We start from the raw sequence: 288358 nt of genomic DNA, 5'->3' as shown, positions 1-288358 counted from the left end.
AAAACTGGTACATCCTTCCTTATCTTGCCACATTCAGGCAGCTGTACTTCCCAGGTAACAGCTGCTGTTTGTAGGCAGTTCGGACATCTATCAGGATCCTATGAGTCTGGTTAGTCACCGTGGAACTTCCTCCTTCAGAAAGGGCGTGGACTTCTCTCTTTCAATCACTTCAGCCCCTTAGGCAAAACTGAGCTAGAGAAAAACGACTTCAGTAACTTTCGTTAAAATTTCTTGAAACACAGACAGGGAAAATAATCCTTAAACTTCCTAGGCAGTAACAGTAGGAGCAGAGCCAGTATTTCAGCACCTCTGTGGACTGTGTTTCTAGGGAGCGGGTAAATATCTTGTGTCTCCCTGTTGGGCTCCCTATTCCAATCCTGAAGCTATGAAGACTGGCCAGTTCCAAGCATAACAGCCAACTTGGGATTTTCCCAACTGTTACCTTCTTCACTCCATAAATTTAAGGATCAATCTCAGCACAACCTGTCTTGCGCTGGGAGTCAAGTAAGTGTGATTATTAGGGTGAATCAGGAGAGGCTGACAATGCGATTTCTTGTTACATTAAAGGAAGGACTATCCTTAAGGTTCGTGGAATGAAGGGTACTTTAAGGCAATTTGGCTCAAGCTGGGAGAACATTTCGCTATGAGAGTGGATTTTAGTTTGACAAGGACAACAGGCAGACAGACGTGTATCAAACAGCATCTGTAGCATATGAAAATTAATTTTTCACGACCTGGGATATAAATAGAGTAGTGTTTCTCATTTTAAAGTGCCATTTGCATCAACCAGAAATGTGCTATGTTAGGGAGAAAATTCACAGTCTATAAATAGTCCTGCCCTAGAGTCATCCTCTGTAGACAGGGGGACAAGTATGGTGGGAATTCCTTTCCATGAATATGAGCTTAAATTCAACTGCCCACACATTTCTATTTGGTGAACTCGAAAGCACATTCTACTCACAATCCTCTCCCAAAATTGGTCGTCTTCCTGCATTTCCTCTTTGTATATGGCACCATCATCCATTTAACTGAACAGAGCGTAAACCTGGGGACCATCCTAAGACACCCTGCTTCTTTCTCACTGCTTACTTAATCCATCCCATCCATTGTAGCTGATCACTTTCCTTCCTCTCCGCTGACACCATCCTAACCCATCACTGTCAGCAGTCACCTGTCTTACCCCCATGATCTTGTGTTTTAAATGGACCTGTGATTTGTTTTATCGGGTATGGCAAGTCCTGCACACATGAAATGATTGTCATTGTCACCAGAAGAGAACCGAGCCCAGAGCAGGTATGCCTTGGCCGGCCTGTAGGGTTTAGGTTCTTGACTCCACGTAAGAAAGGTTTCACAACACAAGCCCAGGTGATTTTGAGAGTATGTTTACTAAAGCCAGGGACAGTGAAACAAAAGAAGGGCTTAGGATAGAAGAAGCAACAGGGGAGAGCCTGGGTGGGGCTGCTTTGTTTCTCTAGAAATGTGACAGGAAAGAAGTGAGCCACACAGGGCTGTGTGGACCCACTGAGAGGTAAAAGGCGCAGTGACAGAAGTGAGCCAAGGTGGGGCTGCTGGTAGTTCACAGGAGAGTCAGGGGAAAGGGGACCCTGGAGACAGGTTCAGGCCATTAGCCCAGGATGAGCTGCTGCTGCTGCTGCTGCTTCCCTAGTTGCAGGTCCTGTAGGGACCCTGAGCGTTTAGGAGGAAGAAAGTTCCTGCCCCGGAAAAAAAGGAGTAAGAAAAGGGTGAGAAAGGTGTGAGTATGCTCTAGAGAGAGCTCTTGCAGGTATCCTTTGCGTTGAGGGTTTTTCTCTCTCTTCTGCAGGCAGGAATTTTAGGGGAGGTCCCAGGGAAGCAAAGGGTCTCAGCAGAACATCCATCAGCTTTCCACATGTGTTTTTAATATGTTCATGTACCAAAATGAGCACATGGAGGGACCAGGGTCATTTTCTGGTCAGCTTTCCCCCTCTCTTGGATTCGTTTGGCTCTAATCGGGTTTTTTGTTATTTATTCACCTGACTTTACCCATCATTGGGTTTGGCTGGCACTAACTGGGTCTCTGTTATCCACCTCCATGACCAGAGTGATTTAAGCTATTTGCTCTCTGGTTGGAGAAGGGAGGTGTAAACCATTTGCTCTCAAGTGTCCTTGGTTAGGGAAGATAAGATCTTGTGTTTTTTCTACCTGCCTGGAAGTTGCTCAAACTGTTTGCCCACCTGTCTAACCATCTGTCTCAGATTCCCTTTTCTCACTTGTCAAAGATCCTCCTAACATCTAACTGTCCTGTCTCATCATGAAGGAAGAAGTCTATAGTCACAGATCTCTAGAAACAGGAGGCCTGGCAAGCCACTCACACGAGGGGACACCAGGATTTGTTTGGAGGCAGAGGGAGTGAGGGGAAAATGTGGGCAAGAGCCTTTATTGTGGCGTCCCTGGGAAGGAATGGGCAAGGCGGGGAAAGCAGACCTGGATCAGCTAGTGTGAGTAATGTTAGCGATCTCTGGGACATAGGGGCTGTCTCTAGCTGCTTCGTACCTAGCTATTAGGTGGCCGGGGCAGAAGGATAGTGACCTGGACAGAGGAGGTGGTTGGGGATCTGGGCCTTGGATTGGCTGGGTTGCATGTGAAAGGAGCACTGTAACAGATCCTCCACTATCTCTACAAGTCGGCGGGCCTAGTCCTGGGAGAGGCCGTCTCTCCAGACTCAGTGAGTCCCCGGGTGTCAAAACACCAGAAACACAGGGTTAATACACCTATAACAGGTCCCCCAAACTAGAATGAGATCCTTAAAGAATCTATATATCATAGAATTGTATGCTTGAAACCTGTACAATCTTATTAACCATTCCCACCCCAATTAGTTTAATTTTTAAAAAAGGAACTCCAAAAATACAACTATGAAAACATTACTCCTCAGTTCCAAATCCATTCTTAGCTTCACATTGCTGCCCTAGGAGACCTTGAATTACCTGGTTCCTACCTACCTACCAAGCCCACCTCAGTTTGCCCTCTCCTTTTTAAGAACCCAGACATACTGGCTTGCTTCCATCTCTTTGAAGAGGCATGTTACTTCCCTGGACCTTTGCGTCACAGTTGTCTCTGAGTGGAATGTTCTTCCCCACTTCCTCTTCCCCTGGTTGGTACCTAACCACTCCCCCAGCAAAGCCATCACCAGATGGGGTCATGTTCCCTGTTTTAGACTCCCACAGCATTTCAGGATCCTCCTCCTGTGTACTTGTCAAAGTTCGTGATTACTTATGTGCTTATTTGTGAGATTAATTTCTGCTGTCTCAGATCCGTGAAGGTGGGACTGTGTCCGTTTAACTCACCTTATGTTCCTAATCCCTAGCAGAGTGCCTCAATAAATAGGGAAGCCTTCAATAAACGTATGTTGAATGAATGAACAAATGCCAGTCCTGGCATTATTTAGGATGTAGGCAGTATTTTCAGCTGAAAGACTGAGTTGGAGAAACAGAAAGGGTTTTCCTGAGACTGCTTTTGAAAAAACACTCAGGGCTGATTTATAATTGCTCTGAATGACATGTTCTGGGAAGTGACAGGACCCGTACTGAACTGTCTCCATGGGCTTTGCATGTTGTGGCAGTAAAGCTCTGGCCTGATTTGGGGCATCAGAAAATAGATTATGAAAAGTCGTACGTATATGGAATCTCCTGCCCCTCCCCCTTGGTGAGGACCACCTGAAAACTTCTCTTAGGCCAATGGCATGTTTTTGGCTGACTCTTTAGGAAAGATGGAAAAGTGATCTATAGGAAAATCCTCTAGGGGGGCGGTTGTATATGGAGAGGGAAACTTTGACTGGCTTTTCTTTTAATCACTCTTCATAAAAGATTCATTATAAATACATGACACAATATTAATTCTCCCTTATATGTTTATTATGAGTAAAGAATCCTAAAAAAAAGAAGCATCTATACAGTGGATTAGCTGAAATTAGACAAGCTCTGGAGGAGTCTGGGAAGATACTTGGATTTCAAATTTCAAAAAAGATGGAGCGTGTCAAGCGAGCAACCCACTTTAGCCTAACTAAAGCATCTCATAGCAGAGCCAACAATTCCCAGGCTCTACCTTGCCAACTGATGTCAAACCCTTTCTGTTTATATCATTTCTGAAGGCACAGTGGCTTTTTAAAACCTTTGTTGTAGTGTGACACTCCACTTCCCCACTTCTCTGCTTCACCTCCAGAGCTTATTGTCCCTTTGCAGAGAGGAAGCAATACAAAAAGCAGAAACTTGATGGAATAAGCCAGGTTGAATGTTGCAAGTGGATGGTTCTAGTGCTGTGGTGTATGTTTGATCTGCAGAATACTTTTGATTTGTGCTGCAAAAGGTTTAAAGTTTCATGAATAATTTGTAACACTTTTAAAGTGAAGACACTGCACATTAGTATCCATACCTTTAATTGAAAACTGGGCTGGGCTGGGGGTCCTGAGCCTATGTCCCCACATGGCCCTGCTGCTCCTGCTGAGAGGAGCCCTCACAAAAGGCTCACAGTCTCTAGCGCATCCGAGTCCCTATGTGGCCCTTGTCACATTTTTCCACTGTCTGCCTGGTTCCTGCAGGCATTTGACTTTGTGATTGTGGCCGGGGGGGGGGGGCAGGGGGATGGAGGGGGTGGCTCCGCCAGCCACCACAGATGAGAATAAGTCTACCAAGATATTATCTGCTTGGGGAGGAAAGGTGGGTGATTTCTCAAAGGAGAAGGGCCAGGAGCCTTTTATTGGATTTAATTTGCATAGGGATGCAGGGTGTACATGGAAAGCTCATCAATCATTATCGGGCAGTAATGATGAAACAATAGATAACATCCAAATAACTGTCAGGGCTTATTCTGAGTCAGGGTCTGATAGCTAAAGGGCCACAAACCTTTGGGGAACAAACTCAATTCTTGCTTGGACCCTTGTCATTTAAATTGAGGGTATTAGCAAAGTAGGTTTCATAAAACTTTATGCATTCTTTCTTAGGCCTGATCAACCCAGGGAACCCACCCTTTCCAGAACAGGGCTGCACCCACCTCCAGCATTGTTTCAGGCTTAAGTCAGGCAGGAGAAGTAAGGAGGCCAAGAGATTAGGAGACTTCTTGCAGACAGAATGAGGACTTAGGCTATGTCAAAGCCAAGGGGCAAGGCTCCATCATCCCCTTTTTCCATAGCTCCCCAAGTCCTTCCCTGAGGGCCTCTTGGTCATGCCTATCTTAGGTCATCTCTCCCTTGAGGAATCTTACCCTTCATTGGCTACCCAGTCAGGCTCGGGGCCAAGCGGGGTGAAGTAAAACGTGGGCAGAGGCAGCGCCCCTACAAGGAAGATAAGCTTTGTCTCCTTAGTGGCTTAGGGTCCCAAGGTCTCTCACTCAGTCTTAGCCACGAGAGGTTACAGCTTCTGAAACCAGGCAGGTTGGTTCCCAACATGTGATCTTACAGTATGCAATACAAACAATCACATTGGTTCCCCATTTGCTCCGACTGTAAGAAGGTCTTTTGCATTGTGATCCACATAAAGAGCTCCTTTCTAAACCCCACGAGGCTGGCACAGTGGGAAGTGATCAGAGTGGGACGAAAATTTGTGGTCACATCTCTGTGAGGCTTTAAATATGGAATTCCCTTTATTCTTGTTTTCGTAAAGATGTAAAACTTACACCGTACAAAATTCTCAGGTGTTTCTCTTCATTTTTGTGGCAAAAGAAGAAAAGTTACTGGGCTACTTGATTCCTGAGATATAAAGGTCATATAAAATAGCTGTTTATAAATGTCACTGGGCCATTATTTCTTGAATACCCTAAATACCTAGCATGCGAGTACCCTAATGTTGCTTTCAGAAAAATTACAAATAGGCATGATGCTAGCCTGGAAGCTAGATTGTGACTACTTGTTTTATATTTTACTTTTACTTTACTCTCAAATAGCTGGCATAAAATTAGAATAATTAGATAATGTAGGAGAACAAAAAATGAGACAATATGGATCAGGAAAATATATACAATTACATAAATCAAGAAATACCATATTTACGGCTTGTATTCAATGGGCTGAAACATTTTTAATGTTAATGTGTCCGTACTGTTCTTAGTATTTATATACTGATGAAAACTTGAATTTACAAAATTGGAAATTATACTATTTTCCATTGTATCTTTAGCACAGAGAATAGAAACTAACAAATAGTATGCATTCAATAAAGTAGAGAAATAATTTTAAAATAACTTTTAATTTATAAAGTTACTTTTACTATTAAGAATAAATTAGAAGTGACTATTGTTAGTTATCTCACATGTTGACTAGCATGGCTGACTTAGCCTATTTTTATAATTTATTTGCTCAAGTGTCTACCACAGACTTGGACTTCTGTTCAAAAACAGAACAAAGACTTCTGGTTTCTGTTTTTATATGTAAGGAACTTGGAAGTCAGTGCTCCAGTCTAACAACAAGTAAAAAGCAGAGTGAATTAACACTGAAAAATAAACAAATTTTCTAGGACCCACAAAAAAACCAGAAGGCACAGGCAAAGGGCCGTCCCCGAGGTTGGAGAGAGAGACAGGTGAATACAGGGGGATGTGGCTCACTGGGGCAAAGACTCCAGCCGAAACTGCCACAGGAATCAGTGTGAAACCTGAACTGTAATCGCTGGATATTAATCCACCCATATCAGTAATCACTGTGTATATCAGTGGTCTAAAGGCACCAATTAAAAGACAGTGATTGTTGGAGTATATAAAAAATTTAAATGCGTGTTGTCTACAAGAAAATGCCTTTAAATATAAAGACACATAGATATAAAAGTGAAAGGATGGGGGAAAATATGCCATGCTAAAATTAGTCAAAAGGAAGCAAGAGCCCTGACAGATGTGGCTCAGTGGGTAGACTGCCATCCTCCAACGTGAATGGCTGCTGGTTCAGTTCCCAGTCAGGGCACATGTTTGGGTTGCAGGCCGGGTCCCTGGTTGGGGGCATGAGAGAAGCAACTGAACGATGTTTCTCTCCTTCTCTTTCTCCCTTCCTTCCCCTCTCTCTAAAAAAGAAATATTTTTTTTTAAAGAAGAAAGTCCTGGCTGGTGTAGCTCAGTGGATTGAATGCCAGCCTGGAAACCGAACACATGCCCTGACTGGGAATTGAACCAGCGATCATTCACTTTGGAGGATGGCAGAATACCCACTGAGTAGTCTACCCACTGAAATATTCTCATTTCAAATTAAATAAAAACAAAATTTATTAAAACCTGTTTTATGCAGCAAAAGCAGTGGTTAGAGGAAAATTACTAGTAGTGCATGTATGTATTAGAAAAGAAGAAAGATCTAAAGTAGATCATCTAAGTTTTAATCATAGAAAACCAAAAAAAGAGAGCAAATTCAATCCAAAGTAAGCAGAAGAAGAGAAATAATAAGAACCAGAAGAGAAACCAATGGAATCTAGAACAAGAAATCAATAAAGAAAATCAATGAAACCAGAACCTGGTTCTTTGAAAAGATCAATGAAATTATAAGTTTTTAGCTAGGCTGATGAGAGAGAGAAAGAAAAAGAGAGAACATACATTAGTAATATCAGAAATGAAAGAGGGCACACCACTACAGAGCCCATAGATATTAAAAGAATAATAAATAAATACTATGAACATCTCTGTGCCCACAAACTTGACAATCTAGATGAAATGTGGCAATTCTTTGAAAGACATGATCTGTTAACACTCTCACAAAAATAATCTTCACAGGCCTATATCTATGAGACAAATGAAATAATTAACAACCCTTCAAAACAGAAAGCACAAGCCCAGATGGGTTTTTCTCATAGTTGTTTTAAAAGTTTCTTGTATAATACTCTTTATTGGATGTGGGGTTTTTTTTTGCAAATATTTTCTTCCAGCCTACATCTTCTGATTCTCTGATACAGTCTTCCACAGAGCAAAAGGTTTTAATTTTAATGAAGTCCAGCTTATCAGTTATTTGTTTCATAGATCATTCCTTTGGTGTTGTATCCAAAAAGTCATCACCATACCCAAGGTCATCTAGGTTTTCTCCTGCATTATCTTCTATAATTCAATTTCCGTTGTTTTTGTGAAGAGTGTAAAGACTGTGTCTAGATTTATCAATTTATTTTGCACGTGGTTGTCCAGTTGTTCCAGCATTATTTGTTCAAAACATTGTCTTTGCTCCATTGTATTGTCCTGCTTCTTTGTCAAAGATCAGTTGACTATATGTATGGGGTCTGTTCCTGGGCTCTCTGTTCTGTTCCATTGCTCTACTTGTTCTTTTGTTAGTACCACACTGTCTTGATTTCTGTAGCTTTATAGTAATTCTTGAAGTAGGATAGTGTCAATGTCAAGAGAAGTAGAGACAAGATGTAAACTGGGAGAACATATTTGCAAAAGAGACATCTGTTAAAGGATTGTTATTGGAAATATACGAAGAACTCTTGAAACTCAACTATAAGAAAACAAACAACCCCATTAAGAAATAAGCCAAAGACCTTAACAGATGCCTCACCAAGAACATACACAGATAGATAATGAGTATGTGAAAAATATGTTCCACATCAGGAAAACGCAAATTAAAACGACAATAAAATACTACTGCACACCTATTAGAATTACCAATTTTGAACATCGACAACACCAAGTGATGGTGGGGATAAGGAGCAGCATGAACTCTTATTCATTGTTATTGGGAATGCAAAATGACACAGCCACTTTGGAAGACACTTTGGTGGCTTCTTACAAAACTAAATATACTCGTGATCCAGGAACCATTCTCCTTGCCATTTACCTAAAGGAGTTGAACACTTATGGCCACACAAAACCTGTATATGAATATTTATAGCAGCTCTGTTCCTAATTGCCAAAACTTGGAAAAAAGAAAGACATTCTCCAGGAGGTGAACAAATAAATAAACAGTGGTACATCCGCACAATGGAGCATTATTCAGCACTAAAGTGAAATGAGGTATCAAGCCATGAAAGACATGGAGGAACCTTAAATGCATATTACTAAGTGAAATAATCTGATCTTAAAATGCTGCACTCTGTATGATTCTAAATAGTGTACATTCTGGGAAAGGCAAATCTATGGAAACATTAAGAGATCAGAGGTTGCCAAGGATTGGTTTGTGGAGACGTATGAATAGGAAGACAGAGAACTTTTATGGCAGTGAAAATAGGCTATATGATACTATAAATGTGGATACATGGATAATGTATACAATGGATAATGGATACATTATCCATTTATTAAAACCATAGAATACTCAACACCATGAGTGAAACCTAAAGTAATATATGGACTTTGGATGATCGATGTGTCAGTGTAGGGTCATCAGTTGTAATAACTGCCCCACTCCGGTGGGACATATTGATAATGTGGGATGCTATGCGTGTGTGTGGCCAGGGGGTATATGGGAAATCTCTGTGCCTTTCTCTCAGTTTTGCTGTTAACTTAAAACTTCTCTGAAAACTAAAATCTTTTAAAAACAATAATGACAAGAAAATGAAGGGATCTGACTGGCTCAGATTTCTCTGTGGATGTCTCTTTCTTTGGGTCAGATCTTCACTTCTTACCCAATCAGCTGTGGTGGGAAGAGTCATGGGCCCACTGCTCAGTCAGCAGCCGTTATGGGTAAAGAAGGATATAATAGTCTTAGTCTGTTCAAGTGGAAATACCAAAACAAATCCTGGAAGTGTTATGTGATATACTCATAACAAAATACTGGAGACGGCGGAACTTTATCTCTCAGAGTTCTGGAGGCTGGGGCCAGCATGATTGGATGAGGGTCCTCTTCTTGGTTGCAGACCACTTGTTGAGTCTTCACATGGCAGAACCAGGGAGGGAGCTCTCTTAAAAGAACATTAATCCCATTCATGAAGCCTCTGCTTTATGATCTAAACACCTCCTGAAGGCCCCACCTCCTAATACCGTCATCTCCTTGGAGGCTAGTTTTCAACATATGAATTTGGGGGGACACAAACATTCAGCCCCTAGCAAATTGTTTAGGTGGAACTTTGAGCTAGGTGACCTCTTGGAGTCTAGCTTCAGCTAAAGGACTTGTGCCCCTCCAAGAATATCACTGATGGAGAACACCATTAATGTAGCCCTGCGTGGGGCTTGAGGAGCAATGGCAGTTCAAGTACCCAACTGTCCAAGTTTGGATGAGGCTTTGATGCCCTAGCGGCAGATGGAGCTGTAGTATTCAACTGCAGTGATGAGTAATGGCGGCATTGTGGCATATCAGAACGTTAGCACCCAGAAAAGACAGGAATCATTCTGGATGGAGAAACGCTCATCTGCTGCAGCAAAGTAAATGGTGACGGAGAAGATACAAATTTGAAGATCGGCAATTCAGATGTTTGTATTGTGACTTAAAATGGTTCTATTGAAAGTGTGATTTGTGATCCGGATGGAAATGCACATCCTCAGACCTAAAGCTGGACCTAATGAATCAGAATCTCTGGAGGTGCTGCCTTGATTTGCCTGGTGATTTGGGTGCACACTGAAGTTTGAGAAGCACAGGCTTTACAGGACAGTCTTTCCTACCTAACTGGAGACCACATGGAAGGTGGGGGAAGGAATGAGCCCAGGAGGGGTACGAGTGGGTTAGTTTGGGGGTTTGAAGAGATGAAGAGTTTGGGTAGAAATGGCAATATAAAAGTGGCTTCCCAAGATTTGTAAGGGGAAGGTGATTTTCTCTTGAGAGGATGTTCATGTACTTAGGCTAAGCCTCTGGAAATTGAGAAACTTCTGGAAAGGCACCTCTTATACATCTGGACAATTTGTGCTGACTCATAAGTCGGAGACAATAATGTCCTCTAGTCATGCCCATTGATGTGTGGAATCGAGGACATGACTCCAGACTCACAAATACTGCCTTTCTCAGCTAGGGTGCGGGAGGGGGAGGGGCGCCCAGGCAGACGTGCCTGTCGCAGCAAATGTTTCAGGTTCCTCCTTGGTGGACTCTCATGGAAGGTGTAGGATTTCAGGCTGTAGTTCATTTTAGAGGAGAGGATTATCATGGAGACCATTCAGGTTTTCTCTGAGGGCCTGAGAATATGTCGATAAAGAATTGTTTCACACCCAGAGTAGATAAAAAAAATATGTACTAGTTTATCAAGTAGAATGTGGTGATGTCTCTGAACCAGTCTGGACACTTTCCTTGGAATTCAGGCGACTTGACAGAATTTTTAAAAAGCTGCTGGTTCTGCTATTCTGTTCTTGTATTTCCTCATCTACCTTACTCCTAAAACAAATACAAAAAAACAAAAACCAAAATGCCAGATACTGTCTACCCTTAGTACCATGGATGTAGATGGGATGACCCACACTTCCTACTTTGTATGCTTACATGAAGATCGGACTGCGTCAGAGCCGTGCCATTTCTACCAGCTACAATTATTATGAATATCTTCATCAGTTCTTTAATAACATTCTATACTGGCCTGGCTAATAAAACTGATGGACTTTGACATGTAATATCCACAGACACTAACAAAACTGTTATGATAGCCACGGTTATGATAAATTATTATTGAAGATGCATGTTTGGGGGTGCTCTTATTAAATACTGTACTGTGAGTCCAGTCCAGATCTGTCTGCGGCGTGGGCTCAGAAAATATTGAGTTTAAATTAAATATGACATTTAATCTCTTCTATCAAAACAGAAGACCATATGAAAACAAAAAGGAAGATAGAGGTTAGACTTTTGAAAAGAAATGAAAAAAGATGTGACAGGAGCTCGTCCTAAAACTGTTTGATATTTAAAAGGTAACCCACCCATGAATTAGTGGATTTAGATGCCATGGCTTTTAGAAAATTAGCTCAGAAGTGTACCTTTCTAGTTTTGTGACCGATCTTAGCTGATGAGACGGGTTATGGAGAAAACCAGCTTGCATTTATAATTTATCATTTGTGGCTCACCGTTCCTGGCAGTGCTGTGTGCAAGAGGACGTAGAATTCCACGATTTTCTCTCCAGCGTCAAGCTGATGGAATCTCAGGCCAGGCACAGGATGACTGACAACTGGTTCCAGTAGGTCACAGTCACCTCCTCAAATTGACTTGACAGAAACCTTAAACAATAAGTTATTGTACACAAATAAAACCTTGAAGAAACATATGAAACATTTTCATTCTTTTAGTCAGACAGACTCACCCAACAAAATAATAGAAATAATAACTACTCCTGTAAGCCCTCATGTTGGACCAAGTGGCATTTATTAATAGTTTGATATTTTACGGACGTTATTTGCAACATATGAGAGATTGACTGACCCTGAGGTATCATGGATTTGGCTGGAATCTTTTGCATCAGACTGAGGGCAGTGGAGCTGGCCATTTTCTTTTCCTGATAGAGGACATGGAATATGAGTCAGGGAGTCATGCTACCAATCTCTAACGATCAGTCCATCGGCACCTGCCAAAGAAATCTACCTGTTTTATGGCCATGTTGGTTGTACTTAATTAAATTTGACAAAAACAAACAAATAAACATTGAGTCTATACTAAGGGCAAAGCACTTTGGAGAAATCAAATATAATTAAATGCAGGATCTGGCAGAAGCAATGCCATTGAGTGTGGTGGGTAGGGTACATGAATGTCTTGTAGGATATGGACAGCAATGTGAAACGTCACACGGTGTGCTTGAGTGTGATATTGTTAGGTTACACAATTACATGCTTATGATTTTGTAATAAAAGATTTTAATGTAGCCAAAAAGTGGCCATTATTTGTGCTGGACCCTAATAAAAATAGTGACAAGTTGTTTTAAGGTCTTTATCGTTTCCAAAGTACCGGCACATTCATTATTGCCCTTGATCTCAACAATGCTCACCCCATACAGTTGAGGCAGCTGAGGCCTGGAGGGGGTGGAATGACTTGCTGTGGTCATTAGCGACTGGTCTTTGGTGACAGAACATAGAGTAAAACTACCCCTGCACCGCCCACCCACCCCCGATCAGTGTTCTCATCATCACTCTTACCTCTGCCCAACTAGCAACACGTCAATTGATTTGTTGCCATCCACTCTTTATTGATGAACATGGTGTTGGGGGGAAACATCACCGTACACAGGATTTGCTGCTTGCTGAGCCACTCTTCACTCTGAACAGGAAAGATGCTGCTTGCCAAGTGAACCTGACCCAGAAGGCAAGAGGTTTATGGCATTAACAGGTGCACATCAAGTTGTCATCAATCATTGTAATGGTGCTGCTCTCGTTCTTTTTAAACGTGCTCCATAGTGTGATGCTTTTGTTATGCCTTGATCTTGGATGAAAGTAAGAGAATATTTCTCTCCTAAAGAGCATGCTTCCTTTATCAAATGTATGTTAGGGCAAGACAAAACCTACTCCTTCCTTGACATTGTGTGAAATCCTCTCCCTACAGCAGATTGGAGATTCTCACCCAATTCCATCAAATGTCAGCATTCGGTTTCTAATTAACATTTAGCCACAAACCTAGGAGAACTCTCCTCCTAGGAGAGTTCAGGAAACTCTCCTCCTCCCTTTTTTTTAAAACTCTCTTATCTAATCCGTCAGTAAGTCCTCATGGCTCTGTGTCCACAATCTATCCCCTCTGTCCAGTCTCGTCTCTTTCTCCCCATTGCTTCCCCGTGAATCCCACCTCCCAACACATCAGCCTGCCCTTCTCTGCAGGAGACGTGGCTCTAAGGGTTCCATTTCCTTCACTCTGGTCCCTATCATTCTCCAGCCTCCACAATGTGGTGACCAGAGAAATGCTTTCCAAATGTAAAATCTTCTCCTTGATTAAAGTCTTTCCCTGGCTTCCCATTAATTAAACAAAAACCTGGACTCCTCACCTGGGTCCACAGGCCCTCTCAGCCCTCACGGCCCCGTCCCTCTGGCTGTGCACACGGCTCCAGCCACACTCACTCACTATCAGAGTGTGCCCACGTTCCTCCCCGTCTGTAGTGGGCTGAAAATTGCTCCCCCAGCCAATATATCCATGTCTAATCCCTGGAACCTGTGGATGCTACCTTATGCGGGTGGGGAAGAGAAGTGTGATTTTTTTGCAGATAAGATTAGGTTAGGCGTTGTGAGATAGGGAGCTCAATTATCCTGGGAAATGGGCTCTAAACGCCATCACAAGTGTCCTCGCAGAAGCGCAGAAGCGAGGCAGAAGGAGATCATTTAGACGCACAGAGAGGAGAAGGTTTGGAGGTGCCGGCCTTGAAGATTAGAGTGATTCAGACAGAAGCCGAGAGATGCTGGCAGTAGCCCTGTGAGCACCTGGTTTTCAGGACTCTAGCCTCTAGAACTGTGAGGGAGTGTCTGTTGTTTCAAATCACGAAGTTTGTGGTAACTTGTTACGGCAGCTACTGGAAATTAGTACATTGTGAAGTTTCTATGGATTCTTCTGCTTGTAGCTTGTTTCTATGAGACCTTTTAATACCCGCCTCTTGTTCCTTGAGACTCAGTTGCAATGTCAGCTCTTCCGGAAGGACTTCCCTGACTGTTGGAGCTCAGGCGGCCAGGTCCAGTCAGACATTCTTTGTCACATCATCCATTTTATTTTCTTCATCATTAAAAATGCATATTTATTGTTTTCTTGCTTATTATCTTATTCTAGCACATAGACAGAATCTGGCACACAGCAGATGTTCACTAAATATTTGTTAAAGGAAGGAATAAAAGAAGGAAAGAATACCACTAATTGCCTGCTGATAAAGAATTGAATAAACATCTGGACTTTTGAAAGACCTTTAGCTCCTATGATGAATATCTTTTATAGATAGGGTTGCCTATTTACAATCCTATAAATAAAATACAGGACTCTCAGTTACATGTGAATTTCAGATAAACACAAATAATTTTTAGTATAAGTATCTCCCACAAAATAAATATTTGTCCAACAAATATTGCATAGGATATACGTATACTAAAAATTATTCGTCATTCAAATTCAAAATTAAAATTTAGCTGGGCATCGTGTTTTGTTTTGTTTTCACAAATCTGTAGGTTGTAGAACACTACAGCTCTCTTTCATAAAGCAAGATTATTGTCCTCTCTGGAGATGAGGGGCTAAACTAAAAAAAAGAATTCCTTTGAAAACCTTTTCTCATGTAGTTATTTTTCCAAATCTTAGAACTGTACGCATATCAGTAAGTTTATCCTTCTCTCTTTGAAGGAAAATGAGAGAAGACGCGCTTATTGACACATCTGGCAGGAAGGTCGGCTCCTGCTGTGTGCAAAGGCAAAACCCCGGTGGTGTGTCCCCGCCAGAAGCCAGAACTCAGAGTAGCTAAATCCTACATGGTGGCACTGGTTACTTATGTGAAGGCTATATGAGTACCTAGGGTATGTTTTCATTCCCTGTATAAAGTACTTTAGGAGGGTTTGTTATGAGATTTTGCGCATGCATCCTTTTGCTCACCCCCTACCCCCGTATTCCCCCAGATCCTGGCTGATAAACAAACAAGATGGGAATTGACAAAGGGGGTGGAGTAGCACGAGGGCTTCTGGGTCGTGGCCAGCTTGGAGACTGGGGCCTCGAAGTACCCATCCCAGTAGCAGACTCAACCCTGTGGACCACAAGCCCCTCGGATCCTTGCTGAGGGGGAGAACGGAGATGTGCGCCCCCCACAGGGCAGGACCTGCTTGCTGTGCTGCTGACACAGAGACCAGATGAGCTTCCCGGTGTGGTGAGGGCAAGAAGCCATGGGTCATGTGCGCAGCAGGTGTTAGCGGGCCAGGTCCACTTACGGGAGAGTGTGGCCTGAGAACTGTCCGGTCTGAGCAGCCAGAACTCCTCCTATGGGGAGAGGAGGCGGGGTAGGGGATAGCAATGGACACTTCTTCTCTAGACTTCCTTGTAACAAAGCGCTTGTAGATGTTCCCTGTTTGCGGGGGTGGGGGTCAAGGAAGGAATATGGAAAGAGGAACAGCATTACTTTACTGCAGGGGAAGCGGGTATTTATAGGACCGGGTTGTCAGTACTATTGACAGCTGTAAGCAACATTTAAACCTGCTAACATGAGCAAGGCACTGTGAGAACCAAAATGTTCCCACTGAGCAGCAGAATTGTTTGCACGCTCCATAAACCATATCTAATAGTTGTGTTTACCTTGACATCCCGTGAAAATCTAAAAAATGTTGAAAGGTTGCCCATCAGTAAGGAAGAGAGGGTGCAGCCATGCAGACGCAGAGCCCCAAACGCCATGCCTCAGTTTACCCACAGTCATACCATGGGGGGCTCAATTCTGCTCAGTTCTTCTCATGAGTTCTCCCATCACAATATAGAAAAACGCTCTAGAAGGAGAAATTCAAATTGTGACTGAAATTGAAATCTATCACAAGGGCTATATAGTCCTCATTTTAAGGCACAAACAAGATCCCCCTCACTCACCTCAGATGAGTGGGGCATAAGAGGGTCTTCATGAGAACCCACCTCCACCTTTCACAGGCTCCCCTGGAACTTTGTTTTAAACACAATGACCACAAAGACAGTCCCCTTTTCTATGCAGCCTCAACCTAGACTAAGTTTTGTAATTATTTTGTTTTCTAGAATGCATTAATTTCACATTTTAAAGAAGACACTGAGCCCTAGTGGTTATGAATAGAATTAAGTGTATTTTTCCAAGACAAACTTCAAGAACTGAGCCTGAGATAAATGTACTCTTCTGGATCATTCTTTAATACTTCCAATCGGTAACTTCCCCAGCTCTATTCGGATGCCTTAAAGAAATAAATGTAAATCTAGTGGATGAACCCATGCACTTGGATTATTTTCTTTTTTTTAAAAAGCCATAAGATCTTCCCTGGATGGTGTGACTCATTGGATTGGGTGCCAGCCTGCAAACCAAAAGGTCACTGGTTCGATTCCTGGTCCAGGCACAGACCTGTGTTGTGGGCCATGTTCCCCAGTAGGTGGCAGGCAAGAGGCAACCAGCTGTTTCTCTCATACATCCATGTTTCTCCCCCTCTCTCCTTCCCTTCCCCTCTTCCTAAAAATAAATAAAATCTTTCAAAAAAAGCCATAAGATCTGGATCAAGTTGTGTATAAGAAGCTCCTCAAGTTTAGCTTCAAAATACTTTTTATCTCCTCTTTTTGTCAGTTTCCTGCAATAAACGAGATTCCTTGAGGTTTTATACATTTGAACATTTTCTATAGTATTTAATCAGATAACTAAAATAATTAATTATAGAAAGGCAATCTTATACAATTAAATTTTAATTGTTTTTCCAAATTAAATATAATGCATGTTCATTGTAAAAATCTTGAGGTATATAAAGCAAAGAACAGACGTTTCTCTTTCTTTCACTCCAGTTTTATGTTCCACAGATACCCATAGTTGATGGCTTGATATGTATCCATTCAGATTTTGTTTTCCTATGAACACATAAATATATATGTATAAATATATTTTACTTTATTATTTATCTCTAAAAGATAAGAACTTTTCAAAACCATTACCATACCCTAAATTTTCTAAATAAATAACCCTAAATAACATCAGCTACCTACTGTTCAAATTTCCCCAATTTTATATAATCATCTCCCGGTGTCTGCGGGGAATTGGTTTTAGGGTCCCTCCAGGAAACCAAAATCCAAGGATGCTCAAGTCTATTGTGCAACGTGGCATCATATTTGCATGTAACCTATGCACATCCTCCTGTATCCTTTAAATCATCTTAGATTGCTTATAATACCTAACAAAATGTAAATGCCTTGTAAAATGGCTGTTATACTGTATTGTTTAGGGAATATGACAAGGAAAAAAAGTCTGACCTGTGCAGTTCCGATGCCACCATTATAGACCTAACTACATAGCAACAACGTAACTAATATTCTCAGTCCCTGCGGGGTTAGACCCGCAGATGTGGAACCTGCGGCTGTGGAAGGCCAACGGTATATTTGTCAGGTTTCTTTCTTTCTTTTTGATAAAAACAGAACTTGACATGGTACATAGAACTTGCAGAAAAACCTAAAGAAATGTATTAGACCAAAGAATATTGTTGGGATCTGAAGAGACTCTTAAGCTTATGTTTTACACCCTCCTGTTAATTTATAAAATAGGAATCTTCTAAGGCCAGGCTTTAGGTTCACTTCCTCCATGAACGCCTGAACGACTCATAATGTCAAACATCTCTTTGTGTGCTTATTTTCCGTCCGTACTGGGTAAAGCAAAAGGAGCTCTACAGTTGTGAGGAACAAAACACGAGTTTATTCTTGTGTTTTTATTATTCATTATTGTATTATTCCCCATATGAACAACTGTAAACTTACCTGTGTCCCCGCCCCCCCTCCCACTGCATATCCTCTCGTCAGTGAAATGTCTCTTCCTGTCTTTTGCCCATTTTCTGATTTGATAGGTTTTTCCCCCTGTGGAATTTTGAGAGTTCTTTATATATCAAGATATAAGTCCTTTGTTTGGTGTGTGTGGCTTACAAATATTTTTGTCCAGGTTCTTGCTTGTCTCTTCACACTCTTAACAGACTCTTTTACATAGCAGAGTTTTCAGTTTGATAAAGTCCAATTTATCTAGTTTTTTCTTTTATGGGTCATGATTTTGGTATCATGTGTAAAAGGTTATCACTAAACCTCAGGTCTCTGATATTTCTCATATGGCATTTTCTAAAAATTTTAGTTAGTTTTAAATATAAGTTCATGATTCATTTTGAGTTAATTTTTTCATAAGGCATGAGACTTAGGTTAAGGTTCATTTTCTTTTCTAGATGCATCCAGTTGACTGTCTATCTCCCCTTGAATTGCTTTTGCACCATCATCAAAAATCAGTTTGATGACCTTGTGGAGGATTATTTCTGGGTTCTCTATTCTTTTTCATGATATGTGCATCTATTCGTTAATATAAATTTGATGTAACATTTCTAAATATTTCCTGCCATAGAACATAGTCACCTGTCCACTATGGTTCATTACTGTGTTCGACCAGGGTCTCTTACTTACTGTGCTCCTGGGATAAGTGTTTTGTTCTGTCAGGAGATACAAAGAATCTTGAATATTATCCTGTTCTAATGGTATTTAGTAAACTGCATTGTGAAAACTAGTCATTTTATTAAGAAATTTTTGAAATTTGAAGAACAGGGAAACTTCAGGTTTATTAGCATGTCATGTGTCATTTGATGTTTATATAATCCAAATGTTCCATATTTCATGCCCAGCTTTCAACAGTCTGCATCCCTTTCCATTTTTTATAGAAATTCTTTCCTTTTTTTCTTTCTTACTCTCCTCCCCCTTTCCTTCCTTCCTTCCTTCCTTCCTCTCTTATCTTTGAGAATAATTTTATGCATACACACTTCATGAAAAAAAAGATCCTGGTTTGTCTCTTTAGCTGACCAACTGGTCTTGACCGCAATTTAGATCCTCTGTAGGCCCCTTTTGCTGCCTGAGATAGATTTACTTCCAGCTGCTGCTACAGTTCTCTCTACACCACTTCGCACAGTGGTAATGGCGCAGTTCAGTGTGAAGGCTGGAGACTGGTGCTAGTTATCAGGTGCCACTGGGAAAGCACATTTGTCTCAGGAATCCCTGTGAGACTTCAGGTTACAGCTCACTGGCCATAGCATGATTCCTTGGCCTTCTTTGGTGCAGAAGAGGCTGAGAAAGGGAGTCTTCACATTTTTCAGCTTGCACTGTGGAAGGTCACAAGAGAGCAGGGGTGGGATGGGAACTGCTGTTGGGTGAACAAATCCAGCCGTGTTTCCCCAGGGGTATTTGATGAGCAAAAATCCCACTTGGTCCTCAGGTAAATAAGCAAGAAATCCTATGCCTTTATTTTATCACAAACTTTCTTCGTCTCTCTAGAGCATTATGATAGAGAGGTGCATACACAAAGTATATTCCTCAGTATCTATTTTTATATTTTGGAACAAAGCAAACACTACTTTTTCACTATTAACAATATTCTGACTTTTATTATCACATTCAGCCAACATTTATTAGGCATCATCTACGTGATGGTAATTATAGTGTGTGGTAGTAGATGTGGATAGTTCAGTGGTGGATAAGATCCCTAGCCTCAAGTAATAGTTCATAGTCCAGAAGTTAAACACTGTGGTGTAAACAATCATAAACACACGATTAGGATGTATTTATCAAAAGAGCATTGGTGCACATATATAGTGATTGTATATCCAGTTCTGATGATACACATATTCTTGATGGATAATCTTTCAAGTTTGCCAGTTTTGATCAGTTTATAGATACTTTGAAGTTTCTTAAGCAAATGTCACTTTGTAATGACGCTAACTTCATTTCATCTTTATATTGTCCCTGAAGTCGTTGAAGGCTGTGGGTCTTTTGTAGAAGGATAGCTTGCCCAACCTTATGATAACACAGTGGTTTGAATTTGGGTACTAGTGCTATGCTTGGAAGTTAAGAATGTGATCGGCATTTAGCTTTGTATCTAAAAAGAATTGGTGCGTTACTGTGTCTGATTCGCTTGACGTGCTGGGCCTGGAGTAAGAGTGGGAATGTGAATCAGAGCTGCACCAGGCAGCCTGAGGCACTTTGTTTCAGGGCCGCTGAGATCCGCTGGTCTAAGCCGGACGACGTGGAATGATTCTGCCTCCACTTCTCTGCTGTCAGCAGCTCGCAACTGCCTGGAATCATGACTTTCATTCCTCTTCCTGGATGGGAATCTTCTCCCTTTTCCCCCAGTGGATTACAAGAGGCCAGGAGATGGTATTAACCCTTGCTTTTCTTTACCCGCTTTGTGACTTGGTGTCTCTGCAAAAGTCTGTCATTTAGAAAGGAGTCCACAAACTCCAGCCCAGGGACCAAATACTGTAGTTGTGTAGTCTGTGAACTGAGAATGGTTTTTACACTTTTAATTGGTTGAACAACTCAAAAGTAGGGCTTTATGGGGGGATGTGTGAAATTATACAAAATTCAAAAGCCAGCGTCCACACCTGAACTTGAAAGGAAACAGCCATGTTCATTTGTTTGCCTGCTGCCCATGGCTGCTGTGAGCTGCATGGAGGGTAGACTGTCCATCATCTGCAAAGCCTAATACATTTACTGTCTGACTTTTGACAGAAAACTTCGCCAACCTCTGGGTTAGGAGGAAACTTCCACCTGTGGACGTAAAAAAGAGATCTATAATCAGAGTCATACACTGCACTACTAGACTGGGATTGTGTATCACATGTCAGTCAACCGAGGCGTGGGGGCATTGGCACCACCACGCAGCACGTGGCGATCAGGCATTGGTAGCAGTAGAACTGGTCTCCCAATGTTTATTTAATTTATTAATTCAGTGTGGAACTAGGCAGAAAGATACAGACATAGTCATAGACACAACTGTATATAGAATATAAAAATAATATCTGAACACATATTCTGGATTGGTCCCTGAGGTCCCCCTAGTCATCTCTAAAGTGATGAGGCTCTCGGTTCACCTCTGCAGCCCCCCCCCACCCCATCCCACAATCTGTGCCTCTGTGCTCTCAGTGAGTTTGTTTCATTGCTGGGAGGGGCTCTACATGACACAGAAGATGCTTTGTTGTTCTCAACTTGGTAAATGGGGCTGATCATCCCTATAAATCAAAAACCTGCAGGTCAATTGTAACAGTCTTTCTTCTCCTTTATCCCCACATTCATTCCATCACCAGACTGCATCAGGTCTGTCTCCTAAACGTCTTGCCCAAGTGTCCTTATCTTTTACTTTCTGCCACCACCCTGCCCATCGTGGCTGGCACTGGGACTCCTGGAAAAGCCTCCAGTGATATTGTTCACTCTTGCTTGCCTCACACCCCTCACTGTAGACAGCCAGAGTAGGCTTTGACAAACACAGATCTGCTGCGAGATTCCACGATTTCGAACCTTGCTGTGTCTTCCCACTGACTGCCTTTTCAGGCCCATCTCTCACCTCTCCCTGCCTAGGACCAACCTCCTTGGTCTCCCTTCAGCTCCTGTTCTACCTCAGACTCTGCATGCCTGCTATGTCTTGCCTTCTCCACCCACTCTGCCTAACTATTCCTTTTTATCCCTTAGTTCTCAGTTTTCATTTATGAAATGAAGTGTTGAGTACGTATTATGTTCCTGATACTGTGGAAGAGCTCGGAATACAGGTATGGAGAAAACAGAATCCTGACCCACACACTTTGTATTCCAACAGGAGATACTGGCATAAAACAAGTAGTCCTCAAATGATGAGTTAATTACAATTGTAATAAGTGCTAAGAAGCTGAAATACAGGAATATTTTAGAGAGTCAAACAGGGGTATTGATCTAATCTTGGAAACATAGGGAAACCTTTGTGGAAGTAGTATTTAATGTGAACCTCAGAGGATGAGTCATAATTGTCTAGGTAAGGGAGATAAGATAATTTAAAGCCAAGGGGAAAGCACATACAAAGGTCCTGAGGGTGAAAAAATTGAAAGAGGTCCAGTTCCAGAGCATGAGGAGTAAGAGAGAAAAGGACTTGTACTCATCTGAAAAAAGGGAGATCCTAGACTATGTAGGGTCTCATCCCTGTTAAGCATTTTGGCCACTGAGAAATTTAGGCTCCAGTGTTCCTTCCTCCAAGAAGCCTTCCTTCTTTCTCCAAACAGGAGGGAACCAGCTCTCCTCCCTAGCTCTGACATCACACACACATCATTCCATAGCCTCTCTTCTGCTGGCCATATTGCCTTGTCTGTTTTCCCTCCTAGTTCAAGGGCATGAAGGCAAGAACCTTGTCTGTCTCCATCACTGTTTCCTATGTGCCTAGAACCGTGCTAGTAATAGAAGGGCTCCGTACGCACATATCGAATAAATGAATGACCCTTTTCCTTGTCTTTTATTGTCTAATCATGGGCTCTCCTAATACTTCCCAAAAGTATGAAGGTGACCAGAGGTTCTGGCAGTGGCCTTACTGGTGGGACATTCTCTTTGATCATTGGGACAGCCTCTCACCTACTCTCCTGACTTCCATTCTCTTGCCTCTGCAGTCCAATCTCCTCACTATTTGCCTGAACTACTATCCTAAAGTGGTATTTGGATCGTGTCTTTAGAAATATTTTTTTACCCTTGGATACCCTCCATCATTCCGCACCGCCCACAAAACAAAATGCCAACTCCTTTGCTGCTTAGTCCCTCCTTGAACTGGCCCTGACTTACCTTTCCAGTCTCACCCATTCCTCATTTCACACACCCTGAGCTCTGATCGAGCAGCCTTCCCCAGGTGCTCAGACATGCCCCACTCTGGTGTCTGTGCCAGGATGGGAGGCCCATCTCTCTTTCTTCTCTGCTTGGCAACATCCGGCTCATCCTTTGCCACCCACCTGGGTCCCAGCATTCTGTTCTTTTCACTGTTTCCATAGCCCAGTGATTCTCAAGGTGTGGTCTCTGACCAGCAGCGCACTTGGTAGACAAGAAAACTCTCAGGTCTCACCAGAGACATACCGAAACACTGGGGGTGGGATAATCTGGGGGTGAACAAGCCTTCTAGGTGATTCTAAACCACATGAACATTTGAGTCACATAAGGAACACATTGCTGTTTTTCTGCTTTAGGGTTTTTAACTTTACCTGAGACAGCATTATATTCTGGTTAGTTGTTTGTTTCTCAGTATCCTTTATTAGAATGTACGTAGCCTGAAGACAAGAACCCAGTCTTATTTATTTTATTTCCACCACAGTGAAACAAAGTGGCAGTGAAATACTGTGTGGTTGTGGGTAGTTGATGCTGCTCCTTCTATTCATAACACAAGTGAAGATTTCCTCCACTGCAAATAAATTTATCTGAATATATTATAATATGTTATATTATACATTAATTATACTATATTGCCATGTATATATTTTCACTATAGTAGTTAATTCACCTGCAACAGTCTCAGTAATGAATCCTGGACTCAAATCTCAGGAACCTGATGAGAAGAATGTGTTTTAAGGGGTGACGGATTCATCTTTCCTAGTTAGGATTTAGGATTTTTAGCCGTGCTTCTCAGACTTCCACAGGAACAGGAATCACCTGGGATCTTTCTAAACTGGGGATTCCTGAGTCAGCAGGTCTTCAGAGGGGCCTAAGAATCTGTGTGTCGCATAAATTCCCAGGTGGTGCTGGTGCTGCTGGTGTGAGTGGTCCCCAGAGAAAATTCTACAAACGACTCATCGTCTTGCAAACTGGCTTTGTAGCTGCTTCTGGCACGGGGAGATTTAGTACGAGGTACAAGTTCTCTGTGGCGTTTTTACTCATGCATGGGTCAAAGGGCCTGGCCAACAGTCCTCAACCCCGGCTGCATTTCTGCGTCACCTGGATGTGCTGTTAAAAAATACCGGTGCCCAGGCTCTGTGCTCTGCGCTCGGCTCCAACGACCCCCCCGCCCCAGTCGATGAAGAGAAACAGGTGCATAAATTGCTGTTGTGTTCCACAGAGAGGACCTATGAGATGTTCGCCCTTGAGACGTTTTTCATTAAATGATAAGATGACACAATGCATATTAATTAGGATTTAACATTAAAACGATTAAAAGGAAAAAATGAAAAGCAAACTTTGTTTTTGATATAAAATAGGACAGACCACCTACTACTTAAGATGGAAACCAAAGAGTAGGCCTGCTCCTCTGTGACCCTTTCCTGGAAACACTCCTAAGGAAGTAATTTGGAAGGATAGAACTGTCGTCGACCTGCCTAGACGATCGTTATTTGTGTCATACGGCACACTTGCAGATGTTAAGCTGTGGCATTTTGGGTTACGTTCTAGACCTTCATTCCCTCCCTTGTTAGGAAGTCACGAGACACCCATTTTCTTGCTTTGTGGCTTTTCAGTGCCTCCCACCCAAGCAGGGAGAGCATATTTTCTCGTCTCATTGATGTTGGGCTGGGTCCGTGGAATGTCACGACGCAGACATTAAATGTTCTTGGGTGATTTTGCTTGTCACTGCTGCCGCTCTCCAAGGAACTCACCCCAGGGTGGCAGAGGTTCTGACTTACCCCCAAAGACCTGGTATGCAGCTCCAACCACTGCATTTTTCCATATTAAATGCAGGTAGTTTGCTGACCTCCTGGCTTAAGGGACTAGAGAGTAAAATAGATAATGTAGATGAGTTTTGTTCAACATATTTAAGTTCTTGCAATCAATTAAATATGTGAAATATACCTCATATGATTATTTTTGCAATGGAGTTGTCACTGTTTAATCGGAAATTAAGGACACAATGGTTAGTATTTCATAAAATCAAGGATTCCATTTAAATACTTTATTTTGAGAATGTGATATTTTCTCTCTTTTTTGTTGTTGTTGTTTAAATGATTTCTTTTATCACCCTGACTGGTATGGCTCAGTGGGCTGGGTGCCAGCCCCAAACCAAAAGGTCACCAGTTCAAATCTCAGTCAGGGCACAGGCCTGGGTTGCAGGCCAGGTCCCATGTTGGGAGTGTGCAAGAGGCAACCAGTGGGTGTTTCCCTCCCTGTCTTCTTCCCTTCCTCTCTCTCTAATAACAAATGAAAATATCTTTAAAACACATTTTCTTTTATGAAATGATGTTGATAATTGGTTAGCTATGCTTTCTTTTCTTAGCCAAATAAAAAGTTGGAAATTGAAAATTAGAGATCTTATGTGTGTCGCTAATTTTGATGAGGTGCAGAACCGTCACGATATATAAATCCAAAGCTGGGAAACTACCTTTACAGTCCACTAATTTCACTCAGTGAAAAATAAACTTGGGAGAAGACGAATATTAGCTGGGGATTAAACCAATCTGTAGTCGAGGGTCCTTTGCAGTGGCTGATAGGACAAGCAAAATATGCCGTAAATAAAACCATAGTATATAATTAGGTGCTATACCTTAGGGCTATATTTTGCCATCGTTTTTTTTTTTTTTAACTTCAACTTAATTCGTGAAGGTGCTCTGCAGAAACCAGGGATGGGTAAAATAGATGTTAGCTAAGCAGACCCAGACTTTATAATAAACCACACCTAAGCATATAAAAATGTCAAAATCACTCTTCCTAATAGTATTATGAGGTGTTCTAAAATGATAAGGTGTTAATTCCTCTTTCTGGGATGCCTAGCTGGCTGTCAGAATAATGGCAACATCACCTGATATATTTTCAATATTAAAAAAACTAAGATTGGCAATGTCTTCACCAATAGCACAACTGCAGAATTGAGACAAATTGTACCAGCTGGCCATGAACCTGTTCATTGTGTTGGGGGCAGGAGCTCCTTCAAGCCCACCAGGTGGCTGTGAGGTGACAGAAACACGCTGCACAGGGACAGCAAGACCCGCCCCCCTGTGTGTGACCTGGGACAACTCGTTCAGTCTTTCTGGGCCTCAGTTCACCCGCAAAGGAAGGGGTTAGGTTAGATTTTTTTTAAGGACTACCAGCTGTGAAACTCTATGCTCTTATTTATATTTGTATAATAACATTCCCAAGTGAAGAGAAAAAAATAAGGTTGGTCTGGCCAAGTTGTTCCCGATGACTTTCTTAGCAAGGCTATGTTTTTGCAAATGAGAAAACAGACCTATACAAGGGTTAAGTAACTTGTCCCAAATCACACAAAAACTTTGCATTCGATCTTTTGAATCCAGAACTTTAAAATATGTGTAGCTCTATTGTTTTCCAAAAGTGCCACTTTAAAAAAAATGCCTATTATCTAGATTTTACTTTAGGCAGATAATAAAATTATTTTACCCCTTTAAAGTGGATTGTTAGATGGAGGAGAAATGTTCTGATTTGCAATTAAAACGAACTACTTCTAAATACTAAGTGCTCTGACTCTAAAAGGTCTTTATATCTTGCCTATAAAAGATAAATCAATTCAATGAGCTAAGAAACGACTCCTTTTATCCCAGTTGTTATCATATGTACACGTGTGTCTGTGTGTGCATGTGTGTTTGTACATACCACAGAGAGAAAGAGGTTATTACAATCTTATTTTCTCCCATCACTTTTTACGCACATTTACTGTTATATGAGAATTAGCTGAGGTCTGTAAAACAATTGCCCAGGTGAGACCCTGCTGGCCTCAGTTTTCAGAGAAGTTTACAGCCCAGAGGTGTTAATTGGCTTTCTCTGGGTCACACAGAAAGTTGCAATCAAGGCCAGATTAGAATCTTAAATTTCCTGACCGGGGTGTTCTTCTTCCATTAGGCTGCGGTTCCCTCACAGAGTCAGTTGGAGTTACGGATTTCTCCTCGGGACTTGGGGACGCTTTGGAAATGCATCATGAATCATCACTGCATCCTTGGATGTGGACACAGGTGGCATTCCAGGTAAAGACTGATGAGTTTCGAACGGGAAGTTAGGGAGCTCAGAGGATAAATTCACAAGAAAAGAAACTAAGGTGTGAGGAGACCTGGACTGTGACTCACAGTCGAGCTGGGTCTCTCTCACAGAGATTCCGTTTGTCCCCTGGGCGGACTGCTCCCATCCACCAAGCGTCTGTTTTCAGTGTGGAGCTGTCTCTGGGGTAACAGTGAGTGGCATCAAAACCTTGTGTTTTCTGTTTGAATTTTTTTTCTTAATGAAAGCAGACTTCGGTGTATTCGGTAAGAACTTCTCTGGTGGTATTGCACGAATCATAATCAAACAAGTTTCTCCAGCCCTAATTAGAATATTGTTTTATTACTCTGCACATTTTCTAAATCTCACACTAATTAAATGCATATTGTACTTCATTATTACCAACAAACAACTAGCTGTACTCAGGATTTATGGTTGCGCACTGTGATGGTTGATGACTGTATCAGCATTTCAATTTCAAATGCATTTCAGAGGTTTGGAGATTATCTGGAAAATGAATTGCAGTTGAAAACCTGGCACAGACGGTTTTTATACAGACCAGCCTGGGCCCCCCCCTCCAGCTCCTGGCTCCTTTTTCTGGCCCGGATGCCAGGGGAGTGGAGTGAGGAGTGGAAGATGGGGAGGTAAAGGATGGATAGGGGAGAGGGAAATGCCATCTCTTTCTCAGAGCTTTCCCACCACGCCCTGGAATCTGTCTGGAGGGGGAATGAACATTGTTTTCTGCCTAATGCACACAGTAAGTGGACGGAGCCCTGAGTTCCCTTCAGTTCGTTAGCAAGCCAGCCAGATGTGGGCCGCTGTCAGCACTGGCAGCTTTTCCCCCTTTGTTATTATTTTAAGCAAAGATTGCAGGGCTTTTGGTTTGTTTTTAGTAAATTTCAGATGTGGCTTTTCAAGGATGTATTTGTTGGCTAAGAAGCAGATGGATGACCCTCGAAGGCAATTGGACTTTTTCCTGCCAGCTTGTTCTTTGACTTTTCCAAAGAGAGGGTAGGGAACCGTAAGATGGCGACTCTGGCCCGTGGCCTTGCAACCCATGTATTCAGCTTTCTGCTCTGCGGGTTTCATTGAACTTGGCCTAAGAGCATGAAAAAGCAGTTTTCCAAAGTAAAAATAAGAGAATTTTACCTATTTTTTTCACTTGTTTATCAGGGAGGTCATGGCAACGGGGTAGGAACTCCTTTAGCTCATCGTGTACGTTAAAAAGCACATGATCCCTATTGAATTCAGGGCCATTGGTTACAAGGAGCGGAAACCTTGAACTCCAGTTTCAGAAAATGGCATCTGAGAGCTGGAAGTACAGCGGAACCTCATGCAAGTCTGGCACTGTAAACTGGGAAGTCTTTGGGGACAAGGTTGCCACTCCTCTCATTTCTCTCTTTTGCCCACATTCAGCTTCTCTTTCTCCCCACTGTGTATTTCATTTGCACCTTCTTTAGGACACCTGCTTCTCACTGTGGTCTGATCCTCTCTTCCTGCTTATCCATCCACACAGCCCCCAAGCTCCCAGCCGGTGGGGTCTGTATCACTTTCTAGTTCCAATGACAATCACTGCTGCTACGGTTTTGCTATCTCAGTTTCAATTATTGAGAGAGGCTTGATTTTCTTTTTAGTGTTTTTGTAAATATCTGTACTTTTATTTTATTTTTTGTATTGTTGTTCAAGTACAAGTGTTTCCATTCTCCACCCACACCTGCCACTCCCTCCCCACCCCAGCCATCCCCACCTCCCACCCTCCATCTACCTGCCTTTGGCTTTGTCCATGTGTCCTTTACACACATTCCTTGATGACCCTTCCCCTCCTTTAACCCCACTATCCCCTCCACTTTCCCTCTGGTTACTGTCAATTTGTTCTTAATTTCAATGTCTCTGCTCATATTTTCTTATTTGTTTTGTTGATTAGGTTCCACTTATAGGTGAGATCATATGGTATTTGTCTTTCACCACCTGGCTTATTTCACCTAGCATAATGCTCTCCAGTTTGATCCATGCTGTCACAAAGGGTAGTAGCTCCTTCTTTCTCTCTGCTGTGTAGTATTTCATTGTGTAAATGTGCCATAGTTTATTGATCCACTCATTTACTGGTGGGTACTTAGGTTGCTTCCAGCTTGAATTTTTTATCAGTGTGAGCCCATGTCTAGCCCAGGCCAAATCAGTTTTGATAGGCATGGTGGCACAATAAACACTGTGACTTTTGCGGAGTCTGTGACAGCAGTATTGCTAAAGAAGAGGGTGTTGGCTGGGCGCCTGGGGGCCCAGGCCAATGGCAATATGATAAGACCCAAGGCTATACATGCACACACACACACATGAAATGGCTTCATGACAGGCAAGTGGTATCATATGTGAAAATAATCTAATTCAGTGGTTCTTAAATATTACAGGGCATAAATACTCATAGGGCTTATTGAACATGCTGAGGCCAGCAGGTGTCTCCTTCAAAGGTCCTGATTGAGTGGGTAGCAAACAGGAATCAGTGCTTGTTAATAAGCCCTTCAGGTGAGTTGGATAAAAGTGGTCCACATATTCATTTTGAGAAGCCCTGGTTTCTCAGCTGATTCTTAATGTGTGTTCAGGAATAACAAGTAGTTACTGGTGAAGAACTTCTTCGGTGACCCTTAGTTACGGTAGTGCGCAGGGACTTTGGACTCTGCCCCTGTCAGGAACAGGTTACAGAGTGACAATGAATTGCATCCTATATATAAGCTTTGACTGGGATTTAGTGATGTGCATGTATTAAACAGTTTAGGAGCCTACTCACAGAAACCCCAAATGCTTTCATTTTACTAGATGTACTTTAATTATGAGATAACACGGTCGTATTAATAATGCCGTACCAGGCAGCACTGCAGTGAAACAGGCTGGAGTTGATTCCGTGCACTTGCCCGGGAGGATTGAAACAAAGCTGTCAGCAGTGACGTGAAAGAAGTTGAAGTGCCATTGTTCCTACCTCACCGGAGCTTCATCACCGGGGACAGCTTAACTTCTTTCATCCTCGTTTCCAGGGCTTCATGTCTTCCTAAAAATGCTGATTTTAAAGGGTACAGATTTATAGTTTTTTAGCTCCAAAGTTAAAAATATACGCCGCACTTGCAAGCTTGCTGTTTCATACGTGTTTAACAATGGTTTTAGTTCCTTGTTGGGCCAAGGATCTCCCTTCTGGCATCCAGGGCTCAGCACTTTTTATTGGATGGGGAAAAAAGCAGTTGAGGAAGAATGAAATTAAAAAGAAATTAAGATACGAGCTTTGTACGGCCAAGTGCATCATCATCTTTCCACGCGAAGCACAGAGGGTGGTTCGCCAGGCGCCCAGGCACTTGGCACCTGTGTTCATTTAGGTGATTACACATGCAATGAAATTTGAATGTGATGTGCAATCACTTGAATCACTCACATTATACATTAAAATAAACTGACACAAACATAACTCGTTCTCAGCTGCTTTTGAGAAACCAAGTAAATTAAATGAGAGAACAAAATGAAGGTGATACTTGGCTAAAAATTTGCCATACAACAGAGTGAAGGAATTCAGAATTTTGCGTTGGACTCTGACTTTCAGTGCCGGTGTGTGGTTAGAAAGGCAGCAGAAGGGGGGAGAGTGTCTCTTCCCCACCCCGGACCACCGCCCCCGGGGCCGCCGCCTCCGTGGGCTTTGCGCAGCAGTGCAGAGGATCATGGAGTGCAGAGGCAAACACTGAGAAGAAAAGAAAAAAGGCAAGTGGAAGGAATGTAGTCCTCAGGGGAAGTGCATGTGTTTTTCCCAGCTGTGCCATTGCGGATTCTGTCTCTTCTTTATTTTTTTCCCCCTATAGCTAATGATTTCTACAGCCTGTGTGAGTGGGGATTCTGCCCCCATCAATCCACTGAAATTGTTTTCAAGTTTATCATCATTTCAAATACAAATGTGCCTGTGTTCCTTACCTTTATTTTCTTTTTTAAAAATATTTTTTTTATTTATTTTTAGACAGAGGGGAAGGGAAGGAGAAAGAGAGGGAGAGAAATATCAATGTGTGGTTGCCTCTTGCATGCCCCCTACTGGGGATCTGGCCTGCAACCCAAGCATGTGCCCTGACTGGGAATAGAACTGGTGACCCTTGGGTTTGCCAGCCAGCACTCAATCCACAGAGCCAAACCAGCCAGGGCTTCCTCATCTTTCTTGATCTGTCAGCTTTTCAAATGGAGGATCCTTCCCTACCTGCCTTCTACCTAAAACATCTCCCCTTGCCTTTTACAGTGTTTCACTTTTCCTCCTTTCTCATGACAATGTCTTCTGAGTCTCCTCCTTTTCTTCCTTCCCTGTTCAACATCTCGGTGATTGATGAATGCCACCGTCTGGTTTATACGATCAGCTTTTCTCTCTCCAGAGGCTCATATCCAGTCTTACACATGCATTCAAATGAATCTAAACTTAGATATCTAAGTCTGAAACACCCCTGAACTCCACATTTATATACCCAATGCTTGATATTCTGACTTGGAAGTCTTATTAACATCTGAAACTTAACACGGCAAATGCAGATCTCCGCATTTTATACCTCTTCTAAACAATGTCATCTCCACCTACCTAGCTACTCAGTCAAAAAATACAAGTTATTTTCAACTCCTGTCTTTCCCTCTCTCCCAAATGTTTCCCAAATCCATCGGGGGCCATCAGTCCTTACCCTTCATCTGGATGACTGAGAGCTGTCTGACAGGCTCTTTCCTGGTCGTGCCCAGAATATTGCTTCCCCCAATTTTCTCTGTCTTTACTGATGTTACCTCATCAATCCACCATCATATTTTTCCTGGCTTCTACATTTGCCTTTTAATGGATGTCCTAACTCTGCAACCAAAGAGTCCTATGAAGATACAAATCATATTTGACACATCCTATAGTAGCTTCCTCTTGTTTAGAATAAAATTTGAGCTTATCATGACCTGCAAATCCTTACAAGATCTGTTCCTGAGTTTTGTGGCCACATTTTCTACAATTCTTGAATTCTACAGAATATTCTTTAAAAAACTTAAATCAGATTTTGTCATTCCTTAGATTAAAAACCTTCAAAGTCTAGTAATTCTTACCACACTGTGAAATGTTATGTCTGTTAAGAGTATTTTTGGCACCAAGTAATGGAAAAACTAATGGTGCCTTAGGCGAAAGGGATTAATTTTTCTCCCAGAACGAGAAATCCTGAGTAGCAGTTGGTGGTGTTGGTGCGGTTTTGAAATGATTCCATGAAGTGCTCAGATGCTTTCCTTTTTCTCTGCCGTCCTTTGTATCTGGGCACGTGACCTTAAGTTTGGTGCCTCGTGGTCCTGAGATGCCTCTTCCAGGTACAGACATCACATCGGTATCATCTATGTGCAAGATAAGAAAAAGGTAGAAGGGGTGAGAGCTGTAAAATTATTCCTGCTTCAGGGCCTTTGCACTCATTACTTCTTCTGAATTTTCCTCCGATTTCCATACGGTCTGCTCCTTGTAACTACTCAGGTCTCAGAACAAATGTACCTTTATCAGAGATGAGGTACTTAACCAAAGTGGCATCTCCTAGTTGTTCCTATCACTGTACATCTGGTTTCCTTCTCATAGAAATCTGTGTCATGGTGCTAGGGATGCTGCCACAGCGTAGCACGGACTCGGTGGCTTAATGTCTGGTCATTTCAGGCTGCTATGACAAAAATACGATAGAGTGAGTATCTGAAGCCACAGAAATCTATTTCTCACTGTCCTGGAGGCTGGGAAGTCCAAGGTCTAGGTGCCTGTCGATTCAGCTCCTGGTGACAACCTTCTTCCTGGTTTGCAGATGGTCACCTTCCTGCTGTGTCCTCACATGACGGGGAGGGAGAGGAGGCAAACTCTCTTGTGCCTCTTTTTATGAGAGCACTGATTTCATCACAGAAGCTCTACTCTCACAACCTTATCACCCCCAGTGTCCCATCTCCAAATACCATCACCTTGGGGTTTAGGGGTTCAACATGCAAAATGGGAGGTGGGGCATATTCAGGCCATAACCCTTAAACAACATCAACTTACTGTCTCCTATTTTGGAGTCTGAAATGAAGATTGGCACCTTCTCGGGACTGTGAAGGAAGGAGCTGTTCCAGGCCTCTCTTCTTGGCTTGTAGCTGGTCATCTTTCCCCGTGTCTTCACTCGTCTTTCCTTTGTATATGTGTCTGTACCTAAATTCCACCCTAATGACCTCATTTTAACTCGATTGCTTCTGTGAAGGCCCAATCTCCAAATAAGGTCATGTTCTCAGGTACTAAGGGTTAGTAATTCCACATAGGGCACAATTCAACCCGTAACAAACTCAATAAGTATGTGCAAAATGGACAGACGGGTTTTAATCATAGCCACCATCTACATGAAGCACTTTATCCTGCCTCCTGGGATTCTCACAATAATACTACCTGTATTCTCTTTTAGAAATGAGAAAACCATAACTAGGGATATAGTGAATAGTATAACAGGAGAGTGGAGGAAAGGAAGAAAATAAAAGTAGGAATGTCTCCCTCAAAATCGTGAGGAAAATGGACATCTTCATTATCTTTGGTCACCCTGGATCACGAGTAGACGACAAGACTGAAATAGAGAGTTTTGGCAGGGATCACAAACTGATTTCTGTAAAACACTTATTTTAGGCTTTCGAGTCCCATGGTTTCCGTCACAGCTGCTTACTCTGCCACTGTAGTATGAAGCAGCCATGGATAATACACAAATAAATGGCCGTGGTTGTGTCCCAAATAAAACTTTATTTACAAAAGCCTCTAGGCTTTTGGTTCCTTTAATTTGGCCCAGAGGCCACAGATCGTTAAAGCCTTGTTTAAGGAAATTTTCTCTTTGATTTTCTTTCCTGTGGTTTTTCTTAATGTAAGTTAATTTTATGAATTTTAAAAAGCTGTGTTGCCCTGCTGTGTTTGAGATGCACCGCATTCACTTTGTGCAGAGGGGGTTGTCGTAAACCATCCCAAACCCAGGAAAGTCCACAAATGTCCTCTGTCACGTTCTCTCCTCCGGGAAAGTCTTCGACATCTCCTGTTATGGTGTCAACTGATTTCCCCTGTGATGGCGCAGGAGCGCTATGGGGACAGAGGAGAAATAAAGGGACAGAGGTGCAAAGCCTAACAAACCCGAGTTTCATTTCTGCCTGAGGGATAGACAAACAGGTGGCTTTGGTGCCCGTTATTTCAATTCTCTGTGAGTTGTTTTCTCTCCTGGCAAGATTATAAAACAAATCTTATTTATCTACAAATGTAGTGCTTACTAAACCTTAGAGGTAATCTGGGTACACATAATTCATAAATAGGCAGGGTAAGAGTAACCTGAGGTGGGGCACTGAAGAATTCTCCCCTGTTGCCTGAATATTTCTATATTTTCAACTTGTGAGTCCCTGTTTTAAAAGAATGGATGCATGTTAGTGACAGCCGCCATTAACTGAATGTTTACAATGTGCCAAGGGCTCCATGCAGCGCTTTCTCCTGTCTCCTTTACGTCTCGCAACGGTCCAGTGAAGAAGGCCCTACACAAGAATGCTACACCTTGTGAGTTTCTTGCATTTTTTTCCTGACTACAGACCTTAAGGGCTCAACATGATTTTGTTTTTCTCTTCTCACAATCTGCCCCTGCCCTGATCTAGTCCTTGGAGTTTTTCCTTTTTTATGTCTAGACTCTGAGCCAGACAGAGCTCCCCATCTGCCCCACCCTCCATGCCCCAAACAGGGCCCTATAAACCCGTATCTCATTTTAAGCAGTTCACTACGAAAGCAACCTGGGGAACAAGTGACAACAGAAATGAGCCTGGGAGTTAGACACCCGATGAAGGTTTTGCAATAGTAAACCCTGATCTGACACTCCCCCATGTTGTCATGTTCTTTTTTTAAGGAGAAAGAAAACTATTTTTTTCCTTATTCCAACAATAACACATACATTTTGCAATGTGGTAGACTCGATATCTGAAAAGGCCTAAATATCCTAATGCAAAACCCCTACAAATGCTAGATAAAATATAACAAACATCCTTTAAATATATAGCCGAACTCTAAGAATATAGGAGAAATCTCTAGGGGCCATAAACCAAGAGAGAGCTGGAAACCTGTGTGGCCATTCATCTTGACGCACTGACTTCCCAGGGAACATCTGTCATTTCTAAAACCAAGAGGCGTTCACTTTAACATTGAGCAGGAGACAGAAGATGAGGCTTTGGACTCACACAGGATGGGGAATGGAACTTAGAGACTCCCCCACAGCCAGGACCTCAAGGAGTACATTGTGAATAAAGGAATGGACCAGAAAAAGAAATCTCTGTTGTCAAAGAGAAAGGACAAGGACACCTGCTTATATCATGGCTTTAGCTCCAGGGTGAAAAAAAAAAGAGTCTTATGTAAACAAGGTCTTCCTATGCTGGGCTTGGGATTTGAGTTTATATTTCCTGAATGTCTAGGAAACCTTTGAGGAATTAAAGTGGATCTTGTTTAAGAGGACCCCTGAGCCCCAACCCCTCAGGACAGAAAGAGAGGACCTGGCAAGAGCAAACACACATCCTCTGAGAGGTGTACGTCCTTACTCAGGCTCTGTAGGATTCTTATACATTAAACTCCAAATATGACTTCACAGTTCAAAATTTCAAAATACGGCGGAAATAAACCATTGTGCATGGCAATGTTAGCCAAAACAATAAAAAACAATTAGATACGGAGGGTGTTCTGGTGTTGAATTATCTGACTCAGGGTGTAATATAAATATAGTTTTAATGTCTTTTTGTCAGTACAACACAGATTGCTATACCTTTACAGTTGAGTTTTGAAGTCTAACTTTGTTCTTTTTCAACATTGTTTTGGCTCTTTGGGGTTCCTTGAGATTCATATGAATTTGGGATAAATTTCCTAAATCTGCCAAAAATGTCATTGAGATTATGTTAGAGATTGTATTAAATCTGTGGGTTGCTTTAGGTAGTATTAACATTTTAACAACATTTAGTCTTTGAATCCATGAGCACAGGATGCCTTTTCATGTGTTGGTGTCTTTCAAAAAAATTTTTAGCAATGATTTCTGGTTTTTCATGTACGAGTTTCTCCCCCACCCCCTGGCACTAGAGAATAATTTTTATTGAGATTCCACCAGCTGCACAATTTGCTCCTGACATTAGGTCTCTTCTTTCTTTGCAATTTGGTCTTCCTTAAGTGGTCCCACAAACACTTTCTTTTCCTCCATCGCCTGGAAGTGGCTGTGGCCAAACTTGGAGGTGGTGTCACTAAACTTCAAGTCCATCTTCTCCAGGGCCCACCGTTTGGCCTGCACTGTCAAGGACTCGCGGAGGGTGAGCAATCACTTCCTGGTTCCCAACCACAGCCTTTCAGCATGACAAAGTCATTGGTCACTTCACCATAGTGCACAAAGCCACCCAGAGGGTGGATGCTCTCGTCAGACAGACTGTAATCGGTGGAGGTGTTGTTCTTGATCAGTTTGCCGTCCTGGATGAGGTAGCCCTGGCTGATCTTGTAGATCTTCTTGTTGATTTCAGTGTAGTGGTGGTAGCCTTTCCGCCCAGCCCGGGCCACAGAGAAGGCCGCCCAGGCAGGATGCCATGACTCCATACAGGCCACCTTGCTCAGCCCTTGGTGGGACTTGCGGGGAAGCTTCTTGGTGTGCCAGCAGCTGGTGACCCCTTTGTAGCCTTTGCCCCCAGTCACCCCAGTGACATTGGTCATCTCATCCCGTCCAAACCCCTGGCTCACAGGGACCTGCTGCTCCAGCCTCTGAGGGGCCCAGCCCAGTTTGCCTCCATTCACCTCCATCTCCATGAGATGAGCCTTCTTCTGGCGCAGAGGAAGCAGGTGTGGGTGATGACGTGGTTGACCTGGCAGTACTTCACGCTTCTGAAGGCCTTCTCCAGCTGCTTCTTGCCATTGTCATCCTCCCAGTTCTTGCAGTACTTGGTGAAGGCCTTCTTCTTAGATTTATGCCAGTTCTAGAAGCACCTCTTGTATTCGTCACTGATGTGCTCGGTAAAGATGGTTTTGAAGGTGTGGAGGCCCCAAGGGGCCTCCACATAGCTCACAAGGCCCACGATCACCATGGACGGTGTCTCCACAATGGTCACCGCCTCCACAACTTCCTCCTTGTTCACCTTGGATCCTGGCCTATCTACCTCACGCAGGATGGGGGTCGTGCCAGCCTTGTAACCCAGGAAGACTGTGAGGCAGACAGGCTTGCAGGAGTCATCCTTGGGGAAGCTCTTCACATTCCCGCGGTGCTGGCTGCTGTGCTTCTGAGGCAAGAAGCCCAGGGACCCATGCCTGGGAGCAGAGAACTTCCTGTGAGACATCCCACCACTAAACGCCGCTGGTAGAGCTCAGTTTACAAGCTTTTCCCTGCCTTAGTTAAGTTTATTCCTAAGTATTTAATTCATTTTGATGCTATTCTAAATGAAATTCTTTATTTTCTTTTTGAATTTTTCATTGTGAATGAATAAAGAAGCAGCTTATTCTCGTGTGTTGATTTTGTATCCTGGAACTTCACTAAATTACCAGTTCTAAGATATTTTGGTATGGAATACTTAGCATTTTCTAAATATAAAACATTGTCTGTGAACAGATACAATTTCACTTCTTCCTTTCCAATTTGAATGTATTTTATTTTTTTTCTTGCCTAATTGCTCTAACTAGGACTTCCAGAACTATGTTGAATGGAAATGACGAAAGTAGCCCCCCTTGTCTTGTTACTGAGCTTAGAGAGAAACCTTTGTCTTTCACCAATGAGAATGATGTTAGCTGTGGGCTTGTCACACATGGCCTTTTTTATGTTGAGATAGTTAACTTTTATTTCCTGTCTGTTGAGTGTTTATGTCATGAAAAGGTTTTAAATTTTGCCAAAGTCTTTTATGCATCAGTTGAGATGATGAGAGTCCTCCCACCTTCGTTCTGTTAATTCTGTTACACTGAGTACTATTTGTGTGTTGAGCCATCCTTGCATTCCAGAAATAACTCCCCTTTGGTCATGGTGTATAATCTTTTTAATGTGCTGTTAAATTCTGTCAGCTAGTATTTTCTTGAGGATTTTAGCTGTAATTTTTATCAGGGATATTTGTCTGCAGTCTTCGTCTCTTGTACTGTGCTTGTCAGGGTTTGGTAGCAGTGTGATACTGATGTCATACAATGAGTTCGGACATATTCCCTCCTCTTCAGTTCTTTGGAAGCATTTGAGGGGGACTGGTGTTAAATCTGTGTGTTTCTAGGGTTGCTTCCATATCTTGGTTATTGTAAGTAATCATACAGTTAACATAAGTTTTGCACATCTCATTTTGAATTAGTGTTTTCAATTTCTAAAAATATATACTCAAAGTGGAATAGCTGGGTTATAAGGTAGTTCTATTAGTTTTCCGAAGAATGTTCACACTGTTTTTGATAGTGGCTATAACTGTTTGCAGTCCCACCAACAGTGCATGACAGCACTTGTTGTTTGTTGATCTACTGGTGCTACCCATCTTGACAGGTGTGAAGTGGTCTCTCATTGTGGTTTCAATTTGCATTTTTCTGATGATTAGTGGTGGTTAGCATCTTTTCATATGTTTATTGGCCATCTGTATGTCCTCTTTGAAGGAATGTCTATTCAGGTTCTCTGCCCATTTTTTAAAGTAAATTGTTGTGTTTTTTTGAGTTGTATGAATTCTTTGTGAATTTCGAATATTATCCTCTTATCAAATGTATCATTGCTGAATATCTTCCCCCATTCAATAGGTTGTCTTTTTGTTTTGTTGATGGTTTCCTTTGCTGTAAAACCTTTTTAGTTTAATGTAGTCATATTTGTTTATATTTTCTTTAGTTTTCCTTGTTTCAAGAGATATATCAGAAAAATATTACTAAGAGCAATGTTACAGACTGTACTGCCTATGTTTCCTTCTAGAAGTTTTATGATTTCAGGTCTTATGTGTAAGTATTTAATCCATTTGAATCTATTCTTATTGACCATGTAAGAAAGTGGTCTAGTTTCATTTTGTGCATGTAACTGTCCAATTTTCTCAACACCATTTATTGAATAGACTTTCTGTATCCCACTGTATTTTCTTGCCTCCTTTGTCATATTAATTGGCCATATAGGCATGGAGTTGTTTCTGGGCTCTCTATTCTGTCTCACTGATTTGTGTCTTTTTTATGCCAGCACCATGCTGTTTGGATTACTGTAGACATGTAGTATAGTCTGATATCAGGTATTGTAATACCACCCACTTTGTTTTTCTTTTACAAGATTGCCATGGCTGTTTGTGGTCTTTTGTAGATCCATATAAAGCTTTGGATTATTTGCTCTAGTTCTGTGAAAAATGCCATTGATATTTTGACACCTATTGGGTTGAATCTACAAATTGCTTTGGATAGCACGGTCATTTAATGATGTTAATTCTTCCTATCTGTGAGCCTCTGTAGATGCTTCCATTTATTTGTATATTCTATAATTTTTTAAATATCTTAGTTTTCCCAGGTCTAGAAGAATACCTCTTTGGTTAAATTCATTGCTAGGTATTTTTTAATGTAATTGTAATGGGATTGTTATCTTAGTTTTTCTTTCTAATAGCTCTTCATTGATGTACAAAAATACAACTGATTTCTGAATATTTTATAATCTACTTTACTGACCTTATTAGTTTTAGTAGTTTTTGGTGGAGTCTTTAGAGTTCCCTTTATAGTGCCATGCCATTGGCAAATAATGACAGTTTTACATCTTTCCAGTTTGAATGCCTATTATTTCTTCTTATTTAATTGCGGTGGCTATGACTTCCAGTACTATGTTGAATCCAAGAGGTGAAAGTGGACATCCCTATCTTATTCTTGAGCTTAAGGGGATCACTTGTAATTTTTTTCCAATGAGCGTGATGCTGGAAGTGGATTAGTCATATATAGCCTTTATTATGTGTAGGTATGTTTTCTATTCTCATTTAGCTGAGAGGTTTTTCTTTTTTAAATTATAAATGGGTGCTGAATTTTGTCAATTGCTTTTTCTGCATCAATTACATGATTATATACTTTCTATCCTTTATTTTATTTGGTGGCTATGTTAATTGATTTTCAGATATTGAACCAACCTTGTATTCCAGGAAGAAATTCCACTTAATCATGATGTGTGATCTTTTTAATGTCTTGCTGAATTCAATTTGCTAATATTTTGTTGAGGATTTTAGCATCTCTGTTTTCAAGGAGATTGACCTATAATTTTCTCTTTGTAGTGTCTTTATCTGGTTTTGGAATCAGGATGATGTTGGCCTCATAAAATGATCTTGAGCATCTCTTCTCCTTGAATTTTTTGGAATAACTTTAGAAGAATTGGTGTTAATTCTCCTCAGAATATTTGGTAAAATTGACCTGTGCAGCCATGTAGTCCAGGACTTGTTGGTTGGGAGTATTTTGCTTCCTGCTTCAATTTCATCAGTTGTAACTAATCTGTTCAGCGTTGCTCTGTCTTCTAGACTCGGTCTTAGAAGATTGCATGTTTCTAGAAATTTATCCATTTTTTCCAGGTTGTCCAGTTTGTTGGCATGCAATTGTTCATAGTATTTTCTTATAATCCTTTGTGTTTCTGTGGTGTCAGTTGTTACTGCTGTCACTTCCTCTCTGACATTTCTGATTTTATTTATTTGGGCCCTCTCTCTCTTTTTTAATGATGAGCCTGATTAAAGGTCTATCAATCTTGTTTATCTTATCAAAGAACCAGCTCTTGGTTTCATTGATCTTTTGTATTTTTTTAAACTCTATTTTAAAAAAATTTCTGCTCTGATCTTTATTATTTTCTTTCTTCTACTTGCTCTTTTTCTCTTTTTTAATATTTTATTTATTTATCTTTAGAGGGGAAGGGAAGGAGAGAGGAAGAGAAACATCAATGTATGGTTGCTTCTTGTGCATCCCCTGCTGGGAACTGGCCCCTAGCTGGGAACTGGCCTGCAACCCAGGAATGTGCCCTGACTGGGAATTGAACCGTGATCATCTGGTTCGCAGGCCCATGCTCAATCCACTGAGCTACACCAGCCAGGGCTCCTCTTTTTCTTTTTGTAGTTCCTTTAGGTGTAAGGTTAGACTGTTTATTTGAGATTTTTTCATTGCTTGAGGTAGGCCAGTATTACTATGAGTTTTCCTCTTATGATAGTTATCACTGTGTCCCATAGATTTTGGGTTGTTGTGTTTTCATTTTCATATGTCTCAAGGTATCTTTTTATTTCTTCTTAGATCTCATTGTTAACCCATTTATTGTTCAGTAACATGTTATTAAGCCCCCATGTTTGTGTGTTTTGTTTTTTCTTGTAATCGATTTTTAGTTTCATACCATTGTGGTCAGAGAATGCTTGGTATGATTTCAATCTTTTTAAATTTATTGGGACTTGTTTGGCGATCTAACCTTTTGTCTCTCCTGGAATATGTTCCATGTGCACTTCTGTTGCTTTAGCTGAAATGCTCTGAAAATAACAATCAAACCCATTTGATTGAATGTTTCATTTTAGACTGCTGATTACTTGTTTACTTTCTGTCTAGAAGATCTATTTATTGATGTCAGTGGGGTGTTACAGTCCCCTACTCTAACTGTGACTGTCAGTCTCACCCTTTATTCTCATCAATAATTGCTTTATGTATTTACTTGCTCCTACATTGGGTTTATGAATGTGTACAAGGGTTATTTTATCTTGTTATAATGATCCTTTATAATTATGTAATATCTGTGTAGTGTCATAGTATAGCCTTTTTAAAAGTCTGTTTTCTCTGATATAAGTATTGCTACTATAGCTTTTCTTTTAGTTTCCATTTGCATGAAATATATTTTCTATTCCTTTACTTTTAGTCTGTGTATATGTCTAAAGTGGGTCCCTTGCAGACAGCACATATACATATGAAGATCTTGTTTTATTATCCAATTACTACCCTACGTCTTTTGATTGGAGCATTTAATTCATTTACATGTAAAGTAATTATTGATTTCTTTATTGTATTTTTTATCTGTCATTATTTAGTCCCCTTATAGCCACTACTCCACACTGTTGTCCATGTCCATGAGTGCTTTTTCCCTTTTTGCTCAGTCTCTCCACCCTCTAACCTCTTGCCCATACCACCATTAGCTGTCATGCTGCGCTCCATCTACGATCCTGCCTCTATTTTGCATATTACTTCAATTTTTCATTAGATTTCACATATGAGTGAAATTATATGGTATTTGTCTTTCTCTGACTGGCTTATTTCACTTAATATAATGTTCTCCAGGTCCATCCATACTGTTGAAAAGGGTAAATTTTTCTTTTTTATGGCTGAGTAGTATTCCATTGTGTAAATGTCCCATAGTTGTTCTATGCACTCATCTACCAATGAACACTGGGCTGCTTTCATATCTTGGCAATTGTAAATAATTCTACTATGAACTTAGGGGTGCTTACAGTATTTTGAATTAGTGTTTTGGGTTCATTCAGATATATTCCCAGAAGTGGGATCACCAGGTCAAGAGGCAGACCCATTTTTAATTTTTGAGGTATCTCCATACTGTTTACCAATTTGCATTCCCACCAACGGTGCCAAAGTGTTTCCCTTTGTCCACATCCTTGCCAGTACTTGTTTGTTGAGTTATTGATGATAGCCATTCTGAAAGGGATAAGATAATATCTCACTGTAGTTTTAATTTGCATTTCTGTGATGATTAGTGACATGGAGCATCTGTTCACATGTCTATTGGCCATTTGTGTGTCATCTTTGGAGAAGTGTCTATTCAAGTCCTTCGCCCATGTTCTTAATTGGATTGTTTCCTTTTTTTGGTGTTGAATTTTGAAAGTTCTTTATAAATTTTGGGTATTAACTTCTTATCAGATGTATTGGTGAATATGTTCTCCCATTCTGTGAGTTGTCTTTTTATGTTGTTGATATTTTTCTTTGCTATGAAAAACTATTTTAGTCTGACGTAGTCCCAGCTGTTTGTTTTTTTTTTGTCTCCCCTGCCTGGGGAGTTGTGTCTGATAAAATACTGCTATGAGCAATGTCCAAGTTTTTGCTGCTTCTGTTTTTTCTACAATTTTTATGGTTTGGGGTCTAACATTAAGTCCTTAATCCATTTTGAATTTATTCTTGTGTGTGGTGTAAGACAAAAAAGTGATTATTGATAGGTGCATATGTATTGCCAGTTTAATTTTCATATTGTCCTTTTTTCTCCCCTTAAAGAGTTTCCTTTAGCATTATTTATAATCCTGGTTTGGTAATGATCAACTCCTTTAGCCTTTTCTTTTCTGGGAGGCTCTTTATTTCTTTTTTAATTTTAAATGATAGCCTTGCAGGTAAAGCAGTTGTGGTTATAGATCTTCGCTTTTCATTACTTTGAATATTTTATTCTAGTCCCTTCTGGTCTGAATAGTTTTTGTTGAGAAATCAGATGACAGTCTTATGAATGCTCCCTTGTAGGTAACTGTCTTTCTGCTTTTAAGATTCTCTCTTTGTCTTTTAACCTTTGCTATTTTAATTATGATGTGTCTTGGTGTGGGCTTCTTTGGGGTCACCTTGTTTGGGACTCTCTGTAATTTCTGGACCTGTGTGTCTTTTTCCTTCACCAGTGTATGGAAGTTTGCAATTATTATTTCTTCAAATCAGTTCTCCGTCTCTTCTTTCTCACTCTGTTCTGTTCCTGGTACCCTTATGATGTGGATGATGTTGCATTTGATGTTGTCGCTGAGGTCCCTTTATTATATCTTCATTGATTTGGTTTTTAAAAATATTTTTGCTGTTCTCATTGGGTGTTTTCTGCTACCTTGTCTTTCAGATTACTGATTTGATTATCTGCATCATCTAATCTGCTGTTGATTCCATCTTATGTGGTGTTCATTTCAGTTACTGTATTCTTTATTTCTGGCTGTTTTTTTTAATGGTTTCCTTTAAATGCCCTTTTTTCATGCTGTTGAAGTTCTAAGTTCCTTGAGCATCCTTGTAACCATCATTTTACTCTGCACCAGGTAGACAGCTTGCCTCCATGACACTTGTGTCTCCATATTTGCTGACTCTCTGTGTTTGTTTTTATGTATTAGGTAGATCTGCTATGTATTCAGTTTTGATAGGATGGCCTATTGTAGTTGGTGTCCTGTTGGGCCCAATGGTGTGATCTCCCTTATCTTATGAGCTGGGGACTCCAGGAATGTCCCTTGTGTGGGTTATGTTTGTCCTTCTGTTGTATTTGAACCCTGATGGATGTTGGCATGTCTGGGGGGTGGGGGGTTGACCCTCAGCCTAGCTTGCTGGGATGATTGGCCACAACCATAAAGGATGAGCTCCTGGAGGAGGAGTGTGGCTTGAGCAGGGTCTGGTGCCAGCTGAGACCTGCCTTTTGGGTGTGTTGCTTAAGAAGCTAAGCATGTCATACTCTGCTGTGGTCTGAAGCTAGCCACTGGGTGTGTTGATTCACGGTCTCTTGGGAGGGACTTCCATTCAGGTCAATGACAGACAATACTGTGACCCACCCTAGGCTACCTATCAGTATGTACAAACTGACCCATGTTTGATAGCTGCCTGTACTGGGTTTGGATGCATGAGGGAGCGGCCAAGCTGTGTGCTGAGGCTGGTTACCAACAGTTACCTGGCCCCGGGGCAGGTCAGCCAAAGGCCCAGGGCACTCCAGTAGCCCCTACCATCTGTCTGATAGACTCAGGCACTGAAAGCCTTCACAGTACATGAGTTGTGTGAGGCAGGTTTTCAGGGAGTCACCAGGTAAGGGTGAGTGGGGTTCACCAGGTAAGTACAGATTCAAACTTGGTGCCAGTGCTGGGTCTGAGGCCACTCAGCAGGAGTCTCAGGGTGCACTGAGGCCAGTGCCTCCTGCCTGGGGCCTATATTTATGACATACGTGTTTTGACTGGAGAATTCAATCCATTTAGTTTTAAAGTAACTTCTGATAAGGATTTATTGTTGCCATTTTCTCCCTTTCTGTATGTCTTATTGCTTTGCTTTTTTTATCTGTGTTTAGCTGATCTTTTTTTAGTGACATAATTTTGATTTCCTTGTCACTTTCTTTTGTGTTTTATTTTATAGGTATTTTCTTTTTGTTTACCATGGGGATTACTTGTAACATCTTAATGTTATAACAATTTATTTTAAGCTGTTACCAACTTAAAACTCTATTCCTTTCTATCTCTGCCTTGTTTTATTATTTGTGTTGGAAATTAAATCTTTATATAATGTGTGCTCATTAACATAGACTTATGATTATTTTTGTGCATTTTTCTTTTAAATCTGTAGAATAATAAAAATGAGGTATGAAACAAAACGATGATAATATTCTTCTATACATGTTCAAGCACTTAAAAGAAAAGTTTATATTTTTCTAACCTTCTCATGTACTTGTTGATTATCTGTATGTCTTCTCTGGCAAAATGTCTATTCAGAGCATCTGCCCACTATAAAATCAGACTATTTCTTTTCTACTGAGTTGTATGAGTTCTTTATACATTTGGATATTAACCCTTTATCAGTTATGATGGACAGATATTTCCTTTCATTACATAGGTTTCCTTTTTATTTTGTTGCTAGTTTATTTTGCTTGGCAAAGCCTTTTAGTTTGATGCAGTCCCACTTATTAATTTTTGCTTTTGTTGCTTGTGCTTTTGCTTTCATAGACCAAAATCATTGCTAAGATTAATATCGAGGAGTGTTTTCTGTTTTTCTCCTAACGATTTTCTGGTTTGGGTTCTTATGGTTAAGTCCCTAATTCAGCTGAAGTTAATTTTTGTGAGTGGCTGTAAAAATGGCAGGGTGGGGGCTAATTTCATTCCTATGCTTGTGGTTATCCAATTTTCCCAGCACTGTTTGTGAAGTCATTCTCAGTTTTTTTGTTCTACCATGTTGCTGAAGTTCCTTAAGTGGGCTCCAGACCTCCCCCGGAGCTGGTTTTGACCACAGAGAGCTGTCTAATTGCTGATCTCGGTTATGGGGATGGAGGAAGGCTGGGTTCTCCTATGTCACCACCATGGTGATGTCATCTCCCTATTCCTTTGTATGTCTTGTGATCTTTTATTGAAAATTAGGTGTTTTGAAAAAACATCCACTTCTTCCAGGCTGTATTGCCTGGGCCCATGAGGGGATAGGTGCTCCTTAATCAGGCCAGTGTGAAGGGTCAAGGTGTTCTTCTCTGGGTGTGCTTTCTTCCTAGTAGTCTTGTCTCATATACACAACTGCTTTTAATTGTCTTAATTTCCCTGAGTCTCATACCTCCTTCTCCTTTGTCCCTAGACACTCTGTTGTATTCTTTCGCCTGTTCTCTCTTGCCCCAAGGTGTTCATGGTCTGCAGTCCCCTTGCAGTTGTTCACATGTCCAGGGACCTACCCCTGCCACCCAGGGCTTTCAACCCAATATCCATCCTATGCTGCCATTCACATGTGAGCTCTGGGTCAGGGACGACAGAAACCAGGCCCCTGGGCAGCCAACAGATAGGCTAGAATGTTGCAAACAGTTTTCCTTTTCCTGCCACCCAGTGGGAGGCAACCAGGAACTGGGTACCTCTTCCTGGCCATGCCACGCCACATCAGATGAGGTTGAATAAAAACACCTCCAAATCTCCTGCCATTTTGAATGTGGCCCTATTTATTTATTTATTTATTTAATATATTTTATTGATTTTGCTATTACAGTTGTCCCATTTTTCCCCTTCATTCCCCTCCACCCTGCATACTCTTCCCTCACAATTCCCCCCTTTAGTTTATGTCCATATGTCACAAGTTCTTTAGATTCTATATTTCTCATGCTATTCTTGCCCTCCTCCTGTCTATTTTCTACCTACTGTCTATGCTACTTATTCTCTGTAGCTTTCCCCCTCTCTCCTCCTCCCACTCCCCTGTTGTTAACCCTCCACGTGATCCTCATTTCTATGGTTCCACTCCTGATCTAGCTGTCTTCTTGGTTTGCTTTTGTTCTAGGTGTGGTTGTTAATACCTGTGAGTTTGCTGTCCTTTCACTGTTTATATTTTTTCTTTTTCTTAGATAAGTCCCTTTAACATTTCATATAATGAGGGCTTGGTGATGATGAACTCCTTGAACTTTATCTGAGAAGCACTTTATCTGCCCTTCCATTCTAAATGAAAGCTTTGATGGATAGAGCAATCTTGGATGTAGGTCCTTGTCTTTCATGACTTGGAATACTTCTTTCAAGCCTCTTCTTGCCTGTAAGGTCTCTTTTGAGAAATCCTTAATCCATTTTAAGGGAACTCCTTTGGAGGTTGCTGTCTCCTTATCTCTTGCTGCTTCTAGAATTCTCTCCTTCATTTTAATCTTGGCTAATGTAATTATGATGTGCCTTGGTGAGTTCCTTCTTGGGTCCAACTTTTCTGGGACTCTCTGAGCTTCCTGGACTTCCTGGAAGTCTATTTCCTTTGCCAGATGGGGGAAGTTCTCCTTTATTATTTGTTCAAATAAGTTTTCCACCTGTTGCTGTTCCTCTTCCCCTTCTGGTACCCCTATAATTTGGATGTTGGAATGTTTAAAGATGTCCTGGAGGTTCCTAAGCTTCTCCTCATTTTTTTGAATTCTCATTTCTTCATTCTTTTCTGTTTTGGTCATTTTTTTCTTCCTTCTCATCCATTCCCTTGATTTGAGTCCCAGTTTCCTTTCCATTACTATTGGTTTTCTATGCATTTCCCTTCATTTCAATTAGTTTAGCCTTCATTTGTTCCTCTAATTTGTGACTAAAATCAACCAGTTCTGTGAGCATCCTGATCACCAGTATTTTGAACTGTGTATCTGATAGGTTGGCTATCTCTTGGTCGCTTAGAATTATTGGCTCTGGGACTTTGAGCTGTTCTTGAGCCATATTGTTTTGGCCTGTTTGGGCCTGTTATGTATGAAGGGTGGAGCACTAGGTGTTCACCAGAGCGGGGCAACTCAGTTGCTGGGTTGTGAAGCTGTATGTCGGGGTGGGGTCAGAGAGGGACCAGTGGAGCTTGTTCTGCTCTCTCTTGGATTTCAGTCCCCTCTGCTGCTTCCCGCAAGCAAACTGGGCCCCCCTGGTGCTGGCTCCCAGGCGTGTGGGCCTGTGCACCTTCCAGGATCCTGTGGGTCTCTCCAACAAACTCTGTAAGCCTGGGAGCTTCTCCTGACACCTTGACCCCGAAAGTTCTTCTAACTGGTGCTTTTAGGCTTTAATTCTTGTCACTGGGGCTCTAGCCTGCGTGGTCTGTCTCACTGCTCGCTCCTTCCCCTGGTTTATCTGTGTGTGAATGTGTGACCTTGGTCAGCCAGCCGCCTTAGGCCCCCACTGGGTCCACCTGTTGCCACCTCATACCTGGGATCTGCCAACCACCTGGGATCTGCCACGCTTGCACTCCTGGGTTGGTCCAGCTGCTTTTTCCTGCCTGATCCTGCTTCACCAGCTGCTGACTCGGCCCCTCTTACCCATCTGGCTGAATGGTTCGTTGTGTCGGACTTCTGTACAGTTCAATTTTCTGTGTTTTGGTTGCATTTTTGTCACTAAAACTTTGTTGTCTTTAAATTCGGTTGTGCAAGGAGGCACAGTGTTTCCACCCATGCCTCCATCTTGGCCAGAAGAGAATGTGGCTTTTTCTTGATTCAGATGTGCACTTGGTTGCTGCAGATCCTTGACTAGTTTCCAGAGCCCCGCCAAAGCTATTCTAGTCAGTCTGTAATTGTTTCCTTGAGGGAAATAAGGACTTGGAGCTTCCTATTCCACCATCTTGCTGACATGATTTGAGAAATAGATTTTTAAGCACACATGAAATATTTATAAAATGGGTTATATAACAGTTCAAAAATCAGGTTTTAACAAATGTAAAAAAGTACGTATTACAGTTATGATTCTTCCCATAATTCAGTTAAGGTTAGACTTAATCATATAAAGGAACTATTACAAATTTCAAATCTCACAACACTGTATCTTGGGGGGAAAAGAAATTAAACTAACTTTCAGAATGAAAGTTACGCCCTGACTGGTGTGGCTCAGTTGGTTGGGTGTTGTCCTGCAAAGGGAAAGTTCACTGGTTTGATTCTCGGTTAGGGCACATGCCTGGGTTGCAACAGGCAACTGCTCAATGTATCCCTCGCATATTGATGTTTCTCCCCCTCTCTTTCTCCCTTCCTTCCCCTCTCTCTAAGAATAAGTTAAATAAAGTCTTCATTAAAAAAGAATGAAAGTGGAATAAAGGCATTTCAACTTAAAAAGCGAAACAAGACCTGACTGGGGTGGCTCAGTGGGTTGGGCATTGTTCCACGGACCACAAGGTTCTCCTTTCCATTTGTGGCCAGGCGGATGCCTGGGTTGTGGGCCTGGGACCCAGTTGGGACTGTCAGAGAGGGAACAGATTGATGTTTCACTCGCATATCAATGTTTCTCTTTTTCCTTCCATTCTCCTCTCTCTAAAAATAAATAAAGTCTTTAAAAATATTTAAAAAATAAAAAGTGAAACAAAATAAACAAGTAAAAATATTTAGAATGTAGTCACCACCACCACAGTGACAGTACACATAAAAGCTTGTGAATGACAGATGAAATGGGATTTAAAGGGAAATAATGGCCTTAAATGTCGATATTAGAAAATTGATGAGCCAAGGAACACTGCAGTATCTCCGCTGTAGCAAGTCAGGCAGTGCTCGTTACACAGTAGCCATACAGATATTTGTTGAATGAATCTAATTTTAAAGAATTAGAAAAGAATACAGAATGAACAGGAAGAAAATAACAAAGAATGAAACAGATGTATTGAATAAAAAATAAATTACAGTGTAGTAAGTCAACAAAGTCAGGAACCAACAAAGTTGGTTCCTTTGAAAGTCCAGTTTCATAGACAAACCTGTGTGAAATGTGGCAGTCCAGTTATATATATATAATATATATAATATAATTAGTTATGTATATAAAACATATATATTATATCTATATAACTATAGATATAGTTATATATATAACTAATATATATATATTATATTACCTATTGTTTTCAGCTAGGCTGAATGGAAATGAGAGGCAGCATTTACCTTTGAGTGTTCATTTGAATGGCCAAATTCAAATGCTCATATGCCCAGACAGACTCCTGTTTACCATTCAGTGGAAGAGGAGTAACAGAATTCTAATATCATGATAGTCTTCTTGGATCACCTCCCACCTGGGTCTGTCTCCACTTGGTCTGTCTCCAGGACAGGCCAACTAGGAATCCGTCATGAGAAGCACAGAGCAGATACGTCCAGGAGTTCATTGATACAGCGTTTGGAGGTGGGCATTGAGGGCTTCAGAGTCCCAAACCCACTTTGTTTGTCTTTTACATTGGCCTCTATATGTGCTATACGAATAAATCATTGTTGTCAGCCCACCTCAGAAGGCCACTGTAGCTGCACATTAGAACGAGACTCACTTTGGTGGCTGGTGGCTGGGTGGTGGCCAGCAGAGAATTGTCAGTAGTATCTGGAGAAGCAGCAACATATGTAGTAGAGACACACAGGACACTTCCTCACAGCCCACAACAGGACTCACGACCACTCAGCATTGTCCCACACCAACACCTCTGGCTTTACTGGTCTCGATTTGGTGTCATCAGTTGTCACCTTTCATTTTAACCTACTCTACTTTCTTGGGTATGCTTCCTAGATCCCTTAGTGGCATTCCTTCATCCATTCATTCATTCAACAAGTATTGAACGTCTACTCGCTGCCAGGTCTGCTCTGGATACTAAACATACTGTCTTCCTTGTTTGAAAGAAATATCTTTAATAGGACTACTTCCTGTCTCTGACTTGCAGGATCAATGTGTATCCATGCTTTTGCACTGGGCTTTTACATGGTGCCCGGATCTGTAGTTCTGACCACTTTTTGCATGCCAGTCTACTGATATTACTGCTCACATTTCCTTCCCTGGAGATTTCTTTCCCAAGATTTCCAAGCAACACAGAGCCTGGAATCCAAAACATATACACAAACATGTGCCAAGTGTGGCAACAAAAACACAAACTGCGGCAGGGCCCATCAGGCCACACAGCCCAGGAGAGACACCTGGGAAACGAAGAGCATCAGGCAGGATGGCGGGCGTGTCTGAGCGGAAGCACAAATGCAGCCCCTTGTGTGGGAGCCTGGGTTTCCACCGAGGTCGTTGTCATTAACCGGAAGGTGGATTTCATGTGCACTGAGAGTGGGCCGGCAGTATCGGTCTTCTCTGTCACCCCCCAACTTGAAGTTTCATTGTCAAACCAAATATGAATGCCATAGTTGGCTCTGGTTTGGATTTGTATTATTATAAAGCAGTGGTTCTCATGGTGTGGGGTACCAACCCCGCTTTATACTCCTAAAGCACTGAGAACCCCAAACACATTCATCCATGTGAATAATATCTATTAATATTTAGTGTAACAGAAACTAAAACAGACATTTACAAAATTTACTTGTAAATTAATTTAAAATAATAGCAAATCCATTGCATGTGAAACATAAACTGTTTAATGAAAAAGAAACTATATTTTTCAGAATGTTAGGAGAGTGCATTTTGTTTTAATGTTGGCTTAATAGAAAACAGCTGGATACTGAACGCAGAAGCAGTTACCAGTCTGTGGCCAGATTCAGCGTCATGCAGCCTCTGAAACTCCCCGGTGCGCTCACAAGGGGAAGAAAGTGAAAAAGGCAAGTAACGTCTTCATATTATTATGAACACAGTTTTGCCTTTGCGGGCATCCTGGGAAGGTCCCAGACCCTCCCGGGGGAACTTAGATCACACTCTGATGACAGCTGTCCTAGAATCTCATGGCTGACAGAGTGCTTTCAGCCTGTGTTAATACGTCTTAAAATGTTCTACCCAAGTTCCAGCTGAGGAGAGGAAAGCGAAAGCAGGGTTCTGGAGGCAGCAGCTCACCGAAGCAGGCAATTGCTCTGAATGTTGTTATTTTATATTACCATTTAATTCCGTGATATACACACATTTATTTAAATTTGGCCATTTCTCCACCTAATCATTGAAACACCACCCAGAGGATGCCTCGTGCTTGTCCTGTGGTTTCTTACACTTCGTGGCACACCGAATCCAGCATGGGACGCCAGGGACATTGAGTGACATTGTGTGGTGGAAACTACTTAGCCCCATTTTGCGGATTAGAAAGCTAGAGCCTAGAGAGGTTAACAGCTTTGTGGCAATAAGCAAAGATCCACCAAGTGAGAAAAAGCAGAGGCTATTTACTGTGAGCTGGATGCAGCGAAGGAGTCAGCCGTCATCGCATGCATTTTGGCAGAGACTCAACGGCGGGCAGCGGCATGGGAAAGCTTTACAGTTAAGAAAGAGGCTGTTTGCTCTGAGTGGGGGGCGCTGGCACCAGGAAGACGGAGGTGGGCTCACTAGAAGTGGGGCATCCCATGTGTCTGGTTAGGGGTATGCACTTGACTTTGTCTGGTAGGTCCTAAGTTGGAAACGGGTATAAAAATTAGGGCAATTAGATCCATTGTTAATCGAGTCTTGGCCTTTTGGAGCTGACTGTTTCAGGGGTTATGGTTTGGTTTCTTGGACTGTCACTGGACATACCAATGTGACTTCTACAAGTCTGACTCACGGCAGGCTGGCTGCCTGGTCTGCCTGCTATAAAGGGTTGGTTGCTTTCCTGGGCGGGTTGCTGTAGGCTGTGGATCAGGTATGTTTTCATATATGGTCTGGACATTGTCTCTGTGTGTTCACTACACATTATAGGGCCAGTCAGTGGGAGATCCAGGACTCAGATCAAGATCTTCCATTCCTAAATTTTATTTGCTTTCCCATCCTCCAGACAAGACTGCCTGGAATCTCAATAAAATAATTGCCAACACTGTCTTCTATCCAAACACTGCCGTCATTTTTTTTTTCAGTGATGTTGTTATATTCTAAATGTACCTGTTGACTCTAATCAAAACAGGATACACTTTTGGGAGGGCACAATGTCCTGAGATACTTAGGTAAATAGATTAAAATCCTCACTTTGTACCCCAGGCGAAGTTTCTGTTCCTTTCCTCATGACTTACAATATATAGGAGGGCGGAGAGGGAGGTGGAGTGCATTGGTCCCAGGTGCCATTCACAGAATATAAAGATTTGAATTCATTGGGATGGTGCAGCGTGGCCAGAACATTCCTAAGAAAATGGAGGGCTGAGGAAAAGAGGTGTTCGTACCAGACTAGTCACCCAGGAGGCATCTGTGGGCCGGGGGGTTTGCCGTGGCCTGTGCGTGTCACACCGGTGGGCTCTTTCTTACCTTTAGATGCAGCAGGTGGCCGGAAGCAGGGATGCGAATAGTAAGTAATTAGGTGGCCATGAGTGATTGGAGACGTTAATCAGGACAAGGTTTGAAAAGCAATGATACTGTGGTATTATCCTGGCTCACAGCTGTAAAGGGCTGCTCAGGGTTTCTCCCCGGAAAACCCGGGCAGGGAGCCCCGAAGAGCCAGCGAGGGGAGGGGCCTGTCCCTTTTCTCATGTTGAGCGACACCACCGAGCATTTGAGGTTACACAGTTCCCATTGACTGGGTGCTGGAGCTTCAAACACTGACGTAAAAGAATGTTATCTGGGAAAAGTTTTATTCAAGGTTTGCAGTACAATCTCCTAGGTTAAAACAATAAAGGTAATGAAGTGATTTATATCCTTGCAAAGGGAGTCCCCAAAATGCGTTGCCCCACCTCGCTATCAGTGAAGGGTGAGCATTAGCATGATGTCTCTCCCTGGGCTTTAGTGGGGCTCTGGGGGCTGTAGGAGACCCACCCCCGCCCATGGAAGGGGCAGCTGAGACAACTTCCTGGGAGCTGCTCCTTACAGTTTTTGCTTTTAAGTATTTTGGGGTGCAACCAAAATGAAGTACGCTTTGGTAGTTACAGTCCATAGCAGAAAGGAGGGGCCTGGAACCTCCCACCTCTTGCCGAGTCTGCTAAGAGATTTGTTCTTTTTCCTGATTGTCTCTTTCCCTGGACTTTATACTGCTTCCCACCTTCCTTTTCCAGCCAGTCTTTGACACAGGGCTGGTCTATCACTTTCATTTTGAAGCCAGAGCACTGAGCTGGCAGACACCGATTGTGCCAAAGGAATCACACACTTGAAGGTAAAATTTGATTCGTCTATTCAAAAACAAAGAATTGAAAGGGCCCTGTGGTGAGGTCCGCCCTGTAAACTTCTCTGTGGTTTTCTTGTTGGTCATAGAGGCTCATCCCTCTGAGCCACCACAAGCGACACTGAGGGAAGAGGAAGTAGTGGGCAGGGTACTTTGTAACCATAAACATGCATATCCATGCTGAACAGTATTAGGGATCATGGTCTACTCAGGTCAGAGTTCTCGTGTGGATTGTTCTAACTGGGTGTGCTCAACCCAGATGAGTGAACGAAAAATGAAGTGTAGGGCCAGGGCTTTGGTGGCGGGAGAGGGGGAGGTTGCTACTAATAGGTTAAATGACAAAAATAAAACCAAATGACTCCAGCATTGCAAAAGATCCCATGTGCTGAACAGTTTAAGGAAATGAGGCAAGGTAGGAAATGGAAATGCTGGTTCTTTTTGAAAGAACATTTGCAAAATCTTCTGCTTCACAGGCGAAGGAAAACGTCTCCCCAAATAAAGTGAAAGGGTCAGGGTCACGGCCACAGTTTGGTTATCCCAGGATTGCCCCTCCTCCGATTTATGCTTGAATACCCTGTGCAATGAGAAGGGTCCGAAGTGAGGCAAACCACTTGCCTCGGGCACGTTGCCAAGCAGCCTCCCTGTCTGAGAACTGAGTCAGACACTCTCCTGACTCTGAAGGTGTCCAGGCACCTTCCGAACATCTCAGAGGAACAAGAGTGTAGACAGAGGGGAAATGAATCCTCACCAGGGAACGAAGATGAGATTCTTGCTTCCAGTTTTCCCTTCGGATGTCTTCCACGGGTTTTCCACTGCCTATCAAAGGCCAAACTCTGTGTTTAAGTTCACAGCTTCTCTCCTCATGGTCTACTCTATGCTTCCAGAAGATTCATGTGCCATAGTTACCAACTCTCAATGTTTGCCCTATCCACCCAGCAACCCCCCTCCACCTTGCAACAGACAGTAATGTGAAGTAAGTGAAGATCAGCTAAATGAGAACCACCAAGGGCTGTTTATCTCGAGCTCCCTATAGCAACAGTCAGCCACCACCAATCGCCTTTTGGCAGAGACTCAAAGGCAGAAATAGAGGCAGGAGAGCTTTGCAGTGGGAAAGGGGCAGCTTCCTGATGGGGGCGGGGCAGGGGGAGGGTGTGGGCGTGCCCTGCGGAACTGTTTACGGGGGCACATTTGGTGGTCCCTGCTTGGTCTGAAGTTGAAGTAGGGGTGAAAATTAGGAAAGCGGTCAGTATTAATCCCGCCCTGGCCATTTGGGGCTGCTTGTTACTGGTCATTTCGCTTCCTTGACTGTCACTGAAGATAGGACACTCTGACTTCCTGTAAGTCTGGCTGTCTCCCTGGTCTGATTATTATAGGCAAGGGGCTGGGTTCCTGGTGTGGTTGCTACAGGCTATGGCTCAGTTTTATTTTCCTATGTGATCTGGCCGTTGCCCACGTGTACATTCAGTCTCCCAGTGACAGGGTGACAAAGGAGAACATGGGCTACATGGCTTTGAGAAAGGTGTCCCCTAAAGAGAGGCGCAGGAGAAAGAAGTTTGTGGTCTCCTTACTTATGGCTTCTTGGTCACAGTTGGTTGGAAAACAGGAGTACTTAGAAAGAAAAGGGACAGAAAAATGTATAATTGCTATTTCAGATATTGAAAGGCATTTCATTAAGTTTTAAAGTAGAAACAAAGCTTCCTTAGAAAGTGAGAAAATTTGCTATATTTATGAAAAGAATAGGATTTGGGCTGAACTGAAAAGCTGAAGGAAAGAACTAACTTTTCTGATCTGCAACTTTAATTCACTGAATGTAACTTTTCTTTTTTTTTTTTTTTTTTTTTTTTAAATATAATTTTTATTTAATTCTTGTTCAAGTACAGGTTTCTGTCTTATAATCCCAACCCTGCCCGCCCCCCACCCCATGCTCCCCGCCTCCCTCCCCTTTCCACCCCCCACCCTTAGTTATTGTCCATGTGTCTTTTATACTTGTTCATGTGAGTCCATTCCCTTTTCCCCTATGATTCTCTCCCCTCTCCCCTGTGGGCCCTGACAGCCCGTTCCATATTTGAGTGTCATTGGTTGTATTTTGCTTGCTTGTTTGGTTTGTTTAGATTCCTGTTAATGGTGAATGTAACTTTTCAAAACCCAAGCAGATCTCCTGAGTTGCTTGGGGCAAAGACGGCCCTTCATAGACCCAACTCACACCTCTGGGGACCCCCAGGAGTGGCTGGGCTGGGAGGGTGTGCGGGGGCACAGGACCTAGGGTTCCCAAGCAGCTTTTTTGTGCAGCTTGGGACTTTTTAACATGTTGCGTTTCTTTTATAATCATACACTTCTTTTATAATCTTTTTTTTTTCTTAAAAAAATCATGTTAACAGTGAGGTACTGTGTAAGGAACCATTTAAACAAGATGTGGGGGGGGGGGCAGATAATACCAATTATAGTTGTTCCCCCTCATCTGCAAGGGATATGTCCCCAAACCCCCAGTGGGCACATGAAACCTTGGGTCGTATCGAACCCTGTACAAACGTATTACGTTTTTAGTACTGAACGCTGTATGTTTCCTATACTTATCTATGGTAAAGTTTGATTTGTAAATAAGGCACAGTAAGAGATTAGCAATAACAAAGAATCAGATAGAACAAGTAACAAAGTATTGTAGTAAGTGATGTGGCTGTGGTCTCTTCTCTCAGCAAACTAGCATGAGTTTGTTTTCCTTGTGCAGTTTCATGGTAGAAGATTCATCTTCACCATAGATTTTAGTAACTCCAGCGAACATTTTTTTCCTCTCTTTATTGAGAACTCCCCCCTTCTTATAGAAAGGAAGCACTTCAAGGATTATCTGTGGCAGATCTGAATTGCCAGCCTCACTCTGCTTGGACTTTCAGTAAAGTAAGGCTTAGCCGAGCACAGGCCCCGTGACGCCTCAGCATTCCCTCTGATAACCGTGGTGGCTACTTAGTGATTAATGGGCGGGCAGCATGTACCGCATGGAGACACCGTCCAAAGGAATGATTCATGTCCCGGGGCCCGTGATTTAAATCTTATGAATTGTTTATTTCTGGGATTTTCCTTTTAATGTTTGCAGACCACACTTGGCTGTGTGTAACTGGACCATGGAAAGTGAAACCCTGGGTGAAGGGTTTCAGACCCCGCCGTTCCCCCACACGAGAAGGGGGCCCTTCGCTTAAATGAGCTACTGGCTCCCTCCCTGCTGGACGTAAAATGCTCGAAGGGAAGAGTAACATTATTAGTCCTCGTCCCAAAAGCATTTTTTAGGGATCAGAAATGGCTTCTTCCTGCTTATTCAGTTACAGACGACATTGGACTTACAGTTTGATTAGAAGCCTAATAAAATTCAAGTTGGTAAAAAAAGGATGGAATGAATTAAAATCCAGATTTTGTACAGTCTAGAATTTTTTAAACAATTTTTGTAGTGAGATTGTCCTTTATAGTCTGTATTCTCCATGACTGCCCCTTCTGCACCGAGGGCCATGGCTGACCTGAACAGAACCTTTCTGGGACGCACAGACTTGCCCTCCCTGGTGACACTGGCCCTGTGACATGGCTGAGTGATCAGAGGCCTCTTTATGCAGTTAGAGGAAGCACGTCACCCCGGGGCGGTGCAGCCCCACACTGGTGCACCCGCGTGGGGAGCTGAGGTGGGCGAGTTTTCACTCCCGCCTGGTCTCCGGGCTTGGTGCCCTGTGCGGGGTTTGGTCCCGATAACTGTGTGCAGCAGTCCTGGTTGAGTCCCCACCCCCAACTTTTCTAGGAAAACCATGTTTCAAAGGAAGTGTAGGCTGTGAAAAATACATAATTTTAGATGTAATCTATATAAAAGTGCACATTTGTTATCTGAATGATAATTGGTAAGTAGCAGGTATATACTGGCTCTCTTAAAAACATTAAGACAATTAAAGAGAGTAAAGCACAGTAGTGTTTTTAAAATGATTTTATTAAAATGCTCATTATTATAAAGGGTATTAAAATGCACAGAGATCACAAAACGTTACAAACTTGACATCCTTTGCCACAGTGTATGAGGAACGCTATTAATGTTTCAGTTCTACTTTAGTTAAGCTACTCATACATTTCAACCTAACATCTTCAAATATAATAGAAACACGACAGTGGTACAAGATGTGTTTCAGAAACCGCACGCTCTGCCCCCTACTGTGAACGAATGTTTTCTGAAACTCAAGCTGCATATGCAACTGAAAGGGAAGGCTCTGGTGACAGTCCTGTACAAGACGGCCTTGTTCAGTTTTCAAACCAAAAATGACGGCTTTCCCCTTCTACTGACCTGATTAAAAAATGAGGGGTATTTAAAGAAAAAAAATCCCCTGAGTGTTTGGTCTAAGGCTTCACTCTATTAAAACTCACAGGCATTACACAAGGGCGTAACATGGAAATGTCTCTAGTGGTTGATGCGGGGCAGGTGTGGGGCCTGCTTTTCCCTTCCTCGGCGTCTTTTCCCTGGGGCACTGCGTGCGTGTGTGCGTGTGGTGACAGAACTGTCCCCGACTGCTGCAGACTCGGCCCCACCCTTTCACGACCGACAAGTCAGCACTAGGCTGACGTGAGCGGCGCCAAGTCACGGGTGACGCTTGGCCTCCCTGCCGCTTGGGGATACAGGCAGTGTCACACGTCATCCGCTGCCGCGAGAAGTGTAGGTTTTGTCCCTTCTGTCCACAGAAGCTCAGGTTAGACCATGAAGACAATGTATGAAAGATGGCTTATGAAAACATAAGCACACAATTCCTTTAAAGTTTTATATACAAAGAGATAAGGCAAAGACATTTCCATGCTTCCACACGCAGTGAGTAACTGCTAAGTCCAACAGTAGGAGAGTCACTGATTCAGAGGAGAGCAGAGGTAATTTGAGAGGAGGCAAGGCCACTTCCAGGAGCAGCGGTGCCACAGGGGAGCAGTCAGACCTCACGCAGCCCGTCACGAACACTTTCCCATCACATCGTCACCACTATCAGGGAAGTTAGTGAAGTGCTGTCCTTGCTCCTTGGGACAGTTCAAAAGTGCAGAGACTGCTCTGACGAATTGTACGTAAGTACTGGAGTTAGACTGCTCTGTTATAACGGGCCTCAAACACTAAACATGTCGCCTTGTCTTTGGCTGCTGGGATTCGGAGTGGCTTGGCTCCTATGGCACCTGGGCACTCAGCAGCACCCCAGTGGGTGGTGGCCCGTCCAATAAAAACCCTGTGCCAGACGCCCTCTCCTGCACCCAGCACTCCTGTCACCAGTCAAGGGTGAGGAGCGAGGGCCCCACATCTTGAGTTTCCCAGAGGGCCTAGCACCTGAAAGGCAGTAAAGCGCTGTAAAGGCTGCTCAGCTGAACAAATCAAAGGCAAGATGGGCGTGACCCCCAGCTGATGGCACGGTTTGTGACCAAATCACTTTTTTTTTCTTACCCTAAATGCCTGACTGGACTTAGGGAGGATGGAAGGGCAAATCACATCCAGTCTTGTCTTGACTGGGAATGATTTGGGTCCATCTTTCCTCGCCCTCCCCACAACGCTCCTGGGGGCAAACATGCAATCGCAAACACGCTGCTGGGTCGGGACCAGGAGAGTGGAGGGTGCAAGGAGCTAGCTAGCAGGACAGATGCATCGGTATGCTGACTGCAAGGACATGTAGAATGCCTGCCAAAAGGTGGCCCCCGTACAGGGACAAAGTGTGGCTCCCCATCAGGGGAGCTTGGTGTTCCTTTAGCCATCGTGTGATGGGCTGTGCTGTGGGCCGTGTGCGGGGTGCCTGATGTGCAATGCTGTGCACACTGTGGCTCATGAGTAAAGGGCAGCTGGAGGGAAACTGATGGGCTTATCTTTTCCAGACCATTATGTTGATAGAAATGCAATTTTAATTACTTGATTTCTTTTTCAAGAAACTACACATCTTTACAAGAGATAAATTAATTATCCTGATCAATAGGAGTCACAATTCTATTGAATCTGTAACTTCCCTGCTTTCGTCATCTTACTCCCTTCAGTCTTGGGGAGCAGCCAACACTGATTGGCACAGAACATTCTAGGACTCCTCCTGGGAGATACAAGTGTCACTGTGGATTAGCACAACACGCTTCAGAAACTCGCTATCTTCACTGTACTCCGTTCAGGGCACTTCTTCGACATGGAAAGAGAGGCCGAAATGGAGACTGACAGTGTTTCCTGTAGACTGAGGTTTCCTTTCCTGCGGGGATGTGATAATACACCTACATAGTGTGAATTCTCGAGTCTGTCATTTACTAGCTGAGTTCCATGTTAGCGTTTTTTAATCATGCAAAATCTAGCATATCTTGTTTTTAATGATGATGTGGAAGGGAAAGATAACTCTGGAACAGAATTGGCAAAGTGAAAAATGAAACACTCCCTAAAAATCATAAGGCTCTTACTCTACTTTTGGTCGTAAATGGTTGTCCACGACTCCTATTATGCTCTCAGCTAGGACACCCATACTTTTGGTCATGTCTTTGAGGTGGTTTTCATGAAGAAGCTTTTGGGTTAGGTATTTTTCTCTCTTGATCTTGCTCTGCGTGCTTTTCGATACGTCTGGAATTACATATGAAATGAAGAATTTCACAGAGTAGATGATATGCTGAAGGAGAGAAGAAGAAAACGGTCACAGAGGCACAGAGGGCAGCCCCAGGCCATTACATTTCCTTCCGCGGGTCACTGTGGCAGGGCGTCCGGACCAGGTGGTGGGCACGCTACATGTAATCCGGTCTCTCCCTGCGAGGGGGCGTTGCCAAGGAGCTGCGTGGCGTTACTTCACAGATTTCAGAATGCTATCTGATGTGTAGAGAAGAATATACCTAGTATCTGTAACAATCACCACCACACTAACAGCACTGTAGTGGTTTCACTGTAGCGTGTTCCTTTCCTGTCTTGTTCCCAAGCCTCTTCCCCAAAGGTAAACACTCTATCCATGCAAGTATATCATTGTTTTTACTTTTGAAAGGTGTGTGTATCCAAATAATACATTGTTTAGTCTTGCTTAATTTGAGCTTTATAAATCTCATAATATGATATTGTATACAGTGTTTTGAAAAATTATCTTTTTCATTCAAAACTAGTTTCTCCCTGGCTGGCGTAGCTCAGTGGATTGAGTGCAGGCCTGTGAACCAAAGGATCGCGGTTCAATTCCCAGTCAGGGCACATGCCTAGGTTGCAGGCCAGATCCCAGCAGGGGACTCATGAGAGGAAACCACACATTGATATTTCTCTCCCTCTCTCCTTCCCTTCCCCTCTAAAGATAAATAAATACAATCTTAAAAAAAAACAAAATCAAAGTAGTTTCTAAGATTCATCCATGTTACTGTGTATAACTGTGGTCCACTTTCACTTCCGTATAATATTCCACTGTTTGAAGACACTATAAATTATTTGTTTCCCTATAAAGGTATTGGGCTTGTTTCTGGACTTTGTATTAGAAGCACTGATGTTGGGAATGAGCTTGGATTCCAGAGCATAACTGGGGGAGTTTCCCAAGGACGTGTGCCTGGGAGTGGAACTGCTGAGACCCCACAGTAGGTGCTCGCTCCGTGTCACAAGAGGGCTGCAGGGACTTCCCAAAGCAGCTGTCACCCCGGCTTCCGCTCCGCCAACAGTGCATAGCGGCTCCAGTTGCTCCCCATCTTTGTCTGCACTTGTTATCAGGCCTCTCTTTTCTTTTACCAACACAGTGACTATGAAATGGACTTTCACCTGGGTCTGTCTTTGCGTTTCCCTGGTGATGAATGAGGTTGCACACCTTTTTATTTACTCACTATTCAAAAATCTCTGACCTCGTAAGGGGACAGAGATAATATACAATAAACATAATTAAAGATAAATGAATTATACATGGTATTAAAGAGCAGTAAGAGCTATGGGTAAATAAATAGTAAAGCAGGGTAAGAGTGAATCTGAGTGTAATGGTGGAAGGCATGTTTTATGTAGATTTTATGTAGATTAGCTGGATATGCCTCACTGAGCAAAGACTTTAATGAGGGAGGGAATGAGCCCTGCAGATGTCGGGAGGAAAGACCTGTGGGTAGAGGGAGTGGCCAGGGCAGAGTCCACACAGTGGAGCCCACAGGAGGTGGTCCAGGAAGGGCAAGGCTGAAGCGAATGAGCAAGGAGGAGGAGTGAAAATAGGGAAGTAACAGTGCGGCTACACTGTGGAAGGCCTTTGGTTTTCATTCTGAGTGAGACGTGGTGACAGTAAGGAGCCCAGTTAGAAGCATGCTGGGCTAAGTCAGGCAAAAAAGGGATGTGGCTTTGATTTGGGTGGTAGAGTTGGTAAGCAGAGTTCGGAAGAAGTGGTCGTATCTGTGGCGTATTTTCAAAGGAAAAGCCAACAGCAATGGATGTGGGGTAAAAGTGAAGAAAAAGTAAAGAGCACTCCAAGGATTCTGGCCTGAGCAACTGGTGAGACGGAATGACCATAATCCACGGCACAATGTCACTGTTTTGTGGACAGAACATATTTAGGGCAGGGTAGGGAGGAGAACTTAGAAGGAGGCAGTTGGATCCATGGGCTTAGTTCGGCAGAGAGGCATTTTGGACATACCCACTGGTGAGGGGCTGTTATGTATGTGTCATTTAAAGCCAGTGGACTATGTGAGATCGCCAAGGCTGCGAGTACAGAGAAAAGCAGACAAAGAATGAGCCCCAGGATCACTAAGGATGGGAGAAGGAAGGGGCTCGTCAAGAAACTAAGAAGAGACTGCTTAGCGGGGAAGGAGGAAATGCAAAAAAGTATTTTCCTGGGAGCCAAGTGAGGAAGAATTTCAAGGAGGAGAGAGTGGTTGGAAGTGCCGAATGCTTCTGACCAGTTAGGTAATGGGAGGGTGGAGAGTATTTTGAGAGGAGAGAGAAATCAGAGTGTTGGAAATCATACAATAAAAGGCAAAAGTTGTAGGAAAGAGGTTCATTTCCCATCTGTTTCCAAGGTAGGTGATATTCATAGATATGTGGATTTTCTGTTACACCTTTGTTCCTGTGATAACGTTAACGTGGTTTGATGTGATGTTTTAAAAATACATTGCTTGAGTCAGTCTGTACATTTTAAAAAGATTCTCTTTGTATCTATGGAATGAGTGAGACTGGCTTATAATTTTCCTTTCTCTTGTCTGATTTTAGGATCTGAAGGAGTTGAAGAGTATTTCCCTCTAGTGATCTCTGCAAAAGTTTGTATGAGGTTGAAGTAATTTGTTTAGAAAGCTTGGTGTATCACTCTTCAATAAAACCATATGGTCTGGTGTTTTCATTGCAGAAAGATTTTTCAATTACTCAGTTTCATTTAATTCTACATTTATAGTGACCATTAGCATTCTGAAGATATTAGATTATTTTATGGCTTCCATGTTGCTGTTAAAAAGTTTACTCTCATTCTAGTTTTCTTTATCTTAGTCATCTGTTTATCTGTCGTTACATTTAAGATTTTAACTTTGGTGTGCTGCATTTCCCTTACAATGTGTGTCAGCCTGAATTTCTTTGTTCTGCTCGGTATTTTTTGTGTCTTCTGTTCTGTGAACAGATATCTTCCATTTGTTCTAAAAAAATTTTGGTCATTAACTCTTTGAATATTGCCTCTCTTGCACTATCCATTTTTTTCCTCCTACGATTTTTTTTGAAAGTTTTTTCTTTTCATTTTATCTTCCATATCGCTTAACCTCTCTTCCATAGTTTCCATTTTCTTATCTCCCTGCCCCGTGGCAGGGGTAATTTTTTCAGCCCTATCTTCCAGTTCACTAATCCTTTCCTCTGATTTGCCTAAACTTCTGTTTAATCCTGTTAATTTTTCATTTCAACAACTATATATATTTTTATTTCTCAAAGTTCTATGAAATTATTTTTCAAAAATGCACTGTGATTTTTTTAGTTCTTAGTGTTTGATCATTTTGACTATGTCATTTATTTGTTTAAACATTTTCATATACAGTTGATTTATATTCCTTATCTGATATTTCAAACTTTTATTAATGGTTTAAATCAGTTTTTTGGGCTGAATCTTACATCTTTTTCTATTTCCAATAATTATTGTTAATTTTTTGTTTTGCTTTTTGTCTTTTTCTGCTCTTGTAGAGATGCATTGTTTTATTTATTTTTTAAAATTTCCAATGACAGTTGACATACAATATTATATTAGTTTCAGGTATACAACATTGATTAGACATTTATACAACTTACAGTCACCCTGATACATCCAGCACCCCCCTGACACCACACAGTTGTACAATACTATTTGCTACACTCCCAGTGCTGTACGTGACATCCCTGTGACTCCTGGTAGCCACCATTTTGTACTTAATCTCTTCACCTTTTTCACCCTCCCAGCTGGCAACCATCAAACTATTCTTTGTATCTGCGTCTTTCTGTTCTACTTGTTTGTTTTGGTTTTTTAGATTCCACATATAAGTAAAATCATACGGCATGTATCTTCCTCTATCTGACTTATTTCACTCAGCAAAACACCCTCTAGGTCAGGGCTGTCAAACTCATTTTCACCGGGGGCCACAGCAGCCTCATGGTTGCCTTCAAAGGGCCGAACGTCATTTTAGGACTGTGTCAATGTAACTGCTCCTTAACTGTTACATGAGAGCTGGGCGCTGTTGCCGGGTAGAAACAACGGGGGGGGGGGGGGGGGGGGGGANGGGGGGGGGGGGGGGGGGGGGGGGGGGGGGGGGGGGCTGGATTCGGCCTGTGGGCCTTGTGTTCGCCACCTCTACTCTAGGTCTGTCCATATTTTTGCAGATGGCAAAATTTCATTCTTTTTAATGGCTGACTCATATTTCATTGTACGTATGCACCACTTCTTTATCTACTCATCTGTGGATGGACACTTAGATTGCTTCCATACCGTGGCTATTGTAAACAATGCTGCAATGAACATATGAATGCTTATGTTTTTGTGTTCTAGTGTTTTGGGTTTCTTCAGATAAGTACCCAGAAGTGAAATTGCTGGGTCCTTCTTTCTCTCTTGTTATAGCCTCTGTTCTAAAGTCTAATGTGTGTGGTATAAGTATTGCTACCTCAGCATTTTGTTTCCGTTGTCATGAAGAATCTTTTTCCATCCCTGTTTTTCAGGCTGTGTGTGTGTCTTATGAACTGAAGTGAATCTCTTGTAGGCAGCATATGTGAGGGTCTTATTTTGTTATTTGTTCAGCCACTGTATGTCTTATGATTGGAGCATTCAATCCATTTATGTTTAAAGTAATTGTTGATAGATATGTAGTTATTACCATTCTACTACTCATATTTTATCTTTTTGTCTTGCACTTAAAGAGTCACTTTTTTTTTTTCTTTTAAATAATGATTTGTTAATGGTGAACTCCTTTAGTTTTTCCTTGTTTAGGAAACTCTTTATTTGTCCTTCAGTTCAAAATGATAGTTTTGCTATGTAATCTTGGTGGTAGGTCCTTGCTTTTTCTCATGCAAGGATGTCTTGAATATCTCTAATACTTTGAATATCTCATGCCATACCTATAGCCTGCAGTTTCTGTTGAGAAATCAGCTGACACTCTTCTGGGAGCTCCCCTGTAGGTAACTAACTGCTTTTCTCTTGCTGATTTTAAGATTCTTTCTCTGTCTTTAACCACTGGCATTTTAATTATGATGTGTCTTGGTGTGGGCCTCTTTGGGCTTCCTGGGCTTGTTTGTCTATTTTCCTCACTAGATTAGGGAAGTTTTCTGTCATTATTACTTCAAATGGGTTTCTAATTCTTTGCTCTTTCTCTTCTTTTGGCACCCTGATGTGAATGTTGGTGTGTCTATTGTTGTCACAGAGGCTCCTTATGCTATCCTCATTTTTTAGATTCTTTTTTCTTTTTTCTGACTGGGTGTTTTCTGCTACCTGATATTCCAAATCACTGAATCAAACCTCTGCTTCATGTATTCTACTTTTGATTCCCTCTAATGTATTCTTCATTTTAGTTATTACATTCTTCATTTCTGACTGGTTATCTTCGGTGGTTTCTATGTCCTCTTTTATGCTGTGTACGTCCTCACTATATTCCTTGAGCATTCTGGTAGCCATCGTTTTAAATTCTGTGTAAGGTAGATTGCTTGCCTCCATTTCCTTTAGTTCTTTTCCTAGAGCTATCTCCTGTTCTATCATGTTTCTTTATCTCCTCACTTTGGCTGACTCCCTATTTTTTTCCTACATATTAGGTAGAGCTGTTACATCTCCCACCTTGGTAGTGTGGCCTTAAGTAGCTGGGGTCCTATGGGGCACAGTCTCCCTTGTCACCTGACCTGGGTGTGTTCCTTGTGGGGTTGTGTGTACCCTCCCGTTGTAGTTGAGCCTTGTTGCTCTTTTTGGATGGACTAACCTGCAGGCTGACTGGTTGTGAGGACTGGCGGTGACCACAGCAGAGAAGCTGTTGTGTGGGGGCCAATCCTATGTACCAGGATTCGCGGCTCTGGTGCCTGCAGGGTCTGACTTTTGTCATTTGTGGAGGTGGTTGGGTGGTGGTCTGGTGTCATATGAGGCTGGCCATGGGGTGTGCTGCTTCTGGGGTCTCTTGGGAGGGTGCAAGCCAAAGTCAGCTGGCTGCCTGTGCCCAGGGCCACTTAGCACAATATATGGGGTACTGAGGCCAGGTGCTACTTGTTTGGGATTGTGAAACTTTGAGAGATTTTTAGGAAAGTTTGCAGCATGAACCAGAACAGGCCACTTGTATGAAAAAGCCACTAGACTCGGCTTGGGGGTGGAGTGGGGCTGAAAATAGGGTGGGGGTAGGTCTCAGGGAGTCTGCAAAGCAGAACAGTGTTATCCAGGTTCATGGAAACTCATGGCATCCATCAGTCATCAGTCTGCACCCGAGGCACTAATGGCTGCACCACGGCTCAGCAAAGACATGGTGGCTTTGTTAACAATTCAGTTTGGGAGAAAGCTGCCTTTCAGCTCTCGCTCTAATGCTAGACAATTCAGTTCCTCTGGGTACGTCTTTGAGCTCCTGCCCCAGTGGTTGATCTCAAAACAAGTGAGTTCATGTTGGCCCTTTAAGAGAAACCCTTAAGACAAGTAGCCCTCTGTGTCATTCAGTCAAAATCCCTGCTGGATTTTACAGCCATGAGATTTGGGGACTTCTCTACCTGGCACTGGAAACACTGGGATGGGAGGCCCAGTGTGGGGCTGGCATCCCTGGCTCCTCAGAGGGGACCCTCCACAGTTGAGATATCCTTCCTTATTTTTATCTGCTGCACACGGGTGCAGGGCCAGTGGATTCCATGTCTCTGACCCTCCTACCAGTCTCACTGAGGCGTTTTCTCTGTATCTTTAGTTGTAGGACTTCTGTTCAGCTAGACTTCAGGTGGTCCCCAGTGATGGCTGTTCTGTAGTTATAGTTTTGAAGTGGTTGTGGGGAGGAGACTACTGCATTTGCCTGTTGCCATAGTGACTGGAATGCCTGTTAATCTTGTGAATTCTAGAGTCTCAAGCTCAGCTGTTCCGTCTGCTTCCACCCCACATCCTGGTCTCCCTGAGCTTTTAGCTGGAGACACTGTTAATAGCACTTGTTCTCCAAGTGCTCCTGAACTCCAGGCGTGCCTACGGCCCACCACTTCATTTTAGCTCATCACCTGTTTTTCTCTTTCCTCTTTGTAGACTCTCCTCCCTTCTAGTGAGGTCAAAAAATGCACAACGCCCTGGCTGGTAGGCCAGGTCCTTGGTGGGGGCCATGTAGGAAACAACCACACATTGATGTTTCTCTAACTCTCTCCCTCCCTTTCCCTGTCTAAAAATAAATAAAATCTTTAAAAATGCAAAGGAAACTATGTTTTAAGCTGATTCTAAACGTTTTACAGTGAGATGGCCCTCACAGGATCCAGTCCAGCATGACCTCAAAAGCAGGAGTCTAAGCACTTCGGTAACTATCTACCTGAATATAATCAGTGACGCTTGCTGTGTACCAGCTACTGTACTTCAGGAATCCTTTTGTATATTTTAGGGATATAAACATATAAAAAGGTTTATCATGAAAATCAGTAAAAACAATACAAATAATACTATGAGAGCAATAAGTTTCTCAAGGGCAGAGATCACAACTTACTCATTTTGAATAAGGTCCTCCTCTGCCTAACATGTAGCCCAGTGCCCTCACTACCAACAAATAATACAGAATTGGAAAGAACAGGATCCCTTTAGCATACAACATGCTTTTAAGTTTTAAAGCAGATAAGCAACTTCCTTTAATTAGTGGAGGCTTTATGGGTATTCTCAGGTCAAATTTGATTAATAAATGTCCTAAAGTAATTATTAGCCTGAGATAAGAATGTACTGTACATTTTAAGTCAGGGCTGGCAACGCATACAGCTGATAGAAGGCATGCAAATACACTGCCTCACGAACCATTTCAGAGTGAGTGCCCCTCGCCTACCTCCATGACAATGATGAACGCCAGCTTGGCAGCGATCACGTGCCAGTAGTAGATGTTGTGTCTGTACTCCTGGGGGTGTCCAGGGGGGTTCCGGAAATCACGGTACCTGGGAATGGAACAGAGGAGGAGCAGGAGGTCATTCTTTTTGACCAAATTCTGTGAAAAAGGGCTCATTAAAAGACAGGTCATACTTAACACAATGATTTTTTAAAAATTGGCCATCCCATCGATGCTCTCCAAGGGTTTAATTCAAAGTAACAAAACCCTGAAATGCTATTCCAGCAAAACTTAACATGCAATAGGAAAATGATGGTAATGACAGATTTCATCTTTGTAAAAAGAAAACAAAATCTTAAATGTATTTTGCCAGAGTTTTATCCTTGCTTTCTCAAGAGTATAACTAAAACAACTGAGTGTATTTTCAGAAACTTCTATAAATTTATGTAACGGTGTCATCAGGGCTCACTTGGCTGTGGGGCTCTCTCCCCTATGGAGAGTCCCTGTTCTACTTGTTAAAATTTCCTTGCTAATTTCTTTGTTGTCAGATGTCATGAGCTACTGCTATCTGTGTCTCTCGTTCAGGTGGCGTATCTCCAATTTCCTTCCTGTGACCTATCAGACCTAGAAGAGTGTAATTACTCTTGGGAGTTATATAAAGCAGATTCAATGTGGAGTTCTGAAGAGGCTCTACAATGTGTAACTTTGAAACATTTATTTGGGGCTTATTTCTGGTTTCTTGGTTATGTTGTTAACAATCAGAATCAAAGAACGCTTTGAGGAGTGGAACTAAATACATTTTAAATCCTCCTTCAGGTTTAAGACTCTGAGTGAACAAAAACACCTGACCTATAGTCAAGAGACTTCATCAACTGGTGATTTAGTTCAAGTATACTGTCCACAGCAGGTATGACCAGCTATTAAAATCAATGCAGAGTGCTTCGGTGGGCAGGCAGAGGTATTCGCACTTCCTGTCTTTGCGTTTCTTTGTTAGGTGAGGGTGCCAGTTCGTCATCACCAATGTTGTCAGCCTGTGCTTGAATAACACAGCCTTAACAAATGAATTATTTTTGCTTTTTGGAACTCTTAGAGTGGCCTCATTTCTAAGACTTTTCTCCTAAACACATAAGGGGAACTTGCCTGCATGTGGTATAGTTACCACGCCTGGAGTATGGATTTTCCAAGCTTCTGTTTTGGAAGTCTGCGACATTGAAGATGGAGAGAGAGTTGTTGATGTATCCCTCCATGGTATGGTGGGCGTGGGTCCCATAGGGGGGGACAGAGAAGGACCAGTAATACACCAGGCGGGGGATCATGTCTGACGTGAAAGCAATAATCATGGCCTGTGTTGGGAGGGAAAGAAAGAGGGGCATTCAGTTAGAGCCTTTACAGCTATGTTAACAAACAGGCCAGAATCACATGTTTGTCAGTTGATTGTTTTTAAAATTAAAGATTCAGAAATCTTCATTCTTTCCTAACTATATAACAAGTAGATACAGACAGTGAGTATCCTGGAGTCTTCGAACAGCTGCTTTAAAGTAGAACGCTTTCCATTTGGTCTTCAATCCAAAGAAATGTCCCGAAGACTTTCTGCAGTTCAAAAGCAACCTGTTATGTTTCCTCAGTAAGGGTAATTGTGGACTCTGGTATTGTAGGAATTCCAGAGTTGCTTGCATGCGATGTATATAATTTTATTTTCAAAAATTAGAATATAACAAAATTGAATCAACCTTAGAGCTCTAGTCAATATAATTTAAATCTTTTATGATTTCAATGTAGAAGACTCTTTTGTATATGTAATACTAAAATATTCCAAGAATAATTTGGTTTTATATAATTCCTTTTTAAATAGTTAATACAAAACTGATTTTTAATCATTTGCCACTCAAAAATAGGATGTAAACTGCATGAAATACATTTTCCTTGATCTAAGTTAATAATAGCCTATAAATTAATATTTTTCTTTATAGAATCTACCCACTTATTTTTCTTAAAGATTTATTTTTAGAGAGAGGAGAAAAGAGGGAGAAACATCAGTGTGTGGCTGCCTCTTGCACATCTCCTACTGGGGACCTGGCCCACGACCCAGGCACATGCCCTGACTGGGACTCCAAGTGGTGACCTTTGATCAAAGGGTCACCACTTAAAGAGCACTTTAATCAAAGTGCTCAATCCACTGAGCCATGGCAGCCAGGGCTCTACACACTCGTTTAGACAAGTCAGCCTATAGTCTGCTATATTTTAAACTGCCAGTATGTACTTATGTATGCTGCTTGGTTGAAGAGCAATAACCTGTAAATTTTGTTAAGCTGTACATAGCAGTAAAAAATATTGGGGGCTGCTCCATCCACATAGTTAAGCAATGATGTCTGTATTGTTAGATCTGGTATCTAAGCCTCTACTCTTCCAAAAGTTTCAATGGATAAAGTTATGAACCATCAAGTAACAAAGTTTAATGTGTTTCCAGATTAAAGGAATAAATATGGGTCAAAGTTAAATCTGGGTCTAAACTACGCAGATATCTATTCAGCTGTAAATGACTATGCATCACATGAATTTTCTCAAAAAAATTTTAAGTTTGGCTAGGCTTTAATATTTCCAATGCATAAAACTGGTTTAAAGGAAGAAAAAAAGGAAAAAAATATATTTCAATCTAAATTCTATATGAATAAACAAAGCTCACTGATTTAGTCATTTATGGAAGCAGAAGAACAGACATCTTTTTGGCACAAGATGGTTTTTAATAGTATTCTTCTGAACATATGGTTTAGACACAGTGAGACCACAAGCCCACAAACAGTATCTCAGGCAGAGCAAGAAAAACAACTCAGAGGCTTTTCTGTGGCAAGATGTCCCCTACGGAACCAGCTTTGCCATGTCCTCTGCCACGAAATAGTTCTCTGTGTGCGCACGCACGTGCACGCCTGTCTGTCAGTGGTGGTGGGTGCTGTAATACAAGAATATTTTTTCCTGATTTCAACAGATTAACATTTTCTGTTAATTTACTCAACGATAGCTTTTTATAGAATCACCAGATGTGCTTTAGGAAGCTACAAAAATTCTGACAAGGAAGCTAATTCTATTATCTTCTGACAAGATACTCTTTCCTCCTGAATTGAGCTGCTTTGAGACATGCTGCAAGAGTACAAATAAATTCAGTGTGCTTCATTTCCCATGCTGTTCCAAACACCATTTTCCATTTATACCAAAATAAATTAAAACTGGTCTTCAATAGCTGCTGCTCTGGCACGGTACACTAATGTCAATTCAGCTTATTACTGAACTAGCAGCTTTAAAAGGAATGACTGTAAATCAGACTGCTTACTGTCCATTCTCGTCCCTGGTAGCTATTCCCTTCTTCCTACAGTTCGATGTGCTCCCACTGCGGAACGGTAGCCTTTGCAGGGCACATCAGAAAGGGAGAGGCAGGCGAGGGGACAATGTCCATGTATAAGAAAATGAGGCCTCAGTTACTTGGGTAAGAGGCGGGGGCACCAGTGAGCGGGCATGTGTGCGCCTGTGTGTGCACACCCTCGGAGCAGCCCTGGCAACACTACCGATGCTCCATCTGTGCTAGTGGAAGGGAGCCAGGTTGCGGGTACTAGGAAAAGGTGACTAATACAATCAAACCAGACGCTTGAGGAATGGGGAGTATGACTCAATTGAGTTTTCTGGTTAGCTGAAGGTCAGACAAAAATTCTTTCAGTTTCAAATCTTGTTGCTGAAAATCTTCCCACAGTGCCCAAGTCCACGTTCCAACCACGCTTACTGTTGTACAGCATATCGAACAGGACACACTCGTTCTCTTATGCCTGTGGAACTTGAAAGGCCTCGCGGACATATTTCTAAACATCAGTCATCATTTTGCAGCACAGTGGATGTTGAAGGTGTGGGCTATCCGGACGAACGGAAACTGATATAACCTGGTAGTTGCTTTTTGTGTGTGATCTGGAACTTGCTCCAAAAAAGGAGGAATAACATGGAATTCAGATAAACTGAGGGTTCTTGGGGTGATAGCTGGGTTCCAGGTAACTTGCTTTACTGTGTAAAACCGTAACCGACCATCACTCACACAGTGACACACTGTGAAATCCTTGTGCTTTAGTTTAGACACCTGTCAAAGCCGACACGGAGTCCCTGCTGACGATGAGCAGGAGAAGCAGTGGCAGCTGACACCCCACGAGGGCTGGGCTCTGCCTTGCACAGGTGAGCTCACTGAATTCCCTAACCGCGTGTGTGTGTGATGGAGAATTCATCAGTGCATGAGTGATGAAATGGGCTCTGTGAGTTAAGGCCCAGCCGCGGCTGTGCTCGGGAAGCGGCTGTGCTGGGGGCTGGCACCCCTGGCTGACCCCCGAGTCAGCAGTGCTCAGCAGCTTCCCATCCTGGAACCTGACCCATGGCTCTGCCGGATTCTGTTGTGGCACATGCTTGTGGGAGAAAGCTGGGGATATGATAAAACCGGGATATGATACTGTTGGGGACTGGCCTGGGAGTGAAATCAGGGAAGAAACAGCCCTGGTTGTAGCCATACTGCTAGAGCAGCAGGCCCCCCGATGAGCTGGCACGGGCGCTGGTCTGCCTGAGCGCCAGCTCCCTATTGGCTGGGGGAGAATAAAGAGACCGACTGTCCCGACAGGTTCACGATCAGTACAGGTGGTGAACAACTGAGATCTGTTACTCACAGCTGGGATGCACCCAGGGCATGAGGGTGCGTAGCTAATAACCAGAGTGGCTTTCAGTGACTAAGGGTTGGGGGGTGGGGACGAGAGATGAGATCCTCCCTAAAGAAGGATCCTGCCTCCTTAAAGAAGCCCTGGCCTAGGAGACAAGGAAGGTAATACTGACTGCAAATGCATGAAGTGTTTACACCTAATCACCAAGTAGTTAATATGTTAAACTGGTATAGATGCTAAAACAGGGTGGAATGATGACTGTCCTTTTAGGGTCCTCACACCCTAAAAGGATAGATTTCCATCTCCAGTATAAAGCACTCTTGGGTAACTCCTTTTACAGTCACATGAGGATTCAAAGTCAGGACTTACTCTTATTACTATGACCATGCTATTGAATAAAAACTTGAGCAAACATTCAACAATAATATAACGGTTACTCTTCTTAGCAACTACCTCTGTAAGGGGTCACACATAATAATCATACACAAAATACATTTAAAAATAACAATTACAAGTGGTACTGCCATGTTGTTTATAGGGATAATAGTCTTGGCACCTTTCTCCCGTTTTAAAGAATCCCAAACATTTGATTCCTCAGGTAGCAAGGCCAGTGCACTGTCGGCCTTTTCCGGGTGTTCACCCTGTGAAACCTCAGTTCTACTCACATTGGTCACCACAGCCAGAATCGCTATTCCTTGCATGATGGGCTGCCACGCTCCGATGTCCTGGGCTTTTTCTGGCACCATGCGTCTATACTGGGTAGTCATTTTCCACGCGTCCACTCTTATTTCCAATATATTGTTCACCAGAGCCAACAGAGGGGCCAGTGGGAAAGAGGCCACAAATAAGGTGACAAACCCAAACTGAATAACTGTCAATGAAATGGACACACGTCATGGAGTGGTGGGTGGATGGGAAGACAACACATTTTCCTTCACTCTCACACAGGAAGAGGAAGGCAAACAGCAACCCCCAAAGAGAACAGACATCTACGGTTCTAATAATATCCAACAGTGAAAGAATTCAAACAAAACACAAATACCCTGAGATCTCTTGGAAAAAGATGAATTATGACTATTTTTCACATATACGCACTTAATAGAGACAACATATTTAAAAATAATTAGCCNGCGTCTATACTGGGTAGTCATTTTCCACGCGTCCACTCTTATTTCCAATATATTGTTCACCAGAGCCAACAGAGGGGCCAGTGGGAAAGAGGCCACAAATAAGGTGACAAACCCAAACTGAATAACTGTCAATGAAATGGACACACGTCATGGAGTGGTGGGTGGATGGGAAGACAACACATTTTCCTTCACTTTCACACAGGAAGAGGAAGGCAAACAGCAACCCCCAAAGAGAACAGACATCTACAGTTCTAATAATATCCAACAGTGAAAGAATTCAAACAAAACACAAATACCCTGAGATCTCTAGGAAAAAGATGAATTATGACTATTTTTCACATATACACACTTAATAGAGACAATATATTTAAAAATAATTAGCCAAAGTTCTTTGCTGACAAATGAACTTGGGGCACTCTAAGCATATATTCATTCTCCATGTTGAAATAATAGAATATTGGAAAATGATTTGTGATTTAGGATTAAAAAAAGAAAATACCGTGGAAGTATCTAACAAGGTAAAAAGAAGTAAGGCATGCACCTTTGGGAAGAGGATGCTATAGAGAATGTTGAGGAAATACACTGAAAATGGGCACACGAGCAAGCGAAGCACATTCAGAGAACTGGGGGCGTTAGTACACTTCACAGACAAGCATGTGAGAGAAGCGTCTTAAGTAAAAATATGACCCTCCTTCAGGAGTCTGGATCTTGAGGTTGTTGTAGTCCACGTGGTCACACTAAGTCAACATTCGAATGGTGGCTTAGTAGTTCTCTTCTCCTGGTATGTGTGATGTGTACTATACTATACTTATCAGTTTCAGACCCTTCCCTCCAAACTGGCAGAACTGTAAACAAGTACAGGCATGTAACTAAGGCTGTGGATGAGAGGAAAATGTACAGCTCTTTTAGGGCCACTGTTAGGGGTGGGGTGGGCCCACTCCAGCCGGGAAAAGCAAGACGGTGGACGGGTGGCTGGGTAGGAGGAGCTGGAAATTGCTTCTAGTCTCAGAGGCCAGGATGTGCTACAGAAAAGCAGACAGGTGTGGTCATATTTGAGATCAGATAAGCAAGGACCAGAGTTGATGTCACCGTGTCAGCAGCATAGCATCACCAGCAACATCACATCTGTATCTGCGACTCATCGGACCCTAAGGGAGCTCATCTACCTCCAGGGCCAGGGTGGAACAGGGAGGCGTGGGGTGGGTGCAGTCCGCCGTGGTGGGCTGGCAGGTGGGTGTCTTAATCAGGGGGCCACTCGCCGTTCTCAGATCTCATTGTTCAAGAGAAGCCAGGAATTAGGACTATATTAGCAATAAACTCAGCTAAAAATCTAAAAAAGGAAAGGTACCATTTATAACGACAACAAAGGCACAGACAATTTAGAAATACATTAGTGAGAGATGTTAAGACTGTTAATGATGACTTGAAAAATAAAGTAACACAAATAATGCTGAATGAAGAAATGGTGGATGGTTTGAGTAGACTCAAGTTTGGGGACATATCAAAATTTTTTCTCTCAAATTCTAATTTCTATTTTAAAGGCAAATGTAGTTAATAATCCCAAATGAATTTAAGGAAAAAAACCTAAAAGGTGATACTAAAATTCTTCAAGAAATATACACAAATCCAATAATGACAAGGGATGTTTGAACTGACAGTGTTGTGGACATTCTGAAAAACAATAAAACGGGACCAGCTCTACGATACATTAACATATATTATTATGTTGTGGTAACTGACACAATTTACAACAGGTGCATTAATAGAGTATGAATTAACAGATTTCAAGAAGAAATGCAGATATTCATGGGATTTTCATGCATGATAAAAGTGATATGTCAGATCTGCTCCATACTTGAATCAGTAGATTCAAAAAGCACCCGCTGGAAAAACACAAATAACCCTCGCCAGAACGCCTTCGTGACCCGCGCTGCCGACACCGGCCGTGCTTGCGTCTTCCCCTGACAGGTTCCCCGAGGAGCCTCCAGGGGCCGTCTCCCCACCCTTGTCCCGCTGCCGCCCTCACCCACGCCGAGACTCCCCTTGCCCACTCTGCCGGTGGCTGCGTCATGCGGAGCCACTGGACATTTGGTTCTTGTTTGATCACTAGGCAGCTTTTGATGCAGCCAAACATTTACTTCTCTGTGGAATGTTTTTCCCCTTTTTGTTTACCTTAAATTTTAAAAAGCCAATGGGTCTGTGCGTATTTCCGTGTATATCTCTGTGTGTGTGTGTGTATATATATATAAACATAAAAATACATCTTTCTCTCTCTATATATATACACACACACAAGCTTTTTTAAAAAAGAGCTACCTAGCTGTAGTGTTTTTTTAAATATTTTTATTTATCTTTAGAGGGGAAGAGGAGGAGAGAAACATCAATGTATGGTTGCCTCCCGTGAGTCCCCTGCTGGGAACTGGCCTGCAACCCAGGCATGTGCCCTGACTGGGAATCGAACTGCCATCGTGTGGTTCGCAGGCCCGCGCTCAATCCACTGAGCTACACCAGCCAGGGCCTTGTAGTGTTTTTTTCCACTTTGGAAAGCCCATCCTGCAAAGACCAGGCGGCATCAGAGCAGGTGGTGGGTGGAAAGGGAGCAGAGCTGAGGGAGTGGGGCAGACGGTCCTGCAGGGAGAGGAGAGGAAAGAGGGTGGTGCGAGCAGACAGTGGAGAACTGTCACTGTATTAGTTACAGGAAACTAAATGAAGAAAATAACAGACAGAGGTCACTGTTTTAATAGGTTTTTAAAAACTAAGGGCTAGAGAAGGTAAGGTTGAGGAGGGCCACTCTGTCACTTTCCTGCATTTCATCTGCGGCGCGTGCCCACTGGGCAGCCTCTCCGAGTCCCCCGGACACTGGTGTCAGTGCCGTGCGGCGCTCCATGTACAAAATGCTATCTTACGGCCTCTGGATTTTAAGACCAATGGACTATTTCTCTTACGCCTCATGTCTGAGATTTCAGAAGTCAGGACCACACATTTGGGGAGGCAACTCTGGTTAACACCCCAGGGTTTCTCTAACAATCTCAAAGGATGGTGGGGAATTTGCTAAATAAAAAGAAATTTCACTCAAAAATTCTCCCCCCAAACATATGCCACATATGCCATATGGAACTTGGTGGGGGTGACCGGGGCAATCTTAATGTAAATTCAACTCACAGTGGTGTGTGTGTGTTGAAACTCCAAGCTGGAGTCACCTGAATAAATATTTATGAGGGCTAGGTCCAGGCAGTGGAGCTCCGGCACAGGACTGGAAGATGCAAAGGCGTCGCTAGCTCCCCGCAACGGGACCAGTGCAGCCAGGGAGAGAGGCGCACGCACCATCACACAGCACCGACGGGGGAGTCGGGTGAACGCCTTTGTCACTAGTCTGCCTGAAAAGCTGAGGGTTACTGCTGAGGCCTGGCAGAAGTTCCTCAAATAGAAAAGAAGAAAGAGGTATTTCTGGCAGAGGGGAACAGAGAGGGTGGCCAGGGCCCAAGCAAAGGGAGGGGAGCAGTGCCAGGGTTGTTTGTCAGAAGAGGTTTCTCTTCATCATTAAAAAGGTAGGTGGTGTTATCATAACGAATGTGGGAAAATGGAGAGAGAGGAGAAACTGGTGGTGGACCACCCCCAAAGACACCCTATATTTATCTTAGAAAACAAAAATAATCCAAAAGGTGCTTGGAAATCCTAACTATCACAAACTAAAAGAGCAACAACAACAAAAAGATTTCATTCTGGAGTTGATACAGAATAACAGACTGCCTACTCTTAGAAGTTGATTGATTTTTCTAATTCATTAGGCATTATCTGGATAATAGGAAAGGAACAATAAATCTAAAAAGATTTGTTTATAACAGTTGTTAATCCACCTCTTATAAAATAAGCTGAGGCTGAATTATTTAGTTGGAAATTATTTTAATGTGACTAGGAACCTCTAAAAGTCAGATCAACTTCTCCCCAAAATACAACCACATAACTTTTCCTCTCAATGTCATTGTTTTGACTAATCAACTACAGGAAAATAACTTCTCTTTCCAAGTTTTTTTGGTGCTAAAATAACAACTGATATTCTGCCCCAGAATGCTATTATTAATGCTGATAATAGCTCTGTAAAAAATATTTGTAATTATGACTATTTTAGACTAATAGGCGATTATCTTGAAGTCCTTTGGAAAATAAACAGCACACATACAACCTCTGCACCGTGATCAGCAGCCACACTGTTAACTGAACCTGGACACAAACATAACACAAGCAAAAAGGAAATTCAAACCAGACTCCAGGCTGCAAAGCACTGTTGCCTGAAGAAGCTACGAGATGGACCTTTCAGTCACCAGAGGAAGCAGATGTGTTTCCATGTATAATGTATATTTTTAAAAGCAATTATTTTATATATAGAATGTGATTTAATAAAAGCCGCCCCCTCTCTCTGCAGGCTTGTAAACAGGAAACACAAATGGGTGTCTCTGTAAACACACAAACCCCTTTGCATAAATGCAGGGTCTGTCAACCAAATGTTGTGCCGCCTTTTCTACTCTGCTAAGCATAAAAAAAAACTGTAATTCAATGCGATGGTTACTGAAAGGGCACAGATACAGATACAAAACATGTACATTGTTAGCCTTCTATCAGATATAAGTGTGCCACCCTAATGGAAACGATGGTGTTTTCCATGGAAATCTACTTTGGGACACATCTACTTCAAGGCAGCTGAGAGTTCAAGTTCAACTGAAAAGAGAAACAGAGCCCAAGTGAACACTCTACAAATGAACAAAGACAATCGAGGAGGAGGAGACCTGTGCTAAATCTTAATTCCAGACCAGCAAAATGGTTCTGAATTCAAGCCAGTGATTAGTCATGAGGTCACTCAAGGGACCAAGCAGAGACCACGGGCCAGAAGAAAGAGAGATGCTGTCAAAGGCAGGTGTGGAACGTGGAGGGGGCCGTGATCACCCTCGTGACTAGAAGCAACGTGCTCCTCCTACAGGCTCTGTTCAGGCTTGCATACAGGACCTGGTTCCCAAGTTTTCTGGCCAACAGCTGAGTCACCTCTAATAATAGTGGTGAGTTCGTTCTCAGACAGCAGGGTTAGAATGCTGTGGGAGTCAATGGTGAAGATGCACCTCAATGACTGTTCCATTGTATCAGCAATAAACCTTTAGCTGTGTACAACATAAACACCGACAAAGATACACACAGTCACCTTATTTGAAAGCCTGATTATGTCATATCATCTGGTGGAGAAAAACATGCCCCATTACAATATGCTAAATAATTATTTGGCTTGATAATCATGACTTTTGGGACCCCCTAACACGCTCCAATGTAATATATGCCACCTACAATTTCACTTACAACTTACTCATTTCAAGATATTCATAAAATAATCCCAGTCTGCCCATGAGTTGCAGATGGTAGTCCTGCTCCCATCGTGGGGTTATCTTTTCTGAGCCCGAAACTGAGCAATAGCGTCCAAACAGATTCTTGACCCAGCTGCCAAAAAGATCAAATTATGAATTAGAACATTATCAGACCAAGGTCATAAAAGTATTTAGTGATAGCTCAAGCTGAATACATAATCTTCCCAATAAATGCACTTTGTATTTTCACACTGAACTGTTTACTTCTGACCCCCCTACCCCCAAACACAGGGTCCGGCAGAAGAAACACCTGCTTGAGCGGGGTTGGTAGGGAAACAACACGGGTGTGCTAATTTAGAGTTTTAACTTGAACATTTCACCTACAATGTCATAGGGTGTGCTTGGCTGTGATACTATTACATTGCAGAATTACATGCTTATGCTTTTGTAATAACAGATTTTGTAATTAAAAAGGGGTGTTATTTGTGCTGGACCCTATTCTGAAAACCAGTACTGACAAAGTACCTTGGCTCGTCAGAGTAATGGTAACAGGTCTAAGACCCTACACTCTAAGCTGCTCAGGTCAAGGGCCAGAGACACAATGCCCTTCCTCTAAGTCACGATCTACTGGGTCCTGTGCCCGTGGGGCTGTCTGTTGTCCCTTTTCTGTTTCTGTCTTTCTCAGAGCCTCATGGCCCAGATAAATGCTTCCCCCATTTTTATGGCAATTTGTCCGGAAAAGAAATCGGAGATGGCAGTGATGGGAGGCCTGCACCATGGAGGACCACTGTCCGCAGGGCAGCAGTGGACTGTGGTTTCTCGTGGGGCTCCTCAGAGGAGGCGCCACAGAACAAACAACTTCAAATACAGATGCAAACACCCGACACAACGATGGCTGATGGGACAGCACGTTTGCATGGATTTCCCATTCGGACAACGAGAAGGCCTCACACTGGGGCGCGGGCAGTTGTAGGTACTGTGCGTGCAGACACATGTGGTGTCAGACGTGGCCAGCTCACAGCTGGCTCACTGGGCTGGGGTTCCCACTGCAACTGGCTGCAGCATTAACTTTACGCTGACCACTCCCCGAGGGGAGAGTTCTCTAAACACAACACGCCGCTGCCTTCACACTCTTTCCCCACTTCCGTCTCTCCTACGACATTAGGGACACAGCAGGAGGCTGTGGAAAGCACAGGGCTATTGACTCAGACACCTCTTGAATCCGAATTCACACTTCACTGCTTAGTCACTGGTTGACTCTGGTCAACTTCAAATACAGCGGGGTCATGAAACCCACACTGCCCAGGGTTGCTGTCAGGATTAAATGGCTTAAAGCAGGGAAAACATTTATTTAGCACACTTCCTGACACGCTGAAGCCTAGATTACTTTTTGGACCAATCCTGGCCTAAGTTACAGAAGTAACTTAAGTTGGCTTAAGCCAACCCTAAGTTGGCTTGGGGACACAGTGCTGTCTGTATGGTGGGTCTTCCTCTAGGACGTGCAAGAACACCACAAAACTCTAGCTGCTAGTGCTACCTCCTTGGCTTCAACCCAAAGCCCTGTAGTCAGTCAAGTCCGCGAGTCCACAGTTTTATGGATATTACAGGGGCCTTGTGACGATGCCACCATATTACAGGTGGCATCAAGGGCCAAACATGTCCATGACCCTCATGATCTCCAAATTCGAGACCACTGGTTTCAACCAGTTTATATTTTGCTCTGCCTCACACTCCCAGCCTCAGCCTCTTGCTCAATCCTCTCTGTGGCCCAGAGAAGCAGGCCTTTGCCTTTCGGGGCCCCAAGTCCATCACAATTTGGATTCAGGTGGACACTTCCATCCTGGAAGCCACTTGCGCCTCCCTCAGGTACTGCGCTGGTTCCCTGACTCCGAACAGGTCATGGGGAGGTCCTTCTGCACTACGGAAAGATTTCCTTCCTGAGCTGCAGACTCTAAGCCTCTTACTCAGTCTTTCTGAATGGACACTGATCTGTAGAAGGAAATCTTAGGTTGTAGTCCATCCATCATTGTCCTTGGTCTTTAGGGTTTACTTCCAGGCTATGACTCTAGTGCAGGGACAGCGACCTTAACTGCACACAAGAACCACCTAGGGAAATTTTTTAAAAGACAGACACCAGACATCACACCTCCTAGGCAGAGCTGAAAGCTCCTTCCCTCTAGCGGGTCTTAAAAAAACACTGTCTTGGCGATTTACCATTCACATTAGCAAAGCAGCACCGTAATAAGTTGCCCTTTACTAAGTCCTCATTCAGGGTAGCAGGGGTGTCCAACCTTTTGGCATCTCTGGGCCACACTGAAAGAAGAGTTGTCTTAGGCCACACATTAAATACACAAACACTAATGAAAACTGATGAGCAAAAACCGGCTTGAAGTCAATTCATGATTTTGTGTTGGGCCACAGGTTGGACATCCTTGGAAGCACGGTGTGAAGTACTTTATACCTTGTCTTCTCTTTGTATCTTCATTATTGTAGATAATGAAGAGACTTCCCATACTGCAGATAATCTCAATTTCTGCTAGAACATTCTACACTATTCCCACGTGCTAATTTTAAACACAAGCATCACCTACTACCTGGATCTACCTCATTCCTGACTTTACTGTTCCTGAGTTTAAAAGGCAAGCATGGCTAGTAGTGAGGCTCCTCTTACTATAATAGGTCTCGGCTCCATCCTCTCGCCAAATCATATAAAATGTCCCTTCTCAAGATAACAGTTCACTTTTCTTGAAAGTACTGCATCCCCATTGTGGAAAATACAGAAAACACATGAAGGAAGAAAATGCCAGCCATTCATTACCTAAATTTTGACCAAAGGACAATGCTGTTGGCATTTTGGGTATTTAATTTTAATTATTTCCTTTAACATGTTGCCTTAAAATTTCCCCAGAGTGAGTTGCTTCATGCAAAAATCATGCTCACCTTTTGTCAGGTATGTACAGAATAAAACCCCCAGGAAGGCCCGAGACCTCTGAGCTTGTTGTCTGAATCCAACAAACAAGCTATTAATTTGCTAACATTGTGGATTTGCAGTGTGAGACACGCATTCGCCCAACTGGCGCTGAGAGGGCCTACTGAATGCCATGTGCCGACCTGGGTGCAGGGCAGACCCCGCGGCACCGCGACTGCAGCGCGGGTCTGCTGCTTCGCTGACTCCAAATATCCGCACCCGGACCCCGAGTGGGGTGGGTGGAGAGGAACGTTTACGGTGGAATTCGTCTTACACGTTCCTTTGGCCATACTTTAATGGCCTGAACACAAGCTGCCGACTTAGAAGGCTTTTTTCTCCTTTCCTACATACTTTGGGAATGGGTGTAGTCTTGGGTAGCAAGAGTAAGGAATGTGCCTTCAGCATGTTAGGGGTTTGCACAAAGCGTTAGGGGGGAACTGTCCCCTACACACAGAGCAGCAGCAGCAGCGTGGAGAACCTGAGACACTCCCTAATTTGGCTAACACTCTGCATTCCCAGTTTTCGAACAAAGGGAAGATCATTCAAAATGCTGCTTCACTATTTTAGACCAGGAGCAGAAATATCAGAAGGCAAAGCTCGGGCTACTACAATTTGTAGCGCTCGCTTGGCATAAACACAGCCACATGTACGTTGTTGGTGGGACCACATTTCATGGACCCTTTCACGAGCATGGAGCCTACTCCACCGGACAGGCGGACATGCGGCCAGGTGGACACAGAGGCAAATGACTTGGACGGGTGGGCAGTGTCACCCTCTGTCCCCGCTCCCAGACCACACGACTGGCACTCACGGAAGTAGCACCTCTTGTATGTTATTCCAGATCGCTTTTCCGCCCATAATGATTGTCAGCTGCGTTGTCAGTTCCAGGAGACAGCCGCCTGGGTCACACTGGAATATTAAAGAGGACGTCTCATTTAAACTGTAGATGGCTCTAACATGAAACAGAATCACTCATTTTAATCTACCTGACATTCTTTTTAGGCTAAAAAATAATCTAAGCACAACGGAGAAACTGTTCACTGGGCAACTGGGAGAAAAAGCAGCCTAAATTGTCCAGAGAATTCAAGTCTGTATTCATACCTCTTCATTTCTGTATTTTCCTAGCCAATAAACGAGGTCTCCGGGATGACCTACAAATTTGCCCTTAAAGAACGCGATGTAGAAACACGAGGAGTAGTAGTTCACAAACTGGAATAAGAACATCTTCATGGTTAGGCTGTTCTCATAATCGGTCTGGGTCCTTGGGAGTTCTGTAGTTGAAACAAAGAAAATTAAGTTTTAAAAACTGTGAACAGCTATGAGACCCTAATCAAAGACACTGATACATGAGTTAAAATGCTTAAAAAAATGCAATTCACAGTTTCCATTTAAGTTGGTTTGAGCTCCTTAAGATAGCTACAGTGTTAATTCAAGTTTACACATTGGTATAAGAGTTTCTCCTCCATAAATACTATCCCACATGGCAAAAAAAAAGTCACTGTTCCTGAAAATTTGTAAGCACAATGTTACCAAATGGGCAAGAAATGTTTTTTTCCTGTCTTTTTGAGGGTAGATGTTGAGGAGAACAAACAGAACGAGGGGCACCTTGCTAGAAGCATTTGGGGAAGACAAAACAGGCCATCCTCCTGATTGAGAATTTGGACCGGGCTGACCCTTCTCAGAACATGACCACTGAGCAGGCTGTTCGGAGAACGACCCAGGCACACGCAGTGTGTGGGGGGCACTTCTTTGGCCACAAAGCCACTGCCTGGGATACAAGCCAGAGAGAAGCAACATTTATTACAAAAGCCAGAGCTTCTGAGGACGGAGCTTTATTAATATGAACAGAATGGGGGAGGACATGTGACAGCACTACAACACTGCCTGTCCCCTCAGCAACAGAGGGGCATGTTGGCCACTGGAACCATGACCCCACTCCACTTATTTGCAATAAAGAGACTATTTTCTTTCAACAATAGGGTACACAATGTCATGTAATTGACAATATTATTCAGCACTGATCTGTTTATACAATGCTTGGGTAGTCTAATGATTGTCTTTGCTTTGTCCCTTGTGCTAATGCAGAGCTGTAGATAATTCATTTCCCATACAGGCTAGATAAAATATGTTTGCACTTAAAATTTTCTAACAGTTGCAACATACTTGGATTAAAATGCATGAAAGATACACTCTCCAACTTTACCAGGTTCTCGAATGTCCTAGGAATGACCTCGGCTCGGTAGGAACTTACCGAAGTCAGTAATCATGATTGCCACTTTTTCATAGATCATGTTCAGGATCATGATGATGACAAAGTTGATGAGGGAGGCGGTGATGGACGTGGCCAAGTGCGGGGTCAGGTACTTCTGGATCGGGTCGGTGCCGTTCTCGCTCGGGCGCATTTCCTTGGAGAGGGTAAAGAACACCGACACTCTGTACACGATGATCCCGATGACCGAGGCAATGATCAGCAGGATCTGAAAACACAGCAAACACAGCAGTGTGAAACTCACCAATAATGGTTTTACACAGACAAAGTGGCACCTTGCTTTAGATGGACAAGATGCATGGGTGAAATGATGTTAAATCTCACCTAACAGCCACAAGGGAGGTGGAAATCAAGCACGTTCAATGTCTAAGAGAGGAAAAGGAATGGTGGAGGTCACCAGGGGGTGCACGTCCACTAGGGTGAGACGATAACAGCAACAGGAGCAGCTGTGTGGAGAGTGAGGGGTGTGTGGGAGCACTGCTGTCTGGGAACTTGTAAAACTGCTCTAAGGAAAGGTCTACACAGAACAGGCCTGTATCACCTGTGGACACAGACAACAGTGTGCTGATGGCCAGGGCAAGGGGGATGGAGGTGGGCGAAGGTGGCAGGGGCAACGGGGACATCTGTAATAGTGTCAACAATACAAATAAAGAAGAAAGACAACTTGTACTGCTATGGAAAAGTATTACTAACTTGAGAGACAATGAAAATGCATGTGCCATGAAAAAGAAACAAGAGAGAGAGCGTACGCATCTTCAGATGGGGTAAAGAAGGGGTAACTGGTAGCTGTTCTGGTAGAAGAAAAAGGCCCTGTGAGAGCAGAACCAGAGAAAACATCCTTCTACAATTGTGAAATTATTTCCGTTATGAATTATTGGTGTTTTTGGTCCATTAAGGGGTATGGGTCCTTCGACCAGAGAACCTATCACTGGTTCAGGGGTCGGCAGGTGCAAGCCTTTGTCTTAGTTACGGCACCAAGGGAGATGCTGAATGAGACCCGTGTTCAGAAGCTGCACAGATGCCCCAAGGCAAGTACTGGAAATGGCAGCGGGTCTCTGCTTATAAAAGCTTCACAGGCTTTTCAGACTCCTATCTTAAGACCTTAAATTGGCAGTTATTCACAACCTGCATTCGCACACGAATGCAGATTCGTTTCACGAATCCACCGTACTTCTGACTGCACAGACCCAGTGCCGCAGGGGTGTCTGAGGCAACAGTCTGCAAGGGGGTTGGTAGGATTTCACTTCCTCACTAGGCAGGTTTTCCCTGCCACCGAACAATGTGCATTCAAGGTGTTTTCCCTACATCTACCTCGTGGACACACTCCGGAAGCAGGCACTCAACGTGTCTGACTGTGTGTGTGCTGTGGTAGAAAAAGCTACCAAGAATGTGAACTTCAGGACTGAGCCAATCATGTCGCACTGTCTGCAGTAACAGGAGGAGGCTGGCATTCCCCATGGAGAGCAGTCCAGGGAGGGGTGACCAGCACAGACTCCTTCCTGCGCTGGAGCCTGGCTCTGCCACCAGCAGTGGGGCCTGGTGCAAGTCATTCAACCTTCAGGAGTTTCAACTTCTTCACCCATAGCATGAGGGGGCAGGGTGGTGGGTGGGTGGTCACAACAGCTACTAACAGGGCTGTGGTCTGACTCAGTGAGCTGCCCCGAGTGCAAACACTCAGAACACTGAGCCCAGGCACGTGAAAAGGGTTATAAGAGCATTGGCCACGGCTACGGCAAATACAGCGTTAACAAGATGTTTTTCTTACCTTTTAAGCCATCAACTGTAGAGAAGGCATTACACTTCCTCCTCTAATCTCTCATTATCCCCTTTTCTTCACAGTTAAGGTTTCACATGTGTAAAAGGAAGACTTTTTTAAAAAAATTTGTGGAGTATGTGAGAATGTTAGACAAGGCGGAGAAATGTGTATCTCTCAGCACAACACATACATACAGACAGACCATTTAAATAGTATGCCTTTTTAAAAGTTACCTCCATAATAATTTTTAAAACTATTAATTATAAGCGTCAAGATTCCTCAAATGCTTACTGTTCACCTCAGCACACATACACCCACAGCCCTGGGAGGCAGAGCGTATTAGATCCCTTCACAGGTGAGGAATCAGAGCTGCACAGAGATTAAGCGGTTTGCCCCAAATTAGGCAACTATTAAATGAAAGAACCGAGATTCTCAAGGACTCCAAAGATGTACTGCCCTCTCCACAGTGCTGCCTCCCGTGTGGGCCTCTGAAATGAATTCCGCTCCACTCCGGAGCTTGTACAGACTCAACGTCTCCACACCTCTTCGGGGCACTTGACAGGTTCAGTATGTCTTCACAGGAGCCAGGGAAGCTTTTCGTTCTCCTTCCCCAAGACTCTTGCATATCTTTTTCTCACTATAACGCTAATATACTTTTCTTATAACTTTTAATATATGCTCGTCATGGAAAATTCGAAAGTGCCCTGTAGTGAACAAGAGCTGCGTTTGCTGCCCAGATCTGTTTCTAGTCTTAGAAAAGGACCCGGACTTTGCTTTTGAGGGAATAACCTCTCTCTTTTCAGTCCTGTGGTCTGGGCTTGATCACCCTCCCTGCTCTGGGCTCCAGTGGTAGATCCTGATTCGTGTGAGATTAATAGGTATCTCATCCCGTTGGCCTCAGCAACAGACTCAAGGATTGACAAATAACCTACCAAGAGCTACTGAGATGTGAAGAGATACCTCCTAGTGCCCACGGGAAAGTGAATCTTCTTTTAGAGGAAGCTGCTAAGAGAGACCTGGCATGGCTTTGTGGGCTAGGAGATTGGGACTGCTGCACCCTTAAGGGAGGGTGCCCAGAACCCCCACGCCAGGAGACCACCGGACGCAGAATGAGGACAGAACAAGACACAGCCCTCGCCATCATCCGGACTGCAGTGTCTGTCCTGGACTCACGCCAAGCCTCAGACTGGGGTTTTCAGTTACAGGAACCAAGAAATCCCACCCGCTCCCACTTTTTTGTTGTTGTTGGAGATTGATTTTTCTGTCTCCTGCAATCAAAAGACTCCTAACTATAAAAAGACTAAAAATAAAGAAAAATAGGAAAAAAATGTATCTACTATCCAATATATGCACAATTCCTTCAGAACTATGTAGTTTGTACATTAAGAATCATTTGAATAATTGTATCTTTTCTTTAAACCTATCATAACCATAATATTTTTACATTCTACAACATATTTTCATGGACACACCTTTTCACAGCTGCACAAAATGTTACTGCATAAAGAGCTGGAAATAGGGCACAAGCCTACAATAGAGATAAGACAATTTCTTCAATAAATGGTGTTGGGAGAACTGGACTGGTACATGCGGAGAAATGAAACTAGACCACCCACTTACACCATACCCCAGAATAAAAAATTAAATACTTAAATATACGGTAAGTTGTGATATCATAAAAGTCCTAGGGGAAAACGTAGGCAGTTAAATTTCAAATGTCCCATGTAGCAATATTTTTGCAGATACATCTTAGGGCAAAGGAAACAAAGGGAAAAAACAAGCAAATGGGACTGCATCAAATGATAAAGTTTCTGCTCCACTAAAGAAACCATCATCAAAATTAAAAGGGAACTGGCTATATGGGAGAACAATATTTGACTCTGATACATCAGACAAGAGTTTAATCTCCAAAATATATGAAGCACTCATATGATTCAACACCAGGAAAACAAACAATCCAATTTAAAAATAGGCAAAGGACCTGAATAGACACTTCTCCAAGGAGGACACACAGATGGCCCATAGACATATGAAAAAATAGGCTCAACATCACTAGCCATCAGAAAGAGGCAAATTAAAGCCACAATGAGATATCACTTCACACCCGTCGGAATGGTCATCACTAATAAATCAACAAACAACAAGTGCTGGTGGGGACTTGGAGAAAAGGGAGCCCTAATGCACTGATGGTGGGAATGCAGACTGCTGCAGCCACAGTGGACAGCAGTATGAAATTTCCTCAAAAAATTAAACATGGAACTGCCTTATAATCCAGAAATTCCATGGCTGGGAACAAACCTTAAGAATCCTGAAATACAAATTCAAAAGAACCTAGGCACTCCTATGTTCACAGCAGTGCTATTTACCATAGCCCAAGTGCCCACAGGAGACGAGTGGATTAAAAAACTGTGGTACATTTACACAGTGGAATACTACACAGCAGAAAGAAAGGAGGAAGTCCCGCCTTTTGTGACAGCATGGATGGAACTGGAGAGTTTTATGCTAGGTGAAATAATCCAGGTGGGGAAAGACAAATACCATATGACCTCAATTATAACTAGAATCTAGTGAACGAGATAAATTAATGACAAAAACAGAACCAGAGACATGGAAACATGGAGCAGACTGATAGCAGTAGGAGGGGAGGAGGGAGACGGGAAGAGTGGAGGGAGCAGGGAATGGTGGGAGGAGGGGAGGGATTAGTCAAAGCACATGTATGAACCCACGGACATGAACAACAGAGAGGGGTGTGCTGCGCGGAGGAGGGCAAAAGGAAAAAAATCGGGACAACTGTCATAAAATAAACAATAAAAAATTAAAACAATAAAAAAAGTTGGAAGTAGAATATTTTGGCTGATACATTTATGTCTGTGACTAATTCCTTACTGACTTTTCCTTACCATTTTGAAATACTGATGAAAAGTTTTTAAAATCTGAATTAGTAGACAAAAGCATATGAAAATACTTGACTTAGTCCACACCGCCACACTGCCTTCTAAGAAGGCCAGAGCAGGCAGAATTCTAACAGACTAGGGGTGAGACTGCCGGTCCCTGCACCTCATCCTCTCAGACACTCGGTCTCGCAGACCGAGAGGTGAAAAACCAGACCTCGTTCCACCGTGCACTGACCTAACTGCTCCCGCGGTCTGACACCTTCCATGACACTACTTCCGTTGTGAATGTGCACCCACATTCTCTGCCTCCTGAGTCCTGAGATCTTGGTGTTTTTTTTAGAAGCGATATCGACTTCTTATGTATTGAAGTTATGAATTCTTTGCCCTATTTGTTAGCAACATTATTTTTAGTGTTTTGTTCAAACTTGGGATGCTTTTGATGTCTGGAAATCTTTAAATATTTTCTTCTAAAACTTCTCCCATTGTTATTAGGTTTAGAAAATCTTTTTACAGCTAGAGATCCTATATCCATCAATATTTATTTCTAGTTATTTTTGGTGTTACTTATTTTTAAGGTTTCTGGGATTTATTATAGAACATGGTTCATAAGTTGTCTCAATCTTTAACGTTTTACCTACCAGCTAACAAGTGGTCCATTACTATTTGTTGAATAACTTTGACTCATCCCCCGGATTTAGGTCTCCCTCCACGTGCGTTACCTTGCTATTGATATTGGGGCCCATACTGGGCTTCAGGTCCTACCTGGCTGTTTTTGAGCCAATAAAACTTCATGTTACTGATTATTACAATACTATTATGATTTTATTAATAATATACTCAAAATTAATTTCTCTTAAGTTCAAACATTTTAGAAATATTGTCTTGTGGTCTAGAATCATTTGTTTAAGGCTTTTACATCTTTCAGTAGCTTTTATGCCTTTTCCTTGGTAGTTGCTATTTTTTTGTTAAGACTATGTCTAGTCATTTTAGTTGTTACCACTGAAAAAACTTTAGAATTCTAATGCCCCCAATTTGGTTTCTTCACCAGGAACTGCAAAGTCCTGGACCATTGATCAGATTTAAACAACTGGGATTACATAGTTTCCTGCTCAGATTTTGGTTTCCTCAACATTTAATATTCGATATTGAATTTTGTGACTCTTACCCAGAATAAGACAGCACTCGTGCACAGGACTACACGTATACATTTCCCCCAGGCAGTAAAGGGAACACGCTCTTCTTCCTGATTAAAGAAAAAGTGAAGGAGAAATTTAGACAATCAAGAGATTACTCCAATGAAATGATTTTTTTCTCTTGATCAGTCACTAACTCCTAGGCTTAAGATGATTCTTCTAAAAATTAGTTTTCAAATATTGCTTCCTTACTTGTAATTACATGTTTTTTGTTAACAATTTCAAACGTACATACAACAAAACATGTGGAGTGTTCATTTCAATAATATTTTTTGAAAATGCAAGTGAAAACTCATCCGCCGTAACCTGAGCTGGGGAGCCGGGCACCCGAGGACGGGCACCCGAGGACGCCAGGCTGCAAAGCTGCACTTCCTGCCTCCGACTTTAGAGCCGAGGCGACGACAGGCCCGAGCCCACGCCACACCGAACGTTTCACAGGCGTCTGCAAATTCTGGGTGTCAGGTATGTGTTTCCTGGTTCAGCTTTACATGTACATTTGTCATAGCTGAATTTTTAAAGTTTTTACTTTATTTGACTATATTTAAAAATGGAGAAGAAATCAAGACTTCTCTAGATTTGCCTGGATAGCAAAGGCAGCTACAGTATAATAATTGCTGCAAGTACTTTATGTGATTTACTCTGCACCAGGCACTACCTAAGTAGGTTCTATACATTAAGTGGATTAGTCCTTACCACAATCATATGAGGAAGCAACTAAACTTGCCTCCATTCCTTAACTGAGGAAACGACGGCACAGAGAAGTTAAATAATGTGTCCAGAATCGCTCAGCTGTTACGTAGCTGTGTTTGGATCTGACTCACGCAGCCTCATTCCCCAGACCTGACCGTCGCATGGTGTGGCTCCTCTAAGCCAATGAAGGTGTGTTAGCCACAGAAATAAAATCGAGAAAGGTGACATTGAATGAACTTCCATCTTTGAATAAGCAACGTTTCAGTGGAAATTTAATTCTATTAGTTAGCAATCTTAAATTTAAAACTGGCAGGTTTAAATCATCAAACTGTTTTTTTCTTCAGGGTTTTCCTTACGTTGCCAACATAAGCTTTTTTGTTTCTCAGTACTAAAAAATGTCACCTTCTCACAATAACTGAACCACCTCTCTGTCCCATTTATGAAACGAGGAGATGGAACTGCTCCCTCCAGTCCCTTTCAGTGCTGACGTTCCGTAAATCTGTGCTTCAATTTAGGAAACCTAGACTTGAAGACATTTTCAGATGCTCTTGGTAAAAGCATTTTTTTCCCTAAGAGTTACTCATATTGAGGAGCTACTGTCCTTATGCTGATGACTGCAAGGGCAATCAGCTCCAAATTTTCTGTGTTGATGGAAAGAAGCAATAATGCAGATAATTCAAAACCCATCGTTCGCTGGCTCTGGACTACTTTACAGAGGGATGTACAGTTGTTTTTATTTTGCAGCAGCAGCAGCACCTTTCCAATTATATAAAATGCTTCCTACACTGACTGAATACAGTTGGACCTCAACAAATGTTTGTTTCCTCCATCCTCCCCGACTTTAGGGGAAGAGCCACACCACTCTGTGCACATCCCAACCAGAAGGGGGAGCAGTGGCTGAGGCTTTACTGTAAGACGAAGGGACGGCTAAATCCAGGATGAAAGGGTCGGAAATAATGAAGGTGCATGTGAAAAACTGAGAACCAACTGTAATAACCTACGTGCCTTTCCTTGGTCACACAGTCTAATTTTTTGGTACATTTTTACACAAACCAATGCACCTTTTTCTTATATAGCAGGTCCTCAAATAACATCATTTTGTTCAGTGTCATTTTGTTACAATGTTGACGAGATGATGTAGGAACCAACTAGCCTGTGGTAGAATTAGTTCTGTTACACACCATTTTGCTTAAAGTTGCAGAAACTATTGATGACATCAAGTGAGGACTCACTGTACATTTATATCGAATCTTTTTTTTAAAGGACTATATGTTTACCACCCACATCCACTGTTGAGGCATAGCTTCTTTACCTTGGGTGCACAGTAGAATTACCAGAGGAGCTTTAAAAACTCTGTGCCCAGAACACACTGCAGGCCACCAAGCACCATCAGAGGACGTAGTGACGGGACCAGGCATCGACCTTTTCTAAGGTCCCCAGGGATCCCAATGTGCAGCCAAGGCCGAGAACCCCTGCAGTCAGTAACCCTCCATCTAGTAACACCCTCCTTACCTGAGTGATCTCATTTATTACCATGTGAGTACACCGCGCCTCATATTCGGGCCGGGGTTGTTCTTCCTGCTGCAACTCAACGGTGTCCCATTCATACTCAAGTTCCGCCTGGCGCCGCTTCCAAAACTCCAAAAACAAGGTAACTAACAAAGAGAGAGAGAACAGGATCATGTGGGTCTTCAGTGATGACTGATGTCTCAGAAATCTGTACCAAATAATATTAATTATCCATAACACCTCTGCAGATGATCAACAGAATCTAGTTTGTAGGCAATATTAATATTTAACAAAAAAAGTTAATGCTCTGTTTTAAAAAACACTGATAATTCAACTTGTGAAAATGGACTCTGGCTTATGGGATAGGTAATGCTGGGGTGATAAGAAGGCATGTGAGTGTGTCTAAGGCTAAAGCATCTGCTAATTCGCACTTTGTTGCCCACTAAGCAACACAAATAACTAGTGTAGTTCAAAGAAGTTCAGCGTCCATCCTCCAGGCTGCTCTTCCTTGTGCCCCTCCCCCTTGCTTCCTTCCTAAGGGCCTGGTGGCCGGGAGGGAGGGGGTTGCTTTAGGAGTTCCCGAATCTGTTTACTGTCACCCAAGCCACCCCAAATTAAAATAATATTCTTAATACAGAAAATCAGTATTTTTCTTTATCTTGCACAAAACATAAGTAATTTTTAGAAATCTTTATTCCTTTTTAAGGTTTGTAACTTAAAATACTGAATAAAGGTGAGATTCAATGTTCATTAAAAAACTGGTTTCATGGTAAGTCCCCTAGGCCCCTCTTCCAGAGCGCGACCACTGAGCCCTTCCTGTATAGAAGTTCTGGCACTACCACTATGCCATCCATAAACATTTTCTGAGAGTCTACTATGTGCTGAGAAGAGAAAAAAGATGGAATCTCACTGCAAGGGGCTCCTGGGCGTAGAGGGATTGTAGTGACGTGAGAGTGACTGCAGACTATTGGGAGGTCGTTGAGGAAGGCAAGCGCAGGTCGCTCTGGGCACACAGAGCCACAACAGGGGACCACGGCTCTCCCAGAGGAAGGGACCACCACGGTGAGTTTTGAGATGACTTAGAACCGATCGGGTTGAGGTCATTTTCCGAGGGAGCTGTGCGTGCAAAGGCAAGAAGTCGGAGAGAGCCAGGCACTTCCCAGAAACTGCAACTAGTCTGGAAGTGAGCACTCAGTGTGATAAGCAGGGTGGGGCAGCCGAGTGGGGACGGCAGGAAGTTGGGGGAAACAGAACCTACCTTACAGGCTACTGTGAACTTCTTGACACAATCTCTGTAAAGGCCTGCAGAGCCCTCTGAGGTCACGGTTACTGCTCTATTTTAGGCACCGAGAAGCAGAGGCACAGGAAGTTCAACTACTTGCCTGTGATTACTGTGTTGGAGTCAGGAGTCAGAGCCAGGCGTTCTTGGCTCCAGAGCCCAAGCTCCGCTCTTCAGCTCTCCTGCTCTATAGCCCGCCTCCCTTTGGCTCTGGACCATGGCACTCACTCTTTTTAAAATAATTTTTAAAAGACTTTATTTATTTACTTTTAGAGAGAGGGGAAGGGAGGGAGAAACGGAGAGAAACATCAATGGGCTGCCTCTCACATGGCCCCAACTGGGGACCTGGCCTGCAAATCAGGCATGTGCCCTGACCAGGAATCAAACCAGTGCCATTTCAGTTTGTGGGAGAACGCCCAACCCACCGAGCTGCATTAGTCAGGGCACAGCACCCACTCTTTGCTTAGGTGTTATCACCACTTGCTTTCCCAGCTCCTGACTCTGGCACCCCTCCGGGGCACCCCTGCCAGTAACCGTCCTGTTCCCACACAGGCCTCCATGGACACACCGACCCTTGGCAGCCACTGCTGTGGGTACTGGAAGGTTTACAAGGGAATGGAGGTGGTGTTCCAACTCTTTGCTCGGGTGCTATTGTTAATGGAGGCATAGAGCTCAGTCAATAGAGAAGACCATTTCTTGTCTCCTACTCAGCTGGGGAGCTGGAAGGTAGTTTTTCTTATGAAGCTTTGAAAACCAGGGCAGGAGTTATGCAAGGCCTCCCAGCTTCTTTAAATAGGAATGACACCTCCCTTTCCCCTGCCACCAAATTGTAGTCTATCTTGTAATCCGTTGGCCCCACCAGGGAGCACAGGCGAGGAGCCGCTAGTCCACCAAATTCCATCTCCGTGCACAACAGCTACACTGGATGGGTTAACATGGGAGGACCATATGTACAAAGCCCTTGGGTAGTATTTGCTGACACTCTCAGGTCACTCGAATGCCCCAAAGCCTGGAAGTGAGTAACTTGTGAGTGAAATTTAGCTGGTTTGCCCACCAGACCCCGGGCAGCAGGACTGATCTGGCTACTCCTGCTCTCAGAAGGTCCTCTTTCTGCTGTCTCTCTCTCCTGAGCATGTGTGCTTAAACTTACTACTTAATTGCCACTCTGAAATGACCTGTTTCTTATTTACAGGTAAGACAGCGTCCATGTTCCCTGGTCAGAACTTTCAAAAACAGGCCTCTGTGTGAGAATGGAAGTGTGGTGTCTACATTTCAGTAATTCACCTACCCTGCTGCCTCACTACCTAAGGTCAAAGCCAAGGCAAGGGGCCCATGCTGTTGACTGATGCCTCTACCACTGAGAAGCTGCCCAGCCATTTGTGTCCTTGTCTCCCAACAGCAGGGAATGAGGTGTTAATGGGATGAAAGTCTGGAGGGCACTAAGCCAGTCTGTGGACCACGCTGTGACTTGCTGGCCTTGCTCCCTCCCTGCCCATGCTAGCCTCACATGGCGGAAACGTCCAAAACACAGCCCCCGTGGGGCACGGGAGCCACCCAGGGGTCAACCCTCCCCGGGCTTCACGTGGGGCAGCACAGGATACGCCGTCCCCTTTCCCAGAGTTCCTTAGGCTAACATCTCCCCGATAAACACCCACGCAGCCCATCAAATAGGAGAACTGCACTTTTCAGTTTACTTGAGATTCTACTGCTGGGATTGCATGTCCTCTCCAGTCTGTCTCCCACCTAAACTAGCAAATCTCTCCCGTGGTAGTGTGCATTCCCACAAAAAGAGCACACTGTGTTCTCTATGCTGACCTCAACTTCCGTGCTTCAAAACAGGGAGCACCCCCCATCCTGCCTGGCATTTGCTTCTACACTTATCGCTTACCATGCCCACGACTAGAATGCCACCTTCACGAGGGCAGGGACCTTGTTTTGTTTACGCTGAAGCACTAGCATAGAGTAGGCACTGAATAAATATTAGCTGAATGAAGGAAGTTGTAAGGAGCCCATCCAGAAACTGGAAGACCTCCGCTATCTGGGACCCCTGAAGGATGGACATCTGCTCGGAGGGCCCAGGTGGCTCTACCTGCTCCTCTCTGTGCATGACCATTCCTCTCCACCCTTCTCTGCTCCATCAGCTCACCTGGGTCCTCAGTCCGCCCCATGCCCAGCAGCAGGTCTGGACATGCTGCAGTGGAGAACTGGAGAGAATGTGACAGTTGACTGGTGAGGTCATGGTGGCACCAGCACCCTGACCCCTGGGAGGACTTCAGGGGCGACAGCCTGAAGGAATCATCAAGTGTCCTGTCCCACCTCACAACTCACATGAAGCACTGTGACCACACACCGGCGGAAACTCCGACCCCATCCGACCTAAGGAAAGGCACTGCGGTGGGCGGACAGTGCGCCCTGCTCCGGCCTCGATACAAACACAGCCGGCCGGAAAAAGCCCTCTGAACAGCCACTCTAAATATCTTCCTTGTGTTACTGTAATTCCTCAAAACTTTGTGATTTTAACCTATTAGAAATGCAGGTGGTTTTTGAAGTTCTTTTTTCAAAAATGGAGAAAATCCCCAATTTCCTTCCTTGCAAAGTATTTTTCATTTTATAAAACAGCAGCTTACTTATAAGAATTTGCAATTCAATTCATATAATTGAACTGTGATTAAAACACTCAACTCCCCCTCACTTTGTCTCCTAGAGCCAGGCATGAGTGGAATGAGTCTATCTTATCTCGCAAGGCCGGCGAAATGAAGCTGGAAGTCTGGTGCGTTGTCCTTCCTATCATACCTGTGTCAGGTAGGGAAGAAGCACAGATACGGAACCGACATTTTTTAACCCAGCCCTATTATTCAAAGCCCCAGACAGAACAGTGCTATTAAATCAATCATGTAAATATTTATGCATCTTTCTAAAAGTTTCCTACGACTTTATGACACACGCTGTATTTTGTCACTGAGGTAAAGGCTGACGACAGCCAAATTATTTGCAGAGCTCTTATTCGTGCTTGTCACTTTCTGTCTTGCGGGATGAGTCATTTGCTTCATCTCCCGGAGTGTCACTTTCCTCATCTTTAAAATGGGAGTATAACAGCCATCCATTTACTTGCCCTTCAAGTAATTAATTGAAGGCCCTTCAATTAAGACCTCAGCATACAGACACACCCTTAGAGATACACACATGCGGAGCTACAAGCAGGGTATTCTAAAATCTGATGAAATAAAATCAGAGGCTTCTACGCTTAAGTCAGTTCTATAAACACGGTGTAGTTCATGATCACGACACCACAGAGAGCTAGGAAATTAGGTTTGTCTTTCCAGTGCCAAATTTTATATATGTATTTCTGCTTTACCTGCAATGCCTTTTTAAACTAGCGTCGTCAGCATCCATCAGTATGGGGAGTTCAACAGAAGGGTCAGAATTTCATATGTTAGGAATCAGTGCTGGGACTACGGGGCAGACAAGAGTTGAAGCCGCCCACCACCATGCATTTGGCACCTGTACTCTTACCGGGGGGAAATGACCATGCGGTGCACAGTGCAGGAGTGCAGAGGGTCTGACTACATGAACTTGATCCTCATTCTTCTGTGTGTCAACTAGCGGCCAGTGTTGGGTTTTCAGCCAGAACATGCTAAGGGTCTGAATGACGATGTCATTTTTGGATACATTTGGCCACCTTAGGGTCTAGTTAATCGAGGAGTGGTAGCTGCTATCTCTAAAAAGTGTTCAAAACAACGGTCTGCTCTCAGATTCATTTGGAGGTGCTTCACAGGCACGACCACTGTGATGGAAACATGGCCGAGGACGCCCACAGAAAACTGTTTCTGTGACGCGTGTGTTCAAGCGTTGTCGTAAGAGTAAGACACTTGGTTCCGTTTCTCCCCCAACCTATGACCTGAACTCTGCCTTTCACAAAGAGACTGGACATGTGTCTATTGTTGAAAATGAAATTATTTTTCTGTGGTAGAACATTTACATCAATTAAACATGTAAAAGCCTGCATTTAAAGAAAATAACTGCCTTGTTAATAATGCTATTCTAAGTAAATACATGAACATAATGTTAGAGCTTCTGTGTAAAATTATGTTCTTTCAGATTATATTTGTTCAATGTATTAAATAGGATGTGATAATATTATTATAAGAGTGGCACTTATTACATACACACTCATATAGAAATTTATAAAGACGAAAGCTTACCTGGAATCCCAGTAGCCGTGCGCCCCCTGAACCCAACCCCACAGCTGTGAGGCTGTTACAGTAAAGGCTCCCAATGAGCAAAGCCTCCCTCCATCCAAGCCAACACCTCATCGCACTGTTGTTGGCTTGGCCATGACTTGCTTTGGCTGATGGGACATTTACAAACTTGATGCAACCACAAGCTTAAAAAGTGTGTATGCATTAAGACTTGTCCTTCCTTGGCCCTTTTTGGAACCCTAAAACCACCATGTGAAGAACATGGGCTCGTCCAGCTGAGCCCCACACACCATTCAGTCTGGCGATGGCCAGACCACCTGGCCCGGTAGGGCTGCCGGCCCCACACAGAAACCAGCTGGGCCAGCCCATGCCTGCGGAACCTCCCAGCTGAGCCTGAGGACAATGAGAGTAATGCCTGTGTGTTTTAAGTTACTGCGTTTTGAGGCAGTTGCTTATCCAGTAACTGACACACGGCCTTTAAGAGTTCTAAAAGGAGTTCTGGGGGAGCCAAAGATTAGGCAATCCACACTCCTAAAGTGCGTTACTTTGATAGCCTATACAAAACCGTATAATGCTCTTAAACTGGGTGTTTGTGTGATCTTAGGTTTTTTTTTATGTTAGGAGGCAAGAGTAAACTGGGGGAAAAAGGGAAAAGAGAACTTACCCCATAACCCCATAAATACCGCGAAGACTAGGGTGCCAAAACTGTCAAAGATGCACAATTTCTGGAAAACACAAAAATGACATATAAATTAATACTGCTCCCAACTTAATAGAATTCATCAACTATTCAATGCTTTGTGTATGGTACAGTCTGAATTTCTCTTTAAAGTTGACACCTAACTTAATAGGCACTGTATTTACTAAATACTTATAAATGGAATTTCTCATTCTTTTGGAAACAAACAGCCTTTGCTGTATTTACAAGTGCATTTTGCAATGGAATCTTTCCATATCATGATAACAAAATAGGCATAGCCCCTACGATTCTACTCTGTTTAAAGCCTCTCTCAGGCTTTTGAATAATGGCCTCCGATGAGATTTCATAAAAAGCAATTTGAGAAAGTAGTATGGCCCTAAGCATACAATAAATTCCAAGCAACTTTTAGGTTATGATTTGCATCTCATCAGCATCCCACCTCGGTCAGAGGGTAAGTTCCCAAATTCCTGCCTCTCTTGATAAGAGAAATACAAAGCTGGTTTATTCTGAGACGGCTCTCCCCAAGAACAGCTCTGCTTCCTCAAACCCAATGATGCCTTTCTCCCCTCACTGACAGAGGCTTCTGGTAGAACAAGGGTGCACCGAGCTTTTGCTGACATTGCAAAGGGTACAATGACCATGAATGAATGAACGCCATACCTGCACAAAGTAAGTTCTATTCACTAGCTCTGCTAAGTTTCATCTTTTTGCCAATATATAAATAGTTCATCTCCCTCTATGAATTCCTGGAAAATTGTTCAGTTAGTTACTAATTTTTCATCAGTGAGCTTTTTTTACATCTCCTAAAAATATCTGTAAGGTTAATGGAAACAGTGGCAAACATATATCATACTGGCTTCCCAATAGATTATATGAAAAGCAGAGACCACAGAGTAGAAAAAGAAGCTATAGGAAAACAAAACAAAACAAAACAAAACAAAAAAGAAAGCTTTCCAAATGCTAAAGAAAATTCTAAGCTGCTTCTAAGGAAATCTGTACCGCATTTTCGGTAACTTTTTGGGTTGCCCTTCATGCTGCTGTAAAGTGGGTGACCTTTCATCAAACTAAAAACATTATTTTCATAAGACATTATCCACCTAATCCTCTATTCATACATCTATTTTCCAAGGCAGATGCCCCTCAGTCATCCTCAGGGGTGTCCAACCCTTTGGCGTGTCTGGGCCACATCGGAAGAAGAGTTGTCTTGGGCCACATATTAAATACATTGCAATACATAATCACACAAAAAAATCTCATAATATTCTAAGTAAAGTTACAGTTTTGTGTTGGGCCGCATTCACAGTCATCCTGACCTCATGCAGCCCATGAGCTGCAGGTTGGACACCCCTGCACCCTGGTCAGAAAGCACAACCCCAAGTGCCAGCCAATCATTCCTCCCGACAGCTCCCATGCAAGGGAGACAATTAATAGATGAGTGTGTGCCCCCGTGAGGCAAGCTCTCCACCTTCTCCCTGGGCCCTGAGACTCCACAAACCACACATGTCAAATCTCTTAGCTTTGACTCTTTTAGGACCATCTTCTCCAAGTTGTCTTTTAATGTGGTGCCTTATCCCTTATTGAAAATCATTATAAGGAAAGTTTTATAAAAAACAGTTTGTGTGCTATCCTGCTGTTATTGACAATCCTGTCCAGTGCTACTGCTCCTTTAAGAGTCAGTGCATGCCTCTTTCTGCCTGGTACCTCCCTCCTGGCCTTGACACCGCCACCTACCCACTCTACAAAGAAAAAATTCTGTGAATTCTTTGCCTTACCATGCGGGGGGGGGNGGGGGGGGGGGGGGGGGAGAAAGTCAGTGGAAGCACATCTGTCGGTGTGAGGGAAAAACAAATAGGAGAAGCTTGAAAACGCAGGTTTCCTGCTGATGCCCAAATCACACCAGTTGCCTGGTTCAAGACAGGGAACGTGCTTTGCACTCCTGTGACAGGTAGGCAGGTGGCTTGGACACACTTACCACTCTTGCCACACGGGTCAGAATCAAGGACCCAAGAGAGACAATGAGATGGCTGGCCTTTCTGCTCTATGCGACCCACAGTGAAAGGGAAACAGGGAGCAGGAGACAAAGTAAACAAGAGGCTTTCTTGGTAAGAAGCTGGCTTGGCCTGCTGGGCAGACGGCACAAAGAGGGAGAGCCCGCAGTGTGAGGAGCACTCCCAAGTCGGCGTTCTGCTTCAGTCACGTGGGGTGGGGGGAAGAGAGAGAGCGCCATGCACGGAGGCCTGACGATTTTATAGAGGAACCAATCAGAATCTAGAAAAGTGACCGTCTGTTATGCTTTCTTCCCACAAAAAAAGAAAATCAGAATTGTATAGCTTAGTGTATTTCTAAGGACAAAATATTATGATCTACAATGTTTCCCTTTTATTTTGCCAGCCAAAAAGCTAAGAACTTCATTCAGTGCTCAATGACACACACAAAATATTAATCCTGATTATTTCCATAACTGTTTCTTCATTTCCCAGATCCTGATTTCATGTTTCTATTTGTAACCTGTTAACCCTTTTAGCATACATGTCAATTAGTGAACACTCCATCTCTTCCCAAAAGAAAGGCAGAAATAAATATATAAGGAAATGTGTAAATAAAGAAATAACGGAATTAACCAACAAAGGGAAGCTTAAAAAGGCTCTCTTTCTACACATTTTTATTCCATTCTTTTGCTCATTTTTAATATATTTCCTTCCCTTTATAAATCACTATGACAGGCTCAAGGGATCCTTCAGGAAACTGGAATAGAACGACTCATTTTTTCCAAAACAAGGAAAAATATATACACAGGGGACACATTTGAAAGTCATATGGTTAAGGATGAGTCGGTGGAGCAGAAGAAATGAGAAAAGCAGCGGGGGCGGGGTGTGTGAAAGAGAATTTCTTCAGGAGAATGGGATTTGCAATGGTACTTGGGAGCACAAAGTGCCTCTGGTGTTTCTGTTGACAGCTGCCTTAAAGCCTGCCTGGGGATACACACTAGCTCCTGACCTCTGTGAGTTCACATCACTGGATCGCAGCTTCTCTTACTCACTTCAAGTCTCTTGCTTTGTGTTATCTATGACAGATACTTGCAGTCTAGAATTTGTGTTGGTTTGGGGGGTGGGCAGTGAAACTTACTCTAATTCATAAATTAAGTGTAAAAATCCACGTGTTGACAACACCCTGCAATCACCCTAATTACGCAGTGGAGTGATTTTTCAAACCCAGAGCTCAGTTTGAGAGCGCAGCCGGTACCACTGTCGGCCGTGAGGGACAGGGCGATGGCAGGACGTCAGTCCCCAGCTCGGCCAGCTAACAGGTGGGTCACCCCAAGCAAACTATTTAATCTCTCAGATCCTTCATGTTTCAGTCTGTAAAACTGACATAACACCTGTTCTGTCTCAGAGTTGTTGTGTGTGTCAGAAGTGGTAAGTACAAGACTGTGCAAAGTACCCAAGATAAAGTGGTATCACTAGAGTGGTACTGCATTCAGTTAAAACAAGATGGTCACGTAAGGGTCCCTAAACTTCTGGGGCAGGACAAGGGAAGAGAGGAAGGATCACACACGACCCTCTCACAAGAGGGAGAGAGTATGTCAGTGGTGTCAGGAAAGCTCCGCACAGCACGCTGGGCCTCTTTCTTCCTATCTGCAGTTTCTCGAGTGCCTGTCAGTAGGCTCCATTCAGTCCCAGTGCCCATCCTAAATCTCCTGGATTTCGAGATGTCACAGAGCTCGAGACCATCTGCCTGTATCAGGGGAACCAGACGTGTTTGGTGGGAATGTTTTGAGACAAAGTGAGTATCTGTTGTCATTTATATCGTACACAAAACCTTTTTCATGCATATTTACAGAGCGAGTCTAAATCTGACCAGCAGCCTTTAAAAATGCAAACATAGTTTTAGCACACTTTAAAACTGGAAAAACATGAGCACGAACTTCAGGTTCCCACTCACTAGAATTAAGAAAAAAATACTTGTAATAGTAAACCTATCAAATAGTATTTATGAGATAAGCTGAGTTTGCGATTTCTGCTTTGATTACTGGAAACACCCAGATGGTTTCAATTCCGCAGTTCCTCCCTGACTTGCCCGGAGATGTTTAGATAAGGCTTTTAATCTCAAATGATTATCTGTAAAAGGGGAACAAACACGTGCGTTCCGCATCTACCTTTCAGAGTGAGGGTTAGTCAAAAATTACCTTTCTGAATTCCTCAGAGGGAAAATATAATGTCTATGTTGTACTAAAATTATTAGAAGAAAACATATCTTTCATTACTAGGAAAAACAAAAATTACCTGTGAGGACTCGCAAGTAATATTGAGTTCCCAGAATGGACAAATGTTACACTGAGGACACATTATGATCTTGCCACCGATGTTAGGGTCACAAACTTCTTTGCTAGAGTAAAAAGAAAAATTTAATTTAATTTTAAACATTTAATGAATAGGACTTTCTAGCAGGATGACAAAATACAACATCCAATCATTATATGAAAACAAAACTAAACTCTTATAAGGCTAGGAGTGGAAATGTACTTCATCAACCTGGCTGATAAAGGCTTGCTACAGAAAGCCTATAAAAAAACTGTACTTAATGGTAAAATGCTGAAAGTATTTCCTTAGCCCCAGAACAAGACGATGGGTCTTCCCATCACTTCTCAGTGGCGGTCACTCACGGTGTGGTAAGTCAAGAAAAACCGAGACGGGAGGATGGGTAAGGAAGGGAAAAAAACTGTTATTCTAACAGATTACACGATTGCCTACATATGCAATATAAGCAACTCAATAGAACCTGCAGATAAATTATGAGAATAAGTTTGCAGGACATAAAATTAACGTAACAAAATATACCGAGGGTCACAAATGGAACTGGATCCCTACCAACCTATAACAATTAGGAATTAATTTTTTAAAATATCATTTTTAATAGCTTAAAAGATATAAAGAGCCAAAGAATAAATCTAACTCGAAGAATAAGATTTATATAAGGGAAATCATACAAATGTTCTGAAAGAGGGAAATACACATAGTGAATCCTATGCAAGCAGTTACCATGCACATAATGTGGGAGAATCAATAGCTAAAGATGTCGTTTCTCCCCCAGCTGAGCTGTAAATTCAATCAGAAGACCACAGGGCTTAGAACATTCAAGACACCTCTAAAAAACAAGGTGCTGTTGGCACAGGTTGAGAACAACTGACCAAGATGACAAAATAGAGTTCAGAGGTGACATCTACATGGACGAAAGCTGACTCGTGCGAGCGCTGGCCGGGCCAGTCACCAGGGTGAGAACCGACACTGCACAAACGAGGCCACCGCAGCGAAGGCAGAGCCGCAACAACCCAGTTCCGAGCAGCGATGGTGAAGCTTCGCGTTCCGGCAGCCACGGACTTCTCAGACAGCGCAGTGGGTATCTGAGGTCCAACGTCCAGCACAGACTCATTCTCTACTGCTTATTTTTCCCCCTCACTTTGTAAGGGCTAATTTTTTAAAGTAAAGCAAAAATGAAAGTATTGTTTACTTAAGTTCTTAAACCTGTATTTCTTAATACATATTAAGAAATCATTTCTAAATACATAAAAACATCACTTTTACCAGTTTTGCCACTGAAACTTTGAAGAGATTATTAGCTGCTCCTGGCCCACATCTGGAGGGCTAAGTAAATTACAGCATTCCTCTGGAGGCCAGAAGTTCAAGGACGATCCTCCCTCTAGACCTCAGTTCTTTTTCAAATAAAGTATTGCCTTAAAATACTGAAGTGTTTCCTAAGGACAATAATCCTGTCAGAGAGACTGGGCTGCATTATCTAAGAAGAAAGTTTTCCACTCCACTTAATTAATATACCCCGACCAGAAGGGATGTATCATCCACAGCAGTAAGTGGGTGGGATGAGTCTTCTTCTAGTAAAAAAGCCTAGGACCGGAGAGTAATTTTATGTCTCATCGACTTTCAGTGTGGTAATAATAAGGGGAAAAAGCAGGGGTTACCTCCACGTGCAGTTATTTCGATTGATAAAGCCGTAGAGAAAGCAGGCCACGCCCACCACTGCTGCCAGGAGGAGCATCTGAGTGTAATAGCCCAGCCAAGCAAAATAGATTCCGATCTTCTCTCCATAGTACTTCCTGAAGACAGACAGACATTATTTTTAGGAGACACAAATAATCACTCTGCACCTTCATCTGAATATTAGTTTCTGATTTTAAATAGAGAAGCCTTTGAGCTTAAACTCTGACTCAGTTTACACTAAAGCCTACTCGTGCTCACAGCAGACGCCAATTTCCACTCCAGGCCAGAAAGTGTTTTACACAACACGGAAGCACTGGTCACTGGTTAGCCTGTTAGGGCAAAGTAAACCAGGCTGGAGCGAAGGAAAGAAAAACGCCGCATAGGAAGCAGAGAGAGAATCACCGCCATTCTTTGTCAAGACCAGCCCATGTGACACATTCTCTCCGAAAGATGAGTCTTAATATGCATGAAACAAGTGAACACAAACAATCTGCTCCCAGTTATCTGTTTCTGCTTCTCTGGGGAACTTCCTTGGAGCAAAGGAAATGTAAATCACAAGTAATAACAATGACTGATATAAATAATAATTGGTAGTGGAATGTGTCTCTGATCCAGATATTTATAAAACTCATTGTGAGAGAGGGAGAGGTCAGGGTGGAGAGGGTTGAGGAATCCACCGCCCTGTTACAGTCCTTCCTTCCAGCACTTCAGTTCCCCCCTAAGTTTGAGAAACTCTGCGGTGTGCTCTGGGGTAAAACAGAAGGGGCCAGGTAGGCCAGACTGGAAGAAGCAAAGCTGGGAACTGGGAGACTGTTCCTGAAAGGGAGGCAAACACAGTTGGGCAGGAAAAAACTACCAAGGTTTAGGGATAAGGAGAAAATAATGAAAATTTTATTTAAGTAATCGTTGCGTTGATACTTTCTAGACTGTTTCAGGTCACTCTCAGTATGGGTTGGTAGAACCAAAACAGTTTTCTTTTGAACCCAAAAACTATTACGTATTTTTTCTGACAATCAGGGAAATGTGAACACTGATTCAAGAGCACTCTGGTTATATTTAAGAGAGATCTTCCCATGTTACTTATGAAATGATATGATATCGGAATTTTCTTCGAAATAATCCTGTGGGAGAGGGGAAGGTGGTGGAGATGAAGATGAACAAGACAGGCTCTGCGGTTAAGAATCTTTGGAGCCGGGTGACGGGGTACATGCAGGTTTGCTGTACTCTTCCACATTTTTATGATGGAAATTTCTCATAATAAAATGTAAAATAAAAGAACAACTGTTCAGTGTGTTATACCATGAGACTCTCCTCTTCTCCTCACCCTCCACATCCAATCTGTCACCACGTCCTGTCAACTCTATTCCTCAAATGTTTTAAATTTGTTCCCAGATCGCTCATCGGGCCTACTCTACGCTCCTCTCCGGTCTCTCTGCTTCCTGTGCCCCTGCACTATCTTTGCAAAATGTGGACGAGATAAAATGACTTGAGTGCTTCAAAGATCACAGCAGCACTTAGTCTAAACTCCTTGCGTGCTCCAGCTGCCCTGCTAACGCGTTTCTGATCATTCTCCTTCTCATTGGCACTGGCCCTGGTCTTTCCTCACACTTGGTAAGTGCATTTGCACCTCGGGGCCACTGTGCCAGCTGCCCCTGTTCCTGGAATGACTTCTTCTAATTCTTCAAAGTACTGGATCCTTTTTACTGCCTGGGTCTCAACTCAAATGCATTTAAAGATAACTTTATTCCCCTCCACACTATCCCCATCTCATCAGTTGTTTTCTTCACTCCTACCAGAAATTGCGTTTATTTGTTTGTTTTTGGTTTATTTCTTTCCAGCAGCCTTTCCCAAGCGACATAAGCTTCTGGAGATCAGATAACATTGGTGCTTGGAGAAGACAAATGTTGAACTAGATATTATATCCATGTGATAAAGTAAAAACAGTATCTAACAACATTGGTGGGTCTTTATTCCCACTTCCTGGGAGGTCACTTCTAACCCCTTGGAAGTTTCTAAGATAGGAGTATCTTTGTTATTCCCAGGGGCCCTATGGAGAGTTTGAAAGAATGACCTGACTCAGGAAGCAGGCTGGCCATCTGCCAGAAAGACCCACCATGTGAGCAGAAGACTGGGGCTTTCTGGTTCAGCCTCCGGGGAGAGAGCGAGCTGGAGACTCAGCCATGTGGTTAATGGCTCAATCAAGCACGCCTACGTATTGAAACCTCAGTAAAACTCTGCACAGCAAAGCTCGGAGGCCCAGCGTGCCTGACTGGCAGTGCTCTGAGTACTGTCCTGCTTTGATGCCATGAGGGCGACCCTGAGCCCCCAACACCTTCCTTCAGCGACTGCCAACCTTTGCCATGTCTTGGCATGCACAGAGTAATTACTGAAATTCTGCAGCGCACCCAAAATATACTACATTTTTTGCTGATCTGACACAAAGAGCTATAATTTTGATTGATTTATGAAAAGAAAGTAGTAATAGTAATTATTTACCCTTTTTGCTCCAAAATGACTTCTTAAAAACAATCAGGTACCTATCCTTGTGTATAAGGATTTCTGGTACCAAGAATTAACCAGATACAACATTATCATGCCACATGATCAATAATGCAACTCTATTATATGACGTATATAATATGTATGGTTCAAGACAGGGCATTCACAATGGATGGTTTTTCTTTTTTTTTAATTTTTATTTTAATTATTGTTCAAGTACAGTTTTCTGCCTTCTACCCCCACCCCAGCCCTCCCCACCTCCCTCTTGTTTCCATCCCCCCTCCCTTGTTATTGTCCATGTGTCCTTTTCACTTGTTCCTGCAAACCCTTCCCCCTTTTCCCTGAAATTCCTTCCCCTCTCCCCTTTGGCCACTGTCAGCCTGTTCTCAATTTCAGTGTCTTTGGTTCTATTTTGCTTGTTTGTTCTGTTGATTAGGTTCCTGTTAAAGGTGAGATCATATGGTATTTGTCTTTCGCCGCCTGGCTTATTTCGCTTAGCATAATGCTTTCCAGTTCCATTGCAATGGATGGTTTTGTTGTGTTGGCTGTTGTCATTTTTTTTTTTTAATTTGACAATCTAAGGGAAAATAGGTCAGTGCCCCTGACTAAACAGTCAGGTACTGCATGTTTTAAAAATTCTTATGGCACACCAGTTGAAAATCGCTGCCTTACCTGATAAGATCCAAGGGCTGCTTCTTGTATATACTTCGGGGATGAGCCCACTCTCTGTACAGAAGATACCGTTCATTCGGGCAGCTGGAGTCTGCCGACGGATGGCTGAAGTTGCACTGGGAAACAACATCAAACAGGTGAGCACCGCAGTCCTCACCTGTTCACAAATCTGTTTGTTGAAGCTCAGCAACTGCTTCTCTGCCCTCCTCCCTGTTTTCTATGGGTGCATGAATATCAGGTAGCTGTTCAGTACCCCAGTTTTATTATCTCATGGTGTACATTTCAATACTGCCTTCATCCACAAATACACGTACTGCACAGCAGCAATTATCAGTCTCAGTGTTTGCTTTCTTTGGTCTTAGAGACTCAGAAAAATTGATGGTGAATATAACAAAGTAACAGTACAATATGATACAGCAGTTCACTCATTTCAATGGCAGAATTTATTTAAAGTGCTCAGATATCATTTCCTAGCCTGTATGGAATCACTAAAGGTCTGAAGCAGTCACATGGAAAAATTTTCATTTCACGTGAGATGTTATCAGCTAGAAGTGCTCTTGAACCTGAGGAGTTTCCATCACCTCAGAATACAGTCCTTAAAAAACGTCAGCACCCCGCCACACTGCCATTACGACAGGAACCCCGACAGATGCCTTTTAAAAAATCCTGTGATGTTCCAGGACCCAATATGAAATGGTGTTTCAGCGGGAAATTAAAAAAACCTATGTCACAGAAAATGATAAATGAAAAGTTCTAACATGTGATTTTTGGTTACAGAGAACTAATACTTTTCTGATTGACAATAACATCCATTGGTAATTATGAAAATAGCTAATACATACCTAGTTAGTACATGCCAGGAAGAGTTCTAACATTTGACATGGATTAATTAATCCACATTGCAATGCTGAAGTAGGAACTATTATTATTCCCATTTTATTGATGAAGAAATTGAGGAAAGGAGAGACTAAATGACTTTCGCAAGGTGATCAGCTAGAAAATGGTGGAGCAGGCATTTGGTCCCCGAGCCCATGATCTTAACTACTGACCTACACTGCTTAACACACTAACTACGAGAGCGCTTACGACTGTCAGTTCACTCGTTCCCTCACTTAAACCGAGGGCCGTCTTGTTACATTAGATTTAGCAGTGAACAATGCAACCCGGTTCCTATTCTGGATAAAGCCTGTAATCTTTCAACATATTATCTTTTACCAAAAAGACATTTAAGTGAGATCAACAGGATTAGCTCTTCCCTGTTAACACTGGAGTGTGCGCTGGGTCTCTTACTTCAGTTTTGCTGTTTGACTTACATCATGGAGAGGGAAAGCTGCCTTGTAGATGCCGGAGTTCACCAGTCTGTTAATCCCAAACTTTTTGACGTTGTCTCTCACTTGATACTTGATCCGAGAGAGGATGAAGTAAACCTGAAAGGATTCCAAAATGGAGTGTGTGGTTTATACAGTGTAACTAACCAGTCACTGTTTACTATTGTAACAGGAATCTGTAGCTGCATTTCTTTTCTTTTCTGTGGGCGGCAGCTTCTAAAATCAAAACTAAGCCAATCACACTAAACCAGTAATTTTTCAATAGCAGGCTGCAAATCACCCCAAGACAGCCACTAAATTTCATTTAGACTTACAATGCGGCTTCTGGTGGCTGGATTAAAGAAGGTATCTCGATCATGAATATAAAAATCATTCATCCGGTTCTTCTCAAATGGGGCAGTGAAAAACTCTTGCTCTGGCTTGATGATACTCTCGTCCACTTGGAGGACTTTCGTAAACCAGTTGAAATTCCCGAAGGCTGAAGTCCGGGTTTTCAGGTCGCTGGGTTTCAGAGGCAGTTTGATGTGCATTATCTCGGCGTAGGTACATAACACCTCCCAGGGGGCGTGAACCTTCACAAACACGAGTCTGTCGTCCAAAACCTGTATCGGAAGAATGAAAACCAAACCAACCATTTTCACAAATTTAAAGCACAGATTTTCCTTGAGTTGCTGGTAGTTAAAACACACGTGTACACGAACACACACATAGATGAGAGTAAAAGTGAAGATACAATAAAAAATAGACTTGCAACCCATTGTAAACTCTCTGCATTAGAGATTATATCTTGGTTGGAATTACTAAGAAAGTAATTTAAGTTTTTATCCCAATTCTGTCATGAAATTACTAATATTTTAAATGAAGGAAAGTAAATTTATTAGCTCGCCCATCACTCCATCCAAATTAGTGAGTAAAAATAAAAATACCAGAATACTCATTGCAATGTTATTGTAATAATAATTTTTTAATTTCTTAAATTTAGGGCTATTTATTATATATCTGTTCAATGTAATGTTATGTAGTCATTATAAAGGATGTAAAGGAATGTTTATTAATATAGAAACGCATTTATGATATATTAAAGGGAAAAAAGTAAATTAAATCCCTATGATATAATAATTTCTTTTTGGAAGAGAAAATGTATAAATTTGAGCAAAAAGTTTAAAAGGACTACAAGTTTATTTATAGATAATTAAGATACAGATCATTTTTATTTTCACTATACCTACAGTTTGTAAACTATTACTTATATGAGAAATCTTTGGAAAGATTCTTAGACGAAGAAAATGGCCTACTGCTTCATTTGTCAGCTACTACGAAATATCCGCTGCCTTTGATCAGGAGCAAACACACCCCATAATGCAGATGACGACTGACCCCCTCCCGGCCTACAGCTGAGGCGCAGCTGGGGCTGCTGGCTGGAAATGCCATCCCAGCTTCCCCGTGGCACGCAGGGTCCCAAGGGCCACAGTCAGCCAGGGGTTGGAAAGGGACGGCCACTCACCGATCTTGTTGCTTCTAGCTGCAGGCCATCATGGATGAGGTTAGATTCATATGCTTGTCTTTTTCTCTGTCAAAAGAAATTGGAAAATACATCAGGCCTTTAGTTTTACTAAAGGCAGGAAAGATTACTGGCCCTGTCCCCGACTGAAGAAAACAGAAACAACAAACCAGTTTGAACCTGATGGAGACATTTGCTCAAAATGGCACGGAAGTAGTGGAGGTGCCCTGGCTGTTGGCGACCAGTGGGCGCGGGTTCCTGGAGAGAGTGTGGCAGAGGACACCTGGATTTCTGTCTTAGCCATTCCTGTCTTTTCCAGAGTGAACTCTGGAAAGCATCCCCGTGGGATTTCAGCCATTTGAGGTACACAAACACCTCTAATTTGGGCACAATTGCAAGGGCTTTTTGGGGGGCTTATAGGAAGTTTCACACACATTTTTAAGCCCCATCCACTGATGCCACATACCCGTTACAGCCCAGAGCTGACATTCTAAATGTTTTAAATCTTATTTCCATACTAGACATTCAGATGGTTCAATCTGGACATGTGCATTTCATCTCTGCATGCCTCAACCAAATTCAATAAAACAACACTGAAAATTTTGGCAAAACAAAGGAATTTTCCTCTCTGCAAGAGTGAAATGTTTTTGAAGCTGTAAAAAACATCTAAGCCTACAAAAATAGAGAACAATTCATTAATAATATATCTGTCCATGTTACATGGCCATTTGAAAAGATACAGAATACAGTACTGTATGTACTGACATTAAATTATGTATTTGACTAGAGTCTTGGCCAACTGTGTCCTAAGTTGTAAGGGAAGCAGCTGAAGGTGGAGACCTGTCTGGTTTTTTAAAACAATACTCTCGGTGATGAAGTAGTAACACTGGCTCATGGGCGGAAGGAAACGGGTGCACACCAGGGTAAAGCACAGAGCTCGGAAAGTCGACGGCTGGGGCTCCAGTTCTGGGGCCGTGACCTGGCAGCTCCCTGACCCTTGGCAGGAAACAAACTACTCTCTTGCCTCATTCTTCTCATCTGTGCAGTGGAGAAAACCTCACTAGTTTTCGTCTGAGGTTCTCATGTGGTTTAACATGATTTAAACCACAAAAGGCATACGAACAAGAACTTGTGTCTCTAGTAATCACAGGAGGTAAACTGGACCAATTCTCCCACTGGGGAAAACTAGATTAAAAAATCTAGATTAAAAATTGTTTTTAACTTTAGCTGCTAAGACGGAGAAGAATGACTGAGCCTAGGCCAAGGTAACCAGTGGGCCTGGTGGCCAGGCCATGTGGCCCAGGGAACACCAGCGCGACTTGCCAGCTGTGCTACAGGCAGTGCCTAGACATGCAAAGCACCTAAGGAAGGTAAAGCAGATGCTGCATGAAAAAGACGGACAGGAAAGGGTGGAAAGAACGCATCTGGCACTTGGCCAAATGTGAGTCCAAATGGAATCCCTAACCTTTCATGGAATTATCAGAAGCGGAACACTGCTTTATTTTTATATTTAATAAATGGTTATACAGTCCTTACAACACGCCACACACTGTACCAGAGCTTTGCAAATACAACAGATTTAATTGCTTGTTACGATTTGAGCATACAATAGCCACTTAGAGAAAAACCAGCATGTACTACAGCTCCCCTATTAATAAGTAAGCAACTTGCCTAGAGATTCCAGTCCAGTGACAGTGAGAGCTCGAGGTGCAGCTTTCGCACTCTGTTCCCAGCAAGTGACTGTCCACCATGCCAGCCTCCCACCCCTGGCATCTCTGCAATCCACCCTGCCCAGATTTCCAGCTCTGGTCCACCACACCCCCAACCTCAACTTGGAAAGTTGATTCAGACGCATCCCGCTTCATACCTAGGCGGTGTTTCTTTCTTCGCTGGATCCTAATTCTCCTATTTTGATCCTTGCATAGCAGCCCACTCCTAGTTCCAGATTGCTTCTTTCTTTGCTATTGTGTACAAGCACTGCAGGTCCTGGAAGTGATGTCCAACCCAGTTGGCACAGACTACATGCCCCATGCATGGCCTGAGAGCATGCTACAAAGTGCTGATGATTTGAGGAAGAATTTAAAATAGTCTACTGAGGAGGAACTACAGAGAAGCTGTGTCTAGTGATCTTGGAGGCTCCCAATGCAGAAGGACGAGAACATTTATTCATGTGTTTCAAGGCACCGAAATGGACATCTGTCACTCTTTACGGCCACCCCACATCTCAACTCCTGCCAGAGCCCACATCCACAACAGATAAAAACTCGGACCCTCCTGTTCTTGTTTCCTGTGAAGTTCTGTAATTGGCACATGAGTAGGCCGTACTAATCAGACCACCTACTCTGCACTGTGCATCAGAAGCCAGCAATGCAAAGAAGTCTGGCCAAGCAGAAACCATTCTGGTGGTTGAGAGAGCAAAGCCAGTTCCAGAGATAGTAGAGGTTTTGGCAAGAGCTTTTGGGGACCACTGCAGGTCGGTGGTGCCAGCAGTCGCTCTGGGCCCAGGCTAGCAACCACGCTCTCTCTCCCACACTGGCTCTGCAGTGGGATTTGGGGCACCACTTCTGGCTACCGCATCTCCAGGCTTGTGTGCCCAGTTCTTTAGGAGAACCTGTGAGCTCTCTAACATTCTTCTGATAAACTCCTCAGCTGCTTAGATCCAAGCTCATTTCTGTTATTTGCCATCAAGAATCCTGACGGAGAAGCCGAGAACTGGGGAAAACATGGTAGCCTGAAACCTCAATCACCGTGCAGTGAAGGTGGCGGGTGCTCTGAGTGGAACAGACACTCTGACTTCTGTTCCTTCAGAGATGACAACTCGCCCCCACTCTGTGCAAGGGGCCACCCAGATTGTCTCACTAGCTGGTCATATGCAGGATCCACGACTATGTCTTTTGTGTCCTCTATACGAGTCAGGAATAATTTCAATTAGGGTAGAAAAGCTCAGATTCAAGGATTTTAGCTCTCGTGGGCAAACGTCCTTCTAGTCAGAAGAGTAGAAAACTCAGAGGAGCTTCTCCAGTGGCAGAATGGGTATGTTAACACTTGGGTGCTTGTATACAGAAACCGCATAATTCTGTTAACTGGCCTTATTAGAAAGTTGCGCTCCTGTCACAGTTAGGATCTCCGTGATGCTCAGCTGTCTCCTTGCGGGCCATCACCAGCCCATCAGGGAGCTGTCCCGAACCTACAGACTCCACACCCATCTCCCAGAGCAGCTGACTCTGTGAGTGACCTTGTCTCCTTAGTCACAGGGGAAATGGCAGCCACTCACCTGCAGTGACCTCCTGCAGGTGTCTTTCTGCCCATCCACTGCCAGCGGCCAGGTCTCTTCTCGGTATCAGAAGACCGCATTCTTTTCCCATCTCACCTTCAGCTTGGTTTGGAAGTCCCTTCCCTTCTCCCTGTGTTCTTCATTGCTCTTACTCAGCTGACACACACCCTCAAATGTTCCTCATCTTCAAGAATATTCAATCCTTCCACAGCCCTGCCTGCTCTTCAATTACCATCCCACCCCTAGAGATGTTTGTCTTTTAATCTTGATATCCTTGGCACTGAGGCCTCTAACAGAAGACACACGCATTAAATGTCTAATGAATGAATGAATAAATTGAGTGGATGGTGGATCGATGGCTGTTTGTGGAAATGGACTGGACTGAGGAAAACAAATTACTGCAGTATAACAACTGAGCTCCCCCGTCACGAGCCTGCAAAATGTTCCACAAACTTTGACTTACGGGCATTATAGAACATGCCAAAGAAGGAGAGATTCAGTTTAATTCTGAAGTGTATGGCCACCAGATAGACAGGTCAGGGCATCCAGAGAGCATGAAGTGATCTTCAGACCCCGTGGACTCCGAATGACTACACGACGAAAGGGAATGTTTGGAGAGTCGGCAATGAACCAGCTCTACGGGTGGGCATCTCTCTCATCACACGTACCGAACACAAACCACTCCCGCCTTGGTCGTATCAGCCGAGACTGCGACATGCTACACAGTGAAATTAGACAGGGTTCCTCCTTTACGGAATTTCTGATCTGAGCCTGGAACTTCTCCTCCCTTTCATGGGGTTCTGTCTTCTGATTTCAGTATGCTACACTGTTTCTTCAGCCCTTGCAGTTTTGGTTTGCTTTTTACTCCTAGGCATTGTGGTTAGATTAGAAGTCAAAACTCAAATCCTGGTTCTGCAATTTGCTAGCAGTGATGGGCAGATAAACTCTACAAGCATCCGTGGCTTTATCTCAAAAGTGGGAAAAGAAATGGCTCCATCTTTGGATTTTTTTAAGGGTTAAATGTGGTCATGGGTATAAAGTACCCAGGATCATGCTTTTCAAACATGCTCAACTTACCTTATTCCTTTAAGAAAAAATCCTGTCTCTTCTATAGGTCTTACAGTCCCATCTGTACTTTTTAAAGTCAAACATATGGACAAGAATAGGTAATTCCCATTTGGCCTTCACACTGGGCACTCAATGACATCTTAATCCCTCCAGTGGGACAGCAACGATGACATTCTGCTAGAACTCAGACGCACCAGGAGACGCACCCCAGTGCTGAGGCACTCGGCTGCCCTGCTTCTTGCCTCTTCCATACCACTCAGTCACCCTGGTTCCTGGACCGTCTCCTCTGTGATCCAATGGATGTACAGCCTTTTCATTCTCCAAAGAGTATAGGTACCTTTACATCTCCTCTCTTCTGCCCTATTGAGGGAAGTCACTAATAAGAGTATATAGAACATGTGGGTATCACAGATGCACAAATTAGGCATATTTCTCTTCGACCTCATTGTAATGGCATAATATTCCTTCCGACAGATGGGCTTTTTATTTATTAACCAATCTCAAATTGTTGGGTATTTAGGTTGCTTCCAAATTTCACTACTATGAAAAACTTTGTAGAATATTCTTTGTGTATCCATTATTACTTCCCCAGGATAAAGTCCTAGAAGCAGAACTGTCAATCAAAGTGTACACAACTTTAAGTTAATATGTGTTGCCATACTGCCCTCCAGAAAGGTTGTACTAATTTATCTTATTTAGTTTTTATCTCATTCTTTACAAGGAACGTCTGAGATATTTACCTGATTTTTCTCAGGATAATTGGTAGACCCTGGAGTTGGTTTAGATAATACTCTGTATTTTACCACTAACTATAAATACTTACACAGGCTTAATCAAGGATAGAATATTTTTATTCGCTCAAACATGATAACATATCACTTTGATTTTTCTTTAGTAAGAAAGTTCTGTTGGCAGTGATGTGGGCTCTCAGTTCTTGACTTCAGGCAGGAAAGATTTCACAACAAGAATCCTGGTGATTTTGAGAGTACATTTATTAAAGCTGGGAACAGTAAACAATGGAAGGTCTTAAGATAGAAGAAGCAAGATTGCAATAGGAGTGAGCAACAGGAGTTGCTCACCTACGACAGCAACAGGAGTGAGCCGAGGTGGGTTGCCTTGGCCCTTTAAAAAAGTTACATTCTAGAAGGGCAGATACAGTGCTTCTCAGGTAAGGTCAAGTTCAAGGAGTTCATCATCACCAAACCCTTATTACATGAAACATTAAAGGAATTTATCTAAGAAAAAGAAGATTAAAAAATATGAACAATGAAAGGACAGCAAACTCACACTTATTAACAACCACACCTAAAACAAAAACAAAAACAAAAACAAAAACTAAGAAAAACAACTAGGACAGGACCAGAACCACAGAAATGGAGATCATCACATGGAGGTATATTGGCAGGGGAGTGGGAGAGGGAGAGAGGGTGAAAAGTTACAGAAAATAAGTAGCATAAATGGTAGGTAAAAATAAACAGGGGGAGGGCAAGAGTAGTCTAGGAAATGTAGAAACCAAAGAACTTATACTTATGACCCATAAAGCAGGGGAATGTGGGTGGGAGAGGGTGTGCAGGGTGGATGGGAATAAAGGGGGGGGGGGAATGGGACAAATGTAATAGTATAATCAATAAAATATATTTTAAAAATAAAATAAAATAAAATATCACTAACTTTAGTTGAGTTCTGATAACTCACTACCATTGGACCAGCCATTTAATAAAATATAAATCAAATTTTTAAAAAAGTTACATTCTTCTGCCCAATTTTCCCAGCACCATTTATTGAATACACTATCCTTAGTCTACTGTATGTGCTTGCTTCTTTTGTCAAATATTGACTATAAAAGTGTGCATTTATTTCTGGGCTCTCTATTGTTCCATCGATCTATGTGTCTGTTGTCTGTTTTTATTCTAGTACCATGCTGTTTTGATGACTATGGCCTCATGGTATAGTTTGATATTAGGTAGCATGATTCCTCCAACTTGTACTTCCTTTTCAAGATTGCTGTTATTATTTGGGGCCATTTGTGGTTCCACATAAACTTTCAAAATATTTGGTCTAATTCTGTGAAGCACATCATTGGTATCTTGATAGGAATCTACAGATTCCTTTGGGTAACGTGGGCACTTTAACGATATTAATTCTTCCTATCCATGAACACAGTACATGCTTCCACTTATTCGTATCTTCTTTAGTTTCTTTTTTCAGTGTCTCATAATTTTCTAAGAGTAGTTCTTTCACATCCTTGGTTAGATTTATTCCTAGACACTTAATTCTTTTTTGAAGCAACTGTGAGTGGGATTGTTTTCTTAATTTCCCCTTGTGATCATTCATTATTCACATACAAAAATGAAACTGATTTCTGGATATTAATTTTGTATCCTGCTATTTTAGTGAATTCATTAATCAATTCTAGTAGTTTCTTGGTGGAATCTTTAGGAGTCTATGTACATACAGTATCATGTCATCTGCAAATAAAGACAGTTTTACTTTTTCCTTTCCACTTTGTATACCTTTTATTTTTTCTTCTTGTCTGATTGCTATGGCTAGGACTTCTAGTACTACATTGAATAAGAGAAACAAAAGCAGACATCCTTGTCTTTTTTTCAATCTTAAGGGAAATGCTTCTAGTTTTTGCTTTTTGAGTACGATGCTGACAGTGAGTTTGTCATATATGGCCTTCATTATGTTGAGGTATGTTTCCTCTATTCCCACCTTGCTGAGAGTTTTTATCATAAATGAGTGCTGGACTTTACCAAAAGCTTTTTTCCTGCATTTATTGGCATGATCATGTGATCTTTATTCTTCATTCTGTTTATGTGATGACTCACATTTACTGATTTGTAAATGTTGTACCAACCTTGCATTCCCAGAATAAATCCCACTTGATCTCGGTGTACGATCTTTTTGCATTGCTGTACTCAGTTTGCTAATATGTTGTTGAGGATTTTAGCATCTATGTTCAACAGGGATATGGACCTGTAATTTTCTTTTTTTGTAGTGTCTTTTCCTGGTTTTGGAATTAGGAAAACTGCCATCATAAAATGAGTTTAAGAGTCTTCCCTTCTCTTGAACCTTATGAAATAGTTTGAGAAGGAGAGGTATTAGTTCTTCTTGGACTGTTTGGTAAAACGTGAAGCCATCTGTTCCAGGGCTTCTGTTTGTTGGGAGTTCTCCTGATGACTGCTCCAATTTCATAGGTGAAATCTGTCTATTCAGATTCTCTGATTCTTTCTGGTTTAGTTTTGGAAGGCTGTATATTTCTAGGAACTTAGCCATTTTGTCCAGGTTGTCCAATTTGTTGGCATGTACTTGTTCATAATATTTTCTTAGTATCCTTTGTGTTTCTTTGGTGTCACTTGTTATTTTCCCTGTTTCATTTCTGATTTTATTTATTTGGGTCCTCTCTCTTTTTATCTTGATGAGTCTGGTTAAAATTTTATCAATTCTGTTTATCTTTTCAGAGAACCAGCTCTTGGATTCATTGATCTTTTGTATTGTTTCTTTAAACTCTATTTGGTTTATCTGTGCTGTGATATTTATTACGTCCTTCCTTCTACTCACTTTGGGCTTTGTAAACTAGACCACCTTCTAATGCCACACACACAAGAATAAATTCAAAATGGATTAGAAACTTAAATGTTAGACCTAAAGCCATAAAAATCCTAGAAAACATAGGCAATAAAATCTTGGATATCACTTGTAGCAATATTTTTTTTGATATATCTCCTCAGTCAAGGGAGACAAAAAAAATAAACAACTGGGACTATATAAAATTTTAAAAGTTTTTGTACATTAAAGAGACCATCAACAAAATAAAAAGACAACCCACTGAATGGGAGAACATATTCACTGATACATCTGAAAAAGGGCTAATATCCAAAATTTATATAGAACTTAAAAAACTTAATACCAGAAAAACAAACAATCCAATTAAAAAATGGGCAAAGGACCTGAATAGACACTTCTCCAAAGAGGACATACAGATGTCCAATAGACATATGAACATCACTAATCATGAGAGAAATGCAAATTAAAACCACAACAAAATATCATCTTATACCTGTCAGAATGGCTATCAGCAATAAATAAACAAACAAGTGCTGGCAAAGATGCAGAAAAAGGGGACCCTTTTGCACTGTTGGTGAGAGTGCAATTGGTGCAGCCACTGTGGAAAGCAGTATGGAGATACCTCAAAAAATTAAAAATGGAACTTATGACCCAGCAATTCCACTTCTGTGAGTTTATCCAAAGAAAACTGAAACACTAGTTCAGAAGAACATAAGTACCCCTGTGTTCATTGCAGTGTTATTTACAATTGTCAAGATACGGAAGCAGCGCAAGTGTCCTTCAGTAGATGAGAGGATAAAACAGCTGTGGGGCATTTACACAATGGAATACTACTTGGCTGTAAAAAAAAAATTTACCCTTTGTGACAGCATGGATGGGCCTGGAGAACATTATGCTAAGTGAAGTAAGCCAGTTAGAGAAAGACACATACAATATGATTTCACTCATATGTTGAATCTAATGAACAAACTGAACTAACATGCAAAATAGAGAGACTGACATATAGAGAGCAGGCTGACAGCTCTGGGGTGGGAGGGAGGCTGGGGAGAAAGGGGATTGAGCAAAAAGGAAACAGGACTCAGAGGCATGGACAACAGGGTGGTGATTGCAGGCAGGGAGAGGGGTGTAAGGGGGATAATTGGTAATGGAAAAATACAATAAAAAAGAAAAAAGAAAGAAAATCACTAGGGTGTACCCCTGAGCCCTTTCCCATCCTCTTTCCTAAGGCGCGTATTTTTACTTTCTGTTTCCGAGGGCCCTTCTTTTGCCTCACTAACTTGTTTCCTGAGTCCACGTAGCCCAGCTGGCTCACTGCTTCTGCCTCTGTGACTTTCTTTCTAAAGAGCCAAGGTCGCGTTTCCGGGTTTGACTCTTCCTCATGTTTTCAAAAGGCCAAGAGAGCTCCGCCTAGGCTCACTCCGTCTGCTGTGGTCTTGCCTCTTTTACCTTAAGACCTTCCTTTGTTTCACTGTCCTCAGTTTTAATAAAACGTATTCTTAAAATCGCTTGGACTCACGTGAAATCTTCCTTGCATGAAATCAATAACCGAGAGCTCACGTTGCCACCAACAGATCTTGTTATTTTATTTTGGCAAGGCAATTCACAAAGAATTAATTTCACAAAGAATTTTAAAAGTTGATCAAACCAGTATTCTTGGTTTGTCAGGGAGCTGTAGTGAATTAGCATACATGCTATATTTGTCAAACAGGCGCGTATCGGGAAAAGAGAGCTTACTTAAGATTGCTCAGGCGTGTTTAATATGAAATCATCATCTTTACTTCTCTGTCGAATTTACACTTAGATAAGTAACTGTGTTCTTGACATTTTGAAAAAATTGGCTAGAGCTGCGTTCCATGTTAAAAATGATAGAAAATTAATATTGCATATTGCCTGACACAGCCATTGTTCAATAAATATTTGTTGAGTAAATGAATATCGGAGGCCACACAATCTTTCACTAAACATTATCTATGTGCCTTGTTGGAAAACCTTACATATAAAAACCAAAACTATTTTCTAGAGTCTATGACCTGTATTTGGCAGCACAAAATGATTAGACTAGTGCCTCTGAGAAGAAAAGCCCAGTTGTACGTTAAACTGCACTATGAATTACTCTTCGTCTAGGGAAGCAAACTTACTGGCACTGCAACCCGGATTTTTTTAACCTACTTCTAGTAAAGACGAAGTGACTAGAACCTTTGAGGAGCTACGCACATCACATAAAAGATGCGTGGTGCTCTGTTCCTGCTGCTGAGGACAGTGCTGGGGGTCCAGAGCGAAAAAAGACAAGAGCACCCCTCTCGCTCCAGCCACTGGTATTTTATTCGTAACTCTTTTTAGAGGTTAGTAAATCTGTCAGAGAAATAAAGAATAACACAATCTAAATCACAAAGGACAGACTGGCTTCACTAAGGAAGCTTTCTGTCCCTAAGCACCTGAAATTACACATCTCATTTGGCTTAATAAAGTCATTGCTGGGAAGAACTTGCTTGTGAATTTCATAGTAATAGTACTGACTACAAACACCAGTCTACCCTTTTCTTATGCCGCCCAGCTTTTTCAGCATAAAAAGCAGGGGTTGTGATGTCTAGGAAGTAAAACTGACTGAATTTTATTGTGATGATAATGAAGCACAAATCATTTGGGATTAATGAAATACGTTGATTAATTTCAAATATTCTTACAGCCTTTTTAAGGCAAAGTATGATGGTGCTGTCAGTGTATTTTTCAACTTGCCAATCTCTGTTAAAGCTACAAAGATGGAGGAGAAAAAAGTCAAAGGTACTTAATTTGTACAAAAAATTACTGTCTAATTACTCTAAGTGCTATTTATTAGTTATAAATTTGGCTTAAAATAATCATGTGCTCAAGAAGGTTTGGTAAGCAGAATAAATTATTTAACTGGGACTTAATTTAAACTCACATGCTGAAGGCAAACCGTTCAATGTGAGTGGACGGATCTGGTGAGGGACCCACTCAAGTCGGCGACATGTGTTCACTACAGGACGGAAAACAGATGGGCATCCAGGGTGTAAGTCGGAACGGAAGTGAATATTCACATTATGTTCACCTTCAGCTTTTCTTTCAAATGCACACTTCTGGTATAATTACAAAAATAAATACATAAATGGTAACTTAGGAAACAGAAATTGTCCAAGAAGGAAAAAAAATCACCTGCCATCCACTGCTGAGATAGTTACTGTAAGCATTTTAGGGAAATGTTTTCCAAAGTCACCTTCTTATACACACTCAGGAGCACTGCTTAAAAGGCAGATTCTTGGACCACTCTCCTGGAGATTCTGACTCTGCAACGTCTAGGATGGGGCCTAAAATAATCTAGTGTTAATAAGAAAAGTGGATGACTCTTACCATCTGATAAGCTTAAGAAGTATTGGTTTTTTGGACACATATTTTCTGTGCATCCAAGCAGCTATTTTTTTTTTTTTATTATTTAGCACCCTCAAACCTTATTCTATGTGAGAATTAAGAGAGTTAATTTTTCCAAGCCTTTTCCTCTTTTATAGATGACCTTTTAAAAAGTAAGACACTGGTGACTTTGGAGACCAGTGTCCCCAAATTAGGAAGCAAATGACAGCTTCTTCAAATCTAAGGCCAGACCTCAGAAGGACTAATCAGGAAAAGGGTTTTCTCTCCTCCACATCTTTGTGAGATGAAATGGAATAACCAGATTTTACTTTTCAGTATTTCACTTTCCTCTCTGTTTGTTTTTAAGGAGTGGGTCCAAGAACACTTCCCATTTTGGAAATAAAAATCAAGATTTAGATTCACTGCTCTTGTGCTGAGCACTCAAAAATAAAACCAAATGTACTTATACCAATGACACATTTTGTAGCTGCAATTTGACACTGCTGATTCTAATTTAATTTATTCCTTTTAACCTACAATCTTATGATAAGCAAGTAGGGTGTGAAGGAAGGAGATAAAAATATAAAGATGAGGTCTCTGCCTTAGTCTAAAATACTGAGGAGTTGAAACTAGATTGATTTCGCTTCCTCAAATGAGAGAACACCTACCCAAAGTTACGTGTGAAGGTGACACCACCCAACACCGGCTGTCACCATCTCTTCTTAACCTGTCCCAATACGAGTGTCAAGTTTCGGCTGCCTGGACATTCTGTGGCAAATACGTCATTTCCAGTAAATGTTCTGACTCTTCACCATTCCGCTCTGCCATCTCTTAATTCCAGGGTGGAGGAGGCATGCCAATGTTAATTTAAGTCTGTTCAGCTAGGGCTGCTTCTTTACGAAAATCCATGGGATAAATTTCTTTCTGGGGCATCCTCAGACCAGAACATTGTATTTCTTTTGAACAACCAGTTTGGTTTTCACTGGGTTCGAACTTTAGACCATATTATCGATCACATCCCTGTTCTCTTTGGCTATGAGGAATCTCAGGCAGATTTGCAGCTGAATTCTAACTTTTGAACAGGACTTTATGATTAATAACAAATCATCTTGTTTATCACTCTGACACATGGCTTTATTTTCTAGCTTTTATAATTCTGTTACCCTGATTTACATATTAATTACTTTTATTCTTGATATATTTCTGTAACTGATCTCAAATACTTTTTAATGAATTATAAGTAAATGCTGTTAATATAGCATTAGCATAAGCAGAGAGCTAATGTCTACAGAAATTTTACATTACATATTGAGGCCAGTAACAAATGATTTTTGAATTACCACCTCATTAGCCACAAAAAACTATATACTTAATGCACATTAGAAATCAAGCCATATGATCACTTCAATAGATATAAAAAATTTAAAAAGCATTTGATAAAATTTAAAACTCAATTATAAAATCTCTTAGCAACCTAGAACTAAAAGGGAACTCAACCCTTTTAACTTCTTAAAAGAAGACTACTAAAAATTTTAGCAAGTTTGATATTTAATGGTGAAATTTCAGAAATATTCTCACTGAAATAAGGAGCAATACAATGGTCATCACTGTGTGTTACTGGTCCTATGTCTTAGCCATTGCACTTAAACAAGAAAAAGAAAGACTTATAAAGATGGAAATAGAGCAAAACTGTCGCTTGCAGAAAATATGGTCTTTTGAGAAAACTTAAAACAAGTATTAAAAAAAGTACTAGAACTAAAAAGAGCTTAGTAAGGTCCCTACATAGAACTTACTATAGATTTTTTAAACACACAATAATAAACCACAAACTGCATTTTAAATCCTTCTGACAACAGCAACAAAAACTTAAAATAGTAAAAATGTATGAGACATTCATGGACATTGTTATAAAACTTTTCTAAAGAACGTAAGACTTCAATAAAGGGAGTGATGTACTGTTTTCCTAGAACTCTCTGATGAACTCTGAAACACCCAAGAGATCTCACCCAGCTTCTAACCAACCACAGCAGCCTCATAACAACTCATCTAAAACAATGTGTAACAGTTTAAAAAATTTACACAATCTATAACCAATTAGTCGGTTGTCTCCATTACTTGAAATTTTGCATATGATTCAGTTTGATCACTCATTTTCAAAAATCTATTTTTCTACGGTCTCTATCGGACAGATACTCCTGCCATACACTAGAGAATTTTTAAGGTCCAATAGGAAATACAAATTTTTACTTCCATATATAAACTTTTCATCAACGTTAAAGAAATAAATTTTCCATTAACTTTAGAAATAAATTCCGCTGATAAAAAAGATACATACGTAAAACATATACTCAGTATTGCTCACGCTGTTTTTGTCGCATCTCGACCCCTCCACCCTCCTTCCCATCATTTGAATTCTACTAGTACTTGTCATGAACACATCTGTCTGAAGGGAGGTCAGGTGCCAGACCAAATGAAACACAAAATAGATTAATTCTGCCATCTGTTCAAAATGAAATGGAAGAAGCATTACTAATAAAAATGAGCAAGGAGTGTAGGAAAAGTACATGGAAACTTGTTTTATTTGAAACATTTTTGCTCTTCACAGTCTAGATCAAATATATTTAGATATATTTAGTCATTTACTGTGCTAGAAGCTGCTGGCTGCCCACTGAACAGTCATTCTTCCCTCTTTATTACCAGGAAAAGACAACTGGTGTTTCAGATATTTGGGTAATCAGGTGATTCAAGAGACGAAAGACTCATCTTGATTAGTTTACACTAATGATGGTACCTCCATTCATCTTGCCAGTATTTGGTTTAGGAATAGATTTGTAATAGACGATAAACTGTAATAGAAGTCTGCTTAAGGCTCTCCTGGGGGAGCCTTGTTCCCCCTACAGAAAGGACCATGAGAAAGAGCATTTTCCCCTCCTGCCTCTGGACGCTGGGAACTGCGGCAGCCGTCTTGTAACAACGTGAAGCCAGTTTAGGAAAAGCCAGACAGAAGGACGGAATGATGATCTTGTTAAGCCAATAAATTAACTAAACCAGACACGGTCCTACCTAGGGGTACTTCTTAAACTTTATTATTATTATTTTTTGTTAACATTTAAGCCGTTCTGAGTTTGATTTTCCTGTTACTTGCAGTAAAAAAGAAATTCCAACTGCATCTATGCTACGAACTATACTGGCTAAATGAACATTTATTAGCAAAACCACTTATAATCATCCCCTTGCAAAATCTAAATGTAAAAATGTAAATCATTTATGTTTTTAAAAGGAAGGTACAAGGTAGTTTATGAAGCATTTCCACTAATGTGAGGGGACAAAGTAATATGCTATTTGGAGGTTTGGGCAGAAAAACAATTTCTCCTTTGCTCATGGGCAATACAGCCTTGTACTCCTCTGTGTTTTGGTCTTCGTGGCCCTGTTATGTCTATCTTTCTCCATCATCGACTACCAAAGTATTTAGCAGTACTCTTTAGATCAGCCCCTGGCAAAGTCAACCTTGGTGTTGTTTTAGGAAACCAATATGATTTAGACATTTTTTCCTCTCAAAGAAGACAGATTTTGAAAATGTTTTCCTTGGTGTTGTCCTAAATCCCAAATAAGGCCTGACAGGGAGCACGACAGAACTCGCAAATGCTGTTCCAATTAATGACAATGTGATTTTGAAGCTGACCTCTGTATTCTGGGGGAGTCTAAATTAAGTAATGTGTACAAATAGAAACTCAAACCACTTCAAAGCACAGCTTATTAAAACCACATCACCGGATACCAATCCCTGAGCTCAGGGATTGCCACGATTCATGATAACTTTCTTCCTCCTGATTTATAAAAGTTACCTTGGGGCTTATGTTTCTACGTAAAGCAAATGCAGAACTTATTAATAATGCAAGCAGCTCTGGGGTTTCTTTCCCGTGGCTGTGAAGCTCTGGTCTAAGACCAGAACTGTTTCCTTTATACTTTAATGGATTGGATTTGTTTAACTTACTCTATGTAGTGCTCGGTCCACTTCCACCGGCATACGGACGCTTAGTGAATATTTGATGATGGTGACTACAACTGCACAAAAGATACCTGAAGTGTCCACAGGAACATGATAAACTAGTCTATGCTATTTAACTCTGGTGATAAGATTATACAATAGGAAAAGGAGAGTCGTGCCTTGTCATATTAGAGCACCATTTTAAGAAAACCCCAAATATAAAAAAGGGACTGAGAAGTACAAATTGGTAGTTATAAAACAATCACGGGATGTAAAACGCAGCATGGTAAATAGAGCCAATAATATTGTAATAACCATGTATGGTGCCAGGTGGGTACTGAAAATATTGGGAGAACACTTTGTCAAGTACATGACTGTCTACCCACTATGCTGTATGCCTAAAACTGAGGCAAAATAATATTGAATATAAACAATAACTGAAAACCAAAATTTTATATAAAAAAGAAAACCCCAAATAAAAGCGAAGGGAAAGGAATTAACATGTTATCTGATATGTGCTAAAATTCTACATAACACCTCTATATACTATTTTATTTAATCCTACCCACAATCCTATGGACTAGGTATTGGAATTCCCATTTTCCCGAATCTAAGATTCCAGCAGTTATACAGTGGGCCAATACTCTATGTACCAACAAGAAAAAATTCAGCCAATGAAATTATGATGCTCCACCTGTAATACATACCCTGCTGTCAGAGATGCCAAATGTAAAAAATAACAGACATCTCAAAAGAAGACACTGATAAGGAAACTCGCCTATGTCACACAGCTAGTTAGTCGTTGTGGCAGCTTCCAGAGTGTGACACTCCCACTAAGAAATGGCAGTCCAGCCAGGAACTATACCTTTCACCTTCCTGAATTCTGATCAACAGAATCAGAACACAACTGAGGTAGTCACTTGCAGGCCAAAGCGGTAAAGAAGCACAAGCAACTGCCTCCATCCCTTCTCTCACCTACCATTTCGGCTGACGCCCATGGCGATGCCAGAGACTGCCTCTTGAATACGGGCAAAGCCTTTGTGCCACTGTGGGTTCCTGAATGACTGCAGGACAAAGCCCTGCCTGTACCCTCCAATCACTGTGCCAAACAGGAATGCCACATTTGACTTGACATGAGCAATAAACACACATTTGTTAAGTCACCGTCATTTGGGGCTAGTTTCTTACATCAACTAGGATCGCTCCAATAACGTAGTAGCAGAATCAGAATTTGGATGTCAGATTCCAAAGCCTGGGCTCATCCTGGATGAGTCATGCAAACACAAACCTCCAAAACAAACAAACAAACAAAATCCCCAATAAAACAGGACGGATTGCTTCATTTGCAGTAGGCTTCAGCACGTGGTTTGAACGAACTGGCAGACATAAACAGATTTAAGAATGATGTACTTCAGAGATAGTGTCCAGACAGGGACAGTTACAGTTGGACATGTGATAGCACCAATGTGAGAAAAAACACACAACAAAGAGGGAGTGATTTTCAAAGTGGGTAAAAGCAACACTAACATGTATGCTGTCTTTTTGTCTTGGTTTGGTCTAATACAGTTTGGGATCGGGCAACGAGGATCCAGGCAGGTGTTACAACCCTACCTCCTCGATGCTGTAAGATCTCAACATAAATATGGCCCTGTTACCTGAGGAAAGGGAGGAAGAAGCAGAATGGCTGGCAAAGAATGAACGGGAAGGAAGGGAGGTGACAGAATATGGGTGAGGTCAAGGGCACAGGTTCTAGATTCAAGATAAGATTTGGAACCTTGGCTCTACTATTTCTTATACTTCAGTTTGTGACTATAGCCAATCACTTAACCTTTTCAAGGGTCAACCAGTTCATCTGTGATGGTAAGGTAACAGTGCACTTCATTGGTTATGAGAGTTAAATGAGAAGAATACATGCAAAAGGCACGTACTATCTGTGAGAGAGTACACACCGAACGCTAGTCATTATTATACTTGCTGTCATTATTAACCATGAGCATTTTTCCCACCTAACTGCAAATAGCCACGAGTGCTTTTAATATAAATCTTTTCTATACATGGAGGGTGTAATTCCACAGAAAAGAGTCTGCCTTCAGCTGTGAAACCAACTGACATTAAGAGCCTATGGAAACTTCTATTTCAAATTAAAAATACACAATTTGTTAACATGCCTTGAGGAAATGAGCAGAGAATACATGAAGGTAGGTATGGTGTATGGTTTTTTTTAAAGACCTTTCATTTATTTATTTTTGGAGAGAAGGGAAGAAAGAGAGAAAGAGAGGGAGAGAAACATCAGTGTGTGGTGGCCTCTTGCACACCCCCAACAGGGGACCTGGACCACAACCCAGGCATGTGCCCTGACTGGGAACTGAACCAGCGACCTTTGGTTCACAGGCTGCACTCAATCCATTGAGCTGCACCATCCAGGGCAAGTGTATGATCTTTTAATCACCAGTTTCACTTTATTGTTTACGCAAAAATAACACTTAACTGTCATTTCACAATATTATCAGAAATAAAAAGGAAATAGCATAAAAAAACTTACCCTTTGTTTTTCATTTGAACCCTTTTTACTGTTCTCTTTTCTACTTTCATCTTCATACACTAACACAAAGTCGATTCTTCGCTGGCCATCATTAAAAAAGAGTGAGTCAGGTTTTCCATTAAATTCTTCCTGTGTGGAATAAAAAACAAATTTCAATATAAATTTTTGAAACATTACTAATTTATAAATGTTTATTTTCCAGTTTCAATGGGCACACTGACATTTTGAGAAAAAAAATACATCTATTACTAGTTACTTGACAAAGGTCATGGTCACCACGACCTTCGCAAGCATAGTTTATTCTTGATTAAAGTCAGTCCCTGAGTTGCGCAGTTCAGCATTATTCTACAAGTGCATGGGAAAATACCAGCATCGTGTATGTAACACACTCATCCCAAGTTATTCCCATTTCAAACAAGAAAAGGAGTATCAAGTTCATGTATGAACACAGTAAGCAGAGATGCTTTCTGAAGGACCGAAGTTTGTTTAATGAGGGGAAAAATCTAAGACAAGGCACTGTGGAGGAAAACCTCATCCTTCCTAGGTCATATCTTTTAACTTTTTCATCAGTCTTCCTGACCCCTCTTGACCGGACCACATAATAGAAGGTATCATTTTATAACATTAGTAAATTCAATTAAAAATGTACATAGATGCTTCAATATACACAAAAGCTACAATGGCCTTCCATTATTTGTTCCCAAATCCACAAAAGATATTCTCTCACTCCTAGGGGAAAACAATCAAAACCAAAAACCAGCCAACAATAACAACGTAAATGAGCTTTTTAAATTTAGATCATACAGGCCTTATGGGTTTAAAAAAACAAATAAAAATGGCAAAACACAGACCTGATACAATTTAAAACAATACCCATGACATACGGATTTGAATGGAATTGTTTGAAAAGGCCTGAATCTGTGTTCTCACACAGCTCGTCAGGATGCTCACGTTAGTTTTGCTGTTGCGAATCAGACTGCTTTTAACTGAGTGACATTTTTAAACTTTTCAGTTTTTTAAATTAGAAACTCCTGGGGAGACTGCATTTTGCAGTTACTTGGTAGAACCACTTAATCATTAAATGTGATTAATTCTCCTCTGCATTCAGCATCAGTTAGTATAAAAACCACCTACTTTTATCAACGCCTCCTCCTTTCCTTCACACTTCTGAGATGTGTTTTGTGCTAAACATATCCAACCTGACACGTTTGATGCCTTTCCCCCTTTCCACCAGGGAACATGTGAAGGTTAACGAGTGTCCAAAGCGTCTCCCAGTCAGCAGGCTATTCCACCTGCAGAATGCACACTGCTGCTGAGGTAACCCAGCTCAAAGCACCTTCATCTCAGCCTCATTTAAGAGGGTGACTTGCCTTTAGCCCTCTCCTAGCGAGGGCACTGAAAGGCCAGGAAAACAGACACATCAGTGCCTTAGGCCACTATTCCATTCTTTTATTTGCAATTTCAGCTATTTTAAACCAATAAACTTTAAGAGTATTTAACGCTATACAAAAATGCTAGGCCCTGTCTTTTTCATCTCAGTCACAGAGTCCGTGAGGCCCCTTCAATTTCTCTTCCTTTCAGTGAAGATGTTACCATTGGTGACAACCAGGGCAGCTGTGAGAGGGAAATTTTATGTAGAGAAAAAAGAAATGAACGGTTTTTCAGAATGGCCAAGAGGAGGTGAGGTGGGGTGGACCAGAGTCACAAAAACCTGGAGACATCTACGAAATGCACAAAAGCAACTTGCTCTCTGTTGCCCACGTCATGTTGCTTTCGGTGGCGCCCTGCAAGAGCTCGCTCAGGTTAAGTTTTGAAGAACTGGGCCTGGAGTGAGAACCACACTTGCACATGACTCTCCCCTTCACGGCCATTGGTTGCGCAGGTGGGCAGCTAGGTCCCAGGTAACCTGGTCTGCACATAGGTCTCTCTTCACGTTATATAGAGGACTATGACCCTCTGTTTGGAGGAAAACCCCTACGGACTTGGCGACAGTTGTCTGGGAGCAGTAACTAGGTCAAATTCCGATACAGTATTATTGGAACGCTCTGCCAGGGAAAAGGGTGCCAATTTTCTGCTGCTGTGCAATCCAGGTTTCCCATCTCTTGGCAGAAGACATTCTACTCGACAGTGGGAAGGAGAGAGAAACTAAATGCTGGCCTGGAAAGAATGTGTAACAAACAAGGGAACTGGCCTAAATAAAGAAGACTGATTTATGAACAAAACTGTGCTATTAAAAAAAAAACCAGAAAAGAAAGACCAGATTTTCCAGTAATAAGTTCTATTACAGGCCTAACTCACCCACCCAACAGGAGTGAAATGACAAAAAACTAAAAAATTAATTTGTCTCCTGAAGTGTCTGCTTTACCTGAAGTAAAAATTTTAAATAATTTCTCAGGGTAAATATAAAGAGTCTTCTTTAAATGACTGGTTACTTAGAGGGAGGTTATTCAAGTCTTGGTTTCCGTACCTTGTCTTGGAGTTTACTCAAAATCTAATCTTTAGTCTTTTCTAACAAGCCAAATGGCACCAAGATGAAACACAAAATACCCCGAAACCCAGCTTTTCCTGTTCAGCGGCTTACATTTAAAAAGTACTTGAAGAGGTGACTTAAAATGTACCAGGTAAAATCATTTGAGAGGTCACAGTTTATGTACAGTAATTGACTTTCCAACTGGGAAATGTATCAGTTCTTCTACCCATCGGGGTAACTTCCTTATTGTTACGCTGGGGGTCTCAGACAAATGTCTTCAATGTCAAGGAAGTCAACAGAGTCTCTAGCTGCTAATACTTCTTCCTTCTTAGAAAAAGTATCAAGCAAATTTCTAATTGCAGTTTGGAGTCCATTAGACATTACATCTGATCACACCCATTGCTCTCTCTGGTCCCAAGGATACAAAATCCCATCAACCCAGCTTTCATTTACTCATTTGCAGTGAGCTAACCTAACGCTGTACTAAAAGTTAAAGGCTACAGTGGTTAAAAGGCATTACCTGTGCTCATCTGGCATTACATCAAAACAAAGCAAAATAATGGCTGTTGGCACGGACATTTATTTCACGCTTGGGATAAAGAGGAGACACACTTGGTCTGTGCGGCAAGGAGGGATGTGAGAAATAAGAGCTTAGCCAAGCAATGTAGGCGATAGTAAGAAAGGAGGTCTCATGTGATTTACTCAAGTGATGTTTTCCAGGCCTCCCTTCTCTCAGCTGGCTTCTATCTGCCTTTCAATCGCGGGCAGCTACTTTAACAAAAGAGCCGAAAGGGAAGAATCCTCCTTAACCAAATCAGGATAAAAAATGCAAGCAACAAAATTACTCTGCTCAGTGCTTCCAAGCTAGAGTTGTGAGTTTGAGGACATGAAAAAAAAACATGATTTTTTTTTTTGCTATTGGTAAAACCAAGGGGCCTTATGACTTTGATTAAATTTAGCTTTAAATCCTAGCTCTAGGAATAACCTCTCTCCCTCTCCTCCTCCTCTCTTCTTCTCCCTCCTCTCACTCCCACCCTCTTTGGAAGGCTAAAAATAACATCTTAACCTAGTATGTTTTCATTCTTGGGTGCTAAGGTGGAATGACCCCCTAGCTACTGTCCCATAAAACCAGACAGAGGGACATCAAAACAGACTGCAGAGCTGTCCTCAAGATATGAAAAAGTTATTCACCACCCTGAACTCACCTCCAACCAACCGGCTCCCAACACGACCCAAACCCTAGCCTACAGCGCTGGTGATTTTGCCCTACATAATCTGCAACCTACGTGCCGCCGGGGAGTTCAGCTTTTGAGCAACAGCTTCCAGTTGTCCTGGGTGGCGCCATTCATAATAAAATAGGCGATATTTCTCCACTGCAGTTCTCGGTGTCCAGCATTTGGCTCTGCTAGCACTGGATGGAGGAACTCTGTAACACTGGCTAGGGACTATGTGTGGGTACTGGCCTTGCCCCAGGAGCAGTTCAAAACTTTATACTATAAGACAGGTGGTTGAGAAAGAATGTCCCAGAGGACACATAGGCAAGTCCAAAGATGAGCATTTTCCAGTAGTTACTCGATAGGAAAATTTCTCCTAAGCAGTCTCTGAATGAAATAAAGCACCAAACTTCTTCTCAAATAGGATGGTATTCTTCAGACATATGAAGGGTCACAGGAGTATATGGTGGTGAGGTCTGATTTCTGGGCCGAGAAGGAAGGGAGAACCTGGGGAAACCGCTGCCTGAACACCCTCGCGCTGGGCCGTGTAGGTCGGTTACAGGTGAAACACCCTGCTGAAGTCCCTGGCATCATCGACACTCAGTGAGTCCATGAAATGACCCGCTGCTTAACATTCATCCAGCAATTCTCAAGTGTCTCATGTAACCCCATTTCACAATAGAGACCTCTACTCCTAGAGCTTAAAATGCCAAGTTTAAGTTATTTGTCCAAGGTCTGGATACAAAGCAGTCAGACTAGGATCTTTGCTCAACCTTTTGTTTTGGCATAAGGGCACTGGAAACTTGCCTTGGGCAGCAAGTGATATTATGATTGTATCTCTCAAATTTCCAAACAGCCTGTTCCTGCCCTGATATGGCTGTCATTGACTGTGAGCTTGGAGAGCCTTCCAGGATTATTTGGGTTAATGGTCTCAACCTCTGCACAAAGCAGCATGCAAGAAAGGTTTCTTGTGTAACAGTAACAGTTGGGGATTACATTATGGAAACAATATCAAAACACAATTAAAGACCAACTGATAGGTGAATGTGGAAAAAACATGTGGCTGTCTGCAGTCTTTAAGACTAGCAAAACAAAATAATTAATTCCAAGAAGAACACAACAAAAAGAAAAACAAACTTCAATCAGAGCAGAGAATGAAAGTAAAAATACAGTATCTTCTATTTCTAATTAAACCCCAATTTGTGCATATAGCAAGTTCTAGGCAAACAAATCTTTAGAGACAAAAGCCTTTAGGTAAACACTTAGGTCTCACAAAATATGAAACATAATGAAATTTTATTAACATGCCATGCAGTTATGGATGAGACATACTCCGAAATGCTTCCTCTGAGTGCAGCACAGTTCAGGCAAACTCAAGGCGTAAGTCTTGGTAACCATTTTTTTCCCCTTTACACAACTGTGCGAAATCACTGCAGGTTAAATTTTATTCCCTACACTAAGAATGCCCGGCAGTGAGAAAACGTAAAGTGCAAAAAAAAAGTACCTAGAACAGCAGGTGGGAGAGGCCAGACACTGAGGGTGGAAAGACGAGCACTGCGAGAAGCAGGGCCGAGAGAAAGAGAAGTCAGGTGTTAATGGCAGGGATAAGGAGAAGTTTGGGGACACACGGGGAGCCACGCAGGAAGGCAGCTCGGAACATGGCGCGCTGTGGGGAAGGAGGGAGCATGTTTTTGATGGGACCCAGGCATCCAGGGCAGTGCTGATGGAAGCGAAGGGTGGTGAAAAGGGGCCCATTCAAGGAGGGTGTGACAAGAATCGAGAGTTCCAGATCTCTTAGGGTCAGGTTCAGGATGTTCCAAGAAAGTCCCCTGGTGGTAACTCTGATGATCAAGATGCACTCAGGAGTGACCCAGAATGATTTTTGTATAAATCACACGTTCTCCTCCCTCACCCTGAGTTCCCTGCTGATCCTTTGCATGCAGCAGGAGCCTGTTTTACTTTTATCTCAGAATGAAAATAGCTTTTATACCCCGATAATAAAAGTGATATATACTTAACACACAAAAAAGTCTGCAGACAGAAAAAAGTATAAGGCAAATACTAAAAGTCGTATGTAATCCCATTTTCCAGAGATGAGTAGAACTTATTTTGGAGTATGCTTTTTAGGTTCTCATTCTCTCTCTCTCTCTCTCTCTCTCTCTCTCTCTCTCTCTCTCACACACACACACACACACACACATACACACATATTAACCAAAATGGTACTGTACTACACATACTATGTTGTTTTAAAACCATCCATCAGACATTTTCTAGCTTGATATAAAGCTCTGCATCATCTTGTTTAATAGCTGCCATGTAATTTAAATAGTTCCTCCTCTGATGAACACATAAGTTGTTTCCAATTTGCTGCTTTCATAAACACTGCTGCAATGAGCGTCTCTGTACATACCCATCTGTGCACATGTTCAGTTACAAGTCCCTCAGGCTGGGTTCAAGAAGCAGATTTTAACTAGCATGGCCTTTTTAAAAGTTTTTGATACAGAGGTTGCAAAATTGTCATTCAAAATATTTATAAAAATGAACACCTCCACCAGGGGAGTATGAAAGCGTCTCTGCTCACCATCACTAGACCTCAATCCTTTGTGCTTTTCCCACGATACTCAATTTGTGTCTCGTTTGTACTTTTTAACTAGAGAGCTCTAACATTAACTCGAGAGCCCAATTGAATTACTGTTCTTGTGAAGTACCTACTACTATTCTTGACTTAATTGAACTCGCTTGTTGCGTAATCACTTCCCAGTGGATTCTCTTGAGGTTTACTGATGAGCTCTCAAAGACCAGACAAACAGACGGAGCACATGGGTGAATGGTAACAAAGAAGCCCACAGAAATGACAAGTCAGTCCCCAAAGAAGAAGCAAGAAATAGCCCAGGGCACTGACAGCTAGCTCTGGGTTCAACATGTTCAACAGCGTGTTCCCGAAAATGTGCAACCTAGCTGGACTGTGCTGTACCAGTGTCAGACGGCCGCACCCTGCCTTCTACCCGCCCAGGAGGAACTTCCCCGTGCGGTTCATGTGGCCCCCGTGTAACTACCAAATGTCAGTCACATCTTTTGACTCATATATTTTATCAAAATATTATATTTTAAAATATTGTATAAATTATTATATTTTTAAAATTTTATAAAATATTATAGGAGATGCCATCACAGGTCTGTGTCTCTCTTCAGCAGTGGTGACGCTGGTGGAGACCTGGGGTGAGACTAACCTCTTAGACATTCCCAGCGAAGCCTTAGAGCGGTGCAGTGAACACTTGTGAGAATGAGTATCTGCCTGGGGGCTAACCTCTTGTGGTTTCAAAATGTCTTGCTTTTACAGTCCCATAAACCATTTAACATCCAAACATTTACCTGAAACTTGTTTGAACCTATTAACATTTTCAGGTCTCACCACCTCCTGGGGAAGAATGAGTTGTAGGTTTCTACCCACATAAGATGGTTGTCTTAAGTTGCACTTTTTGGACCTTTAAGAAATAGCTCCTGATCTTATATTCTGGAATTGGTTAGAACCAAAATAATACTGCTACAAGAAGATCCTCCATGACTTAACAGACTTTCACAATATTCTATCTACCCAACTTTACGATCCTAAGTCTTAAACAGTAATTTTAGCTTGACTTTAAAACCAGAGGTTCCCCTCCACCTATCCTCTTGTTCCTCTTAATCGCACTTCAACTGTCTCTGCATATCTATGCTCAATTCCCGAGAAAGTAACTTATTATTACTCAAAAATATTTACTGGTAGTTCCTATTCACCAAATCCATAGCTGTAGCCCCTGAAATTTTATGCTTTTGAGTGGAGAGCCAATCTCATAGACAGTGACTATAATCCGAGAAAAAAACAGAGAGGGGAGTTTTTCCAGCTATAACTGTTGAGACCATTGAGCTGAAGGACGTACATAAGCTGCAACCGAGGGTGCAAGGCAGCAAGCCCCGTGCTCTTCACCAGGTTCCCGTGTAATTCTTCTCCGGCAGACGGCCTTACAATTACCACCCGTCACTGCCGAAAGCTCTTCGTCTTTCACAGGAGGTTTCCATTTCCAGTTTAAGAACGATCCTGAGTTATTTTTAGCTTTTCAGCCGCTCAGGGCTTACAACACAAGGCCCTGTCACCAACTGAAACTCCCTGTCCAACTGTTGTGTCACGTGTACCCCCGGCGGCAGTCTCCTCAGACCACTTCTCTGGGAACCCACGGCCGCAACCTCATTGAGGGCGAGAGGAAGAAAAACAAATCAGAGCATCCTGTGCCCCGCAGAGCAGAGGACTGTGACAACTGCCATCAGCTGCTTAATGTTTGTCACAGATAACACTTTCCGTCCTCTAACGAAAGAAGCAGTGTACAGGAATGGCTGTTCTTTGTGGTCTGAAAAGGATGGTGCAGGTAGGATTCCAAACAAAATTTATGAAAACCAAATGACTCGTTTAAAACAATGGCACAAAAATGTTTTAAACTGACTATAGGTAATAAATAACTGTACAAAAATATACCTCCCATCAATTATTAGAATTTTTCAAGAAATAAAGTACTGTGAGGAATGAGTTTTCCAATGAACTATACCAATTTTAAAAAGGTTACTTGAACCTTTTTGTGCTCAAAATTTTCTCAGATGTGGTACATAGGATTTTTTAAAAATTTCTCAGAGAGGATATTGAATGTATTACTACTACTGTTCTTCTTCCTGTTCTTATCATTACTATGGAGACTAAAATGAAGGGAACCCCCAAATAAGAAAAGTCAAAATGGCAGAAGAGGTAAACACTGTGCTCACCTCCTCCCACAACCACATCAAACCTGCAACTAAACAACCGGACAGCCCTCACTGAGAAACACCTGAAGACTAGCTGAACAGAAGGGCTACCCAGAAGAGGCCAGCAGGAGACTGGTAGGAGTGGTGGATACGTGGTATGGGCTGGTCTCACACCCACGTGTGGTGACTGGGATCAGGGAGGACATGTTGCCTGCGGAGGTCCCGGCTGAGGAATGAGGGGTCATAGCCTCACATCAGACTCCCCAGTCAGGGGCACCAGTGCTGGGAAGAGGAGCTCCCCCAACACCTGTGTGAAAACCAGTGGGGATTGTCTCTGAGAGAGGAAAGGCTGCAGGAGTCCCAGGCATCCCTCTTGAGAAGAATGAGCATGGATTTGCTCACTCACAAATTCACTTGCACTAAGCTTACAGGGGCCACAGCTCCTAAAGCACCAGGGAAACACTGTACACAGAGAGAAGGATTTGATTAGCTTCAAGGCAAGGGCTGGAGGGGCAGGGGCTAGGGTAGCTCTCTCCAGGGAAGGGCGCACAGGCAGGTACCAATGTTCCTTCCCCACCCAATCACCCTGGCACAGGCTCTTGCCAAATGGAAGTGGAGCTCTCCATCAACCTAACATATTTGCCCCACCCCAGTGAATCCCTGAAATCTTTCCCAACCCAACTTGTGCACCAGCTCAAGCCACTTCCAGCAACTTTCCACATAAGCAGCCTGCATTGCCTTGTGAAGCAACCTTCCCCCAAACTCTCAAAGACCTGCGAACCCCATACAAACAGTGGCTGGCCTTGGCATGCCCTGTACCTCTTGCTAAGAGACCCCAAGCCTAGCAAAAGCAGTGACTAGTCTCAACTTGCATTGTAACTCTCAGGTGGCCCCGAGCCTGGTATAAGCTCTGGCCTGTGTTGGCTTCAAACGTTGCTTCAACTAAATGGCCACAAGCCTAGCACAAGTGGTAGCTGGCCTCAGCTCACATCGTGGTGCCCATCTACCGGTCCCAAGCCCTGGCATGAGTGGAAACTGGCTTTGGTTCACAGCACAGCCTCTCCCAAGTCCCTCTAAACAGTAACCAACTGCAGATCATCTTGTAGCTCGCACCAGGTGGCCCAAAGCTGGCCACAATCAGAAGCTGAACTTATCCTGCACTTGAGCACCTCCTAGAAGGTCACAGAACTAACACACCTGGAGGACAGCTTCAGAACACAAGAGCACCATCCAACCCGCTCTACGAATGGCACACCTGACTCAACTGGCACCAGGGCTCTGCTAAAGAGACATCTGCTCTGTGGGATCAGCCCACATACAACAGCTTATCTGCCGTAGTCACAGCTAACCCTTACAGGTGGACAGCCTGAGGTCAATCCCATCTACTGATGTGCCAACAGCAATCAAAACTAACTACAATAGGAGGGTACACAACCCACATGAAGGGCACCCCTGGAGCACCCAGATCAGGTGACCAGGGAGACTGTGCCACTGGGTCCCACAGGACACCTACTTCATAAGGCTTCTCTGCTCAGACTAAGACATAATGGATCTACCTAATATATAGAAACAAACACAGGGAGGCAGCCAAAATGAGGAGACAAAGAAACATGCCCCAAACAAAAGAACAGAACTAAACCCAGAAAAATAACTAAACAAAATGAACACAAGCAATCTAACAGATACAGAGTTCAAACCACTGGTTGTAACAATGTTGAATAAACTTAGGGGAAGAATAAATGAACTCAGTGAGAACCTAAAAAAGGAAAGAAACCATAAAAAATCCAGAAATGAAGAACATGAAAATGAAAATGACGAATACATCAGAGGGAATCAACAGCAGATTAGATGAAGCAAAGGGATGAATAACCAATCTGGAAGATGAGGTAGCAGAAAACATCTACACAGAAAAACAAAAAGAAAACATAATTTTCATAAAATGAGGATAGTTCAAGAGACCTTTGGGACATCACGTGTACCGACATTTGCATCACTGGATACCAGAGAGAGATGACAGCAAGGGACTAAAAACCCATTTGAAGAAATAATGACAGAAAACTTTTTAACCTGGTGAAGGAACAAGCCCAGGAAGCACAGGGAATCTCAGACAAATCCAAAGAATCACACACTAAGACACATCATAATTAAAACACCAAAAGTTAAAGACAAATAATTTTATAAGTAACAAGGAAAAAGCAGTTAGTTACATACAAGTGAGCTTCCAAAGTACTGTCAGACGATTTCTCGACGGGAGCTTAGCATGACAAGAATGACTGGCACTAGATACTCAAAGTGATGAAATGCAAAGATTTACAACCAAGGCTACCCAGCAAGGCTATCGTTTAGAATTTATGAGAGGTAAAGAGTTTCCCAAATAAGAAAAAGCTAAAGGAATTCATTACCACTAAGCCAGTGTTACAGGAAATGCTAAAAGGACTTCTTTAAATAGAAAAGAAAAAATAAAAAGTATAAAAAAGGGAATACAGGAAAGAGAAGATGCTCACTCACAAAGGCAAACAGTAAAGCAGAGGATCAACCAACTATAAATTCAGTACAAAGTTTAAACGACAAAAAGTACAAAAATTGTATTTAAAATTATAAACTAAAGCACACACAGAGACAAAAAAAGAAGTAAAAAATTATGAACACATAAACATGGAGGGATTAGTAAAAGCTGCAGTGATTTTAGAATGTGTTCCAACTTACGCAACCATCAACTTAATATAAACATATCAACTGATATACACATAGCTTAGTATGTTGTAGACCGCTCTGCCTGGTTTTAGGAATTGCATCTGTACCCCTTGTGGCTAAGGGTGAGGGAAGACCTTTGGAATGCAAGCCGCAGGAGACAAAGCTTGTTTCTGGTAGCAAATGCGGCCTCTCCCTGCCCCCAAAGCTTGGTTGGAAGTCAATGATGGGTAAGACCCCTCACAGTGGGGGGGCAACCTAAGTCAGACTGGATCACTTGGGAGGCCTTCATGGAAGGACTGTGGGGGGGCTGCAACAAAGAGCCATGGACTCTCACTTCCCAGCTTTGACACAGCCTGAGTCCCCATGTTCTCTGGGAGAAGTGCTTCCTGGCTCTAATCCCCTTAAACCTGAATACCTGCTGGGGAGAGGTGCAGCTCCTCACCTTGCTAGAGCGTGTCCTGGGGAAAAATCTGGCATCACAAAGACTTGTTGATAAACCTGTGAAATCTGCTCTGCTAAGAGTGCTTTCATTCATATGATAAGGATCTGAGAGGAAATGAGTATGTCTCCCAAAGTTTCTGCAACTCTCTTCCTGACAGACACTGACTCAGACTCTGAAGCCCTCAGATTTCTTTGAAATGCTATCTACTGTTTGATCCTTGCTGCCCTGTGTATTACAACCCAATAAAAGGCTATGGAGCAGGGGGCTCAGGGCCTTTTTCTCCTGGGAGTAATTGGCCACAGCCCACTCCTCCTCCCCAAACAGATCACATCATGTCTCAGTCATTATTCACTTTTGTCTGTGGCACTTGGGGGGACTCACGAGAGAAGCAGCCCCCACATCAGTATATATGAAGCATGCAGTAACTACAAAGCAAAAATACACAAGAAATAAAAAGGAATTCAAACACAACATTATAGGAAGTTATCAACACAGAAGAGCAGAGAACAAGAGAGTAAGAAAGGAAAAGGGAAGAACTGCAAAAACTATTAAAAAACAATTAATGGTAAGAATAACTTATCTATCAATAATTACTTTAAATGTAAATGAATGAAATGCTCCAATCAAAAGACAAAGAGTGGCCAAATCATCAACTGAAAAACAAGACTCATACATAAGCCACCTTCAGCAGACTGACTTCAGATCTGAAGACACTCATAGACTGAAAGTATAGGGATAGAAAAAGATATTGCATGCAACTGAAAATGGAAAATGAATTTGGAGTAGCAATACTTGTATCAAACAAAACAGACTTCAAAAGGGGCTGTAATAAGAGACAAATACGTGATTTCACGATAATAAAGGGACCAATCCCAAAAGAGGATATAACTCTAGTATACATTTATGTAACCAGCACAGGAGCACTTAAATATAAAAAGCAAATTATTAACAGGCATATGAAGAGAGATCAACAGTAATACAGTCCCAACAGGAGACTTTAACACCTCACTGAAATGAATGGACAAATCTTTTAGCCAGCAAATCAGCAAGGAAACACCTTAAATGACACATATAACCAGATGGATACTTTTAATGGATACTTTTAAATATTTCACCCCAAAGCAGCAAGATATACATTCTTTTCAAGTGCACATGGAAAATGTTCCAGAACAGACCACACATTAGGACACAAAACAAGTCTCAGTTTGAGAAGACTGAAATCAGACCAAGTATCAAATCCAATCACAATGGTATGAAACTAGAATCAGTCACAAAAAGAAAACTGAAAATCCCACAAATAATAAGTGCATCAACAAGATTAAGAAGTGAATAAAAACATACCTTGAAACAAGTAAAAATGAAAACACGGTGCCAAAATCTGTGGGACACAGCCGATGCAGTTAGGAAGGAAAATCACAGCAATGCAGATCTACCTCAAGAAACAAGAAAAACCTCAAACAAACAAGCTGACCTTACACCTAAAGGGCTTGAAAGAGAACAAAGACCAAAGTGAGTAGAAGGATGGAAGTAATAAAGATCAGAAAAAAACCAAAATAGTCTAAAAAAACTGATACAAAAGATCAAGGAAACCAAAAGCTGGATCTTTAGAAAGGTAAAATTAATAAACCTTCAGCAAGGCTCATTAAGAAAAAAAGAAAGAGAGAGAAAACCCAAATAAATACAATCATATATAAAAGAGAAGTAACAACCAATCTCACAGAAATACAAAGGATCCTAAGAAGAAACAATGAACAACTATATGCTAACATATTGGACAACCTGGAAAAAATGAATAGATTCTTAGACACATGCAATCTTCCAAGACTGAATAAAAAAGAAACACAAAATCTGAATGGACAACCACTACAAAATTGAATCAATAATAATAAAAAAAAACCCAGAAAACAAAAACCAAAAAACTCAACAGACAAAAGCACGAGCTTCACAGGTAAATTTTATTAAATATTTAAAGAAGAATTAACACCTATCCTTTGCAAACGATTCCAAAAAATTGAACACGAGTAAAGACTCCCGAGATCATTTATGAGGCTACCATTACCCTAATTCTAAAACCAGACAAAGACAGAACCAAAAGAGAAAATTGTAGGCCAATATCCCTGATGAACATAGATGCAAAAATCCTCAATGAAATGTTAGCAAACTGAATTCAGCAATACATAAAATAAACATCATGCATCATGATCAAGTAAGATTTACTTTGGGGATGCAAGGCTGGTTCAATATCTGAAAATCAATTAACATGACACACCATATGAACAAAAATGAGGCATTTGATCATATCAATAGATGCAAATCAAAACATTAACGGCATTTTTCACAGAACTAGAATAATTCTAAAATTTATATGAAACCATAAAAGATTTCAAATAGCCAAAGGTATCTTGAGAAAGAACAACAAAGTTGGAGGTATCATGCCACCTGCCATCAAATTGTGTGCAAGGCTATGGTAATTAAAACAGCCTGGTACTGGCATAAAAACAGACACACAGATCAACGGAACAAACTAGAGAGCCCAGAAATAAACTTACACCTACATGGTCAATTAATTTCTGACAGAAGAGGTAAGAATATACAACAGGGTAAAGACAGTCTCTTCAATAAATGGTGTTGGAAAAACTAAACAGTTACACGCAAAAAAAAGGAAAGAAACTAGACCACTTTCTTTCACCATATACAAGAATAAATGTATTAAAGACCCAAAACCATTAAACTCCTAGAAGATAACGTAGACAGTAAATTATTTGACACTGCACGTAGTAATATTTTTCTGTGTCTCCTTGGGCAAGGAAATAAAAAATCAATCCATCAATTAATCAATGTCAAACGAAAAATTGTTTGCACAGCAAAGGAAGTCAGCAACAAAATGAAAAGACAACCTACCAAATATGAGAATATATTGGCCAATGATACACTCCATAAGGGCTTACTATCCAAACTACATAAAGAACTCATACAATTTAACATCAAAAAGACAAACAACACTTTTAAAAATGGGCAGGGGAACTGGATGGACAGTTCCTCGAAGAGGACACACAGATGGCCAATAGACATATGAAAGATGCTCAATGTCACTAATCAGCAGGGAAAGGGAAATGGAAATTAAAATGATGAAATATCACCTCAAACCTGTCAGAAAAGCTATGATCAATAAATCAGCAAACCCATGTTGGTGAGGATGTGGTAAAAGGGAGGGAACCTTCACGTACCACTGCTGGGACTGCAGACTGGTGCCGCCACTACCAAAAACAGTATGAATGGTCCTCAAAAACTAATAATAGAACTACCTTACAACCCAGCCTGGTACTGATACTTTCCACTTCTAGGTATATATTTTTAGAAATCCAAAACACTAATTCAAAAAGGAGGTATGTGTTCCTATGTTCACTGCAGCATTACGTACAATGGCCAAGATGTGGAAGCAACCTGTGTCTGTGGACAGACACCTAGACAAGGAAGACATGGTGCGTGGGTACAACTGCACATTACTCAACCATAAAAAAATAAAATGTTGCTACTGTGACAACATGGATGGACCTATAGGGTATTATGCTAAGTGAAATAAATTAGAGAGAAAGACAAATACTGTATGACTTCACTTATATTTGGGATATAAAAACAAAATAAATTGAACAAACAAAACAGAATCAGAGAACAAACTGTTTGTCGCCAGATGGGCAGGGGTTGGGGGGGTTTGGGGAGATGGGGAAAAGGTGAAGGGATTAAGAAGTATAAATCGCCAGTTACTGAACAGTCACAAGGTGGTGAAGCACAGCATTTAAGGGAATGTAGTCAATAACACTGCAATAACAACACGTGGTGGCAGACGGACGCTAGATATACTGGGGCGATCACTCTGTAAGTTATCTAAATGTCTAATCACTATGTTGCATACCTGAAACTAATATAATATTGTATGTCAATGGAAATACAAAAACATCTAAAAAACAAAACATGGGCTTTGGCATCTGGCAGAGCTGGATTCAAATTACAACTCTGCCACATACAACTAGCCAGCTGCCTTGGTGTGTATCTTTTATCACTTTATAACTAAATTTATTCTTCTGTAAAAGTGGGGAAATCACTGAAAGAGACGCAGGGTTAGAGTGAAGAGTGAGATGATGCATGCAATGCAATATAACACAAGTCCTGAAATACAGTAAAAGCCCCAATGTGAGCTGCTGGTGTTTGCTATTTCAACATGGTACAGTTCTTTACTGACCTCTAGCTTGGCTGGGTGTAGTCACATACTTTATAACCTCTAGGAACTTCTGCCTGCATCTTGTGTTTTCCTCTGTCGTATTCAGAGTACGAGGGTCACTTCTTTTGCTACCACTCTACCTGTTTTTAGTAGGCATTCCACGGCCTTTTCTTTTGCTGCTTTGAACTAGACTGTCACATTAGCTAAATTTGTTGAATTCTTTGGAATTAAGCCTCAGTGCTTTGCTTTTGGACACCAGAGGATTTTTAGCTTTTTTAAAAGTTTTGAGTGAAATGTGATTGAAGTGGAGAGCCCCATCCCACAAATGAATAAAATATGTTAAATATTATTGTCATTATATTATATTTTCTCATCCCCCCCAGTCTATTTCAAAAGAGGTCTTGTGGTATCTGGCATTAAACAGAATGAAAACAAGTAAGATTAATGAATTATAAAATAGAGATAGAGAATCAAAGCCAGAGAAAGGAGGAGGAGGAAAATGTACTGACCATCGGGACAATGTAATTGTTGTGATTTTAACATGGCATTTGGCACAAAGCCTTCTGGAGGCAGGGCAGAAAGCAAACGTGTTCCACGATTCCGTCCTTGTTATCAGGAAAAAAAAAAAGAAGAAAGCAGTCTGATTCGGAGGGAGAAGGAAAAAGTCTCATGTTAGACCTTATATGGAAACACCCAGTTTTCATCTACTTCTCTAACAATGTCCTTGGCCTGGACTTAGAGTTATAAAATGTAATAAACTACTGACCTCTGATTTTTTCATCTTTAGTTCTCATATCACTCCTACCCTTGAGGCAGTCAGTCTGTGTTTCACTGTCCCACCTACTGCCATCACTGCAGTCTGCACAACTAACTCTCACAAAACAGGTCACAATTACTACCCCAATCGGTCTCCTTACACTCAGCTGTCCTGTCTGCCAATTCGCCTGAAGCACTGTCAGGGCCTGGGTGTGCCCACACCACCACCTCGGCCAAGTCACAGGATTCAAACCCCTTCAGCTACTCCCAGGGACCTATGGAGAAAGTGCCAACTTTTCAAATGGGTATTCAATATCCCTCATAATCTGATTATAGCCCATGTCCAACCATCCTTGCCAATCAGTATTTGGCTATGTCATGCTGCTTCCTGCCCCCCGTTCTCTGTTCACATGATTTGCCCTCTTTTTCCTTCTTCCCACCTATCCAAACCTTAATTGCTCAAGGTCCAGCTCAGTTCTTCTTCCATGAAGCCTTCTTAACAACTTGGGTTCATGTTTCTTCCGCCCTCACTCCACCACTGTTCATGTCAATCAATGTGTTTGTGGACTTCTGGGGACTCCCAAGACCCTTTCTGGGGGCACAGAAGGTCACAAGCATTTTCATGATAATACTAAGATGTTATCTGTCTTTCTCACTGTGTTAACACCTGCAGTGATATTGCAAAAGCAATTGTGCCAGCGCCTTAGCACAATTCAGCAGTGGTACCAAACTCTGAGTCATTACTGTATTCTTCACAACCACAGACAGTAAAAAAAAAAGAAAAATAATGAAAAAAAGTCACTTCATGTAAGGATGCTCTTGACGAAGCTGTAGCAGTTGGTAGCTTTATTAAATCTTGATCCTGAGTACACGGTTGCGTGCAGAAACGGAAGTACCCATAAAGCACTTCAGTAGCACCGTAAATATGATGGTTGTCTCGAGGAAAAATGTACAATTTTTGAGTTGCCAATTTTTTTCACAGACACTACTTTTACTTGACAGATGACTGAAGCAAAATTCAGTTGTACAGTCTTGGGTATTTGGCAGATATTTTCCTGGAAATGAACAGTGAAACTATCATTTCAAGGAAAACAACTGACAATATTTATTGCTAATGATAAAATCTGAGCTTTCAAGCAAGTGTTAGAATTTAGGACAATTTGTAGTCAACCATTGTGAACTTGACAGTTTCTCAATATTCAATGGCTTTCTGATGAGGTTGGATGTGTGTTTAACACGTGTATTTTTTTTCACATTCTAGAATAAAGTAGGTCAATATTTATAACATCTATTGAACTCAGTGAGCCTACATTTTCCAACTGCTCTATGCATGGTGATAAAAGTCATGCTTGGGCTTCAAAACAGAATGCAGATTTTTAATAAACAGAAAGGCCATTTATATGGTTTTACAATTCACACTGCAATCAACTTTTAAGAAACTACCACTTACCTAGTTTTAATGTGGTATCAAAGAAGAATATCCACAATTACCTAAAAAAGCTTTAAAATACTCCTCTCTTTTCTGTCTACCTGTCTAAGGCTGGATCTACCAGGTTGGCCAGAAAGTTCATTTAATTTATCTGTACCAGGCTCTAGTAGCGCTTAGTTGTCTTTAACTTCATTTGAAACAATTATGTTAGATTGTATTGTGACAGCTGTCATATCACAGGGAGGATTTTTAAAAAACCTTATCAAAACTGGTGAATTTTTCTGCACCATTTTAATATTAAAGATAGAAGAAGATATGCAACATTTTCTGTGTATTTTGCTTTATTATTTCAAGAAAGGTAAAAATGCAACTGAAACACACAAAAAGATTTGTGCCATGTATGGAGAAGGTGCTGTGTCTGACTAAAGGTGTCAAAAGTGGTTTGTGAAGTTTCTTTGTGCTACTGACATTTTGGCCAAATAACTCTTTGCTGTGGGGCTGCCTTATGCACTGGAAGATGTTTAGCAGCACCTCTGCCCACCAGAAACCAATAGTGGGAGAGAGACAAAATACTCAAAATACACAAATCAATAAAGATATTGGTGAAAATGAAAAATGTGTCTTTTATGCCCTGGCTGGTGTAGCTCAGTGGATTGAGCGCGGGCCTGCGAACCAGACGATCACGGTTCGATTCCCAGTCAGGGCACATGCCTGGGTTGCAGGCCGGTTCCCTGCAGGCCAACTCCCAGCAGGGGACGCACGAAAGGCAACCATACATTGATGTTTCTCTCCCTCTCCTTCCCCTCTAAAGATAAATAAATAAATAAATAAAATCTTTAAAAATAAAAAAAATAAAATGCTTCTTTAAAAAAAAAATGTGTCTTTTATTTTAAGGAAAAAAACTGAACAGACTTGTTGGCCAACCCAATCCTTCACATCACATACTTCAACCAAAACAACATATTCTAACTTCTAACTGCAGAAGCAGATATAAGAATCCAACTCCTCAAAGGAAACCAACAACAAAATGAAAATACAATCTACTGAATAGGAGAGAATATTTGAAAATGATGTATCTGATAAGGGGTTAATATTCAAACTATAAAAAAACCTCAGAGAACCTAATGACAAAAAAAATAATTCAGATTAGAAAATGGGTAGAGGCCCTCAACAGACATGTCTCCTAAGAAGACATGCGGATGGCCAACAGACACATGAAAAGATGCTCAACATCACTAACCACCAGAAAATGCCAATCACAAGCACAATGAGGTATATCACCTTATACCTGTCAGGATGGCTGTTATCAAAAAGTCAACAAAGAGCAAGTGCTTGCGGGTATGTAGAGAAAAGAGAAAACCTGTGGACTGTTGGTGGGACTGTAAATTGGTGAAACCACTATGGAAAACAGTATGGAGGCTCCTCAAAAATTTAAAAACAGAACTACCACATGAATCGGCAATTTTACTTCTGGGTATTTATTCAAAGAGAATAAAAACAAATTTTAAAAATATGCGCCCTGAAGTTCACTCTGGCATTATTTTTAACAGCCAGGATATGGAAACAACCTAAGTTGTTACTGACTAACATGTGGATAAAGAAGATAGAATGGAACACCACTCAGCCATAAAACGATGGAATTTTGCTATTTGTGACAACATGGATGGACTCTGAGGGTATATTCATGCTAAATTAAATAAGTCAGATGGAAAAAAAGTATGATTTCACTCATATATGAAATACAAAACAAAAAAGGGACAAATACCCACATGTGGGCTACAAAACAAACTCCCAGACACAGACCACAGTGCGGTGGAGATCAGAAGGAAGGAGTTGGGGGGCAGTAAAGGGGGTCAAATCCATGGTGGCGGAAGAAGATAGGACTTTGGGTGGTGGGCACACAGTGCAGCATGCAGCTGATGTACCACAGAAATGTACACCTGAAACCTATATAACTTTATGAACCCACGTTACCCAAACAAATGTAGCAAATAAATAAATAAATAAAGCTCATAGACACAGACAACGGAAGGGTAGCTATCAGAGGAAAGGAGTGGGGGGGGGCAGTAAAATGGGTAAAGGGGGTTAAATGTAGGTGATGGGTGGACTCTGGGCTTCTCGAGGTGATCACACCATAGTGTACACAGAAAGTGAATTATAGTACTATGCACCTAAAACTTACATAATGTTATTAACCAATGTTAGCTCAATAAAAAACAACAAAAAAGGAATCCAGCTGTCTTCTCTTAAAGAGATCTGTAAAATATACAAATATACTAATATACTTTAGTCTTTCTTACTAAATTTTGCTTTAGAAAATAATTATTTTTCATAAAATACTGTAATTATATTAATGTGTATTGAGTTTATTATTGGTTATGTTTAAATGAGTTAATAAACATTTAAAATTTTCAGCTGTTAAATTCTAATGCAGTAAATCTTGATAGCTACACTCATAAAAAAGTTCTTTGGTGTCAATACTTTGAGTGCATGAACTGTAGGAATACATAAAGTTTAGAACTGTTGTTCTATACCATTCAGTTGGCTCTTAATTTTGCATTATACAAATTATAGTAGCAAGATACAATACATATATATATATATATATATATATAGTTTAATGTAAGCTCTTTCTATGCACACATACCATCATTTTAATTGGATTATAACAGAAAAGAAAAAAAACCCTACTTTTTGTTTTTTGAAAAGTAAGCCAAGAGAGAAACTTGCTAAGTTAATTTGAGATAGCACATTCCAGTCAAGGTGTTTACTAGAAACATCTTCAAGCTTGATAAAGTATCACTGGTTTCCAAATGCTCCAGATGCCTTGGAAAACTTAAGACCACATTTCATCCCCATGCAGTTGTCAGTCTCTGCATCCCATGTAACGTTTCTAATGACTGCACTGCATTTCCCACTTCCTGGAATCTCTTCTCCCTTTCCCTGGCTGACTCCTCCTCATGGAGTACTTTCCTCAGCTTCCTGGGGGCCTTAGGTCTCCTCCTTAGGGATCCTCAGATCACCACATACTCCTCTTCAATGTCATGTCTCACAAGTTTAATTGTCTAGCTATCTATATAATTATTTGATTAATGTCTGTCTTTCTCAATAGAACCTACACACCAAGGAATATTTCAGTGGTATTTCTCAACTGTCCCTGCTCAACAGGGTCATAGAAATATTAACTGGATAAATATTAAATAAATCAACGGAAATTATATTAACCCTTTGTCCTGTGACACTGTGGTATAACAGATAAAGCCACAGGGGGAAATTCCATTACACATCACACACAAAAAATAAAGTAAAATAGTCTGGTTTCTCTCTTTTTAAAAGAAATTATTTAGGAGCTAGTGGGCTAACAAAAGTGGCCATGGGGAGACTGTGAGGGCCTGGAGAAGGACAGTGGCAACCTACTAGGGGTGGGGGCGGGGAGAAAGGGGCAGGTTGAGGCTGTAACTCACACTTAGCATCAGCAGGTCAGAAACAAGGCATCCGAAAAATTCTTGGGGACTGGCTTGAGCAGCTGAGAGGATGATGATTATATTTCCTGAACTCAGAAAACTGAAAGAGAAATACGAGTAGGAGGGGAGACTAAGGGCTTGTGAGATTTCCAAGCGGAGATATCAAGGGTGTGGGGTGGAAAGGAAAGATCTAAGACTGCAAGAATGAACCTGGGAGTTGCGAACACAGAGCTTGTGGCTGAGGCTACAGAAGTGAGCATGAGAAGAGCAAGTCGGAAAAGGCAGCTGGGACGAGCTCTGAGGGCATCTGACAGACAGGAAGGGCTTGCGTGGAAGGGGAAGGGCGAGCAAGAAGGCACACAAGTGGCTGCAAAGACCAACTATAAGGTTATTTTTGATTCCCTTCTCCCCCACTCCCCATCTCTCTCTTCCCTTTCTACACTCCCTGCTTCTGCCCCACTCTACATGGGGCGGGGGTAGGTGGGTGGGGGACTGTAAGAGCAGTCTAGCTGGACTGCTTGCTTTGTTTTCCATTCCAATGAATCCTCTATACTCCTGCCAGACTCATCTCTTTATAGCTGCACTCTCCACATGTGTCTGTTTAACATGCCTGGATTAAGCAAAATTAAAAATTCAGTTCCTCTGTTTTATTAGCTGTACTTCAAGGTTCTCTGCAGCCATATGTGGCAAAGTGACAATTGTGGTGGACAGCCCAGAGTCAGAACATTTCCAGCACCTGAGAAAGTCCTGTTGGACAGTGCCGCTATAGCACTGCTGGGTCATTTCAGCTCAAAAGTCCAAATCCAGAGTTCAAGGCTTCTACATTCGGCCCTAAGCCATCTTTCTAACTTTATCTTTCCCCACTCCCCTAGATCAAGTCTGCCAACTGGGCACACTGTCAGCATGGAATGCTACCAGGATACCAGGTACGTGTCACCTCGGCTTGGCACTCCCAGCTCTGCAACAAAACACTAATTTAGGAGTTGCTGTGAACGTATCTTGTAGACACAGTTAACATCTATCACCAGAAGATTATTCTCAGTGATATGGGTGGGACTCAGCCAATCAATCAAATGACCTTAAGAGAAAAACTGAAGCTTCTCTGAGAAAAAGTCCATCTATAGACTGCGTACACACACACACCCATACATATATGTACACACAAGTGTGTATGTGAGTATATATCGTACTGCTTCTGTTTTCTAGTAAAACCTTGACTGGTATAGATTTTGGTATAGATTTCTGCACTTACCGAAATGTACCCTTTGAAGCTGATATATCTGTCCTTCAAAAATACACACCTGTGTTTCTTAAACCTGGCTGCACAATCAAGTCACTTTTGTAAACTTTATATCAACATATACGAGTTCTAACAAAGCAAGACTGGTTCATGAAGATGGAGGGTGGGCCTTCGCTTTTTCAAAGAGCTGGCCAGGCAACTCTGAGGCACAGCAGGGCTGAGAACTGCAGCCCTGTCCGGACTCCTCTAGGCCTTGTAAGTGGCGCTGGAACTGACCCAAGGCTGCGGGCTGCCTGGCAGTGTTCACGTAACCAGCCACCAACCGGCATCAGTTGCATGACTACCGTTCGTCAGGTAATAAGACGATGTGATTGAGTAAATGAAAAATTTACTGCAAATTTTAATGAAGCTGATAATGGCTCATTCAAAATAGTGCATAACTTAAATAGCTCTCATTTCTACTTCAATTGAAAATGATACTATCAAGAGTTAGTAAGTGCCTGACATATTTATTTATTGCTAGACTTTACTGTTGGTATTTTATAATATCACTGGGTATGATTAATTCTCAACCTGATACAGGGTGCAGCCAAGGGGGGCCCCCAAAAAAAGATTTGGAATGGTGTCCAGAACTCAGTGTATAGGAATATTGGAGGAAATATTATTAAGATGTCCTCAATGCCCCCCCCCCACCCCTAACCCCAAGTGTCAGTTGGGGGAAGGGACGAATGGAGCAGGGCCATTGAGAGCTGTTCAGCATAGCAACAGTTTTGCAGCTGACCTCTGGAATGGTCATTTAACATATCTATAACTTCTAACTGGTTTCATAGATATGTTAAATAGCTGTGGCCAAGTTTTGGGCCAGGGAGAAGTGAGTGGCTGCTACCCAGGATGTGATTGGGGGTTGATCCTCTGAGACAGGGCCTGAGAGAGAGCCATATGGCTTTAGCAGAGTGAGGACCCCCTGTTGGCCAGGTGAGGGGGAGAGCCATGCTGTTTTGGAAAGATGTAGACCCCTGGAGCCACTAGGGGAGAGAGACACGCGGTTTCAGCAGAGTTAGGACCCCCTCTTCTAGCCATGAAAGAGAGAGCCATGTGGTTTTGCCAGAGTTAGGACCCCCTCTTTCCCAGGTGAAAGGGAAGACCACGCAGCTTTGCCAGAATGGAGATCCCTGCGGCCAGGTGAAGAAGAAAGACATGCTTTTGGTGGAGTGCGGCTTTGGTAGAGGAGGCCCATGCGGCTTCGAGGTGCTCCCTTTGGCTGAGTGGCCTGGAAAGCAGGAGAGACTTTGACTGGAACTTGGTACAAAGAACTCTTGCCAGTGAAAGGTGCCACATGACTTTGGATTAATTGGAGATCTTGCCTGGACAGGAGACACAGCTCACGTGCCAGAGACCTGAAAAAACGGACGTGTGCTCTTTTCCTGATTTATGGTGCCCGGAGTTGGGACAGTGGGAGAAGGGAGAAGGGAGAAGGGGGGCGGGAGGGAGGGAGGGTGTGTGTGTGTGTGTGTGTGTGTGTACCCTTAAAGACTTTAATATTTTAATGAAGGAATTAGGCCTGAATAGCATTAAATAAACATTTTGTTTCCTTTTCACAAATCTCTGGCATTGAGATGTCTTTCCAATTGGCAGCGGACAGAAGAGCCCAAAAGATATTAGTATACTGTCCTTGGGAGGGGATTCTGTTTTCTGAAGCAGTTTTTGGCATCCCTCGGTGGGCCAAGTATTGTGCACCCCCTCCTTGGACCCTTGTTCGGTAACAAACCCACAGATGATTTGGTAGGCATCTATGGGCCTGCGACCACTTTTTCAGGAGCGTAAGTCACAAATGCTCCTGTGTGCATGTAAGAACCAATCCCTGATCCCAACACAATTTGATTTCATGTGAAAGGAAATGAGCAGGGGGCTGGGCAAGGTAGGGTTGCCATTTCAAGGCTGGCTCACTCTGTCCTGTGCTGTGCACTGCCAACTATAAATGTCAGATAAGACTTCTCACTGAATTATTATTTTATGAACATGCTTTTAAGATAGATAAAATGCTTTTCAATGACAGTGCAGTCACTGACTGACACCCTGATGAGTAAATCTATGGCTGATTTTTCTGCTGTTTATACAAGAGGAGACTGAGGTCCAGCAAGGAAAAGCAACTTTGGGGAAAGCAACCCAGGGGAAGAGAGTGGAGCTACGCTGGGACAGCGGGCTTGCAATTCCCTGGAATGCCAGCTCCCACTCAGCCCGGGCAGAGGCCTGGGGACGTAACTATTTTAGAACAACTTTACCTTACTGAAAAGAAAACATTTTTTAAAAAGTAAAAACACCTCTGAAAGTCTCAGAAGTACCTTATCTCATTCATGTCTCACTTCAACCTTCTTACTTCTTATTTCACAAGACAGTATATTTACTTTTCTGTTGTTGTTTTTAGTGGAAATAGAAGTGATTTATTTTCTTACTTATGGTTTTAACACTTTCTAACATTTCTGAAACACATATGAATTGCCTTTATAATAAAATACAAATACTTTAAAATGTGACTTTGACTACCAAAAATAAATACACATTCTCTAGAAGGTCTCTTTGCTGTGATCAACCTCCTGCCAGATTCCGCCCGCCCAGCCTCTGGTGTGCCCACTGCTCGTTTGAGAAACACTGTGGAAGTAGAACAACTGTCACCGATGTTTGTGACTGGAGTGTACTTGGGGCAAGTTGTTTAAATTCCCTGGGCCTTTATTGTTGATAGGTCTTAGCCCGCAAAAAAAAAAAAAAAAGGGAGAGAGAGAGGTAAAAAACACACTGACTGAAGATCATTTGAACTGTGGATCCCCAGTTGATTATAAAAGGCTATAACTCAGGAACGGCCAAGTGGGAGAGAGGCACAGGGCAAGAAACAAAGTGAGGGTTTTTCCATGCTCAACCCCGGTGGTCCACTTCGGCCTATTTACTTTTAAAAACAGGACTAACAAAAGTCCATGGAATGGTGGTGATACCATTAGCTTCACTGAATGACCTGTCAAAATTTTCACGGTGTCTTTTTATTTAAAGAGATTTGGACTTGGCAGCCATATCTTTACTCCAACTACAAGTACGTTCCTGACTGGATATAGTCTAAAGCATATTAACATCATATAAAGATCCATATGATTGGACAGCCCATTATAATGAATGAAAATGCTCTTTGGTAGTCATTACAATCTGTCAGGACACATTAATCTACATTTCAAAAAGTGATTCGGGAGAAGGAACTTTAAATGCATTTTTTTCTTTTTGAAGGAGCTATTAGGGTTTTCTGGGTAAAAGCATATTTATACTTATTTATTTTTTTGGCCAGAAACTCACTTAAGGAATAGATTTGAGACTTACAGTAAAAATGCACTTTTTATTATTATTTGTTGAAATAAGAAAAACTACATTTAACTATTTGAACTTGAGAAATAAAAGGATTTTAAATTATCTTTCCAAAATCCTTACTACTTCCAAATTAAGAGTTCCAAATATGGGATGGACAGCTGCAGTTGAAATCCCACTGGTTTCTTTCTCCAATTTTCCAGGAATCCTGTGAATTCACGTTGTATATACATTTCCACCAAGTTCTGTGTTTCTCTTTAAATTTTCATTTAATGTGAGGTTTTTTTTTTAAGGTCGTGGCACGGTCAGGTTATTTACCAGCAGACTCTCAAATTTAACTCAATTCTTTTGCCTCTGTGGGCTTTTTTGGCCAGTATTGTGATATGCTTCTAGATGACTTATAATCAAATGAGTTCTACGGTAAATGTGATATCACATCTTTGTTCAGAATGCCCCCAGAACGCCCAGGGCTCCCTGCTTTCCTCATGCATGTTTCTGTCAAATTAATTTTGACATTCACCAGATAATAGAGAGCTTGCTGAATTTCAAATGGGCTACTTTGTGGGGCAGGAATTCACAAAGCACTTTACAGTCAAGGGTTTCTGAAAACTGGGGAGTAAAACCAGGCCGAATGAATATGGCTGCATGAGGGAAAGGGTTTTAATCAATTACATAATTCGGCTGCTGCTGCTAATAGGGTGAAGGTAAAAATGAAAAAGAAAGCACCCCAAACATCAGTGAGCCACACATATCTTACTGGAGCAGTACAGTCCCAGAAACGTCCTGTCGTTCCCTCATTCCCCACCATCCATAGACTGCCAAGTCCAGCTACACGGAAAACACGCACACCCTTCTGTTCCAGCACCACCCGCACGCCCTGGTCAGGCACTCAGCATCTCCTGCCTGCTTTGTTAACCCTGCCTGTCTGTGTTTGAACTACTCCGAGGAACTGATGTGTTTTATTCGCGAGAATATTTTGCTGAAATAAAATATGTCTGCCTACATGTACTTCCCATCTGTGGGTCTTAATACTGTATTTTGTGTGTTACCACCAATTACTATTGTCAAATATTTACACTTGTCATCATGCTTTTGCCACCACCATGTTGACCCTTCTCCAGTTGACAGGCTTCCTTTTAAAATGGAGCACCCATAACAGGACGTGGATTTACCAATACTGAATGGGGAAGCCTAGGACTTTTTTGTTCTGGATACATAGGCATGGATAAAACCTAAAGGTATTATTACATGCTCAATTCACACTTTCTTTAATTAGCCAAATTCCGACCCTTTTCATGTGATCGGTCATTGGGCTTGGCCCTTATGATATTTCCTTAGGCAGCTGATATTTATGAATTAGGAGCAAGAGCTTACTTTAATTCGTATTGATTTTTGTCTCCCCTAGACATTGGTTTCCATCCACTATTCCGGTTTTGGTAAGATCAATCGCCTAGATAAGCACACATTCACTAGCCCTGCATTTCTTCATTCTGTATTTAAATGCATTTTTTTTTCCACACACCTTGCTAAAATCAAAACACACAAAAATATCTGTGGCTTTCTCCTTCTCCCCCGTCAAATAACCCCCTCTCCCATTTTAAAAGACAGGGGCGATGTGCTTTGACATGACTTATTCTTATTGAACTTATGTTGGCTCCTGGTGACCCTTTATTCTTCTAACCTTCACAAACCATGTGTTTAAAATCCTTATTCCCCAATACTCCTGGAGACCAATGCTCCAGCTTCAGTGTCCCCACTGACGAGAGTGTAGTCTATGCCCAGCTTCCACCCTCACCCCACCCCTTTGGGAAAATCATCACATTTGCCCAGTTATTAGTGTAGAACTTGCCCCAGTCCCCGTATCACCTCCAGAGTACGCATCGTGGTTTCGTGAGCAAATCTACGAGCTCTTTTAACACCCCGGTCGATACACAATTTTTCTAGTCGGGAACTTAAACTCACTTGGATAATTACATTCCTTTCTAAAACAGTCTTGTGCAGCATGGTCTTCTGTAGGCCCTCCTGGAAAGGGCTTGGACCATTTCAATCCAAAGTTCAGCTGCAGGAGCGGAAGAGACAACAGTATGACAGAAGCTGATGAGCTCTGCCCTGTGTCGTCTTGAACCACTAATCTGTCTTCCTTCAATTTTCAACTATCACAGCCTCTTCAGGGTCTAACATAACTCAAAATCAATCTCTCTCTGATCACGTTAAGCATTTAAATTTTTTAAAATTTTTATTTATTTTATTTTTTTTCCAGTTTTTTAAAAAGATTTTATTTATTTATCTTTGAAGGGGAAGGGAAGGAGAGAAGGAGAGAAACATCAATGTATGGTTGCCTCTCATGAGTCCCCTGCTGGGAACTGGCCCGCAACCCAGGCATGTGCCCTGACTGGGAATCGAACCTCGATCGTGTGGTTCGCAGGCCTGCGCTCAATCCACTGAGCTACCCCAGCCAGGGCTCTAAAATTTTTATTTATTGACTTTAGAGAGAGGGAGGAAGGGGTGGGGGAGAAACATGGATTTGTTGTCCCACTTATTGTATGCATTCTTTGGTTGATTCCTGTATGTGCCCTGACTAGGGATCAAACCTGCAACCTTGGCATATTGGGAAGACACTAACCAACTGAGCTACCTGGCTAGGACACATTAAGCATTTTTTTTTTTTAACAAGCTCCAACTCACTCAGTCACTCTGGACTTGAGGTTTACTCACACTTTTTAGTCACAACAGAAAAAATAAGATTGGGGTGTTCCAGAAAATTATTAGTACAGAATGATACTGTGCTAGCTCTCTGAGTTAAATTGGCTTTAGCGGGCCTGTCCTGGCTGGACCCAAAAGCCTAATCACCATTTATGACTGTTTCTCTGGGAAAATGCATTCTGCATTCCAAAGAAGTGACTCAGAAAGAAATTTCTGACCCAGATCTGCGCATGTTGGACTGCTTACTTTTTCTCCTCCCTCCAATCCTAACAAATGTAGCTCCTGAATCAGCCACAGAAAGCAAGTAAGTAGGTCCCCTTTCCTCCATTTGGGCAAAGTACACATTCCAGTATCTTTTGCTCCATGAAAGTTCTCAATGTTAGAATGCCAGGTGAATATCTCTCACAGCAAATGGACCAATTTAGCTGTCCCTACTAGCTAGTTTATCTTTGATCTCATTTTTCCTTTTGAGAGTCATTTTTGCAAAAATAATGTTCTTTTGTCTGGCTTCCTTCTGCAGTTGAATTTCTTTTCTTTTTTTGTTTGGTGAAATTGTGCCAAAAGCTACGAGGCAAACCACCCTATTTCTCTGTTCAGAGCAGGCCCAAGAGTGCCAGGCCTGTGTGAGTGGAAGGGTCCTGCCTTACTCCCAGTGCTCCAGGTCCTGAAGGGCCTGGGAAGCTTGAAGCAGCCCTGGGACTTACGTTGGGTTTCTGGGGTTCGCCAGAAAGACCTTGGACTGACCATAAAATAAACCATAATCTCTCTCAATAGCTTCAGCACTGATTTACTTGCCTTAGGGCTACTCAGACTGGTAGATTTCTAGGGGGAAAAACGATGAAATTGAATCCACTTTGAAAGAAACCTGACTGTGCACCTTGAAATAAAGCCCTGCAGCTCTGTGGGCAGCTGGTTTTGATTTTCCTCTCACACCTTTTACACATCAGAGCAAGGAATTAGGACTGATATTCTCTTCGTTCCATGCATCACTTTCAGACCGTTACTCCCAATGTTGTTGGGGGGAAAAACTTTTAGGTCCGTGCAAGCAGAATACACCTTCCAAGTGTTCCAGAGTCTATCATCTCCTGCTCTCCGCTGCTCCTCCTGGCTCACTGAAACTGGTCCCTGGGTCCCGGTTCCCTCTCCATTCTGAGCCCATCGTACCAAGGACATCGTGTCCAGCCATGACAGATGTACAGTGGCACCTAGGTAACTGACATCTTATCACCAATGAGCTCCTCCCTTTCATGCACTAACTGCCACAGTCCCACCCTGGACCTTGTCATCACCCAAAAAATTCTCTTTTCAAAAGCAGTTATTTAAGAAGCCCTCTTTCTGACCACAACTTCAGATCTCCCCTTCTAATTTCACAGTGACTTCAGAGGCCCCATTATTGTTATTTACTGGTTGACCAATTGGTTTAGATTGAGAGAGAAAGAGAGAAACATTGATCTGTTGTTCTTAGTTATACATTCATTGGCACATTCTTGTGCCCTGACCGGGTATCGAACCCTCAACCTTGGCATAGTGGGGGAGACACTACAACCAACTTAGCTACCTGGCCAGGGCCCATGATATTTTTTAATCAATCTGCAAATCCTCTTTTTCTCCCCCTTTCCTTGTTTAAGGTTACACTCCCCAGCTCATCAATTTGGTTGTCACAAGTGGGGAGAGAGGGCCCTTTGCATCTTGTGTGGAGACCAGGGATGCAGCTAACCACCCTACGATGTGCAGGACAGCTCCCCACAGCCAAGAGTAAACCAGCCCAACATGCCAGTGGTGCTGAGGCTGGGCAATCCTGATGCGACTGAGCCCCTCCCTACACAGCACCCAGAACTACTCAACACTTCGTCTGCTTCTTGGCTGCTGTCCTGCCATTCTCCAGATGTTCTGCCTGTCTTTCTGGTCATTTCCTTTTGCTGCCATGTACTGATCCCCGAGTCACTGCCCCTCATTCCTTGGAGATTTAAGCTTTGGCTCACTGTTACTTTTCTTAATGCATTACTCCTGATATAATTCTTGGGGATTTTCATATCCACATATGTGATCATCCCAACACCCTGTCCCTGCAACTCCACCCTGCCTCAGCAGTTCATTGCCATATTCAAATTCCAGACCAGACCCTGCCTGTACTAGTAACTGTAACTCCCTCCTCAATTACAAATATCTGACTCTCCAACTACTGCCTATTATTACTCCAATTCACTTATCCAACACCCCAACTCCAAAAATGATCACACCCCACTAGAGTCTAAATCTACTGATCCTACTGCCTCACTCCCCTTTTATCCCAGGTCCTATACTGTCTTGCAAATACCTGGTAACTCTCTCAATCTTGCCTTGCTTCACTGAACTGACTTGGTGAAACCCCCAAATAGGTTAAATCAAGCTCTTTGCCTATTTCACACCTGCTCCCCAAAGCTGGACTTGAATGGAAAACCATACAACCATCAAACCCCTCCAAGTGGGCTCTTAGGGCCGCCAGGCAACTGTATCACTTCACTCTCAGGTGATCTTACCCTTCTCCTCAGATCTCTCATCTCTTTTCCTTTCTCAATCTTAGCTATCCTTGCTTCCCATGTCATTGGTGAATAAAAATCAACCAATAAAAAACTTCAATAAGCTTCTACTAAAGCAAGTCTAATGAAGTCATTCCTTCCACCTGAGTCCCCATACTGGCTTCCTTCCCATTCTAAAAATGAACCGTCTCCATAGCTATGGGGGGGCACCCCCTCCACTGATGGAGCGGATTCCACCCCCTTCCTCCCTCTCAGAGGGCATTCCAGGAATGCTTCCCTTTCACTACGGCATCATCAGATTTTTCTCTCCTTACTGAATTATTTCTATTGTCTTACAAACGGTAATTCCTGCCATCTCAGAACCACCTAAATGAAGAAAAAACTCTCTTCTCCCTAGTCCCATTCCAGATAATACTTCCTGTCTCTGCAATCTGGTTCGGCAAGTTCTTTTGGAAAGTGTTATCTAAACTCCCTGTATCCAATTCCTCTTCCTCCATTCCATTTTGAGTTCTCTCTAATCAGATTTCGGATCCCCCCACTTAGCTAGGACTTCTCTTGTCTAGGGCTCTTCCATAGCACTACCCTCAGCGTCCCGTCCTCATGAGCAGTGTTTGGTCACTCCCTCCTATCTGTTCTGTCTTCATGGGCTTCCAGAGCTCTCCCCGTTCTCCCGCCCCACTGGCTCTTCCTTCTCAGTCTCCTCTGCTGAGTCTTCCTCATCACCCTGACAGGTAGACACTGGAGCCGCCAGGGCCCACTCCAGCATCCCCTCTTTACTCTATCTCGTTCTTCCCCTTGTTGCTCTCACTCCCATAGATTTAAACACCGTCTGTGTGCTGACAACTCATACATCTCTAGCTTGACCCTTCTCTAACTCTTGACTCATACATCCAACTGGATATCAACACCTATACTTTGACATCTCAAACTTTACGTATACAAAACTGAAATATGACTTTCCTCTTCATATTTTCCCCTCCAACTGCTCCTTCCGCAGCTGTCTAGGTCAAACACCTTCAAGTCATCCTTGACTGCTCTTTCTTGCACACCTCACATCTGATCTGTCAACAAATCCTCTTGGTTCTGTCTTCAAAACATACCACGGATTAGCCTGTGTGTCATGACTGCCATAATTAACACTCAGGACCAAGCCGCCATCGTCTCTCACTTAGAGTCCTGGAAAGTCTGACAGGTCCCAGCTTCCGCTCTTGTTCCTCCACAGTCTATACTCAAGACAGGCAAAGTGATCCTGTTAAAACATAGGGCAGGACAAGCCACTCCTCCGCTCAACGCCCCGCCCCCCACCCACCAAGTTTATGCTTCAATAACTTCCCAACGCACTTGGGGAAAAACCAAAGGGTTTACAACGGCCTGTAAAGCCCCACTGTCTACCGTTCTCACCACCCTCCGCTCTACTCCAATCAGACTGGGTTCCTGCCGTCTCCTCAGACATGTCACGAACTCCCCCCTGAAGACTTCCGTCTGTGCGGTTCCATCTGCCTGGAGAGCGCTTCCCCTAGATCTCCAAATAGCGTGTGTCCCTGCTCGCAGGTCTTCCCCCTCGTCACCTCCCTCGTGAGACATGCCCTGAACACTATTTAAAACTGTCACCCTTCCCCCACAGTACCCACACACAATCCTTGCTTTATTTTTTCCTGAAGGATTTACTGTCATTTGACATGTGGTACATTTTATTTATTTTGTGTCTCCCCCACCAAAGTGTAGGCTCTACCAGCGAAGGGATATTTGTTGTCTGTTCACTATGGTGCCTAAAAGAGTAGACTTCAAATACATATTTGTTAAATGAATTAATATTTTAACTCTTTCTTGGGGATCACATATATTTTCATCTAGTTAAACACAACCGAATTTGCACTGCAGAGAATCAACAGTGTTTCTTAGAAAGTAGTACCTTCCCTCAAAAAGGGAAGCAGTCACACAAAATCCCCAATGGGACAGACACTCTTCAGGCCTCCTTCTCTCTGCAGAGCCACGACTGCTGACTGAAGGGGACACAGATGTCCCCCACTGCAATTGTCACCTTCCGGGGTCTATCTTTCTAGTTTAGTCTCTCTAAATCCTGGTTTCTCATCATCTTCCCTGGGTCATCCTATTGTAATCCTGATACTCTTTTGCCAGCCCACACTCATCATTATTTACTCCAAATCTGGTAGAAGCTAAACAAAGGAAAACATCACTAAGAGCATGAGACAAGAGGTGATAAGAATCTTCCTGTCTCCAAAAAGCCAGGAGAATTATACATAAATCTTCAGTGAAAAAGGCCGGAAATGGGGATATTACTAGTGAGACACAAATCATAAAACGTAATTTCTTAGCCTTCTCTTTTCTTCCACGTGTTTTCCTGTTGACCCCAGCCTGGTTTCTATCCAGCCTGCTGCAAGCAGACTCACCACTGCTTGTTCGGAGTTCTTCCCCACGCCCTGCCCCCCACGCCTCACTCCGTGTGCACTCAGGCCTATGTGAGGTCCAGGGCCAACACCAACAGAGACAGGGTTTCTAGAAAGAGACTTGACCACTACCCAACTATGGGGTAGCTCAAGACATGGCCCTCCCACAACCTCAGGGAGCAGGTGGCCACCTGGCCAGCAGCCATAAGAAGTGAGGAAAACAGTGTATCTGGAGTCCCAAGCCTTCTCAAGGCCCCTGTGTTCATCATAACCCTGTAGCATAGCCACCACTGTGGCTCCCTCCCCACTGCTGGCCCCTCCCTCACCCGATAAATAGAGTCAAGGCCACAGGCGGGGCACGATTTCTCGTCCAACTCAAGGCCTGTTGGTGCACTCCCCCGCAAAGTGAGTAACAAATGGCATGTCCATACCTGCTGGTCCTCCAGGTGTTTTTTCCCAGAATATCACGAACGAAAGTGCAGCTCCCCGGCTTGGAGCTCCTGCATTACACAAAACTTTCCCTCTACTAACCCCTCCACTCCTTGAGGCTTAGAATAAATCTGAGTTCTGCTGGGTCAGCCATAACTGCTGGGGCCCTGGACTGGACCCTCAGAACACCTTTGCTCCTAACCAAACCTGACATTGAGAGCACTTGAGGGAGCTTGGGCGCCCCATACCCCCACATTACCATACTGCAGAACGACCTTTACCTGCTCCACAGCCAGGCAGATGGCCTCCACCCCCAGCTCCAAAGAGACTGCCTACTTGGGCCATCTCTACATCAGAGTCGGAACGCTACCAGGTTCTCGGGGATATCCAATCCCCTGCCTCATTCTGGCCAACTGAGTCTGAGACCTGTCATCATGAACCCAGTCTATTTGGGGTCCATATCCCAAAACAACGGTCACCAACCACCTGGTTCCAGAGCACCTAGTCACACCACCATTGCCTTGACTGGATCCTCCTTGAACTGACTGTTTTGAAAATTATAATGTGATTACAGTTTATTGACAAAAGGGAACAGTGTTAGAGGGAATAATGTTAGAGACATAATAATGTTTAAAAAACCAGCATGGTACTGTGTACCTTAAAGGGACACAACGCTACATGTCAATTATCTCAATAAAACTGGGAAAAAACATATGGGGAACATTCAGAATACAACAGTAAGCTAATAAAGCACTTCACAAAACCAATCTGCATTGAGCTTAAACAAAAACTGAACTGGACTGAGAGGGTTCCCCAGCCTAGTGAGCTCACCCAGTTCCTCTCTGCAAGGCCGGCGTTCAGCAGGCCCCTTTCACCGCACTCACAGGCCCGTCTCATCTCCGAGTGGGTCCATGTCTGGTTTCCACATGTTCCCAGCTCCTCACAAGCTTCGGAGTGGCAAAAACATGTACACCTCGTGTCCACCTCTCTGTTCACCCCTTTCCATTTCAGCATGGACTGGCTACACCTGCCTCAGTCTGCAAAGCAGAGTGTGAGGTGGAGAGGAGCAGCACAGACACACAGGTGACAGATCACAGTCGGACACTCTGCAGCCAGTGAGGAGAAGCAGTGGACCCTGCTGGGCAGCGGCTGGGCTGCTGCCTTCGGGCCGCCACACAGCGGAGGGGCGGGTTTCACCACAACACTTGTTTACCAGTCATTTACGCCAAGGAGCTGGCAATACATTAGAGACACCTGAGCTGTAAAGGAACCCTTTAACTCGCTTACCACGCCGATAAACAGGGCTATTCAACCAGCACCACCCTTTTAGGCCTTGTTTCAAAGAAAAGAAAAACAGAAATTCCGAAGGAAACAAATGAATAATGATAAGCATTTCTGTTCTCCCTGTTGGCCAAACTATACACTCTGTTGTACAAAAACAGTAGGCTCTTGATCCTTCTAAAATCTGAACTATTTGAGAATAAGGCCTGAGTAAACATGGTCTGCGCCTTAGTTCAGTTCAGCTCAGCAAACTGCCAGATGGAGACAGAATACTGATTCCACAGCTCCTTTTACTCTGCCCCGTCTTCCTCCTGTTTTCAAATTCTGCTTTGCTGTTGGGTTCCCTCTGCTCCCAGGTGCATATTATCACCTGTTTCTGATTTTAAATTTGGGGCTGGGTCAACTCACCTGATTTTGCCTGGGCGTTTGCCCAATCCATCCGCCCACACCACCTGAGCCCTCCGTTTTCACTGATGCTGTATAGCATTCTGCCTACAAAAAGGCTACATTAAATATCACGCCCAGTTCCCTCGAGTACCTTATTCTCAAAGCACCTTGTACACCTCCTGTTTGTTTACCATGGAGACAGCAGTTTGGGAAATAGATGTTTACTAGGGAGTGGGAAGCTACAGGCTACAGTGACCCTGAGGAGAAAACATAAGCAGCCACATACACACCACATGGACACATGGCATGCAGTGAGCGTCGGATGTGTGAAAATCTATAAAGCATGAGGAAAATCACAGATCCTTTCTTGAAAATGGTGTGAACACACAATTAGAGAGAGCTAATAGCCCATCTACAGACATGGATAACAACCACACGTCTAAGGCGTCTGTGATTAACCACCTCAACTCCACTAATGTGGTCTGAGAAGTGACTCCACAATCCTGAGTGGGAAATGAAAACCTGGGGATTGAGCCTAACAATCTCAGAACCTCTGAGCCTGGAGGTTCTCAGACTCGTTGTCACGACAAGTCACAGTAAGTATATTGGCTTACTGTAATTGGCTCTGCCAACTGCAGGAGTGGTGACTGTATATTACACTCTGAAAATAAACCAAAAAAAGATTTTTGCATTGCTAAAGTGGTTCTCATGTTCCACCCCTGGTCATTCTGGCTTGGGCTGGCGAGTCCCCACACTTCGAAAAGGGACGTGTGGTCGTTGAGAACGTCACACTAGAGGCAGAGGAAGATTACCCGTGTAATCACCAGTGCAGACCGTGGAGCAGACAACACCAAGGCATGCCGATCTCAAATGTCAGCATCTACTCAGATCTGTTCTCGAGAAAAGCACTTGTATTTTCATACAGGAAATTGGGACAAACTGCATGTTTTTACCAAGCACAACGATACCTTATTGCACTGAGCTCTTCTTAGATTAGATATGTCATTTACATGTTATCAGGAAAATAGCACTTAGAAAATAACAAAGCCAAAAAGGGCCACCATTCCACAAGTCTGTACGAATACCATATTCAATGCAACATATCTGTGTCAATTCTGCTTCAGGGGCTCTAACTGCAGAAATTAGAAAAGCACAAAACTGCTCTGCTACTTTAAGATGCAGGAATATTGGTGAGCATTCACGATTTTCCCTCACCGAAAATCTCATTGAATATAATAGGGAAGCCATCGAATACCATGTCTTTCTATTACAGCCAAGTGATTTTCACAGTAGGCAATCTGCTAGTACACCACAGGAGTCCACACTTGGAAATGAAATGGCATTGTGGATACAGTTTTATGTGTGAACTCTTTTCAATCCAGAGCACTGCCTAGTTTCCTTCCTCCTGGCTGCATTGAGTGGGAAATCCATAAAGAGTGAGTGAGAAGAGGAAAAACACATAATGGGTTCTTTTTTTTGTCTTTATCAATATATAATGGTGCTTTGCCAATTGCAGGAGTGGTGACTGTATATTACACTCTGAAAATAAATCAAAAAAGATTTTTGCATTGCTAAAGTGGTAGACAAGCCATTTGCAGCAGGGGAAAATGATCAGTAAATGGTGAATCCTGGCTTTTCTACACATCTGGTGAAATAATATGGCACAGGGGTCAGAAACATTTCTTCCGATCCCTCTCTTCAGATGAATCTAATATAAAACTTAGTGAGGACATTCTGCATATGACATCCTATGTGCTCCATTTTCTTTAAACAAGGCATTAATACAATCACAGTAACATCTAATAAGATTTTTAATTCCTTAAGTTTAGGAATCATGACTAACCTTTAACGAGTCCAATTTAGTAGAAGTATTTAGTTCCCCTGTTGGCAGGAATAACCAATAGAATATTCCTAGCCCAACAAGATAGGCCTATGTAGGCTGTATCACTGAAGGCTCCAGAATGCAATGGGAGTCAGACTGGTTAATGAACCTGTGTGTGTTCAGTCAAGAGTGGTTTCTAGAGTTATTAACAGCAGAAACTGAAAGCAAAGGTATCAGTGGGGGAGCATGGAAACATGATGCTATTTTACTGCAGAATGAGCTCCCACTGACGATTACAAACAGCATGAAACACAAGCCCACCAACCATGATGCTAAGACACTATAGTTCCATAGCAACCTGTTCCCCCAAAAACCACAGTTCTGAACACAAGGTCACTACCAGCGGGACTTCTGCTAGATGTAGAGCCACTGAAGGCAAGAATCCATTAAAAAGAAAAGCCACCTTTTTCTCTCCGCTTTGTGAGAAATCTCTGGCTGACCATCACAAATTTACCACAGGGTAGGAATACTCACAAACTCTGGGGACAGGAAATCATGCTGACTTCCCAGGGTTCCAAAACTGGAGGCATTCATCTGGTCAAGGTTTTCCAAGGCTAAAAATAAACAACAGACACATAAATAAATAAATAAAGCATGAGGTTTCATCAGCTCACATACTTTTTTTGCTTTTAAATCAGTAGCACTGGCTTACCAACTATATTTAGCATTTGTAGCACACTTACAGGTTTACATTATTTAACACTTCCAGCCATCGGGGCACTCAGTCTGCAGCAGCTGCTGCATCTGTTGGACAACGCCACGCCTGGAGGATGTTAGTTCTCAAGATGCTCTAGGCTAGATCCACCATGGAAAGTCTTTTGGCTTCTACACAGAAGGCCAGAGCAACTGTTTGTTATAAAACTGCGGCTAAAAAACATTTTAGTTTACCAATGTTCTCTTTCTACTACAACTCAGAGAACTGATGTCAAGTCATTCTGGCAATTTTGTTTTAAACTCTGTTGAATAGCACTATCTGGCAGAAATATCCCAGAAAACAAATTTGTCAATTAGATACATTAAGAAAATGAAAAAGAAAATTAATTTCAGTAACATGGCCTATTGATAATATATGTTCATACTATCATTTGAGTATGTATTCAACATAAATATTATTAGTGAAATATTTACCTTTTGGGGGTACTAAGTCTTAGAGGTGTGTTATACTCCCAACACATCTCCACTTGGACTAACCACATCTCCAAAGATCAACGGCCATGTGTGACTAGTGGTCACCGTACCGAACAGCGCAGCGCCGGAGGGATAAGGGAACCCAATCCAGAAGGTGTGCCACTAGACAAGACATTATTCTAATCAACAAGTTCCTGACACGAACACAAGGTATTGTTCCAGATTAAAGATACTGAGAGAACAAAGCTACCATTTGCAGTGTGGTTTCGCCGGTAGAAAGTCCAGGCTGTCACTACTGACTATAAACTGGAGGTTCCCACCACCCTCTCCTTGGGTTTTATTAATTTGCTAGAGCAGCTCACAGAACTCATAGCAACACTTGCTTACATTTACCAGTTTATTATAAAGAGTTTGAAGGAGTTCAGAACAGGCCTCCCCAAGATGTACATGTGGATTACTTTGAGCTAAAGGCATTCAAGACCCAGTGGGCTCAGAGTAACTTTTCTCTCTTCCTTAAAAAATTAAAAGAAGAAGCCTTGCCCATAAGAAGCACTATCACCAAAAATAAATTTGTATGCCCTATCTGTATGGCAGGGCAAATAGCTAGTCACTGAACATCCGCTCTCCCTAGCACCCTGTGAATGACGGTCTTCCCCTCTGGAGCCCCCAACCACTACCCCTATTCCTGGGCGCAACAGGGCCAGTCTTAGGGGACTGAGCCCTGAACTACTGGTGGAACTGCTTGGTGGTGTGGGAAAAACACACACTGGAGTAAGGTTCCTCGGGGCTCTTCAAATTTCCGTCTGCCCTTTGCACGTCACTGATTTAAGAGGCTGAGCCTGTTGATAAATAATATTTATTTAAACTCATTTAAATGTTTAATAAGGGCTATATAAGCTTAAATATTTAAGAATATTTGTTGAAGTCTACTCAATTAAGAACAGTTTCCTATGCAGTCAACATTACCTTGTTACTCTTATACCCCATCCTACCTTTGCATTTTTGAACCTCTCACATATGTGGGGCTCCAGTGTGCACAGAATTAAATTTGTTTCTCTCCTGTGAATCTGTTTCATATTGATCTATTAGACTAACCAAAAAAGCTCTTTGTGTGGAGGAGGGAAAATTATTCCTCCCCAACAAGGCATCAAAAGGACACAGATGAAGAGCCAGACAGAGTACATGACACAACGTATGCGGGAAGGGGAGCAGCGCTCCCACGGCCTTTGGAGGGCGCCACTCTCCCCAGGTCGCTCTCCAAACTCTGTCCTTCGGGTTCCTAGGGAGGCTTCAGTACAGAAGATGATTGACTGACGGCCACTGGCCACTGGCAATGGATTGAACCTCACCCCTCGCCAGCCACCGCCCCCAGGTCAGGGGGCGGGACTGAAAGTTTCAACCCTCTAATCACCTGGTGGGTTCTTCTGCCAACCAGTCCCCCAATTTGGTTACCAAAGGGCTTTCCAAAAATCACCTCATTAACAAAACAGAGGGCACACTTCTTGCTCTTCTATTTCTCATTATAAATCACAGTACCAAAGCAATCATTAACAATATGTGGCACTCAACTGGATCTTACTTGAACAAACCTGGTGTGACGAACATATTTATTAAAACCAGGAAGATTGAGCATGGCATAGTGACTTCTGTAGTCACTTGTAGTGACTTCTTTTAATGTAAATAATATTTTTTAACCCATTAAAGGTGTTGTAAAAGAAAAGACTAGGTTCCTATTGATCCAGAAAAAATCCCTAGTGGCCCAGAAGAAAGCTGGACATACATAGGACAGATTCACAAGAATCTGTGAATCTGTCCTCCAAGTGATTGTTTAACAAAACCAAAAAATCCGCCAACAATTCAGCTACTGAATGCTTAGATCTGGTACATCACTAAGAAGCCTCTAGGTATCTGGATTAGATTTTAGGTTCGATCAAGAGTCTTGCCTGCTATACTCATACCAAGGACAACACAGACAAGTGATTCTAACTCCTTCGAAAAACTCAGTGCGTCACAGGACGCCAACATGTGAACCAACCCAGAAACAGGAAGCCAGTCCCAGGAGCCAAGCCTTGGAGAGCAGCCACCAAAGCCAGAGTTGAGGTGCTTGCCTCTGAGAACCCCAGGAGGAGACAGCAATTACTGCACAGCCTGTTACCCTGAGAGAACCACAATGTCACAGGCTGGTTGTTTCCAACATGGGAGCAACAGTTGTCCAAGGTAATTACGTCCTTGCAGACCACCTTTAAAACTTGCTAACATGTGTTTTATACTAGTGGCTAAAAGGGTGTGTTTTAAATTGGTATTTTGCAGCTTGGTTTACATCAGGAAGAAAACACCTAACCATTTTATAGCACTTAAGATACTGAAAAATTATCTCTCTGGTTTTTATGATACAGTGAGGTTTTCTGGCAGAACTGGTGAGTCAATGAAACAATACTACAATTCTGCTGATTTTTTGAAGTGAGTATTGTAAATCTGATGGAGTGACTTGACTTTTGCATTTTACCTGTTTCATTTTATAATTAGATGCCCAATTTATCTATTATGTATCTAGGGTCAATCAATAAAACAAAGCTGCCACTGCTTTATTTTATTATTTTTCTAATGAAAGGACAGCTTTAAAAAGTATACATTTTGCCTAACGACAGAGTTGAGAAACAAGATCCATCACTCAGTCTATCAAATTAAAGGCACATACGCTGCTTGAAAGGACTGGTGAGAGAAAATATAAAACCATAGTGTCAGTTACTCCGCTGGTAATGGGAACTAATAGATTTACTGATTAATGTCAACACAGAGGAGGAACTGTAAATTTGTGAATAAAAACAGAAACAGCATAACTGAAACATCATCTAGGCAGAAAAAAGCTGCAGCCGTTGCTCTCATGACCTAACACGGAACGGAGAAGCGTATGATTTATGATGCTACCGTGACCATCATGCTTCCACCACCGAAGGGCTCCAGTTACTGTCAGATAGTCTCACTTCTGGTACTCTAGCACAGCCAAAAAGTTCATTTCTCAGCACAAATTAAATAGTCAAAATCAAGGTGATACTTTGAGGGCGTTTTATTAAAAAGAATCAAGGGGAAAAATTTAAAGATGGCAAACATGTTATTTCTTCACATAAATCATTTTAATGTACTATTTTATTTTTTTAAGATTTTTAAAAATTTATTTATCTTTAGAGGGGAAGAGAAGGAGAGAGGGATTGAAATATCAATGTATGCTTGCCTCTCGTGCGTCCCCTGCTGGGAACTGGCCCACAACCCAGGCATGTGCCCTCTGGGAATTGAACCACAATTGTGTGGTTCGCAGGCCTGCGCTCAATCCACTGAGCTACACCAGTGAGGGCTCTAATGTACTATTTTAGAATATACTTTTACAGCCCTGGCTGGTGTGGCTCAGGTGGTTATTGCATCATCCCCCACACTGAGAGATCGCAGGTTCAATCTCCATTCAGGGCACATGCCCAGGTTGTGCGGGTTTGGTCCCTGGTTGGGGTGTGAACGGGGGGCAACCAAATTGATGTTTCTCACATAGATGTTTCTCTCTTCCTCTCTCTCTAAAATCAATAAACATATTTTAAAATGTTTTAAATGTATTATCACAATGCCTTGCTTTATACAACAGAGCCACCACCCTGAATGGCATCACAATTAGTTCATTTAATTTAGGCACTTGTAATATAAAAAAATATCTGGGACCTCTACGTTGTTGGGGCATCAAGAAGCTGACTAGAGAACCGAACACTGGCTGCTCTAACCCCACGACAGAAAGCTTTGGCACTGACATGGATGCACAGCGAAAGCACAGTCCACAGTCGGGTTGGACAAACACCCAGTGCCAACGTGTACCAGGAAACGGCCTATTTAAAAAGTCCACTACCTATAATTTTATAGCAAAGACAATTTATTATCTACCAGGAAACACAAAATGACCTTTCAAAATTCACGGGTAAACACCAAGGTGCCTGATAAGTAGTGCCCTGGCAAGAAAAGTGACCAGAATCGTTCATCCACACATCACCTGACCGACAGCACGGGGATGGCGGTGGTTGGGTCCGACTGACACATTTATCCTGGAGGCTGGTGGCCACTGGCAAGATCGGAGATGTGGTGGACATATGAGGGACATATGTGGAAAATAGGCCCGAGTGCGGACTAAGGGGACTGGCTGGCTTCAAGTCCTGATTCTGCCATTGAGCGCCATGATCCTAGGCAATAACTTGTTCTCAGGTTATTCATCTGAAGCTGGTAATAAAATTACTCTCCCGGTTTATCTGACAGGGTTGTGTAAAGGATACAAATGACAATTCAAAAACATGTTCTAAAAACACAAAACACTATATAAATATAAATTGATGTACACAGACCCAGAGATAAGAAAAAAAGTAAGTAATTTCCTGAGTTGTTCTTTCTGCCTAGCAGTTTCAAATGTCTGATCTTATCTAATCCTGTTCACATCCTTGTTTCCACAAATGGTAAAAATTCAAGATTATTATTTGCCTGAAGTCAACCACAAGAACTGACAATAGGAATCCAAATCTGTCCAATTCTAAATTTTTGGAATACAATAATTTGTTTCTTGAGCTGCTATGGATAATTCTAAGGGGCCTCCAATGCTAAATCTAAATTGCTGAAGAATTAAGATAGTACTGTAAGTATAAATCAAAAAATTAACAAGTAACAGACTAACATCTTGAAAAACAAATAATGACAGTAGAAGCAGTGAAATTTACTGATATAGTGGTCACAATTAGAACTAATGAAAAAATTTGACAAAATAAATAAATGGATATGAGCTAGGTGATATGAGTACAAATACCAAGATGAAGAAAGTATAGAAAACTGTTCTCAGGACTTCCATGGTCTAATGAATGTACAACTAAAGAAATATCAAAGGAACAGCCCAATATCACCTTGGGGATAAGGATGTATTCACATACCCAGATTGGGCAGGATGTCTAATGATCTGCCACACAGTCCTGTACCTAAAACTCTCTATCCCATGTGACTAGAAGACTGAAAACTGGTCTCAGAGTACGTGCAATGTTTGACTAAATGCCAACACTTCCGACCACTATTCTAAAAACAACCGTGCACTTGAGCCACCATTTCCCATCACTCCATACTTGCCAGATGTTATGCAGGTCAGCCCAGTCTCGCTTCCATATTACTTACAGCTCAGTCTGTCCCTCAAGGCCTGATATCATACTGTAGTCTGATCTAAAAAATTTTTTATTGATTTTAAATATATTTTATTAATTACACTATTACAGTTGTCCCATTTCTTCTTAGTTCTCCTCCACCCTGCATAACACCTCCCACCCACATTCCTCCCTTTTAGTTCATGTCCATGTGTCTTAAGTTCTTTAGCTTCTACATTTCCCCTACTACTCTTGCCCTCCCCCTGTCTATTTTCTACGTACCATGTATGCTACTTATTCTCTGTACCTTCCCCTCCTCGTCTCCTCCTCCCACTCCCCTGTTGCTAACCCTCCATGTGATCTCCATTTCTGTGGTTCTGTTCCTGTTCTAGTTGTTTGCTTAGTCTGCTTTTGTTTTAGGGGTGGTTGTTAATAACTGTGTGTTTGCTGTCCTTTCACTGTTCATATTTTTCATCTTCTTTTTCTTATATAAGTCCCTTTAGCATTTCATATAATAAGGGCTTGGTGATGATGAACTCCTTGAACTTGACCTTATCTGAGAAGCACTTTATCTGTCCTTCCATTCTAAATGAAAGTTTTGCTGGATAAAGCAATCTTGGCTGTAGGTCTTTGGATTTCATGACTTGGAATACTTCTTTCCAGCTCCCTCTTGCCTGTAAGGTCTCTTTTGAGAAATCAGCCGACAGTCTGGTGGGTACTCCTTTGTAGGTGACTGTCCCCTTCTCTCTTGCTGCTTCTAGAATTCTCTCCTTCATTTTCATCTTGGCTAATGTAATTATAATGTGCCTTGGTGTGTTCCTCCTTGGGTCCAACTTCTTTGGGACTTTCTGAGCTTCCTGGAAGTCTATTTCCTTTGCCAGATTGGGGCAGTTCTCCTTTATTATTTGTTCAAACAAGTTATTCACTCGTTGCTCTCCCTCTTCCCCCTTTGGTACCCCTATAATTTGGATGTTGGAACATTTAAAGATGTCTTGGAGGTTCCCAAGCCTCTCCTCATTTTTTTGAATTCTTGTCTCTTCATTCTTTTCTGTTTGGTTGTTTCTTTTTTCCTTCTGGTCCACTCCATTGATTTGAGTCCCAGTTTTCTTCCCATCACTATTGGTTCTCTGTGCATTTTCCTTCATTTCACTTAGTGTAGCCTTCATTTTTTCATCTAATTTGCAACCAAAGTCAACCAATTCTGTGAGCATCCTGATCACCAGTGCTTCAAACTGTGCATCTGACAGGTTGGCTATCTCTTGGTTGCTTAGATGTATTATTGGCTCTGGGGCTTTGATCTGAGCAATTTTCTTTTGGTCTGGCCGTGCCCTTTAATTAGTGAGGGGTGGAACCTTAGGTGAAGTTCACCAGGGTGGGGCAACCCAGTCACTGGGTTGTGACGCTGTATGTGGGGGCAGGGTCAGAGAAGGAATAATGGCGCTTGCTCCACTCTCAGATTTTAGTCCCTTCTGCCACTTCCCATAAGCAAACTGGGCCTTTCTGGTGCTGGTTCCCGGGTGGGTGGGCTTGTGTATGTTCTAGGACCCTGTGGGTCTCTCCAACGAACTGTCCTGTGAGGCTGGGAGCCTCTCCGGGCACCTCAACCCCCAGAAGTGTTTTCAATCGATGCTTTTAGCCTTTATTTCCTGGCGCTGGGACCCTGGGTTGTGTGGTCTGTCTCACTGCTCACTCCTTTACATGGTTTATCTGCTCGCGAATGTGTGACCGCGGTCAGCCAGCCACCTTGGGTGCTTCATTGGGTCTGCTCGTTGCCACCTCACGCCTGGGGTCTGCCAGCCACCACATTTTCTTGCCCCAACCCCTCTCGGCAGGCCATGACTCCGCCCCTCTTACTGGTCTGGATGAATAGTTGTCGGACTTCGGTACAGTTCAATTTTCTGTCAGTTGTGGTTGTTTTTTTTGTTTGTTTCTAGATTTTTGTTGTCCTTAATTCTGGTTGTGTGAGGAATCACAGTGTGTCTACCTACGCCTCCATCTCAGCCGGGAGTCTTTATTTATTGATTTGAGAGAGAGAGAGAGAATGAGAACTACCAATTTGTTTTTCCACATATTTACGCAGTTACTGGTTGCTCCTTGTATGCTCCCTGGCCAGAGATCAAACCCGCAGCCCTGGTGTATCGGGTTGACACCCTAACCGACTGAGCCACCCAGCCAGGGCCTGTGGCAGTCACGTTCGGTTTCCGGGTTCCAACATCTCTTTCTCTGGCCTCAGCTTAACACAATCTACGGTACTTTGGTGACAGGTAGAGAAAAGTCTATCATAGGTTGTAAATCTATAGGTCCTAAAACATTAAATGAGATACTAAATTCTAAAATGGGGCCAAAGAGTCACTATTAACAAAAAGAAAGTTAATAATGAAACATAAAACACAAGGACAGGAGACTTTCTCTCAAGGCTGAGATGGCTGTATTTTACCACACCGGGCAGTGGATCTGAATGATAAGACCTCTATACAGTATAACCCTGTGGCCTCAGACAGATCACTTATCCCTACATCTCAGTTACCTCATCAGTAAATTGTATGTTATAATACCTATATCAGAAAGTCACTGTGGAGAATAAATTGTGGCATGTATGTAAAAATCACTTGAAAACTGTTAAGTGCTATATAAGTATTGGCTAATATTACTTTTTACTTCAATCTTGAATATATTTTGGCATCCTTAATAAAATTGCTAGGCACCAATTTTTCTATGCTACTTTTTACTTTGATTATCCCTGTTATTCACCCCCTTTTTAAAATAATTAAATAAATTAAAACACAGAAAAAATAACTTTTATTCAGCCAATATTTTTTAATGATCTCAATGTCCTAAGCACTCTCGGCTATTACTTTCACTAAAAACAAACGTGAATCAGGAAACATTTCCTCTTTTCTGAATCTGGATGGATCAATTTCTGACCCCAGCTCGTTATTGGCATATAAACTAAGTGACCATAATACTTAAATGGAAAAAAAACAAACCATGAGGCATTCCCCTCTAATCATTTCTAGAGTGCAAACTCCACATTCAAGTTAATGATTTCCATTAAAATTCTGGTTTCCCATCTTGAGAAAAGACAAAAGTGCTCTTTGTCACTCTTGAAAAGCTACTTCATTTCCTCAGAATGCAGTTTAATTACCTACATAATAACGAGAGCTTTTATGTTTTCAGAAACTTAACTGCACTGGGCCTCACTGAGATAACGTCCACACACAAAGCAGGCTAGTAATATAGTGGGCCTTCATGACCGTATTCTTCAAATACTTGGGCAACGTTTACACAAAGAAGGGACTCAGCCTCTCCTCCACCCTGCCCACTACTACTCCAGCAGCACATCAAACAGACACAGGCTCCCACCCAAGCACAGAAGACGCCACAGCAGAACCGAAGGGGCACAGTGAGTCCCTTCAGCATCTCGCCTTCCCAGCCCTACCCTAAGTGATTACTCTAAGGATTTCTTCCATCCACAAATAATATGAACACCCCTGAGAAGATCTCTGGTAAGCACACTCTTCTCCAACTTATTACATTTCCAGTGATGTTTAGTGTTAACTCCTCTTATGCACTGTTCTTCCCTTTTCCCTTAACCCACCCCCTTCCTCAGTAATCGTGTGCAATTTGGTGGTATTAGTTCCACTCACACTGTTGCACAACCATCATCACTGCCAAATTTTTATGTATCACCTTGGAGACTCTGTAACCCATTAAACAATAACTCCCCAAATTCCCCACCCCTCAATCCATTAGCCTACTTTCTGTCTCTATGAATTTGCCTATTCTAGATATTTCATGTAAGTGGAATCATACAATATTTGCCCTTTTGTTTCTGGCTTATTTTACATAGCATGATGGTATCAAGATTCATTCATGTTGTAGCATGTATCATTCCTTATGGCTAAATAATATTCCATTGCACGCATATACCACATTTTGTTTATTCATTCATCTATTGGTGGGACACTCAGGTTGTTTTCATGTTTTGGTTACTGTGAATAATGCTGCAACAAACAATGGCATGCAAACATCTGAGGTTCTGTTTTCAATTTTGGGGGATATAAACCAAGGAACACAACTGCTGAGTCATATGGTAATTTAGGTGTAGTTTTTGAGGAAGTGTCAAATTACTTTCCATAATGGCTGCACCATTTTACATTCCCATCAGCAAGGTATGAGGATTCCAATTTCTTAAGATCCTTGTTGCCCTGGCTGGTGTAGCTCAGTGGATTGAGCACGGGCCTGCGAACCAGAGGATCGAGGTTCGGTTCCCAGTCGGGGCACATGCCTGGGTTGCAGGCTGGTTCCCTGCAGGCCAACTCCCAGCAGGGGACGCAGGAAAGGCAACCATACACTGATGTTTCTCTCCCTCTCTCCTTCCCCTCTAAAGATAAATAAATAAAATTTTAAAAAAAAAAGATCCTTGTTGACACCTGTTTTCTGATTTTAAAAAATTTACCTATTCTAGCAGGTATGAAATGGTGTTTTGGTTCTGATTTGCATTTCCATAACCACAAATGATCTTAAGCAACTTTTCAGGTGCTACTGGCCGTTCATGTATCTTCCTGGAGAAATGTCTAGTCAAATCCTTAGTCCATTTTTCAATGACGATGTCTTTTTGTTGAGTTGCATGAGTTCTTTATATTCTACATATTAAAGCCTTATAGATATATACTTTCCAAATATTTTCCCCACTCTGCTGTCTTTTCATTTTCTTGAGAATGTTCTTTGATAAACAGAAGTTTTTAATTTTGATAAAGCCCAACTTATCTATCGTTGTTACTCATGCTTTTGGTGTTATATCTAGAAATCATTGCCAAGTTCAGAGTCATGAAGATTCACCTCCAAGTTTTCCTCTCCGAGTTTTATGGTAAACTCTTATAGTTAGGCTGCTGACTCATTTTGAGTTGACTTTTGTACATAATGTGAGATAGAGGCCCAATGTCATTCTTTGTAGCGTGTGGGAATGCAGTTGTCAGAGCACCTTTCGTTAAAAAGACTCACTACTTCACTGAATGCGCTAGGCACCCTTTCAAAAATCAAAAGGCCATACATAACTCTCAGTGGACTCTCAGTTCTATTCTCTTGGCCTGTATGTTTATCCACGCCCCAACACTGCAGTGTTTTAATGACTATGGTTTTATCCAAGTTTTGAGATCAGGAAATGTGAGCTCTCCGACTTTGTTCATCTTTTCCAAAGTCGTTCTGGCTACCCAGGGCCTCCTGCAATTCCACATGAGTTTGAGTCAACTTTTCCACTTCCATTATTATTTCAATAAACAGTATTTATTTAAATTTAATAACATTAATGACAACCAATCATATGGTTAAACAGTGGTTTTATTTCATTTAACTAATTTGGTGTTGCTTTTTAAAAGCTTGGCTAAGACAGCTGATGTTCTAAAAAGGACGAATGGTATCAATTATAGAAGTATGTCCCCAAAACGACTTGGAAAGCCATCACTATCACTTCACAGTTCAACTGGCTCACATAAGACCCTCAGGGTCCCCTCCTGAACACAACCCCAAATCTGCAGTTGGCTACAGCCCAGCTGAAACTGGTTCTAGTTACTGACCTGTCAGTTCCCAGGTTATACTGATTATACATGTTCTGGGGGTGAAAGAAGACACCACTCTCAAATTTCTATTGTCTTTAAATTCAGAGCATATGCGAGTCATGCTTAACTGTAAGAGCAGGCCTGATTTCAAAGTCAGTTTCTGAAGCCTGGGAGGGACGAGAACATAGAAATGCAAGAGGGAAAAAAAACTGTAAGTCCACATTCCTTTTTCCAATACCTCTGATGCCAAGCCTTTTGTGTTTCAGAATTCAGAATTTTTGAGAATTCAAAAGAAAATCTTGAGAGGCTTCTGGTCAAGATAGCAGAGTAGGTAAACATTGTACTTGCTTACTCCCATGACCACTTCAAAATTACACTAAATGACAGAATAACCATCATTGAGAACCACCTGCAGTCTGGCTGAACAAAAGTCCTGTAACTAAGGAGATACAAAAGAAGGCACACTGAGACTGGTAGGAGGGGCAGAGGTACAGAATGGACTGGTGCCACACACGTGCACATGTGCACACACATGCACACATGTGCACACACATGCGGCAAGTTGAAATCAGAAGAGATGTCTCAACTGCAAAGAAGAATGAGGTGCCCCAGCCCAGGGTTCTGGTGCCAGGAAGAGAAGTAGCCATAATCCCTGGTTTGAAAACCAGCAGGAATAGTGGCTGAGTAAGACTGAGGGTTTCTGGAGGTGCCCATCCTTTTAAAGGGCCCACCTGGATTTACCTTCTGATGGACTCGCTCACTCACTCTGAGCTCCAGGGCTGGGGTACCAGCTTGAAAGGCACCAGGGACCTACTGGGAGGAACTTAATTATCTGTCTTCAGGAAGAGGGCAGGACGGGTAGTTTTCTACCAGAAATAAGTACTAACAGAAGCCACTGACCCCCCAACCCACCCCTGCAGGCCCAGACTGACATCATTTCTGAGTTTCCATCAACCTGGCTAACACTGTTAGCTTCACCTAAGTGATTCTAACCCCACCCCACTCAATTTTCTGGCCCACCCAAGCCCTGTCCAGTGACTTTTCCATGCAAATGCCCTGTCTTGACTCATGCTACGGACTCTTCTAAAATCTCTAAAAGATTTACAAACCCCAAACAAGAGGTATCTGACCTCAGCATGTTCTGTGCCTCTTGCCAAGCAACCCCAACTCCAGGACTAGCAGCAGTCGGCCTAGTTCTCAGATTAGCCTCTCCCAGGTAACTCCAAGACCAGCAGAAGTAGTAGCCATTTGCAGATCACTTTGTAGCTCATATCAGCTGGCCCTGGGCAAGGCACAGGCAGCAGCTGGCCTCCGCCTGAGCCAATACACCCTATGGGAGGGCAGCTTCAGACCACACCAGAGTACCACCCACCCACCTCCACCAATGACATACTCAAGGGGAGAATTAGGGAGGAACCAGAACCCTGCTAAGGTGAACTGTGGTACAGAGGGTCAGCACCCACACAACATCTCCTCCACTGCAGTTATGGCCAGTCCTGACAATCAGTCAGCCTAAGGATCAATCCCTCCAAACAGCAATCAAGGCTCAACCCCAACAGGAGGGTACATACAACCCACACAAGGAACACACCAGGAACACCCAGGTCAGGTGAGAAGGAAGAGTCCACCACTGGGCCCCACAGGACATTTGCTACATAAGGCCACTCTACCAAGACTGGGAGACGTCACAGTTTTAACTAATACATGGGAAGACTCACAGGGAGGCAGCCAAAATGAAACATGCCCCAAATAAAAGAACAGGAGAAATCCACCCCCTAAAAAAAACTAAATGAAAGGCAAGCAACCTATCACATATAGAGTTCAAAACAATGGTTATAAGGATACTAAGGAACTTAGTGAGAACTTCAACAGCATAAAAAAGGACAGAAACTATAATAAAGAACCAGTCAGATATAAAAAATATAATAACTGACACAAAGGAATACATCCAAGGGAATCAGCAGTAGATTAGATGAAGCAGAGGACTGAATCTGCAACTTGGATGGCAAAGTAGCAGAGAATACCCAATCAAAATAACAGAAAAAAAAAATTAACATAATGAAGATAGTTTAAGGGGTTTCTGGGCTAATATCAAGCATGCCAATATTTGCATCATAGGGATACCAGAAAGAGAAGAGAGACAGCAAGGGACTGAAGAAATAATAAAGAATACTTCTGTAACCTGGTGAAAGGAACACACATTCAAACCCAGGATACACGGAGAATCTCAAACAAGATGAAACAAAAGGGGTCCACACCAAGACACAAAACTAAAATGCAAAAGATTAAAGACAATGACAGAATCTTAAAAGCAATAAAAGAAAAGCGGTTCGTTACCTACAATGGAGCTCCCATAAGGCTGTCAGTTTATTTCTCAACAGAAACTTTGTAGGTTGAGGGACTGGAAAAAAACACTTAAAGTGACAAAAACCAAGATTACTCTACCTAGCAAAGCTATCTTTTAGAATCAAAGGACAGAATGCCAGACAAGAAAAGCTGAAGGAGTTCATCACCATCAAACCAATAATATAAGAAATGTTAAAGAGTCTTAAAGAGAACAAAAAATGATTAAAAAACATGGGTAGTAAAGTAGCAATAACTAAACATCTATCTACAATTACTTTAAGTGTAACTGGATTAAATGCTCCAATAAAAAGACATATGATGACTGAATGGATAACAAAACAAGACTCTTCCTTGCATATGCTGTCTACAAGAGACTCCCTTCAAATCAAAAGACACACACAGACTAAAAGTGAAAGGATGGAAAAAGTAGCTCAGAAAAACAAACAAACAAACAAACAAAAGGCTGGGGCAGCAATACTTACACTAAACAAAATAGTCTTTAAAACAAAGGCTATAACAAGAGACAAACAGGACCCAGGAACTCCACCTCTGGGTATTTATCTGGGGAAACCTAAAATACTAGTTCAAAAAGACATGCGCATCCACATATTCACTGCAGCATTATTTATAATAGCCAAGACATAGAAACAACCCAAGGCCCATCAATACATAAATGGATAAAGGAGAAGCGGTGCATATGTACAATGGAATATGACTCAGCAATCCAGAAAAATGAACACTTGCCAACTGCAACAACATGGATGGACCCAGAAGGTACCGTGTTGAATGAAATAAGTCAGACGGAGAAAGACAAATAGCAGCTGACTTTACTTTTATGTGGAACCTTAAAAAAACAAAACAAACAAAGCAGAAACCAACTCATAGACAGAGAACATTTTTGGACAGTTGTCAGACGGGAGGGGCGCTGAGGGATGGGTGACAAAGGTGAAGGGATTAGTAAACACAAACTGGTAGGTGCAAAGCAGCCCTGGGACGTCCCGTACAGCACAGGGAGCGCAGTCAGCGCTGCTGTAGTAACTGTGTGTGGTGCCAGCTGGGCGCTAGGTCTGCCAGGCAATTACTAAGTGAGTTACAAAACATGTAATCACTGTGTTGTACACCTGAAACTAATATAATATTGTATGCCAACTGTAATTGAAAGATAAAAATAACCTCTTACATGTATATATTATATATTACTATGCACTCCTACTAAGGTCTGGGATAGCACCCCTTACTCAAACATCCTTCTAGTTTGCAGCCCCAAAATGTGAACAGTCACTTTAAGCAGGGTAAATAAAAAAATATAGTTTCATGTTGGTTGAGGTCAGATTTTTCCATCAAATGAGTTCAGATTTGTTAGGCTCTACCACCAAATGAATTATCAGAAACTACTGTTTTCCAGCACTTTTTGGTTTTTTGAATTTTATGTAAGAAATTGTGAAAGTAACTAAGAATGTATTCATCACACAAAAGCAGAAGAACTGAAGACCCTATTATAGCAGCTGGTCACATGCACACAGAGAAAAAGGCCTGCGATTGCCTTGGAATGAAAGTCTAAGACAGAAGAACCCCAGGGACCGCCATTCTTCTCATCGTCTCACAAGCTGAGTGTTTGCCAAATCAGTATTTCCCCTAGTGACCGGCTACAAACCACCCTAACCCAGAAAGTGGACCCGACATTTGCATAAAAGGAAAACCTGAACTGACATATCATTTTTAGTTATCAACCTGACAGAAAATAGCTCACACTGTCTAACTATCAGAGGTGCAGGGACACACACAGAGATCCCCAGGCAGGAGGAGCTTTACTACCAGGCACACCCTTCCATCGTATGAATTTTATTTCTAGGAAATAGAAGTAGTTGCTCGCTTAAATTCAACTACATGGCACTGTATAATGTAAACAGTTAAAATCATTTTGCAGAATAATATTTCTGACCTTGAAAGTCTAACAACAGATTTCAAAGTGAAAAAGTAGATTAGGACACTATACAGTATATACCAAAAGAAGGAAAAGGAGGAACCTGACCAAATACCTGCACGCCCATATTCATACCAATAGTATTCTCAAAAGCCAGAAGGTGGGAGGAATCCAGGTTTCCATCACCTGGTGAATGGATACACAAAACATACAATGGAGTATTATTTAGCCTTAAAATGGAAAGTCTGACCCATGCTCTAACGTGGATGGATCCTGAGGGCATTGTGCCAAGTGAAATAAACCAGTCCCAAAAGGGCAAATTCCGAAAGAGTTCACTAATATGAGGCTCCTAGAGCAATCAAATTCAGAGACAGAACGTAGAATGCTGGTTGCCAAAATTGGAGGGAAGAATGGAGTGTTCCTGTTTAATGGGTGCAGTTTGAGTCCGCGAGATAAAAACATTTGAAAATGGCTGATGGTGGCGGTTGCACAGCAACCAGTGTTCCTACAGATACTGAACTGTGCTACACCCCAAGGCTCCCCCGTTTTGATAAACAGCCTTCAAATCCACCAAATTAAACTGACCGAAATTCCTACCAATGTCTCCGACTCCTTCCCTCACATACCGACTGACGCCTGATTCCTCAGTAAATCTGGGCAGCTGGATTTTCAAAATCTACTCAGAAACCAGCTACTTATTTCGCACCACTCCATAGGGCTTAGATGATAACTAGCACTTAAACACTAATACGTCAAGAGTGCTTAACAAATTTTACTGCCTGTTTTAGATCTTAAGTTCTTCTCATAGGTGAACCCATTTCATCCTTACTACAGCCCTATAAAGATAAACATTATTGTTAGCTTTGCATCACCAGTGAAGAGGCACAGAGAAGTCAAGTATTTTGCCCAAGATCACACAGCATCGAGCAGGAGGATGGGAACTTGACCTGGCAGCCCATATGCTGGCTATGTTCGTAACCACTATGTGGTACTGCTTCTTGGTCTCGGGTAGTTTGCTCTCTTGCATTATTCAGGTTTCTGTTCATTATCCCCGCCTCTGGCAAGAACATCCTTGAAATCCTTAAGTGAGCCTCAGAATAGAGCCACCATTCTGTCACCTTGCCCTGCTGTAGTTTTCTTTAGCACGTAATTAATAATTACTTGTTTTATACCACGTGAGTCCCATGAGGGCAGGGATTTTCACCCTGTTTGTGGCGGACTCCCCAGCACCTAGAAGAGTGCCCGGGCCACGTCAGGCACTCCGTAATCACCTGCCGAGAGGACGCCTTCTTTCTACAGGCCAGCTGCTGGGGCCAGACAGACCTGAATTCGGACCCCAGACCCACCACTGCCTACCCATGTGACCTCGGGCAGCTCATTCTACACGGCATCTGCACCTGAAAAACAGCGCAGCCCCTCAGGGCTGTTTTGAAGATGAAATGAGCTGTGCAAATGACGTGTTTAGCATGGAACCTGCACACAGGAAACACTAAATATTAGCTACAAGTATTATGTAATGAGGGAAAAAATGTTGTGTTTGCCCCCTCCTAAACGGCTTTTTTAAGGGGTAAATATTTAGCCTTTGGAGAATGTCAAATAATAAAGATGCTAGTGGCAGTTTATTAATGTTGTGGAACAACAGAAATTAGATAAGTGCACATAAATTTAGTCTAACATTAAAAATTGCAGAAACATGTAAATCCTATTTTTATGCATTTTCTACTGCATTACTTAGCTATTTCTCAATCACTCCCATTCCTTAAATTTTGAAGGTATTGGCACACTTTTTTAAGCTACCCGTTAAGTAAAAGACCGATGTGACAAAAAGAACTTCCGAATGAATCAGTTTGAGTAGTTCAGAATGTTATTTTAGGCTAAATACTACTGAATGCCTATATTCAGCCATCACCCTTTGTTCTGGTGCTACTCAGCAGAAGCTCCATGAGTCAAGTTCCACCTTGGCAGCAAGCCCTTCTCCTCCACTCATCCTTTAAGAGCCTCAGGGAGGTGTTCTGAAACGGGGCACCCAGATCCCACCCCAGTTAGTCCTTTCTGCTGAAGGAGTGGCCAGGGTGATGGCCACACTGACTGCCGAGGACACAGGTACAGGTGGCTGTTTGAGGGAAGCTTAGATCTGGCCGGGGAGGAAACAGCCAGAGCAAGCCAGCCCTGTGCCACGTGCCCCAAGACTGCAGCCCTCCCAACGGGACAACGCACCGCTCTGGAAGGTCCCTCGGATGTAAATGATTCTCGCAGTCTTCTCACCACAGCTCTTCTCAGCTGTGAACAGAATGCTTTAGAAGGTTTGGACCCTAGCGTTTGCTCCGAAAAGAAAAAAAGCAGCTCCTCCCGTCTCTTCTTTCATCCACTTCGATTCCGAAACTTGAAATTCTAGTTCAGGTGCAGGCCGGTAAGGACCTGCTATGATGCTCCCAGGAGGCGGGGGTGGGGCATGATGATGAAAGGCAGTCCAAAGGGGAACACTCCAGGCCAGTTTGGGAGCTCTTTACTTAATGGATGGGAGGCCATTTCTTTTAGAATCCCATCAGGGACTTCAGCCATATGATTATTCTCTAGCTGGCCAGATGCAGCTAAGAAGGTTCAGGCATTTCTACTCTAGAAAATACCACAAAGTATATATAGCTCTTTAGTTGAAATTTTTTAAAAACAAATAGACCACCTGAATATAGTCAAATCACCTGAGAGAGGCAAAAGCATTTAGATTTTCTCAAAATATGCATTTAACATGCTAATTATAAAATAATAATACAAATGACACTTAAATCACATTGCCTCTCCCTAGGGAGAGAGCAATAATCCTGAAGCTTGTTCAAGGATTAAATGCCTTAAATTCTTAGTTTTTGTAAGTTCATCTCACCGTGCCTGCTTCTGTCGTCGTCCTTTACATGTACCAAGTTAGATAAGCATCAGACTTTCCTACATAAAATAGTATCTATCCTTTATTTAGCATACAAAGTGATCTAAGCAATACAGTAGGTCTCAGAAATATAAAAGTGACCGCCAAGGCATTTACTTGTGAAGGCTTTAGGTAAATCAACATTGACGTGACCCGCCAGGGAGAACAGAAGTCTGGCCGCACAGGGCTGGGAGCTCAAAGAGAGTCCTGGGACATGCACAAGAGGAAACAGGAGACCAAGAGGCAGCTCTTATAAGAAAATCCAGGCTGGAACTAACATAATAGTCGCAGTAGTGAGGCTGAACAGAATTGGATGGAGCCCGGTGATATTAAGGCCTTAGAATCAACAGAACTTGCAGGCTGACTGGAGGGAAAGGTAAGAGATGCCTAGACTTGGAGTTCTGTCTGACAGGCACAACTAGGTTCACTAAGTAAGAAGGGCCTTTTCAATCTCCAACTCCTCCTTCACCAGTTTCAGTAGGAAATCTTAACCTTCTTTATGTAAAGAAAGTGGGAAACTTGATGCTTTCTGATGGAAACATCCTGAAGTTCCATTGCTGAATCCACCAAACAACATTTGTTTCTTCATTCAACCAACCAGCATTTATTGAGTGCCTGCCACGTGCCAGCCCTGGGCAAGGCTCAGGAGTGCAGCAGTGACTGAGGACCCCGCCCCCTCTCATCCTATCCACACCCTCAGCTTACATGCTCCTCCCAGGCCTTGGTTTCCATTGCCCCTGGCCTTCTCACTGGGGTACATTCAGCACTTTTTCTGTGACTTCAAGCAACTCTTTATTTGCCCTTCATTAGACATTTTCCATGCTCAAAGTTCTTCCAGCCAAAAAAAAAAAAAGAAAAAGAAATGAAAGAAAAAGCCCTTTTCTTTGGGCACTGTAGCAGTAACAAAATGTCAAATGTACTTGCCCTATGACCCCACAATTCCACTTTGGGAACTTGTGGCACAGAAATTCCTGACCTCATATGAAAGAGATGCATAAGTAACTACGCACAAGCATGTTCAGGGCAGCTCGGTGTGAGACAGCAAAAATGTCTAAACAAAACTCAAATGTCCAGAGAAGGTACTGTAGCACAGCGAAGACACCTGCTTAGGTAGTGAGATGTCTGAAACATATGCATCAAAATACAAGGTTTAAGGGACTATCTGGCAATAAACCAATTTTTGTAAAGCAGACGTGTAAAAGGGTGTGTATGTGGTGGCATGTGAACAGAACAATCTTGAAGGATATATGTTAAATGATTAACAGTGGTTATGTATGAGGGAATATGATTATGAAGATCACCTTTGGTCAAAGTTCTTAACCTCTAAAACTTTTACAATGAGTAAAAGTTACTGCTTTGGTCGTCAGAATAAAATAGCAAATACAACAGGCCATCATCAGAAGGAAGAATGACAACCTGCTCAGCCCTGCCCACTGCACAGACCAATCACCACGGCTGGCGCCTCTCCGGCAGGTTCAGCCTCCACCTCCACCACCCCACTCTGGCTCAGGGCATCCAGGACTTGCACACCACCAAACCTAATGTCCGTGTCACATGGTCGCCTTATTCGACATCTCAGCAATCTTTGACACAGCTGACCATGACTTCTTTTGAAGACTCTCTTCTCTTGCTTTCCTTCTCTCAGAGGTTCTTCCAATTCTCTGGTCTCCCCTATGGGTGCCCCCTCCCTGACTAGATCTTTTCTTCTGAAGGTATTCGGGGGCCCCAGCTGGGCCTGCTCCTCTGTAATCCTTCCCATGGCATCTGGTAACACCTTTAGGCTAAGGGTTCCAGGCACATTCATTCATTCTATTTGAGACGTCTCTTCCTGACTCCAGGGTGAAAAAAACATAGGAGGGGTCATTGCTAGAGGGAGGCACAGGGTAAAAGGGTTAACCTTAATTAGAAAAGCAAAGATGAGCGCGAACATCTGTTTATATATGCATTATACACACACACACACACACACACACACACACTTTTTTCTGAAGGAAAAAAAAGAAGTTGGGGCAGTACTCCTGAAGGTTTCCATTTCCTCTCTGGTTTCAGAAGCAAGGTTTTCTATGAATGAGGAGAAAGGGTGTAGTGTAGAGATAGGAGAAAAGCCCAGGGAGTTTGAAATAGCTTCTGTGACTGATAGAAGCATCAGCTGGCTAGAAGTTTCTGCTCCACTATTTTTTTCCTGAGCTCTGCAGGTGCTCTGGACTCAGATTTTTCTTTTTGGCCTCCGGTCCCTAAGACAATAGTTCCCCAGTCAGTATCATAATAATAGTTCCCCAGTCAGTTTTGGAACTTTGACAAACTGGTTCCCCACCCCAACCCATGGAGATTGTTTGAGCAGCTGGGGGCGGGGGCGGCTCTAGTTCAGCTCCATTTGTGAAGCACCACCCTGAGGAAGCTCACTTTGGTCTCTGAGCCACAAGGTCACTGGCCTCACAGATCCCAGTTTCTCCTCGGTCATTATACAAACCACTACTGAGCACACTGGGCTAGTGATCAAACCCGCCAGTCAAAACCACAGTGACATGCGATGTCCACTGTCTTTCCACCCAACCGAGAGACAGCGAAGTGGAGGAAAGAGAAAGTATAGAGGGGCTGTTATCTCCTCACACACAGCTTGGAGGGAAGGACATGCTTCCTGGTGGACTGCTCCCGGGACGGCCATCCCTGCCGGAGGGTGGGAGGGGATAAAAGAGACCTCATTCTCTATTATCTCTCCTGTTCTTCTGGCTCAAAACGGACACTTGAGCTATTGAAAATGTGAATCCAATATGCTTGGGAGCTGAACTATTATTACCAGTTAAAAATAACCCAGAGGGGGAAAAAATTNTACTGAGCACACTGGGCTAGTGATCAAACCCGCCAGTCAAAACCACAGTGACATGCGATGTCCACTGTCTTTCCACCCAACCGAGAGACAGCGAAGTGGAGGAAAGAGAAAGTATAGAGGGGCTGTTATCTCCTCACACACAGCTTGGAGGGAAGGACATGCTTCCTGGTGGACTGCTCCCGGGACAGCCATCCCTGCCGGAGGGTGGGAGGGGATAAAAGAGACCTCATTCTCTATTATGTCTCCTGTTCTTCTGGCTCAAAATGGACACTTGAGCTATTGAAAATGTGAATCCAATATGCTTGGGAGCTGAACTATTATTACCAGTTGAAAATAACCCAGAGGGGGAAAAAATTCAGAAATTTTAACCATTTAACAGGTGTTTTTTTTTCCATGGAATGTGGGTTGCAATTTTAGTTGGGACTTCCAAGATGTGAGTTACAGAGCCTGACAGACAAACACAAGAAGTTTACATTCTGCATTTCCCCAGTCGGCTGCTACAACTCTATTTCCTAGTCTGGAGACAAGTGACACATGAGCATCTTCATTTCTAGGAAGTGAAATAAACCTGTGCATACAAAGAGACTTTAAAATACTCTAATTCCATGGCCGGATACAGGAGGGAAGAATGAGAAGAAGGGAATGCCCACATTGCTTTGTAGCAGGGAACTTCCCACCATACCCCACCCCATTGTAGGTAAGAAAAGAAATGAAGGAGGGGGAATGGAGATTCGCAGCTTACGCAGACATCCATTTCACACAAGTGATCACAGGCTTCATACACAACAACTAAAAGCTCATGTCAAGCCCTGGCTGGGTAGCTCAGTTGGGTTGGAGCACTGTCCAATACACCCAAAAGCTGCAGGTTTGACTCCTGGTCAGGACACGTGCCTGGGCTGTGGGTTCGATCCTTGGTCAGGGCATGTATGGGAGGCAATAGTTTGATGTTTCTCTCTCCGTCCCACCCTGCCCCTCCTCTCTTTCTAGAATCAATAAATATATCCTCAGGTGAGGGTTTTAAAAAAAAACAAACCCTCAGGTCAAGAGAAACTTTCATTTGAAGATGGAGCACTGAACACATGCATTTAGTTGCTCCCCCTCAACTACTACTAGAACATAAACAGATAAAGACAAAGAGAAGAGAAGAGACAGTAACACAATTTTGGAAGACGGAGAGCAAATAGATGAGTGGCGAGTGGCTTAGCAGACTGGAGAAAACTCAATCCAAAACTAGGACCACGCAGAAGCAATTTCATTTAAGTTATAAAACTCCCCAAAGGTTGGCGGACTGGCAGCACCAGGTTCCTCTGGACATGGGGGTGAATGTGGGTTGGAAAACTAGCTGAAAGGCTTTTTAACTTGTGAGACCCCCAGGATCTCTCCCTCACTGATGGGCAAGTGGCTGCCTCCAAAGCCCCAGGCCCCACTTAGGGGGAGACTGGCCACTACTCTCCAAAAAGAGTCAACAAAGGATCCTTGGACTAGAGGATTCCACACTTAGGAGAGATTGCACAAAAGATTGCCGCTGAATACTGAGAACCCCCAGCCTTCTACTTAGCTATCTGACTAGTCATATTTTTACATTTTTCCTGGGGAGTCTGATCAGCTACAAGTTTTTAAAAAGGAACCTAAAAATAATAACATCAGGGTTTTCTAAACAAAGTAGCCAGCTCACCCTAGAATGAAGCCCAGAATTGGCAAACTCATCCACTATTTAAAGAACTTCCCGTCTTCTTTTTAGATAGCTACTCTGAAACAGGAGGAACAGCAAGACTTTCCAATATTAGACAAAGCAGCTAACAGAAAAACAGCAACGCAAATTAGAGGAGAGAAAAAAAATCACAGGAAGAAGAAATTTAAAGAAACAAACATAAAAATTCTAGCAGTTCCAGAAATCTGAGAAAAGTACATCCATGAAATAAGGACAAGATGTTATTGGAGAAAGAAATATTCAGAGAATAAAAAGGAGCTCTTAGAATAAAATGATGGCAGATTAAAAATTCAATGTAAGATACAATTTAGAAAATGTCCCAGAAAGTTAACAAACAGAGATATGAATCGGCAAAGATGAAGAGTTTAGGGGCCAATTCAGCACAGCCAATACAATAGAGTGTCCACAATCAAAGAAAATGGAGGGGATGTAATTGCCAAGGAAAGAAATTTCCCAGAATTGAAGATCTTTCCCAGAGACCAGACGGACCCTGTTTCTACCTAAAAAAGGACAGAGGTGAGGCTACAGGAGGAGTGGGGAGAATGGAGCTTCCGCAGTGAAAAGGCCAATCAAGTTTCTAACATATTAAGTGCACAGGGACCTACACTGAGGTTTATCACTGTGGACTTTCCAGAGAGAAAAATAGTTTCATACAAATGATTTCAAGTCAGAATGGCAGGCACTTATCAAGAACACCTCTAGAAGGCAGAGGCTTCAAAATTCTGAGAACAGATAATAACCATCTTAGAATTACAAACTTCATCAAAGCCATCAATTAAAAGCCAGAGAGCCCTGGCCAGGTGGCCCAACTGGTTGGAGTGGGTTCAATTCCTGGTCAAGACACATATCTGGGTTGTGGGTTTGATCCCCGGTCAGGGCATGTATAGGAGGCGGCTGACTGATGTTTCTCTTTCACATCCATTTGTCTCTCTCTCTCTCTCTCTGTCTCTCATTCTCTCCCCCGCCCTCCCCCACCCTCCCTCTCTTTCTAAAATCAATAAATATATCCTCAGGTGGATTTAAAAAAAATTTTTTAAAGGCCAGAGTAAACAAAAGAACTGTCAGATTTGTAAGCCCTCCCAAATCACCTCTCTTATACCCTTTCTCCATAGGAAACTGAAGAATGTGTTCCACCAAAATGAAGCAGTAAACCAGCAAAGAGTAAACCTTAAATTTCAGAGACTGACAGCTCCAATACGAACAGCCAAGAGAGTCCTCGGGGGCAGGGCAGAAGGCGGAGCCCTAGGTTTTTAGGGGCAGAGAAAGCAACCTAGAAGGAGTGAGGATCAGAAGGCTCCAGGAAAAATTTCCTCAAAAAGGATGAATTTCCTCAAAAAGGATGAATTGGATAGATTCTCTGTGTAGGTGGCTATATTAAGAAATTTGCAACTGGGGTCAAGTTTGAGGCTGAATATTAATAAAGACATGAAAAATTAAAAGAAAATTAATATCTGCTGAGTAGTCTTAAGAGGAAAAGCAATCAAACTATGTTAAGGAGCTTTCTGTGAGAAGTGTTACACAGTGATAATAAACACTGTGTGTTGACCTTGCCAGAGTCCCAGTACAACTACAGCCAAACGATGAGGGTTGGGAAAGTCTGTGTGCCAAGGGGCGGGAGGGTGGATGACAGTGAGCTAAGTACGCATTGTTTCATCAACAGGTAATTCCCAACACTAAAAAGTAGGTAAGTGACAATACAAGTATGTTAATTAAAAATATAGAAGTTATTACTAAAATAATCAGCTAAGGTTGAAAACACTTGCCTCTGGCAAATAAAAAACGGAGAGATGCTATTTTTTGTGACAAATCTTATAGCACTACTTAATTTTCTAATTATGCAAAATTTATTAACTATAAAAACTTCAGTAAAAAAACCCAATTTTTCCCTATTTAATAAAATGGAGACGAGGACTCATGTCAAACACATCACCACGTGACACATAGAAACACACACACATGGCTGCCGTGGCACCTACGATGGCCTTGCACGGCACTGTGTGCAGAAGACAGTGAGCAAAACCAAGAAAGTCCCATGAGGACTCCCTGAGTCCTTGGGGAGCTCATGTTCTGTAATAAAAATGGATTATACATACTTTAAAAATAACTGACTCTGCTTGGTGGATAAGAGGGAAATAAACAGGTTCTTATGACAGAGCATAAGAGAGGGGAGTATTCTGGGCAGTGTGGTCCAAGGAGGCTCCTGAGGGCTGGTGTTTAACATGACACCTGAGAGATGAGACGGAGCTGGCCAGGCAGGACTAGAGAATGTTCTAGGGAGGGGGAAAAGCAAGCCAATGGTTCTGGAGCAGAAAATACCTTACTGTGCTCAAGGATATGACCAAAGGAGGTCAGGGGGCCTGAAAGGGAGTGAAGAGAGGAAAGGGTGGGAACAAAATGTGGCAGAAGAGGAGGCAGATGCCATGTGCCACCGTGTGTTGACGGGAAAGCAGCGTGTGGCATCAGAAAGCAGCACAGCACTCTGCCGTGGCAAGAGCAGTGACAACAGACCTGTCATTGGATACTGTTGAAGTCCAGGCAACAATGCTGGCCTAAGGCAGTCATTGTGGAGACAGAGAAGACAAGCACAAAATGTATTTTGGAGGTAGCACTGAAAGTGCTGGGGAAGGGGCAACAATGAGGAAGAAACTAAAGATGAGTACACCCAGGTTTCTGATGTTGGAAATCGGGAGGATGGTGGTACCAACTGACTGAGAGGGCAAAGATGGAATGTGGAAAGGCAGGTTTGGGTAGATGGGATAGAGACGTGAACCAAAAGATCCTCCTTGGGAACTGTGATGTACAAATATCAGTTCGTACAAATACTTCATAGTAGAAAGAAAAAAGGAGCTCCTACCTTTTGGGACAGCATGGATGGCACTGGAGAGCATTATGCTAAGTGAAATAAGCCAGGCGGTGAAAAACAAATACCATATGATCTCACCTACAAGTGAAATCTAATCAGAAAAACAAGCAAAATATAACCAGAAACATTGAAATAAAGAACAAACTGACAGTATCCAGAGGGGAGAGGAAAGAGGGATAATAGGAAAAAGAAGGGAAAGGGTCATCAAGGAACATGTATAAAGGACACATGGACAAAGCCAAAGTGGGACAGGATTGAAGGTGGGAAGTGGGGGTGGGCAGGGTGGGGGAAAGCTGTGGTGGGAAAATGGAGACAACTGTACTTGAACAACAATATAAATAACTAACTAAATAAAACACTCACGGGGATGTAAAATACAGTATAAGGAATATGGTCAATGACATAATAATTATGGATGGTGTCAGGTTGGTACTAGATTTATCAGGGTGATCACTTCATAGTTATATAAATGTGTAACTGCTATGTTGTACACCTGAAACTAATAAAATATTGTATGTCAACTGTAGTTGAAAAAATTAAATTTTTTTAAAGAGTCCTTCCTTGGGCATGAGACATCCAAAGAGATGTCAAGGAGGCAGCAGATGTGGGGTCTGGAGCTCGGAAGAGGTGAGCGCTGTACGGGCACACTGGGGAGCCATCAGCTCACTGCTGGGGTTTGAAGCCCAAGGAACAGGTGAGAATGCAGGGAGAGAGGAGGGCCCAAGCCACACCCTGAGCACTTCTCAGTATTCTGAATTTCCAAAAGGGAGGGAATGTCAGGAAAGGATCAAAAAATGACTAGCTGGGAAGGGGGAAGCCAAGTTAGGAGGGAATTTCAAACATAACAGAAAACTGTTCTTAAAACTGCTCAGAGACCCAGCATCTATCAGAAGCAGCAGCACATAGATCTTGAAGGGCCCTGAGAAATTTCACAAGGGTGACAGCAAAAGACGCCAAACTGTAACAAAGTAAAGAGTAAAGGAGTAATAAATAGCTAGAGCACACCGAGATAACATTTTAGAAATTTTGCCTTAAAAAGGGACAATGAGCCCTGGCTGGTGTGGCTCAGTGAACTGAGTGCTGGCCTGTGAACCGAAGGGTCACAGGTGTAATTCCCAGTCAGGGCACATGCCTTGGGCTGCAGGCCAGGTCCCCAGTAGGGGGTGCACAAGAAACAACCACACACTGTTGTTTCTTTCCCTCTCCCCCTCTCTCTAAAAATAAATTTTAAAAAAGTTTAAAAATATAAAATCAACTTATTTTTTAAAAGGGACAATGAAATTGGGAAACAGATAGAGAGGTGTGTCAGGGTCCAGGAGGGTGTGTGGTTCTTTGATTTTTAATGTTAGGGTACCAGAGCATTAACTCATGTATTCTTTCAGTTGTTCAACAAATACTTATTGAGCACCAAACCAATGTCCTTATGGAGCTTACAATTTACCAGGGGACAGAGGAAATAAACAAATACACGTATATTAATTTCAAGGGGAGACATATGCTCTGAAGTCAAATAAAGCATGTTAAGGGGATGGAGAATAACAGTAATATTTCAGATGGGTGAGTCCGGGATGCCAGCTCTGACAGGGCAGCATTTGGAGAACTGAGTGAAGTAGAGGTGTAAGAATTCTAGACAGGAAGGGGCTGGGAGGTGGAGAAGAGGAAGAGAACAGTGTTCCAGGCAGAAGGATGGCGTGTCAAGGAACAGTCAGGATACCGGTGTGGCTGGAACACCTTGAGAGACAGGAAGAGAAGTGATGGGGACAGAGAGGTAGCAGGGGCCTTACAGTACATGGCTAAGAGCGTGGGCTTTACACTGTTTGTAGAAAAGCCATTGCAAGTAGTATATAGAAACATAGAGCAGAAGAATCGCTGTGGCTGTTGTGTGAACTCAGACCATGAGGTACACAGGTGGACAAAGGAAGTTGGCTTAGGAAGCCACTGCAGAAACTCCAGGAAGACTCACAGGTGGCCAGGGCTGGGGTTCAGGTACAGGAGTGGGAGATTAGGAGTGCCTGGACTGCAGATAGAAGCTAATGGATCAGATAAGAAGCATGAGAGAAAGGCCAGATCAAGGATGGCTTCAGGTTTTTGGACCCAGCTACTGGTGGAGTCACTGCTGAGATAAGGAACCCTGGAAAAAGTGCAGGTTCAGAAAATAAATCAAGAAATTGGGACTTCCGCCAAGATGGAGGCATAGGTGGAAACACTGTGCCTTCTCCCACAACCAAGTTTGAATACAACAAAAGTTTTAGAGAACTAGGACACACCCAAAGACCAGAAAAACGGAATTATACGGAAGTCTGACAACTACGAACCGTTCAACGGGGATGGTGAGAGAGGCGGAGCCAGCAGAGGAGCAGGGTCGGGCAGGACAGATCCCCCGACCTAGGCGAGCAGGCAGCCGGGAACCAGTCGGGGTGTGGGGCAGACTGACTGCAGTCGCACATTCGAGCACAGTGAGATGGACCACGCAGGCCCCAGAGGGCAAATCCAGTGATGGAGGGCTGACAGTGGTGGCACACTCAAGTGCAGTGGAATGAAACGCGTGGGCCTGGTGATGGTGGTGGCTGCGGTGCCGGTGGGGGTCACGGCAGCAGGCGGCAGAGGGAAGCCAGTGTCCCTCTTTGACCCCGCCGCCACATACAACGTCACAACCCAGCGACTGAGTTGCCCTGCTCTGGTGAAAACCTAGGGCTCTGATCCTGCTACTTAACAGGCACAAACAGCCCAAAAGATGGTGCAAGAACTCAAAGTCCCAGAGCCAATAACTCTAAGTGACCGAGAAATTGCCAGCCTCTCAGAAGCACAATTCAAGACACTATTTATCAGGATGCTCACAGAATTGGTAGATTACAGTCACAAATTAGAGGAACATATGAAGGCTCAACTAATTGAAATGAAGGGAGATGTCCAGGAAACCAATAGCAATGGAAAGGAAACTGGGACTCAAATCAATGGAATGGACCAGAAGGAAGAACGAAACATCCCACCAGAATGGAATGAAGAAATGAGAATTCAAAAAAATGAGGAGAGGCTTAGGAACCTCCAGGACATCTTTAAACGTTCCAACATCCGGATTATAGGGGTACCAGAAGGGGGAAAGAAACAGCCACGAGTGGAAAACTTATTTGAACAAATAATAAAGGAGAACTTCCCCAGTCTGGCAAAGGAAATAGACTTCCAGGAAATCCAGGAAGCTCAGAGAGTGCCAAAGAAGTTGGACCCAAGAAGGAACACACCAAGGCACATCATAATTACATTAGCCAAGACTAAAATGAAGGAGAGAATCCTAGAAGCAGCAAGGGATAAGGGGACAGTCACCTACAAAGGAGTACCCATCAGACTGTCAGCGGATTTCTCAAAAGAGACCTTACAGGCAAGAAGGGGCTGGAAAGAAGTATTCCAAGTCATGAAATCCAAAGACCTACAGCCAAGATTGCTTTATCCAGCAAAACTTTCATTTAGAATGGAAGGACAGATAAAGTGCTTCTCAGATAAGGTCAAGTTCAAGGAGTTCATCATCACCAAGCCCTTATTATATGAAATGCTAAAGGGACTTATCTAAGAAAAAGAAGATGAAAAATATTAACAGTGAAAGGACAGCAAACACACAGTTATTAACAACCACACCTAAAACAAAAGCAAACCAAGAGGACAGCTAGATCAGGAGTGGAACCAAAGAAATGAAGAACACATGGAGGGTTAGCAACAGGGGAGTGGGAGGGGGAGAAGGGGGGAGAAGGCACAGAAAATAGCATAGATGGTAGGTAGAAAATAGATAGGGGGGAGGGCGAGAATAGTGGGGGAAATATAGAATCTAAAGAAATTGAGATATGTGGTTATATAAACTAAGGGGGGGAGAATGGTGGGGGAGGGAGTGTGCGGGTGGAGGGGAATGAAGGGGGGAATAGAACTGTAATGGTATAATCAATAAAATATATTTTTTTTAAAAAAAGAAATTGGCTTTGGACATGTTATGTCTGAGATGTCTATTAAACCACTACGTGGAGAGACAAAACAGGCATCTGAAAAGTAAGGGAGAGATGGGGGCTAAAGATAGGTATGTGGACGTCATCAACTTATATGGTATTTAAGGCCCTGGAAATGAATGAGATCGTCTCAGGAATGAGTGGAGATGGGGAAGTTGTAAGGGAACAAAGCCCTTGGCACTCTAAAGTTTAGAGGCCAGGAATAGGAGGAGAAGGATCCAGCAGGGGAGACTGAGAAAGAACAAGTGAGTTGTAAGCAGAAGCAAGATGGAACAACGTCACAGGTGCCAAGTGAAGAAAGAATTTCAGAAAGGAGGGAGTGGTCAACTGTGCCCCATGCTGCTCAGATAGACAGGAACTGCATGAGAAAGCACCAAGGATCTCTGTGACTCATGATGGAGGAACAATGGTCTGAGATACCATTCCTAACTCTAAGTGTGCTCAGACTACTTAGTAATCTGGAAAAGTAACTCTCAGTTCAGCTACAACACCCGCGTGCTGTTTCCATGAATATGTTACTACCAGCAAAGCCCTCCTGCAGGATTCTCCCAGGAAACGACCCGGGGGGCCCTGTGCCTGCAAAACGGAAACCGCTCCCAACGCATGGGTTCAGGAAACGGGAGGCAGACCAGGGCTCGCAGCCGAAAATCAGATATGGCAGGGCAGGACAGAACTATTTCACAGGTCACTACATTTTTCTAAGTCACAGCTTGTGAAAGAAAAATTAGTGAATTCATTGCTTCTGTCTTAGATAATCCCTGAAAACAGAGAACAGCTGCAGTTTATGAAACTTCTGGCTGTTCACTGTCTCTAACTCCATTTTCTTCCACTAGTCTTTGTTCGTGTTGTAGAAGGTGCTACATTTTTTTTACTTAAAAAAATCATATTTATTGGGGTCTAACTCATATGCAGTGAAAATGTACCTGTGTTGAGTTTGGCATGTTTGACAAATGAACACAATCGTATGAGATCCACCACAATGAAGGTACCGACTCCACCTATTTCTGTCACTCCCCCAAGTCTCCTCTTTCAGTCACTCTCTCCCACCTGACTGCAGTCTTTGGCAAGCGACAACAAGATTTCTGTCCTACGGTTTTACCCTTTCAGAATGTCATATAAATGGAATCAAAGAGTACACAGCTTTTGTATCTGGCTTCTTTTACTTAGCATAACACTTTTGAGATTTATCCACGGTGTTATCTGTATCAGTAATTTGTTCCTTTTTGCTCCTAAATAGTATTCTGTAATATGAAGGTAGCACAGTTTATCCATTCTCCATTCGATGAATGTTTGAGTTCTTTCCAGGTTTTAGCTATTATGAAGAAAATGTCTATAAACTTTTACTAAAAGGGCTTAGATGAACACAGGTTTTCATTTCTCTTCAGTCAATACATGGGATCCCCGGGCCATGTGGCGCCTAGCTTCTGTCCACCAAGAACAGGTAAACATTTACTGAGCACTTACTTTGTGGCACACAATGTTAACTCTTGGTACACTTTATGGCATTCCAGTTCTTAAAATGCCAATCAAGTTATTACTGTTCCCACCTTACCAAAAAGGAACTAATGCACAAAGAGCTCAGGTCTCTTGCCTGAGATCACACAGCTGGTATGGGCAGCAGAGTCAGGACTCTCAAACCCAGCAACTGCATGGCCAAGTGCAATTATCAAGCACTTGGCTTTGCTGTGCCCCCATGTCAAATGCCTGATGTTGGAGAAAGCGCAAGATCTTCCCTGATGCTCTATGTGTTTTGAACAAAAGTAACAAAAGTAGACATTGCTGATTATTCCTTTCCTCCTTTTCAAGTCATGACAATGACTGTATCACTAGGACTCGGAGGACCACTGCAATAACAACATATCATTTTTAAAGTCAGAACTTTATAGGACATTATGTGGAAATGCTTTTAACTGTTGGACAGAAGTTTATAACTGTTAATTGATTGGTGTTAAATAACAACTCTAAGGTAGGCAAGAGTCATCCCTCTTCTAACAGCACGGTAAATGCTCACAGTTAATGACAACCTCTTCTAGAGACCTCTCCACTCTCATGACAGAGGAGGTCAAGTTTGGTGAAAAACACAAGGATTCTGGAACGAGACAGACCTGTATTCAAATTTTAGTTCTCCTCCCTAGGGGACAGGTGCATATACGAGGTCTGTCCAGAAGGTATCTGGCCATATAATGTGAAGAAAGAAAGATGTTTATTGAAGAAGATACCAGATACAAGAAACAGTGTACACAGGACAATGACACCTCAGTCCCCTTCAAAGTAGGCACCTTGGGACCTCACATGGTTCTCCCAATTGCCATCAGCTGCCTGGTCATATTTTCCTGAGTCTCACCGACAGTCTAAAATCTCTTCTTTCAAAAGCAGTTTTAGTTTTGGGATCAGCCAGAAGTCACAGGGTGCCAAATCTGGGCTGTGGAGGGGTTGAGTCACCTGGGTAATTTGATATTGGGCCAAAAACTCTGCCCAAGATGTGATACATGAGTGGCCTCATGTCTTGCCATGAAGAAGCTGCCAACTACCAATTTCCCATACCAGAACAGCTTCTGAATCATGCAAATAGTTTCCATGGAGGAATGTTCAGCTTAATGCAAAATTTGATGCAGATTCATTGCTCTACATACTCGTTTTGAATATGATGGCCATGGAGTACACACTTTGAGTAAGTATGCACTTACTCAAAAGCGTACCACTTCCTCTGGCTAATATGGTGAAGTTGTCACTGTTCACACATGCCTGTTCCAGTCTACTCTCCTTGGCTTCCAGTTACACCAGCATCAAGCAAACTGTTCTTGTTTTATTACCAATGACTGGACATTTTCAGGACAGACCTTGTATACCTCCTCACATGTTAAAATTGCTGTGAATAAAGCCCAATGTGTCAGGTAGTCATACAAATTCCACGGCACAGCATGAATGAAGCCATTGAACACTGTGCCTTAATTAACAAACTCTCTTCCTTTCCATCCTCCTTCTCTTCCAGAATGTACTCCTGAGCCTCTGAGATTAGTATAAGAGAAACAGGTTACTTAACAATAACTTATTGGTTTGTTAGTTTTTCATCCAAGTAGCAGCAAAGGACACGCTGGAAGGTGGTTCTCTAAAATTTCATATTTATTTTAAAAAATCATGAATACTTTGCACTTTATTTTACAGTATAGAGTTATTTTTGTATGCCATATACCTGTAACATATTTTTAAAAGAAATTTATATTCCCTTCACCCACTCCTCCCAACACTCCACCCCCTGCCTCTGGCCACCACCAATCTGTTCCCTGTATCTATAAGCTTGGTTTGTTGCTTAGCTTTCACATTGTAAGAGACATACAATATAAGTCTTCCTCTGACTTATTTCACTTAGCATAATGCCTTCGAGTTCCATCCATGTTGTCATAAATGGCAAGATTTCATTCTTTTTTATGACAGAGTAATATTCCATTATAATATATACACACACACACACACGTGTGTGTGTGTATATTTTTCTTTAGACATTCATCCATTAATAAACACTTAGCTTTTTAAATAATGTAAATAATGCTACAATGACTCACTCACTCATTTTGAATGTGATGGCCCCACAGTACACATGCTCACTCAACAGTGTCTACCACCCCCATGGACAAGTAAAGTCGTCATTGTTCATGCATGCATGTTCCAGTCCACTCTCCTTGGCTTCCGGGTTATATCGATGTCACGCAAACCATTCTCATTATATTGAAAATGGTTCGACTTTTTTTCCAGACAGACCTCAGATATCTTTTGTAGTTAGCATTTTCACTTTCTTTAGTAAATACCCAAAAGTGGAATTGCTGGATCATATGGTAGTTCTATTTTTAACTTTCTGAGGAATCTCCATGCCTTTTCCCACTGTGGCTGCACCAATTCACAACCCCACCACAGTACACACACAGGGTTCCCTTTTCTCCACATCTGTGTCAACTCTTATGTCTGGTTTTTTTGGTAACAGCCATCCTGTTGGGTGTGAGGTGATAGCTCGTTGTGGTTTGGATTTGCATCTCCCTGGTGATTAATGATGTTGAGCATTTTTCCATGTACCTGTTGGCCACCTGCATGTCTTCTTTGAAAGAGTGTCTCTTCAGATTTTTAATTGCATTTTTTGCTATTGAGTTGTATGAGTTCTTCATATATTTCACATATTAGCCCCTAATCAGCTATACGATTTGTGAATATTTTCTCCCATTTGGTAAGTTAGTCTCCTTTGCTGTGCAGAAGTCTTGTAGTGTGATGCAGTCCCACTTGCTCATCTTTGCTTTTGTTGCTTTTGCTTTTCATCTCACATTCAAAAAAGCATTGTCAAGACGTCGATCAAGGAGCTTACCACCTTTTTTCTTCCAGAAATTTTACAATTTCAGGTCTCACGTTCAAAGTTACTTTGATATAAAAATGTTATGCATGGACCTCCAGCTCAACAACTTAGCTTTCCTTGAAATTTTTAAGAATATTTCTTTTAGGGAGATTTCGCCTGGTAAACGGTAGCTTGTACGCTGTCACCCTGACTATTTACTGCACGTGAAGATTCCCAATTACAAGGCATGAACCAACAAAGTCTTACGAAGACTTCATGATGCTTTCACATGATCTGGTCATTGTTCTCTACTGTCTGCAACATCTTACTATCCACCTACTACACTGCCGACTTCGCAGTGCTCACTCCCAAAACTCTGAACTCTGAATTCTCCAAACAAGAAAACAGGTAATTTCTGTTCCTCCTTTGTGGAGCCTCATGGCCACCTGTAAAGCCAAGAGGTACTGGCTGCAAGAGTAAACATAATACTATACTTTCAAATAAAATAAGACCCTGGCAAAGCAAAACTTTAAGTAAACTGGGACGACAGACTAATAGTTTTTTAAATCAACTGAAAAGGATTTAATTCAACTATGGCTGCTCAGAGTTATATGTGCAATATGGTAAAGGAAATAATTTAGTCCTTAACACATATTTTCATGAAATACTACTTTTCCTCAAATTTTTACCCTAAGGTAATGCTGCACACTCCCTCCCTTTTTGTGTGTGACACACACACTCATGGGTTTGGTATTCAAAAGATCCTGGTTGTTGTAAGTAGCTTGAGCAACATGTACAGTTACTAAAATTTTCTTTTCATCATTTTGTCATCAAAACCCCCTGGATAAACTTTTTTTTTCTTTTTGCCCAAAAAGCCCTCTTCTGGAAGGCAGGGGTAGGAAGCCCTAGTGTGTGACATCTTGGCTGTTGACAGGTAAGAACTAATTTTGCTTTCAGAAACTATTTTCAGAAGCACATGGGAATGGCTTGTTTTTTTTTTTAAATTAGCAATCCATATGGACTAATTGATAAATAAAAAGTTAGGGAATTTCAGTATGATAAATAGTATCTGTGACTCAGTGGCATGCCAACAAGTTACAGAAAGGACAAGAAAGATACGGGCTCTGTGCTACCAGAGCTGACCATTGGAGGAGGAAGATAAGTAAGGGTGCTACTCAGTTACAGAGGGCATCTTACCCAAACCGGAGGGGAGAGCGTGAGTTCTCAGTAAAGGCCTCTTGGAGGCAGGAGCATCACCTGAAGGATGAGGAGGCATTAATAAATACGACATGCATGTAATATAAGGAGGCAGTGTTAGGCAGCAGAGAGACTGGTCAGGGGTGTCAGACCTGAGTCCCAGACCTGCCTCTGTGACATTTGACCTTTCTAGCTCTCATTTTCCCTTACCTATGATATGGGATGGTTAGATTTATATTCATTGACCTTAACCCTTGCTGGGCATAAGAATCATCTAGAAGCTTTCTAAAAATACTGGCTCCCTTCCCCAGAAACATGGTTTCAACTGGTAAGGAAATCGGTGTTTATTTGAGAAGCTTTTAAGGCAAAACCAGTCTGCAACCAAGACTGAGAGGTGCTGAAGGTGATGACCTCGAGTCCCAGATATCTGAGGTCTCTGGTTCTCAATTCATAGTGCGCAATAACATCCTCTGCAGAGCTTTTCAAAATCCCAGTGCAGGCTGCATTCTAGACAATCAAACCAGAACCTCTGGGGTTGGGACCCAGGCATTAGTATTTTTTAAAGTTCCCAGGCTGATTCCAAGGTGCAGCCAAGGCTGAGAACCACTGTTCTACGTCTTTTGGGTACTTCAGTTTCCTATTACAGCCACTGAAGGAGGATGAAAAACGGAAGCAAAGGGAAGTGCGTAAGTTCTCCCTCTCTCATTCTTATCTTAATAGTTTTTTTAACCAGTTGAAAAGACTTTAACATATTAATCCAGAGAAGCACAAGGATTTAATTCAACTATGCTAATGAAATGTGGCTGCTTAGAGTTATATATGCAACATGGTAAAGGAATAATTTTATCCATAACATATATTTTTATGAACTGAATGCCAAAGGCCACTGATGCATTTTAAATGAGGTTGTACCTCACAGTAAGGTTGATTTTGGACATTTGCGTAATTCATGGCAGTGAATGACAGATGGAAAATGTCCATTCCAAAGTGCTCTCAGTTTTAAATTTTAAATTCAATGGCACAAGTCTATGAACCGACTCCATGGTGTGTCCTATGCAATGCTTAGTTAGAATCTGATTTGCATGGTTGCCTATAATACGAACATTGTATCCCCTGCCCCCAAGGTTACTTAAATCCACTTATTAGTCAATGGTGAACTAAACAAAGAGTACTTAGAAACACTCCAGACCACCTTTTAAAGCTGTTACTAAATTGCATTTTTCCTGCACCAAAGCCCACACACACAGCACAGCCACACCATCGCGAGACCAAAGCCGCAGAAATATGTGCGTCAGTAAGAGCACGAGCTGCCCCTGGGCTCTCACACTGGATTCTGCAGGGCAGGAAGGCCTGCTGTAGGGGAGGACTGTTCACACTTCTCACACCTGGGTAAGCAAAGCACTGCCCACATGCGGTTAGAAATCCCAGGAGAAAACGAACTCTCCAGGGGGATGGAAGGGAAGAAACACCTCTGATAGACTGCCTCGCTTCCTAAAATGAGCCAGAAATTAAAGCAATTCTTCAGCAAAGAACATCTGCGCCGTGGCACCGCTTGTCGAACAATGCCAGACGATACCCGTGGGCCTGGGGAACCACAGCACTGGGCCTCCGCACGGCACTCCGTCTCAGAGCTGCACCCCGAGCTTGGAGGGTCTGCGAACCGAACGAGCGCCGGGCACCCCGGTCTCAACTGTGATTCTTGACTAGCCATAAGGCTGCTCACGGACCGTGAGAAGCTGGTGCCTCTCCAAACGGTAGACACAGCCAGAAAGGATTCCTGTGCAGCCACAGGCATGGAAACAGCAATTCTTAGAAGAAAACCTGTTTAATTCAACGAAAAACAGTCTATGCCTGTTGATGATTGAAGAGACCTTGCTTCCTGAGGAAGAACTGTATAGAGACAGGCTGAGCTTCCAAGGAAGAGGGGAAGGAGAGGTACTGGCACGTGGTCAGGTTCGGGAAGGTAAGACAGACCGGAACACCTTCCACAGCACCTCTAGTAAGGACCAAGAACTAGAAGGGGGAAAAGCAAAGGCTGTCTTCATCAACACTGGGCGCTCGCTCGTTACTTTTGTTAGGTGGCTTGTCACTGTCTTTTCTCATCATAGGATTTTAAAAGGAGTTCAACTCCATTGCTTTCGATGGGGGTGGGGAAGATGGGAGGCAGATTGAGGAACCCTGGAAACAACCTAAATGCCCATTAACAAGTGTCTAATTAAATTAAAATCTGGTACATATACAACAGAATACTATGTAGCCTTTTGAAAGAAGGCCAATACGGAGCATGTGTGGATACAGAGACGTCTGTATTCTGCCTGACACATTAAGACACGGAAAAAAGGCTCCCCGTGTCTATACAGCAAACATCTACGTAACTGTATCGAAAGAAGTTCCCTTAGTGCAGAAGGAGGGGGCCAGGAGAGTATTTTTTTCCCTTTATACAGTTTGAGTTCTCTTTTTATGTACTTATATCCTCTCCTTTTTAATAATAGGCAGTCAGTGTGTAGAAGGCTATTTTTGGTTTCTCCTTTATACTAGTTTTTCTACATATAATTTAAAACAAGGAGTGTTATTTTAAATAGATGTTACAGGCTGAATTGCGCCACCTCAAAATTCAAAAGTGGAAGCCCTAACTGCCTGTACCTCGGAATGTAGCTATATTTGGAGATAGGGCCTCCAAAGAGGTGATGATATTAAAATAAAACCATCAATGTGGGCCCTAATCCAGTCAGACCGGTGCCCTTATAAGAATGAGAAACACGGACACACAGAAAGATGCCAGGGATGCGCACACAGGAGACACCACGTGAGGTCACAGAAGGAGGGTGGCACGTGCAAGCCAAGGAAAGAGGGCTGGGAAGAAACCAAGCGTGCCAACACCTCGGACTTAACGCCTCAAGAACAGTGAGAGAATAAATTTCTGTTGTTTAAGCCACCCAGTCCGTGAGTGGTTTGTTGTGGTAGTCCCAGCAAATTAATACAACATATAAGTAAGTACACAGATAAGATTCACTTACTAACACAGAGCAAGGCACCCACCCTTCGGTGGGTCAAAATCCCACTGCGTCTGCTATGATGCGGACGACTTCGTTGGGCAAGTGAAGCCAAACAGGAGCTCATGGTGCTTCTGACTACATCAGGGTCACCCAGTAAGTGACTGGAGCCAGGACTAAAACAGGTTTCCTACGTCCTGACTCAGGACTGTTTCTGCTCACACCATTTTTCTTTTATGGCAATTTTAACAAATCACCCAACTCAAAGGACTAGAGAGCAGGATATTTTATTTATTAGTGTCTTTCTAAGGCTTGGCTCATATGCAAAAGGCTTTCTTCCTGTGCTGATAACTAATGGAAAGGAAGGTGTCACAGTAATATTATTAATTTCATTTAAAAAAAAAAGACTTGGCACCAGAGTTTAAAAATTCAGAATAACAAATGATATGTCATATTTGTGTGCCAAACTAATTTTTATACTTTAATACATGTTGGTTTCGGAACACAATACAATATATTAAAAGTATGGTAGTCCCAGGCCAAAATTTCCTTTATAAAATTTTATAGGTTTTTACCAATTAATCAACCTCCCCTTTAAATATTAGAGTTTAGAGATCAAAGACACATTAGAATCCTGACTTTGCCTATGAAATCTGTAACCTAGAATTGGGTTCAGATCCAATCACAGGAAAAGAAGGTCAAAACTTGGAGACAAACACTTGAGAGGCAGCTCTGGCTGTATTCAGCGGAAGGCAGGGTCATTTGTGCCTTGAATGATGTAAGACAGTCCCACCAACGGCAAGGGCTCAATCTGGAATCAGGTACATAAATGTAAAGAAGTGATTTTTTAAAAATACGTAAATGAGAGTAGTTTAATAGAAATTTTGTACCATTCCTTTTCTTTTTGAACTCATTTGTATTTAATATCCCATTCAATTTTTAATTGAAGTTTTTATAATTTATTTTTCCCCATGACAGCTTATGCTCAATATTATTTTGTATTCACTTCAGGTATCCAGCATAGTGGTTAGAAAATTATATACTTTACAAAGTGTTCCCCCTAAAAAGTTTTTGCAGCAAAGGAAACCATCAACAAAATGAAAAGGCAATCTATTGAACGGGAAAACATATTCACCAATGATACTTCTGAGAAGGGGTTAGTATCCACAATTTATAAAGAACTCACATAACTCAACACCCCTCCCAAAAAAACAAAAAGAAAACCCCAATTAAAAATATGGGAAAAGACCTAAACAAAGACTTCTCTAAAGAACATTAAAGATGGCCAATAGACATCTTTTAATGTCTATTACAGAAGACATAGTAACATGTTTAATACGTTAAACAGAGAAATGCAAATTAAAAACACAATCAGGTATTACCTCACACCTGTCATTATGGTTATCATCAATAAATCAACAAACAAGAAGTACTGGCAAGGATGTGGAAAAAAGGGAACCCTTTTGCACTGTTGGTGGAAATGCAAATTGGTACAGCCACTGTGGAAAACAGGATAAAGTTTCCTCAAAAAGTTAAAACCGGAACTGCCTTATAACCTGGTAATTCCAATTTTGTGTATATATCCAAAGAAAACCAAAACACTAATTCAAAAGAATATATGCACCCCTATCCTATGTTCATTGCAGCATTACTTACAATAACCAAACTGTAGAAGCAACCAACCCAAGTGCCCATCAATAGGTGAGTGGATAAAAAAAAGTGTGGTATGTATATATAATGGAATATTACTTGGCTATAACAAAGAACAAAACCTTACTATTTGTTAGAGCATGGATGGACCTAGAGGATATTATGCTAAGTGAAGTAACTCAAGAGACAAATATCATGATTTCAGTTACATATGGAATCTAAAGAATACTACAAACGAACGAACAAACAAAACAGAAACAGACTCATAGATATAGAGATCAGACTGACAGTTGCTGAAGGGGAGAGGGGGTAGGGGACTGGGTGAAAAGATGAAGGGATTGAGTACAGATTGGTAGTTACAAAACAGTCAAGGTCATGTAAAGCACAGCATACGAAATACAGTCAATAATACTGTAATAACAATGTAAAGAGAAGTGATTTATGCCCAGGTCTGTCTTGTCACTAACTATAAAGTGTCAAAGGCAGGAACTGTGTACTTCACATTCTAACCCAGCACCTGACAAAGAGTAGGCATTTGCCAATGCTGGGGCAGGGGAGTAGGCTGGATCACCTTGAGGTAGTTATCTACAGCAAGTTCTGGTAAGGAGGTTGTGAGATGCAGGGTTACAGAAATGGGGCCAATCTGTGAATACTGAAATGTGGGCTTAGCCCTAGGCGATGGAGTCTTTTAAAGTGCTTCTGAAGGAGAATGGTGTAAAGAACGTGGGTGGAACCAGGAGTGATGTAGAGAACGGAACAGAGGTGATAGGGATGACAAGAATCAATCAATCAAGGGACATCGGGAGGTCAATCAGATACTGTTTCATTGAGAAAACTCTCAGCTTCCTAATCTGCAAAATGGGCATCACCCTAACCAATCTTAGTAGGGCTATTATGAATACTAAATGGGACTTTACATATGGCCTAACAGTAAGCACTTAAGAAAATGTAACTATTACTATTATAATAGCCAGGGTGTGCCTCTGGGCTTTCCTCCAGTCCCAATGGCTATCCATGGCTATCCAATGGCAATGGCTATCCATCTGTCTTGGAAGTGCTGTATCTATTCCTTAAATTTCCCCAGAAGTTAATACTTTGATAAAGTAGACCCAAGAGAGGAAGAACTGACGTCTGATATAATCTTTAAAATTAAGACACTCCAAAATCAATTCTTCAGTTGATGTTGTATAAAAATAACCATCCAGGCTAATACTAGTCAGTTTTAAAACACTATATTAATGGACTAAGCTATAAATCCAGGAAAACCATTTTTAAAGTGAAAATGCCAATGCCTTGTTAATTAAGGATAAAATCGTCAACATGAAAGATTTAAGATAAATGAAGAATCGTTACTTCCTCTCATAAATGAAAATACTTGAAAACTCTGTGAAGTATTTCAAGATACTGATTACCAGAAATTTATACAGTATCTAAGCTATGGGATTTTTCAATGGCTTAATAGTCACTTCATATTGGGGCTGACAGCCTCAGAACAAATTTGGTGCTCTGCTTTTTAAGTTCCTTTATCTAGTTATTATCAACGGACCCATGGTCCTATATTTACAGTCATTGTGTACATCTAAAGTTTACCAAAGGTAATAGTACTTTGTCTAACATGAAGCAATGTTAACTTTTTTCCTTTTGTAAATCTGACCTCAGAAAGAGTTATTATTATACATAAAAAAGTTTATGCACATATACATAACTATACACATGTGTACACATGGTAAAGCTGTACCAACTAACTGTTATCTACCAGCCATAATGAAATTAATATATCAGAAATCTAGGATAATATTCCTATTCTCAACATCAATGATCTACTTAAAAAGTTTCCTGGTCCTTCACTGCATTCATTGATCAGTTTCTTGGTGGAATCTTTGGGGTTCTCTATGTACAGTATCATGTCACCTGCAAATAAAAATGGTTTTACTTCTTCCTTTTCAATTTGGATGCCTTTTATTTTTTCTTGTCTGACTGCTGTGGCTAGGCCTTCCAGTACTATGTTGAATAAAAGAGGTGAAAGTGGACGTCCCTGTCTTGTACCCAATCTTAAAGGGGAATGCTTGTAGTTTTTGCCTGTTGGAGTATGATGTTGGAAATGGGTTTGTCATGTAAAGCCTCTATTATGTTTAGGTACATTCCCTGTATTCTTACTTTGCTGAGAGTTTTTATCATAAACGGGTGCTGAATTTTAACAAATGTTTTTCTGTACCTATTAATATAATGTGGTTTTTATCCTTCATTTTGTTTATGTGGCAAATCACATTCATTAATTTGCAAATGTTCTACCAACCTTGCATTCCTAGAATGAATCCCACTTGGTCATGGTGTATGATCTTTTTGATGCATTGCTGTGTTCGGTTTGCTAATATTTTGTTGAAGATTTTAGCATCTATGTTCATCATGGATATTAGCCTGTAATTTTCTTTTTCTGTAGTGCCTTTATCTGGTTTTATAATTAGGATAATGCTGGCCTTGTAAAATGAGCTTGGGAGCTTTCCCTCAGAAATCAGCTGTATTTTTATATGCCATAATGAACTAACAGAAAGGGAAATTAGGAAAACAATCCCATTCACAATTGCTTCAAAAAGAATAAAATGCCTAGGAATAAATCTAACCAATGATGTAAAAGACCTCTACTTGGAAAATTCTAAGACACTGAAGAAAGACATTAAAGAAGATAGAAACAAGTGGAAGCACATACCATGTTCATGGACAGAAAGAATTAACATCATTAAAGTGTCCCTGCTACCCAAAGCAATCTACAAATTCAATGCAATTCCTATTGAGATATCAATGTCACATTTCACAGAACTAGAATATTTCAAAAATTTACATGAAACCACAAATGGCCCAGCATAGCAACAGAGATCCTGAGAAAGAAGAACAAAGAATCATGCTACCTAATATGAAACTATACTAGAAGGCCACAGTAGTCAAAATAGCATGGTACTGGCATAAAACAGGCACGTAGATCAATGGAACAGAACAGAGAGCCCAGAAATAAACCCACATACTTATAGTCAATTGATACTCAACAGAAAACAGGAACATGGGCTAAAGACAGTTTATTTAATAAATGGTGTTGGGAAAATTAGATACATGCAGAAAGATGAAACCAGACCAACTTCTCACACCTCACACAAGAACAAATTTAAAGTGGATTAAAGACTTAAATATTAGACCCCAAACCATAAAAATCCTAGAAGAAAATGTAGGGAGTAAAATCTCAGACACTGCTTATAGTAATATTTTACTGGATATATCTCCTCAGGCAAGGGAAACAGAAGAAAATATAAACAAGTGGGACTATATCAACCTATATCAAACTAAACTTTATATGCAAAAAGTTTTTGCACATCAAAGGAGACCATCAACAAAATAAAAAAACAACCCGCAGAATGGGAGAACATATTTGCCAATACATCCGATAAGGTGTTAATATCCAAAATGTATAAAGAAACTACAAAATTCAACACCAAAAAAACCCAAACAGCCCAATTAAAAAATGGGCAAAGGACCTGAACAGACACTTCTCCAAAGAGGACAGATGGCCAAGACATATGAAAAGATGTTCAATGTCACTAATCATAAGAAAAATAGAAGTTAAAACCAAATGAGATTATCACCTCACACCTGTCAGAATGGCCATCGTTAATAAGTCAACAAACAAGAAGTGCTGGCAAGGATGTGGAGAAAAGGGAACCCTTTTGCACTGTTAGTGGGAATGCACACTGGTACAACCACTATGGAAAGCAGTATGGGATACCTCAAAAAATTAAAAATGGATCTACCTTGTGACCCAGTGATTCAGCTTCTAGGAACATATCTGAAAAAAACCAAAACACTAATTTTAAAGAACATAAACACTCCAATATTCATTGCAGCGTTACAATCACTAACATATGGAAGCAGCCCAAGTGTCCATCAGTAGGTGGGTGGATAAAATGACTGTGGGACATTTACACAATAGAAAACTACTCGGGAATAAAAAAGAAGAAAATTTTACCTTTTGCAACAGTACAGGTGGACCTGAACATTATGCTAAGTGAAATAAGCCAGGCAGAGAGAGACAAATACCATATAATTTCACTTGCGTATGGAATCTACTGAACAAACTGAACTAACAACCAAAATAGAGCCAGACTCTTGCATAGAGAGCAGGAGGACAGCTATTGGTGGGGGGTGGGAAGGTGAAGGTTAGGGAATGAAGGGATTGAGCAAAAAAGGAAAAAAGACTCACGTACGTGGACAATAGTGTGGTGATTGCAGGGGGTACGGCAGTACAAACAGGTTAAACGGTAATGGAAAAATACAATTAACAAATTAAAAATAAATGCTTAAGTAAATAAAATCTGTTTCCTCTCTGGCCCTGGATTGAGTTTCCACATTTAGTGTATCACGGGGAGTGGGGTGGGGTGGCTATTATTTCTTAAAATTAATTTTTAAAACCCCAACAAAATTACCCAAAGGAACTAACACAAAGAGGGCAAAAGGAGAAAAATAAGACAGTACTGATTAATCAAAAAAAAAGCAAAACACACAACTGATTACTTCTGCTAGAGTCAACAGAAACTTTCCAATCACCAATGAGGCCAAGAAAAAGAGAGCAGTCAGCAGTCAAACAAACTAGTCGGCTAAGGACCAAGAAGGAGCAAGGTAAAACAAGGCATGCAAACACACCAGCGTAACACGGTGACTACTGGTATCAGCCAGCACAAGCATGGCATTCAACACTGAAAGTGAACAACATCTTAGAACCCAACAACAGAGAATAAAATTGGGAATTTAAAAGTGAAAGGAAGAAAAGAATTCCTGTACGGAGAGGAACAAAGGCTAAGACAACCTTGGCCAAGTCATGGGGTGACCACCAGATAAATCCAGAGACATGAGTTTTAATCCCTCTTCAATATTTACCCAACTGGTTTTCAGAATATTTATTTTTAAAAAGATTTTATTTATTTATTTTTAGAGAATGGGGAAGGGAGGGGGAGTGGGAGAAAATCATCAATGTGTGGTTGCCCCTCACAGGCCCCCTACTAGGGACTGGCCCACAACCCAAGCATGTGCCCTGACTGGGAATCGAACCTGTGACCTTTGGTTCACAGGCCAGCACACAATCCACTGAGTCACACCAGCCAGGGCTGTTTTCAGAATTATTTCTTAACTTAGTTTATGTAATATTCAAAGGTCTTTTGCTGCTCTGAGAATAGATCAGGGGTTTCTATTTAGATAAGTAAATTTATTTATTGATATTTAGATGGAGAAAGGAAGGGAGAGGGACAGAAAGAGGGGGGGTGACGGAGGGAGGTGGGGGAGAGAGAGAGAAACAGAGGGACTGAGAAAGAGATTTATTGTTCCACTAACTTAGGTATTTATTGGTTGATTCTTGTCTGTGACCTGATGGAGGGTAGAACCCACAACCTTGGCATATCAGAATGATACTCTAACCAACTGAGCTGTTAGCCCAGGGCCAAACATACTTCTTTTTTCTTTAATTACTTTTAGTTCACAGTGGACTTCGAGTTCCGAAGTATGTAATTCACAGAAGGGAGCCAAGCTCTGTCAGCATGCACTTGAAGCACAGCCCTAAAGCATGAGTCAAACCACAGCTTCTGCGTTAAGTACCAACAGCCAGACAGTTTGCATGACACCTGTGACATGGTGTCAACCTCAGCCATGAGCCCTTTCTCTCTTTTCTTGCTAGTTCTTCCCAGTTAAATATACTCATTTCTCAGCCCCAACTCTTCACACAATCCTTCCAAATGCAAGTTAAACACACACTTACAAAAAGAAGTTACTAGGGCCCCTAAGGTGTAACAGGCAGTGAAAATATGTGGGGGCAGCTCCTAATCTGGAGAATGGCACAGTGGAAAACAATAATCAGCATTCTAAAAGAACATCTCTTACTCTCCTGTACAATGAGTAGTCCAGGAATTCCACTTTTCAAAATGTTTGTTAAATAATCTGAAATGTGAACAGGCATTTTATACCTACAAATATCTCACAATATTACTTATAACAGGAAAAATAATCTACTACACACTAGATGTGCAATAATGAAGAAACGACCATGTAAGTTATACCTCCTACAGCTCTACAAGACTCAAACTGCCTGCTTAGGGCCACTTTCTCCATCAGATTTAAGGTCCTGGAAGGCAAAAACCATGTTTTGTTCACTGCCTTGGCCATAAAATCTACATCATGGTGAACAGAAGTTACCTGCTGAATGTCTGTGAGAAGTGCTTTCAAATAAATACCATATGGGGAAATGTTACACCACTATGAAATGTGGTTTGGGAAGCATTTTTAAATACGGGGAATGTGGATGACGGAAAAGTTCTGGAGGGGGATAGCGAGGATGGTTGTAAGCACTGTGAACGTGCCTAATGCCACTGAACTCTATGTTTGAAAATGGGTAAAAAGGTCAATTTTGTGTTGCGTATATTTTACCACAATGAAAAAATAAGTATTAAAGACTGCTTATGAGGCAAGTAAGTGAAAAGGCAGGAGACTGTGTGTCTAAACTACATAAAACTAGATCTGCATTTTGACAACGTTGGAAAGAGGCACACTAAGGTTGTCATGCATCAGAGCTAATTTTCGTTTCATTTGCGATTTCTGTATTTTCCAAAATATCCACAATGGCCTGCGTTTAATACTTATAATCAGAAAAAGACGAGACACAGCAGACATCAGGGACTGGACGGCCAATAGGTTTAATCTGGACGGGGACCGACCACCTCACTCTGGCCCTGATGTCTTGATGTGCTAGCGCACTACCTACCGTCTGTGCTCACCTTTGCTGTGGAGACGATGCAAAGGCATGCCACTGGAGTTCAAGACGTTATCTTTATTACATTAGAACGTATTTTTCTTCTTTTTCTTTTGCTGTACCAGAAAGCTCGCATTATAGATGTGCTGCCTCATAAGTATGTTGCATGGAAAGCGAGAAGTAATAGATGGCTGTTCTGGACATACAGGCGTCACACTGGACCGAATGTGCACTTGCTCTAGAGGTGAAGGCTTGCGGGGCCTGGGACGGGCCCATCTGACAGGCCTCATGGAGAATGGGGCACCCAGGTGGCCTCAGTAAACACGAGTTCACTGCATTTATGGCTAAATTAGAAGCCAGACCTTTGCAGTCACACAGACTCAGGACTGAAGTGACATGTGATGCAGACCGAGGATGTTCACCACACGTGGCCGACACCCTGAGTACTCCTGGTCTGCTTCCCCACAAGCAAACAGGGCACTCGTGCCCACCCCTTGGTGTTGAACGGGGTGACGTAAGAAAACCCAGAGCCCGCCATCAGGAGGTGTTCCACCAGTGTCACTAGCTTCCTTCCCCTTCTTTAGATCAAGTGTCTAATCTGGGAAAACAACAGTGGACAGGACCTGCGTGCTTCAAGTGACCAACTATGTCACTACCAGTGACCAACTGTGTCACTACCAGTCAACATGACAGGAGTATAGGAAGATATTTCCAACAATCTTATAATTCTCTCCGTCAATTCAGAAGCCTTTATGATACAGTTCAAAACAATTTTCCTGTTCCCTGTTCTTCAATCATTAAAAAAGACTAATCACTACTCTGTGTATTTCATGTACCTGAGATCATGAAGCCACCCTTCAGTTTCTTCTTCAACTTTCCCATTTTTAAATCTTTGTGTTTGTGGCTCCTGTGAGCTCTCTGCAAGCTCTCCCAGCATTCAGTTAGTTGGGGGTCCTCTGATTTCCTCTACCAGGGGTGTCCAACCATTTGACATCTCTGAGCCATAATGGAAAAAGAAGAATTGTCTTGGGCCACACATTAAATACATTGTGACTTGCGGTCACAAAAAAAAATCTCTTAATGTTTGAAGTAAATTTATGATTTTGTCTTGGGCCACATTAATAGCCATCCTGAGCCACATGTGGCCTGCAGGCCACAGGTTGGACAGCCCTGTGAGAGCTGAGCATCCTGCCAGCCAGGGCTGAGTTATGCATGCATCTCAGAGCAGGGCTTTGGGAAATACAACTCATCATTATGATTCTGACGGATACTTGCCTTTGGGTGACGGAGGGGTGTGCAGGTGCTTCTGAGCCAGATGCTAGCTAGATCCAAGTGTGCCCAACATCACTCTCTACTTCTTCCCCTGTAATCTCTGTCCTTGCTTTGCCTGGTGGTTATCAACGTTTGTTTAGCAAGCTGATAGTGTCTGATTGCATCAAGAATCCACGCAGTGTAAGCCCTGGCTGGCGTAGCTCAGTGGATTGAGCGCGGGCCTGCGAACCAGACGATCCTGGTTCGATTCCCAGTCAGGGCACATGCCTGGGTTGCAGACCGGTTCCTTGCAGGCTAACTACCAGCAGGGGATGCACAAAAGGCAACCATACATTGATGTTTCTCTCCCTCTCTCCTTCCCCTCTAAAGATAAATAAATAAATAAAATCTTTAAAAAAAAAAAAAAAGAATCCACGCAGTGCCAAATCCCTCCCTTGAAAGAGCAGTCCCTATCTCTGCAGAAGATCTACGCCCTTCCTTGATTGGCTCCTTTGCCTGAGTGCCTCACTGGGCAAGGGATAATGGAAACCTTCAGTAGGTTGGGGTTTCCTTTGTGCAGGCTGACCTATGAATTCCACTACCTTCAGGCTAGAAAGCTTGAGTTCCTTCTTTTGATAAACATATACTGAGCTCAGCACTAAATGCTGGACATTCAAAAATAAGCCAGTCTTACCTTATGGAAGAAAAGCATTTCAACAGTCACAGCACAGTGCAACATGTTCTAGAACAAAGGTATTATGTACAGAGTACAATTACAGCAGCCCAGCAGAACAGAGGATCTGCCCGGGCAGGAGTCTAAGAGCCGGATACTTCACATAGCTCCGTAGCAGGAGCTGAGGAATGAATGAGCTGACCTGCAGAGTCTCTGGGTTAATGCTGTTTCCGTCTTTCAATGCAGTCTATTTAATACCGTTGCCACTGACTTGCTTCGATCACTGTATTTGCTTTCCTCTCCTCACAAATTCACCTCCTTACTTTATTTTCAGAATAAAACACATGGTGCCTCCATTCTCTCCAGAGTCTTTCAACGGCACAATGTTTCCTGCCCTGGAGAGTTGCTTTGACTATCAGGGAAAGAACACTGTAATTGGCTTAGCTGGAGCAAACAAAAGATGCACAAATGAGCCTGCTTGCTGCAAGGAGCTAGAAAATGGGGCATGGAACCATGAACAGAACTGCCCATTGTGACCAGGCCCTCAATGACTCCAGCAGGTAAGAGCCCTGTGGGTGCCCAGGTACAGCTGGGGGCAGTTTATCTTCAAACCATTTTCTATCCTTCACCCCTCACCTCACCCATTTCTAGTGGAATTATATTCATCAAATGTGTGGTTTTAACCTTTTATAGGTCATGCAATACTTTGGGAAAGTCTGGTGAAATTCAAGGATCCTCTCCTAGAAAAATTCTCAGAATCACAAAAACATGAAGTATTGAACATAACTTCTGGGGATGCACAAACCCCTGTGGCCCATACACAGGCACCAAGAACAGATGCTGTTACCTTTGTTCGCTATGAGCTTCTGCTGTGTTCCATGCAGCACGACGGAGGCCCCTCCTCAAACTCATCTCACTGTATTGAATGTGGGGGCATTTCCCACATGCTGCCAGGAACACGTGTCCCCAGGTTTTCCGCCCAGGAAGCACCTATTCAGCAGCTTCTCACCTTTTGAACAAAAACATTCTGAACCTTTACCCCAATTCACCCCCCGGAAGAAGGAACTTGGCTCTTCCTTCTGCCCTACTCTACAGGTGCCGGCACCAGAGATTCTACATTTATTACCTGCGTGTATTTACCTGTCTCTCTCCTTCTGCTAAAAGCGAACTGAGGTCATGGACTATAACGTAATCATACTTTATTTCCAGTTTCTAATTAAGCCTTCATTCTGGAGGGAAACATTCTATTGAGGGAGATGGATACAAAATCAAATCATTTTAACACAAAAATCCTAATGCTGAATCTGATGGGATGAGTGATTTTAAGCTAAATCTTACACAGAGGAGTGACGATGAGTCAGACAAATGAGGAGTGGACATGACAGGCAGAGGGGACAGTGAGCATGTGGGCAGGAAAGAGTGTGAGCAGGGAATAAGGTAAATAATTCAGGACTCGTGATGACGAAACAGGTAGGTGAGAAGTTGTTCTGAAGAGAGAGATGAGCTAATGAAGAGCACTGAATGAGGTATAAGGGAGCTAGAATTTATTGCATAAAGGTGGGAAGTTATTGAAAGATGTTTCTTTTAATTTCTAATGAAAAAAGGAGAAAAGGCACAAATGAGAAAACATAATTTTACCGTATAGCAACAACCACTGTTGCTATTCCTTCACGTGTTATGTAAACATGTATGTATGTGACTATGATTTTCATGTTATTTTAATTCTAACACTTACTAAGCATTTACTAGGTATCAGACATTGTGCTAAACATATAAATACACAGGCATCCTGTCCTCACCGAAATTCTTAAGAGAAAGTTCCTGTTGTAATCCCATTTTAAAGAGACAGACACAGGGAAGGGTGGGGTGGGGCTGGTACAACTGTGCAGAGCTACACAGCTGAGCTGAGGTTCAACACTAAGTTTTCTTACTGCGAAGACCATACTCTTACATTTCAAGTTTATTTATTCTCATTGATTTAATTTATAAGATGAGTACAATATTTTATCCAATTTTCTCAGAAAAACTCTCTGTGATCTTGATTAGCATTATAATAAGCCAAAAAAATAAACTTAGAAAGCATGAACACGTCACTGATTTGTCTTCCCATACAAGGAGCACAGAAAACCCCTGGCACTTATTTTGATCTTGTTGCAGTCCTGGTAATGTTTGCAATTTCCGTGTAAATTAGGAGGACGGCATGCTCAGAGGGGTACTTGGGGCAGGTTGATCGAGCAACGGGATGAAGAAGGATGCATCTGAGAAAACCAGATTGGAAGGCTGAAGTGCAACCTGCAAGATATGGCCACAATCCAGGTGGAGACTCAGAAGCCTAGGAGCAAGGCGGTGAAATTTGGGATGAAGGGGAGGGACTTCATACAGAAGACAGACTTTAAAAGACTGGATGTGGAGCAAAAAGCAGCAGCTGGGTGGTGTTGGCAAAGTGAGGAAGTAGGGGACACTGGATGGTGGATGTCATTCATTCAGAGAGAGAGAACTCAGAAAGGAGATGCCGTGTTCAGAGTGTGTGGGTGGGTCTGTGTGTTGGAGTTGGGAGTGGGAAGAATAATGAGTTCAATTGTGAGCATTAAAGCAGCAGACACATTCCGGATGCCTACTCTATGCCAGGGGCCTTGCTGAGTGCTGGGAGTCAGCGCTGAACCAGACTGAGGAGGTCACAGCGCAGTGGAATGAGGGCAGCAAGGTGAATGAAAGTGACGGAAGCACGGAGAGGGGTCATTCTGGTGGAGATGGCCTGGAGAGGCGTCTGAAGTCCACGGACAGGCCAGTATCTGTAAACTGCAAGTATGAACGGGAATGTCCTCAGGAAACATGCAAAGCGGGGTCAGAACTGCAGTGGACAGAGGCTGGCACTCTAAGTAACACCAGTGATTTACGCTGAGAGGAGGAAGCAAGGGACCAAGGAACAGCAGTCAGCAAAGGGGGAGCAGAAGGAAGAGCAACCCATCTTGACACCATAAGGCCCCCTTGGACTTCTCAGGAAGAATTTTTTTTCTTTTTAAATTCAGAGGTCACTCCATTTTCAATATTAAACAAAATCATAGAAAAAGTCCATGGCGAGGGTACGCATTTACATCTCCCGGCGGCCTCTCTGAGCTGTATCTACCAGCCATTTGGAGTTGATTACTATTCAGTAGGAAGTGAATTTATAATCACGTGCCTGCCATTCAAATGTGGAAAGAAATGTTTTCTGCTCAGTACACCCAGTAATGCACTAATCTATCTCCAGTTTAAAATACATTTATGAATAATTTTATATATTTTATAAATTTCTCGGCAAGAATGATAATAGAACAATCTATTTTCACTGCTACATGAAACAAAAAAAAAAGAAATAAAAGGTTCAGTTAATCAAAAGATTTAATATACTTTATAATAAATATCAAACAGTCATTATTTAGGCTATACAAAGGGTGGATGGGGTCAAAAGATTATTATAATAGGAAGAGTTTATGCCCATATTTATATTCTGTCAGTTGCTTACATTTGCATAAAAAGTTTTTTTATTCATGACTTTTTTATCCATGTTAGAATGCTAAAAATCAAATTTGTTTTTCCTGATTTATATAAGGGCAGTAATAAGATTTTTGTAATGATTAACAGTAGTAACAATCAAATAAAAAACAGGAGCCCTCCCAAGGTACCAACAGACAGATATGAAAATAAATTACCTTCGCTGCCTTGGGTAAATGTGGTTTAGAAAGCCAGGAAAGCACCAGAATCTGAAATGACTACTTTGGCAGTTGGACAGAGCTGGGAAAGGCAAAATGATGGGAATTCTACATCTTTTGTCATCTTCATTGACTATGTGCGCGTACATGCATGTGTGTGTGCACAACTGTGTGTGCACACAATGCGCACACTCAAACTGATGGCCTCCTGGCCCTAAGAAGAGATGCAGTGACTTCAGGATCACCCTGGAGAGACCCGGCTTCAGACGGAGCTGCAAGACCCACCCAGCCAAGAGGAGCTGATAAAGTCACAATTCCCCTCTTAACATCCACCGACACGGGGAGTCCCACATAGTAGGGACAAATAAAGCTAATTTAACAAACTAAAAGTAACTTTGGAGTGGTTCTTCAAAAACTGACAGAATATCATTATTTTCAGTACACCATAATTAAAATGTAAGATCTGTCTATGATTTGGTGAAAAATAAAAGACAATTATTCGTCAACGGCTATTGTGGGGAGGACATAGGACTGGAGCAGGTATTCGGACTCAGGGTAATGGTCCTGCTTCCGGCAGCCTCTAACCTTGGTAGGTTTTCAGTAAACTACAGCATCAGGGACAGAAATAAGACCATAAATAAATAATGCACCAAGTTAAATATTTGCCAATAGAACACAGTAAAAACAATGGAGATATAACCAAAACATCAAGTTGCACAGTTTTGTGTAAAGATATGACAGGAAAGCTACCTGTCACTGGGCCGAAGTGATGCCCTAGCAGGTACTGCCTCCCAGGCAATAACCACCGACACCCCATCCTCCTCTTCCCCCCGTGTCACGGCCCACCTTCAGAAGTGGTGACACATTTGGGTTTCCAGAATCCTAGAGCAACCTTCCTCTGGCTAACCCAACTCTAACTCACACACCTCTCCTTCCTGCCTTCTCCTCGCTGTACCTCTCAGCACCCATCGACCTCCTCAAAGGATTGGCGACTTTCTGGAACTTCTACATGGAGAGTACTGAAAAGCTTCTGAAAATCTAAATTATAAACTAAACACTACCAACTTCACTATAGGGGCTATTAATACACAACTTGGAATCAGCAAGCTCAGAGGAATCTTGGGATATATTTTAGTCTAAACCCTTCATTTTACAGATAAGAGAACTATGACACTGGTGTTTACTGTAAACAAAATAACAACTACCTCAAAGTTATCTAACACATTCATATAATCTCTAAAACGTTCACTAAGGCACACTTTAATTATACATTTTTATGCTTTAAGGTTGTAAGAGGTTAATCATCTAAACCCAGGATGTTAATGATACTGTACATCTCTTAATTTATAATCACGTGCAGATTTAGAGTAATACTTAAACTATTTAAATTGGGTGCTTCTTGCACGGACCCCAGTTCCACATGTGGTTGTTATTAATGACATCAACATGCCTCTATAAGTAATTTTGGAACAATTTTATACATGATAAAGATTTCTGAATTCTTTTTCTCTCTTCTCTGCGACTGAATCAGTGGCGAGGGGCTTAGAAAGGCATGAGAAGCTGACTGCCACAGCCTTGGAAGGGGAAAGCCCAGTGGGGGCGGGCAGGGGTGAAGGTCGTCTGCAAGGCTGCACTTCCTTGGCTAAGGTGTGCTCTGCTTTTAAAAGGATGTAGATATCATTTTATACTTACTAATAAAATATTCTGTTATTATGTTTAAAGAGCTAAGGCAAAAGTAAATTCATAAATAAACAATACTTTTACTTTTCAGTTCTGTGGACTCAGCTTCTATTTCTTATACATATATTTAAGTTGGTAGAATCAGTCTATGAAACACTCCAGATGCTTTTGAGTGGCCAGGGTAAGAAAGCTAATAGTTTACAATGGGTAGCATGTTTATGTACGTATGGGAAAACACTCAAAGGAACACGACCCAAGACAGTTTTAACAGAAGGCGTGTGTGTGTAAGGCCGGAGTCTATTTTGATCATGGAGTTGGCTCCTGTGCCAGGTTTCCTGTTAAATATGTTTTATTTCACTTCTGAAAGAAACCAAAATGTTGACAGGCATTATCAGGTACTATCATTTTTTCTTCCTTTGTATATTTATTTTCCTCCAGTGACCATACAATACTTATGCAATTAAGTTAATGTGATATTAAATGTGAATTGCAGAATGCTTCCTACTGCCCATAAGGATCTTAGTACAACTTATGCCAGTCTACAGAGCATCTTGCTATCCTTCAAACAAAGAAATTTACTGACAGACAACACAGGGTAGCCAGTTTAAAAAGCTGACATGATATAAGCTTTTAATAAAACAGTGTTAATTATGTCAGCATCTGCAAAGAGTAAGCAATAAAAACACAGTGGTAACTATTTTCCCTGAAGAAGTCTCAAAACAAAGATGTCAACATCAAAACAAGCCAGGAACCATGACAATTCCCTGTTGCATAAAAGTCTCCACAACTTCCAAAGCTAATTTAGAGACAAAGATTAAGATTACATCCTCACTGTAATTTGGCCCTCAGAGGCAGTATTTATAGTTAAGTATATTGATGACCAAACCACTATACACAAAATATAGTGAAAAATAAAACACATCATAATTTTTTTAAGTTAAAACAAATGCCTCCCCACCACCTCCTTCTGGTTAACTGTGAACCTCGAAAAAAAAATGGGAGAACCGTTCTGGCTCAGCAGAAGGGTACACTGCCAACTGCGAAGGCTGCTCCGGCCAAAGGGGACCTCTGTCCCAGGGTACAGGGACACTGCTGGCTTGGTGCTCCAACAGGACTATGCTTTATGGGCCTGGGTAACAAAACTCCTTCACAGCAGTGAAATGAGTATTTAATGAGAACACGCTGTCAGCCAAATTTTAACATGTGCTCCTTCTAAGAAACAATGGAGAGATGGCATTTCCTATTAAATTATAGGTAATAAAAATGGTGGTTGTTTGAAGACAATCACCGAGACTTAAAAAAAATGATTAAGCATCTTTGGAGACACAGATGTGTTTGTGTTTAGACTTTCTTGTAATATTTGCTTAAATAATTTCATTATGACACTGCTTGTTATATTTAGGATAGATACGGGACTCCAGGAGAAATGAGTTCAAATTATTTCCCTTAACTTCAAAATTATGGAAACAAGATGCATCAAATCAGGCAGCTTGGTTGTTCAATAACAAATTATATTTTCCAACTAATGGACTGATTTTTTGTGTGTGATTGTCTGTGTGCTCTGCCCATTGAAGACAACAGCACTATCAATGATCACTTACTGAAAATAAAAAGGTCGAGCAACACCCTGTGAGCTTCAGCCCGAGTCAAGCCCACAGAAAATACTCTCAAACTCTACTTTTCAAGGAATCAGTATCTTAAGATTAAATAACGATAATCAACTAAAACGCTGAAACAGTGGTTGAGGTATAGGCTGAACAAGCAAAACCTAAATTTAAAAAAATCATATGAATAAGCAATTATTACCGGAGAATGGGGAAGAAAGAACAAATGGAGAACAGGGTGTTAATTCTGGTCATCGGCACTCTCTCCCAGGGCGTCAGGATGACTTCCCCACTTTGTCAAGAGTTCGAGAGAGCTAAATTTAAAGCAGCAAGTTTTACCACAGTTGAACATACTTTTACCATACATGGTGAATGGGATTACAGCAACTTTAAAATCCAGCCAACAAGTCTCTGAAACCCCTCTCACTGGACGGTGGAGGTTGTGTCCCCCGCCTCTTGAATCTGGGCAGGCTTCAGGAATGGAAATGCACCCTGCAACTCTGAGGGCTAAGCCCTAAGAGACCACACAGCTTCTGTCTTGTCCACTGGAACACTAACTAGTCTCCGAGCCTGTTTGTCCTCTAACAACTCCCACGACCTGGGGCCACATGCAGTCACTCTGATGAACAGCCCCACCTGGGCCCAGCCATTCAGACATCCCTGTAAGGTCAGAGAAACAGGAGGGGAGCACTGGACAAGACTGTCTGACAGCTCAGCACTACTCGGCTGAGCCCTGGCCAAATCTCCATGCAGAATCACAGGATATAATAAAACAGTTGCCGTGGTAAGTCACTAAGCTTTAGGATAATTTGCTGTGCAGCATAGAGAATCATAGAATTTGGAAGGGACTTTAAAGATCTGATGCTGAAACACAGCTTTTGAGGAAACTGAGACCCAGATGGGTTAAGTGTCCGAGGTGACTAGCTAAAAGGAGAAGCCAAGTCTCCAGGCTCCCAGCTCTGCTTTTCAAAGAGCTCATCTTCATTTCATCACATCGCACCTCTGCCTTTCCATCCCAGTATCGTGCGAACTCAAAAGGCATCAGGCCATGACCGCAGACGTTGTATCTTCTATCTTTCTTTAAAAGTTAAGAATAATTCTGACATATTTTCTTTCTTACACCTTTATCTCAAACATATCTTCCTTGGGAGAAAATGGGAAAGAATTACTATTTGGAGAATATGGAATAAAACCTCTGACAAAAATTTGCTTCAGTATGTGGACGGCAGTGTTAACTCCAAATAGGACACATAGGATTTTGCCTCTTTATTGCCATCTCACGTGAAATACCTTCAGGTAAACTACAGCTGCAAGCCTAACACAGTCAATGTTTTGCTCCAACTTGTTAAGACAATTATGGCCTTTTATCAGATCTAGTAATACACGTCCTAAGTTTATTTCTTCGGTTATCTGAAAACAGAAGGCAACACCGAGCTTCTGCAGGTTAGCACTTTTTTTTTTAATACCAAGGTTAGCTTTTTCTGTATGAGCAGTTCACAGGAAACATTTCAGGTATTTCAGGTGTTCTTTGGGCTCCACATGACTCTGAAATTGCAGACTAATGATCTATTCTGTAAGTTATTTCATTAAGTATTTTAGGTTTTTTAGATACTGTTTTCATGAAACTGTTAATTAGTAAGGAAAAGAATTCCAAAGATACACACACTCTGGCGGCCGTTTTAAAGAAAAGCAGGTAAGATGCTGGCAGTGAGTCCCCAGAGACTGTATGGCTGTGAGCGGCTGAACGGCTCTGAGAATCATCAGCATCTAACATTTTTCTCCTGAAGAAGCTTTACTCTAAATTTACACGAAATATTATAAATATTTTTGAAAATCAAGTTTAACACCTGATGTATGTCCTCTTCTTCCCTCATATTCTCCTTATTCTATCCTCAAACACAAAAAGACATTCCTCAAATGCCTTAAGACGGGAATGCCTTCCTTGCCCTGACAATTACTTTGTCCTCAGAAAAACGCAGATTTTCACATGCATGACTTCACCTCAAGAATCAGAAAAGTTCTATAATGCTAAAAAGATTTTTCCAAATTTGAAAAACTTTATAAACTTGCAGGATATATAATAAACCAAATTCAAAATGGCAGATTGCAATACAAAGGAATAAACATCTCAGAAGAATTACTCAAGGTGAAATGCTAATCACAACTTTAAAAATATTTGTGACTAATGAATGTGAAATAAAATAGGACCTATAAATACACTCTTCCCAACTATCAAATAACAGTATTTTCACTATGCATTTTGCTGTTCTGCTTCTTTGACGTGAAAATTGCAGCTTCAGTTCAAACTCAGTTATTGCCTGTACAAGGCATTCCTGGTCCAGGACACTGAAGCAGTTGGAACAAGGCTTCGCGTCAGCTTGCAATCCAAAGTCTTCCAAGTTACTTTAACATCTACTCTATCATTTCATTCTCACAAAAAGTGTGGCATGGTACCACTGATAAATATTATGCTGATTTTAAGACAACCTGAGACTACCCAAAGCAATCTATAGATTCAATGCAATCCATATCAAAATACCAACAGCATCTTTCACAGAACTAGAGCACATAATCCAAAAACTTAGGTGGAATCACAGAAAACCTCCAAGAGCCACAGCAATCTTGAGAAAGAACAAAGTTGGACATATAACGCTATCAATATTGAACTACACTACAAGGCTACAGTAATCATAACAGCATGGTACTGCATAATAACAGACATATGATCAATGGAACAGAACAGAGAGCCCAGAAAGAAACCCACACCTATATTATATTATGGTCAAGTAATCTATGACAAAGGAGGCAAGAATACACAATAAGATAAAAAAGAGTCTCTTAAATAAATGGTGATAGAAAAACTGAACAGAAACCTGCAAAAAAAAGAAAGAAAAAGACCCTTACATGATAATAGAAAATAAACTCAAAATGGATTAAAGACTTACACGTAAGACCCAAAGTCACAAAACTCCTAGAAGAAAAGAAAGGCAGTAAACTTCTGACACTGCTCTCAGTAATATCCTTTTGGATTATCTCCTCAGGCAAGGGAAACAAAAGGAAAAATATACAAATGAGACTACATCAAACTAAAAGGTGTTTGCACAGCAAAGGAAACCATCAACAAAACAAAAATACGACCTACTGAACAGGAAAAGATATTGGCCAGTGATATATTCTATTAGGGGTTATAGTCAAAATTTATAACGAACTAATACAACAGCAATGCCCCCCAGAAGAAAACAATCCAATTAGAATATACTCAGAGGGCATGAGTAGACGTCTCTCCAAAGGGGACATATAGATGGCCAATAAACATATAACAAGGGGCTCAATGGCACTAATCATCAAAAAAATGCAAACTAAAAACACAACGAGATATCACCTCACACCTGTCAGAATGGCAGGTTCCTTGACCTATCATCACTAGGTCAACAAAGAACAAGTGTTGGTGAGGATGTGGAGAAAACGGAGCCCTCGCACACTGTTGGTCCAACTGCAAGTTGGGACAGCCACTATGGAAAACAGCATGAAGGTTTCTCAAAAACTTAAAACCAAGACTACCTTATGGCCCAGTAATTCCACTTCTGGGTAATTATCCAAAGAAAACCAAAACACTAATTCAAAAAGATACATGTACCCCTATGTTCACTGCAGTACTATTTATAATAGCCAAGATATGAAAGCAACCTAAGTGTATATCCATAGAAAAATGAATAAAATGTAGTATATATTTACATATATAAATATGTAAGTTGTGTGTGTGTGTATACATAAATAAAAATTACTTGGCTATAAAAAGAATGAAATCTTTTCATGTGCGATAACATGGACGGGCCTAGAAGGTATGATGCTAAGTGAAATACATGAGACAGAGAAAGACAAATACCAAGTGATTTCACTTATACATGAAATCTAAAAAACATAATAAATGAACAAATAGAAACACACTCATAGATACAGAGACCAAACTGGTGGTTGCCAAATGGGAGGGAAGCTGAGTGGCTGGGTGGAAAAACTGAAGGGGTGAAGAACGCTTGGGCAGTTACAAAACAGTCACAGGGATGTATGTATGCAAAGTATGGCCTAGGGTACACAGTCAATAATATTATAAAAACTATGTATGGTGTCACTGGGTACTAGATATATTGGGTGGAGTATCACTTCATTAATTACATAAATGTCTAACATTTAATGTCAACTATAATTGAAGCGAGAAAACGAACCATTTTAAAAAATAACCAAACCCAATAATCCCCTAGAAAACCGGTAGGTTTTAAGAACAAATATTTTTATGCCCTCCAAAGTTTCAAATATTCAGTAGATTTGTTTGAACAGATGAAGCACCTAGCACAAAACTTCAGACTGTCATTAAACTTAAATAAAATAAATTAAGAATACTACCCCTCCTCCCTTGCCGGGGAAAAGAAAAGAAAGAAGAGACACGGAGGACCACCAGAGAGTCTGAGCTAGGTCGCTGGGCTGCAATGCAATCCGGAGTCAGGGTAGCACCTCCCATTTCCACAGCAGACCCACCCTCTGACAGTGAAGCGTGAGTCAGCTGGTCCTCCTTCCAGCTAAGGCTGACCACAGGGCCCAGGCCAGATGTCCTTGAATCAGAGAAGCATTCTTAGACCGACTCAGTGAGGCCAATATCTCCTAGTTAGTGAGACAACCAACCCTTGGTTTCAATGACTTTTGCCAGTGTCTGAACTCCATGTTCCCTCAGGTCAACTAACTCCAAATACCTGGTCTCATTTTTTTTTTAAGTTTACTTGCCATTGAAAACATTTTCTTTGCAATCTGATGGATATTCCCTATAGACACTAACACAAAAAATCAGCCATGTTATTTGGTGATTTACCCTTCTGAGTAACAGAACAGTATCCTGGCCAAAGTTCAGGGTGAGTCGGTGCTTCACAGTTTGCTCATCCATAAAATAGGTGTTCTGCCAACTTTACATGTCTGTTGAGAATCAAGCGAGACACAAGTGCTTTGTTGACTGTAAAGTGCCACGGCTACATAAAATGAAGCTATTGCCATTATATATGCATGCCAGGAAAAAATTAACTCTACAGTAATATTTATCACATTTTTCCTTCCATTAATTTCAAGGACTCACTGTCATGTCCGGATCAACCTAAGTGGAAACTAGCAGGATTTTCAAGTGGATGAAACAAAATCAATGGCAATGAGTTCTATAGATTATGAAAAATATTCATAATCCCCCAGTACATTAGCTAATCAAATACATATATTGTTTTTATTTTATTTTTCATTCTTGTACCCATCATTAGACTGAATCGGCTAATAACTGTGCCTACGTTCCGATTCTGCCCTCTCCATTTACTTATTGTGTGACTTCAGAGAATTACTTAACTTTCCTGACCCTCAAGTTTATCACCCACAAAATGGGCATTATAATAGCATCTACCTACCTAATAGCATTGTTATAACTATTAAATGTTTTAATACATACGAAGCATTCATATTGACACTTCAAACATTACTCTTTTAATGCACCTTCCTAGCATTTAGTACTGATAGGCACACAGCAGACACTAACTTAATAAATCCTGGGGTTGATGGAATTCATTAGAAAGTAGGATGGAAATGACTCAGACAGCCGTCTGGTCTGCTCCCAGATGACTTCATTTAAAACAAGGTTATACTGAAACAATCAGGCCAACCTTTGCCTTGTCTATTTTTGAACATTTTCAGGGGAAAAGTCTATATTTGGACCTCATTAAGTGTTCAACAATCTACACCATTAGGTTAATTATAAGGATGAATTCCTTAAATCCAGTAGGGTTCTCTCTATATCCATCCCCACAGCTGGCCTCTCCACATTACTACAGGTTACTGGTCAGCGTTCTCTTCCAAAAGCCCAACAACCTTGGCCTCATTACTCCTTCCTCACAGCTAGCAATGTTTACTTTGACTTGAACTCCCAAGTGTAGAAAAATTTCAGGCACTATACTGACCCAGGTTAAAAAAACCCCGACAAACTCAAAAAGGATTACACTGGGAAGTGTGAGAAAACCAAAAACCACAGAGCAAACTTGCTGTAAGTTTCAGTCTTGGGCTCATTGGCTCCAAAGAACATCACTAACTCAACAATTCTCATAGGAACAATTTACTGTAGAAGGTAAATGAATATATTCATTTTTATTCATTCCTGTTATAATATGATGGAACATGAGCCCCTGAGTAAACTGAAAAAAAGTCACCCAAGGACTAAAATCAATTAAAGATGTACTGTACACTTACACTCAGGCCGACATGGAAATTCAGTGCTTTAAGCTAATTTCCCTCTTGATATTTTCAGATTTAATTCAGTAACACAAGTAATACTTATTAATAATATTAATATACCATATTCTATCTCTGTCAACTTAATCTTCTAGGGTTTTTTTTTACTAAAATGTCAATCTAACTTCTAGACTCCTACCCAAGAGAATCTATGCAAAATTACAATGAACAGACTGATTGTAGACACAGTATTTAGCCATGGGCCTGCTCATGAGTGCCTGTAATTAAGGTCTTGTACATATTATAATAATTTTATTTAAAATGATGAGATTTGCATAATTTGGCTAATGTACACAACTACCAGTCCAGGGACTACGCTAAATCCTTTATGTTTTCTATCTCATTTTATCTTTATAACAAGAAAAAAAAACAGCTTAGAGATTCAACAACTTAAGGTTGTACTACCAGCAAGTAACAGAGTAAAAATTTTATTTCAGTCATTCGGACACCAGAAAACACTTCCCAATGAGCCTTCTCTACTGCTTTATCCTGCAAAGGTGTTTGGACAACATCCGTGGTAACACAGTGAAAACGCAGTTGGGACGGAAACACCTTTTCTGTAAAGAGCCGTCATACCAGCAACCCAAGGGGAGAGAAAGGAGCGCTAATAAAAGCCCCAAAAAATCAGTTATAATTTTTTTGTTTATACTTGAAGACAGAGCAATAAAATATCTTATGTCTCTAAATTTTATATTAAGAAAAGCAAATGTGAATTAGATTATTATGAATAATAAAAATTGTATTTCAATACATTGAATTAATGATTTCTCTGTGGTTGTAGGTTTAGAAGGTAGTAACATAAAAGTTCAAAAGAAGTATATACATTCCCCAATTTCCTTCATGTGCCTTAAGTAATTCCACTCTCATCTAGGGCTGATCAATACACCCTATAACTCATGTCTGCAAAGAGGGTTTCGGGAATGAGCATGCAGTCCCATCAGAATCATCTGCTGTAATTTCCAGGGAAGAGGTCTTCCTGGGCATGACATGGTGAAGGGGGATGGATGGATGGGAAACGCTGCTGCCCCTCAGCTACCCCCTCACTGGCCCCCCAGCAGAGCTGCATCTGCTGGGCATCCCTTACACAACCCTTTCAGTTTAGGCACCTCATGAAGTTCCCTTTGTCAGTCAGGACATTTGCTTGGTCTCCTGCCCTCAGTGACCAAAGATTCCTAATTAAAACAGGCAGTTGGACGTCAAGAAATATATTTCTAAAATACCACCTATTGCGTCTCTCGTCTCCTGCCACTAAAACCACCTAAGAGAATCCATTGTAGTGCACGTATTTTACAGCAGGTGGACCCTAGGGAATGTCCGTGTGGGAGCTAACGATGACAGCACAGGAACACAGAGATGTTCCATTTCAAAAAGCAGCAGTGTTGGTTAACAATTTTCCAGCACCGTACGGCTGACAAACCTTAACTGACGAGTTCTGTACCAAATTACCCCAGTTCTACCGAGCTGGCAAGTCGGCCCTTCTCCATCAAGGATCCCCTTAAGAATCTGATGCAAGTCACGGATTCCTTTCACCAGAGATGTGAAAATATGCAAACAAACCCATTTCCCAGACAGTTCAAGGGACTGAAGAACTCCCCCACCTCAAGCCCAGAACCACAGACCCAAAGACGTCAAGGTAAAAACTCCCATAGTACCAAATGCTTGGGCAACTGGGCAAACGGAAATGGCACGGCCAGCCTCTCCTTCCCGGTCAGTCGCTCAGAGATTATCCTCTATGCAGGGGACGCCCACACCCTCCCCCCCAAAGAAGCCTGACAGATGATCTCCTTCAAAGAACCATTCTAACCCCACCACACAGGGACAGTTTCATTCACTCATCATCTAATGATTATAATAAAATAAGGCAGGAATCATGAAAAACATGAAAAGAAACTTTTCATATTCTGTCATCAAAAATCAAATACGATTTTTTTTTGTTACTACCATATTTCCCTGTCCAATCGATTTTTAAGTTACTGGGACAGTTTTACATAAGCACACTACAGTATTTGTAATTACTTCTATAAAACACAGGACAAAAAGCCCCTAATATAACCTTCCTTTCTACACTATTCCTTTGAGGAAATGAGCTTCGGTTTGTTTTCCCTGTAGTGCACACTCCTAGGGCGTAACTTGCTCTAAGAGAAGGCAATCAGCACTACGTCTGAATCTCTCCCATTTAGCCTGCAGTAATTGATCCCACTAAAAAGTACATCTATACACATCTCTAACATGACCAAGACGCAGGTAAATTTAATCACTGATATATCTATCAGGAAACAGAGACATGAAGAAAAACTAAATGCTTCATTCCAGGTTGTCATAGCTGAATAATATTAAGAAAGTGGCACTTTTAAAAGTCCAGAATGCAAGGCCAAAGTGAATCCTATGTACAATAAGTACATTTAGACACAAACAAGCAAGCAAAATATAACCAAAGACACTGAAATAGAGAACAGGCTGACAGGGACCAGAGGGGAGAGGGGAGGGAATTTCAGGGGCAAAGGGGAAGGAGGGTTTACAGGAACAAGTATAAAGGACACATGGACAAAAACTAGGGGGGGGGTGGACCTGGGAGGGAGGTGGGGAGCACCGGGGGCATGGGCTGGGAGTAAAAGGCAGAAAACTGTACTTGAACAACAATTAAAATAAATAAATATTTTTAAAAGAAAAGATATGTAGCTTTTTGGCTACAAAAAAGCTACAAAGCAATTTATTACAATTATTATTTTATTATTCAAGTCATTCCTCACTAATTGTGCACATAGTGACAAGTAAACCATCACGGTGCACAGCAGGGATCACAGACGATGGCTTTCCTGCACACGCAGCCAACTCCTGAACAATACACGTTTGAACCACACAGAGGGTTTTTTCTTATCCTCCTTATAAATTTTTTAATAATGTTCCCTTTCCTTTAGTTTACTTTATTGTAAGATTATAGTACATGACACATAACAAAACATGTTCATTGTTTACGTTGTCAGTAGGGCTCCTAGACAACGGCAGGCTATTAGTACTGCAGTCTGGTGGGAGTCAGAAGTTACACGTGGATTGTCAGTCGTGCCAAGTGAGAGTCGGGCCTCAAAGCCCCGCGTTGCTCAAGGGTCGACTGCATGTGTGACACAGTGACTAATATACACTTTCCTATTCCGGTTGTAGAACAAAAGTCAGAAATCACAAACTTTTTAAAAGGCTTGTGAAACACTGTAACCTTACTCGTTTTATATAATAAAAAGTTCAGAAGGGAATCTTTCTCAATCCACGTTGAACTCTGTACATGAGAGCGCACAAGCTTAATAAAACGAATCTCAGTGGGACACACAGCTCCATCAGAAGCTGGACAATTAACCTTATATTTAACCTATTCACAGCACTTATCGCTTTTAATTTTTCCACGTTAAACCTTGAACCAGACCAGATGTCTTCTAACTTCTGTCATAACAAGGCTGGGTCTGTTTTTGTCTGCTGGCTCACCACGGCTAACTTCTCTCTCATAAGGCAGACAAGATCCTTCTTTCCTCCTCCTCTTCAATACAACCTCTTCCACTTCCAAATACAGTCAAGCCTGGCTGGGTAAAGATCCCGGGCCAGGACGGGGCCTTGGAGGCTGCCTGGGAGGAATGAGGCCTGCCTCCAGAGTGGGTCAAGTGCCTGGGAAAAAATGCAGTGCAGGAGCCAGGAGGAAGGCCACCTGAGAGAGGACATGGTCACCAAGAAATGTGGGGGCAGAAGGGCATGCGAGTTCGGAATGCCATTGGCGCCAAGGAGGGAAGGAAAACGCCAAGACTGATTCTCAACTTTTTGGATCTCCAACACATTTTCAAACACTGGAAATTCTGACCAGGGGACCTTTCTTAAAGCTGTATGTGCACACGACTGAGGACAAGATCCAGTTTCCAACGGGAAAAGAAGGGAGGGGCGGAGGACAGCTACAATCATACGTGTCACAGGCGCTGCTGATCCCCAGCTCTGCTCAGATACCCTGCTCCTCAAACAGGTCACTTCTCAGTATCGGGGAGCTGATTTAGGACAGAATGTGTACTGCCAGGTACCAATCTGGCTGTGCCCATGAGGTGGTTTTCCCACATTCCAGTCAACACTCGATCCTTCTTGGGGGCCAGGCTGAAGTTAAGTCTCCTCTCCTGCTGCAAGGAAACTGAATCCCACTCTCACTCACAGACTCACTCACAGCAGCCAGCAGGGCATGACTATGACTAATGAAGCAGAGTGAAAATAAATACGACACTCTGATCACAACGCAGGGCCCCAGATTCAAGGTAACATGGTGTAACCGCTAAAGAAGGAAAGAGGGTACAGTTCATTATCACATCTGGGGACACAGCTGACCACTCCCTGGGTCTGCCACAGGCAGGGGCAGGCAGCACCACGCAGGGGAGGACTGCATTTCCAGAGCATGAGAGCAATTAGGAGGCGTTCACATGAGTGAGAGGGGACCTGGAGAATAGAGAGACTGGGGTCCTAAGTGTGTTCTGAGACAGCAGTCTGGGCAACTTGGCAGAAAAAAGGATGAGCCAAATTGTCAAAACTGAAACAGTCCCACAAGGTTAATGCTGAACTGATAACTAAATGCTGAATTTTAGAATCCTTCTTGCCTGGAGTCTGAATTGGTTCCAGAGACTGCTGTGTGACTGGGCCAAGAAGTGAAAATCCAGAAACGGGGTTGGAGTGGGGGAAGGGGGCCAGTCCGGGAAGGCTGGAATCCAGAGTCTAAGAGCCTGCTTTAACCCAAGCAGTGAAGATGACTAACACGCAGTGGAAATGCAAACTCAAGAAATCATGAGTCACCCTTTAAAGGACACCACGGTCAGCGTCAGGAGCTTCTCTGGGACCGTGGGGCTCATGTGCTTGAACAAATATTTTGGAATCTAACATCCCGCACCAACACGGACTTTCTCCCTCCTTCCGGATCGGTCCTCATCACTCTTCCCTATCCTCAGAGCTCTTCGGCTTCTGTATTAGGCTAATAACAAATACCTGTCTTCTAGAATGTTTTTACCAGTAAACACCAGCAATGAGAGCTGACCTTTTGGGAAAAATGAATCACTCCCACTTAAACTCCTCACACTGAAGGAAAGCATCACTCTGCGCTGGTCTCACACACACCAGAGAAATCGTCGGCGGACTAACGCTCAGAACGGACGTGCAGTTTGGTTTCACAATCACAGCTGGGCAATTAAAATCTGAATCGCTGGTGAAGTGAGATGAGTTCATTTCTCCCACTCTTCTTTTGACTAGTTAGCAAAACATTTGCTATTTGCTAACTTCCTATTATAGGCACGGCATTGTGTAAGCTGCCAAAAGGGATCACAAAAATAACTAAGACCAAAACACTTGGCTTTAAAGTAAAAATAGAATTGAAAGGTTAAGTATTTATTTATTTATGAGAGATGTGATACTTCAAGATTTCATTCAAAATATTTTTCCAGATATTCTTAGAGATAAAATAGCCTGAACTACTAGACATAATCACATCAACATGGATGGATCTCCAAAAATATCATTCTACGTGAGAAAAGCCAGGCACACAAAAGTCGACATTTTACATGATTCCATTTATAGGAAGTTCCAACAGGCCAAAACAATGTATGAGAGCGGAAGTCGTTATGTGACGTGTGGACTGTGAGGAGAAGGCCTGGCTCCAGAGGCCAATGAAGTGTCTTCTACTTTGTCTGGGCTGGCAGTTATGCAACTGTCAAACTCACCAGACCGAACAATTAACTGTCTATTTCACTGTATGTGAAATACGACTTTTAATCAGATATTTTTTAAAAAAATAAAATAAAATATGACTTTTAAATAGTAAAATATACCACTGGACTAAAAATATTACTAGGAATAGAGTGTTCAGATAAAATCACGGCAAAGGGTTAATGGCAGTATATTGTATACTTGATCCCAATAGCATTTATAAAGAAAATATTTCCAATTTGGAAGGAACCTAATGTAATGGCTCTGACAAGAAGTTTAATAATATAGTCATAGTCCCTAATAGATTTCAGTAATGTATCAAAGACCCTCACATGGAAAAATGATGGGACTTTAAAACAGGAATGAAACCCGAATTTGCATCCATTTCCTTCTGCCCTATCAACTGAAAACAAAACAAGTTTTAATCTGCACCCTCTGCATTACTCTATTCCTAGGGCCCCTGTGTCTAGTCACAGGTTAGGGATTGCAGAGAGTGCCTGTCTAGGGCAGCAGCGCCTGCCCCGGCCCCTCACTCCATGAGGGACGTGTTCTGAGACCCCAGTGGATGCCTGAAGCCACAGATAGCACTGAACCTAGAAACTCGTACACCATATTCTCCTCGCATACACATACATATCTATACTAGTCTCATTTTATAAGTGAGGCACAGTATGAGATTAACAACAACAACTAGTAAAGTTTAAAAATTATAACACTATACTGTCATGAAAAGCATGTGGATGTCCCCTCTCTGATAACCAAGATGGCTACTAAATGACTGAAAAGCAGGGAGCACATACAAGCAGCAGGGAGACGCTGCACAAAGGGATGACTCCGGTCCTGAGTGGGACGGGGCAAGATATCACGCTACTCAGAAGGGCACACAACTTAAAACTGGTGAATTGTTTACTTCTGGAATTTTCCATGTAATATTTTTAGACCATGGCTGACGGTGAGTAACTAAAAACATGGAAAGCGATACCGCAGATAAGGGGAGGGGGACGCTAACTTAATATTAGGATTTCTCAAAGGGAAAATCCTTGATGGGGCATATCAGAGCCCCCGTGGGGCTTTTCCACCCTCATGCAAATTCTGACTCATGCCTCAGGGGCTTGGTTATGACTCCCAGCCAAAGTCAGTCACTTCCAGACAGGAATGAGTCACATCCCTCCTCAGCTAGCACACAGGAAAACTAGGAAATGGGCTCCTAGCTAGGTCCCTGCCCCTTTCAAGTTGGGGCGGGGGAAGATGGAGTGCAGGGCACAGGTGTACCTGCCCCACTCCTCTTTCCTAAACCTCCTCTGTCAGCTCAAGGACACTGCACAGATTGCTTAGGCCCAGCCTCTCAGCTCCTTCTCCTTTAACTTTAAGGGAGAAGACTGCGCTAAACTGAGCTACAAAGGAAAAAGAAAGGGCGCTGGGAGTGACCTACCAAGTGTTGGTTCTCCCCAACCCAGTACTAATGTTTTAGCCCATCTAGCAAGAAATAAAGGGGCACAGGACCACACAGCGACAATGCCACTTGCTCACCTTCACAAGGTGCACTGACAGCTGTAGAAATTAATACAAGCAAAGCTCCCCATGGAGGAGTCCCCCAGTACAGCTGGAAGTGTAGGCCTGAAAACATTTGTGGTGTTTTACACACTCATCTAATGTACATCTTGAGCCTTCTCAGAGACCTGCCTTTTCAAGAGTCCGAGGCCATGCTATTTTTAGAACTGTGAAAACAACGGCTGCACCTGTTAGCCATCCTCTGGCGAAGGCCCATCCTGGCTTCGGATACACCCAAGTTCCATTCTCAGCAGTGCTATCCCCCTGGTTCAAGTCTCCTTTTTTTTTCACAACCTTTAAACATAATCTGTGAGCATGTTTGTCTTCCCTGCCAGTCTGCCTACTCATCAAAGGCAGAGGCTGTTTCTGTCTCATGTATTGCTCAACCCCTAGCGCTGAGCACAATGCCTGGCACACAGAAGGTGCTGAACAGACACTGGGAAACGGAATGAATTCCTGCATGCATTTTCATTTTGTCACTTATTAGAATACAGGCTCCAATGAAGATGGGATCTTCTACACTTGGTTTTGTATCCTCAGACCTGAAATGACCCACAGGAGGTCTTCAGTAAATGCTTATTGAATTAGCAAAGATTGTGAGACAAGAAAAACCCAGGGCTCTGAACTAAATTAAATCTCTATGCACATGACTTTTTAAAAGGGCAACAGACCTGATTTATGAAGGTCACTGCTAGCAAATTCCACAGTCAGCTTTCTAAGGGATGTTTCTGTGTGTGCCAAACAAATTAAGGTTGTGATTGAATGCTTCAAAATAAGTATTTCGGAGGGTAAAGCAAGCCACTAGCCACAGTTTAGGGAACTGTAACTCTCAGGAAAACCATGATTGCCGTGTTGCCCAAAAACCATTTGCGGTGTTGCTTACCTTTACAATGGATGACCAGGCCTGTTTAGAAATGTTCACGTCTCCTTCATGTTTTGTAAGCTATGATATGGTAGAAGCACATGCCCGGTGGGCACTAAATACTATTTAAATTTAAATGGAGGCAGCAGACATGAGACAGTCTAGCCGGCAATCTTCTCAATGGTGTGTAGGCTGAAACCCACGGATGACAAGAACTACAACTCCAAGTGCAGTAACTGGGGAACGGAATTTTGGCTTTTACTGAAAAGTCTCTTCAATGAAAGGCTTAAATATAGAGCAAATGTCTTAAAAGTCTACCTGATTTGGGGACAAAACCCACCTCCTTCCTCCCATTCTACTCTCACCTACCCAATGGGAAGAGTGATTTTTCTAGGGTCTGCTGCTCCCGGAGGGGGCCTCGCAGGGTTGAGTTTAAACAATTGGGTAGAGGCTGAATCACCCCCAAGCTCAAACACACAAAATGAGAAATGTTATTTCACACACCTTTTGTACGAATTAGGTAGAGATTATGTTGTTTTTATACCACTAAATTCAAAACAATTCAAACCATGACGGTAGTGATTTTTTTGTGTGTTCCTGTTTCAGTTCCATCATTTTTCTCTGTAACACAGTTATCTCTTTTAACAGAGATTTTGCTCGCCTTCAAACTTTTAGATAATACTCAATGAACAAATTTTATTCTTGTAGACAAACTGAACATCTGAAAATGTTTCTGTTTATAATTAATGCCCATTCTAATGACAAGTAAAAGATACATATTTTAAAAGCACATATTTTACTAAAAATTCACATGATCAATACCAAAAACACTACTCTTTAGACTTTAACATAAGATACTTTTAAAATCTTATATTGTCTAATGTTCTTATTTCTTACACATTTCTTCAGTGTAAAGCTATCAAAATATCATTTCAATTTTATTATAAATTTTAAACTACATTCTTTTACCTTTCTTCCAAAAATTCAAAGGGATGGTACAATTCTATTGTAAAATGCATCCACTGGAAAGTCCAATTTAATTATTGGGTTTTCATTTCTCCATTTTAGTTGTTTTAATGACTGCGACTACTTAGTCATCAGTAGATTTTGTGCCAGGAATTGTCCCTCATCCTTTCATATATTAACATATTAAACTTCTAACAATCCTATAACATATCATTACCCCTTCCATAGTTCCGTATTACCCCCACTACATTTTTTGATACGAAAAACAATAATCCAAAGTTACAGTAACCTGCCTGAGGGTTGCTCTAGGTCCAAAGTCCTATCTTTCCAAGCATACCATATAGCTTTTCAATATTAATATCTTTCATTTACTCATTCAACACAGATTTATCAATCACCTTCTACATGCCAGGCACTCACTGAGGTGACAGTTCCCCTCAGATGCTCAGTTTAATAAAATAGAAACAAATTACAATGAGCTGCATAACTGAAAGATCCAGCTGTGGAAGAAAGGCAAAATTTCTCATGAAGAACAGCACCAGTAAGTCTGGCCCTGGCAATGCGGCGCAGTTGGCTGGAGCATCATCCCATAACCAGAGAGTTACAGGTTTGATTGCTGGTCAAGGCACACACCTGGTTGCAGGTTTAGTTCCTGGCCCAGGTGCATACAATCCCTGGCCCAGGCACATACAGGAGGCAACCAACGGATGCTTCTCTCTCGCATTGATGTTTCTCTCTCCCTTCCTCTCTCTCAAAAAGCAATGGAAAAAAAATGTCCTCAGGTGAGGACAAAATTTCTTTTTAAAAAGGTAAGTCTCAGTTAAGACATGGGTAAAAACAACTAGTCATAATATTAACATTAGCTCATAATTACCAAAATTGTACCAGGCATATAATCCTGCAAAGCAAGATCTTTAAAAATTATATCATTTTGATACACTCACCCTTGAAGTAGGTTCTAATATTAGCTGCATTTTACCAAGAAGGGAAAGTCACATTAATCATTTAAGGTCGCACAGCTAGTGACTGAGTTTCAATAGCGCTGGTCTCTGTCTGAAGAACCGGGCTAAGTGTCTGATGAAAACACTTGGGACAGAGGGAGGATAAAGGACTGACAATGATGGGCAAGTAAAGGGCGGGAAAAGGAGCTCGTGTGGGACAAATAAAAAGGACCACAGGCCAGCAGAGGAGCCCACTCTTCTGCACCACAGTCAGCCGCAGCACCCCAGGATGCTGGCCCACATCGCTGGCCGAGTCCAGGAGAAGCTGTCTGTAACAGGTGGCAGAGATCCTCTTCAACACAGGGAGGAGTCATCCTCTTATTTCAAGTTCCACTGAAAGCTGCTAACCAAACTCGGTTTTCATTTGCAAATCCCAACCTTAAGGTCAATGTCACCTGATCCCTTGTACCTACACTTACCCAGGGCTCTGGGGGAGGGGGCAGGTAGGGCAGGTAGACCCCTCAGGAAGAGAGACAAAGGACCCAGTCTCTCCTTCACCTCTCCAGACCCAAGTGTAGGCACATTCCCAAAGCACCCAGAGCCCCCGGAGAGTGGAGTTTGGGTGTGCAGGGCAATGAGGTAGCTGAGAAAGTCAGAGACCCAGGATAATCTCCAATTCTGAAGACATTTAGAGAATGAGGTGCCAAAACTGAGCTGCCAGCATTCCCAATGGTCAAAAACTGGGAAGGGGTTGGTGGGAAGGACATCCAAGTCAAATGGGTTTTTCCAGAGCTGGTCAGGGATCACTCCCCTCACCTGCCTGGGGACTGCCTCCCGTCCAGTGAATGATGAACTCTGAGTGATCCCCCATGCTTCCACAACCCAGTAGTGACTATGGAGTCATGTACAACCCAGAGCACTGTGAATACCATCCTTACTCTCACCCTCCTCTGTGCTCCTGTCATATTCTAAAGGCTCAATTTGTAATAAAAGCTATTTACTGCTTACTTGTCTCCTTGCTCACTTCTTGTGCATACACTGCTACAGTGATACACACACACACACACACACACACACAGGAGGACACAGACTGTTTACAATGGCCTGGCAGCAACTGAAAGAATGTGAACTAAAGTCCTTACATTCATGAGCCACTTACTGGGGGGCCAACTAAGTGTCAATCCTAGGACCTTTTGCTAAGATTTCCTGAGATTCCCCTGAAATGGGTTTCTTGGAATTTGGAGAGCTCAGTCAGTCTGAAGATCTGTGATAGTTTAGGAAAAAAGGCACACACAGTAATGACCTCTTTGCAGAAATGACATGATGTTCTTCAACTCCTTTGTCTTTAAATGCATGTGCCTGCAGCCCAGCTGCTGTCGTGATCCCCCCACCCTGAGTTTTCGCACACGGCGCAACACACAGCAACACAGCAACACCGCACAGCAGCGGGGAGGACTTAGCGCTCCCTGAGCTGAAGAGGAACAGTTCCCATGACTGCTTTTAACTTTTATTTATTGACTTTATTTAGGGGGAGAGAGCGAGGGAAACAGATCTGTCGTTTTCATGTATTTATGCATTCATTGGTTCATTCTCGTATGTGCCCTGGCCGATGGTCAAACCCACAACCTTGGTGTAGAGGAATGAGGCTCTAACTAACTGAGCTACCTAGCCAGGGCACCTGTGACTGCTTTTAAATACAAGAATGCATGAGGATGGTAAATTGTAACTGCCCCTTATGAAATGCGAGTGAAAAAGCCCCACCCAGCACAGTACGTCCCACCTTACCTCCTCCCACCTTACCTCCTCATAACACCCCCACAGGGCCAAAGAAACAGGCTCAGAGAAGCCTAGAAACTTGCCGCAGGTGGGATTCTAGGCGACAAAGCCAACGCAAACTCTGGTCTTCTGACAGCAAGATGCTCCTTTTCCCCTCCTCACCACTCTATCAACATAGCCTTCACCCACACTTTCTTCCCTTTAATTTCTTTTTTGCTGTCCTCTTAGGGATTAACTTTCCCCCAAGAAACTAAGGAGCTCTGTTTAAAATATCTTTTCCTAGGTAGCATCTAAGATAAACAAATTTGTATTGTTTCTTTACTATTTGCATCACTTAGAAACAATGGTAGATTTCCTTTGTCAGGTTTTTCTCTTTTTTTTGAAAAAGAGTATCTTATGTTTCATACAAATTAAGCATTCAGAGTTTAATAAATAACAGAAGGAAATAAAATAACAAATGAATGCAACTGTTTCCAATCATAATATAAATAACAAAACTTGAAATAACTTGAGTTTTTATGTGGGAAGGATACATCATTTTTGCCTAGAATTTAGGGTGAAGTAATTTCTCCTAAAAACAGCACAAGCTAGGGAGGGGGAAGGGGGGAACACTGCTTAAGGTGTGTGTGTGATGCCACAAGAAAGACCAGCATCATTTTGTGTATTCAAAGACTGTTTTTCCAACATCTAGATACAATAATGTCTGGAGAAATCAGGACAAATTCAATTATGTAAACACAATCTTAGTTTATATAAAACAAGCTTTATGAACAATCCTACAATTTGCATAATTATACTTTGTGAAAGAACATCTATTTACATGAGGATGACCTGCGGCTAAAGTTCTGCCAAAGTTAAAATAAAAATTATAGAAAAGAGAATTTTAAAAACCAAATTCCTTTTCCCCCCAATTTCAAGTATTTGTATTTTAAAATGTGGGCAACAGTAGCATTTCAATGTCCTAGATTGAAAGCATTAAATATAAAAGCAACATCTGGACTTCACAAAAGAATGTGTTCTCTTTCATTTGTATTTTTGGCTACTGAATAACTTACTGCAGCAAGTTTTTGCAATTAGTATTCAGTGATTTAGCCAGGGCAGTAATAAGTACCAGGGCAGAGAAAGGTGCCTATTAACCCTTCGACTTATCTTCTAGGCAAACCTTCCATCTGATGCTTTGGCTGAACAGTATTTGAATTGCTCTTTGGTACACATCCAAAATATTTTGTTGTTGACTTTTTCAGCTAGTATTCTGTACACTGGTTGCCTCTTAAAATGGATGCTAATTAATTTTACGTGCGATATTAAAAAGCAAGATGAAACTATAAAAGAAAGGCAGTGATGACAATGACTCAAGACAACCCCTCGATTTTATTAGATTCTCGTAGCCTCTACCTCTTCATGAGTCACCAATCAGCCGAGAAGCACATTTCCCTGCCTGAAGGGAACTGGGGAAGACGCTTCTCCTTTCTAAAACCAGGGATGTTTCCCGGGACCCAGCCCTGAATGCACTGCATTGAAAGCAGATCAAGAAGCTTAAATCCTCGAGCATGAAAAGCCTCCATTACAACATAAGAGAAAGAGGAGGAAGAATACAAAGATGAGGAGGAGGAGAAAGAGAACAAAAATGAAGAGTAAATAGCATCCTGGGATGATGTGCTTGGAGTACCGTGTGGGCTCAGGCAACTGTTTCTACTTAGAATGTGAGTTCAAGTGTGGCTGTATATTAGGTTCAGTACCAAAAAATGGTACGAATAGCTGGTAAGACTCTTGGTAGACAAAGTACTTTTTAAAAAGTGCAGGTTGTAGCTTTTTTGAGGGGCTACTACAGTTAGATTTTAAGGCTTCTGATGTCGAATGACTCTGAATATTTCATGGTTTCCTTAATTTCGTGACTTGCATGTGGTCGCATAGCAAATGCATAGGAATCAGTATCAACAGTAAATTTTGGGGTTTTTTTAGAGTGTTGCATTTTGTTTTTTAGAAAATTTGTAATAAATTATGTATATTTAAGCAGTTTATATGTTTTGAACAGGTTTTTTTTAGATTTTATTTATTTATCTTTAGAGCAGAAGGGAAGGAGAGAGGGAGAGAAACATCAATGTATGGTTGCCTCTCCTGTGTCCTCTGCTGGGAACTGGCCTGCAACCCAGGCATGTGCCCTGACTAGGATTTGAACCTCAATATTTGGGTTCTCAGGCCCGCGCTCAATCCACTGAGCTACACCAGCCAGGGCAAATTATGTATATTTAAAAACACAGTCCCTTAACAAATGTTTGTTGAGCATCTGCTACATGAAAGGCATTACGATATGCAGGCTGTGGAATACAGAGGTCAATGAGACAGCCGACTGACACTCCAAGACCACTAGCTTTCTGTTACGATGTATTCAATCGGCTACAATACAAAACACAACTGCGAAGTAGGATAACAGAAGAAAATTCCAAGTACTGTCAGCTAGAGTGAAAACTTTTAATAAAATACAATTATGTCAATTCAATGTGCTACAAATAACACTTTGAGAGTTCAAGACTATCCTTTAAAGCTAGATTGTGGGATTCTTAGTAATTTAATCTTCCCTCAATAATTCCAGAATTTAAGTAATATCTCTGATGTAAATCTTCACAGGAGTTTTAATGTGAATTTCTTAGTTTCTGAAAGTGTTAGAAAACACTTTTAAATTTGTTAAAAGTGTCTTGGTTTCTAAAATGGATAGCAAGCAATATGTGTGACTATTTCATCCATTTGAGAAAAAAGAAAAAAGAAAAAAGAAAGGGGTGTGTGGAACTTGTTTACTCTTCCCAAGCTGAGTTTGTGTTAGATCCAAAGAATAATGAGAATTGTAAGAGGAGACTGGGGAACCTTTTGGAAAGTAATTATTTGACCTGTGAGTTAAAATCTGGGAGATAAATTGTGGCTGTGGATTTGAAACTGAAAACAACAAAAAGGAAAAGGGCCAACCTGATGGGAAAGGGCCCACCTGACTGTGCTCAAAGAGAAACACTTTAAGGACAGTTCACTTGGTTTTTCAGTTGTCATCACCCTCATAGAAAAAAAGATTACATATAGATACAAAGATAGATATAGATACAGAATAGAGATATGTATCAGAATGATCCCCTTGCCATAGCAAATAAGGCAAGGACAGCACCAAGCTGTATCCTTTGAGAAACCACAGCACATTTCGATGCGCTCCAGACACTTCCTCATCCTGGTCCCATTCCTTCACTATCTTCTGGCCCCTCCTATGGTTGGCTCAGGAACCACCTCTATAGAACCACCTCAGATTCGCCGAAGCAAAGTCACATGCACTCTCCTTGGTACCAGGACTGGCCCTGGTACACATCTTGATTACAGCATTAATCACAGATTACTGCAATTCTCTATTCACTGCCTCCTTCCGAGATAGTGGGATACCGGACATCAGCTAGGACTGGAAGCCAGCTGAATGCCTCACAGAGTAAGTTAAGTACAACCAACATTTTTATAGCAAATAACTAAGGGAATTTCAAAAGCCATAAAAGAGAATTCTGCTAGGGCCATAAAACCACTAAGCGTTATGTTAATCAAATTATTTTAAAAGAGTAATTCGGCTTCTGGCCAAGATGGCACTGTAGGCAGACATGGACTGGTTTGCCTCTTTGCACAAACACATCAAAATTACAACTACAATACAGAAGAACCATCACTCAGGAACGTCAGAAATCGAGTTGAATGGAGGTCTGACAAGCACAGAGTTGAAGAAACCACATCCATCCAGACTGGTAGGAGGGGCGCAGATGTGGAACAGGCTGGGCCCACAACCACATGGATAAAAATTCGGAAGGGACACCTCAGGAGCGAGGGGTCCCAGGCCCACATACCAGGCCCCCAGCCCAGGATTCCAGCGCTGGGAAGGTAAGTCCCCACAACTTCTGGCAGGCAACTTCCAGAGACTGACTGGTGGAGGAGGCTGCTAGAGCCCTTACGAGTTCCTCTTGGGGAACCCAGACTCCCTCAGTCTGAGCTCCGGCACCAGGCTGGCATCTTGAAGGGCACCAGTGATATACAGGGAGAAAATGAAGTGTCTGTCACTGGGGCAAGTACAGGCCATTGTCCCTCTGCTGCATCATCTCCCCCAGAGAGCCAGCAGTCTGGAGCCACATCTGAGACTCCACCAACCTGAATAACAACGTGTGACCCATGTCAAAGACCCACAGAGGCTCTGCCCAACCCGACTTATGGACCCAGACAAGCTACTTTTCCATAAGAATGGCTGGTCTTGGCTCCTAAATCTTACCAGACAAGCAACAGCTGGCTTCAGTGAGCCCTAGCGGCAACCACATTAGAGTCACAGCTTGGCTTCACCTGGGAGTCTCCAAGCCCAGCACAAGTAGCAGCCATCTCAGATTGCTTTATAGCTCAGGCAGGGTGGCCCCTTGCAAAATACAGGTGGGGGCTGACCTTGGCCTGGACCACCCAGGAAACCCCAGGGCTAGCACACTCAGTGGACAGCTACAGACCATGTCAGAGCACCACCACCCTGCCCCTGCACAGCTGATCCTCCACGGAGGGCAGAGGTTGGTGGTCAGTGGTCACGGCCAATCCTTGCAGCTGACTGGCCTGGGTAAATCCCTCCCATTGATTTGCCAACAGCAACCAAAGCTCAACTACAACAGGAGGGTGTACTCAGGTCACAGAAAGGGCACACCTCAAGTACCCAGCTTGGGTGATACTGGAGGCTGTGCCCCTGGACACTATAGGACACCTACTACATTAGGCCACACTACTGAGACACAGTCATAGTAGCTCTAGCTAATACAGAGAAACAAACACAGGGAGGCAGCCAAAATGAGGAGATAAAGAAACATGGCCCAAATGAAAGAAAACAACAAAACTCCTGAAAAAGAGTTAAGTGAAATGGAAATAAGCAATCTATCAGATGCAGAGGTCAAAACACTGGTTATAAGGATGATCAAGGAACTTAGTGAGGACCTTAGGAGCATAGAAAACCTCCAGTCAGAAATAAAGGATACACTAACTGAAATAAATAACAGTTTATAGGGAAACAACAGTAGAGCAGATGAAGCCAAGAATCAAACCAATTATTTGGAACATAAGGAACCAAAAAACAACCAATCAGAACAAGAAGAAGAAAAAATAATCCAAAAAAAATGAAGGCAGTATAAACAGCCTCTGGGACTTTAAGAGGTCCAACATTCACATCACAGGGGTGCCAGAAGGAGACAAGAAAGAGCAAGAAACTGGAAATCTATTTGACAAAAGTGAAAGAAAACTTCCCTAATTTGGTGGAGGAAATAGACATATAAGTGGAGGAAGCACAGTCTCAATTATGATGGGTGTAAAGAGGCCCACTCCAAGACATAACATTTTTAAAAGGCCAAAGATTAAAGATAAAGAACTTATATGCATGGCCCATAAACATGAACAATGATTGGGGGAGTGCCAGAGGGAATAGGGGGGGCTGGGTGGAGGCGGGCAAAGGGAGAAAAATCAGGACAATTATAATAACATGATCAGTAAAATATAATTTAAAAAATTTAAAAAGAGTAATTTGTTTATTCATTCTTTCAACAATGATTTGCCAGGCTTCTACTGAATATCAAGCACCATTCTAAGCACAAGGGACACAGAATAGGAAGCACGGAAGACATCTGCCTTTGGGGAACTCACGTTTCAGAGGACAGTGAGCAGGAGAGGTTTTTTTGTTGTTGTTTGTTTGTTTTTTAATTATAGCAATGCAATGTCTACAACGTTAGGGCTATTTTGCATGTTTTCTAGAAGATCCAAATGGCCTAGTCCCAGTCCCCAAGGAACTTACACTCTAGTTGTGGGGATAATTAATGCAAAGATAATGAACAACAAAAGCAAAATACAAGGCAAATGCTAATTGGTTAGAAGAGGAAAAGAAGGGGTGTGAGAATTCACCGGTGGGCACTTCAGGCTCGGAAATCAGGAACAGCTCTCTGGGTTTGGCGCAGACAAGGGAAAAGAGGAAGTGAGTCCGCAATCACAAGGAAGGGGAAAGGTCTGAGCCAAAGAGGACAAATGTGTAAGACTTGTTGGAAGAACAGAAAATGCTCCCCTCCTGCAAACCTGTTACATTCTCCTTGTGCCATGACTTTCCACCTAGTAATTACCCAACTCAAGTTCGAGACTCATCGGGACTCCTCTCCGCTTCCTGGAAGCAGTCCGTCTCTTCAGACCTCACAGACGCTGACTCATTCCTTACAAAGCTCTCAGACTCACTCATCTCTAATCCCACGATCACTTCGGGCATTTCTGAGCCCGACTACTGGAAAGGCTCACCTCTACCATTCCTCTCTTCAACCTATTTCCCAACATGCTGTCAGGGAGATCTTTCCAAAAGCAAATTCAATCCTATCACTCTTTTCCTTGAAATCTTTCAGGAGCTCCCAATCACATATGCAGTAAAATCCAAAATCCTTAAATTGTGCTAACAGTCTTCATGGCGCAAGCCCTCCCTGCCTTTCCCAGCAAGGTGACCTCCCCCTTCCACCACAGATGAATTCCAGATGCTCCTGATCTAACTGCCTCTGTCTGGCCCTTCAACACCTGGCCCACTCAATCCCTTCTGAGAAGGTGCCTGCCATTCTCCACTCATGGTTGTATACATACCTCAATAATGGCACTTACTGCAAATATCTGGTTCCATGGAACCCATCTCTCTCTCCATGGCCAAGAGCTGCATCTTATTAATTCGTAGTCACCCAACACTCAGCCCAGCACCTAATCTTGTACCAGGCACAGCACATTTGCTCAATTAATGTTGATAAAGCAAAGCTGGGGCTGGGAGACGATTTGCAGGTGATCAAACATAAAGCAGGTAGTGAGGTGATAGAGACTGTGCAGGAAGACAGTGAAAAGAGCTAATTAAAACAACCGAGAGGTACATCGGAACCATTATTCTCTCAGAGACAATAGGCCTCTGCCCACCACCCCCAACCCCCACCCCCGCCCTGTGATATGACAATAAGCTGTGGGGATCAGACAGTAAATTCTTTCCTAAACAGACTGGGAATGCAAAATAACCCACCACCTAAACCAAAAGCTTTTTGCCCAAATTGACCTGTTTCTGTAGCCCCCTTCTTTTGTAAGAACACTTTTTCTCCCTCAGTAAAGCCTGAAGGTGGAAATGAAAGAAACAAAGTAAAACAACATACTAAATATAATAGCTACATTCTGGCTACAAAACATGTTTCCATCACTTTGTATGTCAACAGGAAGAGATGTTGAATGCAATGCACTGATTAATTTGGGGGTGGCGGAGTGCGGTCCTGGGGGCAGCTAAGGACCCTCTTTCGCACACCAGGCACACAACGCAGCACCTGCCTCGGCACGAGGTCTCCATCAGAGCCACTGCAACAGGGCTGCAGGCCAAATAGTTCCTGCAACTACATCTCGGGTTGGTCGTTGAAGTTCATGGAGAAAATGAGTGGCCTTTTGCAAAAATGCTCTCAGGACAACAGGCTGCCTCATTCACAAACCTTTGGGCATAATTTCTGGTGGACGTTGAGTTAAGCAAATATGGAAAAGATACCCATGGTGAGATTTACCATCTTTGATTCTCTAGATTGGTTCGTGCCAAACAAGGAGGCAATCTTTTTGCTTAAGGTACTACACAGTTCTCCACAAGTAGGCATTAACTCACTAGTTAAAAAAAAAAAAAGCCCCCAATCCCAGTCTAGTAGAGGGTACATACACTTCCATGCACTGTTTTCCATGTGTGGATAAAACATCTCTATGATGCAACCAGGAACCACATTAGTTTAAAAGGTTTTCTTTTCTATCTCTTGCAAATTAGCTGGTAATAGATGTTTTACCCAGAACTTATGTCAAAATAACTCTCCTGCTCTGAATTATAAAGTTAATATTTATAGAGAGATTGCATTGAAATCTTCAGTACCTGGGTGGGTTTTAAATGATTACACAACTATTCGTAGTGACCGCCAAGTACTAGGAGAAATATGCTACTCAACAGCTTTTACACAGCCCTGCATTACAAAACTAGAGGCAGAGGTTAAAATCATAATCTTCGTTTCATCAGCGTTTCCTCTCCCATAGTTAGAAATCATAATTACTTCAATAAAAGGCCGTATAGCATCAGCCTGCTTCCAGTGACCTTTTAAAAGGCTTTTAAAAAATGTTACAATGACATAAACTTTCCACTGGCATGGTAAACATTTTCTCTTGATATAAAATCACTGCAACCCACATTAAATTTATGTAGCAACCAAAAATTGCTGAAACATATTGATATTTGTTGCCTGATAGAAAATATGTTGAATTGACCTGTAGACACAGTAAAATATTCCTATCAGTAGCCAATGGAGGGTCAGATGAAGGAGGACCAGAGATATTTCATTTTTTCTTAAGTATATCTACACAGTGTGACCTCACAGAACTAGCATAGATTACACCTGTAATTATAAACAAAAAGAGCCTATTGCCACACACTTAAGAAAAATTTTATGATGCCTCAACATGTCAGCCTAGACCAGACCAAGCTAGTTTTCTTCGTAAACTGAGATCTACTGAAGGCCCAGGGAGACAAACGAAGCTCAGACTGTTTAATTTCCATTTGGGTTTTTACCATTATTTATTTACCATACTCAATATAAACAGTGACACCTCACCATAACCGATGACACTATTTTCAAATCAAACTGACTGCTAATTTTATAACTTTTAAAAGTTTGCTCCTATGATTTATATTTTTATGTAATTGTGATTTACTACTAAAACCTGTCAACAGCATTTTGCATTACCTGACAGCTGGAGTCACCAGGTGGGAAGTGCATTATTAATTTGTGCAGGTCTTGCAAATCAGAAAACCTGGGTTTGAACCTTAACTAGATGTGTGAGAAGCTGGCAGATCAACCTGTGAGCTTAAGTTTTCCTTCCTATTCAAAAGAAAAACACTATTTGCTCCCTCCATAGAAATGGATACCTAGTAAGTTGTTCTTAACTGTGACAAATAAAGCTGAATCATGGAGTAAAATCCCCTCTATTCAATTTGTCCCTGGTCAACCAGGAAGTTATCAAGTACTAGGAATTAAAATGAGACGTGACTGCAACAGCCAAGATATAAAAACAATTTAATAGTCTAGCTACAGATGAATGGATAGAGATGTATGATAATATATGATATGAGATACATGTATGTATACACACACATCTTTGGTGCAATAGTATTTAGCCACGACAAAGAAGGAAATCCTGCCATTTGTGACACCACAGATGAAACCTGAGGCCATTATGCTAAGTGAAATAAATCAGATATAGAAATACAAATCCTGCATGATCTCACTTATACGTGAAATCTAAAAGAGATGAACTCATATAAACAGAATGAGGGGATTGGGAAATGTTGGTCAAAGTTCTAGTTGTAAGTTTTGGGGATCTAATGCACAGGACAGTGATTATAACAACCGTGTCATATACACTTTAAAGATGCTAAGAGAGTAAGTACATCTTAAATGTTCTCAACACACACACACACACACACACAAACGGCTACGAAAGTAATCACCTTGCGATAAGTAAGAGTATCAAATCAACACATGGCACACTTGAAACTTACTCAGTGTTCCATGTCAACGCAATCTCAGCAGAGATGGTAAAAAAAAATAACCAAATAAATAAGCAGTGGCTAGACTGTGAAAAGAAGAAAATCCACACCTAACCCCTAAAATTAAGTTACTTTCTAATGTTATTAGAGAAGACTAGGGCTTTAGACCATGAACAGGAACTGTTACATTTTAAAGTGCTCTGTCACCCAGGAAATCGAGGCGGAGTCTGTGAGACAGACCAGCGTGGTAATTTAATTTTCAGTCTTGCGGAGGGCCCAGTGTCATCTGTTCCTCACAGTGTTCTCTTTAGGGATCTAATTTTCTCACTACTGCTGTAATTGTTTTCCCCTTCCTGGCCTCCTCCCACCCCTCTGATTTGCTTTTCTACCGTGAAACATTCTCCCTCCGTTCCTTTTACAATCTTTATGCCTTTTTAACTCTAATTAGGAATGGGCTTGCCCCGCCCCCAAGCTCCAGAGGCCTCTTGACTCGTAGGAAATGCCTGCGGTCCACCCTACCTAAGGGCTTCCCCCTCTGCTCACCACCTCGCGGGCTCTGCGGCAGAAAAAAAAAGGCTGCCGGCCCGTGGCCACAAATCAGTTCCCCGGGCCGCCCCACCCGGTCCCAGTCCTGCCTTCCAGATCCGCTTTCACCTGGAGAGGATTCGAGTGGGTCGCACCCCTGCTCTCCGACCTTGGTCGGCTCCCCCAACCCAGCCGGCGGGCGCGCCGCCCACGCCGCCTCTCCGGGATCCCCGCCGCAGGTTCGAGACGGAGAAAATGACCCCAGAGTTGTTGTCTGAGTCAAGACTTCCCGCGCGGTGGCGACCCAGCTGTCCCCAGACCGTGTTCAAGGGCTGCGTCCCTCCCGGTCCAGAAACCGTCCTCGGGGCCCCGCGCGCCCCGTGCCTCCTTGGCCTTCTCAGGGGCGAGCCCCGCCCGAGAGGCGGCGCGGGTCGGCGGCCCCCGGCGGCTGCATTGCAGCCCCCGGACGGTGAGGCGGGCTGCCTCCTCCCCGCCCGGAGAGCCCTCCCGAGCTCCGCCGAGCGGCCGAGGGTCCCCGCAAACCCGCCCCGCGGCCAGTGCGGCGCCCACGCGCAGTCCCCAACTTCCTCCCGCGTGGGCTGGGGCTCTGGGTGTGGACGCGGGGACCCGCGCCGGCCCAACCCAGGGGACAGGGGACCCCTTGCTCACCGATGTCTCCATCCTCGTCGTCGTCCTCCTCTAGCTCCATGTCCAACAAAACGTCCCTGGTCATCATTTGCACGGCTCTCCCGGAGGAGGCTTCGAACTTGGCGCGAAGTTGGCGCTCCCGGAGTCCGGAACTGCGCGGCTCCTGCGGGCCTGCCCGCCGGGTGGGGGCCGCGAGGCGGGTCTCGCTCCTGCCGCCTTAGGGGCCGCGGGGCTCTGCCCGCGCTCCGGGAAGCCCTGGCGAGGCGGCGGCCGACCCAAACCCGGCGCCCCGGGCTACCACTCGCCACTGAGCATGCCCAGTGCGCGGCGAGGCCGGCTGCGGAACGCAGAACTTCCCCCGGCTGGCGGGCGGCTCCGAAGGAAGTCGGGAGGGCGAAGAGAGGACTGGGCGCTCGCTTCTGCACGCGAGTGACCTCGCGGAAGGGCGAGGCGTGAGCAGGGGCGGGTGGGGGTGGACGGGGCTCCCCAAACGCTGCCCCCAGCCGAGGCGGCTCTCCATTCTCCCACCCGTGTAGACATATATATGGGGCTTGCCTTCTTTGAAATCTGTTACTGGAGAGTAGAAAACGCGGCTCTGGCTCACGCTAAGAACCCTGAAGACGAGCCCCTTAGAACCACACTTAAAGGCGCCGGGGAGCCAATGGAGAATCTCCAAATATCAATGTATCTGACTCTAAGGGGCGAACGAGTATTCTGTAGGGAAAAGGGGGAGGGAGGTTACAGGGAAAAAAGAGGCAAAACTCGTACGTAGTTTTAAAAAAAGAAAAAGAAAAAGCGAGATCGAAAGAAACACGTTCACAAAAGGCCGGAGGATTTCCGCATAAAGTGAGGTTAAAGAGAGAGAAGCGCCCCCTACCCTCCGCCCGCGGAGCACACGCAGGGAGTGGTCGAACAGGGTCGCCGAGGGTGCAGCCCGCGTGGACCTTGTAAAGCCTGGTCCTACGCGACGGAACGGCGAAAGAAACGGAAGACCTCCGCCTGTAAACTCTAAAGCACCGTGGAAAACTATAAAACCGAAACAAAGAAAGTACGGAAATAAAATTGAGGCACAGAGTCAAAGAATGCATTCCCGAAGGCCAAAAGGAACAGTAAAACACATTCAAAGCGATTTCTGTATTTAACAGATATGGGATAGTTTGAACTCCAGGTTCCTAGGATCGCGCACCTGCAGAGCTTTTTCTCAAAAAGGCTGGGGAATTTAGATGGGTCCGTTTTTACTTCTCAGAAGGGATAGAGGTATATTTGAGATTCTTATTATGTTCATTGTCTAACACTGCTCATTGAAACTTTTTGTGTTCCCCACTAAAGTACCAGAATTATCACGATAATTGGGATGGCACTAAAGGTACTGTGCATTTTATTTTCCCATACACATATTTTTGGTGTTTTTATGTGAAAGAAATAACATTGAGTTTTATTATAAGTGGGAAACAGCCATGAATATGTATTTTAAGACATGAGAAACCATACTTTTAAGAACATATCCAGAAAACACTATACTTTCCTCTTAAGGAACCTTTCTGAATAAATAAAATTGCTTTTAAAGAGAAAGCGCAGAACTCTGAAGATAGGTGGGGGTCGGGTGGGGAGTGGAGATGGAAGAATACAGAAGAAAAAAGTGAGGAGAGAAAAAAAATGGTTTCTTTTAGTGAACTCTCTTCCCAGTGCTTGTGGGACCTACTGTAATAGAAATTGCAGAACTGTTTTGGTTACATGACCTATTTTCCCAATTTTTGTTTAACAAGTAAGTACACAGTGATTTTTATGTGCCGGGCAGAGTTTTAAATGTTTTAGTTTAGTTATTTAATTCCCATAACAACCCCAGGAGTCATTACCAGTCTTTTACTCATGTGTGGGGCAGTCGAGGAACACACAGAATCACACAGGAAGTAAGTGGCTGGGCCTGGATTCAAACTCAAACAGCTTGTGCCAGAATCTGTATTCTTAGTCATGTGATAAACCACCTCCAGAGACATTTCTGAATCCATTAAAAACAACAACGAAAAACCCCACCTTTCCCCCCAACCAATTCTAAACTCTCAAAGTCTCATCAACTCCCTGCCACAGTTCTCTCACCAAGCGGTCTGATTTTCATGGCCTAAAACTTTGCTCAAAGTTAATTAGTAGTTAGAAAACTCTTGTGGTTGATTTTGCAAAACGTTTCAGAGTCATCTAAAATTCTTCACAGACCTTACAGCTCACATCTTTCTTGCTTGATAGATGTTGCAGAAAGACACTGCTGGCCGTGTGACAAGGTGACTCTGGCTGGAAGGGAAATGAAGTATTTACTTTGGTAGCTGTGAGTCTATTATTGGTAAATGCCATTATTTCATTTAACCCACTTTATTTCTTGCAGCTTCTCTCATGCATTTTTTCTCTGAGTAATATATGTTTTAAAATAATCAAGGTAATAGGCTTTTGTAAGGACCACACCTATGACCCTGAAAAATTATCATCAATATCACAAATAGTTTGTGAAATAACATGTTCTTAACAACATGTGGGCAAGTCAGAGATCACAGACCAAGTAGTTTCCCCTTCATTTGTCTTCTGATTAGTTACAAGCTTCATCTGGCCACAGGATGCTTTTTCTCTGCCCATCCTTTAAACCTGGGTGCTTCTCTGGCTTCGGTCCTTGGGCTTCTTCCCTTCATCTCCCTTATAACCACACAAACTGTTCCAAACAGGGTCAGATCCATAGGCATTCAAGCAGTTAATTCACACAGGGTGCTTGAGGTCTTAGTGTTCTGCGGTTGCTGGCTTCAAATTCTTAATAATGTTACCTTTGAACTTTTGTGAGTGAAGTTCAAAGAGACAATGGAGTTGTCTGAGTTCACATGCAGTCCTGCCTCCTGGGGGTAGGTTCTTGGTGCCAATTCCCCCATTCCCTGGAATCTCAGCCCTGCCAATCCTCCCCTCTGCCCCACTCAGGACCAGGACCTGGGGGAGACCTGGACAAGGGCATAGGGAATGTCAGGATCATGTGTAGGTGCCCATGGTATCTTAGACTAGGACATAGTGGCAGCTGTGCCTTCCCTAGGCTGGCAGTGCCACAGTGCACCCAGTGGGTGCCCCTGGGGATGAGTCTCTTGCCCATCCCCTATTACAGTGCACCCTGGCAGGGAAGTTGCAATCTCCTGCACTTGGCCCCTCCAGCATAGTCTGGAGCATAAAGGCCATGGGAAGAGGAGATACCTGACTCACCTTCCCCGCCCTCAGCCAGAGCATGGTCTGTCAGTCCTACAAAGTGGTGGGAGAAGGCCTGGGAGCTGGTGGACATCATGCAGTCTTTGAACAAGGGACCCTCCATTTTCATTTTGCACTGGGCCTTGCAAATTGTATAACTGACCCTGATTCAAAGGTTTTTATTTCTAGTCCAGATCTGTCTTCCACATTAACAAATGGTATATCCACCTGCATGTTAGACACCTCCACTTGGAAATTTGTTAGGCATCTCAAAATCTGCTTATAATTTCTTCAGAAAACCTGTTTCCCTAAATCCGGGAAAGGTAGGAACTAGTTACACACACCAATGATTTGAGAATCATTTGACTCCTTCTGCTCTCTCTTATCTTTTAGAACCAATCAGATGCTAAATATGGTAACATCTACCTCCTGGATATCTCAAACACATCCTGCATTTGTTATCTATTGTTACATTGCTGTATGACTGACTGAATACCAGGAAATTTTATCTGAGACTTGAAGGAAGAGATTAAGACATGTAACTATCTGAAGGAATGGAGTTTTAGGCAGAAGAGAAAACATATGCAAAAGTCCCAAGGAGAACAAGCAGAGGTCATAGCAACTGTAGCATAATAGGCTACCTCAGAATTTAGCAGCTTGGAGCAATAATAAACAAATAAATATCACAGTTTCTGTGGGTCAGGAATCTGGGAGCAGCATAGTCAAGGGGTTCTGGCTGAAGGCTTGATGGGTTTGAGATCTGCCCCTGAGATAGTTCACTCTCGAGGCAGTTCACTCTCAAGTGGTGCTTCTTGTCAGCAGGAGCATGGTTCCTTCTGCACGCACCTGTCTGCAGGCTGCTTGAGCATCCTCATGACACCGGGCTGACTTTCCACTTTCCCCACGAGGAGCAGTCCAGGAGAGTGGGTGAGGGGGAAGCCACAGCATTCTTTATGACCTAGGTTTGGAAGTCACACACTGTTACTTCTGCCTTTGGTTACGCAGGCCAAGCAGCTGTACTTGCTGTGGGAGGGAATAAGCATACAGGAATGTGAATGCCAGAGGCGGGGATCATTGGCAGCCTTCTTGGAGGCTGGCTGCCACACATCTCCTTTATCGCTGTTCCCATACGTAGCTCTGTTAAATGACAGGCCAAAACGGAGTCACCTTTGGTAAGCCATATCACCAAACCAATCCTTAGTGACCAACCCAAACGCAGTTTCAGCCTCTTTCACGAGTGAACTTTTAAACCAGTCTGGAATTTCCTGATCAACACTAGTGAGGCCGTCTGCCTGATTAGTGCCCCTGACTTCTAACAAAAGGTGTCCTTGCCTGAAATAACCCATTCGTTTAACTTCATATTCTTCCTTCTTCCTGCATGTAAGAATCTTTCATCTTGGACAACCCATTGGGTCACTTTCCTTGTTGGTAAGGTGAATCAGGATGTTCCCTGATTCATGAATTATTTAATAAAGCCAACTCTATCTTCAAATTTACTTGGTTAAATTTTGCTCTTAAATGCTGCCATCATTCTTTGTCCTTAGTCACTAAAAAAAAAACCATACGCTGGCTACTTTTCTGGGTGTTGGGGACTCAATAGTAATCAAAGAACAAAGATAGAAAACACCGCCCTATGACTTTCCATTATTCTAGTGGACAGAGGCAAATAAATATGTACATGTCAGGAGACGATGGGAGGTACTCGTGGGAACAATGAAGCAGGCCAAGAGCAACAGAGGACAGTGGTGGGGGGGGCCTTTATGCGGAGTAGTTAGGGGAAGCCTTTCTGATAAGGTGGCATTTTAGTAGAGATCTGAAGGAAGCAAGGGAAGAAGACAAGTACAGTAAGCCCTTGAGGGAACAGAATTTTAAGAAGAGGGAAGTCCAGTGCAAAAGCCTTGGGAACAAGCATGAGTAGGGTCCCCAAGAAAAGCAGAGAGGTTATGGTTAGTGCGGCCCTGAGACAGAGGAGAACAGGGGTAGGAGGTCAGTGTCGGTGGGGAGGGTGAGTGTGGCTCATCACTGCGAGCCGTCAGAAGGACTCGGGCTTTTACTCTGAATGACACAGAAAGCCTTTGGAAAGATTTGAATAAGTGGGTGACATAATTTAGTGTTTTTTTAAAATATTCTGACTGTTTTATGAAGAATACACTAGACTGTAGAACAGCAAGTGTAGAAGGAAGGGGGCCATTTGAGAGACACATTTTTTTCATTTGGACAAAGGATGATGGTTTTGAACCAGAGTGGTTGGTAGATGTGCGTTGTGTTATGTTTTGAAGTGTCCCTGAAGAAAGTTGCTACTGTTCTGGATATGAGAATGGGAAACAGAGGGAGCTGAAGATGACTCCAAGGCTGGGACCTGAGTAATGGGGAGAATGGAGTTGCTATTTTTGAAATGTGGAAGCATACAAGAGAGTAAGGGGGGAGTGGGGGTTTTGGCTTTTGGACCCATACATTTGAATTCAAGATTAGACATCCATGTGCCAATATCCAGTAGTCCTGAGTCTGGAGTTTGGAGGGGAGATCAGCACTGGAGATATAAACTTAGAACTGGATAAGATTCCTTGAAAAGTTGATCTGTATAAAAAGATAAGGCCCGAGGACTGAGCTCTCTGACTCTCCACTCCAACACTTGCATTGGGAAAATAAGGAAAAACCAGCAAAGGAGACTGAGGAGGAAGGAGTGTTCAGTGAGGAACAAAAAACAACAGAAAAGGGTGAGATTAAGTAAAACATTTTTCAGAAAAGGAGGAAATGATGTCCTGTGTCAAATGAATCCAATAAGGTGGCTTTGTAAAGACTTGAAATTTTCTTGTAGCTTGAGTAGTTTTCTTCACGTAGGAAGAGAATTAACCACTGGTCTTAGCAATGGAAGGGCATTGGTGACATCAGCAGTTTCAGAGGAGTAGTAGGTGACAAAAGTTGAAGTGGATTCTCTAACAGGTTTTTCCCCACATGACCCAGCAATTCTCCAGTTCCCAGTGGACACTGACTGGGTGTCCTACAGTGAGCTCAATTTTGACACTATGTACTTGCAGATAGCATCAGATCCCACATGTTAAGGGCTCAGTCCCACAAAATTGCACCCGTTCCACCACTGTAGACACCAGTCACACATCCGGGTTGTCATCTGTGCTTTTGACCAACTGACTGCAGACTGGAGAATTCCACCACCTTCAGCTCAGGTTTGATTAATTTGCTAGATAAGATTCACAGAATTCAAAGCATTCAGAATTCAAAGAAACATTTACTTAAACTGACCAGTTTATTATAAAGGATACAGATGAACATTGAGATGAAGAGGTACATAGGCGGGGATCTGGTAGGATCCTGAGTACAGAAGCTTCTGTCCCCATGGAACTGGGGTGCACCCCCCTTCCAGGAGCATGTGGATATGTTCACCATCCAGGAACTCATCAAATCTTGTTGTTCAAGAGTCTTTATAGTGCTTAATCTGCAGCACTCCCCTCCCCTTCCCCTTCTCATAGGTCAGTGGGCTGGAAATTCCAACCCTCTGATCACTTGGCCTCTCTGGTGCGCAGCTTCATCCTGGGCCTAACTAGCAGCACCACTTAAGTCACCTCCTTAGCAGAAGCTCAAAAGGCACTCCTTATGGAAAGCGAAAAACACTCCTGTCACTCAGAAAATTCCAAGCGTCTGTGCCAGGAACCGGGGACAAAGGCCAAATATATTGCTCGTTATATCACAGGTTCACAGGAAAATGAGGGAAGAGGAAATGGTGACGATGACTATAAATAACGCTCTGAGACCCATGAACTCTAGACATCTAGGTCATCACCATGTGGATTCCAATAGGCAGCCAAAATTTCACATCCAGAATCAAACTGCTCATCTTCCTCCCAGACCCCAGTCTGCTCCTGATCTTTTCCTCTTGGGTGATCAAACCCCCTTCCGTATGACTGCTCAGTCCCCAAACCTGGAGCCATCTTTGACTTTTCTCTTCCGGGTACCATCCAAGTCCACTTCATCAGCAGATCCTTTTAAGTCTGCAATTGGACCACTATACACCCGCCTCACCACTAACACGTCATCTGTGACATCTACTTGTATTATTTTTTTATCTGGTTTTCCTGCTTCCCCCTTTGTTCCCCCTACAGTTCATTCTCAACACAATGACCGAAGTGATTTTTTTACACCATAAGTCAGATTACCCTACTCTGCTCAAACTATCAACAGATGACTATTTAACTATAGGAAAATCTAAGGTATGTACAAACCCACCCTATTTAAGTTGTGAAATCACCAGAGTCAACCCCATTTTGTCGTATTTGGGTGTTTACTCTACACAGGTCAAGGGGAATAAAACGAGGCATGAAATCCATCCAGCTTGGGCTCTGCTTCCCCAGCCATATACCTCGTTGCAAGGGCTCTGTCTGTACAAGGCTCCATATAGGTCATCAGCAACGCCGGACACCTCTCTTCATGTGCTCCCCATCCCTCTGACTTTGCTTTATTTCCTCTCACCACCGAACCTCTCTTACATATGACATCATTTGTTTCCTTACTCTGTTTATTGTCTGTCTTCACCAACTAAAGGATGAGCTCCATGAGAGCAGTGCTCCTGTCTTCTTTTACGATGGTATCTCCAGCACACAGTAGGTACTCAATAACTATTGTTTGAATTTTGGTTTTCGGTTAAGGGCAGTGGAGAAAGGTTAGTGCAATAGCAGATAGAAGGGTGTGGGGGCCAAAAGAGGGAAAGGCTACAGTGTGGGAAAGACGAGGGAATGCCACTGTCGTGAAGTCCTTGGGTGGTTACGGGAGAGGGGTGAGCTCAGTACACCATGAGGATACTGGCCGTAAAAGGGTGGCTGAATCTCCCGTCATGAAAACTGTAGGGGAAATGTAGCAAAGATGCAGATCTATCGGTACATGTATTGGTAGGAGCTATGGAAGCAATTTTCCCCCAAATGTTTATCTTAAAAAGCTTTCAGACATGTAGAAAAAAATGAAAGAATAATGTAACAGACCTACACATCCACCACCAGACTTCAACAGTTGTGAATATTTTGCTATATTTGATTCATCTGTTTGTTTCCCTGTACATATTTCATTGACCAATGTTAATGTTGCAGACCTCATGGCATGTCACCCTTATATAAATAATATATTCACATTGAAAAGATTCAATAATATTCCCAACTCATGTCTAATCCACAGTCAAGTCTCAAAGTCTGTAATGGCAAAAGCTTTTCACACAAGACCACAGTCACATTTCACACACTGAGACAGAGTATATTTCTCAAATTTTTTCTCTCCCAATGACTCTTACTTTTTTAGGTGAACAAAAGAGGTATAGATGGTATTTTTTCTCATAATGCTGTTGTTGTTCAGTGTCTAGTATTTCCTGTGACCTGGATGTTAAGCCAGAGCCAGATTCAAGTTAAACATTTTAAACAGAAAAAAAAAATCCATCATAGAAGATGCTGCATTTTTCATGTGGCATCACAGCAGGAAGTGTGCCCTGGCTGTCTGTACCCCCACTACTGGTGCTAAGTTTGACCACCAGGCTACGTGGTGAACGTCAGATCTTTCCATTAGGTTATGGTTTGAACCTGGGCAGTCTGACTCCTGGGAATGGGCCTCTCACCTCTTTGTATCCCCTCTTGGGGAAAGAGCCCAGGGCTCAAGAGCAAATACAAAAGCACCAATACCGGAATTCAAAAGCCGATTGCTCCGCCCGCTACATAGAAATGTCTTGTCAGTTCAGAATCAAACAAAAGGACCCTTGGAACTGTCTACACTTCCTGATGACAACAAACTTCTTCTGTGTTATCTATTTATTGAGGAAGAGAAAAATGCAGTTATTGCCTAATTAGTTGGTACCAAGGACAGTAAGGAGATAGCCCAGATTATAGTTGATTTTCTAGTTTCCATTTTGATTCCCCAAGACCTTTCTTTCTTATGCACAGAAAAATGCATATATGAAATGGGAAAGTGGTCTTTGATGTGGGGATTCAACAATTTTATTCTGTGATAGCCTGGGCTTTGAGGAAAGAGGGTTCTAATATTGTGAAGGCAGAAATTTGAGATTTTTAAAGGAGGAATTTAGGCCAGATTGCCTGTAATCCTGTTTGAAAGCAATGAACTAATCCAGATAACTTCTTGGCTACTCAATTTTCAGAGTCAGATGTTTTGTTTTGTTTTGTTCTTGTTTTTGCTTTTGCTTTGCTAGGGAAGGTTGGCAAACAAAGTCCAGTTGAAGAGTTTGGAATCAGGTAAATGAAGTGCCTGTTCTGAGAGCAGGCTCCAATGCTCTGGTGCACGGCTGCCTCACTTTCTTACAGAAAGATCATGGAAAAATTAGGATTAGAACTACCTATACTGATGGATTAGATTAAAGCCAGTGTCAGGACAGCTAGGTTAGTGGTAGGTAGGGTGCCCTTTTAATAAAGAGACTTTCCTACTTGGCTATTCTGTTTACTCGTTTCTATTCTTTTTGCAGAACTGAGTGGAGGCCACAGCTTTTCCAATAGCTGGTCCTCAACTGCCATACAAGACAGGAAATATCAAAAACCTCCAAATGTTCATGTGTCCTGTTTAATATTACAGATTCTGAGTCATCCCTGGGCGGAAGACTGGTGGGTAAGGCAGCATGGATTTCTATAACACAATCTCAAAGCTATTTTGATTTAAGTTCCATTTGTAAAGTAGATAATACTTTGCAAAGCAAGGTGAGGGATCAAGAACAAAATGCCACAAAGTTGTAACTCCCTACAATAAGGAGAGCAGTGGCTGAGGAAGGTGGATGGAGCACGTCCAGGCTTGCTTCCCCATCGTGCTTTGCCTTGCCATAATGTCTTCAGTTTCCCTAGCATTTAACTCACAACTTTGTGAGTCAAAGTGACCTAAAATCCCCTTTTCTAGAACATTGCTAGATTAATCAACAGAAGGAGCATGTTTTTACGAGTGTAGTCATCTTAGCCTTATCTAATTTTATCTAAGTTATCTAAGCCTTCTTGGCACATTTTGTTTTATGTACTAAGATTGTATGGCCTGAAAATATGAAAATATTTACTGTCTGTCTCCTTACAAAAAAAGTTTGTCAACTCCTGGGTTATACTATCCCTTGACCTAACTTTTGCATTAGACTTTGGAGATGGAGCTGTTTCACCTGGCAGACTGCCTGTGCAAATGGGTATTTATAAAGAACAAGTTATTGTTGATTTTCATTCATTATTTTCAGCAATTACACATTTTCCCTCTATAAATTTTCGTGAAAGAAATTGCAAAAGATTTCATGGAATTAGCAGCCCACTCCAAGTGAGTGTTCCATAGGAATATTTTTTGTTTTTTGAAATTAAGAAAAAACTTTTTATTCATTGATTTTAAAGAGAGAGGAAGGAGGGGATAGATAGATAGATAGATAGATAGATAGATAGATAGATAGAAGTATCAACCTTCTATTCCACCCATTTACACATCCTCAGTTGACTCCTGTATGCACCCTGCCTGGGGACTGAACCCACACCCTTGGCATATTGGGACAATGCTCCAACTAACTGAGCTACCTCGCCAGGGCCAAATGTTTTTTATGAATATAAAATATTCTTTGGATGAGTCAAAACATACAACAAAATGGTGCCCAATAATGCAGCTATGAGTTCAGCTTAACATTAAAATTTTCTTCAAAATTGTCCCCGAGGCTACTCAATACTCTGAGGCAAAAGGGCCAAATACTTGGGTCTCTGCTCTTTTTTCGGGACTTGGTGGCATTGGGTCAGTTCTTACCCACCCTGGCAGCATGCATGTCACCGTTTCTCCACTCATTCAGTTTTGGCATAGATTCTGGTTGGTGACGCCAATCTTCGTTACTCTGCATGTAGTACTGGGCCAGTCCACCTTTGGGTGTCTTCTGTTCTGTATCTTCTACTCCCTGTTCAGGGGCCCCATCAGCTTCTCATCAGTGATGGCCTCACATAGCAACTTCTGCAGCTCTGGACCGCAGTCTTTAAAAGCTCTAATATTCCACACTAGACATGCTCTACACTTTTCTGCCTTGGGGTTTTATTAGGGAAGTAACTCAGCCATACATCCCTGGCTTGTTTTTGTTGGCACCTCTGCATGAATATGAAAGGGCTTCAGGTCCCATGATTAGTAGGGGAAGCAGTGGCAGAGACAGGGGACCTGGGGAGGGTATGGAGCACCTAGCTAAAGGTGGACCAGATTGAAAAATCAAAAGTTATTTATTTATTTAAGGTATATTTTATTAATTATGCTATTATAGTTCTCCCATTTTTTCTCCCCTTATCCCCCTCCACCCTGCAGCCCCCTTCCAACCAGCATTGCTCCCTTAGTTCATGCCCATGGGTTACACATATAAGTTCTTTGGCTCCTCCATTTCCTATACTATTCTTAACCTCCCCCTGTCTATTTTGTGCCTACCAATTATGCTTCTTATTCCCTGTACCTTTTTCCCCATCCCCTCCATCTCTGATGATAACCCTCCATGTGATCTCCATTTCTGTAATTCTGTTCCTGTTCTAGCTGTTTGCTCAGTTTTTGTTTTTTGTGTTTTAGGTTCAGTTGTTGATAGTTGCAAGTTTGTTGTCATTTTACTGTCCATAGTTTTGATCTTCTTCTTTTTCTTAGAGGAGTCCCTTTAACATCTCATATAATAAGGGCTCAGTGACGATGAACTTCTTCAACTTGACCTTATCTGGGAAGCACTTTATCTGCCCTTCCATTCTAAAAGACAGCTTTGCTGGGTAGAGTAACCTTGGATGTAGGATCTTGCTTTTCGTGACTTTGAATACTTCTTTCCAGCCCCTTCTTGCCTGTAAAGTTTCTTTTGAGAAATTCGCTGATAGTCTTATGGGAACTCCTTTTTAGGTAACTGTCTCCTTTTCTCTTGCTGCTTTTAAGATTCTCTCTTTATCTTTAGTCTTGGCTAATGTAATTATGATGTGCCTTGGTGTGTTCCTCCTTGGGTCCAACTTCTTTGGGACTCTCCGAACTTCCTGAGCTTGCAAATCTATTTCCTTCACCAAAATGAGGAAGTTTTCTTTAATTATTTTTTAATAAGTTTTTATTTTCTTGTTCTTCCTTTCCTCCTTCTGGCATCCCTATGATTTGGATGTTGTAATGTTTAAAGTTGTCCCAGAGGTTCCTAAGCCTCTCCTCACTTTTTTCAAATTCCTGTTTCTTCATTCTTTTCTGGTTGAATGTTTATTCTTTCTTCTGTTCCAAACCTTTGATTTCAGTCTTGGTTTCCTTACCTTCACTGTTGGTTCCGTGTATGTTTTTCTTTATTTCAGTTTGCATAGTTTCACTTCTTACTTTATTTTGTGGCCACGCTCAATTTCTGTAAGCATGCTAATTACCAATGTTTTGAATTCTGCATTTGATGGGTTCTGTATCTCCTTGTTGCTAATTTTTTTTCTGAAGTTTTTGTCTGTTCTTTCACTTGGGCCATATTTCTTCATGTCAGCTCACCTTTTACATTGTAAGGGACAGAGCCTTAGGTATTTGCCAGGGCAGGGCAACCCACCTGGCTGCCTTACAGTGCTGTATGTGGGGCAGGGGTCAAAGAGGGAAAAATGACACTTGCTTGCTCTCACCCACTTTCAGTCACTTTCCCCGCTACCCACAAGCAAATTGAAGCCTTGTTGTGCTGATTCCTGGGTGGGTGGGTTTGTGTGTGTTCTAGGACCCCACGGGTATCTCCAATGAACTCTCCTGTGAATTCTCCTATGAGGCTGGAAATTTCTCCCACTCCAACCCCCACAGGTTTTACAGGCAGAGGTTCTGAGGCTTTAGTTTACCACACTGGAGCCCTTAGTTGCACAGTCTGTGTCGCTCCCCAGTTGTTCCTCCTTGCTTATCTGCATGAAAATGTGGGACCACCTGGTCCACCAGCCACCACCCTGCAGCGGGCAGGTCCTTTCCATCCAAACCGCTCGTCTCTGCCCCGCCATCACTCTGGATGAATGTTTCTCCTTTAACTCCTTGGTTCTTGGGTTTCCATACAGCTCAATTTTCTGGCAGTTCTACTTCTTTTTTGTTTTTAAATTTGTTGTCCTTCTTTTGGTTGTGCAAGGAAGCAAGTGTATCTACCTATCCCTCCATTTTGGCCAGAAGTCTAAAAGCTATTTTTTTGAATTGTGGTAAAAAATACATAACGTAAATGTACTATCTTAACTATTTCTAAGTGTATGGTTCAGTAGTGTTACATATATTCACATTGTTGTGCAACAGATCTCTAGAAATTTTTCATTTGAAAAATTGAAACTCTCTACTCATTGAACAAGGGCCAACTTCCCCTCCCTTCAGTCCCTGGAAACCACCACCCTACTTCCTGTTTCTTTGAGTTTGATAGATATCTCATATACATGAGATCATACAGTATTTGTATTTTTGAGACTGGCTTATTTTATTAACAAAATGTCCTCAAAGCCCCAAAACTATCTTTGCATAATTTCTATTTTGTTAGTAAAATAGAAAACAAAGGTCATTAGTAGGAGATGAGAATGTGGAGGAAGGTTTATGCAGAAGGAAAGTTTGGAATAATTACCTACGACAGCTGGAAAGTAAGTAGTCTAGGGAAATATATAGGATTACACCAAGGACCCACATGAGGTCATGAATTTAAAGTGAAACCTGTCAGCATTGTCACTTATATTTTTCCAGTCACATTCCAGTCACCCAGTTACTTGGGTCCATACATTAAAGAGATAGGCATAGCTATAACTAATGTTATATCCCTAGTTATATCAGGTAAGCTCAACAGAGGGAAAGAAGGGGAAGGAGCTGATGGTGTAAGCAAGAGGATGCTTTTAACAGGATCCAAAGGATAGAGCAGTAAGGACATGACTCAAAAAAGTGGTGAGACCAGAAAGCTGTATATTCTGGTGGTGTGGAGTTACTGAGACCACTGGAGCTATTTCTCACCTGGATTGCTGCTGAAGCCTCCTGACATCTTTTCTTATCCTTTCCAATCCACTCTTTCTGCTTTGATCTGGACATGAAAATTGGATGAAATGACTCCTTTCAAATCCATCACTTGAGCTTGTCCATTTCTTAAGCCTCATTCTCAGCACTTCCTCAGCATCTTCAGAACCTTCAGTTGAGGTTGCACTCTCTTTCATATCTTCAAGACTTTGCACATGATGTTGTCTTTACTCGGACCACTTTTCCCCCATATTAAACTGGCTTTCACTTATCTATCAGGTGTCAGCTTAAATTTTGCTTCCTCCCAGAAGGCTTCCTTGATGTTCTCCGGTCTATATTGAATGCCTCTGATACATGCTTGCAAAGCATCCTGTATTTTCCCATGCTAGCATTTAATATACCTTATTGTTAATGTTTGTTTAATCATGTAGTCATACTTCAATTATTTGTATTTTCTATTGGGAGAGGGACCTTGTGTGGATAGCTTACTCTATATATGAAGCCTTTGAAATTGTATAGATGGTTGGATAAAGAAGATGTGGTACACATTCACAATGGAAAACTACTCAGCCATGAGAATGGATGATATACTGCCATTTCGGAAAACATGGATGGATCTTGAGAGTATCATACTGAGTGAAATATGTCACAGAAAATGTTAAGAACCATATGATTTCACTCATACATGGGATATAAAACTGAAAGCAATAAATGAACAAACAAGAAAAATAATAAAAACTCATAGACACAGACAACAGTATGGCAGTTACCAGAGGGAAGGGGGGCAGTGGGTAGTAAAAGGCAAAGGGGGTCAAATATATGGGGACAGAGGGACTTTGGGGGGGCACCCAATGCAATTACAGATGAGGTATTCTAGAATTGTACACTTGTAACCTATATAATCTTATTAACCGAATATCACTGCAATAAATTTAATTTAAAAGAAATTAATCCTAGCGTAGGAGGTATTTCCTAAAAATGATTCTACTTCCTCTTTCTTAAAACTCCTCTCTGAGCATCCAGGACATCTCAGTCATCCGACTCCCTGCCTGCTCAACACCCCCTTCTCTTGTACCCGCCTCCAGCTCTCTGTTCAGTCCCACACCCTTCCTTCAGGTTATTTCATCCAGTCTCAAGATTTAAAACTATCATCTGTACCTTGATGACCTTTAAATCTGTATCCCTAACCTGGACATCTTATGGGGATTTCAGATTCTTATATCTAAACGTCTAGTCTACATTCTTACTTTGGTGAAAACAGGCTTATTGTCACCACCCAAACAGCATTAGCCACATCGTCTCCTTTTAGTGTATGGCACCTAGGGCAGGTTGCATTTTATAAACATAGTTGCACCGAAATACTTATTCCATTTCCCATGCTCTTCTTACAGTGTGGCTAACACTGTTCCCAACTGAAAGGTGGATTCTGCATTTTTTTCTCTTTGCATCCTGTCAGGGTTTGTGACCGGCATGTTCAATAGAGTCCAGAAGGAGCGATGCTATGTGACTTCTGAGACTGAGCCATAGAAAGGGTGGAGCTTGGCTCTCTCTCTAGATGCTCACCTTTTGAAGCCAAACACCATGTTATGAAAAGGCTCAGCTCACATGGAACGGCCATGTGTACATTTCAGCTGACTCCCACAGGTGATCAGCTGGCAGCCATCATTAACCACTATACATGTCTGTTGCAGCCTTCAAGCACTGAGCCTTCCAATGGAGACTACAAGCATGGGACAGAAATAAGCCATCTCTACTGTGATCTGTCTGAATTCCTGACTCACAGAAACCACAAGACATAATGAGTGATTATGTTTTGAGGTAATTTATTACATGGCACTAGGTAATACAGTATAACAGCTGGTCACTTGCTTAGGTCAAAAATTTTAAAGTCATTCTTTGTTCCTCTTTTTCTCTCATATCAATATCCAGTCTATTCAAGAAGTCTGGTTTACCCTAGGTCCAAAACACATAAGCATTTAACCCCTCCTTTTTTAATCTCCCATGATACTCCTGATCCAAGTAACCTTTATCTATGGCTAAAGCAATCAGCAGACTCCCAGCTGATCTCCCCGGCTTTCCTCTTTATCCTTTAAAGCCCATTCTCCATTCAGTGGCTAAAGAAATTGTAAAGTAGTCTTTATCCGAATATGTCCCTTCTCTGCTTAAAACCTTCCAGGATTGAGGAAACTCGAAAGCTCCCTAGTTGTTTCAAAATATTAAGAAGTAATTGTAAAATTTTAAAGTATGATAAATAGTATTATAGTTAACATTTTCTTGATATGCATACAGAAATCTTTGTAAATGAAATACTATGATTTCAAATATATTGTTTCAAAATAATCCAGAGAGAGAGAGAGAGAAAGAAAGAAGAAGAAGAAGGAGAAGAAGAAGGAGAAGGAGGAAGAGGAGGAGGAGGAGGAGGAGGAGGAGAAGAAGAAGAAGGAGAAGGAGAAGAAGAAGAAAGCGGTATTGATTGAATAAGGCTGGTCAGGAACTAAGGATTGTCAAAGCTAGGTGATGGGAGGAGTCAGTATACTATTCTCTCTATATTTTTGGTTTTAAATTTCATTTTCTAACAAGGAAAGAATGGTTAAGTATCTCTCTTTTGTTGCTTTCTCTTTCCTTATTTTTTTATTTAAAAACATTTACCGGTTTTCTTCCTTTTCCTTTCTTTTGTGGTAGCCATGGCTGGCAGGGCCTGAAGAGGTGGGACTGAGGAGACAGTCAGAGCTGAGGTGGCTGTGGGTGAAGCACTGCAAGTTGAGAAAGTGGTGGTCGGGTCAAAAGATTGGCTACCTAAAGGAGGAAGGAGTGAGTGAGTAAGTTACAATGTGGAAATAGGGAAGACTAGAATGAATCTTGTGGTTTTGATTGGAATTGGAGATATTGGAGAAGTCATAGTGTTTTAAAATATATATCTAGCTAGCTAGATATAGAAATAGATGAAGGTATATGTTATATGTGTGTGTTTTATGTATGTGTTATATACATATAGTGTGTGTGTGTGTGTGTGTTTTACTTCAGTCCAGTGAAAGGGCCTAGAAGCAATAACATACTAATAGCTTTGACCACACTTAGCACCAAGGTCCTGGTTTATAAATATCATTTCCCACTAAAAGGAATCAGAAATACTGGGAGAAATGGCTGAATCTAGGGCAGAAGTGAAAGAAGCACAAGAGAAGCCTGGAACGTTTGGGGGTGGGGCACAAAGTCAGGGAGAGCTTAAAAATGATGAAGACCTGTCAAAACGACTCAGGCCATGTCCTGAAAGGGCCCCCACTGGCCAAATCTAGGACAATTTGAGCACCCCAAAAGATAATGAAGTAACAAATTATAACTCATGAAATATAACAGGAACCCATGAGTCCACACAGGTATGAAGGAATGAGTAGATGAATGAATGAATGAATGAATAGGGCAGAAGGGAAAAACTACTTCTTTCATTAGAATGGAATTAATAAATGTTGAGGGAATGATGAAACTAGGAAATCACCACTGGGCAACCATCACGATAAGGAGTCAGATGTGAAGCACCCATGGATGCTAAAACCAGGGGTGAAAGTTTATTGAGGAATTATATATTTATGTAGCCTCAAAGCTTCTCCCTCACAAAGCAACTTATTACAAAGGTGAAAAATAATGACTTTATAGTGGAGAAATCTCATAGACATAACCTAGGTCAAAATTCGTATCACTAGAAATGAGACAGACTAACATCACGTGACTTTTGATGTCATACTGAGAAGAATACAGCATAACCTCTGTGAAGTTCCCACCACAAAGGCATAGAATAAATCTAATTATGAAGAGACATCAAAGAAACCAGACTGAAGGGCATCCTACTAGATAATTGGCCTGCAATCTTTTAAAATGTCTAGGCCTCAGAAGACAGGGCAAGCCTGAGGAACTGTTCCAGATTAGAGTAGACTGAAAAGATAGAGGACTCCTGCCACCCATAATTCTACACTGGATCCTGTGCTGAAAGAATAAAAACATCTTGCTATAAAGGATATCATTAGGATAATTGTGGAAATTAAATTGGATCTCTTAGCTGATAGCAGCATTAATTTCCTAATTTATACGCCTGTACCATGGGTTTGTAGGGGAACCTGCGTAGAAGACTTTTTTGTATAGTCTTGCATCTTCTCTGTAAATTTGAAAGTACTTCAAAATAAAAAGTAAAACGAAACATTAAAAACAAATAAACACCAAACAAGAGGCTCCGGTGGCTTACCACTGACTCTCGCTCGAGGAAGCACGCTGCTCTGTCTGGCTCTGCTCCATTCTTTCCCCTCGTGGGAGCCTCTCCAGCCACCCCATCTTCTTTCACTTCTAGGAATCACACAGCCGAACGGTTTTCCACACCAAGGTCTGCACTTGCTCTTCTCCGTTCCTCAAAAGATCCCACCCAATGTTCACAAGGCTCCCTCTTCCTCTTCACTCAGCTCTCAGCTCAAATGAGTCACATTGGGCTGTTTTATGTTCTCCATTGCACTTGCAATACTTCCTTATTTGTTCACTCATTTGTTGCCTGTCTTTCTTCAGTAAGTGTAAGCTTACCAGAGACAAGAATTTTGTCTCTCACGCCAATACATTCAACAGCTAAGACAACGCATGGTGCATATTAAGTGCTTATTAAGTGTGGCTCTTTGACTGGTTTCATAAATATTTGTTTAATTAATGATGTATTGAGCCTCTAAGAAAGTCTTTTAGTTTAGTGTTTTAGGTCTTTGCTATGACCTGGTTAAAGAAAAAAACTGAAAAAGAGAATAGAGTGTGGTGGTGAAATACATTAGGGAAATGTTCTATCTACACTGCGCTCCCTCTTGCAGAGTTACGAAGCCCCTCAGAAGCCCTCCTAAAATGAATTTTGCTTATCTTTATTCCACAAAGCATGCCTTTACTCTGTTGGAAAATGGGATCCTCTTTTCCATTTAATTTGAGAATATAAAACACTGTGCTAGTATCTTTCTATACTCCATGCTCCAATAATAGAGACATAAAACAAACAAACACTATGATATCTGTATGTGTGTGTATATCTATATATCTATATCTCTATAGACACACAGATATAGATACATAACAATTCAAAGTCTCTAAATGTCTCAGAAGGTGTTTTCTCTTGTTTGGCCTCACAGTGTTTATTGCAAAGTGAAGCTGCCTCATTCTTGACATGACGTGACCCTCCCTCCCATGGGAAGCTCTCGCTGGCTGCTGTTCCAAAGGGGGGCATGAGAACATGCCGTGGCTTCCCACCTGCTGTTGACACTGGGGGAAGAGCAATGCAGTGAATAAAGGGTTATTGGGTATCTCTTGGATTCCAGAAATGAGAGCTCAGCTGAGCACCATAACAGTAATAAAAAGGTTTTAAATCAATAGTAAGTTTTGTGTCTAGTGATTTATGTAAGTTACGGTGTTCCTAAACAGCCATAAATGCATTATGTTTATACTTTTGAGTGACTTTCAAGAATGTTCATTATCTTTCTACCTGTGGGTTATAATTTTACGAAGAAGGTGCACACATGTTTAGTACTGTGTTTAGTCTCATCTGGCTCTGCCGGCCGTTTGGTGCTGCCACGCCTCCTCCACCCTCCACGGAGAAAGTGGACGGCGTTTTTAAAATGGGGTGTGAAAAGATGTAACCTAGTTGCTTTCTTACGAGGAACTTCTGTGACCTAAGTCTGCTTCCCTTCCTTTGAGAGGCTGCCAGCCTGCCCAATCCACCCTTCCCTGCCACCCGCGCTTCTGCCTTCCACACACACAGCAGCAAGAAAAGAAAAAAGAGGTTTAACATTTTTCACCAAAGGCCTGCAAGTTTCAAAATGTCACTGGCTTCATATTTTTCCCCCATCGTTCACTGAGTCAACAGTTTAAACGTCAGTCCGCCCCAAGTTCTCCCTCTCCGCAAACGCCTTTCTGTTCCCTTATTATATTTCCTGATATATTCTAATTTGAGACCAATTATTTTTCCTATCAGAATCCAATCCAAACCTCAAAGGCACGGAGTTCAGGTGAGGGCAGAGACTTCCTTGTCTGCATATTTCACCACCACTGGGGAAGACGTGGGGGTGGCTTTGATTACCACGTAAATGCAGAGCATCCCCGTGTACAAATAATCACGGCCCCAGAGAACCAGGTTAGATTGAAGGCAGATTCTACCACTGTCCTTTGTGGCTACAGCTTCTCACAAAACAGTGTCCACAAGTTTAAACCCAGGGCAGTAAAATCTTAAGAGCATCTTCCTTCTCCACATCCAGGGGAAGAATCAGAAGGGAACTCATATGGTTTCCAAATGTCAACCCTGAACAGTGTCCACCTTTGTGGTTCAAGTTAGAGAAAAAGAGGAACAAGTGGTAGGAGAAGGAAGGGGTTAAAAAAAGAATAAAGTCAGGAAGAAAAATGTATGAATTAATTTAAATCATTAATTAAGTAGCCCTGGCCAGGTGGCTCACTTGGTTGGAGCATCATCCCTTACACCAAAAAGTGGCAGGTTCTATTCCCCTTCAGGGCGTAAACCTAGGTTGCAGGTTTGTTTCCTGGACTGGGTGCATATCACGTATGGGAGGCAGCCGATCAATGCCTCTCACGTCATTCTCTCTCTCTCCCTGCTCCCACTTCTTCTCCCTCTCAAATTAATAGATATACCCTCAGGTGAGGATTTAAAAAGTATTAATTACGTAAATGTCATCACAGATATCTTAGACCAAATACAAAATACTTGTAGAAAGTTTATAAACCTGGGAACACTCACACACGCACTATTTAATACAAATAACTATTAAGTTGTCTTACTGTGGGTGAGTAAGTCCTGAGAAGAAATATGGAAGGATGCTCAATTACAGATTTCTATTTTCAAGTTGGCTAACAGTCCAGATATATCATGGAGGGAGCATTTCTGAGTATAAACAGAGAGAAGGGGCTGTAACAGGGCCCTTTCTCTCCCATATGGTATGTTTCATCCTCGCCAGCTTTTTAAATATACAAATATTCCTGCAAAAGCGTCCAACTAAAACCTTGTTGGCCAATATCTTTCTCATCAGATAGTTCCTAAAAACCGCATGTCTCTAAAAACAGCTGGAGTGTAAATACATTGGGAGGGGAGGTACATTGGGGAGAAAAACCTTGTCCTCTTTAGAATTTCGTCTGAAGTCAGTTCTAACCAAACCATTCATAATCCACTCATCAGCCAACTTAGGCAGCAAGGAACTAGTTCTGCTTATTCCCTTGCTGAAGAGCAGTGACTTATCTTGTCAGGATCCGTGGCTCATCTGTTGCTCTGATATCTGTGATGCAATGCCCAGGGCACTGCAAATCAGCCAGAGTGAGAACAGGACAGCCCTGCTGGTGGCTTCTCCTTTTTCCCCTCCCTGGTGTCAATCCCACCCAGGGCTGGAGGCTGGGGGCTTGTTAATCTGGCCACTTGTCAGAAACCTTTCTTCCCATAGGGATTCAGAAGTCCTAGTCATAGCATAGATTGGAGGAAGAAAATGGGAGGGGGTCCTTTAGAACTGTTTATACCACACAAGAGGCAAGGACTGAAAGAATGACCACTGTTATAGTGCTGTCTAAGACCTAGGCAAATCTGTCAGAAAAAAAAATAGAAAGAAAGAAAAGAAAGTATTCCAACTACCTAATTTCTGTTTCTCTTTCAAGTTGCTTTTCTCCATCCAGCGGTAGGTACACAAATACCTTACTAGTCTCAAAGTCTGCTCTTAAGAGGAGTATCTACCTAGGTTTAAAGTGGAAGGATTTCAAAATGAGGACCCAGCAAGGTCTGAGTGTGCTTCAAATCTTGATTCTGCTACTTATTAACTGGGCCAACTTGGGCAACTTGCTTCACTTTTGCATGTCAGTTCCTTATTCACAGGGGGAGGGGTAAGGGTTGAAGAGCGAAGTGAAAATGGCTAACTCATATCTCATATGAATGTTCTCACACAGCAAGTATTTACTTAGTCTTACTATGTGCTGTGTACTTGGAATACAGCAGAAAACAAGACATAAAACTGGTCCACAAGAGCCTTGTACTCTCATTAAAACTATTGAGTGCCATTATATGTATGTCATGCATTTGTTAGGTATTTTTACTTGGATTAACATCACCCAGCCCTCACAATAGGAGTGTTATCACTCAGAATCCTGAGCACTTCCAACCTTCACTCCCAATGGTTTATGGCTGACTAGTTGTTCTTTCAATAAATATTTAACAAAGGCCTACTTTGTACCAGGCATTGTGCTATGTACTTCAGATTTAGTTGAGAACCTATTGATGGATCAACAGGACTTCATCTGATTAATATGATTATTTCCTGAGTTTATTCAAAGAACACTTTGAGTGTCTTAGAGTGAGTGTCTGCTGTACACTGTGAATCATACTATTCAGCAACTTGTCATTAAATCTCTATATTTTCTATGTCCACTGAAAAGGAACATAAAACACATACTCTTAAATGGATGAAGGGAAGACAACAAATATGTATCAGGCACTTCTCATGTGGTCCTCCCATGTATTTTCCCATTTAATCCTCACAACAAGGATGTGAACAGACCACGATGTGTTCTGTTTAAAAGAAAAGAAATGGAGATTCAGAAGGGTTAAACAAAGAGGGCACTTAACAAGTATATTTTTGAGGTTATAGTTTCAAACTACTATAATAAAAAGACTATAAAATATAGTGGCTTAATTAATTAAATTAATGCTTTTCTCATAACAGCCCCAGTATATGAATTGTAGGTTGTCAGAGAAGCTCTACTCTGTACAGTCACTCCAGGACCCAGGTTCCCTTCATCTTGCCACTGACATATCCTGCATGGCCAAAGGTTGGTCACTACCATAAGTATATACCAGCCTGAACATGTAGAAATCCTTTCTGCTTACATCCCACTGACCTGAACCTGGTTGTATGGCAAAACCTAGCTGCAAGGGAGGCTGATAAATGTAGCCTACACTTGGGCAGCCATGTGTCTTGCTAAACCATAAATTGGTGATGAGTGAGTGGAGCAGTTAGTAGTCTCTGGCACAACTAGTAAATGATGAAGCAGAAATTCAAACTCAGATTTGCTTGAATCCAATTTCATGCCACTGCCTCTTAGACACAAGAGACAGAGAACTCTGGCTCTCCATCCATTTGTCTGCAGTGCAGAATAGCAACAATATTTTATTATTGTAGTTTAGGAGTAAGCAACTTAAACTGTATGTCAACTTTTCAGAAACATAGGGGTATTATTTTTTAACCTTTATTCCCATAGATTCTGTTATTTACCCCACACCCCACACCAGTTTTCCTGGGAACATCTCAGCCTTCCAGCAGCCTGATCTTGTGATTCAGGCACTTCAAAAAAAAATGCCATCTCCTTGCCAAATCCTTAGGAGGAGATATTTAAGAGGCAGTAGAAAGCAGTAAACTATGGGTTTGGTTAAAGTTGGCTAATGGAGGAAAAGTCTGTCAGGAAAACTGAGTAAAAGGCCTTTAAAAAAAGTTTCTTTTCCTCCATCACTCCTATGAACAGAGATTCTTGAAATTATATCTTAGGATGAAAAAGGAATAAATCATGTTTGCATATTCTTGGCAAAGAAAGAAATAGTGATTAATTTATTTTTAAAGGGGATAAAAAACTACTGTGTCCTTTTAAAACCACTGTCTCTATAATGTGGCAATTTTTGTTTTATATATTTTCTCATTTTCAAAGTAAAATTTAAAACCCCATACTTAATTTTGTGTACATTTTTCTAAAAGAAGTCTCCCCAAATTGTTTGAACTCAACGCCCTACTAAATCTGGACCCACCTTGTTAATTACTGTATTCTTGGGCCCTAGAGATACTGCCCATCACATAATAAATACTCAAAGAATGCTTGCTAATGAATGAATGGTGCCTGACACTTTATAGGCATTCCTAATGTATCTTCGAATCCCAGGGAGAGAATTCCTGTTCCTCTCCCATCTGTGTTGCATGTTTCTTCCACATCAATTTTCCTAAAATTCTACCTTCATCCTGTCACTTCCCTATTCCAGAGGTCTTAACAACTCCCACAGGAGTGGAGAATCCAGTTCAAATCTCCTACCTGTCATTTGAGGCCTGCTGTAACATTTTTCATCCTTAGGTCCTACTTCTTGTCTTCAAAAACACCCCGTCACAGACAGACGGATCTATTTACTGCTCCATGAGCATCCTTATTACATCCATCCTCCCAGCCTTCACATTAGCTATTTACATCATCTAGGGATCAACTTTCCTTCAGCCTCTGCCACCGGGGAACCTTACCTCTTCAAAAGCCTTCTCTGCAAAGCCTCCTCAGATCCTGGCAGACCCAGCCTCCCCTCCTTCTTTTGAACTCTGTCCAGGCACACTATTCGTTCAGAACTCACTTCTATTATGAGTTATCTTCTCTTGTCTTTGGTCCTGTGTGCCCTTCTGGACCATACAAGCACTTTCCCAAGGGACCATGTCCTCATTGGAGCCATCCTCAGTTTAGAGGTCCCAGTGGAGATTGAAGAGATCCTAGAGAGGTTGGTTGGGTTGCCTATTTGGAGCCAAATGGGAAGAAATAACAGAATTTCACAGCTTCCATGGAACCAAACAAAATCACCAGAAATGTGGACAGAAAAAAAAAATGAAGTCATGAAAGAATGGTAATATAACACTTTAATGGAAGTCTTTAAACCACAGGCATCTCTAAAATAGTTCCTGAAAAGGACCTGCTTTGGGGGAATTGGCTGCAAGATGCTACCCCAAAAGATATTACAGTGTAGCAATCGGTAATGTAGTGACCAGAGTGGTGGTGATCAGTGATGGCAATGTGGAGAAAGCTGCAGTCCTTGAAGGTGGATGAGACATTGGTGGTGTTCGGTGGGGTCCTGCACGAGCAGAAGGTACTGTGAGTGCCTTCTAGGTTGCTAAGGCAAAGGAGACAGCGTTTTTCCAAAGGAAAGTAGGATTTATACTTTATTACATTGCCCCTAAGGCATAATGAAAGGGTCTTCTTCAAACTCTACTTCTGGAAAAGAAAGTATTTTTAGGAAATGCAGAAGAGCTTTTGTTTCCTGCCAGCATCAGGCTTCTTTGTCGTTTTTGGTGTGTTTCGGTGATAGGCAAGATGACAATTCTCTAGCAGAAGTTAAAATCACAGCCTTAAAAGAAGTTCACTCAAATACAGTATTTTATTTCAGTTTAGACTCATTTCCAATTGTACTTAATCTGTTCCAATCTTGTTATTGCTTTCTCTTACAGTTTCCGCTGTGAAATGACATTTTTAGAATCTTTTGCCATCCGTTGAATTGCCCTGGTAGTAACAGTAACTAGCAAAATGCTAGTTTTCCAGCATGTAGGGGAAGACAGAAATATTTGATCTCAGATCATTGGTGTGTGTAATTGTTACCATAGAGAAAAATCTTTGATTGCTGTCCAAAGCTGGAGGCATATTAAAATTTAACTTCTGGGTCTTCTCCATATATCTAAAACTCAGAATATTTCATAGCATGTAAGTTAACCCTTCCCTGTTCCTATTTCAAATTATTCTCTATCTCCAAGGGGATGAAGCAGGAGGAATGCAACTCACAGGAATAGGAATTAGATATTAAAGAGTAATTTCTTCAATGAACACTGCAAATTTGGGGAAAGAAATATCATCTTCTCTAGGCATCATTAAAAATAGATAGACCTTCATTTGACTGCATATTTTTCTGTTAATACTGATCATTTCTGGAAAATCTTACAAAAGCGAAATAGGAAAAAATAGATAATAAAAGCTGATACACACACACACACACACATATCTCTATCCTCTCTCCTTGGGCGAGGTATATATTTCTCTTCCCTCTCCCTTCCTTTCTCTCTAAAATCAATAAATACATCCTTGGGTGATATATTATATACATCATATTATTATATGAGATATTTATATATAAATACACCATTTATATATTTATTATTATATAAATATAGTTTATATATTTAACATATTGTATACATATGTTATATGTAATGATATTAATGTAATGTTAATATTATATTATATGTCACCCCAGGATATATTTATTGATTTTAGAGAGAGCGGAAGGGAGAGGTGGAGAAAGAGAGAAATATCTATGTGAGAGAGAAACATCGATCAGTTGCCTCCTGAACGAGCCCCAGCTGGGGACCAAACCTGCAACCGAGGTATGTGCCGTGACTGGGACTGAAACCCGCAGCATTTTGGTGGGTGGGAAGATGCTTCAACCAGCCTAGCCATACTGGTCATGGCCTTTATAAATATTTATAAAAACTGAGTCAATAATAAGAAATTGGAAAGCTATGATTTCCTGGTGATTAAATGCTATTCATAAATTCTAGTTACAGAATTCCAATCATAAAAAGAAAAGATAAAGCAAATGTTCTTAGGACAACTGGCAGGAGTAGGATGTATGAAGTTCTTCTTCCTAATGCTTACAAACAATCGTAAGTGGGATTTGGCTACTGGCTGACTCATCTCATTATATCCAGATGGATGAAGTACTAAAGAAGTAGGTAATCCTGAAGCTTAATTTTATACAGCAGTTTCAAAGGCTCTCAGCTGTACCCAAAGCTGTTATGCTAACACAAGTAACTGATCTATCTTCTACCTCTCCTAGTTTTCCTCCTTCCCTTCAATAGGATGGGATGTAATTCCTAAAGGGATAAAGTTGAGCAGAGCGTAAAGGGAGAATATGGATATGTTTGTGTGTATTAGATAAAGATATAGATCCCCTTAGATAACTCCAGGTTGACCAAAAGGGTCAATGTAAAAAGCAACCTAATGAGATTTTTAGAAACCAGATTTCTCTTGTTGGATGTGTCATGCAACTAATTACCTTCCTGGGATTAAGATAGGAGAGGCCAAAAGTTCCAGTGAAGAAAATAGGAGATGCCACTTACTGTCATGTGATCTTAAGCAAGTTTTTGAACCCTCTGGGCCCGATTTCCTCACTTGTTTAATGAGAAAAAAAAAACTTCACAGAGTTGTTCTGAAGATTAAATAAGACAATGCCTGTAAAATATTAGAAAAAGGCTTGGCCAGAACAGACTTTTGATTAATAAGAGTCATTATGAGTGTCATCACAATGGTTACAATTCTCAACATTATCTTCTAACTTTTAGCACTAACAATAATGAAAATAGTCACAGCCATTACAGGGGAAACTTCCCTAGGCATTTGCTGGGAAGGAAAGGTGAGAGAAGAAGTCGGACTCTGTTCTTGCTCCCTCCCAATTCAACACACACTGTGTTTGAGGCTGTGACCCAGGGCAGGGAAAGGCCTGCTGGGTTCCTTGGCCTCACCCAGGGGACACCATCTGGTCTGTGCATCCTACACGCTTTCTGAGCAGAATTCAAAGCTATTCAGGAAACTGATCAGCCAATGGAAGCTGTGCGATCTCAGTTAAGACGCTCTGTTTCATCTATGCATAGTTCTGATTTGGACCAAGAATTAGAATCAGGGAATTGTTAGACTTTTTAACCTTTTTACATAGAAAACTGTTACACATCCCTGAACCCCCCCAAATCAGATAGGATGAGATTTGTATTGTTCATACATGTGTATAATTTTGAAGCAACAAGTAGCAATTTCTTTGAAATATAGAAATTTACAAATTGGATATTAAACCCCCCCCCCCCCTTTTTGGGTCAGTACCGTCACTACCACTGCGTGGCGGGGGCTGTGCTGAAACACAGTATCTGCTGGTGGGGCTTTAGCTCCTCCTTCAGATGCCTTTTGTGGATTATACAAACAGGGAGGAAGGGGACTCTGAAATTGGAAGAGCAAGGGGACTATCTATTAACAAGTTCCCAGGAAGGTTCAGGAAGCCTGAGCAAGCTGGCCAGGGTTGACCCCCTGAGAGGGAGAGCTGGGAAAGATGAGACTTCATCGGTGATCGTGAAATCTCTCTGAAGGGAGACCGAGTTATAAAGAGAATGAAGAAGGCTGAATATCAAGGCCGAAAGGCTAAAATAATTACATTAATTTCATTTTTTTCAAGGGGAAAAATGGAATCTGATACACTAGTATAAACTAGTGTATCACAATGATGATTTCTGAGGATACCAGATGGAATACTAAGCTTTTATGACCTGCATGACATTTCACTCAGAATGATACCCCTTCCTTAGTCTTACTCCCTTTCTCTCTCTGTTTCTTCCTCTCTTTTTAAATTTAATACCTATATGCAAAATACTGTCACCTTGGTCACCAACAGGGAGCAAAATGGGACACTGTGCTGGCCTCCTTAGACATTGTGGTAGTAGGGAAAGGCTACAGATTCCCCACTGAAACCTAACTAACTGAGATTTTGATTTATGGAACAGTCTAAAATGGTTTGGTTCACCTGGGTCCCTAAGAGGCTGATTAGATACAGGGGGCAAACTGAGTTTCTAAACCTGCTAAGCCGAGAGCCACACTGTCACCCACAGGGACACACCGAAGGCACGGTGACCCTGGGCATCGCCTCTGGGTGCTCAGCGAGCGTGTTTCTTCGGGAACTGCAGTCCATTCTCATTCTTTTCCCCAGGAAGAAGCAGCTCTTATACCAGTTCATACATACCATCGTCCAAAGACCCTTGTTTTGAAACAGGTGAAAACAAATGCTGATTTTTGGTTTTGTTTCTAGTGGCAGTGCCTCCTGACCTGCCCCGGACGCACCCTGTGGCATGCGTGGGCAGCGAGGGGAGAGTGCTAGGAGCAGAGGTGAAGGGGGTGAGGATTTCTCAAATTACAAAGATTGGCACTAAAAGGCAATGGCTATAATCCAACAGCTAAGGAAAGTGTAATTAAAACAATGATTTCACAGCATCAATCAAGCTCTTTATATTCCAAATACCAAGAATTCATTCTGTAATACTGTTATTAGTTTATATCCTGAAATTACCCAAGGCAATGATCTAAATCTAACCATGTGAATATAAATTTCTTTAAAAGTCATGAAGTCCTTCACAAATTACTCGGTTACTCAAGATTAAGTGTTATGCTGGCTATTATACTCTCTAATAAATTCTATTATCGATTATTTGTACCAGTGATTTACACATTTAACTACATTTTTAGCTTTCTGCTTGTTAAGTCTTAAACCCTTAAAAGATGAGATTAAAAATTGCTTGGAATAATATATTTTACATGAATTAAATGATTCAAAAACAACTGCAAAAGAAGCAAATTCAATTGCATCTACTTAAAATTGCTAAATAAGCTCCATTTATGGGGCTTAAAATTGTCCTCTGTTTTTTATTGTGTAACTTCTACCCAGTACTTTGGAACTATTTGCTTCCCCTAATAACTCGGACCCTACAAGGGGAATAGGAATAAGATAGCACACACACACAGGACACACTTATGCAAAAAGGCTCACCCTGGACTTTGCTGATGCATGCAACATGTGTCCCCAGGGCTTTTTTCCCTTGGCACAGCTCTGGCAGTGACCGATATATTGTCTTCCCTTAAAGACCATGACTCTTGTTGAAAAAGACTCAACCCAGGTGTAGATAGGGTAGTCCTCCACTATCCCCAGGGGTGCATTCCAAGACCCGCCGTGGACGCCAGAAACAATTGATAATATTGAACCCTATATAGACTGGGTTTTCTCTTAAACATACACACTTATGATAGAATGTAATTTGTTATATTAGACATAGTAAGAGATTAACAATAATAACGGATAATCAAACAGAACAATTATAACAAAGGACTGTAATAAAAGTTAAGTGATAATAAAAGTTAAGTTAATGTGGGTGGTCTCTTCTCAAAATCTCTCATTGTGCTGCACCCACCTTCTCAGTTGAAGGAAGCACTTTATGGCTCCTCTGTGGCGTTTCCAAATTGTCAACATCACTATTCTTGCACATTGGGTCATTTCTTAAATAAAATAAGAGCTATTTGAACACAAACACTCGACCATGCGACATGTCAAAAAACCAAGATGGCCACGAACGGGCAGGCCTGTCTGGGGCGTGGAGATGCTGAACAAAGTCTGAATCGCCCCCGGGGGTGGGGGCGGCTGGAGCGGACAGCACGAGATGACATTATGTACTCAGAATGACCCACAATTTACATCTTGTGAATTCTCTGTGTCCGCAGTGTTTTCACTTACCATTTTCAGGCTGCAGTTGACTGTGGGTAACGGAACACGTAGAAAAGGAAACCACAAATAAGGGCGGGGTGGGGGGAACTACTGCTTTGTCCTTGTGCCTAAGAAATGCATGCTCACTAATTTTTAAAGAAGTTTTGTTTTAGTATGATGATTCATTACAATGATAAGAGTAATAATATCACTGTTAAAAATTGCCTCTATCAACCCATTAACTGGCATGTAATAATAACTATTTGACTGGGTTATAAAACTACTTTGCTGTGAAACACAATGAATGATTACATCAAATTCATGAAGACCACAATAAATTACAAAGAAAAAAGCAAGTGCCTTCTCAAAATAGCTAAAATCTAAGTATTCATCACGTGGCAAGAAGTTTGTTAAATGCTCCATGGGTTAACTTGTTTAATCTTCATGACGACTTTGGACCCCACATACTATTATTCTCTCCATTGTAGAGATGAAGAAGATGGAGCCATAGAACGTTCAAGTAATTCGCCCATCTGGCCTGGCTGAACGAGGGAGTCTGGCTCCACTAACCTATGCCATTGCTGGGTGGTACCCCAGGATCCCAGCCAATTGCTCAGAAAAGAAATTAGGGATTGTCGATTCGAGGTTTCTTTAAAGACACATGACCATTGTTTTCCACAGTGCGTGAGTGAAACTAACGTCACAAAACAGCAGTGGTGGGCGTGGGCGTGCCACACCAAGGACAGAAAGGGGGCTTTAGCTACCCTACTTCAAAAGTTCTGGTCCCGACAAGACTGTGTCGGGCGGGAGACAGGTGCAGCACACCCAGATGCTACTCACCAGTTGTCACCCAGCAGCCTTCTGACTTGTTCAGCCTTCATCCTCTGCCCGAAGGGAGAGGATGCTCTGATTGCCCAGACATGAGTATACTGATCCCTGACGCAGGAATGTCCTCTTTCTTACAAATGAACAGACTGATGTTTATCTTCACATGCTCTGCCCTAAGAATTGAATGTATGACACCCAGTGTCCTATGTAAGGGGAAGTAGCACACCCCTGCCTGGACTCAAAGTCCCTCCCATTCCCGAGCTTCTCACTGCACTTGGACCACACCACTGTGCCTTAGAATGGCGCGTTCCCAGGGGGCTCCACTTGCCCCCAAACAAACAGACTGGGGGTGGCCCACCCTTGGATTCCCACCCCGTGTCCCCCGGCGCTTCAGGCCCTCCAAGTGGGTCATAGTTCCAGCAAAATCCTAAAAACAACGACAATAGATATACCAAAAGTCTGTCGTGTCCATGAGGAGGAAACTTAAGCTCAGTGTTTAGATCAGTGGTCCCCAACCCTTATGGCACCAGGGACCAGTCAGTGGAAGACAATTTTTTCACAGACTGAGGTGAGGGGGATGGTGTCGGGGTGATTCAGCGCATTACATTCAATCGTACCTCCCACTGTGTGGCCCGGTTCCTAACAGGCCCGATGGTACCAGTCCATGGCTTGGAGGTTGGGGACTCTGGTTTAGATGACACTCCAGGAGGCACAGCTGCTGATCAGTCGGCCCAAACCCAAGGCTCCTGATTCCTAGTTCAGTGCTGCCGCCTAGTGGTCTCCTGTTAATAGCCCTACTTCCAAAGGCAGGACACACAAATGTTTCCTTCATCTCTCCCTTTCTTCAGAAGAAGAAAGAGAACGCATAAACTAACTGATTCACAGAACAACTAGGAAGTCGAATCAGAAAGAAATCTTGTATATACTTTACACTAATTCTCAATGTAGTTTCTTTTGAAACTTTTTAGGAATAATGACCCTGTCAAAAATTCTTCTAACTTAGCTAAAATGCCATGATGACGTTACATTTAAAAGGCCCATTTGAAGATTATTTGGTGCTTCCAGAGATGAAAAGTAAAGATAGTAGCATTTGAGAACACTGCAGTGTGTGCTCACTGACCAACTATTTTCAAGGGACATCCTAGCATTCTGTCTTTCTAGACTATATTATGTGTACATTTTATTGACCTTCAAGTCTGCGAGAAATGCTCACATATTGGCAATATATCACTGCCATTTAAAATATTATTTCTCTTTGAAGTCTTTCAAAGGAGTGGACTGTACTCGGCACATGTTCTTGTCATTCTCTCTTATGTCGCTAACAAGATTCTGCATGCAAATATCGTATGACAATATGTCAAATGGAATTCCCACTTTCAACCTGATGCTTCAGGCTGAAATGTCCAAAATGTCCAAAATGTCACATATGTAATATATTCACAAACACACATATCCATACACCTGTATATGCAGTTAAGTATGCTGTATTCTAACAAATATCATGAAGATATGTGAAAGTAGGAACCTTCTTCTGAAAAAAAAAACCCCACATATTGTGATTCAATTGAAAAACCTGAGTGTAACATTACAAACCATCTTTCCAAGTCCACAAGGCAAGAACAAAGGGTTGATGCCTTGTTTCTTCAGTGTACCCTGAGAGAGGGCAGTTTCTGGTCCCCCCAAATGTCGCAAGATCTGAGTTTAAGTTGAGTTTTACAAAGCGCTCGCGGCAGCAGCGCATTGGAACCCAAGAGGAAATAGTAGTTCTGCAGATGCCGACTCCAGTGTGGAGTCGATCTACACTCGACTGTGATCTACAGCGTGGTCTGGGGACCAAGCGTTCTTCAGGCCAGTGCAGCCCTGGTGTTGCTCTCCAGCACTGGCCCCAGAGGCCTTTGTCTCGTGCTTTTGCCAGTGGGCCCCAAAGCCGCCCTTACTTTGATGAGTGGTGCTCATCTTCTGGGAGGGCAGGGGCTTTAGATTTGGTCCTTCTCCAATGGCTTGTTGTCCACAGTGAAGGCAGCAGGAAGTTTTCAGGTGGCAGCGCTGTCTTCAGGCTGTGGGAAAGAAAAAAGGAACAGATTAAGCCTCTGCAGGCTCAACTCAGGATCTGTTGAGATGTGTGGGTTTTGTGGTTTTCTTCTCACAAATTTCGTCAACATACAATTTCCTCTGATTTGGAAATAATGGTCTTTTACATGGGAGGAGAGACATCCTACCTGGAAGTCATGGTGGTGTTTGCAGAATGCTCTGAACAAAATCTGCTAAAGGCAGAAATGCTGAAAATGTCTGATGAAGGGGCTCAAGTATAGCACAGAAAAAAAATCCAGTTACTTGTATACATAGTCAAGATTATCTAGGAAAAGTGAGTGAAGGCTTAGAAATAGGGTCTATAAGAAATGTGAAAAATTAGAATCCCCGATTTGACATCTAAATGATGACTTAAATCACTTCAAATACATGAAGTGTTTTGATAATGTCAGAAATGTAGGCAATCACCTATTTCTCCATCTCCATTGCTTCAAAATTATAATAGGAAGGCTCCAAGATGCACATTTCGCAAAGAAAAACCTCCCTTGCCATAAGCAGCACTATATCCTTCATGGGTTTGCTAGCGGAACAGGAGTGTAGGAACACAGCATAGAATTTTGGCAGAGTTAATGCCCCCTGGTGAATTCATGGGAATTCCTTTATACAACTTGCCTCGTGGGTGTCAAGCAGTTTTTTCCCAACTGCTTTCAGTAATAAGAAAATCACCATCTCAAAGGGCAAGTAATTCTGTTTTCAAATAACTTGAATCATTAGACTATTTCTTCTCATTTTAAGGTGAAATCTATCCCCTCTAACTTCCATCCCCGGGTCTACTCACTGGAGCTATAAAAATGCGATTTGTTCCCTCTTTATAGAATAGCCTACCAGCTCTTCAAACTTCACTCTTATACTCTGCCTGAGTACGTCTCTCTCCTTTCCTGGATAACCAGCCTACTTCCTCAAAACATATATAACATAGTCAATAAGCTTCTCTCCCTCATGCATCCTCGCTGGACTGTGCTCAAGTTTGATCTTCTGAAATCTCAAACTTGTACCCTCAAACCCTTTTCTTCTTTTATCTGCTTCCCTTCTTAAAACAAGCAAGCTAGCAAATGCTCTCTCTCTTCATGGCCTTCTAGTTTTCATTTCCTTTTTCTTTTCTCTTTCAAAGTCAGTTTTTAAAAAAGGAGTTTGTACTTACTTTTCTCACTTCTTCCCTTCCCAAAGGCACTGCAGCCTGGCTGCACACTTTGTCTTCACACTTTGCTGAAATTGTTCACAGCCATATCACTGTCGACCCTTGAAGGTGCGTTGGCAAAGTGGCCCGAGAAAGGGCCTAGGGGTCGGACTGACGCGGGTTTTTGAATCCACCACTTGCTCAATGTGTAACCTTGGCAATGCATTTAACTTCTTCTCAGTTTTAGTTTCCTCATTGATCAAAGAGATTGCTGTGAGGACCAGATAAAATAAACATTAAGAAGAGTGTTGATGGGCCTGGCCCACAGTTGGTAAGCAGCGTCTGAGGCAGTTATTATTATTATTGCCCTCACCAGCGGCCATCAGACTTCAGGGTGCATCCGAATCACCTGGTAGGCTTGTTAGAACAAACTGCTGGGCCCCACCCCCAGGGCTTCTCATGCCCTGGGTCTGGGGTCGGACTGAGAATGTGCACCTCTGACAAGTTCCATGGTGACATGGATGCTGCTGGTCAAGAGCCACACATCGAGATCAACTCTTTCTTAGACCTTTGCCACTCTATGTGTACCAGCAGCATGGACATGGCCTGAGAGCTTTCTAGGACTGCTGCAGCCCGGACCTCCCGAAACTCATTCTGTATATTCAGGAGATACTAGATTCTATGGACATGAAGGTTTGAGAAACCAAGGCCTGCCGTTAGCTATTTCTTGGTCGTTACAACCAGTTGAATCAGTAGTATCTAATGCTTCATTTCTCTCTTCTTTTAGATATCCCTTTAACTTTCTAGATTCAATTTTCTCCTGGTTTCCTTCCTGTCTCTTTGATCATTCCTTCTCAATCTGATTTTTCTGCCTCTATACTAAAATCCTTCCGCGGGTTCTATTTTCCCTGTGTGCACATTTTGCATGCTTGTATTGGTTACGATTAGATTTTACAGCAAGTAATGACAATGCCCCCCGTAAAAACAAAACAAAACAAAACCGTGGTTTGGACGAGCTACAAGGCCGTTCCTTGCTCCTGTTGAAGCCCAGATGTGCGCAGTCTAGTGCCGCTACAGTGACTTTGCTCCACGAAGCTTTCAGTGCCCCACAACCCTTGCTTTGCATTCTGGCTCTTCGTCCCTCATGGCACCCACTCCCAGCGCCACATCTCTATTACAGCCACCAGGAAGGAGGAGAGGGTGCAGGGCAAAAGACAGCTGCCAGCTATCTTTTAAGGAAGGCTGCTGGAAGCTGCCGCCAGATACATGTAATTATAGCTCATTAGCCGGAACTCAGTGACTCAGCCAAATACAGTTGTCCTAGAGTAAACAACGTTATTTGGCTCAGCTAAACAGTTGGGCTATATTGTTACAGAGGTAGGTCTGCCAGCAGTTCGCCGCATGTCCATAATTCATCCGCATGTTAGCCATCGTACTACACACCCAATGCTCTCGACTCCTCCCCCAAGGGAGACGTAGCCATTTGCTAGGCCTGCTGTAACAAAGTACCAGGGCCGAGTGGCTTAAACCACAGACATTTACTATCTCACAGTTCTGGAGGCCAAGATCAAGGGGTTGGTAGAGGGAGTCCCTTCCGAGGGCTATGAGAGAAAGAACTGTTCCAGGTCTTCGTATTCACATGGTGTCTTCCCTGGATGAGTACCCTGACCGATGCCCCCCTTTCCCAAGGACACAACAGTCATCTTGGATTAGGGGCCCACTCAACTCCAGTAGATCCTCATCTAAATGAATTACATCCTCAATGACACTATTTCCAAATAAGGTCACATTCTGAGGCATTGGAGGTTAGGACTTCAACTTGTGAATTCGGAAGGGGGCACAATTCAAGCCATAACAAACAATTACCCCTATTTTCCATTCAGTTATTGAACCCTGGTCCAAGCAGCTGTGGCTGGCGTGCTGGAAGAGGACGGTGGGACACGGCACACTCATGGCCGCCTTTGTCCACCAGATGGCCAGTGATCACGTTCAAGGTGGCTTTCCTTGGAAGGGGCTATGCTCGGGCTCATCTATAGCAGCACAAGTACTGTTTCTAAGTCTACTGACCACGCCGCCTGCCTAACAGGCCCCTCACTTTAGTAAAAATACCTGTGGCCCTTGCTGCTGCCTCTGCTTCCCGCAGCTTTCTAGACATTCAAGCTTCCCAGAGATAGTCTTCCTGGACCCCCTGCCTCAAACAGCCCTTCCCCGTTACTTCCTAGCCTCCTCCCATGTTTTGTTTTTCTTTCACAGCACTTGTCACTGTCTGCAGTCATGCTAGATGTGTCTATGTTTATTTTCGGTGTCCCTCGCTCAGTTGTAAACTCCAGGAGAGCAAGGACTTTGCATATT

The 288358-nt window shown here is 42.2% G+C and overlaps 1 protein-coding gene and 1 pseudogene across 1 annotated transcript; both read right to left on the bottom strand.

Moving 5' to 3' along the window:
• Positions 1–36303: 36303 nt before the first annotated feature.
• LOC118997420 (60S ribosomal protein L3-like) lies at positions 36304–37524 on the bottom strand (annotated as a pseudogene).
• Positions 37525–58163: 20639 nt separating this feature from the next.
• Positions 58164–255090, bottom strand: ANO6 (anoctamin 6). Its single transcript, XM_037061152.1, has 22 exons — positions 255015–255090; positions 251811–252005; positions 202590–202649; positions 167136–167215; positions 129007–129135; positions 111202–111267; positions 110012–110299; positions 109683–109796; positions 108370–108485; positions 105180–105314; positions 103489–103591; positions 99170–99230; positions 93031–93173; positions 90801–90878; positions 84968–85193; positions 83818–83987; positions 83528–83625; positions 79751–79881; positions 73936–74141; positions 69735–69937; positions 68598–68703; positions 58164–60829 (listed from the first exon to the last, which is right to left on the bottom strand). The coding sequence occupies exons 1-22, from the start codon at positions 255088–255090 to the stop codon at positions 60623–60625; spliced, it is 2991 nt and encodes a 996-aa protein (XP_036917047.1). The 3' UTR covers positions 58164–60622.
• Positions 255091–288358: the final 33268 nt, after the last annotated feature.

The sequence above is a fragment of the Sturnira hondurensis genome, unplaced genomic scaffold, assembly GCF_014824575.4.
Source record: "Sturnira hondurensis isolate 20B ecotype Veracruz unplaced genomic scaffold, ASM1482457v3 Scaffold0013190, whole genome shotgun sequence".
Taxonomy (NCBI): Eukaryota; Metazoa; Chordata; class Mammalia; order Chiroptera; family Phyllostomidae; genus Sturnira; species Sturnira hondurensis.
The sequence above is the reverse complement of the archived record's forward strand: the minus strand, read 5'-3'. Positions and strand labels throughout refer to the sequence as shown.

Excerpts from the sequence above, each read along its gene's own strand:
- ANO6 (XM_037061152.1), bottom strand. The coding sequence starts at position 255,090 with ATGTCCACCAGCTCCCAGGCCTTCTCCCACCACTTTGTAGGACTGACA. Across the intron at positions 110,300-111,201 it reads AGCTAGAAGCAACAAGATCG|GTTTTGGACGACAGACTCGT; the intron begins GTGAGTGGCCGT and ends CTTCCGATACAG. Across the intron at positions 83,626-83,817 it reads GAAAATACAGAAATGAAGAG|TGTGACCCAGGCGGCTGTCT; the intron begins GTATGAATACAG and ends TTAATATTCCAG.